Source organism: Bos javanicus, chromosome 9 (genome assembly GCF_032452875.1).
Source record: "Bos javanicus breed banteng chromosome 9, ARS-OSU_banteng_1.0, whole genome shotgun sequence".
Lineage (NCBI taxonomy): Eukaryota > Metazoa > Chordata > Mammalia > Artiodactyla > Bovidae > Bos > Bos javanicus.
This window is the reverse complement of record NC_083876.1, coordinates 75,919,199-76,175,692: the sequence shown is the minus strand read 5'-3', so window position 1 is coordinate 76,175,692 and position 256,494 is coordinate 75,919,199. Positions and strand designations below refer to the sequence as shown.

Sequence of the window (256,494 nt, the reverse complement as noted above, 5' to 3'; positions counted from 1 at the left end):
GTATAGAAATGCAACAATGCATTAATACATAAAATATATTAATTTGTTCCTGCAACTGTATCTGATTCATTTGATGAGTTAGTAGTGTCTTTAAAATTTTATATGTGTAGTATCATGTCATCTGAAAACAGTGATACTTCTATTCCAATTTGGATTCATTTTATTTCTTTTTCTTCTCTAATTGCTATGGCTAGGACTTCCAAAACTATGTTGAATAAAAATGATGAGAATAAACATCCTTGTTTAATTCCTGATCTTAGAGGTAATGCTTTTAGCTTTTCATTGTTGAGAATGTTAGCTATGGCCTTTATTATGTTGGGGTAGCTTCCCTCTATGCCCAGAATTCCCAACCTCCAGGCCAAAGACCGGTACCTCCTGTCAGATCAGTGGCTGCGTTAGGTTAGAAATAAAGTCCACAATAAATGTAATGCACTTAAATCATCCTGAAACCATCCTCCCTCCCTGGTCCATGGAAAACTTGTTTCCCACAAAACGAGTCCCTGGTGCTAAAAAGGTTGGGGACCACTGCTCTATACCCATTTTCTAGAAAGTTTTTTAAAATCATAAATAGATGTTGGATTTTATCAAAAATTTTTCTGCATCTGTTGAGATGATCATATGGCTTTTCAATATGATCGAATTCAATTCAATTGCTTGATGTGATGTATCACATTGATTGATTTGTGGATACTGAAAAATCTTTGGATCCCTGGAATAAATTCCACTTGATCATGGTGTATGATCTTTTAAACATATTGTTGGATTTAGTTTGCTAATATTTTGTTGAGGATTTTTGTGTCTATATTCATCAGTGATAGTGGGCCATACTTCTCTTTTTTTGTGGTCTTTTTGGTTATGGTATGTGCGTGATGGTGGCCTCATAGGATAAGTTTGAGAGTGTTCCACCCTCTGCATTTTTTGGACCAGTTTCAGGATAGGTGTTAACTCTTCTCTAAATATTTGACAGAATTTGCCTCTGAAGGCATGGTTCTGGACTTTGATTGTTGGGAGTTTTTAAATCACATTTTCAACTTCAGTACTTGTGATTGGTCTATTCATATTTTCTGTTTCTTCCTGGTTCAGTTTTGGGAGATTGTATCTTTCTAAGTTTTGTTCATTTCTTCTAGGTTGTCTATTTCATTGGCATATAATTGCTCATAGTAATCTATAATAGTCCTTTGTATTTTTGTGGTGTCAGTTGTAACTTTTTTACTTCAAATTTTATTGATTTGGGCCCTCTCCTTTTTTTTCTTGATGACTCTTTCTAAAGGTTTATCAATTTTATTTTTTTTCAAAGAACCAGCTTTTAGTGTCATTAATCTTTTCTATTGCTTTTTAAGTTTCTGTTTCACTTATTTTTTACTGATTTTTATTGTTTATTTCCTCCTACTAACTTTATGTTTTGTGTTTTCTTCTTTCTCTTGTTACTTTAGGTATAAGGTGAGGTTATTTGAGAGTTTTATTCTTTGCTGAGGTAAGGTTGTATTGCTATCAACTTCCCTTTTAGAACTGTTTTCTGTATCCCATAGGCTTTGGATCACTGTGTTCTGGTTTTCATTTGTCTCTAGGAATATCTTGATTTCCTCTTTGATTTCTTCAGTGATCTATTGCTTGTTTAGTACTTTATTGTTTAGCCTCCATGTGTTTGTATTTTTTGCAGTTTTCCCCTTGTGGTTGACTTCTAATCTTACAGCATTGTGACTAGAAAAAATGCTTGATGCAATTTCAATTTTCTTAAATTTACTGAGGCTTGCTCCAGCATGTAATCTATCCTGGAAAATGTTCCATATTGAGAAGAATATGTATTCTGCTGTTTTTGGATGGAATGATCTAGTTTTTCTGGTCCAATGTTTCATTTTAGGCCTGTGTTTCCTTACTGATTTTCTGTCTGGATCATCTGTCCGCTGATGTAAGTAGGGTGTTAAAAGTCTCCCACTATATTGCATTACTGTTGATTCCTCCTTTTATGGCTGTTAGTATTTGCCCTATATATTGAGGTGCTCCTATGTTGGGTGTCTATACATTTACATTGTTATATCTTCTTATTGAATTGATCCTTTGATTATTATGTAGTGTCCTTTGTCTCTTGTAACAGTCTTTATTTTAAAGTCTATTTTGTCTTATATGTCTTATTGCCGCTGCAGCTTTTGATTTTCATCTGCATGGAATACCTTTTTCTATTCCTTCACTTTCAGTCTGTATGTGTCTCTAGATTTGAAGTGGGTCTCTTGTAGACAGCATCTATATGGGTTTTGTTTTTGTATCCATTCAGCCAGTTTATCTTTTAGTTGGAGCATTTGTTTACACTTAAGGTAATTATAATATGTATGTTCTTATTGTCATTTTTTAAATTGTTTTACATTTCTTTTTGTAGATCTTTTATCTTCTTTTCCTCTTTTGTTCTCTTGTCATTTGGTGACTTATTTTTAGTGTTGTGTCTGGATTCCTTTTTCTTTTTTTCTATTATAGATTTTTGGTTTGCAGTTCCTATGTGGTTTCGATATAGCAGTCTCTATGTATACACAATTATTTTAAGTTGCTGGTCTCTTGTTTTTAAACGCATTTCAAATGTCCTTCATTTGTACTCTCCTCCTCTCATGATTACTCATTTATACATCAGATTTGTGTGTTAATGATTTCCAACCTTTCCTGTATGTCTACCTTTATCAGTGAGCTTTCCTGTTTTGTAATTTTCTTGTTTCTAGTTGTGGCCTTTTCTTTTCCACCTAGAGAAGTTCCCTTAGCATTTGTTGTAAAGCTGGTTTGATGCTGCTGAATTTTCTTAGCTTTTGCCTGTCTGTAAAGCTGTTGATATCTCTGCTGAATCTGAATGAGAGCCTTGTTGGGTAGAGTAATTTTGGTTGTAAGTTCTTCCCTTTAATCACCTTAAATATATTATGCCACTCCCTTCTGACCTGCAGTTGGAGGGGTTTTTAACAAACTGCTCCATTACTGACTGTTCCGTGAGACAAGCTCAAGTATTTCAGTTACTCACCAGTTTCTGTTAAGCCTATGGGACACACTTTCATGGTGGGCTTTTTAGTTCTGTGGGGCATGGTTTCAGTTATTATAGAGTTAGCTAGATCACATATTCTTGGGAAAATATTGGGTTGGCCAAAAAGTTTATTTGGGTTTTTCCATAAGATGTAACGGAAAAACCTGAATGAACTTTCTGGCCAACCCAATATTTTATTTGCATGTGATTTATATATCACTTGCTCACAAGAAGGCTTTAAGGTTGCTCATAAATAAAAACAATACAAAACTAGAGGGCAGGGTGGTGAGTGCTACCAGAGGATAAGAGTGAAACAATTCTTTCCACATGGCTGGAAGAGTTGAACTTTGAATCAGACCTGGGCTTCGATTCCATTTTCTTAGCTTGGCAGCCTTAGGAAAGTTACCTCAGTACACTTTTCTTGCCATAACATGACATGAATTGAAAGTACTTTGTTGAGTCATTGTAAAGAGTAAATAAATTGAGCTAAGATATTCAGTAAGTAACATGGGGCCAGTGGGTTGTTATTCCTTTGCTCCTCAACACCATTCTCCATATAAGCCTGAATTTAGCTCTGAGTTTCCTGAAAGTTAAAGTAAAAACTAGAGCAAGCAATTGCCTACTTTTTGAAAAGTCAATAGTTAGTATAAGATCAAATAATTATTATCAAATATTCTGGTTTTCAATTCTGGAAAAACAGGCCTCGTGATTCCTTATATAAGAAAACAAATGAGTAATGGGCACCTGCTGTTAATATAGATTTATGAAAGACAAGCTTGGTGATTTCTCGTATCGACCCTCTTTAAAAGCTGTGGGTATAACATTAAATCTTAATTCAGTGAAGGCATTTTTAGAGGAAGCTGAGATAATTTGGTCTAAATACATTGCTTCTCAGCAGCATAGCCTAATGCAGGAATAAAATTAGAAATTCTAAAAGTTGTGGATATTTAAAATGACCTTTATGTTTGTCTGGAATATTACCTCTCTCAAGTTATCCTTTTGCCAGTGCTAGATTGTTGGGTTGAATACAACCATCAGTTGAATTTTGTGCTGCCTATTTTTATAGCAGATGGATTTATTTGGTATTTTTCATGGTCATAGGGGCTTCCTTGGTCATTCAGATAGTAAAGAATCTGCCTGCAATGCAAGAGACCCAGGTTCAATCCCTGGGGGAAGAGCCCCTGGAGTAGGAAATGGCAACCCACTCCAGTATTCTTACCTAGAGAATTCCATGGACAGAGGAGCCTGGTGGGCTACAGTCTATGAGTCACAAAGGGTCAGACATGACGGAGCCACTAACACTTTCACTTTTCATGATCATGACACCAGGCTGTCTCTCATCCTGAGGACTACTGTAACACAATTATTTTGAGAATACAGATTTTTTAAAAAGGTCTGAAATTTAAGTTTGTGGGTGATTTCAACTGATTGAGATTGGAGATGCTACACTGGACAGGGTTTTATCCAGGTTGTTAATTTCATTTTCACCCCAGGGCATCATGTTGTGATGGAGAGAGCATGGTTTTGTGGTCAGACTGATTTGGGTTTGATTATGGCTCTGCCAATGCTAGTCATGTGACCTTCAGCAGCTATGCTCCCTTCCACTTTCTGGAGCCTTAACTTTCCACCTGTAGAATGTTATCTGAGACACTTACCTTGCAGTGTTTTGGTGAGAATAAGAGGAGATATTGCAAGCACATTGTCTAGTACAGTCTGAGTATTGAGATAGTGAGGATGTGGTTTTGGGAGCTTGATTAGATTGGCTCAGACGATCAAGTGTCTGCCTGCAGTGCAGGAGACCCAGGTTTGATCCCTGGGTTGGAAAGATCCCCTGGAGAAGGAAATGGCAACCCACTCCAGTACTCTTGCCTGGAAAATTCCATGGACCAAAGAGCCTCGTAGGCTAAAGTCCATGGGGTCGCAAAGAGTTGGACACGACTGAGCGACTTCACTTTCACTTTCACCATCTCATGCTCCATTCAAGCAGGAAATATTCTTTCTATCAGAAGTTTAAACATGGAATAGCTGGCTCCTATTCCTCTGGAAAGTTCTGTCCTCTTAGTCTCACCTTTCTTAAGCAGCTTACTTCAGTGGTGTATAAATTCATTTTTAAAATGAAAATAAGGAAAATATATAATGAAGAAATGATTAGTCAACACTGGTTGCTTCAGTATTGATGTCATAGGTAAAAGTTCTCCTAGATTTATTTCATAGTCCATTGACTAATAGCATGAGATTATGATGATAAATGAGTTTGATCATTTATCTATCAGGTTTTCCTAGTAAAGTTATTGCCAGATAACTTTAGGTACTGAATATCTTACAATGACTATTAACCTAGTAATTAGTGGTCAAATTGTTTCCAAACCTGTAATGTTTGGTATATTCACTTATAGGGAGCTGAATCTGCATAAGAATTTAAAATTCAATCTTTTGATTAACACTTTACCCATGTCATCTTTAAACATTGTTAGCTCTATTTTTCGGAGAAGGCAATGGCACCCCACTCCAGTACTCTTGCCTGGAAAATCCCATGGACGGAGGAGCCTGGTAGGCTGCAGTCCGTGGGGTCGCTAAGTCGGACAAGACTGAGTGACTTCACTTTCACTTTTCACTTTCATGCATTAGAGAAGGAAATGGAAACCCACTCCAGTGTTCTTGCCTGGAGAATCCCAGGGACGGTGGAGTCTGATGGGCTGCAGTCTATGGGGTCACACAGAGTCGGACACGACTGAAGTGACTTAGCAGCAGCAGCAGCTCTATTTTTATTTTTGAAATATTCCTAATTCAAAGAAGTTTTTAAAATTTACATCAGACTAGTATTCTTTTAGTTTAAAGGGTCAATCCTGACATTAAAACATTGAATTTTTCTATTGTTAAATTCTTTTTTCTTAACAGTGCTTTAAAACCCAGACCAAGTGAAATTTTTAAGAAAATGTATGAAATTCATGGCTATGTACAGAATTACATTTTTAGTAAACTTTAGAGCAGGGAGCTACTTTGGAGTAGGAACAAAATCTGTGTACTGTTCCTCATTTGAATATCTCCAAAGCAGGAGCCCTGTGAGACTTTACAGGAGCTGCCTTGCCATCAGAATTTTGGTTAGGAAACTGAGTTGTTCATATTTTAATGGATGTTGGCAATCACTTCAGGAGCTGTGTCACATGGAGATGAGAGAGTGAAACTCCGAGGTAATTTGCTTACAAACACCCTGTGTTGGTCTGGCACTGGGAGTTAGGACTTCTGATTTTCTGGTGATCATAATAGAATACATAAGAGGAAATGCACATGTCCCAAACATAGCTTGATGAGTTTACCCTAGATTTATAGCCATTCTTCCTTATGATCATCCTAGAACAGAATTTCTTTTACTGACTACTGTGCCACAGATTACTTTGCAGTTTGAGAAGGTCTGTAAATCTCTTTGCAGAGTAATTTTTAATGTTTTCATCTTTAAATGCATAGAGTAGAATATATTTTATTACAAATGAAACCAATGTAGCTATCAAAATTCTGAACTTTTGAAACAGTACTGTGTATGAATTCTTTCCCATTAACACGTTAAATGACAAGATTTAGCAGTGGTTCTGATAGTAACTGAAGTGCTTCCCAAATATGAAAATTTTGAGGGATCTGCAGTAGGAAAAGATCTGTGATTTTGTGGGTAACAAGTCACTTGGCCTGCCATCATCACAGGTTTGCTGCCTACATTTCAAAATAATGACATGTTAAATTTCAGAAGTCAGTAAAAATAAGGCTATATTTTTCTCTTTCTTGCTTGCGAATCACTTAGTTATATACATACCCAAGTTACAGATCTCTGCTCTAAAGTAGAGCTACCTGGGGGCTTAAATTCTTGAACAACTGCAACCCTTTTCTGGGCCTCTATCTACACAATTTATTTGAGGGACCAAGCTTACAGTCTTTTAATTTTGGACATATTATACATCAGATAAACAACTAGATTCTTAGAAGAAGACCAAACAGAATAATTTTTTAAGAGTGATCCCATAGGCTATCAATCTTTTTGAAAGCTTGTCAAAATGCAGATCCCTGAGCCCTGTGCCCTTCTTACTCTGAGACTTTCTGAGGGAAACCTGGACACCTGCAAGTTCAACAGTCAATCAATGATTCTTATTTACATTACAATTGGAGACTGTCCATGGCAGCTGAGCTAGTTCAGGGTGTAAGTAGGAGGGGTTGTAGGTAAGGGAAGGCATGCTTTTGATGGAGACTGAGCCACTCAGTAAGCTTTTGTCCGGTTATGTTATTTATGAAGATTAACATAGAGGAATAATTTACAGTTCTAAAATTGAATTTGTCTGTAATCTACATGGTTTTGTTTGAGCCCTCCGAACATCTCTGGTGGGTATACGGTTTGATTCTAAATGTGATTTTGCCCCTCCTACCATCTTGATGGGGGTTTTCCTTTGCCTTTGGACATGGGGTATCTTTTTTTGGTTGGATCCAACATTCTCCTGTCGATGGTTGTTCAGCAGTGAGTTGTAATTTTGGAGTTCTCATAGGAGAAGATGAGTGTATGTCCTTCTACTCTGCCATCTTGAGGAAACACACACTAGCAAAGTAATGCTCAAAATTCTCGAAGCCAGAGTACACGTACCGTGTACTTTCAGATGTTCAAGCTGGATTTAGAAGAGGCAGAGGAACCTGAAACCAAATTGCCAAGATATGCTGGATCATCAAAAAAGAAAGAGAGTTCTAGAAAAACATCTATTTCTGCTTTATTGACTACGCCAAAGCCTTTGACTGTGTGGATCACAACAAACTGTGGAAAATTCTTAAAGAGATGGGAATACTAGACAACCTTACCTGCCTCCTGAGAAATCTGTATGCAGGTCAAGAAGCAACAGTTAGAACTGGACATGGAATAACAGACTGGTTCCAAATCGGGAAAGGAGTACGTCAAGGCTATGTTGTCACCCTGCTCATTTAACTTACGTGCAGAGTACCTCATGAGAAATGCCCGGCTGGATGAAGCACAAGCTGGAATCAAGATTGCTGGGAGAAATAGCAATAACCTCATGTATGCAGATGATACCACACTTATGGCAGAAAGTGAAGAACTAAAGAGCCTCTTGATGAAAGTGAAAAAGTTGGCTTAAAACTCAACATTCAGAAAGCTAAGATCATGGCATCCAGTCCCATCACTTCATGGCAAATAGATGGGGAAACAATGGAAACAGTGAGAGACTTTATTTTTGGGGGCTCCAAAATCACTGCAGATGATGACTGCAGCCATGAAATTAAAAGATACTTGCTCCTTGGAAGAAAAGCTATGACCAACCTAGACAGCATATTAAAAAGCAGAGACATTACTTTGCCAGCAAAGGTCTGTCTAGTCAAAGCTATGGTTTTTCCAATAGTCATGTATGGATGTGAGAGTTGGACTATAAAGAAAGCTGAGTGCTGAAGAATTGATGCTTTTGAACTGTGGTGTTAGAGAAGACTCTTGAGAGTCCCTTGGACTGCAGAGAGATCCAACCAGTCCATCCTAAAGGAAATCAATTCTGAACATTCATTGGAAGGACTAATGCTGAAGTTGAAGCTCCAATCCTTTGGCCGCCTGATGCGAAGAACTGACTCACTGGAAAAGACCCTGATGCTGGGAAAGATTGAAGGCAAGAGGAGAAGGGGACGACTCAGGATGAGATGGTTGGATAGTATCACTGACTCAATCAATGGAGATGAATCTGAGCAAGCTCTGGGAGTTGGTGAAAGACAAGGAAGCCTGGCATGCTGCAGTCCATGGGGTCGCAAAGAGTCAGACACGACTGAGCAACTGAACTGAACGGAACTGATAGTCCTGGTGGGCTTCCCTGGCAGCTCAGTGATTAAGAATCTGCCTGCAATGCAGGAAAGCCAGGTTAGATCCCTGCATCAGGAAGATGCCCTGGAGAAGGGAATGGCCACTCACTCCAGTATTCTTGCTTCGAGAGTTCCATGGACAGAGGAACCCAGTGGACTTTGTAGAGTTGGACATGACTGAGTAACTATGAGTTATAATTCATATGAAGTGGGGGATGTCTTCCTGGTTAGCTAAAATATAAAGTGGGACTAAAGCAGCCACTGGCAAAAGGGAGGTGAGATGCCCAAGTATATCCAGAAGCAACTAGAAGGGAGGCTATGGATTCAGGTGGAGGACACATTTGGTTTACATGCAGCATCTGAGGCCCCCAGATGGGAGGAACTGCTGGATTTGACAACCTTACCTGCCTCCTGAGAAATCTGTATGCAGGTCAAGAAGCAACAGTTAGAACTGGACATGGAACAACAGACTGGTTCCAAATCGGGAAAGGAGTACGTCAAGGCTATGTTGTCACCCTGCTCATTTAACTTACATGCAGAGTACCTCATGAGAAATGCCAGGCTGGATGAAGCACAAGCTGGAATCAAGATTGCTGGGAGAAATAGCAATAACCTCATGTACGCAGATACCACACTTATGGCAGAAAGCAAAGAACTAAAGAGCCTCTTGATGAAAGTGAAAGAAGGGAGTGAAAAAGTTTATGATCACTCTGCTCTGTCATAAACAGCTCGTACATCCCAGGGGAGAGAATTTGGGACCTTAGAGGAAGAGGACCTGATGAGACAGCCCTTGCTCCCTAAGTGGGCAGCAACCTTTCTGATGCTGCCAAGGGCTAACGACATTGGACTTGGGAGAGCTTTTCAAGCACCAACTCTGTGGGCATTTCCTTGGAAATAAATTTGCATTAGTAGGAGTGGCTGTCTCTGCCTACCCCTACCCACTGCTGATTCCAATTGCCTTGTAAACCCACCGAGATCATAATTTTAGGTAATTCACTACAAAAGCTGATATAAATCTCAGCCCACAAGTTCATGTATCAAATTTCAATTTTATTTTCTTTTTATTTTTTTTCTAACTCAAACAAGTGTACTGAGCCTCATTCTGCCAGGGTGGCTGATCAGTCTGCTACTTCTATGCCATCTTTCTGCTGCTCTGGGCCACACATGGGGTTTGGGACTTTTTCTCCATGCGATCAGCCAAGGAATACCATGAAGGACTGCCTTTTCTTATAGCTTTGCCAATGCAGAGGTTCTCCCTGACCTGCAGCCTTTCTGCTATTAAACGCCTTTCTTCCTCTTTCTTCCAGACCAGGGAATTCAGCTCTAGTCAAAGAGGAAGGAATTCTTTTCCCTCATGTTTTTCCCTTAGAGAATTTGTCTACCCTCTTCCTTTCCATGACACCCTTCCCTCACAACCCAAATGAAATATCCTCTCTCCATTCCTCTTTCTCTCTCCCTCCCTCCCTCTCTATCTTGGGAATATAAGAGCCAGAGAATCTCAACAGGCAGTTTGATCATTCCGCCCCGTCATTTCCTAGCCCTCCCCTGAAACAGTGACCTCTGAACCAACTATCTACTTGAATAGATACTGAACAGATACCAGCTATGCTCAGTTTTCCAAGAAATCTATTTCTAAATAATTTTGATGAGAGGTTTATAATGATATATTTCTACTTCAAAAATAAACCTATGTAGGGTTTGAGAAGAATGCTATTTTTAGAATTCATTGTTATATTAGAAAATTCATTAGTATTTACTGATTTGATAGCCATTTCAGGAGCTGATTAAACTAAACCTTAGACTATTAAACTGTTAACTCTAATATATCCAATAGTATCTATTCCTTTATAATTGGTAAATTAACTTCAATACCTACTTTTTCAAGTTGAGTCATACTGGAGGCTTCTGTATTACAATATTTAACATCTAATTTATTTTCTTTAAGATTATTCTCTGCTGGAGAGAATGGGAAAAGGATGTTGTTTTCCTTCTTTATATCATTTGCACTAGTTACAAGAATAGTCCAATATAGCAAATAATATATTGATAAAACCATATTAAAATCAATTAAAGTTCAATATTTGAATTCTCTATTCTAAACTGTTATAAATCTGATCCCATCATGTTGAAATAGTACTTTTTTTGTGATTTAGGAAATACTATAAATTTCTCTGGAATTTAATTATGCCAGTACCATCTCTGAGTTTGGATGAGATCATTAAATTGGATAGTTTGTTTCTCTGACAACCAAACATTTTTGTGCAACCAGATTTAGTTAGCAGGGCAGACTCAGGGCACAAAGGATTGGATGTTGTAACCAGGAATCTTGAAATATGGTAAAAACAAAGTAGAGATAAAAGGCATGCTTAGAGCGCTCTTCCAAAGGCTTGAGATAATAGGAATGTTGGTCAGTGTTTAAAAGGCACAATATTGCATTATACTTCAATTTTATTTTCACTTCTGTACTGAATCTATCTTTAGGCTGGATGTAAAAGTGAATTTTCTAATGGGTGAAATGAAATATTTATCAAAGTTAAATCATAACAAAAGTTTTGGTCATTAGCCACATAGTTGAAGCATATCCAGTCTTTAAAGAAATACGTATAGATTTATGTACATATTGTATTTATTGCTGGATATTAATAATGGAAAAATTGGTTTTGACCTAGAATTTATTTCTAAAATGTTCGGTTAAAGGGATCTGCATATGAGCTGCTGACCTCATATAAGACTGGCCCAAGACGTTAAGCTTTATGTGTTGTAGTACACTCACGGATGCAAATGTCAAGAATATGTACACACTAGATCTCAAGTATAAAATCATCTTGCAAAATAGTGGGGCTAGTTATAAAATGGGTTATTCTCTAACACATAATAAAGTTAAAGTGAAGTCGCTTGGTCGTGTCTGACTCTTTGTGACCCCATGGACTGTAGCCTACCAGGCTCCTCCATCCATGGGATTTTCCAAGCAAGAATACTGGAGTGGGTTGCCATTCCCTTCTCCAGGAGATCTTCCCAACCCAGGGATTGAACCCGGGTCTCCCATACTGTAGGCAGATGCTTTACCATCGGAACCACCAGGGAAGTCTCAAGTTAGCATTTATTAGGCATTAGCATTGGAGAAGGCAATGGCAGCCCACTCCAGTACTCTTACCTGGAAAATCCCATGGACAGAGGAGCCTGGTGGGCTGCAGTCCATGGGATCAGTAAGAGTCAGACACGACTGGGTGAATTTACTTTCACTTTTCACTTTCATGCATTGGAGAAGGAAATGGCAACCCACTCCAGTGTTCTTGCCTGGAGAATCCCAGGGACCGGGGAGCCTGGTAGGCTGCCGTCTATGGGGTCACACAGAGTTGGACACGACTGAAGTGACTTAGCAGCAGCAGCAGCATTTATAAAGCACTGCAACACTGGAGTTTTTGTGTTATCTTGAAACAGTCTGTTGAGATTTATATTCCTTTTATGGAGTAGGAACCTTGAGCTCTGTACACAAGTGTTGTCTGGTCTTCCTACTTCCAGGAAGGGGCAGTGCTTATCATGTGACCTCAGCTTTTCTGGCTGAGTCCCAAGAGCTTCTCTACGCGGCCGTAGCTCTCTATAAACATGGCTGGTCCCTTGGTGGTGGTGTCCTTATGTAAAGTATGTTGCTGTCTATTTTAGTTTTATTTTGTTAATACAATGGAAGGGACTGAGTACAACTGTGAGTTTACCAGAGTGTGTGACAGAATGATAGAATCATGATTTAATGTCATATGCACAGATTCCATCCATTTTGTATGGCTTTGATCCCTCTAGTGGCCAAATCGCTGTTTTCCACAATTTGGGTATGATGATTCCTAGACTTAGGCTCTCCATAGGCTTTTGAAAGAGTCATTTTAAAAACTGCAATCGAATAAGATAATGAAGTTTAAAGTGGCTATTAAAAGGTAAAAGTTTTTCTTTCTACTATTACATTTTAATAACGATATCCTATTAATTTAGGGATTTGGTTGTTTATGAACAAACAAGGTAACATTCATTTAGTTTTTTTAAATAAACTACATCAATATCTACTCATGTGAATTTGATATCCATTCTCAGGAAAATAAGCATCAAAATAACATTGCAAAATAAGCCCTCATTGTTATAAAGGAACCAATGATGTATATGAAGTAAATATATACATTATTATATATAATATAGATTATTATAGACAGTATTATATATAATATAGCTACATAGACAGTATTATATATTATATAGCTACATACTCTATTATATATAATATAGTATTGTATATAATACTATGTTATATACATTTTTTTCTTCAGCTGTATTTTCTAGGTGTTCACCAAATTATCAACAGTGACCATCTCCAAATAATAGTTGGAAGGGAGAGTTTCTTCAGAGTAGTGAAACACCAAAGAAAGGAACCTAGTTCATTTAGCAGAATTCTGTAAACAGGATATTTACATAGATTATTTCAATATATTTATTCAGTGAAAAAAATGGTTTCACATACCAGATTTTTTAATGCATCTGAATCTTTATTCTACAACACAAGCAACATAAATACAATATCTTTTAAAATATTTTCTCTTTAGAATTTTCATTTTCACCTCAGATAAAATGTACACAAAATACACTTGCAAGCTTGCTTACAGGAACCTGTTTAACAACAGACAGATTATATCAAATCAAATAGTTATATCAACATATAAAGGACAGTAGTTTTCATTTTTTAAAAAATAAATGTGACCAACCGACTGAATAAGAAGGCAAAACAAAAGCTGTACTTCCTTGACAAGTCCTTTGGGGTAAACAAAATGCTTCAAGGCTCCTGGTGCAGGGGATTGCAAAGATGAGTTTTGCATTCTATGGATAAAATGGTATACTGACTCAAATCATTATGGCTATACCAAGCTTCAGTAATTTATAATTTTCAAAGAAAACAAGTCTAGTCTTTGGCATAATACAAGAAAGGATAAAAGGACCCTTACCACCCATTGGCTTTACACTTAAGACTGGGAAATGGTAGTAGGGGAACCGATTGTAACATAATTTATCTAAGTCTATTCCTCTTAGAACAGCAGGAAAATCATCTCTTGGCACAATTAGGGCAAGAAACTTACTGTTGGCTCTCCCCTCCCACTAAAAACAAATCAAGAAACAAAACCAGACAAAGCAAGCCTTTCCCTCTGGGCACTTGCTCCTGCCCCGATCATGCCATACCTTGGGATTCTACCACATGGTTTCAGTTCAAGTGAAACCCCAAATACCAAAAGCATTAGCCTTTGTCCAATTTTACCTATTTTGTGGGAAACCAATTTTTATTAGAGCAAACTACTTCCAACAAAAATCAGATGAAAGACGTCAGAGGGAGGGACAGAGTTGCCTGCACTTAACCATGAGGCAGCCACGGTGGCCACTGGCGCCTGGTGGAGTCAGGGCCATGCACTTCCAATGTGAACAGACAATATACTTCACATGTTAGTTCAAAAGACTGGCATTTAGATTCCTCCCTCCCCTTTTTGGCACCAGTTGGTAAGACAAAAATTATTTCTAGAGATTAACTTTTAAAATTTAATTCAATATCAGTTATTATTAAAAGAACTAAATGCACACATAATTTCCAAAAATTATCATGGGAAATGCAACTGCCATAGGAAAGCTTCAATTATTTCCATCTGCCGAGGCAAAAACTTCAGTCCTCGATATCACTGACATTGATATGCTTTCTCATCTAATTCTAGTAAATATAGTCCTTATTTTCCACTTATATAACAGTTTAAATAATGTCAGGATACTTAGAGAAGTCTTTAAAGAAACTTACTGAACTAATAAAAATTATGTGTAATTAATATGTTTATAAAAGGGAGATTATTTTAAGGTACTTAATTTTTTTCTCTTATATTTTTTTCATAGAAAAAGAATTTGCAAAGTGAATTAAGTGAATAAAGAGTTAGGAGATAAACTAAGGCCCCATTTATATGTAACATGATTAAGATTTCACTGTACTCCCAAAACATACCGATGCACTTTGATGTTTTTCTCATCATTTGGAAGATGAGATAATAGATATGGTCTCGATTGGGTAGATATGTGCACAAATATAACATATTTACCGTAAAGTCCTTAAAACAGGCACATATGCTGCTCAGAAAGGAGTTGGTTCAGTATGCAAGTTCCCATGAAGCCATTTGGTAGACTCTTTACAGATACACTGGAAATTAAAATATTAATTTACACCAGACAGTTAAGTGAAAAATGAAGGCACATCCAGTAGTATGATACCATCTTGATGTGCTGATATTCTGGTGACAGATGAGGGATATAAAACTACTGGCAAGGGAGCAACTACTCAAACATTTCTAGAGCCAGGAGCCAAGGTTATGATGGAATCAGCATGGAAACATCTCATCAAAACTGTGTGGACAGAAGAAATTAAAACACTACATACTTTAAAATCACCTTCAGTACAAGTCAAAAAGTCAACATGATACAAAAGGTTGTCCATAGAGTTAATGTTTCTAAATACAAAGACGAGAAACTCACACTGATCTCACTGTTCCATAGAACGTATACATTCATTGTCTTCTAGCTTGTAAAAATCAATTGTTGGCATGATAAACCTGGAAACTGGGAAGATCGAACAGGAATGCTGTAGAGAATCCAAGTTGTCTGCCCAAGGGGAAGTTCAGTTTTTCTCTAGTGCTTGATAAGTTAGGCTGATCTTAAAGGGAGTAGTTAGAAACTTTGTCCAGGCATTGGTTCTGAAAGTGTGGTCCCCAGATCAGCAGCACTGGCCTCAACTGGAAACTGTTAGAAAATCAATGCAAAATGCAAATCCGTAGGCCTACTGAATTGGATACTCTGGCATGGGCCCAGGAATGTGTGTCTTAACCCTCCAGGTGATTCTGACGTGTGCTGAAGTTTGACAACTACTGTTGTAAAGTCATAAGATACTAGACAACCACTGCTTGAACCTTTAGGATAGGAATTAACAGTACAAGTAACTCCTGGTGGTTGAAATGGCTGGAGGGACCAGAGGTGGATGGAATTCAGCAGAAGCTGACTGCAGTTTTATCAGTACGATGGCCAGCTAGTCTCTCCTTTCTGGACCCCGGCCCCACGCAACCCCCACTTTGCATTATTATACAAAGATAGAGGGGAAAGATTTTGTATGGTGCGAGTGGTGTGTTCTTCAGTTAATTAGTGCTCCTCTTTACAAGGAAATTAGGCATTGTTCTCAAGTAAGTTTTCTCTTACGTTATCCCAGGGGATGATTTTTTTTTTTGGTCTATCTTCCCTGAAGTAATCATTGTATTTTGGAAATCTAAATGGTGTTTTAATCAAAAATCTTGATTAAGTTATTAGTTACTTCCACATCAAACACATATATTACAATATAGCCAGAGGAAAGGGATCTCACAGAAAGACAGAGACGAAGTTTTCTAGATTGCTCTACTCGTGAACAAGGAGAACACATTTTTTTTTGGATGAGGCATAATTATAAATGAGTTCTTTATCCAGTTTCATACATCTTACCATATAATAAGCTCATATATCCAATTAAAAAGTGCTTAAAAATAGTCGTTTGCTTTTTAAGGCCACACTAAATCTCCCTAAATGGTACCCAAGCAGATGTAAATTCTGTCATCCACTTAATGCAATATGTTGGATTTTCCTTTTGCCTGTTTCCTTATCTACAAAGCAAGTAGACTATTTAGGTGTTACAGTATATGTTACTATGGATAGTGGCCTGATGCCCGCAGTACTTGAATCTTTAAGCTATCCTGTCTGACTAGCTGTTTCCTCTTCAGAGAACGCACTTTTGAAAAATGGTCATTTTTTTGTGCATATTCCCAAAGTTTGATGATGACCTACCATTTAGTCCCACTTACTTCCTAGGGAAGCAGAGAGGCACTGTTGGCTACAGGGCACTTTATTCTGAGTGATTAAATGGTAATTGAAAAAGGTCAACAGATCCTTTCATTCCAGACACCGACCGTCATGTTTTTCTGTATAACATCTGGCCACAGACAATATTATTTTCCAATATTTCCACCTAATTTGGTGAGTTTTTAAAATTTCCACTGAGGATCTGCTTTAAATGTTTAGATTTGGTTTCTTTATATTATATATGACCTTATTATGCCTAAGCACTATCTTATTCTTTTTAAAATTCTATATGAAAAATCTCTATAACACTGTAGATAGGGACATCAATGAACTATCTTCAGCTTATTTTAACTGTTTAATTTCCGGAAACACTGAAGTGTTTGCGCACTTAGACATGGTGTTGCAGAGAGGCCTTGGCCTTTGAATTCAGAAATGTCTCTTTAGCAACCAACTTTACCCTTTGAGTTATCTTGGACAAGTTTTCTGAACCTCTCTGGGTCTGCATCCTCATCTGAAAAAAGGAGGACTACAATACTTGTTTCACAGTGTTCTTGTGGGAGTTAAATATGGTATCTAGGTTAAGGTCCACAGTCTCAGAAGCACTCAGTGATCTCTCCCCACCCCCTGCTGTTTGTAACCTCTTGCTACTATTATCAACTCCAAACAAAGGTCTTCATTTGCTTAGTTTCATGGGACTGAAGACATGAACACATTTTTCTTTCTGAGAAAACTTTCCTACGTGAGCAATACTGTGATGTATTTGGAGAAGTCAAAAGTGTCTGTTAACATAATTGTATTACCTTCTTATAGTTAAGGCTGTGTGACTTTCTCAGCTGACTTTGTATAAGCCCTCTCCTTAGAACAATAAGAACAGCAAAGCCTAGTGATCATTGTACCAAGAAGTTTCAATTTAAAGGTACTACGGAATTATGTTAACATTTTGGCATGTTGGATTTAGTCTAAGCTGATAGATGTTAGTATCTGCGCTGGTCAGTCAAATAGCCTCAAAGTGGTAAACAGGTGTCCTAGTTTTGTATTGATGGAGAAGGCAGAAAAATAATCATAAGGGGAGAGATGACAAGAGGGTGTAAAGAGGCAGCCTAAGCATCTGTAAAAGCTCATCAGAAGATGCACGAGGTAGGAGAGATGCCGTGAGCAATTTATTGGCCCTCCCTCAAATCTCCCGTGGCAAGGAGTAATCTGTTGTAGACTGTGGTGTAACTGGCTGGGCTGTTCAGTCAGGAATTCTTCTGCACTTGAGTTTTACAGGTGCTTCTTCAAGTTGGAAAAGATGAACACTTTATGAAAATATTAGAAAAAGAATAAATCTCAACCATAGCGTAACACATTTTTGGCAGTAAATACAGGCAATTAAAAGCAAGGTGCAAAATCTTATTCTGCTTAGATCTGAAAATATATGGTACTAGCTGTTGAAACTACAAAGACTTGTCTTGACCTTGGTCTCTCAGAGACCATGGGAGGGGATGAAAGAGATGGGAAAAGGCAGAAACACCAGGAAGAATGATGGACTGACGGGGCACTCTGGGAAGAGACCACTCAACTAAGGGGTTTTTAATTATCTCTTTTTCCCTGTGAAGATTTGACTGACTTCACCGTGACCTGAAGTACTATTCTTTGGAGATTATTTGCATCAAGCAATGTCCTTTTTGAAAACTGCTGATACCTCTGAAAAGTATTACTGTGGCTTAGCTAACTTTCCAGCTGAAATCTGACATGGATATGGTGCACAGTGCACGCTGGGAATGGAGATGGGCTGAAGACCCCTGTAGGCCTAGGGGTGGTCTAGAGAGAAGACGATGCGAGGGGACTGAAACCCTCTGACAAAATTGTAGGTAGAGAACAGATGTACATTCTCTCATCTTTTATTCTTGGGACCTGTAATTAAGCTGGTACTAGAGCAGAGTTTGAATACAGTGTGGGGTAAACTTGTTTTCATAACTGCACCATGGATCCCGTCATAGAGAATAAATTCTGATTTCCAAGCAGTTAACAACTTCTAGAACATGACATTCATAAATGGAGACTGGCTTCCTTAGAACTTTTGTACTTTATAAAAAGTGCTAGGTATAAATGTTTTGTAATTAATTTGCTAATACTCTGCTTTGCTGAAGCTCCTCTCTCACTTCCGTAGCTTGTGGAATACTCACAGGTTCACGGGGAAATGAGCCTTAGCTAAGCTACAAAAAGAAAGAGAACAACCATGTGTATGGCTTTCGTTAAAAAAAAAAGTACCCAACTTTGAATTCCACTTAAAAAATATACAAAGTCAAAAGTACAGCACACAACTCACTGCTATCCCAACAACTCATTGCCTGTTAAGATCAAATTGTTCATCTGTCTCTAAACCTGCATTATTGTCTAATGAGCAAAAACTGAAGGCAAGGAGTGTTTTGTGGAACTGGACACATGTCTTCTGAATTCTGTGGTGATCTCTAGATGGCGTAGCGAATGATAAGGTTTTCTACGTTAGAATGCCTAAATAAATCAGGGAGCCCTGTCTTCCTCTTAACCTTGTATAGAGTTCTACATTCCCATGGAAGACAAAATTTAAAAATACTAACACTGAATAAAGCTGTCGGTTTTAAATCCTTACTTCCATACTGAAGAGTTGATGCTTTAGGGATAAGATGTTCAATTTTCAGTAATTATTAGGAGTTGGGAAAATTACGACATATATCTTAGCAACTAACTCTTTAGAATGTGTATGAGTGGGCTTGACTGAGGAATTGCAATCACTTTTATAATTTAATATTAAATACACGTAAATAATAAGACAAAAATTCCAAACTGTTTAGTGTTAATGAGGAAAAAAAAAATCTGCTTAAAACAATGGCCTGAATAAAAAGGCCTCAAACAGATGGCCAATCTATTTGCCAGAGAGGAGAAATATTTTAAATTGAAAAATGTTATTTCCTAAATTTCATTCTATGACCTTTTCTCCTGTAGTTTTATGTTATTTTGAGACTACAGCATATATAAACGACACTATTCATATGATTGTTGTCTAATACTTTCAGATTTTAAATGGTTTCGTCATCTTTTTTCCCACCCCTTCCAACTGTCTTCCTACCCCTATACTTCCTGCCCCCTTCCCTGAGAAGTCAGCTCACTGGACGGCAAATTCTCGAGTTCCTTTTTTCCAAACATGTTGATATAAACTGAGTTGTTTTGTTTTCTTAAAAACCAAATGTTCTACCTTATATTTGGATTATTGTGGAGCATAGAAATGTCTGTGCAACAAGGAGCTAAGGCACCATTTTTGCTTTCCCTTTTCATTTCTTGCCTTGGGAGCAAAAGCAAAGACTAGTGGGACTGTCAGGGTGGCCAGTCAAGACATTTGGCGCTGTATCAGCCAATACCACTGGGTACTGTGCATCAAAGGTTTCCATGCCACAGGCTTAAAACCCTGCCAGGAAAGAACTTTCCTCCTTTAGAAGCAGGGACATGAAGGCACAACAGTACCTTACATGAAGTTGGCGAATACCAACCAGAACATCTTGACAACCTAGGAACAATTCTGAAATATTCTGGAATATTTTACAGAGGAAGTGAATCTTCCCTTTCTTGATTAGGACACCCAAGAATACATTTTTCTAACTGTTTCTTCCCTGCCGAACTCATAATCATAATATATATCTTTTTCCAATTAATCCTGTCTGTTATGAGATGTCTGCGTGTACATCAGCTTGACTTACCACCAGATATTTCTTTAGCTATTGCATTTTTTAAAATAACGAATCAGTGGATCAATGTAGTGTTTTCATAGGAGTGGTCCTTAAAAGTGACCCATTTGGGGATAACAGTACAGGCAAATGCATTGGGAAGTAAGATTTAGAAATGAGTCAAGGAATGTAGACTCTTCAGAAACGCGCTGCCAAATTAGAGTATCACTTGTGTCATCCACACATAACCGTAGTTTCCAGAATAGCCCCAGTGCTGATTAGTTAGGGATGGACGGGGTGTTCTCTGAGACACTGGGGCTGGTGGTGAGGAAAATGCTATCAGTTGGATTGGCAGACATACTTTAAACCCTCCTAGCATTTTTCCTCGGGCCTGGAAGGTGGGTCTTCTACATAATGATGTCATAGACACGGCCCACTCTGCCGAGCCATTCTCTCACAGCCTGGCGAACTCTGATGTCAGTCACGTGACAGGTGAGCTGGCTGATACACGGAAACACTGCTGGCTGGAGGGCTGTGAAGGTCTGGTCTGGGAGGATCTGAATCTGATTGAGGACTGTTAGCACCATGTTGGTCCATGCCTAAGAGAAATGAATTAAGAGAATGAGCAGTTTTCTCCAGTGGTTTCATTTGTACACTTGAGTCTGGCTAATCTGCAAATGAGTTTTCTCAGGCTTCCGGCTTCAGTAAGTTAGTCTTTACTTTAATTTAATGTGCTTATAATTAAATGTCAGCTTAAGTTCATATATATAAAGGGTAGCAGAGACTCCTCTAACATTAGGAATATCTTATTTTCAATTTTTACAAAGTATAAAATTCTTATTCTTCAGATGTTTAAAAAATCTCTTGGCTTCTCATAATGAGAGTTTCATAGGCCATAAAACACTTAATCAATAGCCTCTATAACACCTAGAAAACTTGGAAGAAGTCTTCCCTGGTAGCTCAGATGGCAAAGAGATGGCAATGCAGGAGACCCAGGTTTGACCCCTGCATCAGGAAGATTCCCTGGAGAAGGGAATGGCAACCCACTCCAGTATTCTGGCCAGGAGAATTCCATGGACAGAGGAGACTGGTGGGCTACAGTCCATGGGGTCGCAAAGAGTCAGACATGACTAAGTGACTAACACTTTCACTTTTTGCCTTAATTTAGGATAACTTCTAAAATTATGGGGCTTCCCCAATGGTTCAGCAGATAAAGAATCCTCCTACAATGCAGGAGACACAGGAGATGCGGGTTCAATTCCGGGGTTGGGAAGGTCCCTTGGAAAAAGAAATGGCACTCCACTCTAGCATTCTTGCCTATGGACAGAGAAGCCTGGCGGACTACAGTCCAAAAGGTCACAGAGTCAAACATGATTAAGCATGCGGGCATAGCATAGCATCTAAAGTTATAAGCAAATCTCCAACACATGAAAAAGCAACTATCATTTATTTGTCAAAAAGGTCATCTGTTAAAGAATAACCTTACATCTCAATCTGGATACTTTCTCAAATTTTGTCTAAGATAATTTTTGTGGATTCTGAATTAAGAAGTTTTAAGTTCTATGTCCAAGATACATCAGTGCAAAAAAGTAGCTTGCAAGATACATACTAATTTCAAATTTATGTTCATTATAAGAAAACACTCCTGTATAGGCTTACAGAGTCCTGCCCAATTGCTCCTAACTTACTGTGCCTGCAACAGAAATCTACAATTTAAGATAAACATCCAGATTATTTCTAAAGGGCCCTGGATGAATCTAGATTCCTCTATTTCTTTTCCCATCTCCTCTTTTCTTAAATTGAACAAAATGGTGCCATTATTCTTTACTTCTCAAGCTCATTTTTGGGATGTACCATAGAATTACAATTATTAAATATATAAAGGAATAGGAACACTCTGAAGAATGAGAATTTTGTGCTCAGAATGGGCTAGAACAACGATTCACTGGAATAACCACATAATGTGTACTTTGCCTTTTCCATTTACGTAAGTTTTCCCAACTAGAGAATTGCTTCAGTGCTAACTTCAAAGGGGAAACTCAGGACTGGATGCCAGTTAAAGTCCATTCATTTTCTAAGCTTTGGAGTCATCTTATTTACACAGCGGGGGGTGGGGGGGGGAGGAGGGGTCCTAATTCTGGACATTCTGGACAGTATCTGTTATAATCCATAAAAAGAATTTCTGAAATTATCTGAGAGTAAGATTTCAGTTTCACAAGGATATACTGATGGATCCTATATCTTGGAGGCTCGGGACGTGTCTGAGTGCTCCCAGAGGGGGGACAGGTGGATCCCTTGTACCTAGCCACCCTCCTGCATAGCCAGGCGCAGCCCTTTGCATCCTCTGGTGAGCGGGGACCCACCTGGATCTGGGCTTCTGCGTCCCTCGCGGAGACACTCCGGGAGCTGCCGGTGGAGCCGGAGCGGGGCCTCTTCTCCTGGCGCAGCAGCTCAGGGCCGGCGCTGAAAGAGTGCCGCATCTGCCCCTGGTCCACCAGGTGCTGGGGTCGCTGGAGCAGTGGGGAGCCTTGGCCCCTGGCGCCCAGCACCTCTCCCTTCTTCTCCACCTTGATCTCTTTGGGGAAGACAGGCAGGTTGTGCTGCTGTTTCCTCCTCTTGTACTCGGTCATCAGCTTTGAGATGGTCTTGTCGGCTGCCATGGTATAGATTTTGTTGCCCGCGTTCTCCCACCACTCCTTCTTGCGGCTGGGATCCTTCTTCTCCACCTTGGGGCTCGGGGGCAGCAGCAGCAGCTCCCCGCTGGTCCCCCTCAGGCTCAGAGGCTCGCCGGCATGATCCCGGGTCTGACTGCGGTCATCCTCGGAAGGCGTGTCTTTCCCTGAGAAGCCCCCGGTGGAAGGGGTGGAGGACTCCGACTGGAAGGAGGGAAGGATGAAGAAAGGGTCACTCTTGAAGATTGGGGCCTCCTCCATACTGTTTTCCAGGTCCAGGTGCATCTGGATGTAGTTGTTACACAGCTCCATGCACAGCTTGTGAAGCCTCTTGACCAGCCACACCCAGTCCGCGTTGCTGACGGGCTGGACGCTGAGCGAGGGCATCCGAGCCCTCCACTGCCTCTTTTCTTTGCCTCTCGGGGGGCTCACCTGGGCAGTCTCCTCAAAAATGTCTTCATCTTCTGATGAACACTGCTGGGACGAATCTGTGCTCCTCTCATCGTCCTCAAAAAGGACCTTCTTCACTTGGTCAGCAGTGATGGTTTCTTGGTTGCTAAGAACAGCACAGACCAGTGCGTGGAAATAAATGTTGAAACTCATGGCAGACTGGCGGTAGAGGTTGGCAGCGCCCCCTATGCCAGACACTTTCTTCAGCAGGCACTTCAGCCCTGGGCTGGTGTCAAACTCTCTGGCCGTCCTGTAGGAGTCCAGCAGGAGGTCAAAGATGACGGCCAGGTTCTGCATGGAGATGTATCTGAGGAAGCCAGCCAGCTTGGTTTCTGGCCCTTGGATCTTCTCCTCCCCAGGAGAGGGGCCTTTGACAAACTCTTCTAATAAGATATCATATAAGTTCTGGAGTAATACTTGATGGGATAGTAAACTCACCACAATTTCCCTGAAAGAAACACTTCAAATGAAAGAAAAAAAAAAAGTATTGGTTAAAAGCCTGCTGCCTTATATGAGTTACCTTAAAGCAAAACCAGAATGACTAGACAAAATGACAAACTACTCGTATTTTAATGTCTTTCTTCAAAAAGGACAAATTTTTTGGATGACATTACAGGATGACAAATCATAAATAATGGAATTCCTGACCAAAAAAATTCTAGGAGCTATAGAATTAATGTTATGATACTGAGTTAACAGTTGTCAACAAGCCTTGGGAAATAGAGCGATTTTATAAAAACTTTTTAACATAGGCACAATTACAGTATATAACCTGTTTTCTTCTGTGGTTATGAGTAGTAAACAAACCAAGAAAACAACAGTTTCTGTTGAGTTATATTAATTTTAGGCTTGCCAGGTGGCACCAGTGGTAAAGAATCTGCCTGCCAATTCAGGAGATGCAAGAGACGTGGGTTTGATCCCTGGGTCCAGAAGAACCCCTGAAGGAGAAAATGGTAACCCATTCCAGTATTCTTGGCTGCAGAATTCCATAGACAGGTGGGCTACAGTCCATGGGGTCGCAGAGTTGGACATGACTGAGCAACTAAGGGCAACAAAACACTAATTGGCCTTTAGCCTACCCTTTGGCATTTTTCCTTAAACCCAAGGCTTTTATTATTTTTAAAGTATTGGCTGAGGAATTTTTAATAGAAAAATTATAATTAACATTACGCTTGGACCTTTGAGTTCATTTCTTTTCCTCAGTTTCACTTTTCCTTGCCTTTCTATGAATGAAGTCTTTATTTCACTAAGATAGGCTTAAGAGCTTACAACCTCTATTATGCTACTTATCTAGGGAATTCCAAGAAATAGCTAATTGCAAGATTCCACAGTATTCTTTTCTCCAAAAGCATGATTTTATTTTGTTCAGGGATAGCCTCTCAAAGTACAAAGTCAGGACATGATAGTGTGTTGTACAGCTCCTGTGTTGGGTGAATATATATTTACAGTTTTTAGATCTTCATCAATCTGCTGATCATTATGTAGCATCCTTATTTGTCTCTTGTCATAGTCCTTAAAGTATTTTGTTTGATATGAATATTGCTACTCCAGCTTTCTTTTGACTTCCATCTGCGTGGAATACCTTATTCTATTCTCTCACTTTCAGTCTGTATGTGTCCCTAGATCTGAAATGGGTCTCTTGTAGACAGCATGTGTACAAGCCTTGTTTTTGTATCCATTCAACCAGACTATGTCTTTTGGTTGGAACATTTAAGGTATATGTATGTTCTGAGGCTTCCCAGTGGCTCAGTGGTAAAGAATCCTCCTGTGATGCAGGAGACGTGGGTTTGATCCCTGGGTTGGAGAGATCCTCTGGAGGAGGGCATGGCAACCCATTCCAGTATTCTTGCCTGGAGAATCCTATGGACAGAGGAGCCTGGCAGGCTACAGTCCATTGGGTCACACAGAGTCGGACACGACTGAAGCGACTTAGCACTCACCATGTGTATGTTTTTAGTGCCATTTCATTAATTGTTTTGGATTTGTTTTTATAGATCTTTTTTCTTCCTTTCCTCTTTTGTCCTCTCATGATTTGATCATTCAATTTAGTATTGTGTTTGGATTCCTTTTACTTTTTTGTGTGTGTATCCACTGTAGATTTTTGGCTTGCAGTTATCATGAGGTTTTGATACTGTAACAGTCTATACATAAATAGGATTGTTTTAAATTGCTGTTTTTTTAATGTTAATTTATTTACTTCCATACTGGGTCTTTCTTGCTTTGTGCAGGCCTTCTCTAGTTTCAGTGATCTACGGCTACTCTCTAGTCTCAGTGCATGGGCTTCTCACTGAGGTGGCTTCTCTTGTTGCAGAGCACAGGATCTAGGTGCACAGGCTTAGTTGTGGAACATGAGTCCAGTATCTCCGAGGCATGTGGAATCTTCCCACACCAGGGATCGAACCTGTGTCCCCTGCACTGGCAGGCGGATTCATCAGGGAAGTCCCTGCTGGTGTTTTAATTCTGAATGCATTTCCAGTTATCTTGCATTTGTGCTCTCCTGTTCTCATGACTGCTAACTTCGATACCATATTTGTGTGTGGATGATTTCCTACCTTTATTGCATGTTTGCCTTTACCATTGAGCTTTTCCTTTGATAATTTTCTTATTTCTAGTTGTGGCCTTTTCTGCCTACAGAAGTTCCTTCAGCATTTGTTGCTAAGCTGGAGTCTTCCTCGAGGGCTCACACCAACAAGTACTCCCCCAGAATGACTGCCACAAGTGTTCACATCGAGCCACACCTGCCCCTCGACTGCCTTCACAGCAGACGTTCCAATACTTGCAGGTAAGTGTGGCTTGATCTCATAAGAGAATGAGGTCATTGCTTTTTTCCTCTGGTTGCTATCCACTTGAGGCCCTGTGTGTACCCTCTGAGAGTGGAGTTTCTGTTTTCCTTAGTCTGGTGGAACTCCTGCAATCAAATCCCACTTGTTTTCAAGGCCACAATCTCTGGGGCCTCATTAGCTCATCTTCCTGTTGCCAGACCCCCAAGCTGGGGGGGCCTGATGTGGGGCTCAGAACTTTTACTCCTGTGGGAGAACTTCTATGGTATAACTGTTTTCCATTCCAGTTTGTGGGTCGCCCACCTGGTGTGTATGGGATTTGATTTTATCACGATTGTGCCCCTCCTACTGTCTTCCTGTGGCTTATTTGTCTTTGGACACAGGGTATCTTTCTTGGCAGGCTGTGTTTTTTTTGTCCATGGTTATTTAGCAGTTAGTTGTGATTTGGGTTTCTGGAAGAAGAGGTGAGCTCACGTCCTTCTGCTCTGCCATCTTCAAACTCAAAGTTCTAGAATCGTATTGAAGTTGGTTTGTAGGCACCAAACCAGTTTTCCAGGACCAAAAATGTTCATGCTTTAGATGCGTATGTATAAAAGTTTTATTTCTTCCAGTGTGTGATAGAAGAGATCCAAACATTGAAAAGGTTTAAATTTAGAGGTATTATAGGGCTAACATTTTCAAAGAAAGAAATTGATAATTTTCAGCATTCTAAAGCAAACCTAGAAGAGAAAGCATTCACTCAGAACAGGCTAATTCCTTCCTTGCATCCTTTTCTGTCAGCAATGACGTGGAACTCTGTGGGCCTTGGATGTGCACTTGGGGGAAGTGGGAGAAAGTGAATACTCTCTAGACATCGGACCAGATCTCCTGGTTGAAAAGCAGACGCAACTCACCAGTCATGAAAATTTCCTAATCAGTGTAAAGACCTGATAAAGCGACATTACAAGTGAATGCTCAAATACTTGGTGATTCAGCCCCTTTTGTTTGGTTGGATTCCTGTACTAAGAAAATATTTGAATTCATCAGTGTGGCTTTGGGTTTATGGTTTCTCATTCTTTTCATTGCTCTTAGAATTTCATGAAAATAGCTTAGATCATGTTGCAAACTAATTCTCATAACTGGATAAAGACAAAATTATAACTCATTCATACTATAAATCTGTTCATATTTTTTGCTTTATTCTTTTTACAGTTTTATTGGAGTACAATTGATTTACAGTGTTGTGTTGGTTTCAGGTGTATAGCCAAGTGCATCAGTTGTACATATCTAAAAAGTGGATTTAAGTATTCTTTTTCCACATAGGTAATTAGAGTATTGAGTAGACTTGTGCTATACAGGAGTGTGTATATGTTAATACCAATCTCCCCATGTATACCTCCCCCGTAACCATAAGTTTGCTTTCTACATCTGTGACTCTTCCTGTTTTGTAAATAAGTTCATTTGTGCCATTTTTTAGACCATGAATTTAAAAATTACTTTTATAACTAGCAGGAAAAATATTTTAACTAGCAAAGAAGAAAAAAAAAAACCCTCCCATGCATTTTTGAAAGGCTGACTTTGCCCTTTGCATAGTGGTATCTCAGAGACAACACTGTACTTTCAGCAAAAATGGAATAAGTTCAAAGAACTCACATAACCCCTTCTAACAAATCACTTAAGCAACTTTTTTTGTGGCAAAATGTATATAACCTAAAGTTACTATATTAACTATTTTTAAAAGTTCAATTCATGGGCATTAAGTACAGACACAATGTTGGGTAATCATCACCACTCTCTATTTCTACATCATTTTTCATCATCCCAAACAAACTCTGAACCAATTAAAAAATAATTCCCCAATCCCTCTCAATGTCCCTGCCACAGAAGTAACTTTTGGGGTGTTATCAGGAGACCTGAACATGTACTCTTCTGAAGCAGCAGCTGTGAAAGCCACCAGTTTGGTCTACTGCTTCAGGTCTGCAACTATAGGACCCTAAGAAGGGAAATCCTGTCACTTATCTGGCCTCCCCACTGCCCCATAAATCTTCAAGGGACAAGGCAGTGCCTTATTCATCTTCTTGTTTCAGGGCAAGTATATGGTGAGAGAGACACTCAAACAAAATAAGAAAAACCAGGTTAGTGCTGAGTGTAGGCACCCAGAGGAAATAGTCTCCAGGAGCAATGGCTCTCACACCTCAGCCCCTTTCCACTGGCAGCCTGGACTCCTGAAGTAAGACGCATACCCAGGGAGTGTGTGTGTGTGTGTGACTTCTGAAGGTATAAGCAGCCTAGCTCAGGAAATATTGCCTATTACCTGAGAAATGCAAAGCCCTTTACCAGCAAATGCCTAAAGAGCGAGTTGATCAAAGCCCTGTCAAAGCATCCTGTCAACCAAGGTATTTCCTTTGATGCTTTGAGAGATAAATTTCTAACTGAACATGTTAAAAAGGACAGAGAATCCCCCTTAGGTTTAAGCCACATAATGCAGCAATAAGAAAGCCATGGCGAAGAAGTAGTAATACTGAAGAGATCAAACTTTCAGAAAAGTATTGAAACAGTGAAATAACTCTTTATAGATCTGCAACTCTTCTTCATCATCTATGCTGACAGGAGACAAGACAGATCTGGAGCAAACAAAAATCAACAGGTAATTTTTATCCAGCACACCCTTTATGAGGGGAACCTTGAAGTGGAGAAACTTACACCTTCCCTTCCTGCTTCTGATGCAAGGTGTACAGGCAAGCCAGCCTCCAGACAGGGTAATTTGGAGTGAACTGCTTAACAAGTGGCTGACTTAAAACATGCTAATATCAGTAGCAGAGATAAACAGATTCACAGTTAAAAGTACATCATAAAGCTCAAATTAAGATTATGGGGCTTATTTAAATGTCATGGGGTTGTCAATGTCAAAATGACTTAAAAATGAAACCCAAATTTCTCTTAAATGCTACAATCTGGTTTTAGTTATCTATTTTTTTTCCTCCCATGGGTGATTTCGATTTGGACCTCTTAGGAGGCACCTAACCATCAGATACACAAACTTTTCTTACATCTAACTCATTGTTTACTACCTTCTATGCTAAGAATTGCCCCTGTGAGTGAGTCCAGTCCAACAATGCAAAGCATTCAAAGAATTTTAGAGAATGTTTTTAGGCATAGTGGTCTCTACTAAAGAATTTAATACACTTTTCCTGTTTTGCTGAAACTTCATTGAGGGGGTAATTGTCTATTAAATCTTAACCTGTTAAAGCCTTTAAACCAATAACACAGCAATACTAGGTGATCCTGTTTTTTTCTATGTTTTATTTGTAATATGAATTCAGCTTATTCCTTTTTCTCCTTTTACTTCAAAAATTATTTTAGCAGGAATAATTGGCTGAAGGGACTAGAAATATAAATAAAGAACTAAAATTTAAAAGTAGATCAAAGCCTAAAGATGTAGAAAGGAGTGTACAGCCATTGGTACGTAGAACAGTGACCTGCAGTGGAGGGAAGCAGGTAGGATCGGGAGGAGCACATGGGATATTGGTAAAGTTCAGTGGCAGGTTCATTAGTTATCTCATTTTTATTCATGGTCTATAACTTATGAACCTTCCACAGTCTTTTGTATGTACCATACATGCTTGACTAAAAAATCAGTACCTAGAAATTTTACCCAAATTAGGTGTATTAATCAAACTGGTATATTAACTGCTGTAACTTTTGAAAAAATCGCACTCTTTCCCTTAAATGGGAAAGGACACAGGTACTGCACTTGGCCAGACCTGGATTTGTCCGCTGCTCCGCAGTCTCCCTGAATGTTTCCTCATGCACAGGTGGATTAGTGTGTCAGAAGTTTAAAAATGGAAACTTTAAGTCATTGGCTTCATTCTAAACTCTAGGAACAATCATTTTTAGGCAATATGATGGTATTTAAAAAGGCAAGTTTCTTGTGGCACACACAAATCTTTCTCTATCCTAACAACTGTACTGCTCATGAGAAATATCTCACTGAAATAGTATGGATCAGGCCTCAAATTACTTTTTAAAAAACGATTATTAAAAAAACAAGCCACAAAAAGCAGGAAGAAAAAAAGGATTATAATATGTACGATGCTATAGATACATTGAGTTGTATCCTCCCCAAATTCACAGAAGTCCTAACGTCACAGAATATGTACTCGGAAAAAGGATCTTTAAAGAAGCAATTAGGTTAAACTGAGGGCATTAGTATGGACCCTAATCAAATGACTGGTGTCCTTATAGGAAGAGGAAATCTGGACATAGACACAGAGGGGAGACCATGGGAAGGCACAGGGAGCAGGCATTCATCTCGAAGTCAAGGAGGAAGGCCTCCAAAGAGACCAGAACTGTGAGAAATTAAATTTCTATTGTTTAAGCCACCCAGTACTTTGTTATGGCAGTCCTAGCAAGCTAAGACATGTGAAATGTGGGAAATTAACAGTTTTGTATGAAAACCTTTGCTAAGTGATTCCCCAGTTGTTTTCAGCATTCTCGGCTGAAGACTGAATTACAATGAACAAGAGCTGGGAATAAATGAACTTTCCTGTTGGTATGTGCTCTCCCTGTTGAAGTTTAGCTGCTTACCTTTTCTTGGTATGCCCATTTGGCTTCTCATCAGGAGGCAGTTCAATAATGAGCTGACAGGACTGAGCATGATCGAAGTTGTTTGGAGTCTTTGGTGAGCACTGGGTATCCAACATAAATACCTGCACAGGTAGAGAAAGGTACAGTTCAGAGTGCCACCATCCTTGACCTGCCTCTACCAGGGATCAGCTGGATGGATGTTCCTCGGCCAGAGGCGTCCTCTTTCTCCTCATTTTCTCACCTCTAAAATGAGGTCAGTGATGGTTTCCTACTTGGTATGTTTGTTGAATTAAATGAATTAATAAGTGTATTAACACATGCAGAGCACTAGAAGAGTAAATATTCCCATAAATGTTAGCTGCTGGCACTAATAGTAATAACACTACTGCTTCTACCACCTGACAAGTCATTACATTCCAAACAGCAAGGACTGACATTTAATATTAAGAGTAAATAAAAAGGGGCTATGTTTGCAAGAGATCCTCTCTGGTTTAGAGGTCTGTTTGGTACATCTATCCTATGCAGGAATGGGAAATTAATTGGGACCTCTCCTTTCAGGACAGTGATGTGGCCATGTTACTCTATTAGACACTGGGAGAAGTGACTTAGAAAATAGTAACCACTGCTTGGATTCTGATCTAAATGATTTCATTTGATGTTATTTAATCCACTTTCATGACTTACCTTTGAAAATGAGTGTTTTTAAAGAACTTTCTTTTTCCAAATTTTGGTGGTGGTGGTTTAGTCACTAAGTCGTGTCCAACTCTTGCGACCCCATGGACTGTAGCCAGCCAGGCTCCTCTGTCCATGGGATTTTCCAGGCAAGAATACTAGAGTGGGTTGCCATTTCCTTCTCCAGGGGATCTTCTGGACCCAGGAATCGAACCTAGGTCTCCTGCATTGCAGGCAGATTCTTTACCAACTGAGCTATGAGGGAAGCCCCAAATTTCGTTAAATTATCATAACTGAATATTGGGTACTCCTGCCTGGAAAATCTCATGGATGGAGGAGCCTAGAGGGCTGCAGTCCATGGGGTCGCTAAGAGTCGGACACGACTGAGCGACTTCACTTTCACGCATTGGAGAAGGAAATGGCAACCCACTCCAGTGTTCTTGCCTGGAGAATCCCAGGGTCGGGGGAGCCTGGTGGGCTGCCGTCTATGGGGTCACACAGAGTTGGACATGACGAAGTGACTTAGCAGCAGCAGCAGAAGAGTGAATATGGGAGGACGGTTTATGACAGAAGAAGAAAGACATATTAGGAAATGAAAGATTCATTAGCTGTTCTTCTCCATTAATAATCTATTTCAGAACAGGATTCCATTTTCTCGCTATGTGGTAGGATGTGGTTGAAAAGACCATTGGAGGCACATGGAAAAATTCTGCATCTAGCCAGGTGGGATAGTTCCCTACTTGGAGAAACCACCCCTCTGGAGGCCCACACTCTTGCCTTCCCTTATGGTTCCTGGTCAGACTTACTGCTGAGGGGAGGGATGTGCTCAGCAGATGAAAGCGGAGCTGAAGGTGGGAGGTTCTTGTCCCACGTGCTGAGCTGAGGAGCAGACTTGACAAGAGACTTCTCCACTGACAATGTGAACGTGACTGAGTTCTTTACATTGATACTCGGGGCATCCTGGGTTATCAGTGTGCTGAGGGGAGATTCTCTTAAGAAGTTAAATAGATTTTGTAGAGAAAGGGAACTTTTGAAGATAAACCCCAACTCACTTCATTTTCCTAGTGCATATGCATTTATAAAAACCGCTTAATATTTTAAGCACTTGTATATGTAAACTATCTTCTGCATAGGAAAACACAATTCAAATATGTCTGTTGCTAATTCATGATAGAATTTAGCCAATCAATAGTGGTTTGGAATTTAGTCGACTTTTGTTCTTCCTCTATTATGAATAGACCTGTTATGAATATACATGAATTAAGGTACACTATTGATGAAAGCCCCATGCAGGGTTTCTTAGAGGCAGATTGACAGGTCACTTAAGTTTTTGAGTGCGTATCTGTGGCCCACAATAAAGCTAAGGCCTTCTGTGATTCATTGACCCAACAAACATTTAATAAGTGCCTTCTATCTGCCCTGTTCCAGGACTGCCAAGAAAAATATACAGAATATGTTCTCTGCTCCTGGCTTGGCTTACAACCAATATTTATGAATTCTGCCATGTGTTAGGAAGAAAAAGTCACTGGTACATGGTGATTCCTGCATGGACAAATACATTTTAATTTTACTGAGTTGTTAACATTCAACTCAAATTTATTAAGCTCTATGCTCCTTATGGGAGATATAGGAAAACACAAACAAGTTTGCCATCCTAACTTAAGCACTCATAGTTGAGGATTAACAACAATATTGCAGTAAATATTTATAAGCAGGGCAAGCAAATTATATATGGAGTGCAGAGTCCAGGTGGAAAAGGACCCCATGTGATCAGGATCCTGGAGGATGTAACAAGCTAGAGATGGTGAGAGGACCTTAATGCTGGTGATTGGGTTCAAGTTGTTTCTAGTAAAGATCAGCACTGGTCAGAGCCGGGAGGTTTATGTCCCCAAGGGAAAGAAAGGCAGTTTGGTGATGCACAGCCTTTGAGAAGGACCTCCAACAGCATCTCAAGCTTCCTGAGCCCCTGAGATCAAAAGCCCCCGCCCTTACCTGCTGAGCCATGGCTCGGATGCGCCAGTACTCGGCCTCGGCACTCGGGGAGGAGGACGGGGCGGCCACCCTCACCTGGCAGCCTTCGCCGCTGAAGCTCTCGGTGCCACTGTGGAAGCAGCCCAGCAGGTCCTAGGGAGCAACACAGTGGTCGTTTGCTGGGTGCGCACAGCTCCAGGCCCGGTCATGGATCTGACACTGCCACAGAGTCTGGGACAAAGTACTGACATGGCTACTTCGTTCTCACCGAGTGAGACCGCCTGCTAGGAGGCAGGCGCCCTGCTCTCGCCTCTGAGTGGCTCACCTTCACCGGCTTGAGTGTGGCCGAGAAGGCGTCCTGCAGGGCACAGCAGGCCAGCCTCCACATCTCCTCCGTGAACACGGGGCCCGCTGTCACGAGGACGTACCTGCCAGGAGGGACAAGTCTTGCATTCAGACGTTTTAATGTCACAAAAGGTAGGCCCTTCCCAGCGAGTGCCTAGATTTAGTCTGCAGTTTCCCTAAGACTTGCTATTTTTTATCTTTGGGTTTTGGGCTCCCACTATTTCCTAACCCACTGGATATAAAAATGGGCCCCCATTACAAAGAGGCCAATGTTTAAACTTTAGGTTCTCATGCAAGACTATATATATATATTCTATACAAATTTTCCTATTCTAGCCCCGTTTTCCACTGCTCCTCTACACATAGCGAAACAAAACCCCCTTGTCACTTGTAATTCTTATCTCTATGTAATTGTTCATGCTATTCCTCTGCTTACAAAGTCACCACCTATCAGAAGCTTGCCCACCTTGGGAGCGCTGACCAAGTATCATTACCAAAGCTCCTGCCAACCGCCCTGCTCCCCAGGCTTCTTGTCCTTCAATTGCCTTTTTAGTTCCCCCTCACTGTTATCACTCTCCCCATGACTCTGCCTGTTCTGTGCTTTAGAACACGTTATATGCTCCCGAAGGGTAGGTATCTTGGTCACGTCACTTTCTGGGCAGTAGAGCACCCTGTTTAATGACTTCCACAATATATATTTGCCAATTGAATGAAATGAAGAATTAGTAGCATAGTCATTTTTAATTTATAAAAAGTAGATTGCTACCACAAAAGAATTTAATTTTCCTGGACTTCATAATAAAAACTGTAGAGAGTCAGGAAACCTTTTTCTCACCTAATACAGGAGCAGCCTACTCGGGAGATGGTTTCTGTGGGCTTGGCTACACATGCTACCAGTAGCTCAAAGAGGTCCTTCAGCATGGTGTTGATCATGCTCTCATACCTGATGTCTACAGGGAAATCAAAGTGAGACTGCATTCAATGGTACTGCAAAGGAATGGGCTGAATGGCGAAAGAGGGAAGGCTGAGTGTGAAAACATGCAGAAATATAAAGAAAATAGAACAATGAGAAAAATGGCCATTACAACACAAATTTTCTTGGATTTTTATCTAATCTTGGCTTGTTCCATCCATTTCTGGATATATCAAGATGAAATGCATGAGGCTGACTTTTCAAAGTATATAATTCATCTACTTAAGCAGAATAGAACATATACTATTATACAGATTGAATACTAACTAGTAAAATATGTTAATTCTTAAAGGGAAAGATAAAACAAATATTCCTTACTGCTGCTAGTTGAATTATTAATATATTTAATTAAATACTCTTAGTAAACAAAACATCTTGTATTAACTACCACTTCTTGAACCTTTTCAGTTTGGCTTCAGTCTGCATACTGTCCCCAGACTAAAGAAAATAAGACCTTCCAAAATCACATTCTGTTTTCCACAAAGTCTTTGCAATGCAACACAACCAATTCTCGGTAGAATCTGCAAGGATCCTGAGCTGGGCAAAGCCCTGACCTGGACAGAAACACTACCCCTAGGAATGTGGTTGTGGCTACATGTGTTTCTCTTCTTTTTCAGTCCGTGTGTTTTGTGCTTAGTAGAGACCCCATTTCTTATCTTTGCTTTCTGACTCTCCTTTGGGGTCAAGTCCTCATGAGTTTCTCTAATCTCACCTCTTCCTTTATACTTCTGTACAACACCTTTCCCCTATAACCTCTAGGGCGAGCAGCAAGATTTCTCCTGTTTCCACGGCAAGAATCATGAACAAGAATCCATATTTCACAAATATTACTCCATTGGTACAACAGCTGACAGATTTCTCCTGCCTCTAGCTCCCTCTCCATCTGCTGACGTCGACATATCATCCACCCCACACTTCCAAATCTTTTCCAAAGTGCCACAGACATTAAGACCTCTCTCTTCACCCCTTACCTGTTAAGTAACTTCCTGCCCATAATTTGAGCCTTTCCTAAAACCACTCCCCAGATGCAACAGGATAATGGGATACATCCTTCCCTTACCCCCAGGCTATACAGATATTTCAATTTCTTACATATCAATACTTGAACTTGCCTTCCCTCTCCTAATGCATAGATATCCTAGACCTTATTAGGTGTTTTATCTTTTGCGTGCGTGCTAAGTTGTGTCCAACTCTTTGTGACCCCACAGACTATAAACTGCTCAGCTCCTCTGACCGAGGAGGACAGGCAAGAATACTGGAGTGGATTGCCATGCCTTCCTCCAGGGGATCTTCCTGATCCAGGGTTTGAACCTGTGTTTCATGTTTCCTGCATAAGGCTGGCAATGACCATGTAATTCTCTCTTAATAATTTCCAGGACTAAAATCACACACTGGTCTTTACTAGGCACTTTTAGACAACGATGCTACTAAACGACGACTCAGTATGAGCTGCTCTGGTACCACAGATACCTGAGTGGATAAAGCTCTGAATGTGCTCCACCACCAGCTCACAGGACAGACCAATGGCATGCTTGAAGTTAGCTGAGGCAATGTCCCAGTAAGAATGGTCTTTATGGCTACGGCGAAGCCAAAGAGACATCACAGGAAGGAGAAGGTGAACGACTGCATAGATGCCAAACCCTGGTCCTGAAAAAGCAAAGCCAGTGTCAGAATTGTGACCTTAGCACCTCTCCTGCAATTAAAGGGAAGCTCTCTGCCATCTCATGGCCCTGCCTATCTCTTTTGAAGGAGCTCTCCATTGTCTGAGACGGATCAGGGAATTTACCACTGACTGGGGAATATATGGTCTTTGGTGACATTTTTCTTGTTTCTGCATGATTTTAATTACACAAGAAATACACAAATATACTCACTACAAATTCAAATAATGCTGATGAAGCTAAAGCATCACTTGATCAATTCCTTAGTCCCCAGACATAAACATACAATACACACATGCATAGGGTTTGTACCCTTTAAACTGTAAGTACATATATTTATATGAAAAGAGGAATATAGTTTTATTACTTTTTATAAACGGGATATTGTAAACCTTGGTCTGTATTATTATTTTGCCCTTAACAGTATGTGTTAGAGATCACTCTTTGTCAGCAAATTTAGATATTCCTCATTTTTATTACTACATTCTTTTCCAAATTACTCAAAGTGTATATACATTAGTTTACTTATCCATTCCCTTACTAATGGACATTTAAGAGGTTTCTATATTTTGCTTTATGAACAATGCAGTAAGAATCTTTGTGGAAATGTTGATAGATTTTTAAAATTCTGATTACAAAAGCAAGGTATGCTTTTTATCATAAATACAGAAAACATCAGAATACAAAGGAAGAAAATATTTTGATGTGTTTCCTTCTAGTACTTTTTGAATGTACATATGTTTGGGTATCTGTATTTATAAATGCTTCACATAAAGTTGAGATTGTGCTACACACTATATATATATTTTAATATAGTGCCTTATAAATATTCATGTCATTAAATACTATTCACAAATATTCATTTTAATGCTTATAGAATATTACATGCTTTTACCATAATATACTTAACCCATTTATGTTGTTCATAATTATTTTGGTATTCAAGATGCTTGAGCAATTTTCATTATGTATAGATTTTTATCTTCATTACTATCAATTTCCTTTAATAGATTTCTAGAAGTAGAATTATTGGGCTACTTCACCCACACTTAGAAGAAAATGGCACTGACCAATAAAATAGATTTCAAATAATGGCATATAATTCATTCTATAAAATATCTGCTTATTCTTAGATAGAAAATCTTTAACTTTTTAATGCATAGGAGTAGTGATAATGGTTTTCCTAAAAATAATTCTGATATAAACTTTGTTATGGACCTTAAAATAGTATCAATTATCAAGTTATCATCAATTTATGTTGAATACAAAGCTCCTCTTATCACTATGGAATTAAATTGGTGGTTTCATTTGTGGTTCTATCAGTGAAACCTAAAATTTCTATAAAAGATTTCTTTGATCTTGGGAAAATTTGGCTGATTCAATGTGCATGCTAAGCCCTAACTAACTCATTACAAGAAAGAAATTCCCAAGGGCCACTTTCCCCCTGTATTATCAGGGTAATCACTAGATGTCTTTCCCTAAATTTAATCATCAATTCCCCTTATACAATTAAGATATTGCTCTCTATATTATATATACATTTGAGTGGCTGGTTCATATCAGTGGTAGATCTGGTGAGCCTACTGATGCCCTGGGGCTAAGAGCATGTGTGACCTAGCCAAAGAGGAAGGCTGGAACCATGGAACAGAGAAAGCCAGCTGGCTTAAGGGGACACTGATACCAGAGCTTTGGCCTGAATATTGTGGGGTTCAACACATTCAACTAACTGGCCCACCCATTATTTAGAAATGACCTGGTGGGAAACCCATAAATAGTACAAGGACATGTCTTAAAAGTCACTGAGTCGCAGCCATTAAAAATATATGTATTGAGCATTTGTTATGCTGTCTAGCATTACAGCAGTGAAACAGACACAGAAATACCTTGCTGGAAAGAGCTATATGTATAAAAATGCCCTGAAAAGACAGACATAAAAATACTTACCAGGTGTTTTGGTAACATCTCTCAACAGCTCAAAGAGCAAATCCAGAGTGGGGGGTTGGTGCTGACGTGGACAGTTGGACACAGCTGCTGTGAGCTGCTCCAAGAGGATGATCCAGACTTCGATCAGACCTGGAAGCCAAAAGCAGACCTCTGTGAAATTCAGCCTAGCAACACATAATCATCACAAGATCACGGTGAACACTATATGTAAAAGGCTTCTGTAAACTGCCTAGCTATAGGGATGTAAGCCGTCACCCCGTAAGGCAGCCTTCAGTGCCTGTAAATATGGACAAATTGATTTCCTATTCTGACAAAGTCAAAGGGGAAGAAATACTGTTCACAGGAGCTGATGATACAAATGATGCATCCTTTTAGTTCCGTCACCTTAATCCTTTAAAAATTTATTATAGATATATGTATAAACAAAAAGTTGCCATTTTAATATGTGTGATTCAGTGGTATTACTGCAACCATCATTACCATTAATTTCCAAAGCTTTTTCATTACTTCAGTAACTGGTAACAATAACTCTGCATTTTCCCCTTCACTCCAGCCCCTGGCAACCTGTGTCTGGCTTATTTTACTAAGGATAATGTATTCAAGGTACACCCATGTTGTAGCATGCATTATAATCTCATTAATGAATTGTATCCCATTGTATGTACACACCACATTTTGTCGAGGTACAAAAGTATCTAGAATAGAATATACAAAACAGCTCATTCTACATTTTGTTTTAATACTTCTAATTGTTCAGCAAAAGAAAACTATGAGAAGATCCAGTTTTTAAATATTCCCACTAAAAAAAAAATACTTCCCTAATTTTGAATATTCCTGTCAATAGGAGGCAAAACCAAAGTCATGGACAATAAGTATAAAAAACTAGGTGATAAAAAATTCTCATGAGCCTCAAAATGTAAGCAGGGTGGACAGACTAATTAATAGGTTATGCAGAGGACAGAAAAACATGTCAAACATCACTATAAGGGGTGCAACCAATAAAATCCAAGAGGAAAACTCTACAGGACAAAAACCTCACTCCTTCAACAAATAAACTTGAAGAGGAAGATCTATAGATTGACAAGGATTTAAGAGATGGAGCAGACAAGCATGTAATGTAGAGCTCACATGAATTATGAAAATTAACTGATATACTTTAGAAAACTGGCAAATTGGTTGGGTGATGGGTATATGAAGGTTCCTTATACCATCCTGTCTAGTTTTACATGTGTTTGAAATTTCCATAGGAAAATGGAAAAGCAGTTATTTGCCTTCAGAAACAGGAATACTATCTAAACGTATCAATGATAAGGAGTAATTTTTAACACCAACTTAAAGCCTTTATTCTTTTCTCTGATATTTTACATACATAACTTTAAAGCCCTTAATGAATTTATACTGTTGGAAATCTTAGATTGGTGCTTGGCTGAACTTGATCTGTTTTCTTGGGTGGGCGGCCTAGAATAAAAAAAAGATTAGCAATTTGCAAAAATGGGAAGGGAATGCTCACTGTTACTTGTACAAATGGTTTACAACTGTTTTAAAGACTGTATTATAGACAAGCAACTTAAGCTTTTAATTTTCTGGGTTGGAGTTTTAAGATGCTAAGTAAAAATTCTTACCTAATCATTTAAGTGAAAGCTCTATCAGGCAGCACCTAGCCACTTTCCAACATCTACTTGTTTTCTATATTAGATATTTATTCGTTCCTATAATTTTCCTAACAACTAGTCTGAAATTGTAAGGTTTCACTGTTAATGATCCCTATGCAAAACCGGAAAATTTTTAGACATCCCCATAAATGAATTTGCATCTGAAAAATAAAACAGAAGAATTAAAAACAGAAAGTAAATTAAAAAATCTTTTTTTCCCAAAAGTCCTTTTACAAGGGTTTGAAACACCTATGCCCAGATATTACATCCCTAGAAGGATATCATTTCCATTTTTAGGTCTAGAAACAGGACAGAGTAATCTGGATTAGAAGATAGTAAAAGTGAACAAGAGTGAACCAATCTGAAAATTATCCAGTTACTAGTTTGAACTGGAATTCACAGGAAATTACACAGGAACTAATTTGAAACATTCTTTAAACTTATTCTTTTAATGAGTCTTCAGCTTCACCCAGTCACAAACTGATTCTTTCTTCTGTAATGGCTTAATTTCCCCAGTCTCTAACCAAATAGTCCTATAAGAAGTAATTATATAATGACTGTGTTTCCTAGAAGGAATTAAAGACAATTATCAGTCATTTTAAGTATCAATGCACCAAATGCAACCACAACCCAATTTGCTAAATTCAAGAGAATTTGGAGTTAGAAACTTTGTTTAGTGGAATCTGCAAATCTACACTGGTTTCAGATGGAGGTAGCCATCTAAAAGGGGGGCTTCTGTGATGGCTCAGACAGTAAAGAATCTGCCTGCAATGAAGGAGACCTGGGTTCGATCCCTGGCTCAGGAAGATCCCCTGGAGAAGGGAATGGCATCCCACTGCAATATTCTTTCCTGGAGAATCCCATGGACAGAGGAGCCTGGTGGGCTACAGTCCATGGGATCACAGAGAGTCAGACATGACTGAGCAACTAACATACACACACACACACATCCATCTAAAAAGGATAGGTTTGCTGCTGCGTCACTTCAGTCGTGTCAGACTCTGTGCAACCCCATAGACGGCAGCCCACCAGGCTCCCCCGTCCCTGGGACTCTCCAGGCAAGAACACTGGAGTGGGTTGCCATTTCCTTCTCCAATGCATGAAGTGAAAAGTGAAAGTGAAGTCACTCAGTCATGTCCGACCCTCAGCAACCCCATGGACTGCAGCCCACCCGGCTCCTCTGTCCATGGGATTCTCCAGGCAAGAGTACTGGAGTGAGGTGCCTGGAGACCCTGATTGTAAAATGTTTTTGAAGAGTCCATGGAAACTTTAGGTAGGCTTGTTCTGTTTGAATTATAAATAATAACAATGTACGTGGATGGTCATTTATGATCTATGAGCTACTGAATTCTTGACTTCAGCTTTTGGGAATACAAACATAGCAAATAACCCAGTTTAGCTCAATTAACTTACCAGTGTCGTCATCAAAGTCAGACAAGACTGACTCAATTCCATCCTCACTGCTCGCTGACTGCTCCTGAAGTCTTCGGGGCAAGCTAGCAAGTCGCCCACTAAGGAATATTGGCTTCAAGGGCATTTTGTAGATTTTGGCCAATAACTAAATAAAAAAACACCAAACTGCAATTATATACTGGAAAAAGCTGCACTCTATTAAATCAAAACAAAACTATACACAGGTAAGAAAAGGTGGAGAGAAAACCAGAAAAGTTCCCAGTCTAGGAAAGTTTTAAACTTGGCTGTGATTTGAAAGCATAAGGCAGCTCACAAGAGGCATTGATCCTGTGAAGCAGATAAAATAAGAGTCAATGGTAACACAAAGCTAGAAGAAGATTCTGTGGATACCTTTTCAGTATCTCAGTGGCATAGGAGTTTTATAGACTCCTATAAACCTGTGAAGGGAACCATGAAACATTTAAAAAATTTTTGCCTGTGGGTGAGTTGTTCTATGGGGAGCACTGAGAAGAGAGTCTGTAGGCAAATAAGCTATCAGACTCTTATCCCCCTTCCCCCGACTCAACATCAAGGAAATATGGGGCACCCGAGGATGGAGGAATCTGAGGGGAGGGTGGGCAAGATGAAGGCATGAGAAGCAGAGCTCATGGCTGCCCTGGGCTCTTCATTCCTGTCACTGCTACCATCCTGACTCCCCGGCTGTCACTGGGATAAACTCACAAGAAACTCTGTACTTCACAAATTAGAATTGTGCCTGTACTATTTTAGAAATTAGGGAAACAGCTGTGAGCGAGACAGAAATCTAGCCGTTTGTGTCTTACAGACATACTCCTTTCACAAATAATATTTCTGACAGGTTATAGGAAAAATTAGACAGGGGGCTCCTAGAAAGGGTGACCAGACGGGTGGGGGATGTAGGCAGAATGTAGGTAGATACTTAAGCCCTGGTCTCTCTCAGGAGGTGATGTCTCAGATCAGATTGGACGATTAGGAGCATCATCCATACAGAGATCTGAGGAGAGAAAATTCCAGGCAGAGGGAACAGCAATGGCCCCGAGCACTAACAAGTCAGGAATGTCTAAGGGCTAGAAAGGGAGCATGGCTGAGCACAGTGAGAGAGAAGGAAAGAGCTGAGGGGGTAGGGGGGCCAGGTCAGGTCACATGGGCCTTATGGAAGCATATGGAGGAGGAAGTCAGGGTGGCGCATCCTTTCTGAAGCACTGGGGCTTAATGCTGTCAACCCCATCGCCAAGGGAGGGGTTACAGACAGACAGGAGGCGGCCAGGGGACACACCTGAGTAGGCAGGAGAAGAGCTATGGCCAGAGGGTGTCACCGAAGCCTCGAGGAGGAAGGGCTTTGGGGGAGGAGCATCAGATTGTTCCACTGGCATGTGACACGGATAAGAACTGGACTCAGCACAAGGAAGGTCACTGTGGCGAGTGATGTTTCACTGGGTTTCTTCACTAGATCCTGACTGCAAACCCCTCTCTTACTTTCTTTATGTCTCTCTTCACTGTGTGCGCCTACTGTCCAGGTTTTGGTCTCCTCAGGAAGATTTCCCATGGCCTCTTAGCCTGACACAGAGAGATGATGGTAGTTCTTTCATGAGGTATAAATGAGAAGTTTCAGAGACCTCAAAACCCAGTTGTGTGTTCTAGTATATTCTCATGACTTTCTTTCTCTGCTTTGTAGAAGGGGTGGGGACCAGAATTTATACTCCAAATCTAAGCCCCACTCTCCTCAGAGACAGCAGAAAGTATTGTTCCTGGGCTTCACAAAGACACCTGTGCATATTTCGTGAGCAACTTCAGAGGCAGGTTTGGGGGTCCGGGTACCTGAGAACAGCGCCGGAGGTAGTCCAGGGCGGGGAGGCACAGGTCTGGGGATGCGGCTCCGGGTCCTGGGACACAGTCTCCAATCTCCTTACACTCCACCTCCCCTGGGGGCAGCAGGGCGAGACAGAAACAAATATTGTTCATCCCCTTCTAACAGAAGACCTACTTAGTCATACAGCATTCATTCACCAAATGCCTACTAAGACAGAAAAGAAGAAGTACTCTACATTGTACAACCCCGAGAAAGCCCTTTCGGTCAAATTTCCCGCTACATGTGTACACGTTAAATACGGTTGGGGGTCATACGGTACACATCATACCTTGTTGAAATTATTCTCTTCTGTAATTCCTCTTTTCACTAGTCAGTTCGGTTCAGTCACTCAGTCGTGTCCGACTCTTTGCGACCCCATGGACTGCAGCACCCCAGGCCTCCCTGTCCATCACCAACTCCCAGAGTTTACTCAGACTCATGTCCATTGAGTTGGTGATGCCATCCAACCATCTCATCCTCTGTTGCCCCTTCTCCCACCTTCCATCTTTCCCAGCATCAGGGTCTTTCCAAATTCCATATCCTGCCACAGTACTTTCAGGCTGGAGGGTGTGTGTTTTGTACCTGGGCACACTGTAACTGTAATTAACTTTCCTGGGCCTGCTGCTGATGCTCTGACTTGTGAAGCTTTGATGATACAGGATGATCTTGGAGACCAGCCATGTGCTGGGCTGGGACAAAGCACTAGGCCCTTCTCTGATTAGAGAAGGACCTTGTTTGTTGCCAGTGCTCAGCACTAAACAGTGATCATAAATGAAGATTCTGGGAGGATTTGAAACATCTGCAGTTTAGGGGTGGTGACTACACAATTGAACTGAAATGATCTATTTTTGTGTATCTATCTAGAAATGTAACAGATCTGTAGAGGACATCTCGATAGTCTATAGGTAAATAAGTAATTCAGAATTACCATTTTTCTTCCTGCATGATGAATCTATTCCTATACTTTTTAATAAAATCACTCCACAGTACCGTAACTATTTCTAATTGTCTACAGTGGTAGTAACTAGCAGCCTCCCTGCAGGTAAACAGACATAATTAGTAGGCATTAGCTGAAGTTTAAAAGATAAAGAGTCATGTTTCTCAAAAAAGAAGAGAAAACCACTTCTTATGTTTTAGATCAGTTCAGTTCAGTGGCTCAGTCGTGTCTGACTCTTTGTGACCCCATGGATCGCAGCACGCCAGGCCTCCCTGTCCATCACCAACTCCCGGAGTTCACTCAGACTCACGTCCATCGAGTTGGTGATGCCATCCAGCCATCTCATCCTCTGTCGTCCCCTTCTCCTCCTGCCCCCAATCCCTCCCAGCATCAGAGTCTTTTCCAATGAGTCAACTCTTCACATGAGGTGGCCAAAGTACTGGAGTTTCAGCTTTAGCATCATTCCTTCCAAAGAAATCCCAGGGCTGACCTCCTTCAGAATGGACTGGTTGGATTAGGGATTGGCAAACTTCTTTTCCATATAAATATTTTAGGCTTTGCAGATCACACTGTCTTTGTTGCAACTTCTCAACTCTGTCACTGTAGCACAAAACAGCCATAGACAAATGACCATGGCTGTGTTTCAATAAAATTTTATTTATAAAAACTCTGAGTTGATGGGATTGGCCCGTGGGCCATAGTTTGCCAACTCCTAGTTAGATTAACATACCTTACAGTATAAAAACACAGAGCAGTTCAAATTCATGTTGAAATAACCACGTGGGAATTAAAAATAAATTCATTTCTTGACATGTACACACTGCTACCCTTTGAATGGATAACCAACAAGGACCTACTGTATAGCATATGGAACTCTGTTCAATGTTATGTGGCAGCCTGGATGGGAGGGGAGTCTGGGGGAGAATGGATACATGTATGTATATGGCTGAGTCCCTTTGCTGTTCACATGAAACTATCAGAACATTGTTTATTAATTGGCTAGGGTTCCCAAGTGGCTCAGTGGGTAAAGAATCTGCCTGCAATGCAGGAGATGCGGGCTCGATCCCAGGGGCAGGAAGATCCCCTGGAAGAGGGCATGGCAACCTGCTCCAGTATTCTTGCCTGGAGAATCCCATGGACAGAGTTGGACATGACTGAAGCGACTGAGCATGCATACCCCAATGTAAAATAAAAAGTAACCCCCCCCCCAAAAAAAAACCCAAACAAATAAATCTATTTCCTATCTTGTTAACCACAAGGAATGTTCTAAAGTTTTTTTTATCCAGGCTTCTGTGTTACATATCAAAGTCTGTGCCCCCTGGAGATGGGCAGGACACAGCCAGTGTGGCTATATTGGGGCCTCAGAAGGCTGAATGGCTTCATTAACTCAATGGATATGAATTTGAGGAGATGGTGAACGACAGGGAAGCCTGGAGTGCTGCATTCCATGGGGCCGCAAAGAATTGGACACAACTGAGTGAACAACAACAGATGTCCCACTGACCCTAAGCCACACACAAATAACTCTGCCTCATAATTCACAGAAAAATTAGAACCTTTTGGTTTTAAATATCCTCAGCTGCACACTGACAATTCTTCAGCTCTATTTTCAGACCCCAACCCCCTCTTCAAGATAAGATCTCAAAATTCTGACATCTCCACTTGAATATTTCATAGAAACTTAACGTGTACAAATGTCCAAAGACAGTATTCATGACTTTTCCCTCTCCTCCACTCCTTTTGGATATACTGATTCTGAGTAACATCAGTTCTGACAGAGAATTTGAGGAGGGGGGAGTCAGCTTCAGTTCCCCTTCTTTTCAGGCCCCACATCATAGCAGTACAAGCCCTACTGATCCCACCTCTACAATGTCCTGAATTCCATGCACTCTGCTCGCTCCCAAACTACTGCACACTGGTCTCTGCCTGCAGCCTCTTATCCTTGCCCACAGGAACACGTGCTGCCAGAGTTTAGTTTCGAAACCTTCCCTGCGCATTCTCAGTCCCCTGATGTGGCATGCAGGGCCCATTCCAACTCATCACCTAGGATCCCTCCTCTGTGGGTACCCAACTTTCAGAAAAGTAAACCTACAGCTCACTCCACCAAGTTCAAAGGTCACTTCTCCTGTGAAGCCTGCATGGGGTCTACTACCCAGCACCCCGTCTCAGCAGCTTGCTTATCTCAGCTTAAATGACTTTTTTTTTAAACTAGCATCTATGAAAGAAAGTATTCTTACTACTGAACTGTGATTATTGATTTATGTGTCTGTTTCCCAGAAGAGGCAGCAAACCTCTCATAGGCAGGAAGCATGTTTTATTCACTGTGCCAACGTACCAGGCACTTGATTGTTCACGGAACAACGGAATACCAATAATCTGTTTTGTAGTGTTGCACGCATGTGTGTGTTCATGCATGTGTGTGCTCAGTTGTGTCTGACTCTTTGCAACCCCAGGGACTGCAGCCTTCCAGGCTACTCTGTTCATGGGATTTTCCAGGCAAGCATACTGAAGTGGGTTGCCATTTTCTCCTCCAGGGGATCTTTCTGACCCAGGGATGGAGTCCACATCTCCTGCATTACTATTGATAATGATTCTTAAGTGAAATGTAAGACTGTGGAGCACTAGAAAATATTTTAGTCTGCCCCCAGTTCCTGGCACAGAGCTCCTAAAACCCTAATTTCCCAAATGATAAGGATACTAAGAACATCTTTTGTTCTGATACTTGATCTTTGACTCCAGGTCCTGAAGATGAACTCCCAAATCCCTTGGAATTTCCTGGGTGACAGAATTTTTGTTCTTGTGAGGCAAAGCTTGGTGAGCTCCTGGATGGTGGCTGGTTACCAGAAAGACCATGGTGCAAGAGAGGGGGTGGAAATTGAGTTAATGATTGATCATGCCCACATGATGATGCCTCCATAAAAAAATCCCCAAAGAATGGGGTTCAGAGAGCCTCTGCATTGGTCAACACATCGATATGCTGGGAGGAGCTTCTACCCCACCTCCATGGGGGCAGAAGCTCCTGAGCTTGGGACTCTTCTGGACCTCACCTTGTATTATCTCTTTATCTGACTGTTCACCTATATCATTTATCATATGCATTATTATATAATAAACTGATGAATGTATTTTCCTCTCTTCTGTGAGCTGCTCTAACAAATCCTCAATCCAAGGGGTGGGGGAATCATGGGAACTACTGATTTGTAGCCAAGTTGGACAGAGTTGTGAGTAACTTGGGGATCCACTACTTGCAACTGTCATTTTAAATGGGGGGGCAGTCACATAGGACTGAACCCTTAACCTGTGCTAACTCTAATAAGTATCAGAATTGAATTGACCAGTAGGGTACCTGGCTGGTGTCACCAAGAACTGCTTGGTGTGGGAACAAACCCCAGACACATCTGGTATCAGGACTCTAGTGAGTGAGATAGTACTTGACAGAGTAAAGGAGAAGCATAGGAGGAAGTGTTTTTTTTCTAAATAAGCACCGGATTTTTTCTTTTTTACTATCTAATGCAGGGATTACCTCATGCTTTAAGGTATTCTTATGATTAAGATACTAAACTATTTGGTTTCTATTTAATGTAGGACAGAGCTTGAAAGGAGCATGTGATGGTTGGATGGCATTACCAATTCAATGGACACGAACTTGGGCAAACTCCGGGAGATGGTGAGGGACAGGGAGGGCTGGCGTGCTGCAGTCCATGGGGTTGCAAAGAGTTGGACACGACTGAGTGAACAACAATGAAAGAGTTTAAAAAGAGTAAAATCTTACTTTGTTCAAAGAAATCTTCCTCTGAAGCTCAGCATGTATAGTGGATAAGTGGGCATTCATGTTCCCTCAGTTCAGCCCTCTACTTCCCAGAGTACAGAGAAAAACAGAGTGTGTATATAAGAACATAATGTAACAAGGATGGTCTACGGATCAGACCTGTGGCCTCCAGCCTCTTTATTGAAACTTGCATTTTATTCCTGCTCCAAAATAAGGGGAATATGGATGAAATCACCTAGCTTCTCCATGTCCTACTTTCTTTTGCAAAGAAATTGTCAGTTACCTTGCAAGAATACAAAATCATTTTTTTGGTGTTGTTCAGTCACTAAGTCGTGTCCAACTCTTTGCAACCCCATGGACTGTAGCACGCCAGGCTTCCCTGTCCTTCACTATCTCCTGAGCTTGCTCAAACTCATGTCCATTGAATTGGTGATACCACTCAATCTTTCTCAGTCAGTTCTTTGCATCAGGTGGCCAAAATACCGGAGCTTCAGCTTCAGCATTAGTCCTTCCAATGGATATTCAGGGTTGATATCCTTTATATTTTTATAAAGATTGACCTTATATTTTCTTTATTTAAAAGGTTCTCAAGGCCCCGTATCTAAGAGCTCTCCAGGGTGAAAGTCTCAAAACTTTAAGTTTCTTCTAAACTTTGCATTTAACTAACCACCACTCCCTTTCACTTTCACTGTGGATAAAACTGAGCCATACCAACAGTAGGTCATGCGATATCAGTTCAGTCGCTCAGTGGTATACGACTCTTTGCAACCCCATGGACTGCAGCATGCCAGGCTTCCCTGTCCATCACCAACTCCCAGAACTTGCTCGAACTCATGTCCATGGAGTCGGTGATGCCATCCAACCATCTCATCCTCTGTCGTCCCCTTCTCCTCCTGCCTTCAGTCTTTCCCAGCACTGGAGTTCTTTCCAATGAGCACTCTACTGTGTTAAAGAATTTCTAAATTAAGCCTAAAAATCAGGTAGGTATTTCCTAAAACACACGAAATCTCAAGGAAGGGTGACTCCTACACTTTCAAACTACATTTTATAATCAATAGAGTCTGGGGGAAGGCATCGTAACTTTTGCTTAAGAGCTGGGAACTCAAACTCTAATTAGGCTTATTAATTATGTGACACTGAGAACGGCAGTTTCCTGCATAAAAGCAATTACTAAATATAATATTGAACGTTTTAGGATTCAAAAAGAAGTTGGAGTAAAATAATATATGAAGACACACTTCATTATAAAATTATTCCATGAACACCATGAAAAATATCAACCCTGGACAGAATCCAAGCTGTGTTTACAGAAAGCTTTGTGCTCTATGCTCCTGAGCACACAGCATAGCACCGTCTGCTTCTCTCCCAGGACGCCTGCAGCCAACTCACACAGAGCCATACGGATAAGGGTCTCCAGCTGTCAGGAGGCAGGAAGGGGGGACTCCACTTACCCAGTCCTTTGACAAACTTCATAAGGCACATGATGTAACTAGTGGCTGCATTAGCAAAGACCTGGATGTTGTCGGTATTGAGAAAAGCTTCAAATACATCAAACACTGGAGCCTGGCCTTTTCCTGAAGGAGGAAGGTTACAGAGTTTTAAGAAAGTTAGGTGTCTACCCTTCAGGTTGCCCATACTCCCAGCACCTTCCAAAGAGCATTAAAAAAAAAAAAAATATATATATATCTACTGGAGCAAAGCCCAGGTCTTTTGACTGGATAACTGGCTTGGCTCCCGTGTTGTCCTTCTCAGCTTTGCCTGCAGGGGGAGCTGTAGGACGGCTAAGAGGAGAGCTTAGCAGACGGATGAGGGCAAAGCTGGCTGAATGCAGGGCTGAGCAATGTGTAGGTCTACACAGGGCCATTAAACATGTGGTCCTTTGGAATTCTCCTGCACACAATCATTATAGATATGGGAAGGTTTCGATAACCCCCGGATGGCACATACTAACCTACTCATACCTGTGCTGAAAAGAGCTAACATAGAAGGCTCAGAGGCTGCTATCCTCAGAAAGGCCTGCCTCAAGGGTTGGCCCTTGGCTGGTCTGGGAACCTGGCTCACCGAATAGTCCTTTAATTGGATGGTTTACTCTGCGCCTGGATGGTTGGCGCAAAGAACACAGTTTGATCTGAACACCTCCCCCCAACCCCCCCGCAAGGAAGTATGGATTTTGGAATGTGTTGGGCAGAGGGTACCTAAGTGACCAGCCCTTAGCTGGGTCTCTAATGGGCTTCCCTGGGTAGAAAGGCTCACACATTGCCCCTGGTCATATATACTGCTGCATTTTCCCACTGGAGGTGAAGTGCTCCGTGGGACCCTCAAGGGAGGGGGAGAGCTCAGGGAGGCCCGCATACGGATTCTGTGTTTTCCCCTTAGGATCTGGCTTGTCCTTACCATATCACTGTAATAAACCTTGGCCATGAGCCATTAATAAGTCTGAGCTATGTAATAAATCTTGGCATAACTACATGCTGAGTCCCATGAGTCCTTCTGCTGGGTCTCTAAATGCAAGGTTAGTCTTGGAGACCCCTGACCCAACATCCCTGGTCACTGGGCCTACTGTATGGCTGCCCATCTATTTCCAGCCACACCCCATCTCCCTAATTCGAATTCCCTGTTATTTGGATATTTTCTGCTGCTTCCTAGATAGTGGATAACATTTTTCCCTTTTGGTTTTATGAATGAACTCAACACAGGTATGTGTAAGTGAAATGACCTACGTCTCTCAGCCTTCTGTCTCCTCTGTCACTGAGAGCAGGGCCTGGTAACACTCAAGGTTCTCGACCTGCTGGCAGAACTCAGAGCTTGTGTTCCTGCTACACCATTTCCTGCTGATAAAACAATGGAATGCCAGTCTTCCCTGTTTTCCAACTTCTTTCGATAGCATGAAGCTTGACATAAAGAGCTATTGCCCCATAGCCAAAATCAGCACTCCCATTCAACACAGAACCGGAAGCCCCAGCCGGAGCCATCAGCCAAGAGTGGAAATAGAATGCATCCAAATCAGAAAGGAACGTGGCCTCTTTTTGATGATGATATGATCTTATACAGACAAAGTCTTTAAGATTCCACCAAAAAACATAGAACTACAGTCATTAGAATGTAGAACTAATAAACAAGTTTCAGGATGCAAAATCCACACACGGTCTTACCCATGGAATAGTCGCCCACCAGGTACTCCTTCACCTCGGACTTGTTCCCGCTGTGCACCGTTTCCAGGGCGCTGAACAGGGGCCTCCAGCCTGACTGGATATGGGCAGAGCACACTTCAACCAGCTCCCCGATGGACGTGACAACCTGCAGAGGCAAAGGGGGCAGCAGTTGGCGCCTTTTCCTTCTAAGAAGCAGGCGAGTTTCTGGGAAGATAGATGTGCTTCCCGGCTCCCTATTTCTGGGTTAATTTTAGTGCAAGAGAAAAATCAAAACCTAGACAAACTCACTCAAAAGTCTTCTAAATAAGCAACCATACTGCATTAATTTGCATTTTACTAAGTGTCACTAAGCAACTTTTCACATGCTATTTGTAAATATTTTGCTGTTTTTGAAGTTAGGTTTTTGTCTTCTCATTACTGTCTTTTTATCATTGAGTTCTTCATGCATTCTAAATGTAAGCCCTTTCCAAGACACATGGTTTGCAAATTCTTTTTCACAGCTTTGGGCTTGTCTTTTTATTTTTAAATAGTCTCTTTAAAAAAAAATCATTTATTTTTTGGCTGTGCTGGTCTTTATTGTTGTGCATGGACTTTCTCTAGTTGTGGTGTGTGGGCTTCTCAATGCAGTGGCTTCCCTTTTTGCAGAACGTGGGCTTCAGTAGCGTGGCATGTGGGCTCGCTCAGCAGTTGTGGTTTTGGGGCTCTAGAGGACAGGCTCAATAGTTGTAGCATACGGGCCTAGCTGTTTCACGTAGCATGTGGGATCCTCCAGGGCCAGAGATCGAATCCATGTCCCCCAAATTGACAGACAGACTCTTCACCACTGAGCTACCAGGGAAGCCCCTAAATGGTGTCTTTTGAAGAACAAAAGTTTTACATTTTGACGAAGTCCAAATCATCAATTTTTCTTTTTACAGATCCTGTTGGTGTCATTTCTAAGGAATCTCTGCCTAACCCAAGGTGGTCTCCCATGCTTTCTGTGGAAGCTTTTATAGGCTTTGCACTTATTTCAGCCTATGACCCATTTTGAGTTATTTTTTCTGTATGGTAAATGAAAGGGTGTAAATTCATTTTTACTTCATATGTTCAAGCACCATTTGCTAAAGGAATATCCTGTCCCTCTATTGAACTGCAGTGACATCTTTGTCAAAAATCTACCATAAATGTGAGAATTTATTTCTATACTTTCTATTCAGTTCCCCTGATCAATAAGTCTATCCTTACACCAATATTCCACGGTGTAGATTCCTCAAGTTTTGAAATTGGGTAGTGTAAATTCTCCAGATTCACTGTTCTTTTTCAAATGTGTTTTCTCTATTCTAGATCCTTTGAACTTGCATATAAACTTCCCAATTTCTTCAAAAAAGTCTGCTGAGATTTTGATAGGAATTGTACTGAATCTATATATCAACTTGGGGAAATCTGCTATTTAAAAATACTGTCTTTCAAAAATAAAAAATAAAAATAAATAAATAAAAATACTGTCTTTCAATCCATAAATGTAGCATCTCTCATAATTTGAATATTCTTTTTTTTTTCTCAGCAATATTTTGTAGCTTTCAGCATACAGGTATTTAACATCTTTTGCTAAATTCGTAAATATTTTATTTGTGATGCTCTTGTAAAGGGAATTGTTCTCAATTTCAATTTTTGATAACTTACATCTTGGATATGGGAATGCAAGTGACTTTAATGTGTTGTTTTTATATCCAGTAACCTAAACTCACTATTAATTCTAGTAATTTAAAAAATAAATTCCTTAGGATTTTCTATTTATAAGACTATGTTGTCTATGAACTAAGACAATTTTGTTTTTCAAAAACTGGATGGCATTAATTTTTTGGTACAGTGAGTAAAATTTATAATGTTGAACAGAATTGGTAAAGGTGGAAATCTTTGCTTTGTTCCCAGTTATTGGGAAAAAGCATTCAGTTGACCATTGTGTGAAGTTTGGTATTCGATTCTCAAATACTCCTTTCATCCAAGTAGTGAACTCCTTTCTATTCCTCATTTCTTGAAAGTTTTTCATTTAAAATGAGTGATGGATAAAACCATAGGGTTTTAATCCTTTATTCTACTAAAAAGATACACGACTGATTTTTGAGCTGTTACACCAATCTTGTTGATTCTGATTCTTTCTTCTACCATTTCACATCTTGCTGATAAGCCTATTTAGTGGATTTTTCATGTGTTGGTGTCAACTCTAGAATTTGTATTTGTTCTGTTTCCATTTCTCTATGTAGATTCTCTATTTTTCAGACACTGTCATCTTTGAACATAATGCTTTGAACATACTTATAGTAGCTGCTCCAAAGTCTCTGCCCCCTAATTCAACATTCCAAGCCACAGCCAGGACACACTAAACAGAGCCCTCTTCATCACATGTGCTGAACTTCTTTGGCTAAATATTCTATAATTTCTACCATGAACGTATCATTGGTAAGGGTCACCACCTCTTCTAGATCCTGTGTCTGTCTGTCTTCCCACTCCAAATCAGAATTTTGGATCTAAATAATCCTGGTTTTAGCTTAATACAACATCTGGTCTCACTCTAAGGCAGTTTCTATTGTCCACCCTTCCCCCTAACCCCCGAGTATACATCACTGTTTCTTATTTCTTTGAATATCTCATACTTTTTTTGCTGAACATTGGACATTTTAGATATTATAGCAATGCTGGATTCTGATTTATTCTTGAGTTGTTTTTTTTTTTTTTATACTAAACTGCTCAGACTTATACTATTAGACCCTATCTCTGCTCTTCCCATGGTGTGAGGCACTGGTATCTCTACTAAATTTCTTTATTTTTATTTTTCAGCCTGACTTTCTAGTGCTGTCTTCATGTCTGCATAGGTTAGTCATAAGCTGATGAAGTAGGCAGAGACTTCGCTCAAATACTTTGAGCCTTTAAGGAGACTGCCCTCTGCCAATCAGCTGGGGAGAATATTCAAAGTTCAGCCAGTTTATAACTCTCTCTGGTGTTTTGCTTTCTGATGGGATTTAGACGGTCTATCCTATATATGTCCATATTTCAGTCAGCTAGAGATGCATAAGGAATTTACCTTGTCCTTCTATGAAATCTCTGGTTTCCGGAATCTCATGTTACGTTTGTTACTGGTTCACCATTGCAACCTTAGGCCAGCAACACTGTAGTATTCTATTGCTCATTTCCTACCAAATCTATATTTTCTAGTGGACAAACCAGTAGTCTTCTTCAAATCGAGTTTGTCTCTTATGCAGAAAGGCTGATTTTCCCAGTCAGCCTACACTGGTCAAATTACTATTCTTATCAATAGCTTGTAAGTGATGACTTCCACCTTCACTAAGAAGGTCACAGGCTCCCACTGTCCTTAACCAAAGTTCTGGCAAGAACTATTTTTCAGCATAAATGCTACTCAATTTGTCATCTGCCTGTGGTCAATTTCAAGAGCCCTGCAATGGATGCCTTTGACAATTTTTTATTTTTGTAGACTAAATTTTTATGGAGAGGATCTGCTAACTTCTTTATGCCACCATAGCCAAAATCTCTCCTGTTCTAAATGATTGTTTAGAATTTTAATAAACACAGTTATTTTAAAGTCAGTCTCTGATAACAGCAATATCTGGATCCCTGGTGGGGAGCTGGAGAGGGTGTATGTGTCTATTTTTATTGTTTGCTTTTCTTTCTGTATTCATGACATGTTATTTCCTAATGAGTCAATTATTTTTGACTGAAGGCAGACATTTAGCTTTACCTGATGGTCAGTTTGCTCATGGCCAATCAAGTCTCAGAGCTCTGCTTCTCTGGCTTCCCACTGTTACTTAGTTTTGGGCATCTTAATATTCCTTACTTTCTTGCCTGTGTGTCAGTATATTTAAAATAAGAAGCTTAGCCCTTATTTAACATTTTTAGTAGATTTCAGAGACAGAGGATCTGTATTCTTAGATCATCATCATAAGAAAGATACGAAGTCTCTAGTTTCTTCACCATTTGTCTTTCCGTAGAGGGCAGGACCGTGGTTAAGAGTACAGTGTGGGTATGAGAGCACAGACTCGTATAGCCAGGGTGCCTTGTTCAAATCCAAGCTCCACCAATCACTAATCATATATCCTTAGCTAAACTACTTAACCTCTGCTGGTCCCTGATTTCACACAGGCTTACAGTGCTGGAAAGATGAAATCTGCAGCGCTCACAAGCAGTCCTGCCGGTTCGCTCAGTGAGGGCCGGCAGGCTATGGCAAAGATGGCAGGGCCGCGACGGCGACACGCTGACCTGGTCTTGGACGTCCTCGTCACACAACTCCAGCTGCATGATACGCTCGAACGGTCGGAAGAGAGCTTCGTTAAAGTGGAAATGAGGTGGCTCATTCCAGTCCGTGAGAACCTCCGTCAGTATGTCATGGATGAAGGAAACCGCCTTCTGAGACACGTGTCTTTCCTTATGGCAGGCAGCCTGCAAAATTCACAAGAGAGTCGAACACCCTCAGGACTTCGGGCAACTAAGAACCTGGTTCCTGAAGGTTTTCCTAACCCACCTTCCTGGAGGGAAGTGGAAGCAGCAACTCTGCTAAAGTAAAAGATTTCAAGGGTAAGTATCAGTGAACAGCACATTAAACTGCACTTTAAATAATTTAACCAACTGATCAGACACATCTTCAGTTTCACTTTGAAGTTTCTAGAAAATTAAGATTTTCTAATAACCAGGCTTCCCTGGTGGCTCAGACCATCAAGAGTCTGCCTGCAATGCAGGAGACCAGGGTTCAATTCCTGGGAAGATCCCCAGGAGGAGAACACGGCAACCCACTCCAGAATTCTTGCCTGGAGAATCCCAGGAGAGAGGAGTGTGGCAGGCTACAGTCCATAGGGTTGCAAAGAGGCACGACTGAGCGACTAACACACACACAATACAATAATTTCTTCTTCTTTTTCTTTTTCCCAGTAATGTGACATTTTTTGGGGGGCAGTATAGAACATGCTGACTAAATACACTGGAACCTTGTCTGGAAACTGCCCATGGTATCCTTGCTAGCTGTGCTTCAAACATATGAAGATCAGATGAGTCATTTGTCCCTCGGGATGTGGGGTGACTGCACCAATAGTGAATTAATTGACTCACATCATTGTATCTGTGTCCTTTAGTAGTCCTCTCCCACACTGACCCTGGGCTTGGATGTGTGACTTGCTTTGTTTATATAATATTTGATATTATATAATAACAAGCATTATATAAGTAAAGGACTGAATAAATAATTCTGATTTGGAATTGCCCTCTTGCTTTCCTTTGGAATCCTAAGAATTCCACAAGAACAAGCCAGGGCTAGTTGGCTAGAGGAAAGACCAGATGAGCTATGGCATAGCTCTACCAGATTAAGTGCTAAAGGGCTATACAGACTAGTTACCACTGTCAAACAGGGCAACAATTTCCCCATCAACTTAGAAGTAGCCAGTCACCATGTATTGAGATATTTAGATGGATATTTAGATTACCATATAATTTATCATATAAACTGCTTTCCTTTGGAAAGTCAAAGAGGTCCTAGGAGTGTTAATTCAGTTGAGAAAACCAGGATGTATGGTTCCTCTATGTAGAGGGAATATATTTAGCTATTAGAAAGGGGAGCCCAGCAGGAACAAAAGACATTGTTATGTTCGCGTACAAAAAAGAATTGCCAGACTAAGGCTGGTAGCAGACCATAAAGAATAAGAAACTGGCTGTATGAGGTGCCCAGCTAAGTCACATAAGTATAAAGAAGGGTCAGAGTGAGACCAGGGCAGTGCCACCATTGGGTTGATAGGAGCCATGGGGTGTAATCAGAGAATGATGATGCTTGTGACCAGGCAATGTGGCCACACTGCCTTTGTCCCCACCCTGCCTGGAGTCCCCAGGCCTCCCACTTTCAGGGCATTCACCTCTACCAGGTGTGGGGCCACGAGGCTCCAGCAGCGCATCACGTGGAGCAGGGGCCTCGATTTGCTCCGCACGATCCTTAGCATGGCGTCCCCGAGGCGGAACAGGTGGAGGGCACTTTTGCGGTCTTGGGTAGACTTCACTTCTCCTACAAGAAGGCAAGACCATAAAAGCCATCAATCCCAAACTCAGAAATAGTTTGACCTGTCTAAGCATGGCTAGAGGATGAAAATCAAAGAGTCACAGTTGATAAGTAGGATTATTTGGTGTGAATTTGCCAAGATAGGAAAGGAGCCCGGATTCAAGCATGAACAGGAGTTGGGTCGACAAGGTCAGAGCCCACCCATCTGCTCACTACAGCATCCCTAGTGCCTGCTGTGACAAGTGTGAACAATACTTGTGATAAGGAGGAATGATGTGGTTAAGTATCAATAGAAAGGTTAGGGTATCGGCTGCCCAGGCCCAAATCTTGGCTCCATCATTTAACAGTTGGGTTACCATAGACTGGAAGTTTACCTAATTCACGGTTTCTCATTGTAAAAGTGGGATAACAGTGCCTTCTCCTTAAAGTTACTTCAAGGATGAAATATGACCAATACTCAAAAGTACTCAGCACTGAGAGGGTAACAGGCAGGAAGGCCAGGGGTCTCCAAATGGAGGAAATAGCCTGCAAGTGTCAGACATTTTTATCTCTCTTAAGCGGCAGGAGGAAACAAACTAGCAATATTTTTTCCTTCTCTATACAAATTTAAAGGGAGGTTTCTCTCAAAATACTGTGTTGCCATAATGACACCTGGTTTCGCCTAGAGATAACCAATGCCTTTTTCTTATGGAAATGTTCGTCTTAAGCTATGCTAATGTACTATGCCTTTACCCCAAACTCTGTCTCCAAGTCGGTTCCGCCTCTTGGCCCAGAACCTACTTGACAAACCAGTATGGATATTGTTCCCCTAATCTATGTAAATGAAACTATTTGTATGGTGGTCTGCCCTTCTTCAAGATTCAAGTTAATCATTTTATGGCCCAGGATAAACCATTTGGCGCCAAGATTATCCCAAAATGCATCTTATGGGTGAGGGGCCTGGTGCCATTCTGAATTTTAAGACATTCCTTTCTTTCATTAACAGACTGCTAATGACTATATAACATCCAGCTGAAGACTAGCAGGGGGGTACTCTTTCTGCCCCCTTCTGATGCCTATGTCAGAAGCTTTCTCTATCTCCTTTATACTTTAATAAAACTTTATTACACAAAAGCTCTGAGCGATCAAACCTCGTCTCTGGCCCCGGATTGAATTCTCCTCCGGGGTCCAAGAATCCCGGTGTATTCGCGTGATTCAACAACAACCTTTCAGCACAGGCCTGGCACAGACTACCTGCCCTCCACTCTTAGCAACAGTGGCTGCAGTTATCGTCCCATCATTCACAGCTGCTGTCCACTTTGTCAGCCCTTAACAGCACCTCTGAAGCCCCTGCCAAGCAGGTCAGGCCCCTTTGCTACCAGTAACATGCGATCTAACCTGCTTTGTGTTGCTTCTGTACAATTCTTGCTTGCTCTGATTTCTTGCTACTACTTTGCCACCTTAGTCTTCTTCACTCTTCTTGCTCATGTCCTCCTGCTCTTCCCGCAATGCCCACAAAATGCTGATCACAATCAGCCTCTACCAACCAGAATATGCCTTTCTAATTAGCCTGGCCATATCAAACAAACTTCAAAATGACAGTAACAAAAATCACTGACATTTACTGAATGTTTACCCTGCATGAGACATTGTGTTGGTTCTTTGTGTCTTTAATCACTTTTATTTTATTGAAGTATAGTTAATTTACAATGCATCAATTTCTACTGTCAGTTCAGTTCAGTTCAGTCACTGCTCAGTCGTGTCCGACTCTTTGCGATCCAATGAATTGCAGCACTCCAGGCCTCCCTGTCCATCACCAACTCCCGGAGTTCACTCAAACTCACGTCCATCGAGTTGGTAATGCCATCCAACCATCTCATCCTCTGTCGTCCCCTTTTCCTCCTGCCCCCAATCCCTCCCAGCATCAGAGTCTTTTCCAATGAGTCAACTCTTCACATGAGGTGGCCAAAGTACTGGAGTTTCAGCTTTAGCATCATTCCTTCCAAAGAACACCCAAGACCGATCTCCTTGCAGTCCAAGGGACTCTTAAGAGTCTTCTCCAACACCACAGTTCAAAAGCATCAATTCTTTGGTGCTCAGCTTTCTTCACAGTCCAACTCTCACATCCATACATGACCACTGGAAAAACCATAGCCTTGACTAGATGGACCTTTGTTGGCAAAGTAATGTCTCTGCTTTTGAATATGCTATCTAGGTTGGTCATAACTTTCCTTCCAAGGAGTAAGTGTCTTAATTTCATGGCTGTAATCACCATCTGCAGTGATTTTTACAGCAAGGTAATTCAGGTATACATATATATACACATATGTATATGTTTAAAATATTATTTTCCAATAGTTTATTACAGGATATTGAATATAGTTCCCTATGCTATAGGACTTTGTTGCTTATCTTATATATAATAGTTTGCATCTGCTAACCCCAAACTCCCCATCCATCTCTCCTGCACCTCTCTTCCCCCTTGGCAACCACAAGTCTGTTCTCTGCCTGTGATCACTTTAATTTTAAAAGCAAACCTTAAGAAGTAAATGCAACTATTGCTACGTAGAGAATAGAAAACTGAAGATCAGAAAGGTGAACTGACTTGCCTAAATTGACAGCTGGTAAGCGGTGAAGGCAGCATTTTAACTTGGATCTGATTGATTTGATCCTCTTCCCAGGTCTGCTGCTGCTTCTTGCCCCTCACAGCTTTTTTTTTGTAAGCTCAGAGTCTGCTGATTTCTCCATGCAAAATACTTTGAAGGTTGCCCCTGGGCTCAGAGATTCTCTAGCAGTTGGCTGGGTCTGGAAAGTTGGCTTTATATAGCTAAGGTTTTAAAGTCTATTAAAAACTCACAGGAAAGCACTGTGGTTCTCAAATTAGAATCTGCAGTAAGAGTCAACATTCCTAATGGTTGGAAGGACCTCAGAGGCTGTGCCCTTCAACCTGCCACCACAGTGTGATCCTGGCACATGGCTCTGTGCCTCTGCCTGAATTTCTGGGAACAAGGTACTCACTGTTAACAGCACAACAACCTGGCTGTAGATGGACAGTGCATTTGTGAGCAAAACCCGCCACTCACTTGGGACCTACTCATGGGCGATTCAATACAACTCTACCCACTCTCCCACATGTTGGCCTTCCAGAGGGTGTTCACCTTGTAACATACATGAAGACTGTGATTCTGTTGTTATTTAGTCTCTAAGTTGTGTCCTGACTCTCTGCGACCCAATGGACTGTAGCCCGCCAGGTTCCTCTGTCCATGGGATTTCACAGACGAGAATATTGGGGTGGGTTGCCATTCTTCTCCAAGGGATCTTCCTGACTCAGAGATCGAAACTGCATCTCCTGCTTGGCACGTGGAGTCTTTCCCACTGAGCCACCTGGGAAGCCCAGTGATTCTGACCCACCATTAAAGCGACATGCCCCTGGGGCAGGTTTTCTAAGAGCGGCCTTGAGGCTTCTGTTGAGTGTTCCATTTTTCTCTCCCAGGCCCTTCTGGAATTAGAAGCTGCTTCTGCAAGTTGGCTGGACTAAGGCAGGTGTGTGCTTTGTGATACGGAGAAAAGTTCCTACGTGCATGTGAAGCTAACTACACCGAGTTGCCACACCATTTCTACGTCACAAGCAAAACTTAGCAGAACAACAGTGATAATACCTGCAACTGTGGCGGCTGCAGCATTTCCATTCACAACGGATAATAACCAACCCCCTACAAGCACCACCCACACAGATCATGTCTCAACTCTACACGACAAATCTGCTCTTGAACTTAGCCAGGGTGACTGTGTATGAAAGGAATGGGGGTTCAAGTCTTCAGGCAGGCTGTTGGCATCAGAGATCTGGGTTGTTTGCTGCTAGCTTCATGGCACAGTTTCTGCAGGGAAAGAATTACCTGGCATCGCCAGTGAGTAATCAACTGTTTCCGTAACAGAATGGAAAAGCTGAGACTGCGATGCTTTCTTCAGCTGGTAAAGAAAACCTCCCAGAGCCATGAGGTTCAGTTTATCTGTAGCATCTTCAAAGAGCCTGGATGAAAGAAAAAGACTTGTTACTTAGAAACAATTCAGCAAAGTCTTTATGCAGAATGATTATGGTAATTTTCTTAAATGTGATTAATAAAAATGTTGTGTAAACACTATAAAGAAATGTATGGTATTGTTGTATCTATTATTACTGAGTACAAGTCTGCAATAATTACAAGATTTTAATCTGAGGGGCACAGACCATCCTAAAGAAAAAAAAAATCTTTGTAGCCCCATGGCATAGCTGAGATGAGCACTCATTAAATGTTTGGCAAGAAGTTGAAAGATGGCAAAGCATCACTCACAGAGGCTTAAAAACTGGGAATGGAATCCTCACAATTAACTTCGATTTCATAAACTATAGTAAAGAAAATCCCAGTAAATTAATCAAGGCTTTTGTTGGGCTTCAACTGATGAGTATAATGTTGGACTTGGCCCAGAGGAGGATTCAGAAGCAGGGTCAACTTGATCTGTACGTCCCCTGGGGCAGGAAATGACCTTCTTACTCCTCTGACTCATATACCCAGAGCCTTGGGACATGATAATGCTCAAGCATTTACTGCAATAATGAATATTCCCTAACATGATGGACCTTGCAGTTTCTTGTTTTCCACTCTGTTGGGCACAGACATTTCTAGAAGGAGTTAGGGAGAAGGAAGGGAATGCAGGCAGCAGGGCTCACAGGAGGATCCAGAGGCTCACCGGACCTCGGAATGATGGACCAAACACCAGTCTATATGGCACTTGAGGAAGGAGGCGAGTCAGCCTCCCTCTGCTCTGGGGTCAACCCGATGCCCAATCTCCAAATCCATGATGACACCAGACGGGCAAGCAGCCCTCAGGCTGCCACGTGCTGTGAAAGGGAGAGTGTCTCCAACAGAAGTTGAATAACAAGGCCCTGAAGAGGTGACATGAGGCACACGGTTTTAAGATGGGTAAATTATTGAAACAAATACATCTTTCTTGTGGCTTGCAATTTCAATACCATTTGGTTTCTAGATCTCATTAGTCATTTCTTTTTCTTCTTTGCTAGTGGGAAGAATATTACATCCCACCTGACACCTGCATACCACTTTCCAGATTCCAAAACACTTTCAAAGCCACCTTAATGGTTAAATAGGAAAAAGGGATTATTGTTCTGAGTTAGTGGATGAAGAAACTGAGTCTCAATGCAACTATTTACACAGACACGACTTTCCAGTTGGATGATATCAAAGCCAGGAACGAATTCGGGTTTCTGAGCCCAGCCAGCAACGCTCTTCCTACATCTCTCTGCACTCCCGTGTGAGCCTCACTGCACCTGTACTGGGTGGTCTGGGGCACAACTACCAAGCATGGGGAGTGGAGAGTGGTGGGCCCCAGGTGAAGGTGACCAAAGCGCTCTCCACATCAAGAAGGGCCACTAAACAGCTGGGATGCCTGCTGATTTCTCCCTCTTCACCTTAACGTGGTTGCTGGGCGTCAATTTAGAATAGATCATACTCTTGGGTATATGATTTTAAAATATTACCATCAAAAATAGTGAACATTTACTATTTGCCAAGCTCTGTTCTAACTGCTTCAAACTTATTAATTGAACCTTATGGCTACCCTATGAGTTACTTTATGACTGTATTTTGCTATGAGAAATCAGGGCCCAGGGAGAGGAAGCTGCCTGTGGACACAGAGTAGGTGCAGAACCTTTGCCCTGGGTAGCCTGCTCTCCGCTCAAAAGCCTCCAGCCATCGTCACTAAACAAGAGTTCATACTGAGTGTGAGACAGAAGTGGGCTTGAAAAAAATTACAAGAGGCTTCCATGACTGGCTAACAAATCAAGTTGTCCTGGGAATGATTTTGGAGCAGAAGAGAAGGATGCAGTGTGGTCAGCAGGGGAAGGGTGCTCTGGAGGGCAGGGGGAGAGAAGGGGCAGGGGAAAGGGAGGGGAGCAGGGAAAAGGGAGCAGAGGAGCCTTCCATTCCCCGCTCTGCCCCGGGTGTGTTGGGAATGGCACGTACCTGTCAGCCTGCGTGGAGAGCGTGAGCACCACCTTGGCGGCACTGCTGCCTGTCATGAGGCTGCCCCCACGGAAGTCAGAGGCCCGGCCTCGGCTGCCTTCTCGGACGAGCTCCTGGATGGAGAGCGGTTGGATGACAGGGGCCGCGCTCAGGGAGCTCTCTTGCTCCAGGCTCTGCTCCTGGGGTGAGCCCTCACTCTCCAGGTCCCCAAGGAGTCCGCCTCTGGGGGCCTTCTGGGGCTGGCTGATGGTCAGCGGGGGCTGAGAGGTGCCATCGCTGAAGTGGGTGTGTTCCAAGGTGCCCACGTACTCGCACACCCTGCAGAGAGTCACACATAAGCAGCTGCTGAGTCGCAGCCAGCCAGGCCAGCATGGTCAACCCCACAAGGAGATACGGAGGAGTGGGCCAACCTCACGGCCCTCCTGAATCACTGCCCTCCTCCAGCGAAGGCCGCGTTCCTCCCCCTTCCCCGCTCCCTCTCTCCTCACTATATACATTTATTTTGAGTTGGACCACACAGCCTGGAGGTGGAGGTGGGAGTTGGGGGGATTCCTCCGGGAAAGTATGGGAACAAAACTCTGTTCATCTCAGTCTGTCCTGTCCAGATACTGGCTTATCAGGACTTTGGCTGTTTGAATGCATTTTCCCAAAAGGTCCTCTTCCCTCTGTCTTGTGCTCTAGGATTTGGGAAACATCTCCTTTCTTTGAGATCCCAGAATGAATATGCATGTGGTAGACTGGCTCTCTGGCCACAGTGGGCCCTCATTTCAGGGATTCCGCCCAGCTTTGTCCCACTCGGTCCTGACAACTCCATGTAACCCCTACTGGAGTGGAGTAGTCACCTGATCACAGTCAACTCAGAGAAAAGACACAACGTAGTACAATCTTCAGCTTCCAAACAAACTGTTCCTCGACAGGACCTGGGACTGGAGACCCCTCATCCCAGGATAAGTCCAGCTACTAGGAAAGACTACTTTGGATAATCTACTCTGATGTTTCATAATTGGGCCAGTTTTTTGATCCAAATAAATCGCTCGGGTACAAGTTAAATCTTTTCCCTGTTTGCTTGTGAAAGCAATGGAGAACATCTGGTCACCAGCCCCCACAGTAGAACCCACTGTGCTGCACACCAATTCATCCTGGCCCTTTCACACGCTCCTCTCCACAAAAGCCTCTTGTGGGCTTCTCAACCCTAGAAGGATCTTTGAAAGTCAACCAAACTCACTCAAGGCTGGATTTTCTTTGAGGATGATAAACAGAACCTAGGTTAGGCCACTGCCCTAGGCAAGACACCTGAGCCTGGCCGTGGGGCTGTCATTCTGCTACCGAGCGCCCCTCTGCTGCTTGGCCAGAACTGAGCTTGGAGACGGCGGATATATGCCGAGGAGAAGGGTAAGAAGGCGGGCAGCCGCCCTGTGCCTGCTGCTGGGGGATGGTGGTCCTTCCTTTGTCTCAGGTCTGGCTGATTGCCAGTGCTGGAAGAGGAAGGGTTTTCTTCTTGGTTGTGGGAGGACTGTAGTGCTCTTCCTTTGCTTTTATTTTACAGGTGTCACGGGAGGTTCTTTTATTTTGATACTATAAAGCTAAGAGCCAAACTTTTGGCCAATTTTGGCACAAAAGGCTACTCCAATTTTTTCTTTGTCTAGCTAAATTAAAAGTTGTATTTATTACGTATCCATGTAATTTATCAAAAGTCCTTTCAGTAAAGACATTACTAAACATACAGGAATGTTATGTTACTGACACATGACCAGCTTTTATATATGCCTTATTCACCTAACTTATGTGGTCTTTTACCAGACTCTGTTTAAGAATCAGTTTTTCTTCCCTGGGACAACATATCTGCCTCTCAGACAATGTCAAGTGATAATTCACTGTTTTCTAAATTCAGTTCTGTCACTGTGTTCTTCAACATATATATTCAGTTAGGCCCTTATTCCCTCTTCTCTTTTTAATCTCTCATTTAGCATTTATCCAAACTCTGTGACTTACTGTAATCTACAGGGCATTCCCTGGTGGCTCAGTGGTAAAGAGTCCGCCTGCCAATGCATGAGACATGGGTTTGATCCTTGGGCCAGGAAGATCCCAAGTAGGCATGGCACTATTGCATTCTTGCCTGGGAAATCCCATGGACAGAGTAGCCTGGAGGGCTACAGTCCATGGGGTTGCAAAGAGCCGAACATGACTTAGTGACTGAGCACCACTGAAGTGCTGGCAGGCATGGAAGTCTACTTCTTCCGCACAGCACCCCCTTCCCCACCCCCATGGCAGGCAGGTGGCAGGCCTGCAGGGCGGGGACCCCATTGCGCACCTGAACACGTGTGGCCAGCAGTCGGGGTTGTGGCTGCCCATCTCCAGGCCGACACTGAGGATGGCGTCCATGCACAGGACGTGGGCTGTGTGCAGCCACACCCCCTGCAGCTTCCCGATCTGCTCCAGCTTCTGCTCCACTTTTAGTTTCACTGCACCAGAAAGACATTCATTACAGTACCGTCCAAGTAAGGGAGACAGAAGGGGAGTGAGAATGGAGGGAAAGGAGAGAACGTGTGCTTGTGCAAGGGCAACAGGAAACTGGAGATGTCGCTAGAGGTCACTGGCAGTGAAATCTTCAGTGACACGTCCCCGAGGCTCATCATGCAAACTACCCAGCCCACAGGCCCACAGACACTGGTGACACCAGCTCTGTGGTTTCAGAAGTGGATGGATTCAAGCTGGGATCTGGGTCAGTCACAGCAGCAAGGATGGGCTTTGAGTGCCAATCCCAGCTAAAGCTATCTGTGCCCAGACCCATCCTCTGGCCCTGTATACTCATACTGAAAATAAGAAAGAATTCCTGGCAGTCAGCAAGTCCTCTCTGAGGTTTATTTATTGTTAGGTGTTCACAATGATGACCATCTAAAACAACATGCTTGTACACTCTGAGTACCATGATGACTGCTTTATAATTGAAAATGCCCATATTTTACTCCCAGAGTTTACATTTATTCTTGTGATCTTCAAATAATACTTTTAAAATTGTAGATAATGCGTGAGAAAGATGTAGAAGGTGACTGAAAATGTCAATTATGCAAAATGCCAAGGCAGGGACAAATGAGAGCATCCTCCATGAACCAAGCTGTCCAGTCATTGGAAGATGGGTCTAGTGGGATAATCAAGTCCAGAACCCAGAAACACAGCATGCTCACTTCAGAGGAAGCCAAACCATGCTCCTACTGTAAGGGGCAAACTGATTTTTAGTAAAGCCTCATTTGTCTCCTGGATGTGATACTGATTTAATTTTTTGTCTATAATTCAAATATTAGCTGTGTTTTAATAGGTTTTGGAGATCTTTAAGTGCTTTTATGTAACTTATAGTTGTACATTTTTAGTGCAAGTGTGATACCCTTTTGCTGTTAACAGTGGGGATGTATGAGAGTTGGTCTGCTTTCACATGGGTCTCTTTTACTCAAGTTCTAGGAACACCAACCTAACCTGTATTTTCTCAGCTAAAAAGATGCCAACTCTTTCTGTGACTACTTATTTTTTGCACCTGATACAATGTTAGCACAAGTCGGCCCAAGCTCCCAATTTTAACTCGTTTGCTGCCTGCCATTCATCTTCCATTCCTATGAGACAGGCTATTCTCTTATCTAGATAACCATCTGCTTCATCGATGAACTGATTTTATCAAGTTAAAAATCAACTCTTTCCTCAGTTCACAAAGCTTGGGTTTTCTCCAACAAGAAAACCCTGAGCCTCCTCTCGGGATTCTTCCATCAGTGTGATCCCTGCTTCAGAACACAGGCCCTTCTGCCCTCCCCCTGTAGCCTGAGGGGTCCTCAAATGTGCACCCCTAGGAAGTTCCAAAGCCAGTGGTCAGAGAACACCAGAGGTGTGAAGAGCTGAGTTGAGGGGCCTCTGGCTAGCAGCCACATGCACTTTCTTAGTCACCAGGGGCCAGTATATCTCTTATCTTCACAGGGATCTACTGAGCATCTGGAGGATCAGCCCATAAAACAGACTTAAGTCTGTGGTCGGGCAGGGTCTCGTCATCAGTGGTGTATACAATGTGCCGTGTATCACATATGCAACAGGGAGGAATGTGTCTGCTTGTGTGAGCAGACCTCACATGAGGTTCCAGGTGGATTCTGGCCTTTCTGTCGCTACCTTGTGCTATGGCATCACTGGGTTCCTGGGTTTCCTTTTCCTCTTTCTCCTCCTGGACACAGGAGGCAGCTGCCATCTGGGCGAGGGCCGAAGCACAGTTGGCTGCAACTCCTTTAGAGAAAACAAACAAATCACCCTTTAACTGAGTTTATTCTCTAGCCGTTCATCTGGCAAAACTACTTGTAAAAGACTTGTCCACCAGGGCCACTCATAACGCATTCCTCAGGGACACCCCTTGGGCCACGGGTCAGGAATACTTTACCTTGCCTTACCTAGAGCGCAGCTCAGACGCGCGGCTTTCCGTAGCCCGTCGAGGCTCATGCAGATAGCATCGCGTTCTTTTTGGTTCTGTTCTTTGATGCCTTCAGCTCCCAAGATGAAGGCCAGCCCTTTGGAGCTGCCGGCCATTCGGCCCGTCAGGGGGGTTGATAAAGTGTCGATCAAGTTCTTCCAGCAGCCAATCAGAATATAGCGAGCAAATGCCACACCTAGAATGTGAAGGGGCGTGGGTTACCTTCCAGAGGCAAAAATGACCTGGTGATGAATGCCATGGGATTCTCTGGCCATCCCATTAGCATTACTGAGGTGTATGCAATTTTACTACAGGAAATACAATGGAATGGATATCAGACTGTTTCAGTTAATGCTTATAAATAATGAATGTGGCATCAGCAGCTGGGTGATGCCAGTAACTTCTATCAGGTATTTTCCTGCCAAGGCAAAAATCTTAATTCACTTATGTCAGCACAAAAAGCTGCCGCATAATAACTTAATAGATGATAACACACACAATGGATGCATATTCATAAACCCAAGACCCAAGTCACTACCTGCCACCGTGGAGTCATCAATTCTCCTGCCCTGGGTGAAAGGAGACTCCATCGAAGCTGAGGCCATCAGCTGCCCTCCAATTGCACTGCTCTCTAAGCCATCGATATCTGTCAAGGAAAAAGGGCAAGGTGTTTCCCCTCCTTTTTAAAGAACACTGTAGTCAAAAACAGCTACCACAATATTCATTTTTTCCCCCAATGAATAGCCATGGGATTCATTATGTACCAAGTATATAACAACCTGTTATCAGAATGTTAAAAATTTTTGTTTTATCCATTCAGTACAGTTTTCTTTCATTGCTAGAGCTTTCTTCTGTTAGACTGATGCATATTTTTTCTTTGAAAAAATAAAGATAAATTCTGCTATCTCTGTTAGAAAATCTATTGATTTAGAATATTTTGACCTTTGAATACTCCCTTTTATTCCAAACCAAGGCATTATTCCCACATTTTATATGTACCAGGTTACTCCAACATGGATCTTTCAGTACTTCCTCATAAGAATTAAGAGGAGAATAAGTCTCTTTGGTAAGATTATCATATAACCTGATTGGAAAGCACCCACCACAAGGGAAGCCCAAGAATACTGGAGGGGATAGCCTATCCCTTGTCCAGAGGATCTTCCCAACCCAGGAATCGAACCGGGGTCTCCTGCATTGCAGGTGGATTCTTTACCAACTGAGCTATTAGAGAAGCCCTTAGAAAGCACAGTACCTTACTAATAACACTGTACCATTTTCAAAGTGTTTTCACTTAACATTTTTTTTTATTAGACCTACAACTCTGTGTAGGCAGGCAGGGTAGGTATTATTTTTCCTATTGATATTTCATGAAGGAGGAAATAAGTTTTCAAAATAAGAAAATTGCCCAAGGTCATGAGGCTGGCAAAGGAAGAAATCGGACTTAGTATTCATATTCTACATACAGTGTTATGGGTCAGTTATATCTCAGTAAAACTGGGTGGGGGGAAGGCAGTGAGAAATATCTGACGACTCAGTAGGAACAGACTAGTTTCACTGAATTAATTTACTGATGGTCAAATGGTCTAATGACATCCTAGAAACTGCCATGTAACAGTTTTGTTTCCTCCGTGCTAGCTAATGAACTGATGAATTCAGGTAACACAAAGCTTATCCAAGTGCTAAAACCCCCAGTTGTACAGAACACTCTGACACAACATGACATAAGGGATGGCCACAGGTAGTACAGCGTTGATCACCAGATTGCTGCTATTGCTTTTCCTTGCACAAAATGAAGACCAGATGGACGTTTCTAAGCTCTAGGTTAATTGCTGCTCAAATTCACTTGTCACTTCATACTTGAAATCTGTTACAAAGAATCACAGAATCTAAATCTGTAGAATTCTTATGAAAAGCTTCTGATTTTCTATCACTAATCTAAAGCTAGATAACTTTTCTATGGATGAAGCAATTGAACTTATTGTTCCATTATAAAAGACACAGCTGATTAACAGTGATGACCAATGAAAATGGCTCCTGTGAATAGCTTGGTATGTGATCATTTTTACATCTACTAAATGACTCCTTGTACTAAGGTTCAGGGAAGAAATTCAGAGATTAATTTTGGCAGAAAGGATGGCATTTGAAAATTAAGACTGGCAGGTTTAGGATCCTCATCTAAATTCCAAGGCACTTAGAAGCTCTGGGCAGGACTGTAATCTTGGTCTGAAGGTAGTTTGTGGAGTCTGATGGAAAACAAGCATTCCTTACAAGCAGACTGACTAAATGTCTCATAAATGTCTTCATAAATATGAATTCCTATTTTAAACTGATGTAAATATTATAATTAATAAAATAAATGGTGTCTGTGTAGGGCCATGCTCTACTTATACCATCAGCGGAAGCCATGAGACGATCACTCAGATCAGGAACCAGTCTAGGAACTCAGATCAAATATAGGACAAGCCTGAAGATCTAATTTATGAAGGTTCCTGATAACCAGTCCAAACTTTTGAGCAACCCCTGATCTTGACCTGACATTGTGGTTATGCCATGTAAAGCCATGAATGGCTGCTTTTGCCAAAATGTTGCCTTATGACTGCATCCCATACTGCTTCCAAAAATCTCTAATAGAAATGAAAACTCTGGATGCTAAAGACATAGATTCTGGGCAACTATCTTGCATTCTTTTTTTATATAATATTTTTGTAACTTTTAATTTCAAATTTCAGAAGTTACAAGAATAGTACAAGGAACTCTCCTTGAGTGTATGTATTAAGTATGAGACATATTATTGATATATGTATTATTGATGTAACATCACACATACATATCACAGATTCACCAGTTACTTTCACCTTGCCCCATTTATTCCACAATTCTCTGTGTATGTATCTATATTGCTTCTTAACCAATTTAGAATAAGTGGAAACATCCAGTCCTTTTACCCATAAATACAGTATCATTTAAGTTAAGAAATCTAACACTAATAAAATTTTATTATGTAGTTCAAATCCATATTCAACTTTAATCAACTGCCCCTTCATGGTTTTTAAGAAAAATTTATTGGAGTATAGTTGATTCATAATGCTGTGTTAGTTTCTGCTGTACAGCAAAGTCAATCAGTTATACATATAGCCACTCTTTTTTAGATTCATTTCCCACATATGCCATTACAGAGTACTGAGTAGAGTTCCCTGTGCTATACACAGGTCCTTATTAGTTACCTATTTTATATATAGTAGTGTGTACACATCAATCCAATCTTCCAGTTTATCTCTTCCTACATAATTTTTAACTCTGGTACAGCTGGGAAGGTAAGGGAGGATCTCTGATATGGACAAGAAATGGGGAAGAAGCCAAGTTTAAAATCAATTATTTTACATTGCTGGCAAATTCCCAGGAGCACTGAATCATACAGGGTATCTTTTGTGAGAGCTTCCAGGAATAACTCTGGGCTTTGCGCCCAGACAGTACTTCATATCCCCAGAAAAAGTCTACGGTTTTATCCCAATGGACACAGATGCTAAGTAATTCATAATCTAGGCTTCCCTGGTGGTTCAGATGGTAAAGGATCTGCCTGCAGTGCGGGAGACCTGGGTTCGATCCCTGGGTTGGGAAGATCCCCTAGAGAAGGGAATGGTGACCCACTCCAGTATTCTGGCCTGGAGAATTCCATGGACAGAGAAGTCTGGCGGGCTACAGACCATGGGGTTGCAAAGAGTTGGACACAACTGAAGGGACTTTCACTTTTAATTCCTAATATAATGGGGCACAGTGAGCCTGCAGAGTCCCACATGGAAGAAGGACAGAAAGCTGTTGTGAGGTGAATTCATGACACTTCCTGGGAACTGTCACCAATGGCCAGGGAGGCTTTATGGGTGCTGTTTCAAAGCCTGAGCCCTCCCACCCCTGAGCGCCACGGAGCCCTGCAAGGAGCCACTGACCCGTCAGCATGGTGATGAGGGGGAGGCTGTTGTCTTCAGGGCTGCCCCAGTAGCCGGCTTCTCCGAGCATGTTTCTGTCAAGAACCTGGTGGTAAAGTTCCTCAATCCAGGCCTGGGAGAAGACCATCAGCACCCCGCTGGTCTGCACCTGCTTCATGAACTCTTTCTGCAGAGAAGATCACAGGAGAAAACGACCAGATATGACCCCCTGCAAACAACAGGCTCCCACGTCCCTGGAGTCACTGAGTCACTGCTTACAGGAAAAACACGACTCTGCTGATTGGGCTCAGGAGGTCGGAAGGGAAGCAGAAACTGTGGTGGAAAGGTCACAGACTTCATGAAGGTCCTTTCACTTGCGTGATCCTTTTAAGAAACCTACAGAAGGAGTGGGCTTCCCTGGCGGCTCAGTGGTGAAGAATCCTCCTGCCAATGCAGGAGATGTGGGTTCAATCCCTGAGTGGGGAAGATCCCCTGGAGAAGGAAATGGCAACCTGCTTCCAGTATTCTTGACTGGGGAAATGCCATGGACAGAGGAGCCTGGTGGGCTACAGTCCCTGGGATTGCAAAGAGTAGGACATGACTGACCGACTAAACAACAACATAAGTAGAGATACCGCACTTGCTATTTTTACTCTCTGGCGTGTGGGAGGATTAGAAGCTGCACAGAGACGTTTCAAAGCACCTCCTTCTCACCACCCCGTCAGCACCAGAGGTGACCTGTGCTCCCTGAAGGACATACGTGTCTCAAGAGATACCTGATTGACACTCATATAGCCACCACTCACCTTCAGAAGTGTACAATCTGTTCATTGTTTATCAGACAAATGATCCCTTCAGGCAGCTTCAAGGCTGTAGGCTCTTGAACTGGTGCTGGGGTCCACTATGGAGGGGCCTGCTCATGCCAGGGAGCCAACCATGAAAGAGGCCCTCCCATCACTCTCACCGCCTTACAGAGGGGCTTTGTTATCAGTGTTAGGCAGCTTGGCTCTGGGTATGTATATGTCTCGGTACATTTCAGAGCCCAGCGCTTACTTACTAAGCTGATCACGTTTTTGAATGTGTGTTTAATGCCACCCAATGGAGTTACTGGGCCACTGGCAGGCAGCCAATGCGGGTACATTGGTGCTCTTTGCTCCTGGAACCAAGTGGGTAGCCCTGTGGTTCACCGTTCTGTGCAACCTGCACAAAGGTTCCTGTGGATGATGAGTGCCCGCCCTCCACAGCCCTGTGGGTACGGCCAAGTCATCCCTCTCTGGCCAACGATGCTCGGGTGCCAGCCCAGAGGCCGCTGTTGGTCCTTGGCAGGCCTGGTCGGGAAAGACGCACACTCACCATGGTGCTGGGTGCCAGGGTGGGCCGCTTGCGGTAGTAGTCACCGTGGGAGAGCTTCAGGTTGAGCAGCAGCGCGCAGTGCGCCGCCGAGTACAGGCTGTCCGCGTTCATCAGCATCTGCAGGCCCAGGCTGCTGTTCCCATCAAACCCTGGTGAATGCATCATACCTATGGGAGAAAACCCAGAGACCTCAAACAGCACGCTGGGCAGACACTGCTGACCACTTAGTGGAGCCACCAACCAGTCCCAGGGACAAAGACATCTCGTAGAACAGCCAGCGAGGAACAGTGTCATGGCATATGTGTGCCCTAGCCTGGTGGGAAAGAGCAAGCACTCCATAGCAAACCTATTTGGGAAAACCTTGTTGGTTACTCCCCAGGAGCTTTGGTAAAATCACTTAAACCCTTCTTTACCTAGAGATAGGCAAAATAACTGATTACCTCTATCTACTGCTCAAACTCTCCAAATCACAATATAAAAAAACCCCGACACTCCCCCTGCCTCCTCTTACTCCCCTCAGTCATCCCAAACTGTCTGCTGTTCTTTGACCTCACCAAGTCTGGACACGCCTCAGGGCATTCACATTTCTGTCCCCTCCACACCTACCCCACAGAGGTCTCCCAAGATCTTTGGATGACTTGCTGCCTCCTTGATTCTTTCAGGGCTCTGCTCAAGTGCTAGCTTGTCACAGACATTCCCCTTTAATTCCATCCAAAATAGCATCTGGCCCAGTACCCTCATCCTCTGCAATATTCCGCCTCACCAGGCATTTTTATTCATTGCCTTAATGGCATTTATTAATAGATTTTCGCTTACTGTTTGCCATGACTACTATTACATAAGACCTATGAGAGGGAGGGATTTTGTCAGTTCTTTTCACTAGATAACACCAGTGCCTAGAACAGAGTCTAATACATAGTAGATTCTTTAAAATTATTTGCTGAATGAATGAAAATGAACAAACAAGTTCACTATGGCAACTAGATGCAAACATTTAAGATGCTTAGTGCAGTAACTCATAAGCACAAACTGTGCTAAAAGTGGGCTTCCCTGGTGGCTCAGATGGTAAAGAATCCGCCTGCAATATGGATGGCTACCCAGTCCAGTACTCTTGCCTGGAGAATTCCATGGACAGGAGAAGCTGGCAGGCTACAGTCCATGTCCAAATAAAAGTCCATTATTACTTTTATTACTTCTAAAAGTAATAATGTTCCTCAAAAGCTAAACAGAATTACCGTATGACCCAGCAATTCAGCACTCTTAGGAGTTTACCCGGAGAAGGCAATGGCACCCCACTCCAGTACTCTTGCCTGGAAAATCCCACGGACAGAGGAGCCTGGTGGGCTGCAGTCCATGGGGTTGCTAAGAGTCGGACACGACTGAGCGACTTCACTTTCACTTTTCACTTTCATGCATTGGAGAAGGAAATGGCAACCCACTCCAGTGTTCTTGCCTGGAGAATCCCAGGGACGGGGGAGCCTAGTGGGCTTCCGTCTATGGGGTCGCACAGAGTCGGACACGACTGAAGCGACTTAGCAGCAGCAGCAGCAGGAGTTTACCAGGAGAACTGAAAACAGGAATTTGAACACATACCTATATGTCAATATTCACTGCAGCAACTAACACAAATAATAATGTAATATATTAGAAAAACCCCTTTGAATTAGGGACTTGAAAAGGGTGCATTGCATAGTATGTGAATTATATCTCAGTAAGAGCTGTTAACACAAGGGAGACACAGACGTAAAGAACAGGCTTCTGGACTCAGTGGGAGGAGAGAGTGGGATGATTTGAGAGAATAGCATTGAAACATACATCACCATATGTAAAATAGATAACCAGTGCAAGTTTGATGCATGAAGGAGGGCACCCAAGGCCAGTGCTCTGGGACAACCTAGAGGGATGGGGTGGGGAGGGGTGTGGGAGGGGGGTTTGAGATGGGAGGGCATATGTGTGCTTATGCCTGACTTGCTGATGTATGGCAAAAACCATCACAATATTGTAAAGTAATTATCCTCCAATTAAAATAAATTAATTAAAATATAAAAGCTATTAACAAACAAGGAAACAGTTTCAAATATATGTATAAATAAATAGTTATTGGTTTCCTCCAACTATTTTTTCAAAACATTCTTTTACATTTCATAGTATGCTTTTCATTTTGAAAGGTACCTATATTTTGTTTTTTGGTTTTTTTTTAACAAATTAACTGGAAAAACAAAAACCAATGAAACCTCATGCTCTAAAGATGGTCTCATTCAGCCAGAGAAAGCTGCTATCACAGAGAGCTTGGGGGTGACAAAACTTACCCAAGTCCACTTCTCTTCATCTGATACTATGTTCGCCCCAATGCTACATTTGCTCCTGTAAACACCCTGAGGATGGATTTAGGGATGTAGGTGAAACAGCCCATCCTAAATATGTGCATGCAAATGACATGCACCCAGAGGTGATGAAAAGAGAAAGCAGCAAGGAAGAGAAGGGCCACTCCCTGGCTGGGCAGGGATTGGAGGTCTGGGGCTTCTTGCTGCCTGGCAGCATCTGGAGGTTGGCAGGACCCTGGAGGAGGACAAAGTATATGCACAGGGCCTCCCGGCCTTGCCTGAGCATTCCAGGCCCCACACTGGCAGGGAGGTAGCAAAATCATAGGACCCACAGAAAGCCTGTGAAGTGTACAATGAGGGTTCACTGGTGACATGAACCCAGACCCCACACAAACTCCTGCTTCTAGATTTACCCTGGCATGGGACCCTGAGGGCTGCTGCTGCTGCTAAGTCACTTCAGTTGTGTCCGACTCTGTGTGACCCCATAGACGGCAGCCCACCAGACTCCCCCGTCTCTGGGATTCTTCAGGCAAGAACACTGGAGTGGGTTGCCATTTCCTTCTCCAATGCATGAAAGTGAAAAGTGAAAGTGAAGTCACTCAGTTGTGTCCGACCCTCAGCGACCCCATGGACTGCAGCCCTCCAGGCAAGAGTACTGGAGTGGGGTGCCATTGTCTTCTCCGCCCTGAGGGCTAGCAGAGATCAAATGTCTAGCCAGCTAGGTAGGTTGCAGGTCAGGAGTCAAATTTGTTTTAATTTAAAGACATACATATTTCCTGCACAGTTGAAATTCATACGAGTTATATTGTGCTTCCCTGGTGGCTCAGACAGTAAAAAATCTGCCTGCAGTGTGGGAGACTTGGGTTTGATCCCTGGGTCGGGAAGATCCCCTGGAGAAAGGGATGCCTACCAGGAATTCTTGCCTGGAGAATTCCATGGACAGAGGGGCCTGGTGGGCTGTATAGTCCATGGGGTCACAAAGAGCTGGGCATGACTGAGTGACTAACACTTTTATTTTCATTATCTATATTACCTTTTCTGAAGTTTGGCACTTGATAAATATTAGGTTGCTTGCAATAAGCTCACACTTGGTCATAGTGAGCTTCCAGATTCCAACCAAACACTACTGATCTGAGGAACAGCAATCCCAAAGCCTATGAGCACGCCCCTCTGTCAGTGGCTGTGGGAGGCCAGCTGTTGCTTTCTCACCCCCATGGGGGCCGTATACAGACACCATTTTCTTCTATGGAGGATAAGAGGCATTTTGGCTGGTATTGAATGTGCGCTGCTCACATTCAATACCAGCTTCCTATTAAAGATGGGCTTCCCTGGTAGCTCAGCTGGTAAAGAATCCCCTTGCAATGCAGGAGACCCTAGTTCAATTCCTGGGTTGGGAAGATCCAATGAAGAAGGGATAGGTTACCCACTCCAGTAGTCTATTAAAGATATTAATATCATAATGAAACCCAGGTTTGTCTGGATGTTTGCAAACTACCCCCCACCGTACCCCAAAAAACTTTAATTTCTTTCAAAGAAAAAGCCCCTTGAATTATGTGGAATTAAGGAGACATCTCAACTGTATGTTTAAGTATTGGAGAACAGGGGGCCCTGAGAAATGCCAAGTAAGGCTGACCTCAGCCAGGATGGTGGACCCTGATAACCAGTCAGGGACAAATGTTTGATGGGAGTTTTGGGGAAAATAAGGTTTGAAGCTTTTGACACGGAAGGAAATAATGAGTAAAATATCTGGGTTATGACTCCAGGAAACTCTTTCTCCCCTTCTCCTGTTTTTGCTTTCCTAACTTTCTCTCGGGGAACAAAGGAAATCTGCCATTCCTCTGTCTCACAGGGACAGAGGTTTCTCTTTCAATCGTCTTTCATCTTGGAGGGAGAGCTCTGCCTCACGTGGACCCAGCCGCGTACCCAGTAGCTTCAGCTGACCCACAGCAACAGTCAGTGGGATCCACTGAACCACTAAATGCAGTACCTGAAGAGAACCAGCTTACTGGCAGCAGGACCACAGAGTGATGAGTCTGTAATTCAGATATAGAGACCAATTCCTAATTGGTAAAAGTGCTGTGGAGGTCACCAGAATTAAAAAAAAAATAACTAACAACTTGGTTATAGACAATCACTACAAACTACATTTGCTTCATTATTACCATTTTTCTAGATTTCATATATATGCATTAATATACAATATTTGTTTTTCTCTTTCTGACTTACTTCACTCTGCATAACAGGCTCTAGGTTCATCCATCAGAAAAGACTTTAGACACAGCAGGGAAAGAAGATGATGGGACGAACTGAGAGAGTAGCACTGAAACATATATATTACCTTATGTAAAACAGATATCTAGTGGGAAGTTGCTGTATAACACAGGGAGCTCAACACAGTACCCTGTGACAACCCAGAGGGACAGGATGGGTGGCGGGGGGAGGTTCAAGAGGGAGGGGACACGTGTATACTTATGGCAGTGTCAACGTTGTTTGTATGGCAGAAGCCAACATAAGATTATAAAGCAATCCAGTGGTCATGTATGGATGTGAGAGTTGGACTGTGAAGAAGACTGAGCACCGAAGAATTGATGCTTTTGAACTGTGGTGTTGGAGAAGATTCTTGAGAGTCCCTTGGCCTGCAAGGAGATCCAACCAGTCCATTCTGAAGGAGATCAGTCCTGGGTGTTCTTTGGAAGGAATGATGCTAAAGCTGAAACTCCAGTACTTTGGCCACCTCATGTGAAGAGTTGACTCACTGGAAAAGACTCTGATGCTGGGAGGGATTTCGGGCAGGAGGAGAAGGGGACGACAGAGGATGAGATGGCTGGATGGCATCACTGACTCGATGGACGTGAGTTTGAGTGAACTCCGGGAGTTGGTGATGGACAGGGAGGCCTGGAGTGCTGCAATCCAAGGGGTTACAAAGAGTCGGACACGACTGAGCGACTGAACTAAACTGATCCTCCAATTAAAAGTAAATTTTAAAAACCTGCTACATTTAGAAACAACCAAAAGATTTTGAAGTCTTATTTCAAAGTACTCATTTCTACATGTAAAAGTTAATGTCACAACATATTGGATCTGATGGGACATTTTATAGACCTAAAAGCTGAGCAGTTTGCAACGTTGATGGAGCTGCATTCTGGTCAAATAAAATTCACGCAAGTGCTGTTCTGCACATGCTACAAATAAGTACTGATTTGAAAAACACAAAAACACAAGTGTGAAGGTTTACTTCAAATTTTGTAAAAGACTTTGCTAGGATTATATTTCCCAATTCTCCTAGGAAAGGAGGTAGGGCCTTTGGAAGTCATTCTCTGGAATTACTTTGTTGTTGTTTTTCAGTTGCTCAGTTGTGTCCAACTCTTTGTGACCCCATGGACTATAGCACACAAGGCTTCCCTGTCCTTCACCATCTCCCAGAGTTTGCTCAAACTCATGTCCATGAATCGGTGATGCCATCCAACTATCTTATCCTTTGTCATCTCCTCCTCTTCCTGTCCTCAATCTTTCTCAGCATCAGGGTCTTTTTCAATGAGTCAGCTCTTTGCATCAGGTAGACAAAGTATTGGAGCTTCAGCATCAGTTCTTCCAATGGATATTCAGGATTGATTTCCTTTAGAATTGACTGGTTTGATCGCCCTGCTGTCCAAGGGGCTCTCAAGAGTCTTCTCCAGCACCACAGTTTGAAAGCATCAATTCTTCGGCGCTCAGCCTTCATTATGGCCCAACTCTTGCGATGGTACATGACTACTGGAAAAACCACAGCTTTGATTATATAGACCTTTGTTGGCAAAGTGAAGTCTCTGCTTTTTATTACGCTGTCTAGGTTTGTCATAGCTTTTCTTCTAAGGAGCAGCGTCTTTTAATTACTAAGGGATGTTGTTTGTAAACATGAATTTATCTGAGAGCTAAATCTTACATTCTTAAATGCTAAAACTTCTGCAGCTGTTATTTTGTATGGATAATTTTAATTTTACATAGAAGGGCCTAAATGTAATTCTACCATTTCTTGATTACTTAAGGCCATCATCACTGCAACAAGGGGCAGTGCTGTGATCTGATACACAGCTCTTTTGGGGCATCACTGATAGGTGCCAGACTCTGCCTTGTCACCAGGGACACCAAGCTGGTTGGAGAAGTTGCTAAGCTCCTCTTCCCAAGAATGCTTTCAGTTGAGAAGATGCACAGGTTCAGAGACCCTACCAAACCCCTTCCAACTCAGGCTGTACTCCTTCAGCACATAACTATTCACATCTTTAGGGATCAAAGAGCAAGTTCATCAATTTACAGCCAATAAATATTTATTGAGGATAAATCACACATATCTTGCACCCTTCGGACACAGCACAATGAAGTTTCTCTATAAATGTTGACTGAAGAAGCATTTGTGTGTGTGGGTGCACATGTGTGTGTATGAGATAAACAGAGATAAAGAGACAGAAGAGAGAGAGACACACACAACACAAATACACTAGGAATGTTCAATAAAAGAATGTAAAATTTAATAATGGTGCACATAAGGTACTAGGGAGAAATACAATTTTTAAGAACCATATTTATATATTTTTCTTGTATTTCAATGACTAGAAATGAAACATAATTTTTGAAATGAAATGAAACATGATTTTGTGTGTATGTGTGTATTCCTTCACACAAATTAAATATCCCAACTATTTTTATATCTAATTCTTAAAAGAAAAATATTGAGAAAAATGTTGGGTAGTCTTAGAAACTGATATTTTACTGCCTTAACAAGAATGCAATGCAGTTAGGAAAGTTGAGAAATTATATGCATCTCTTTCTAATCACTAGGTACATTAGACAGTTACTGAGTAGTCCAGGATTAGAAGTGCTATATCTCTGCTGGTGCTTTATGCTATAACTTTGGATCACTCTCATATTAAAAAATGTTCTTCCTTAAATATACCTGGATTGATTTGACAAAGGACAATCTGCTCAGCTTCTTAAGATACTTAAGCTCCTTCTTAACAATACAGCAGTCACTTCTACCAAGTTCCAATAACTGGGCTACAATTTTTTTGTATTTGTGTGTGATATAGATGGGGTTGTAGCTTCCAAGGAGCTAAGAGTCTAGAAAGGGAAAGGTGGATGCATGAACTCATATAACTATGACAAATATAGTAAGTGTCATGACAGACACATGTTCAGGGCTCAGTGGTGGAAGAACAAGCAATGGTCTTAGCTTTTGACAGTTCTGTGTGGTCAAAAGACCCTTGGATTTCAGGGGAAGGCACAGTTGAGCACCCTGAGGTCAGGCAATCATTTATTCCTGCTATAAATTTTTTTGCACTCATTAACTGCTTTCTCTCTGTAGCACTATGAGAGAATAGAAAATACATATATTGGTCTCTGCTCCCAGTTCCTGGCACAAAGCTCCTAAAACCCTAATGACTTCCTAAGTGATAAGAACACTAGGAATACCTCTTATTCTAATATGTGTCTTTGATCTCATCCATGACCCAGGGCTCCTGAAACTCTCATAAATTCCCAAGTAATAAGAACACTAAGACGATCTCTTTTTCTAAAGAGGTGACTCTGGGTGGGCTCCTGGATAACTCCTTGATAGGAGCAAAAAATTTTTGGCTCCACCCCCACCATGCCATCCTCAAGAGAGAGGAGAGGAGCTGGAAATGGAGTTAATAATTGATCACACCTACATGAGGAAGCCTCCATAAATCCCAGGAGTAGAGGTTTGGGGAGATTCCAAGTTGGCAGACACATCCACACCAGGAGGGTAACCCACCCAACTCCATGGGGACAGAAGCTCCTGTACTCAGGACCCTCCGAGACCTCACTCTGTGTATCTCTTCATCTGGCCATTCATCTATATCCTTTATCAGATCCTTTAGTAAATTGGTAAGCAAAAGTGAGTGTTTCCCTGAGGTCTGTGAGCTATTCTAACAAATTAAGTGAACCTAAGGAAGCGGTCATGAGAAGCTCTGATTTATAGCCAGTCGCTTAGAAGAACAGGTGACAGCCTGGGCTTGCAGCTGGCATCTGTAGTGGGGGTTAGGTAGCATCAGAACTGAGTTATATTGTAAGACACTCAGCTGCTGTCTGAGGTTTGCTTGTTGTTTGAGGGGAAAACTTTCACACATTTGGTGACCAACTGTCAGAAGTACAGTGCTCTGTGTGACTCATAAAAGAAGGAAGAGGCACCGTAAGGAAGAACTGGGGTTTTCTCTACATATGAAGGAAAAAGCTGCATGCTCCCTCTACAAATACCTTACAAGAAAATGATCTAAATTCACTATTAATAAATTCATTATTCCCTGTGTTAAATGCTTCCCTATATTGTTTACCTCCTTTCTTCACCAAAATCCTGGGTGATCATTTTCAGCCCTTCAGCAAAACTAGTATAATTCTCTGGTATACCCTGGCCAAGATAGCCCACGGCACACCAGTTTAAATGCCGTTTGGGTCACAAGGTTGACATTTGGCAGACAGAAGGGTCTGAGATTGGAGAATGCTATGCTGACATAGAACACTGGAGCATCGCACACTGTGGGAAGTTCAGGGGAATTCAGAATATAGTGGTAGGACAGCCTGCATCTGCTCCAAGACCTCATCTGAAATAATTAACATGTCAACAAACCAGAAGTGCAACACACTATGATTTTAAGATATCAAAGTGTAGAAGCATAGGAAGAATTCAGTGTTCTGAGAATCCCAGACTGTCATTTTGTTTCAGTCAGCATCAGCTTTCTAGAAGGCACTTACCTCTTACCCTCTGCACATTTATCCACCTCTCGGTGTATTCTAGCCATCGACTGCTGCACAATTTGAACAAACCACCTCCAGTCAGTTACAGTCCTTGGCTCTCTTTAAGAAACCCAAGATTCATCAAGATGCTCTGAGCACTTCAAACTCCATGCATGCTAGTAACTGCCCATTAAACAAAATGCTCTGAATATTCTAGTGGACTGCGTAGCAAAAAAATGAATTACAAACCTGAGCAGAAGGTAGAGACAAAGTTCTGGAGGGCTGAGTCTACCTCTTCCACACTGGGCAGGGCCAGGAGGCGCGGCAGGAGACCCTCCAGCGACTGCACGAACAGCCGGGCGCTGTGCTGGTCAGCCTCCTGGTTCTTCAGCAGCTTGAGAGACAGAGCTGCGGTCCGCAGGGACCTGTGGCCCAGGCAGTCCCGGGGGGTCTGCTCCTCATCAGCTAAAGAACAGTTGTCGGATCCAATGTCCGACACGTCCGATCTCCCGGAGTCCTTTTCAGCCGCCATGGAGTACTGGTCACAGGAGTCGAATTCTGTCCGAGAGAGGTCTTGGTCGTCCACGCTGAAGTTGCTCTCACTGTATCTGGATCCGTAGGACCTCATCCTGCAGTCGACGGACAGGAAGTTGGTTATATCGGGGTAGGCAACCGTGTGGCTCCTTTGAACCACGTCTGGCTGGTCCACAGCTTCTGGTTCTGACACTTTACTCAGAGTCTCCTTGCCCTCCTGGACGGCTGGTGACTTGAGGCCATTCTTGGGGTTTTCCGAGTGGTCCTCGGGTGTGGTCTGACCCAACTCTCCCTCCAAGGTGGTCTGGCCCGTGTCCGTGGTAACGCTGATGCTGATGTCAAGGCTCCGCTCATTCCCCAACTCCCAGGGTGTGTGTTCCGAGGACAGGACTCGCCGCTGCCAGCGGAAGTCGGCCTCATTGATCTCCATGGAGTCGCGGCTGGACTCGGCCCCGTCCTTCAGCTCCTCCAGGCGCAGCAGCAGCAGCTGGACTTGACTTTCGCTCAAGCCCCTGCCCTGGCTGAGCTCCTCCAAGGCTCCCAGCAAGGTGCAGACGCAGGACACGGCGGCGTAGCAGGCCTCGATGCCGCCCTTGATGCACGCCTCGGTCATGCCGTCCATGATGCTGAAAGTGTTCAAAGGAGCAGACGGCATCAGTACAGGAAACATGGAAAAATGCTACCAAATGAACAAGAATTAGACTGGTGAACAGTTAGGTATTCAAAAGGGATACTCTTGATTCACATAAAATCAAATGATCTGGGCAAAAAGAATAAAATGAACAATAAAGGAAACAAATGTGTTCAGGCTGGAAAATGGCCCACTTTGAATCACAGTCTTTAGGTTGCCTGGTTTATGTAGGTACAAATAAAGATTCTGATGCAAATTTATGATCTTCACAAGGACAGGCATAGAATAATCTCACTTTTGTAACATGTTCAGTTTTCCAAACAGAAAACATTTATAATGCCTCTAGGATAGTATGGACCTTCCTTTATTCAAGAAATGTATTTCTGAAGAGATCCATGTGACTACAACTATTACAAATCAGATAATATTCCATTTCCGAGAGGGACTCTATGGAAAGGAATCATATAGCTGTAACATATTAAGTCAAAAAGTTTTTCCCCAAAATAAGCCCAATGAAGAATTTCTGTACAATTTGTACACTGGCTTTTCTCTAAGTCAATATGAAAATATGGAAAGTTATATGATTACAATAAACTGAGATAAGACTTCTCCTCTGGCTTTCAGGTACATTACTACATAGTCATATCTCATATAACAGATTCATATAATTTCAGGAACTTAGAAACAACGTTAAGAATATTCAGAGAAGCAGTCTTCACCAAGCAATAAAGATCCAAAAGGAGAACATATCATACAGTTTGAGAAGATCCAGATGAGACTTTCTTTTTGAAATTGATCTTTTTCTCGAGTCAGGTTCAGTGGAGCTGGGTCCTGCCAAATCACAGAGACGCTTTGGGCTCCCAAGTAGCTTTAAGCATATGGGGAAAAAATAACAGAAAAGTGAATATCATAAAAAAGCACAAGAACTGTGAGATCAAATAAACATATATGTTCTCTCTTGAGTGATATGGTCTAAGGAGAAAACACAATTTGGAATTCAAATCTTAATAAATCTGACTTTAGTGTTCTCCTTGACTTGGAATACCCATTGGGTCCCCAGCTCCCCAGTTTAGGACCAGCTTAGACAAAGAATATCCCTTGAGGGAGTGCTTCAAAGTTTTTTATATCACAGAACTAGAAAGCACCTACGCCTATGTTCTTTAGTAAGACTGGCCTATAATTTAACTTTTCTATCCTCTCCCTGCCTTATTTTGCTATGAAACTGACTAGCTTCAAAAACTGAATTAAGAAGTATACCTTTCTATTACCTGGGAAAGTTCATGTATTATTAGAACTACCTGTTCTTTGAATGTTGGTATAACTTGTTTCTCAAGCTGTATGGGCCCACTAATTTCTTCTGAATGGAAAGGTATTAACTACTGATTCAATTTTTTTAAAGATGATAATACTACTTAGGTCCTCAATTTCTCTTTGAATCAATTTTGTTTTAAGTTGCATTATTTCCTAGGGACTTATCTATTTTATCTAAGTTTTCAAATTTAATGGTCTAAAGTTGCCTTAATACCTTTGTTCATTTCTTTAACATTTGTAACATCTATGGTCATATGCCCTTTTTAAAAATTCTTATTTTTGTTTATTTTTACCTATTTTAGAATTTTGAATTCTTCTGTTAGTATTTTCAGAGTCCTGGCATGTTTTACTTTATTGATTCACTATATTGTGTTTGCTTTTAATCACATTACTTAATACAAAAGGGCAAAGTGACTATCTGAGGAGGCCTTACAAATAGCTGAGAAAAGAAGAAAAGCAAAAAGTAAAGGAGAAAGGGAAAGATATACCCAACCAAAGGCAGAATTCCAGAGAATAGCAAGGAGATATAAGAAAGGCTTCTTAAGTGAACAATGCAAAGAAACAGAGGAAAACAACAGAATGGGGAAGACTAGCGATCTCTTCAAGAAAATTGGAGATACCAAGGGAATATTTCATGCAAGATGGGCACAATAAAGGACAGAAATGGCAAAGACCTAACAGAAGCAGAAAAGATTAGGAAGAGGTGGCAAGAATACACAGAAGAACTATACAAAAATGTCTTAATGACCTGAATAACCACAATGGTGTGGTCACTCACCTGGAGCCAGACATCCTGGAACGTGAAGTCAAGTGGGCCTTAGGAAGCATTACTATGAACAGAGCTAGGGGAGGTGATGGAATTCCAGCTGAGCTATTTTAAATCCTAAAAGATAACGCTATGAAAGTGCTGCACTCAATATGCCAAAATTTGGAAAACTCAGCAGTGGCCACAGGACTGGAAAAGGTCAGTTTTCATTACAATCCCAAAGAAAGGCAACACAAAAGAATGTTCATACTACCATACAATTGCACTCATTTCACATGCTAGCAATGTCATGCTCGAAATCCTTCAAGCTACGCTTCAACAGTATGTGAATTGAGAAATTCCAGATGTACAAGCTGGATTTAGAAAAGGCAGAGGAACCAGAGATCAAATAGCCAACATCCCTTGGATCACAGAAAAAACAAGGGAATTCCAGAAAAACATCTACTTTTGTTTCATTGACCACGCTAAAGCCTTTGACTGTGTGGATCACAACAAACTGTTGAAAATTCTTAAAGAGATGGGAATAACAAACCAGCTTACCTGTCTCCTGAGAAACCTGTATGCAGGTCAAGAAGCAATAGTTAGAACCAGACATGGAACAACAGACTGGTTCAAAATTGGGAAAGGAGTATGTCAACACTGTATATTATCATCCTGCTTATTTAACTTATATGCAGAGTACATAATGCAAAATGCTGGGCTGGATGAATCACAAGCTAGAATCAAGACTGCCAGGAGAAATATCAACAACCTCAGATATGCAGATAAAACCACTCTAATGGCAGAAAGTGAAGAGGACTTAAAGAACCTCTTGATCAAGATGAAAGAGGAAACTGAAAAAGCTGGCTTAAAACTCAGCACTCAAAAAACTAAGATCATGGCATCTAGTCCCATCACTTCATGACAAATAGGGAAAAAGTGGAAACAGTGACAGATTTTATTTTCTTGGGCTCCAAAATCACTGCGGACAGTGACTGTAGCCATGAAATTAAAGGATGTTTGCTCCTTGGAAGAAAAGCCATGTCAAACTTAGCATATTAAAAAACAGAGACATCACTTTGCTGGCAAAGGTCCATATAGTCAAAGCTATACTTTTCCCAGTGGTCATATACGGATGTGAGAATTGGACCATAAAGAAGGCTGAGTGCTGAAGAATTGATGCTTTCGAACTGTGGTGCTGGAGAAGACTCTTGGGAGTCCCGCGGACAGCAAGGAGGTCAAATTAGTCAATCCTAAAGGAAATCAGTCCTGAATATTCATTGGAAGGACTGATGCTGATGCTCCAATACTTTGTCCACCTGATGCAAAGAGCCAACTCATTGGAAAAGACTCTGATGCCGGGAAAGATTTAGGGCAAGAGAAGGGGACAACAGAAAGGTGAGATGATTGTATGGGATCATCAACTCAATGGACATGCGTTTGAGCAAACTCTGTAAGATAGTGAAGAATGTATGTACTGCAGTTCTTGGGGTGGCAAAGAGTTGAAAAGGACTTAACAACAGTTCTAGTCTTTCTTTTGAGTTTTTAAAAAATTTAAGCTCTTCCTTTCCAAACTACCTAAGTTGGAGAATTAGAACATTAATTTTAGACTTTCTATTTTTTGAGGTAAGTCATTGAAGCCATAGATATCCTTTTATGCACTGTTTTGGCTATATCTTACAAGTTCTCATACAGGATTTTCATAATTTTTTCGTTCAAATGTATTTTTGTTTCTATATGGTAGACATCTGTACAGAAAATTTCAATTTGAGGCTAAGTTAAAGAAAGATTGATTAATCAAGTACATTGAAGCAGACATCCTACTATTACGTTATTTTCAAAATGACTTATATTTGCAAGATAAAGTATATTAAGTAGAAAAAATTACATGTTTTGCTTCTTCAAAATTCCTTTCTTCTGCCAGAAATTGGGAACGTCTCTCTTGGAGGCACAAACATGAAGCTTCCACGTTTTTTTGTTTTTTGTTTTTTTTGTCATCAAGAAAGGAGCAATATTACAGAGATCAAGGCAGTTTCTCTTTCTCTCTCTCCGTCTGCCTGCCAGACCTGCAGCCAAGTGAAGTGGCTATGCCTCTAAGCCTCTAGCTGTCCCATCTCTTGTTAGAAGGATAAGTGCCTTTCAGGGGCACAAGAGTGGGAAATCTGACTCTCTCTTGGGATCCCATTAATTCCCTAATCCAACTTTACCAGGAATAAATCAGATGACATATTTGAATTCTCACATTAATCTTGTGTTTATTTCTCAGGTGCTTCAGAGTCTGGAGGGAAAGGAAATAGAGTTTTGGAGAACTCTCAACAAATACTTAAAGAAAAGCAAGACTTGTTTAATTTCAGCTTCTTCTGGTGGGAATGAGGAATTGGTGTCAGTGGCTAGGGTGTCACAAGTCTGATAAAGACTAGGGCTTCCTTCTAAAGCCGAAACGTGGGGGAGAGAAAAGGAAGCAAGGTGTTCTTTTCGGTTATGAAATGTTTTGGGTGGGGGGAGTAGAAGCAAAAAAAGAAAATGTATTTTGAAAAACAAAATGTCCTGTATGCCTTTGATTAATAAGCACACAGCACACATGGCAGAGAGACGAATTAGAGAGAGAACGGCAAATAATGTACCAGGCGTTCAAACTCCACAAGAGCAAACAAACATCCTGGGTGCCCAGGGGTTTCCTTTGTATGCCTGAGCCCTGCACATTTTGGTATCTAGGTTACCAGCCTTCCCAAATTACTGGTTTTGCCACAGTAAGTGGAGGCGATGCTCGTGAGAACAACCTGGCCCACGTGAGTATGTTGTGCTCCGCGGGGCAGCACGGCCTGGACACACTACCCTGGTGTCAATTACAGCCTCGCTTAGCAAATTGACCGTGGGGAGCTAGCAAATCCATGAAGAGGGGAACACGGAACTGATTTCCTTTGCAGTACTAAGGAAGCTATTATAGAAAGTGCATTGAGAACTATACACCTCGTAGGCCAAGTATTTACTTAGAATTCAGCTGTCGAGTAGCTCTACCCTGGGCAACGATAACTCCAGTGCCTGTCATCTCTGTATACTTGCTTTTTGTATGCTCACTTAGTCATGTCTGACTCTTTGCCACCCCATGGACTGTAGCCCACCAGGCTTCTCTGTCCATGGGATTTTACAGGCGAGAATACTGGTGTGGGTTGGCATTTTCTTCTCCAGGGGATCTTCCCGACCCAAGGGATCTAACCCTGGTCTCTTGCATCTCCTGCATTGGCAGGCAGATTGTTTACTGCTCGCATCACCTGGGAAGTTCTGAGGGGGAAAGAAAGGATGCTGTTGCTTCAAAACACCCTCTGCAGATATTCTGTCTTCAGGTCAGAATATTGAACACTTGAATATCAAAATGTATTGAACACTTATTCTTATTCAAGGACAGTAGTGTTAGATATCAAAGGAAACACAGAAAACAATGTATACAAAACCATGTTTAGGGAGACAAGAGGCTTGTTCCACATGGTATTGTGGAGCAGTCAGAGTGATGAGGCATTATAATCAATTGCTAAATGGTGGAACAAGATTTAGAGAAGAGTGAAATCACTGGTCTGAGGAAGCAGAGTCATAAAAGAGAAAGATTTTGACAGAAAGGCAGTTGTAATTAGAATATCTGGGTTTATATTTTAGTCATATTGCTCACAAGGACTTTGGGGGAGTAAACCTCTCTTCAAGAAGCCTCAGTATCCCAATCTGGAAAATGGGAGCAATATTATCTCCCTAAAGAAGTCTGTAAATAAGCTAATGTGAAGTGCCAGCAGAGTCTGTCTAGCTTACTGTGATCCACCATTTCACTATGTGAAGTGGAAGTGGCCAATGGGCACAGAGCAGGGGGAGCTGGAATAGAAGCAGGAAAGTAGAAACTGAACAAAGCAGGACGGAATGAGGGTGCATCCTGAGAAATGATGGGAAATGAGGATGATGATGGAAGGGTCTGGAAACTGGGCAGAGTATTTTAGACTTGATGGGAGAGGCAACATGCGCCACTGGAGAGTGGAAAAATTAACAGTGGCCATTTACGAATATAGTGAGAAGTGCTAGTTGCTCAGTCACGTCTAACTCTTTGTGACCCCACAGACGGTAGTCTGCCAGGCTCCTTTGTCCATGGAATTCCCTAGGCAAGAATACTGGAATGGACAGTCATTCCCTTCTCCAGGGGATCTTCCTGAGCCAGGGATCAAACCAGAGTCTCCTGCATTGCAGGTAGATTCTTTACCATCTGAGCCACCTGGGAAGCCCATCCAGGAAAATAAAAGGGAGAAAACACACAGGCAGGAGGCAAGGAGACCAACGTGAATGATTCGCTGCTTCAGGCAGGAGGTGATGAGAACCTGCTATCTTTAGCTCTCTGTAGGTTTTTCTCTTCCTTTATGTTGTTGTTCGGTCACTAAGTTGTGTCTGATTCACTGCAACCCCCCGGACTGAAGCCCTCCCAGGCTCCCCTGTCCATGGAATTCTCCAAGCAAGAATACTAGAGTTGGCTGCCATGCCTTTCTCCAGGGGATCTTCCTGACCTAGGGATTGAACTCGGGTCTCCTGCAGTGCAGGTAGGTTCTTTACCATCTGAGCCATGAGGGAAGCTCATAAGTGCACCACATATTTGTTTATCACTTTAAATACTCACAAAGTACTTATACAAACTTTACGGCATTTCGAATTGGCAACCTTTGGCATACTGTCACTACGTAGCGAAAATAAACTGCTAAGTTCAGAGTTAAACGCTTTAGCTATGGTATCTAGCTGATGAGTGGCAGAGAGGGGATTCAAACCTTGACTCAGACCCAACTTCATGGAAAGGGTAGCTGAACCAGTGCCAGGAAAAGAGCTGCGGGAATCATCCGCATTGTAATATGAAAGTCCAGCCCAGTGATAAGTGTGTGTAGGGAGAGACCAGGGGCTTGGGTTCAGATGGAGATTTGTACCCTTTCTCTTTTTTAAGAAAGTTAATTTTATTTTTATTTATTTATTTGGTTGCATAGGGTCTTAGTTGCAGCATGTGGGCTCATCATTGCCCCTTGGGATGTGCGATCTTAGTTCCCCAACCAGGGATGGAACCCACATCCCCTTATTGGAAGGCAGAGTCTTAACCACTGGACCACCAGGGAAGTGCCCACCTTTTCTCTTTCTTTTGACCCTGGGCAAGTCATTTGACCCCTTGAAGTAGTTTCTTTGTGGGAGGGAAAATTCCTTTTTCCTGGCTTTATGTTTCTACGGGCAGGAACACCCAGTGGAATAGCATTCTGGGTCCTTCTCCTTTTCTCACTTCTTCCCAGTGGAGGGGGAGTGGCTGGTCTGACTGGTTAATTCAGGAGAAAGAGATGAGCATGCATGGTGGCCCCTTCTACTGTCCTCTTCCTGGAGATTGGCTAATTCAAAGAAAGTCCACCCTGTTCCTCCAGACGACAAGCTTCACAGGGGTGGGGGCAGGTTCCTAGGGGACGGTTGTTTGGGTGGTGGCCCCTGGTAGCTCAGTCCGTAAAGAATCCGCCTGCAATGCAGGAGACCTAGGTTCAATCCCTGGGTTGGGAAGATCCCTTGGAGAAGGAAATGGCTACCCACTCCAATATTCTTGCCTGGGGAATCCCATGGACAGCTACAGCCCAAGGGGTCACAACAGTTGGACACGACTTAGTGACTAAACCACAAATGCTTCTGGTCTCATTGGCCTCCAAAGCTGCATTGTGTTCATCAACCGAGTGGTGACCAGATATCAAAGCTGCCCATTTGATCCCCTTGCCTGAAGCTCTGTTAGGGAAGACATTCTTCACTGGTATATAACCTCACAAAGTTATTATGAATATTAAAGATAATATATGTTAAATACTGGCATAAAGAAAAATGGTCGTTACTTCTGTGGGTCCATAAATTTTCTTCATCAGCAATTAAACTTGGATTGTTCCTTCATTTCTGGAAACACTGGGTGAGAATTTCCATTTTTGATTACAGTCAAATCTCATGAAAACAACATCAGCAAGTTGTTCAAATTAAGCTTTTTAAAAACTGGTGAGTAGCCAATACTGCTCAAGGTAATTTTGTTACACTGATTTTTTTGGTGTCAAGTACCAAAACCCAGTGTGATTAAACCTTCATGGACAAGTTTACAGGTACAAAAAAGTTGACCACTTTTCTTTTTGGTTGAGAAGCAGAGGAATTCTTAAAGTATCCTCAAAATAGCTCCAATTCCTCCTCGAAATCATGAAGTGGCTCACTGGGACATATATCCTAAGCTGGACATCCTTTGTCTCATGACATGTGGGAGAAATAGGGCGTAAGAAGGAGTGGAGAACAGGGTCCCTTTTAGAAATCAGAGATCAGTAAAGCTCATTTTTGGATAATGTATAACGAGTATAAAATCATTTTGAAATCCAATTTTGGCAAAAGTGAATAAACACACACATCTGCACAGACAGTACCTTAGGGAGCAAACTGAAAGTTCAGCCTGGGTTCCAGTCAGATGCATGTGGCTCAAATTATCAAACGGCTTTGCTGCAGTGAGCATTTATCAACACCCCCTTAGCCCAACTCCCAACACATGCCCACACAGCCTCCAGTGCTAAAGATACTATTATTGGATACTGCAGAGAAGCAATTAAGCTCCAGCAGATGATTGGCAAACGCTTTCTAAGTACTTCCTGTGCACAAGGTGCTCAGCCCCCACAACAAAGCTGGGGGTGTCCTTCACGGCCTCCCTACCTCTTTCATGATCTTGATGGCTTCCACACGGTGCTGGGGTGGGGGGTAGAGCAGCACACGGTGGTAGAGGGACTGCAACACGGGCTTCATGGAGTCCACCGACCCCACCAGCCGCACCAGCTCAGCCGCGATGTAGTAGATGGTCCGGGCCACTGGCCCACTCAGGGCTGGCGCTGTGGAGGAGCAGCCCGAACCCCGGCCGTGGTCGGAAACCCCAGGAGACACAGAGTCTGACTCGATGCTGGTACTCGTGCTGCTGCTGTGTGCAGAGGTGATGGTTTTATCATGAATCGGATTCCCCAGGATCACGATGAGAGCGGGGCAAAGGTTCTTCCTGAGAGGGGAAGAGAGGAAAGATCAGTTTCCCTTCAAGCCAGATGATGAAACATGAATACTATCCTGAGGGTAAATACCAGGTGCCCCAAAAATGACACGTAAGAGCTGGGCTCTTTACTGCCCCTTTTTCTGGCTACCTCCTGCTCCAGCATGTCCTGTCTCTCCATCACTCCTGGGGATAGCAACAGAATACTTTTCTTCATAATTCAAGCTGGGGTTAACTATATAAACTATCAAGAGAAGTATCAGAAAGCATCTTCTATGAAGAAAATGGACTCAAAGTGCTAAATGGCTTAGTGATAAAGTTTCATTTTATTATAAATAATGAAATTACTTATATTTCTCATTTGAGAAGTTAATTTAAAATTCTGACACATATCACACTGATACACAGCACTCAACTTTCTGTCAGATTAGCCCAGGAACCCAGAGCAACTTGCTGGCTGCCTGAGGGCCCTGTCATTTGTGTGAATCTCTGACTGTGATTAAGAGACTAGTTTGCAGGTTGAGATGGAGAGAGTACCAGGGTGAGGTTGCGAAGAAGGTTCAGTTATGGTGAAGGGGAACTATCTCTCCTGTGCAATTCACTGGTGACTTTATATGATTTAGAACATAGGCTTTCATGATCTTAGATGTAAATAAAATGCAGGTGGGCCTTGGGAGGCATAGTTGGTCAAAATAATTATCCTCTACTCTCCGTAGCTTGGTCTGGTACATATAAGCAAAGCACTCTTTCCCTCTAATACATTTACACAGAAATGGAACAAGAGAGGCACAGATGCCATGGGAAGGGACCCACAGACCCAGCCGGACAGAGCGAGCCCCCGGGCCTAGCGCAGAGCCAGCGTGGGCATCAAGATGAGTCCTCACCAGATGAGGTCTGTGAAGCCTCGGTGCAGCTGCATGGAGGAGGAGGAGCTGCTGAGCACGGACAGGATGCACTCCAGGTACAGGAGCTGCAGCTGCTGGCTGTCACTGCGGGGAACAGAACCAACACACAAACACATCCAAAGTAAAGGGAAGATTAAAGAGGTGATGTGTGGGAAACACTTGAGAAAATGTTAGGCATCACAGAGTGTTAATCTGGGGGGAGGTTGGTAATGTCATGGGTTGCCTTCTGCTCCCCCCAGCTCCATTTCACACTTTGAGGTCCTAATCCCTGGTACCTCAAAGATGGTCTTATTTGGAGGTGGGGTCTTTACACAGGCAACCAAGTTAAAGCAAAGCCATTAGGGTAGATCCTCATTCAACAGGATTGGTATCCTATGGTTTTTCCAGTAGTCATGTATGGATGTGAGAGTTGGACTATAAAGCAGGCTGAAAGTGTTAGTCACTCAGTCACGTTTGACTCTCTGTAACCCACCAGGTTCTTCTGTCCATGGAATTCTCCAAGCAGGAATACTGGAGTGGGTGGCCATTTCCTTCTCCAGGGGATCCTCCCCATCCAGGTACTGAACCTGGGTATCCTTCATTGCAGGCAGACTCTTTACCGACTGAGCCACCAAGGAAGTGCAAAGAAGGCTGAGTGCCAAAGAACTGATGCTTTCAAACTGTGGTGCTGGAGAAGACTCTTCAGAATCCCTTGAACAGCAAGATCAAACTGGTCAATCCTGAAGGAAATCAATCCTGAATATTCACTGGAAGAACTGATGCTGAAGCTCTAATTCTTTGGCCACCTGATGCAAACAGCCAATTCATTGGGAAAGACCCTGATGCTGGGAAAGACTGAAGGCAGGACGAGAAGGGGATGACAGAGGATGAGATGGTTGGATGGCATCATTGACTCAATGGACACAAGTTTGAACAAACTGTGGGAGATGGTGAGGGACAGGGAAGCCTGGCATGCTGCATTCGTGGGGTCTTGAAGAGTTGGACATGACTGAGGAACTAAACAATCATCTTCATAAAACAGGGAAATTTGGACACAGAAATACATATGGAGGGAAGACAATGTGAAGAGACAAGGGGAGTAGACGAGGAGTGAAGCCTCCCAGCTCTGAGAAGAAACCAACCCCGCTGACATTCTCATCTCCAGCCTCCAGAACCATAAGACGATGGATTTCTGTTATTAAAGCCACTTTTTTGTGATACACAGTTTGTGATACTTTGTTTTGGCAGCCCCAGCAAACCAATTAGGATGATTTTTCTGTAATAAACTTGATTTTTTAGAAGTTTTGATTTATAGAAAAATGTAGCATGGTACAGAATGTGGCCATATTTTACCCAGCCCTGTACGTGGTTTATCCTATTAGTAACATCTTACCATTAAAGAACAAATTAACAGTTACCATTAAGGAACAAATATTGATATATTGACTTAAGTCTACAGTTTACTCCAGAAATACTAAATTTTAATATATTTAATTGTCTAAATTTTTTGAGACACTATGTACTATGATATCTTTTAGATGGTTAATACTTTACTAACTTGCATTTGGCTTTTCATTTTTTTTTTAAATCACCAGTGTTTTTCAATGGACAAATTATTTTTCTCATAGTTATTACTATACAGTTCTTCATTAGAACCAGATATTTTTAAAAAACATATAACTTTATGAGATGCACACTTTTATACCTGGACTAAATTTTCTGCCTAATCCACCAGAAAGTACTAAAATCCAAGTGGGTTGTCTTTCTGACCAATCATTTGACTCATTATTAAGAAAAATAATTAAATGCCCTATTAAAAAATGTCTTATCTTTCAAACCATCAGTTGATCATCACAAAACTAAAATAACCATAGACAATAAAAAGTCTCAACTTCTGAAATCACTGGAAATAAACCCAGAGAAAAGTTACAAGCAGTCAAGTTTCCCATGAGTACCTATCAGCAAAGCGTGCTGCAGCAATACGGCAACCGCAAGGCATAGGACTCAATGACAGAGAGAGCTCATTGCCAAGGAAACTGGCCCAGAATCTCCTTGGAGACTGAATGCAGCTGCTTTTCTGTGGGCTGCTGCAGTCTGGCAAAATAAGTACTTGTGGCCTGGCACAAGTCACGTCATTAGAGGCACACCTTCCACGCAGGCCCTTCACTAGATATACAGATGTGCGTGCACAGGGTGTACATTTCATATTTGCCTGACAACAGGTGAATCTGTGGAATGCACAGGGCAGAAAGGAGCCTAAAAACCAGCCAAGACTTTCACACACAATAGGGAATATGTGCCCACTTAGGAGGCCTGTGAGTCACTCTGCCTGGCCTTTTGTTGGAGCAGGTTGAGTGTCTGCTGGTCTCACTCTTTGCTCGTCTCTGGATTTCCTCCAGGCTCAAGATACACAGAGAACAGCTCCTGTAGGTGACAGGGGTCCATGAAGAAGAAGCAGGGCAGACCCGGCACCACACCCTCAGTCTCTGGAGTTCTTAAAATTGGTTTTGTTTTGAGCTGTTTTGACTTTACCTCCCTTAGAAACAGATTCAAATTTAGTTAGAAAAAGGAGAGAGAGTTAATTGCATAGGAGTGGAATGGAATTAGAATGTGCAATACGAAGGTCACCCTTGCCTCACTGATTCCTCTCTGACATTCTGTTCTGGGAAGAGAGGGAAGTGGGATAGGGTGTGGGAGACCAACAAGCAGAGAATGAAGAAATATATTCCTAAGCCCAGTGATTCTCCCCCAAATTCTTAGATTTAAACAGCATTGTCTAATTCAATCTGCCTAATAGAGTGTTCTATTAATACCACATCTCCAAGGCATGTGAGTTAACCTGTATGCCTGAAAGCATTTTCTGAATACTCCTAGGAGACCGAACATATCATGAGTATATATCCCTATAAAGCTAAAGACCCAGGAGGTATACAAGCACTAATTTTGGAAATGGATATTGAGAGAGGAAGTAATGACCTGCCTCTTGAGAAACCTGTATGCAGGTCAAGAAGCAACAGTTAGAACTGGACATGGAACAACAGACTGGTTCCAAATAGGAAAAGGAGTACGTCAAGGCTGTATATTGTCACCCTGCTTATTTAACTTCTATGCAGAGTACATCATGAGAAACGCTGGGCTGGAGGAAGCACAAGCTGGAATCAAGATTGCTGGGAGAAATATCAATAACCTCAGATATGCAGATGACACCACCCTTATGGCAGAAAGTGATGAAGAACTAAGGAGCCTCTTGATATAAGTGAAAGAGGAGAGTGAAAAAGTTGGCTTAAAGCTCAACATTCAGAAAACTAAGATCATGGCATCTGGTCCCATCACTTCATGGCAAATAGATGGGGAAACAGTGAAACAGTGGCTGACTATTTTTCTGGGCTCCAGAATCACTGAAGATGGTGACTGCAGACATGAAATTAAAAGATGCTTACTCCTTGAAAGGAAAGTTATGACCATCCTACACAGCATATTCAAAAGCAGAGACATTACTTTGTCAACAAAGGTCCATCTAGTCAAGGCTATGGTTTTTCCAGTAGTCATGTATGGATGTGAGAGTTGGACTATAAAGAAGGCTGAGCACTGAAGAATTGATGCTTTTGAACTGTGGTTTTGGAGAAGACTCTTGAGAGTCCCTTGGACTGCAAGGAGATCCAACCAGTCCATCCTAAAGGAGATCAGTCCTGGGTGTTCATTGGAAGGACTGATGTTGAAGCTGAAACTCCAATACTTTGGCCACCTGATGCGAACAGCTGACTCATTTGAAAAGACCCTGATGCTGAAAGATTGAGGGCAGGAGGAGAAGGAGACGACAGAGGATGAAATGGTAGGATGGCATCACCGACTCAATGGACATGGGTTTGGGTAGACTCTGGCAGTTGGTGATGGACAGGGAGGCCTGGCGTGCTGTGGTTCATGGGATCATAAAGAGTCAGACACGACTGAGTGACTGAACTGAATGAACTGAATGACCATAGAAGCTGAAGCTGAAACTCCAATACTTTGGCCACCTGATGCGAAGAACTGACTCATTGGAAAAGACCCTGATGCTGGGAAGGATTGAAGGCAGGAGGAGAAGGGAACGACAGAAGATGAGATGGTTGGATGGCATCACTGACTTGATGGACATGAGTTTGAGTAAGCTCCAGGAGTTGGTGATGGATGGAAGCCTGGTGTGCTGCAATCCATGGGGTTGCAAAGAGTTGGACACGACTGAGTGACTGAACTGAACTGAATGACCATAGTGTGATTTCAGACAAAGAACCTATTTAGAAGTTAGAAGAGGTGTCAAGATTAGCCAACAGAAAATAAAAGGACTTAAAGCAATAAAATCAGAAGAAACTATACAGATATGAAAACCTAACAAAGAAAACTAAACCACCAGAGTGAGGGCAGCCAAGGGCATGGTATCATCTGATCAGGTGGTCTAAAGGTCTCCCAGTGAAGCTGCACTAAACCTGCTATAGCTCAGCTTCTACAGCAACAGAACCCCTGTCGTAGGGCACTGCAGTCATGATGGGAAAGACCGCAACCAAACAAGTCTCTAGAGGCAGAATTATGGTAAGGAAATTGCTTTGAAAAACCAAGCAAGACTATGAGAATCCTATAAAAAAAAAATCATTAAGCTCTATAACATGCCTAAAGGCACCTTTGATCCAATATTCAATGAGAAATCCTAGAAAACACATGTGTGTCACATGAGTTATTTTTTTCCATTTAAAGCCTATCATTTAGTTACATGATTGAGACATGTTTCCATTTTTCAGTGACTGATAGAAATGTATGACCTTTAGTTTCTAATACACGTATGTGAACATTTGTGATGTTTATGCAATGTATTTTTCTAACAATCTACAGTCCAAATTTCTAATGTAAGAAACTCCTAAATCCACTGTAAACTAGCATTAGCACTGATAATTCTGAAAGCAAACAAGCTTTTTAGAGCTAATAGTTATCAAATATTTATTATGTGCTGTGCAGAAAAAAAAGATTCCACTTATACAAGTACTTCCTAGAAGATATTGATCTGAATGTCTTTAATAATAATTACACAATAAGCATTACTTAGGACTGTTTAAGGTAAACTAGGTCATATGGTTGCCCTAGAGGTAGAGGTCCCTGTAGGGGACACTAGAGGCATTCAGGTTTTAAAGACCATGAACCGAACCCCAGATGCCAGGCAGGGCCTTACTGGACTTTGCTAAAAGCTCATTCTGGACCAACAAACAATGGTATCATTTACAGACCCATAGATTCATTCTCACTTATCTTGATGACTATTTTTAAATTTATTAATGGCATAATTACCTTGAGCTATTATTAGCACTTTTGTAGCACTTAAAATTCTTAGATTTTTCCCTAAACAAACTACTCAGGAAAAAAAAGGTTCACTTCTTTGTTTTCCCTTGGCAGCTCAGTAATGAACATAGCTTTTATATTTTCAAAGTTTTGGTGGTCTTTGGTTTATTTTCTGACAATGCTAAGACCTGAGATGGGGGGGTGGGCCGAGAAGAAGAACTCTTGACAGCTGGCAATAGCCAGCTGTGTGTTCTCCTGGGAAACATCAACAATTGCACAGAATGTTAATTTCAGATGAGGACTCTTTAAGACGATGATGGAACAAGATGAAAGCAATCTATAATCACATCTGAACAGAAATTAAAAAAAAAAATCTGTACAATTACAAAAATGACCAAATATCACCCTCCCCTGTAAGCGACCCTTGCTGATTCTCCAGTGACAACTCTGGCTCCCATCTAGCCCTCTTGTCTAGATGACCACAGCTGGGTTGGCCAAAAAGTTCATATGGGTTTTCCTGTAAGATTTTATGGAAAAACCCAAGGGAGCTTTTTGGCCAACTCAATAGGATGTTCAATGCTAGAATTGCCCCTCACTTTCTGACAGTGCCCAATTCTTGAACAGAACATCCAAGTCCTTTAATCCACCTGATATTACCCAACTCAGGTACAAATCCTGTAACAATTCCTAACACCCACCCTTTTACTGGATGCCCCATCATTCCTCATAGTGTACAGGCTCCCTTGCTATAGCAAGTTAATAAACCTAATTCTGTTTATTCTGATCTTGGTGGGCACTGACAATCTTTTAGGTTAATTTTCTAGCTTAATCCATACAAAAGCCCTAGAATATTTTATATTACTAGTATTACATATTACTATTATGATTATAATGCAAATTAACAATATATTGAACTGTGTTGTAATCAAGTATATTAATATTAAAATATTACTAGTATACTATTACAATATTATGGTATACTTCAATATTATTATTCAGTTCAGTTCAGTCACTAAGTCGTGTCTGACTCTTTGCAACCCCATGAATTGCAGCACACCAGGCCTCCCTGTCCATCACCATCTCCCAGAGTTCACTCAAACTCATGTCCATCGAGTGAGTCAGTGATGCCATCAAGCCATCTCATCCTCTGTCGTCCCCTTCTCCTCCTGCCCCCAATCCTCCCAGCATCAGAGTCTTCCAATGAGTCAACTCTTCACATGAGGTGGCCAAGTACTGGAGTTTCAGCTTTAGCATCATTCCTTCCAAGTAACACCCAGGGCTGACCTCCTTTAGAATGGACTGGTTGGATCTCCTTGCAGTCCAAGGGACTCTCAAGAGTCTTCTCCAACATATTATTAATATAAAATAACATGACAATAACAACTAATTATAGGATATATAAACTTAGGGTGGTTGAGATCTCTGATCAAAGTCCAAGCTAGTGAGGAGTAAAACATGGGTTTTTTAACTCTGGTAATCCAACAAAACTGGAGAAGGAAATGGCAATCCACTCCAGTACGCTTGCCTGGAAAATTCCATGGACTGGACACAGAGAGTCAGACACAACTGAGTGACTAACACGATCCAACAAAAATAATGCAGTTGAACCAACAGTAAACAAACTGATTTATCATAGCATTAGTCACTCAGTTGTGTCAGACTCTTTGCAACCCCATGGACTGCAGCACACCTGACTTCCCTGTCCTTCACTATCTCCTGGAGTTTGCTCAAACTTCTGTTCATTGAGTAGGTGATGCTATCCAACCATCTCATCCTCTGTTACCCCTTTCTCCTGCCTTCAATCTTTCCCAGCATCAGGGTCTTTTCCAATGAGTCAGTTCCTCGCATCAGGTGGCCAAAGTGTTGGAGCTTCAGCTTCAGTCCTTCCAATGAATATTTGGGTTGATTTCCTTTAGAACTGACTGGTTGGATCTCCTTGTAGTCCAGGGGACTCTCAAGAGTCTCTATAATGGGACTGTTTCTCCCAGCTCATGACAATACATAAAATTCTACAGCAAAACCTTCTGAATTATCCAATGTCTAGTTTTCATTAAACAGTAATATGTCTTTTCCATTTCAAAGGGCACTTCAGAATCCTACTGTGTTGCAGTTAATTATATGTGTATCTGGTAGAGGTTTTCATCTCAACTTGGCAAATCTGGCCTTTTTATTATTTGTCTTTACTACAAATGCATAAGTTATCAACTTACTGCCTGGAGAGCTGGGGCAATGAACATCACAGATAACCTAATACCACTGATTAAACTGGCATGCAAATAAATAACAAGTATATAAAAGTCAGAATAACACAGTCTTTTAAAAGATAAGTGAGTGAGCTCACAGGCTCAGGAGATGTCAGAAAAAAATAAAAAATGACCACCCAGGCCAATCCTGCCATTTAGTAAAGGAGGAGAAAGGTCCAATAGTTTGATAAGAAGGCTCATTTAGAGTCATACACCTGGGATGAGCCAGGTTAGAACTAGCCCTCACATAGCTCTTAGCCAACATTCTTTCCACTAACCTCCATTAGAAATTTGCATCCTTCAGTAATCATGTTTGACCAAGTGGGCTTGCCCAAGATCACTGAATACACTTCTCAGGAATGACGGTGAATTTACGAATGGCAGGAGGCGGGGAAACCACTGTCCCTGTACTCTGCAACTCTAAGTGATGCTATGGGCAAAAGTTCGTTCAGAAGTAGGCCCTGAGCAGACCAGAGCACCAGAGTTGAAGGCACTTACTTGATGGCAGCTTGGAGCTTCTCACACAGAACAGTGAGCACGGAGACAAGGTCATCACAGAGGGACTCTACTGTTGACCCTTCAAAGAGAGGAGGCGACAGGCATTAGACATCGGCAGCAGAGCACTACAGGCTTACTCAACACTCCTTCCCATCCTCTGCTTTAGATACTTTCAACTGAAAAGATGATTTTCAGATGCTGAGCCTTCCTCAGGCCACCGAAAGCATCAGAGAGAATTAAATATCATCATTCCTTTCCAAGGTAAGACACTCAAAAGATAATCCAGGAAGGAAATACGAAACTATTAACTATAAGTAAAGTTCATTCACACTTAACGAAAGAAGATTTGGTTAATTTAAGAAACAACACAATTGATAACAATTTTCTCAATATTTAGGCCAGCAGACTATACATGTATCCCCTATTCTGATATCTTGAATTTCTGGGTCTTTTGAGCAGACTTGAGTTGTATCCTAGAGAGATAATCTACAGTGGCATGAAAGAAAGATGGACTTTTCAAACTAGGAAACTAGGGAAAGGGGCAAAATAAGTTAGTCACCATCTCTACCTATTTCAGCTATTTGTCCCAGCGTCCTCAGGGTACACGGCCTTTGTTGTTAAAGGAGCAACAGTCAGTGTCAGAAAAAATAATTTTCCCTCCAAACACGTTCATGTCCAGAATCTAGCAACAAAACTCCCACAGAATTGTACTGGAAAAAGACTGAACTTCAGAATCTGTTCAAGTACTGGTCTACAGCTTGTTGACTGCATGAGCTTGGGTAAGCTTCAGTTTTGCTTCAATTAAGCTTAAGTTTTGCCTTTGGCAAGTGGGGTTAAATAATGTCTCAGCACTGCTAGGCCAAGGAAAGTAACAAGTGGAAGCATCTGCTTTTTTTAAATAAAAACCTGTGGAGATCTATACAAATGTGGCCAAGTATTTGAGGAATGTATAAATGCATGAATGAATGACCATGAGGTCAAAGAAGAAGGAGAAAAAAAATGCCAGGAGTGTAAGAAGAAAAATAAAATTGAAAGATGGCAGGGAAATGAGAAATGGCTGATCCTCAGAATTTAAGATCTTAAATGCAAAAAAAAAAAAAATTGAGAAATGATAAAGTGCAATGATAAAAGACAGTTTAAAATAAATGAAACCCATAAGGAATCCTGAAATTTAATTTTAGGTAAATTTCAAATTGAGTCCATCAATTTTTTACTGATACAATATTTAAATATGCATGCTTAACCAAGAGAACTTTGATCTCTTTTTTAGTTTATAAAATCATCCTATATTGAAGTGAAAACATTGTGGGAACTGCAATAATCAAAAGAGATGAAAAATCTTGGCTCATACCACTAAGAGCTTTAAAAGGTGAAAAGACGCTGCAATACTTGTAGCCCAAGAATACAGGGAAGTGTGACAAAAACACACTCAAGCAATGCTTTAAAAGAAAATGATCTAAAGCAGTAATTTCCTTTCATTTATTCTTTTTCTCCTAATTGTGGTTGTTTAGCTACTTCTTTTTCTTCCTTACATTTCCTTTTTCCTTTTCTCTCTACCCTACCCCTTTCTTCCATTAACTGGCAAAAATATCAAAGTAAAAATTTTTTTTTAACACTTAAAAAAAATATTTATTTGACTGCACCAGGTCTTAGATGTGGCGCTTGGGATCTTCAGTCAGGGATTGAACCCGGGCCCCCTGTATTGGGAATGTAGGCTCTTAGCCACTGGACCACTATGCAAGTACCCTCAACATTTTAAAAATTACTGAATAAAATCCTAGATAAAACTGATATTTTAGTTTTTCAATCAGATGATTTGAATTTTTCATCTCTTTTACGGAAAACAATACCATCAAACATTTTTAAGAAAGCAAAGTGCTTGTCTATTATAGTGGATATTTTTTCCTTTCCTATGAATCAGAATGAAAGTTCCTTACCTTGATTTCATTTGCTACTTAAACCTGGCTGGCTGTCCTTCCCTGTGAGATGACTTATTTTTCGTAACAAAACTTCATAAACATCCAGGTGTAATAGCATTTGGTGCCAGTCAGGTTTCTACCATTTTGTATTCCAGTTCTCATTTTAACAGTTAATGAACCTGACTTCATGAAGAGTAAAGTAACTACAAAACCAGCCTCCAACAGGAAGGTGTGTGAAGTTAATTTCCCTGGCACAGTTGGAACAGGAACAGGTATGGCTGGCACAGGATGTAGGAACAGAAGGAAACAATGGCTGATTAAAGCTAAGCAGAGCCAAGGAGAATGGGAAGCTAACCCAAGAGCTTTTACTCAGCCTTATATCTGCACACTGAGCACACAGTAGGTGTTCTTATACCCACTTTTTCAACTGAATGTGCAAAAATAAAATCCAATACCTTGACTCCTGAATTCCTGGGGGACATCCGGGTTTTCAATTATCTAGTAAGGGAGACACACACAGGACAGTTAGGAGATTCAGGCAAGAAAAATCCTGACTGTTCAACAATGGAAAGGTCTAGGAAACAAAATGTCATCTGAATGTTCTGGGCTCTGCTAACTTACCTAGGTGCACCTTCCAGCTCTTGATAGCATTTCAGTACTCATGGCACTTATGAAAAGGCTATTATGTCTGGAACCGAGTTATTATCAGTTTCAAAAATAACTCAGCCAAGAGTCCACAACTCCCTGGAAGTTTAAGCCCTATGGTGCACTAGATCATTCTAGGGTGTTGCAGAGCTATGACTGGGGGCAGTACCTGCCTAAACATGTGAGTTCTCTTTGCATAAAGAACAGTTTGTCCCAAAGTCACAAATAGCACTCTGAGTGGCACCTAGTGAATACAGATTCTTAGTCATAAGCAGGATCAGTTTCCTGGACTTCGACGTACAGGTCCACAATAGCTGCTGGTCAGAAGCACCAGCTTCCTATTTGAGGGGGGAGGGTATTAACTTTCAATTGTCTGACCAGACAGACCACTCCAGGTCACCACTAGGTAGATCTGGGACTATTAGGGTAGAGGCAGAACCTTGAGGGAAGGGAGAAGAGGAAGGAAGAGATATTTACTAGTAGTAAGACTTACTTCCCATTGTAGGGATAATTCAGTGACTACTAAGTTGAGAGCAGGAAGGCAGCCTTACCTCTTAGCACTGGGAGATAATAAGAAGGCATTTTCATGCCAATTAACTACCAGATATAAATTATTGCCACAGGGCTGATCTTTTTAAAGCTTGTTACAGGCACATATTTCTACTATTCTCTGTTCATAAATTTGTAAGCTCAGCAGCTTCCACAGAATTTTGGGGAAGTGTGATGTTAATGCCAACAGCTCAGTACATGGCTAAATATTAAGGTCAGAACAACGTTTTTTGGAAGAAATCAATCTGAATCATTTTTATGGAGAGGAGAACTACTATCTCCTACCCCCCAGATATTTACATATGGCATTTTTTCTTTTTAAAATGCTTAACAATAATTTAACAATGGCTTTTGTCAACGAAATAATTCAATAATAACGCTTGATAGTAAATTCAGGGTTTCTGAGGATACAAAACAAAATCAAACTGAGTAATCTGCCCTGGGCATACGGATGGGGAGGGGCTAGACATTAAGTTGATGATACATTTCATGCTAAGCTTTTGGCATTCTAGATTTATTTTCTTTCCACTGTCTTTAAGTCTTTCTAATTCTGAGATGGCCTGTGATGTGTTTCCAGTGACGGGTCATGCTAAGCACTATACACATCTCCTCCAAGTAATGCTAGTGTCCCGTGGGAGGACGTGCAGCCTCACCATTCCTGGGAACCACTCCCCTGTAATAGCTTTTTAAAATTAACCATTCTTAGGTAGTAAAACTTATGTCTCCCTCTACTAGACTTCAAATGTACTTCAAATATTAGCATCCTGAGAATCATGTTTTTCTGGGACACAAAAACATCTCCAGGGACCTACTGAGTAATAGAAAGGAAATTAACAGGAAACACTAATTTTCTATCTAATTTGGGATCTTGCCCCCGGATGGGGTGAGTCCAGATGGTCAGTGACAAGCAGGACCAGAAGGCTGATTAGCCACATTACACAGGATACAGGCACACAACCTTCCAGTTTCATCCAGACCTCTGCAACTATACCGGTCACCTTACCTGTCACTCTAACAGAAGAGCAAGATGAGCTAGAAATCAGTCTTTTTACTTAAAACCTAAAATTCTCCTACTTAAAAATTTCAAAGTATAATTAAACTAATATAAATGAAATCACTTTGAGAATACAAAGTTTCATTTTAATGCTTCATCTTAAAACATTACTGTTATAGTATTTCCCATCACATTGCCACCTAGCAAGGATGGAATGTGACTGTATACTAATATAAGGACTCTCAACATTTTAGGTTTATTTCCATTAAAAATACATTTTTCTCTTAATGCTTTCTACTTACAGACTTGAATTTCTTTTAAACTAATATTTCTACAGCATCCTGTTCAAAACCCTAGTATAAACAAAATAGTTTTTAACAAAGAGAAAGCTAATGTAATAAAAATATCTCAAGTTTAAACAATTTTTTAGAGAAATTTAGGCTTTAGATATAGCAAACAAAAAATCAGTTTCCGCTCCCCCCCTCCAGATTAGTGTTTTATTTTTTTAAACACTGGTTGCCAGATCACATGTTAATAACTTGGACTGGACTCAGTAAGGAGACCAAGGCATTTGTTCTGGCTCTTTCATTGATAAGCTCATTAACTTTAGATTTCAATTTCACCTCTCTGGGCTTCATCTTCCCCACTTGTTTTTCTAAGGAATAAAAGAATTTGACCAGATAATCTCTAATGTTTCACTCAACTCCATAATTTTCTAAAAATTAGAAAATAATTGAAGTTAAAAATCAGAAATAGTTGAAGTTAAATATGAACTCTTCATTTCTATAATTTCTGAGATATTCTGAATTGCTGCTGGAGATATTCTATTCTAAAATAATAACAAGTGTTCATTCAGAATACTTTTTGCAAATTTTAAAAAATTTTAATTTCAGTTATTAGAGACAGACTTAAAAAAAAAAAAAACACCAGTTTTGAAGAGGAATCATCTCATTAACATTCCCAGAAGATAATATATACAAAAAGCTGATTACATTTACATTTTTTCCCAGGAATGCTCATTTTAAACAATCTGCTCAAGTTAAGAGCAAAAAGCTCAAGTGGGCTCTGACGACAGAGAGAAGATAAATTCAGATTCTTCACTGCCACACTCTTTTATTTCACAAAGAGAAACATATACCCCAAGTTTCAAGTTGCATACTTAACTGCCAGTAATTTTTCTTAATTTTGAATTTACTTGAGTGTTTGTTAATACACCACAATATTTTTATATAAAATTATTCAATCCGTGATGTTTAGAACACGATTTTAAAAGAAAAGTGAGTTTTAAAATAATGACTAAAACAATAACCAAAACCACAAGGAAAAATCTCTCTTTAAACTTTGGAGGGAAATAGGCAAAAACATATTTAAAGAGTTTAATTTATATAAATAAAAGTTCAAATGAACCAAGCCAGCCCTTCCTAACGTTTCAGTAGGAAGCAGCCCTGGCGGGGGAGGGGAGAGCACAGAAGATGTGGGACACTCATCATGCAATTACACAGAGTCACTGGCAAGACCGGGATGAACGTGTGGGTACCGAGAGGCTCACCGTGTTCTCCTGCCTTTGTCGTAACTGTAAAGTCAAGTCACTCAGCATTTGACTGAGAGTTGCCCGCACAGCCGTGTTTATACTACGCTGGTGACAGCTACATATGTATGTTTCAATGCACACCTGGTAAAGAAATAAGATAGCAACATACACACTCTGTAGATATCAGTTCATTACCAACATGCTTTGGAAGTAATTGGAGGGGATGTTAAATCCCTCTTAAATAGAAAGTCAGCCTGATTGAGGACTAGTTATCAATGAGTGCTATTAAATATTTTAAGTCCCTGGGAATTTGTTTTTAATCATAGAGGAAAAGTAATCTTTCTCTAAAGACAATCACTCTTCAAAGCTTACTATTCTGAGCATCACAGAAGAATGCAAATAAGTGATTTTTAGATTAAAAAAACAGTTCTATCCAAAACAAACTCAGGTGGCTGGAAATTAATCAGGAAAAATTCTCTCCATGGCAAAATAGGAACAGAATTTATTAACTCCTGAGTTGGGGAAAAGGGTTAATGAATCCCTTTCTCCTCTATAAACAAGTTTAACCTTGGATTAACTCTCTGTGTTCTTTTGGAAACCTGATAAAGGTGTGACACATCAGCTGTGTTACTAGGCAGTATGACTTAGGGTAAAAATGTCCCCCCGATTACTAAGCTGCATCTGAATTTAGAAAACTGTGAACAAATTATAAAAACCTGGTGAGAAGTTTCCTTGGGTAGCTCTTGTCACTGAGGGAACTCTGCCAGCTCAACTCATGGAGTTGTTACAGAATATTGGTTCCTACACAGTTGAAACCTGGGGCTCCAAATCCAAGGTGACTCTGCACCCACAGAGATGGCTCTTATCTTTTTGCTCCTAAGCTGGCATTTGAGAGCCAGAGACTGGCCTCTGGACTGCAGCAAGGACTCCTGTGAAAGATAAATGCCTGCCTGTGTCCTGTTTCTATTCCCTGTCCTAGATTCTGCTAAGCAAACATAAAGCCAGTTGTGATCTACTGCTGCTACTGCTGCTAAGTCGCTTCAGTCGTGTCCAACTCTGTGCAACCCCATAGACGGCAGCCCACCAGGCTCCTCCGTCCCTGGGATTCTCCAGGCAAGAACATTGGAGTGGGTTGCCATTTCCTCCTCCAATGCATGAAAGTGAAAAGTGAAAGTGAAGTCGCTCAGTCGTGTCCGACTCCTAGCGACCCCATGGACTGCAGCCCACCAGGCCCCTCCATCCATGGGATTTTCCAGGCAAGAGTACTGGAGTGGATTGGGTCTTGCAAATCTGAATGTCTAGTTGAACATTAGACAACTCCCTGAAGGCTGCAGCATGGAGAAGTCCCAATTTGAGGGGGAAAATCCCTCATTTGATGTTAACGATGTTAAATGGCATGGCTTTTCAGATTTTATTGCCTCTAATTCTTTTAGAAGCTATAGGAATGGACAATAAATGCATGCTTTAAAATTTTTCCCACTTTTTCCTCTCCATAACGTATGTCATCCTTTTCATTTCCCAAGCATATTTAGTTCCACAAAAAGGAATAAAGGGGGGCTTCCCTGGTGGCTCAGTGGTAAAGAATCCGCCTGCCAATGCAGGAGACACGGGTTCAATTCCTGATGTGGGAAGATCCCACACGCTGTGGAGCAGCTAAGCCTGTGTACCCAAACTATTAAGCCTGTGCTCTAGAGCCTGGGAACTGCAGCTAGTGAAGCCGGAGCACCCGAGAGCCCAGGCTCCACAACAAGAGAAACCACTGCAATGAGAAGCCTGTGCACCATGACTAGAGAAAAGCCTGAGCAGCAACAGAAGCCCAGCACAGCCAAAAATAAAGCTGAAAATGGCGGGGGGGGGGGGGGGGGGGTTATATACCTTGATTACTTTTCTAGGAGTAACTTTAAGACTGCAATGACAATAATAGGGTTCTCACCCAAAGTGAAAGTGAAGTTGCTCAGTTGTGTCTGACTCTTGGCGACCCCATGGACTGTAGCCTACCAGGTTCCTCTGTCCATGGGATTCTCCAGGCAAGAGTACTGGAGTGGGTTGCCATTTCCTTCTCCAGGGAAGGCAAGTTTAATTTGATAACTGATAACTGAGATGGGGGAGAAACTCAATGTGAACCTTTGCTGCTGCTACTGCTTAAGCTAGACCTTTCTGTTAGGCCTCATTATTAAAAATCTTTTTGTAAAATTAACTAGGTAAAAGCAAATATTTCCTAGCAGTTTAATTTACCTCCTATTGAATGCTTGATATTCCAAATGAGCTGTGAAAACTCAAAAATGTATTTGGAAGTTGGCTTAGATTAATTTAAGTTAAAAAATAAGGGCAAATTCCAAAATATATTTGTCAAATTACCATTTTAGGGTATATCAGTTTTAAACTCATTTTTTCAAACAATCATGGATTATAATGTACCTGAAAGTAGAATTTATATGTACTTAGAAAAAAAGTGTTTTAATCTTGAAAGACTTTTACTTTTGCACGTGATGAAATAGTTTAAAAATTGTGAAAATACATCTGAGTGTGATATTTCACTATGATGAAACCAAATTCTCCACAGTGTAATTAGGCACACTCACGAAGGCAATGGCACCCCACTCCAGTACTCTTGCCTGGAAAATCCCATGGACGGAGGAGCCTGGTAGGCTGCAGACCGTGGGGTCTCGAAGAGTCGGACACGACTGAGAGACTTCACTTTCACTTTTCACTTTCCTGCATTGGAGAAGGAAATGGCAACCCACTCCAGTGTTCTTGCCTGGCGAATCCCAGGGACGGGGGAGCCTGGTGGGCCGCCGTCTATGGGGTCGCACAGAGTCCGACACGACTGAAGCGACTTAGCAGCAGCAGCATATTATTTATACCTTAAGATCTAACAGTTTTCTTTAAATCTTATACTCTCCCAAGAAATCTTTATAACTGTTGATCTTTAAGCTCTCTAAGCTCTGACATTATAAATTTAAGGGGGAATTTTAGCTTAGAAGCATTAAGAGATTAACTATCTGGAGAGCTGAACTACACACTTCATATAAACATGATTTTCCTGAATATGGAGAGCCATTTATAGCTTTCTTTAAAAACCTCTATCAGTACCTTTAGACCCAAGAAAGAGCGCACGCATGAAGAACGGGATCTGAAGAAACACAAACAGTGCTGTCAACAGGTGAACTTCATAAATAATCAATATATTTCTATGAGTTTTTAGTGTTACCATCATTTTTAATGTTTAGCTGTTATTATTACACATACAAAATGGGACATGACTTACTCCAAGAGGCATTTTATAAAGGGAAAGGTAGGCATGTTTAGTTTGCTTTGAAAAAAGATTAATCTAAGGAGCTCATTCTACTAAAGCTGTGAATATAAATACTGTCTATGACAAAGGGTATCCTTTTAAACATAAAAATGATCATGTAACTGATATCATTTTCTTCAGGTACTCAGAAAGAGATGCTTTAACAGCTATCCTGACATCCTCTAAAGTTTCTTAAACTTGTTGTATTAATAATAAATTGGTAAATCTGTAAGGTCTGCAGAACTAGGGTTTCCATAATAAACCTGACCACTGTAATTCAAGGCCAGTGATTTTTCACTTTGTGAATGTCTTTCTTCCTCTCCCTCAGGACAGTGCTAAGATGAGCACACTGAATCAGAGAAGCTCAGAGAATACTATGTCCAAAATCAGGCCGAGTTTCTGGGACGGGACTCATCAATCTCTTTTCATATCTCCAATATCAGTTCTATCTCCCCACGCCCTTTGCTTTTGAGGTGCAGAACTGACACTTCAGAAGCTTCAGTTCTGCACCTTGACCAGAGGCCTAAAGGGCAAGTCAAATACCTCGTGAAAAGCCACAGGCCATGGATCGCCAGGGGAGGCACAAAGACACAGGGCAGTGAGGAGTGTCGTAAGGGACATTTTGATCATTTCATGCATTTGTGGACATCCAGCTTTATGGCATGCGAAACACAACTGAGGGCAAAAACATACGTCATTAACGACGCAAAACAGACCCCAAAACAGAAGGAAAAAGAACAAGAAAACACAAGTCTGCAAGCCATACATAAGCAATGCAAATTTCAGATTATCAAGTCAGTAGACTGATAAATAACAGTACTAGGTTACAACCATGGTGGAATAACTATTAAATATGAAGCAGCATAGTGGAATGTAGCAGATAGTCAATACACATTAACCAAAGGGATAAGACATTTTTAAGAAGCTGCCACAGCAGAAGTTTGCTTAGCTTTACAAAGTGCATATGCCCTTCACGTTATTGAACTGTGCTTTTACCTTCTCTTTCCTATCTGAATGGGGTTAGCAGCATAGCTTTGTTAAAACAGTGCATGGTACTGACTGTTAGTCAAGAGCAGAGCTAGTATGTTTCTGATTGGAAAATTTTATGGAGATGACAATTTATGTAATTAAGAAATAGAAAGGATCAGAGATTAAGTAAGCTACAAAAAAGCACAAATGTCTCTTATGTGAATGTTTGTTGATCACAGTAGGATCAATAGAAATTTTGATTATTACTATAAGTCTAAACTCTACATTGCATCATGGTAACAGCTCAGTAGCTCTGCCGTTTCCAGGTAAACAGCAGTAACGGGTGGATATGTGACAGGAGGCACCTCATCAAATGCAAGCACACAGGCATACACACATAAATACACACAGACAGGGCAAACTGAAGTTGCTTTATTATTATTAAGAAATAGTTATGTAAGTAAATCTAGTCTCATGCTTGGGTAGGGAAATTTGCTGGTCTTCCTTTTGTATCTCAACTTACAAGGAAATTCTTAAAGTGCCCAGGGATATACAAAAAACTGACTATGACTTTGTTCTTCCTCCTTCATGTTCTTCTTGGCTTCAGCTGGCATATTAAAATAGCTTAGGACACCTAAACCCATCAATTCCTGTACCTTTTCGGGCAGAGCCTTCTGCTTCGTCTACAGAAAGTCTACTAAACTCTATCCTCTGTCCAATGAACCAACCCAAAAGGAAGCAGAGGGGACCCCTGCATCGCTCCACGCGTCTTTTAACTCCAGATAAGTTCTTCAAGAGCCACACAAATCAGAGGTTAAAGGAAAGTGCTGAATTTCTTGCAAAGGACTAGTTTGTGCAAAGCCCATCTCTGGCAGGAAGTAACCAAAGAACAGACACCCCACAGGAGTCAAACCAGAGTCAAACCAGCAAAGAGACTGGCCCATGAAGAAGGAAGGAGTTTCTGGAAGGAAAAGTGGAGAAGCTCCTTAGAATGGGGTTTCCTCACTCCAGTAGCCTCAGCTGGTTTAAAGCAATGGGCCAGCTCCCTTGGCTAAATTTTGCCAGGAGGTGGGGCTACCCCTCCCAAGTCCTAAAGGGGACATGACAAATAAGATGCTTCCAAGATAAAAAGTACACAGGTGACCTGGTCCATTTTCCTGGATTGTATCTGGAGACCTTCAGCTCCTTAATTGTAAAATATCTTATTCAAGGTATGGCTCAGAAATAATGCTATCACTGTGTAGAGTTAAAAAAAAAAAAAGAATCACTAGAATCATTGAATATTTATGAGAAGTCAGCCCAATTAAAAAAATTCTTTAGTGATACCTAGAACCATTACATCAGAACCTTTGGCAGCAGGTCTTGATTTTCAGTGTTTTTTAAGTTCCCTGGGGGTAACAAGTGAACTGTGTTAAATGTCTATCCTCTGATGGTAATCAAATGCTCAGAAAAGATAAACTGAGTATGAGTGTGTAAAGATACCCAAACAAGTGGCATATGCCTAATGATCACTTTAACCTACAGTCACAAAAATAGTAAAATGTATCAGTACTTCTGCTTCACATGTAAAACCACCATACAGCCATTCTCTAAATGCCTTGGTAAAGTGGATAAGAATCCCAAGAATTTCAGTTGGTTGCTACATTAATATAGCAAGATTTCACTAACATTTTCTAAGACTGAGGGTATCTAGGAGGCAATATAGCATAGTGATTAATGGCACATATTCAAAGCCTAGATTTGAATATCTAAAATTTTTTCAACATTGGTTTTTATTTATGAACAAATCAACATAAAATAAGTCCAGATGGCAGTGCGAGGAGCTGTGCTGCTGACCTGCTTACAAAGGAAACATGTGGACAGTGGAGTGGGTGCAGTCAGACTTCAGCCTGGAGACCCCTTCCTCCCATCCACCTTAGGGTCTTCCTGACCTAAAGTCACTGGGCAAGCAAATTAACCTCCCTTTCTTTGGGATTCTTTATATAGTTGGGTTATGGTAAAGATCAAAAGAGGATGTGTGGGAAATACTACTTATTGGCATGCCCTAGGAACGCAACCATCAGTAGTTACCATTATTAACCACTGTTTTGGAATTAAGGGATGGAGGCTGGATGGAATGAAAACACGGGAGATTCCTGAAAGTAAAATCTTAAAGAGGAAAAAAAAGAAGTCCTTGAGAGAGACTCTGCTTGAGCTTGATAACATGCTATAGGATCAAAGACTAGAAGTTTTCCATGACTAAGATCAAACCAGCAAATAAATATTAACAAATGAGGCTTTCTCGTGTAGAAAAATCCCACAGAGCTGCCTTTACCAGGCATGAAAACATGCTCTAAATCTTACCAATGAAACAATAATATCATTAACCATCTTCAATTCAGCTTCACAGAGCTTCAGGCTATAGCACCACCTCTTCCTTTAACCCTAAGGCCTTGGCAATTTTTACTCTGATAGTTTTCCCTATATTAAGGTAACTACCCTCAGAACACTCAACACGTCTGCTAACTTGAACATAACAGTAAGAGAAATACTAAGGGTCTCGCTTTCAAACAATAAAAGAATTTTTATCCATATGGAGTTTCAGTAATGATCATTCATGAAATTAAACAGAAAACATGTTGGCTGTTTCATAGCTGTCCAATTCTAAATTCATTTCATATTTCTTATTCCTCCTGCATCACAGAAGACCCTATTCTGAAAAACTGTCATCACTGCCATTTAATTAAGCAAGTTAAAGTTAGACACACAAATGAAGGCTGCCTTCTTATTTACATTTTCAGCGCTTAATGATCCTTTTATAGTTTCAGCAGTACCTTAGGAAAACAACATCATTTTTCATACTTAAGTACACATTTCATTTCCTGATCAACAGGTTCCAGGGTAAGCACTGTTCTTCAGTAAACAGTCAATGCAGACCAGAGTAAGAAAGAAGAATGTGTGAATTCTTCCCCTAACATGTTCACAGGTGATTTAAATGATTTATTTTAAGGTGTTTTTATAAATTGTTTCCCTAGCTATATCTAAAGTGACAATAGGAGAAAAGATTTTTTAAGTGAAAGACTTATTTTTTATGAGAAATTAAACTACAATCAAGAAAGCTTCCAAGAGCTAAGTGGTAGTTTTAGGCTGAAATGTCCTGCTTTAAAAATAGTTGCAGATTTTTCAAGGGCTAAATTAGCAGGTGGAAAGCATGTGAGAATCTGCAAAATCACTGGGTCTCACTATGTCTACAGAACACCATTATTTTTGTGGCAGTCTCCTTTGTAGTTCATTCTTCTTGTTGATGAAAAATTATTTCTTAAGCAGTTTCCATGGTGAAAAACCAAAGGGCTGTAAGCTATTTTGCCAATTTCAGGAAATATACAATGAAGGCAAATTAAGAAAAATGCTTATTCCTATCAGGCGTATCTGAAGTAAACAATGATTTCAAATAATTCTACTACTATCCTTTCTTAAATTACACAAGCATTATTCATTTAATAATCTACCATCTGTAATGACTGATCCATAAACTTGAGAAATGGAATACTTCCTGCCACATCAGTAAACAAGGATGTCTCAGTGACTGGCAACTGCAGCCACCATGGATGATGACCGGGGTGTTCTCTTGAATACCTGCCATTTGGCAGCCATCAAACTGCAGTCACTCCTAACAGTGAGCCCTAAGGAAACTCAGGATGTGGAAACACAGGATACTGGCCCCAGATAGGTAAGGCACTTATCACACGAATGAATTCAGTGAGCCCAGACTCTAGCACCTTCCCATATCTAGAAAAGCACTAAATTCCTTAACTTGACATATACGGTTTCTTTAAATTAACAGTAATCTTTTGATGTTCCCAACTACCTGCCCTTTGTTGCAAAACTCCTCTATATCTTAGCCTCTCCCCTCACCTCCTCAGAGCAATTTCCCAGAGATATCTGAGACTTTGTGTCCCAGGCTACAGTCCTCATTTTGCCCCAAATAATACTTAACTCCCAACTCTCACATTGTGCAATTTTTTTTCAACAAGCTTATATTTATAAGTTGTTCTTAGGCTTTTCATATAAATAGATCTACTCCATACTTGTCTTATGCCAGATTATATAAATATGGATTGGGGTAGGAGGCATATTTTTACAAGTTAACAGTGGGCCTTATTGGCGAAAACATACCCTCAGAAGGAACAATGGCAGATTAAATCATTAAAAGCATTTAAAAAATATGCTTGATATATATCAAGCAATGACAAACGGGAAGGAGAAAATGTGGACAGGGTTTAGCAGAACATGAAGAAAGACAAGGGAAATTAGAAGAATCAAAATCCTGCACTTACAAGGTGGCCACCATTAAGAGGATGTTATTGCTGGTGGGAGTCCCTACTTCATGGGGGTGGCTCGATTCGCCATGGCAAAAAGGCATGACACCTAGGTCTTAGCAGAATGCTATCTTTAGATCTCATTTTAATGAGATTATACCATTATTCACTTATGGCAGTGCTTCTCAAAGTTTAATACCCTTATGAATCACATGGGATATCTTATTACAAGGCAGATTCTTATTCAGAGGTCTGGGTTGAGGTTCAAGGATCTGCATTTCTAATAAGTTCCCAGGCATCTGCCAAGTGGATCACACTTGAGGTTGTAGAGCCTCACAACTCCTTTCAATATGGTTTTACACCACAGCTTGTTGGACAGAACAGTAACTATCAGGGCAATGATTCTCAACTTGACTTCTATAGTAGACTCAGCCAGTAAAAGTGAAAAAAGTGCAAGTGTTAGTCACTCAATCGTTTCCAACTCTTTGCAACCCCATGGACTGCAGCCTGCCAGGCTCCTCTGTCCATGGGATTCTCCATGCAAGAACAGTGGAGTGGGTTGCCATTCCCTTCCCAGGGATCAACCAGGGGCTTCACAAAATTTGTACACCCAGGTCCCTTCAAGATCAAAATACTCAGAATTCCTAAGGTGACCCTAGGCGCCTTATTTTCACTAATACTTCCCAGGTGATTCAAATATGTAGGCTTTGAGGAAAACCACCAACATAAAAGTAGGGCCTCCAATGTTATGTAACTGTAAGTAGCCCATACATAAGAGAATTCATTTTGGGAGGGTAAAGAGAAGTCAAAATTTAATCAAGTAACTACTGAAAATAGCCAGCCTTGTTCAGGAACCTGTGCAACCTTGCGGAAGCCTGTCTTTTGTTCTGATCTTCAGTTTTCGTTTGTAGTGAACTGAGGCACAGTATTCCCTTCATAAAAAGATCTATTTTAAAGATAAAAGGCAAGATCAATGCTGTGTCTGCAGAGTGCTCACCCCGGGAGTGGTCTGGATGAAGGGAGGGGCAGCCCCTTGGAGGATTACCACCAACTTCCTTGAGGCAAACGTTAAGGGTCCCTGTAAGGAGCTCTTCCATGACCAGACTATGAAACACGTTCTATAGGATGTAGAGACTGAAAGCTCAGTCACGCCAACCAGTCTTGCTTCCCGGGTCTATCACTTCCTAGGTGTGTAGCTTGGAAAGTTAGTGGATCTCTCTCTGAGCCAGCTGCCTTATCTGTAAAACACGGATAATCAATAGCTCCTGCTTCACAGTACTGTTGTGCAGTTAATATGATTTAATACAGGGAAAATTCTTAGAATGGTGCCTTGCAGAGAGTAAGCACTGATGCTGCTAAGTCACTTCAGTCGTGTCCGACTCTGTGCAACCCCATAGACGGCAGCCCACCAGGCTCCCCGTTCCTGGGATTCTCTAGGCAAGAACACTGGAGTGGGTTGCCATTTCCTTCTCCAATGCATGAAAGTGAAAAGTGAAAGTGAAGTCGCTCAGTCGTGTCCGACTCTTTGCGACCCAGTGGGCTGCAGCCTACCAGGCTCCTCCGCCCATGGGATTTTCCAGGCGAGAGTACTGGAGTTGGGTGCCATCGCCTTCTCTGAGAGTAAGCACTAAATATGTGTTAAAAGCAGCCATGTAACACTTTGAGTATAAGCACTTGTTTCTTTTTTACATTATTTATTTATTTATTTCTGGCTGTGCTGGGTCTTCACTGCTGTGTGGGCTTTCTCTAGTTACGACAAGCGGGGGTTACTCCATAGTTGCAGTGCACGGGGTTTCCCATTGCAGTGGCTTCTTCTCTTGTTGCAGAGCATGGGCTCTAGGGCTCAGGTTCAGTAGTTGTGGCATGTGGGCTCAGCAGTTGCAGCTCTCAGGCTCTAGAGCAAAGGCTCAACAGTTGTGGGCTTAACTGCTCTGTAGCACATGAGATCTTCCTACACCTGGGATCAAACCCGTGTCTCCTGCATTAGCAGGCGGATTCTTTACCACTGAGCCACCAGGGAAGCCCCCTGTAGTTATCTCTTGTCACTACAAGCGATGTTATGCTTTCAAGCCTCCTCAGAATGATCAGTTCTGAGAGGGAATGGCCACAGCAAGCAGTGAACCCAGATACTCTTAGCTAATACCTGATCAAGTACACTGAGTTGCAGCCAAGCCTGGTGGATAAAAGATCCACTGTTCTCAGCAGGAGAATAGTTTCCAGGGGGTTTCCATTACTGGCTTTTGATCGGGGCTGCTGGATTAAGTGAGGCCGTGGCACTGGCACCTGCCTGCTCGTGATGCTCCTGGATGACAGCCTCTCTTGGCAGATTGGCATGTAGATGTCCTCCCCCAGGGACCGGCCAGCTGCAAGAGCTGGATTCTTACTTCCCTGAACTTGGTGTCCATGCCAGGTCCAGGCTAGCAAGGAGGAGCTATTCTGCACACTGCCATTTATCAAAAGCACTTTGAAGTGGTGATGATTATGGTCCTTACAAAGCAGTCTCCATCCCCCTGCTGATGCTGGACAATCTGCCCCTCTGTCCAGTCACCAGAGAGGAGTTGGGCATTGAAGCTAGGCCTGGGGGAACCTGCAGTCTCAGCTGTTAAGGTCTACCGTGGGCAGGGAGGTGGTAGGACCTTCTGGTGGGTCTGTACGAGAGGCACAGCCTAAAAACATCCTCTGGAACCCTAGTACTTAGTGAAGTTGCTCAGTTGTGTCTGACTCTGCAATCCCATGGACTGTAGTCTACCAGGCTTCTCTGTCCATGGGATTTTCCAGGCAAGAGTACTGGAGTGGGTTGCCATTTCCTTCTCCAAGGGATCTTCCTGACCCAGGGATCGAACCCAGGTCTCCTGCATTGCAGGCAGACGCTTTACCCTCTGAGCCACCTGTCAAATACCAGATGAAAAGTTTCCTTTTACGATCCTTACCAAGTCCTTCCTTCAGAGGAATACAGTCCCAAGCCCCCATCCTGAACTAGAAATCAGAGCTAGCACTGGAAGTAAGGCATTTTTCTTTGAAGGTCTGACCCCTGCTTTGGGACCTTCAAGCTGACGTTCTGCTGGAAACTCTTCCAACTGGGGGATCTCAGTGGGCTGCAGGTAGGACAAGAAGGTGAGGGGAGTCAGCTTGCTACTGTAGTCTCAAGAAGCTAGCCCCATCTATGACCCATCCCTTTAGGGTCCTGGCCGGATCACCATTATTTAGCGGAAGACTGGATGTCATCAATCTGCTGTTCCAGAAAAGCAGGAGCTAACCTTGACCCAGCGTTTACTACATGGCCGCCTGCACTGAAAGCTTTATACATGGGTTCTATTTTTCTTGGCTAACTGGCACAACCACACAATGCGAGATAGCGAGACAGGTGCTGTTAGCATTGCTTTTACACACAGAACAAACACAAACCCAGGGAGGTATCCAAGGCAACCCTGCTGGGAGGCAGGAGAGCCAGGATTTATATCCAAACACAGTGAGTCTCCGGAGCCCACGCTCTCACCACCACGCTCAATGCCTTTATCTGTATATTGCTCTTGGGTTGAGTTTTTTTTTTTTAATTGTTTTTTCTTTACAGGTTCTTATAGAGACCACTGTGTGTGTGTGTGTGTGTGTGTGTGTGTGTTTGAGACCACTGTGTTTTGATGTTTCATTCAATCTAGAAAGGCCTGCTAAGTCTCTACTCTGGCTTCCAGATCCCCACTGAGAACACCCTTGACTTGGGTGGCCCATAGCAGTGTGAGTCTGCTGTTCAGGAATTGCTGGGCTGGCCAAAACGTTAATTTGGTCAGTGAATCCGTTGTTCAATAAAGTTCTTGCTGAAAATGAAAACTGTGTCCTTTATTTTTACGTAAACCCCAATAAACTTTTTGGCCACAATGAGATACATAACAAATCTTTTCAGGTTCTCATTCAAAAACCCTGTGAGGATGAAAAAGGCACCTGCCTTCTCAAAGGGAGCTTGGGAACCCCTGGTGGCCTGCCCAGTCCTGAGGGTCCTACAACAGCCTGTCTTCCTTCCCTACCTCCCTCCTCGGCAAGGGATGGGCTGGGCAGTGAGTGACACACTGCATCTCCTGTCTTGTCCTTCATACAGCAAAGAACCAACAAGCATCCTACATGCCAATCCTGTTTCTTGCTCTGATCAAACACTACATTTATCATTTTAAAAGCAAACCAGTGTGGTATATCTAAAATAGGTACACTCCTAGGATTAGAGAATAGAATGGTGATTGCTGGGGGGCCAGGGGGAAGGGGAGATGGAAAGTTACTGTTCAATGTGTATAAAGTTTCAGCTATGCAAGACGAGCAAGTTCTAGAGTTCTGCTGTACAACATTGCACTATGTTTAATGTTACTGAGTTGTACACTTCAAAGTGTGTTAAGATCTCATGTTAAAGGTTCTTACCACAGCTATTTTTTTAAAAAACCCAAACCTACAAATGATAAGACCACTCACTGGTATCTCTTAAAATTCAACTAAAAATACTGACAGCTCTTCTATTTATTTAGTTATACAGAGTGAAACATACCAATATGGTAATGAAAAATATTCTTTCCACCTACCTAAATACACATTTGAGAACTGATTTATATTGTAGTGAGGGGTCAGCTGTCTATTTCTTTTGACTGACATATAAAATGATCTACCTGCTCAAAAATAATTTTCTCAATTTTCAGTTAATGCCACACAATACCACAAAAGATCAGGTATCAGTCATAAATCCTACTCATGATAATGTTCATTATGTATGATGGGGGATATATTAATTAGCTTGACTGTGGCAATTATTTCACAATGTATATGTATATCGAAACACTGAACATTTTGCAGATTATACCTCAATGATAAGAAAAAGAGGAAAAAAAGAAAACATGCCCAAAGTGCTAAGCGTCTACCTGGTATCATCAGTAAATGGTAATCATTACAGTTTAAAAAATACCCATGACTGCTGAGAGCTAGGTTTTCTTTTTCTGCATAATTTCAGAGTTCAGAATATCATTGGCTCATTGAGGTCTGCATGTGTACTCTTGTCAAAACACACAAATCCTGAAGATATCCTTTTCAAGAGGTGGAAGGAAATTTATTTTAAGCATATTAAAGTATGGCTTTGGAATGATGCCGTGTCCAAAAGCCAAAGTCATATGCCAGACATTCAGGAAGCCAAGCTTTCTGTTGGACATACTCTTGGGAGTGCTGAAGGTACACATTACTCTAGGCTGCAATACAGATGGAAAAGAGAAGGTTTTCCAATGATTGTTACAAAATGCGTTCATCAGAGTTTAGGAGACAAGGATGCAACTGAATCAATAAGCATCATCCCTAAATCTCATGCTTGGTTTAAAGATCAAATCCTCTTCAATTAATCTTAGGAAAAATAGTGAGTGTAATACCTAGGTATAGCAGTGTCAGGAGAACCAGTACTGTTATTTCCATGGTTAAAGCCTCAAGTCAAGCAAACCAGAGCATGCAGAGCACTGACAGAGTGGCCCACAGAGCCTGCTTCCCACAGATCAACTCCTTAGTGAAAATTCCCCACAGTAATGATCAGAGAAGGGCTCACCCCTCTGCTGCAGCTCAGCTCCACCCCAGCATTTCTCCCAGGTTGGGGTAAAGCAGCTGTGAGCAGACAGCACAAACAAGCAACGCTTGAGGGTCGAGGGGAGCGAGTACTTACCTCCGCGATCTTCAGCACTGCACTCCCATTCAGGTCAAAGGTTGGAGTGTAGGTTATGCAGAGTAAAACCTTTAACAGCCACGAAGTAGGGGAGGAAGAAAAAGATAAGGGATTAGAATTCTAGAAATAAATTTCCATTTCGCATGCCACTTACGCAGTCTTGTTTTATGACTTTTTTTGCTCTTTGCTTTATTTCATATGTTTGTTTCTATTCCACTCACTGCTCTCTAATTAGTGGTCACACATTGCCCAATAAAATAGAGACTAATAAAGTAAAGGTTGAAAACTTCTCCCCAAGGAAACAACCATTCTAAGACTGGCCAGAGATGGCTTTCCTCAACAACTCCAGGAGGTCTGTCTAGTAATAAAGAAAAGCAGGCTCAGTGCTAGGTCCTGAACATGAATTACCTAAATTGATTTTTTAGTGTCATTACTATTGTCCTCATTTTACTGGTAAGGAAAGTGAAGCTCAGAACCATTAAATAAGCTGCCCAAAGTCACACAGGTACCAGCTGCAGAGCTGAATCTGAACCCAAGTAATCTGACTCCATGCTCTGCCCGACCATGTAACACTGTCTCTGTATCTTTCTAGACTCAAGTATCACTATATTTTTCTGTTCCTGTCACTTCTCAGATCCACATGGGATTAGACAGTCTTTTATGGGCACTTTCTTCTTTCTTGCTTTACCTCCCTCAGAACACTGCCCAGGGCTTATTTATTAGTCCCAAGTTCCCCTTATTCTCCAAGTTACATAGACAATGAGTTGATGACATTTACAAGATCTTTAAGGACCATTAAAAATTCCACTTTCTACTTGTAGAGCTATTAGGGAATAGATCAATAGAAGCTCAGGACATTTTAAGAATTGCTGCTAATTTTGTAGATAAGAGGCTAGCCTCTCCCCTGTCCATTTGGCTTCCGATGATGCACATTATCTTGCTGGTGGTCCCAGACGAGAAATTGCTGGTGTTTGCTCCTCTATCCCCAAACCCTACAGCCATGTCTGGTCTGCAGCTCGGCTCGTCAGTGGCAGCCTCAGAGGACGTTTCTCATCTGTTTCTCCCTAACTCATGAAAGAGCAACAAAGCCTGGCATATTTGCCTAAATCAGGACATACTGCTCAACAGCACATCAAAAAGCACGACTGTCCAATGGAACAAAGAACCTCTCCTAATCTCTCTGTCTTAGTTACTAGCCAGGCCGGCCCTAGGAACAGTCACACCTTCAGAGAAAGCAAATAGATATATAATTAAAGAAGGAAAAAGGGAATTCTTGCCAATTTTAGTCACAAGGTTAGATAACTTCACTGTGGGTCTGCTCCTCCATCTTTTGCTCCTTAAGGCACCTGATAGCCAAGAGTCAACTCCAGATAAAAAGCATCTGAAAGCCACTCTGGCTGAGAAAGAGGCATTGTGGGAAATAATACCCCGTGGCTTCATGGGAAAAGGCTTTCTTTTGTGTGATGATGGGGTCGGGGTCTCGTATGCGAGAAGGGATGAAAGCTGAGGACAGCAATGCCACCAGGTCCTAATTTGGCCTGGGGAGAGGCCATCTCTTCTAGTGTCTCTGTACTTGACGGTGCCTCTGCCTGACACCCTCCTGTCCTCCACTCTTCCCATGCTTGTTCCTCACGTGGGTCATCTGTTGGCTTCTTTGCAGTCTCAGCTCAGATGTCACCCCCTCAGGCATGTGGCCCTCCCTGAACACACTCTCTGAAATGGCCTCTCACACAGCTTCTTGTTTCACTTGCTTCAGAGCAAACACCAGTTTCATAAATTACTGGCTATAATCTTTCCATCAGACTATAACATCCACTGGGCATCCTCAAGGCTTTCTCATATGAGGCTTTCTTACTATGACTTCTTATTGCCTTGAATGGCTTCTCTTTCTTGAGATATTTCTTTTTTCTATGCCATGTTTCATGGCGGGTAAGTAGGGGGTATGAGAGAGTGCCTGGTGGAAGTGGTGGTCTGGGGAGGTAAACTGGCCCTCTGGGCTCTTGGCTTTTTAACTATTTACAATGGAATATTACTTAGACATAAAAAGAATGAAATAATGACATTTGCAACATGGAAGGACCTACAGCCTGTCATATTGAGTGAAGTGAGTCAGAGAAAGATAAATATTATATGATATCACTTACATGTAGAATCTAAAGAAATGGTACAAATGAATCTATCTACAAAACAGAAGCTGAGTCACAGATGTTGAAAATAAACTTGCGGTCACTGAGGGGAGAGAGGGGGAAGGGATATATTGGGAGACTGGGACTGACATATACACACTACTACAGAGTAGATAATTAACAAGGACCAACCACATAGCACAGGGAACTCTCTTCAATATTCTGTAATGACTTATATGGGAACAGAATCTAAAAAATAGTGGATGTGGATGTATAACTGACTCACTGTGCTGTACAACAGACACTAACAACACTATAAATCACTATACTCCAATAAAAATTAATTAAGAAACAAAAATAATGTTACTTATAGGACCAACAATCAGCTTCCTGCCTTCCATTGTTCTGTGCATTCAGACAAGGTGCACAAAGGTAGATCTGGAAAGTTTTCAAAAATCAACCTCGTTTTCTGTGAGCAACGAGCTGCTTTTTACAACAGTGGCTGGAGGAAGTGGGAGCAGAGTCTATGGTAAGGTCTTCAGGAAGTTCACTGAGTTGGTATATTTGCTAATCAAGCTTATCAGGTGAACAAGGAGACTGGACTCTCTCTGCCACAGGGAAGCCAGCAAGTGTACAGGGAGGCCCTTTGCAACAGTCTGAAGGAAGCTGAGACTCCTGCACCCAGCCAAGGCTGATGAAAAAAGGCTTTTCACACCTAATGTCTGGCCACTAAAAACCAAAGACTCACTGAATTCTATGCAAAAACTAAAAACAAGAAAAATAATGAAAGTGAAGCACATTAATGAAGCTGGCCCCTTAAGCTCATGCAGCCTGCTTTGCTGGAAGCAGAGGAGGTTTTAACTCCAGGGCTGATGGTGCCCCTGGCCCCCCATGACATATAAAGACAAGACATGTAAAGAGCTCCAGTGTCTAGCAAGGATGATGCAGCAGACAGAAGTGACTTGTTGAAAATGATACGTGGAGAAACCCAATGCCTGCAAGCACTAATTCACTGGATTCAAACACAGACTGGGTGTAGGAAATTTAGGTCAACAGCAAATTAATTTAAACTGTCTGCCTTCCATTGCATAATGAAAGGGTAAGTAGTTTAGATTCATATTCTGAGCACGTTGGCCTCAAGGCAAACAGGAGCACCTAAATATTGAGGGCAATTCCGTTAAAAATACATCCCTCACAGGGTCATTAAAGCATATTGACTACATTATCACGAACAGCAGGAATTTGAGTGATAGGCGGTGTCTTGCAATCTAGCTTGCTAGTACTGCCTCCATAAAGAAGCCAAGGGGATGCAGAAAGCAGGCGGGGGGGAAAACCTTCCACAAAAAGGGAAAGATCCTTACAAAGGCTAATAAAAATCCCAATAATTAAAAAACAATAATTGAATGGCTACTACGTACAAGAAACAATTCTTCAAATAAAAACGTGCATAGAAACCCTGGAGAAAAAAGACGAGACTGGAAAGGAGAATGAGAAGCTGATTTATTGCAAGCCCTGAGGACCAATGATAAGAATCTGGAAATGTAGCCATATGAGGAACAGAGAGAGAAGTGGATTGATAATGATGACAAGTACAAGATCACAAGTATGAGCCTCTGATCAGGAAAACCCTGGATTAATTCTCTCCCAAGGGCACCTAATCATCAAGATTAAAGTTTTTCCATCAGGCTTATACTGCTTTGTGATTGTAATCATGACAGAGCAGGGGCTGTGATGTCAGGGTTAAAACATAACTGTTTTAGTAACATGACTGTGGCATGTAATTTAATATTTAATTGCTGTGACTTTGCCTACATCCTCGACCTCTTTATCTTTAAAATTCCCATCCTACCTCATAACAATATGTAGAGGAAAAATTAAATAACTTTTTTTTTAAAGAGTACATTCAATATATGTATCTCCAGGATGTTTTCTCATAGAGATTAATAAACAAATCTCCATTTGATGGGACTCATGGCAGCCATTTCAATGTAAATTACATACATTTTAAGTAAAAAAAAAAAATCAGATCATCCACATTCAAAGTCATAAATCTTTCCTACTGTATATCACTGCCCCTATTCCTATGGTCCAAAGCCCTCATCGTCTGATCCAGCTCCACTTCCTCTCTCCTCAATGTTCTCTCTTTCAGGTCCCAAATCAATTCAAGGAATATTAGCCAAGGTTCTAATTGCTGTGGGGTCACAAATACAAAGCAAGCACCATTTTTACCATAAAAAAAAAAAAAAAAACTTCACAACCTACTGGGCAAATGAATGCTTGTACAACTATACTTCATGGCTGATTTAGTAAGTGCTACTGCAACCATGAGGTATGTAAGTTTTGAAGGTTAGAAGACATCTCAGCTTTGAAGAACAGAATCACAGATGAGATAATGTGAGCTAATCACTAATGCAGGAGAGAAAAGGGAGGGACAGATGTACCAAGCAAAGGAAACAGTGAGAATAAAGGAATGAGGTGTGAAGACACAGGCTGGAGATGATGCTAAAAAGGTTAGCAGGAACCTTATTACACATCAACTTAAATGCCCCTTTTAAGTGTTTTGCACATATTATTTTAGGGCTGGTCAGGGCAACAAATCACAACTAAAACTAGATGTACTGAGGGAAACTGGAAATCAGGTGATAAAGCAGATAATATGACATAGATGAATTAAAGACAGATCCTAGTCATTCCAATGGCAATGAATTAACTGGAGTGCATTTGATGAAGGAATGCAGGGAATTCACAAAAAGAAAGCAATGGTCACTCATACATGAAATCTGGGTGCCATCCAACCACGGTTCTGCCCACCGACTCTCTTCTAATTCTAGTCAATCTGGTTGAAATCTCTCATATTCACCTATATTTCATAAAGCTTTATATTAGATACTAATAAAGTAACATGCTTTAGAGAAGATAAACCTTGTTCAAAAATCCATCACATAAAACATTACAGATGTGGTCATCCCAGAATGGGTAGATCTGGAGAAGTTTAGATACACCACTTAAAATCTGCATGCCCTCTGCATCTCCCACTAATACAAGCTCCTTAGCAGTGAGCTCTAACTTTCTGATGCCCACCATGTTTACAGCGCCATGTAGGGCTCTGGGAGGTGTGGTGAGTTCCAGTCTAAGCTCAATCCCTCCTGTGCATTGTCCACAGGAGTAATCAACCTCACAGAGTTTCAGCGGGACTTGTGTGCACATTACTGTAAAATGTGTCGAGAGTATGATAAGACAGCTTGGCAGCACAGAAGGAAATTGTTCTGAGAATCCAAACGTCAGATCCAGGTGGTGTGACTGGCAAAATCCAGATGGTGTGACTGTGCCAGCTTGTGCAACCACATAGGTAATAATACTAGAGCTTCAGATGACCTGGTTAGGGCAATGAGAATTTAGGGAGCCCCCATTCAGGATGTCCAGCTATTTGGCAGGACCTCCAGGCAGGACAGGGAGAAAATCACCTCTACAAACTAGAGGGCATCTCTGATGAGACTTACAGAACATCTGTCACTCTCTGCTCTGAGAAATGATTTTTTTTTTTTTGCATTCAACATAGTAACTGGTAACATGTACCATTTCTGGCTCCAGAGCTCATTTCTGTTAAAGTTGTATATAAGTCCTCTACAGGACCATTTCCAGGGGATGCAGGAGTAAAGAAATGATTCTTAAAGTTACTGGATAGCAACTGCATGCCACTTCACCTCTACCTTGGGCTGCATTACTTGGGCTGCCATTCTTTTATTGCATAAACACTCACTGAGGTGTGATGCATTAATGGTCAGATACAGTATTAGGTGTTGAGTGCACATGAGTAAATTTTAAAAAGATATCTTGATGATCCCTGAGCTCCATAATGCTAACATCTGGTTTTGAAGACAGTAACAAAATAAGGGATTACAATAAATGGTGAGGAGTTGTTATGACTGGAAAAATACACTGTATTGTGAAGAGTTATCAGGGTCTAACAATATAGTACACTCGTAATGCTATACTCATCTTTAATGGAACTCTAAATTTAATATGTTGTAATCAACAACCTCAGATATGCAGAAGATACCACCCTATGGCAGAAAGAGAAGAGAAACTAAAAAGCCTCTTAATGAAGAAGAAAGAGGATAGTGAAAAAACTGGCTTAAAACTCAACACTCAAAAACTAAGATCATGGCCTCCAGTCCCATTACTTCATGGCAAACAGATGGGAAGCAAATGGAAATAGTGGCAGATTTTATTTTCTTGGGCTCCAAAATCACTGCTGACAGTGACTGCAGCCATGAAATTAAAAGACACTTGCTCCTTGGAAGAAAAGCTATGACAAATCTAGATAATGTATTAAAAAGCAGAGACATCGCTTTGCTGACAAAGGTCAGAATAGTCAAAGCTATAGTTTTTCCAGTATTCATGTATGGTTGTGAGAGCTGGACCATAAAGAAGGCTGAGCACTGAAGAACTGATGCTTTTGAACTGTGGTGTTGGAGAAGACTCTTGAGAGTCCCTTGGATAGCAAGGAGATCCAACCAATCAATCCTAAAGGAAATCAGTCCTGAATATTCATTGGAAGGACTGATGCTGAAGCTCCGGTACTTTGGCCACCTGATGTGAAGAGCTGACTCATTGGAAAGGACTCTGATGCTGGGAAAGATTGGGGGCAAGAGGAGAAGAAAGTAACAGAGGATGAGATGGTTGGTTGGATGGCATCATCGACTCAATGGACATGAGTTTGAACAAACTCCAGGAGATAGTAAAGGACAGGGAAGCCTGGCCATCCTGCAGTCCATGAGATTGCAAAGAATCGGACATGACTTAGCAACTGAACAACAACAATGCATATAATTAAGGAATGAAAAACACAGGGAGGAAGACAAGGAGACCATCAAGAAGTGAGTTTATTTGGGAGAGTCAGCTTACTAAGGCACACCAGGAACAGGGAGGCATGCTGAATGAGCAAGGAATCTTCTTTCCCTCTTTCTCAAGCCATTAATATATACATAAGTGCTTAATTTATACATATATACTTTGAGGAGATGGTAGTTTCACTTTTCCAAATATCAGATGTTATTTGTAAGTCAAACCAAGTAACCTACTGTAGCTCAAAAAAGTAACTCAGAATTTGAGTGCAGCCCACAGAGGCCTTATCCTTCCCTTGCTTGGAGAGAACTCTGGAAACCCTTGATGCCAGGCACATTTTAAACCCCAGCTCTGGTTCTGGCTGAAAATTTAGCTGTGTTACTTAATGTACATTGCCTTCTGGACTCTCATGTATATTGGCTTGAAAATTCATACACTTAAACATATTTGCATAATTCCTTTTCTTGAGAAACAGCCCAGTTCTTTTTTTTTCCTCTGTCAAATTCAGCAAAAACAAAGGTGGAAAATTTAGTGACAAGGACAGACCACTGACATCAAATGCCTTTCTCTTGGGTGTAGGGCTTGTCCACCTCCTAGGAATGTAGCCTGATGAGTATGAACTGCTGGAAGTGTACCCCAGCCATGAATAGAAACAGATTTTTTTCCCTCATGGTCCACCTATAAACAACAAAGCAGGCTCAGTCTTCTGCAGACAGAAGAACGCAGAATACACATCTTTAGAGTGAGCGGGGTCAGGTACCACAAAAGTCAACAGAGAATTTTAGAGGACATCTTCTTATCATCTGAATTTAAAATGTGGATGTCCAAGATATGCATTTTTTTTCTTATCTTGATCAAATTTGCTCAGCCGCAGCACTATTGACACTTGGGGACTGTCCTGTGTACTGGTGGAGGTTTAGCAGCATCACTGGCCCTCACTCTCTAGATGGCAGTGACTCTCTCTTCCCTAATTGTGACAACCAAAAATGTCTCCAGACATGGTCAAATATGCCCTAGGAGACAAAATGCTCCCCTGTTGGGAACCAGTCTTAGGTCACTGATACCCATGCCTTGTGGATACAACTGAGAATTCCTACATCACTCTGCTCCAAAAGCCTCAGATCTAGAATGCAGAACTTTCAGAGAGGACCTAGGGTGAGCCACTAAGCCTTCAGTGGGCTTCAGAGATCCTGGATTGACAGGAACAATGGAGGAGTTGAGCCACGACCCCAATCTTTTTTTTTTTTTTTCATTTTTCTAAGGGTTTTATCTATATCCATATCTGTACTTTTTTAAAAATTTAAGTGTAGTTGACTTACAATGTTTCAGGTGCACAGCAACCCCAATCTTTATTTTGATCCAAAGACAATGAATCAAATTATTTTAGTGTGTGGAAATTCTACCACTTACAACTTAAATTGATTTTTTGGGTTGGCCAAAAAGTTCATTTGGGTTTTTCTGCACCATCTTATGGAAAATCCTAAATGAACATTTTAGCCAATCACTTTCTGGCTCAATTTACCCCAATTCTGGCAAACAGCTATTCTGAGAGTTTTTGTCTTTTTTTAGTCAACAGATTTTTCTAGAGCTCATGACTTCCCAGTTTGGAAAACACTGCAAATTACTAATTGGTTTATGATCAGTCTTGGGTTCTTTTTGGTCTTTATTTGTTGCCACAAGTTTAATATTCATTATATACATCAGATGGGCCCTTTGCACCTAATTCTAGGACATACTATACTAGTGACATCCACATGTAAATATTAAATTATGATGAACTTAGCTAATTTGCTTGAATAAATAATCAAACCGTTCTTATTCTTATCTTCTCTTCTAAACTCTCTTCCTTGGCAAACACATAACTCTTAGCTTGCTCCTTGGAAGGAAAGCTATGACAAACCTAGACAGTGTATTAAAAAGCAGAAACATCACTTTGATGTCAAAGATCCATATAGTCAAAGTTATGGTTTTTCCAGTAGTCATGTATGGATGTGAGAGTTGGACCATAAAGAAAGCTGAGCATGAAAGAATTGATGCTTTCAAACTGTGTTGCTGGAGAAGACTCTTGAAAGTCCTTTGGTCAGCAAGGAAAGATCAAAGCAGCCAATCCTAAAGGAAATCAACCCTGACTATTCACTGGAAGGACTGCTGCTGAATCTTCAATACTTTGGCCATCTGATGCAAAGAGCTGACTCATTCATTGGAAAAGACCCTGAGGCTGGGAAAGATTGAAGAAAAAAGAAGTAGAGGGCAACAGAGGATGAGATAGGTAGACAGTATCACTGACTCAAAGGACATGAATTTGAGCAAACTCTGGGAGATAGTTAAGGACAGGGAAGCCTGAAGGGCCCTGGGTTGCAGAGTCAGACATGACTTAGCAACTGAACAACAACAGAAGTCTCACAAATGTATTTTTAGAGCCAAGATTTCTCCCAAGTTTCAAACCTTAACTTCAGCTTGTAAACATCAGCAATGAATATATGCAATTTCATGAAAATCACATCAAGCACACTAAGCTTCTAATATGGTAAACAGCTAACACTTCTTCCTGCTCTGAAATTCTTAATTATGCAACCATTAAAATTATCTGTGAGGGGATAAATATAGCCATGTGGGAAATGCTTATAATCTAAAGTGAAAAGCAAGAAATAAAACCCTACATACACAATGACTATAACTGTAAACACATAAATAGATACGATGAAAAGTGAATATACAAAAGTCAGTCACAGTGATGAGCTCTACATTGAATCTTTTCTATTTGGGAACACCTGTAAGGTGAAACTCCTTGTATTTATTCTTTTAAAATATTACAATTCTTTGATATCTGACAATATGAACTCACCATTTCCTTACTAAGTTAGCTCGGCCAGAAGCTCAGGCTCCCAGTCTTGTAATCATCTTGGATTCTGCCCTTTTCACCAACTCACCAGCTACACCACGGATAGCCACTAGGCACTGCACCACCTCACGAGCGCCTCTGACTTGGCTCTGCCTGTTCTCTGAGCATCCTGCAAAGCCCCTTCCCCTTGCCCCCACCTTCAATATCTAACACCTCTGAACATGTCAATCTCCAGCTTACTCTGAATACTCTCCAATCTCTATGGACTACCAGCTGCTTACTCTAACCAGGCCTTCTTGAATCTGCTTCAACCTCCTTTTCAAACTCATCCACCACTCATTCCTCACTAATCCCAGTTTCCACCCTGTGTTTTTCCATTTCCAAGACTTTTCTTTTCAAAAATGCCTACTCTCCCAGTATAACTGATAGGAACTCCAAGCACCTTTCAAAGTCCAAATCAAATAGTATCCCTTCCTTGAAATGCTGATCTGTTCAGCTGAATATGGGTTCTCATTCTGAATTTTCCCATTGAACTTTTCTTCTGCTATAACACACACATGGAATTCTCCAGGCAAGAATACTGGAGTGGGTTGCCATTTCCTACTCCAGGGGCTCTTCGTGACCCAGGGATCAAACCTGGGTCTCCCACACGGCAGGCAGATTCTTCACTGTCTGAGCCAAAAGGGAAGCCCATGTAACACACACAACTATCTTGAATTATGGCAACGGTGTACATCTTTATCTTTTTTCTATTAGATTTATAAATCCTTGTCTTGGTTTTGCTTTTAATTCTATAAGGTTTTATAATGAAAATATATTCACAGTGAAATAAATTTAAAAATCCAATGAACTATTTTTTCTAGTTTAACTGTAACAAATTTATTTTGGCCTAATTCCAAAGCTAGACTTTTAAGAAGTGAATTTCATGAGTATGTTCCAGATAACACATTTATACCTCCTTTTCTCTTTTCCTCTAAGAGTCTCCACAGAAAGGGCGCTAATCTCAGATCGTCTGCTCATATACATATGAGGCTTTTGGTAATTTTATACTCAAGGCTTACAGACAAAACCAATCAAGCCCTGAGACAGAGTTTATAAAGGGCTAAAGACAACTTGATTCTCTACATGTTAAAGGTTTAATAATTTATAAAATTCTTCTAGAATATCCAAATCACATGAACTCTGCCTACTAAGATGAAACAAGCATATGAACTCTGCCTGGTAGCACAAAGCAAGAACTCATTGGCACAGATAAATGGTGGGGTGTTTTCTGTAGACTGTGGGGTCAGGGTTACTGGTTAGGACCCTAAATATATCTAGGTAGATAACTGATGTATAGTAATTTACAAAATTATTTTAAGCAAGAAGGTCCAGTTCAACAGTAGTAAATATAATGAAGTCCTCTTTTAGGAATCAAAAATATATATGGTTTCTTTCCTTTATTCTCTTTTTTTACTTTACTATAGAAGAAAATTACTCTATTACACGCTATATAGGAGGGGGCTAAGAGGAAGAAAAGAGATAAGAATAAATGTGTAAAGCAATGATGTTTCTAAAGTTCTGACTCAGAATTTGAGTGAGTTCAGAGGTGTTCATCTTATCCTGCTACACATATTCTTTTCCAGTAATTTTAACAACAACGAAAGCTAATACTGACCCTATTCCATACGCTGGGTGTTCCAGGAACTTCTTTTATAATAACTCATGTAAGACTCACTATAACATCATCATCATCATATTCAATACATTGCTTTATGTGCATTTTGTAGATAAGAAAATAGAGGCGCAGATAAATTACTTGCCCAAGGTCACCAGGCATTCAAGCTCAAGAAGATATGCTCTTACCACTCTGCGAAAAAGGGTAACAAGAAGTTTAAAAAAACAGCTTCCAATGATTGTGTCATAGGACAGTTACACCAAGCCATGCTGTCACTCTCTCAGACACACTTGGCCAATTACAGATTCCTCAATGAACTCCTATCTACTCTAATAAGAGATTTCTAATCTCATTATATTTCACTCTTTTTCAGAAGTCATATTACTCACACGGGCCTTGCAGTTAAACACAAGGTTGCAAGGTTTTCTTCTCCACCTATTCAGAACTAGATATCCAAAAGCTAGATCAACTCCCAGCCTTGTTACAAAGCCTTTCCAGAAAAACACAAATGGTTGAAAAAACAATCCTGCTACCAACAACTGCTTAAGCCCAGACAAGTAACTGAACACTACAGCTTCAATTTACCTATAAAAAGAAGGATCTGATGATATATGAGTTTGAAAGTGAAAGTCGCTCAGTCGTGTCTGACTCTTTGCGACCCCATGGATTATACAGTCCATGGAATTTTCCAGGCCAGAATACTGGAGTGGGTAGCCTTTCCCTTCTCCAGGGGATCTTCCCAACCCAGGGATTGAACCCAGGTCTCCCACACTGCAAGTGCAATCTTTACCAGCAGAGCCATAGGAGAAGCTTTGATTCTAAAGTGTCAATCCATGTTGATCTTTCTCATCTTTGAACTCAGGTTATTATTTATAATCACAGCTTTAGCTTCTTTTGTTTGTCATTTATCCCAGTGGGCCACTGAAACTACCACATGTGTTTCCCTCCCTCCATTAGTCAATAACTAAATTAGCAAGCAATTAGTAAGCTGTGTGCCAGATGCTCTGTTAGGCACCAGAGTGATAAAAACAATACTAACAGTATGTAATTAGTTTTTACTTACTAACTAGTGAAAGTTTCCACTATGCCCGAGTCAAGAGTTTAGGACTAACTAGTTGGAGAAATTACAACACAGTTTCCCTGAATACGCCATGACAGGTAGTCCTCAGCCTTAGCTAACCTCACACCTCTCTGAATGCATCATCACCCCCTCCCTCTGAGGAAAGCATGATGAAGAAAGCAGGAGGTGGTGGACGGGAGGATGCACCAGCTGCTTCTAACTGGGGGAGAGAAGCCAGACTATGAGTCTCATGTGATAAGTGATGGTGGCCGACTGCCAGTTCTCTCTCAACACTATCCCCATGTTTTTCAAGAATAGCATTCTGGGCACATGGCTGCCCAAAATAAAGACTACACTTTCCAGGCTTCTTACAACTACTGCCATAGGACCAAGTCCTGGCCAATGGGACAGAAGCAGAAGTGACCTGCATCACCTTCCTCCTGCCAGTTGTCTGGAGTGTGGACATTCTGGCTGGAAATGGGGAGCCCTTGTGGACCACAGGCTGGAGAAACATAATCCAAGATACAGGAATCTCTGATAATAGGGTTCAGCCAATACTGACCTAAGCTAATGCAAAAGAAAAATAAATCCCTGCCTTGTTTCAGCTGAAATGAATCCTAGCAAATACAGTGTTCCTTTCTTCCTTCCCTTTTTCCAACCCTATCTTTCTCACCTACCCTAATCTTATGCTTTAGATCTTACCTGTTTTAAATGTCATTTAAAAAAAAAAGTATTTACTTATTTGGTTGCGTCAGGTCTTAGCTGTGGCATGTGGGATCTTCACTGTGTCATCTTTTGCTTCCAGAGCTTAGATGCTCCAAGGCATGTAGAATCTTAAGTTCTCTGACAAGGGATCGAATCTGCATCCCCTGAATTGCGAGGCGTATTCTTAACCAGTGGACTGCCAGGGAAGTCCCTTAAATGTCATTTCTTAATGATCACCTTCTCTGTCCTCTTCACTTGCATTCCAGCATGCCTTAAGATAAATACACTTTTCTAAATTGTCTTTCCTTATATTTATCACAATTTATGTGTATTTATCTATTTCTTTGGTTTCTGTCTCCATCACTAGCATTCACACAAAGATTCTTTTTTTGTTTCTTTACTATGGGATCTTCCATGCCTGGCAAGAGCCTGACAGTGAAGAGAAAGTCGCTCAGTTGTGTCCGACTTTTTGTGACCCCATGGACTATACAGTCCAAGGAATTCTCCAGGCCAGAATACTAGAGTGGGTAGCCGTTCCCTTCTCCAGGTGATCTTCCCAACCCAGGGATTGAACTCAGGTCTCCCACATTGCAGGCAGATTCTTTACCAGCTGAGCCACCAGAGAAGCCCCAAAATACTGGCGTGGGTAGCCTATCCCTTCTCCAGGGGATCTTCCTGACCCAGGAACCAACCGGAGTCTCCTGCATAGCAGGCAGATTCTTTACGAACTGAGCTATCAGGGAAGCCAAGTGCCTGACAGGAGGCAATCAAATATCTGCAGAAAAAATGCTAAAAATAGTGGCGGAGGTCCCCACTGCCTATTTTTGAATATCCACAGTAAATACTGCAAGTCTCTGCATTTACACCTGCTTTAATCAAAAATCACAGGGAAAACTTTATAAATACTTAGCAGAGCTGCTCTCAAATTAAAGGGCATGGTACTTGAAAATGGTGGTGCCTGCTTTTAAAAAAAAAGAGAAATTCATGAAGTGAAAATATCTTCATCTAAACAAATAATGCATAAAGTATTTAATGGAAAATCACACATATTGTCAACATTTGCTTCTGACTTTTTCACGTATTTTTATTGCCTTTTTAATGCAGTCATGCCAAAGGGTAAAGAAGCATGGGAGGAAAACAAGAGTTTTCTCTATACATGTACAAAGACAAAAGAGTATCAACATTTGATTTTAGCAGCAGGAAGAGAGAAGGCTACTTGAGAACACTTAGTTAACAGAATCCCATGTTTTAAACACTTTCTTGCATTAAGTGCAGAAATACTGTGTAAGTCTATAGCTAACCTCCAATAACGGTACATTCTAAACGTACCAAATGGGATTTTTTTATTCATCCTAGAGACTGATGCAGATCTTCTAAAGTGTCTTGGTAATTTTAGATTAAGGAGGAATTTCTCCTCACTTATGAGAAGTCAGGACAATTCAACCATTTCACTCTCAAACTTTACTAATGATCTTTCCTTCCATAAAATACTCTAGAAGACCAAATGCCCAGAATCAGGGCTATCAAAACTAACCATATGGGTAAACAGCCCAAATATAAGACTCTGCTATTAAAATATTATTGAGAGGAGATTTAGAAATGGTCCTTCCATTTGGCCTCTTTCTTACTCTCAAACCAAGGTGCTGACTGCCATGGTGGTACCCAGTAAGACCAGAGTTCTAAATGGAAATCCTGAAGCGTATCCACTAGCCCTACAGAAAGTGAGGGCCTCCTCCACAAGTCTCTCACCTTTACATTTTCTGTAGAGGTCTGTTTGGATTTTGTTATAAAATATAACACCTCAATGATAAATGACTCTCTCTCTCCAGTCCCCTAACTCTATGACCACACATACTGAGTCATAAGCTAATTTGACGGGAAAGAGACTATGATTCTTCCTTTGTATTTGAATCTAACTCACAGAACTAGTGAGGGAATACATGGTCATGGAAGGATACAGAAAACACAGGACTTTGAGCCATTCTGAGCTTTGCCCCTTATTAGCCTGTAATTTACCTTTTCTGTTCAATCATCTATAAAATGGAAACAGTACTGGGAATCATTACGTGTCTTTCAGGATAAACTCAGTAGACAAGGTCTTGAAGACTGTTGAAGAGCTCACGTTTGGCCCCAGGCTGAATTACAATTTGAATATTGGTCCTGCCATTTCACTAGCTGTGTGATCCTAGTGTGAATATATTCATCAGAGTGTCTAATGCATAATAAATGTTAAGAAATTGGCCCCTGTCATTTCTCCTTTGAAAATGTAAAGCATTTCAGCAACATTCAATTATATTATCTCAAGACACACATAAGACATCTAAAGACAGAACATCCATCCAATGCTTGCTCAGTATCCAGCATCACATCCTTTCTTACTGACAAAGCCGGCCTGCCCTCCCCAGATAGGCAGCTCGCATCTCTGACACGCTGAGAGACACAGAAGGCGGGTCACAGTTCCTCCAGTCACTGAAGACTCAGCCAGCTGTGCAGTTAATAACCTCACTAAAGATTATCCATCAGAAAGTAGGGGGGAAAGTCCTAATTGCTCTAGTCAGAGAAGTCATTAGTTATATACTTGGCTCCTATGAAGTCTGCATGGCATTTATGGAAATGGCACACACCACAGGAAAAATGTTACCAAAGCAAACAAGTATTAAACCTAAATGTTAACTGGCTCCCTGCCATCTACTAATCCATTTCAAAGGTAATGTATCTTCAGAGAAACCCTCTTCCTGATTATCTGCAGGTCTGACACTCTATGTGCTCAGTGATAAAATTTTTATTTGGATTCCACGGCCATTTCAATAAATAAAAGTTGTCTTTTCTCCCCCTCCTATAGTATAACCATGTATTCAATAGAACAGTTCCTAGACTAAGTGATCTAACGTCATCCCTATTAAATTTGTCAGAAGCAAGCATCATTGACATTTCTGAACCCTCCAACTGAAAGTCTAGAGCCTTCTTTCTTAATGAGAACATTACCATCATAATCCTGGGTGAATTATTAGCTGCTTCCTGTTTTATCTCAGGGAAGTTTCTAAAAGAGGGAACCATATTATTTTCTCCCCAGGAATTTAATACAATTGCTGCACACTTCTAAGAATGTGACATGATTCAATTTCTTATGTTTATAAACACTAGCAGATAGCATTATGTGAGTAAAATGTACAATACAGTTTCCTGAAAAACAGGACTTATGATTTGTCATAAAAATGTACTGTGCCATGTTTGGAAAGAAAGACAAACTGCATGGTGTGGCTTTACCTGTCCTGAATAGTATACTCAGACCATCATTTGAAAAGGTCTACCATATCACATTTTAAAAGATTTTCCTAAAATATATTGCTATAATATGACTAGACAATTTTTTATAAGAAATATCTAGTTTAGATCATTGACTGTCAGAATGAGTTATGCAGAAACACCAAGAATAAGTTAATATATCCTCCATATGTAATGGAATTCAGTCATTCCCTCTGAGGACTCATCCAATTCATATTTCTCTCTATTTCTCTCTGTCTCTACTTTGGGGAGAAAACGTGGTAAAAGCATTTTCATGTGGTAATGATATTAGCAAAACAAGTTGTTGTGTTAAAGTTTTTACTTTGGTCATGACAAGCATTACAGAATTACAAGATAAAAGGGTGCTCACATCTAAGGATGACTGAAGTTGGTATAGAAATTCCTGATGCATGGAGAAAGCGTATAAAACTTATTTCTAAGCCCCAAATGCTATCATTTGTATATGTCTTTATACCCAAATAAGTAATTTAAATCTCAGAAATCAGAAATGATCACAGAACTTTCACCTGTGGGCTCTCACAGTCAGACCACCTTCTCCAAAGTTTCATTTGATGCTAAAAAACTAGCTTGATATATTTTTCCCAATTCTAATGTTTAAGTTTTTAAAACATTAGCTCAGCTGGTAAAGAATCCAACTGCAATGTAGGAGACCCCAGTTCGATCCCTAGGTCAGGAAGATCCCTTGGAGAAGGGATAGGCTACCCACTCCAGTATTTTCGGGGTTCTCTGGTGGCTCATTGACGGAGAAGGAAATGGCAACCCATTCCAGCGTTCTTGCCTGGAGAATCCCAGGGACCGGGGAGCCTGGTGGGCTGGCGTCTATGGGGTCGCACAGAGTCAGCCACAACTGAAGCGACTTAGCAGCTGGTGGATCAGCTGGTAAAGAATCCGCCTGCAATGTGGGAGACGGGAGTTCAATTCCTGGGTTGGGAAGATCCCCTGAAGAAAGGAACGGCTACTCACTCCAGTATTCTGGCCTGGAGAATTTCATGGACAGCAGGCTGCAGTCCAGGGGATCGCAAAGAGTTGAACACAACTGAGCGACTTTCACTTTCACAAAGTTTCTAAAAACAAAAGCATGTACCAAAGGCGCTCTTCTTTTTAAAAGTTTCGGAAACTTAATTGTGAAGAATAGCAACCCAGACGATTGTTTTCCTCTTTTCTGACAATGTTTGATCTATTTCCAGACATTAACTATAAGTACCACTGTCTAGTATGGTGTCATTAGAAAGTCCATAAAGACTGGCTTTTCGGGGTTTCCAGCAGAGCTAACATGTGTCAACTCCTGTCTTCAGCAAGGCTGGCAGAAGGTACCACTGGGCTGGAATTAGAAAGCAAGTATGTTTTCAAAACAGGTGTTTCTGTTGACATAACCATTAAACATCCTGCTCCTCCATAGTTCCTAGAAGGATAGGTACTTTAGCATTTTAATTTTTAATGCAAATTCCTATATTCTATGAAAAGCTATACTCCTGGGAGAATTTTCAGAATAATATGAAATCTGTGAGGTGTGTCTCTTAGTGTGACATCAACGCTCAACCTTCGGTATTTGGAGATCTTTTGGTGGAAGAAGGATAAACAGACTTAACCTGAAAGTCGTAAAAGTGATAGACATGGCTGCTGACCTTGCCTCTCTCAATGGTTGCACAGAGGTAGCGGAGAAGTCAAACAAATCTAGAGATGGTTACTCTTGGGTTCCTAGGAAGGCACAGCAGCCCAACATGTGTCAAAGGATAAGGCAAAACCACACATTCCAGAATTAAAGACAGTTAAGGCAATGGCACCCCACTCCAGTACTTTTGCCTGGAAAATCCCATGGACGGAGGAGCCTGGTAGGCTGCAGTCCATGGGGTCGCTAAGAGTCGGACACGACTGAGCGACTTCACTTTTACTTTTCACTTTCATGCATTGGAGAAGGAAATGGCTACCCACTCCAGTACTCTTGCCTTGAGAATCCCAGGGACGGGGGAGCCTGGTGGGCTGCCGTCTATGGGGTCGCACAGAGTCGGACATGACTGAAGCGACTTAGCAGTAGCAGCAGCAGCAAAGACAATGAGATCTTAAAGGTTAGGTAGCTCAGACATTCTCAGTGTTCACTGAGTATAAGAATACTCCTAGACCCACCCACTGAGATGATGGCTCAGCAGCACAAGTTAGTTATGGCAGAAGTAATAGGAATAGAAGAAGTAACAAATAGCACTTCTAAAGAACTTGCTTTGGGCCAGATACTGTGCCAAATTCCTTAAAACTATCACTTACTTAATCCTCACAACGCTCCTATTAGGTAGGGACTACTATTCCCCCCCTACCCCCCACCGATGAAGGTGAGGTGGAGGTGACAGAATTCCAGCTGAGCTATTTCAAATTCTAAAAGATGATGCTGTGAAAGTGTTGCACTCAATATGCCAGCAAATTTGGAAAACTCAGCAGTGACCACAGGACTGGAAAAGGTCAATTTTCATTCCAATCCCAAAGAAGGGCAAATCTAAAGAATGTTTCAAGTACTACACAATTACACTCATCTCACGCGCTAGCAAAGTAATGCTCAAAATTCTCCAAGCCATGCTTGAACAGTATGTGAACCATGAACTTCCAGATGTTCAAGCTGGATTTAGGAAAGGCAGAGGAACCAGAGATCAAATTGCCAACATCCACTGGATCATCAAAAAAGCAAGTGGGTTCCATAAAAACATCTACTTCTGCTTTATTGATTACACCAAAGCCTTTGACTGTGTGGATCACAACAAACTGTGGAAAATTCTTAAACAGATGGGAATACCTGACCACCTAACCTGCCTCCTGAGAAATCTGTACGCAGGTCAAGAAGCAATGGTTAGAACCAGACATGGAAAAACAGACTGGTTCCAAATTGGGAAAGGAGTATATCAAGGCTGTATATTGTCACCCTGCTTATTTTGGGTTGGATGAAACACAAGCTGGAATCAAGATTGCTGGGTGAAATATCAATAACCTCAGATACAGAGATGACACCACCCTTGTGGAAGAAAGTGAAGAGGAACTAAAGAGCCTCTTGATGAAAGTGAAAGAAGAGACTGAAAAAGATGGCTTAAAACTCAACATTCATAAAATGAAGATAATGGCATCCAGTTCCAATCACTTCATGGCAAATAGATGGGGAAACAATGGAAACAGAGAGAGACTTTATTTTCTTGGGCTCCAAAATCACTGCAGATGGTGACTGCAGCCATGGAATTAAAAGAAGAAAGCTTTTTCTAAGCTTTTCCTTTGAAGAAAAGCTATGACCAACGACAGCACGTTAAAAAGCAGAGACATTACTTTGCCGACAAAGGTCCATCTAGTCAAAGCTATGGTTTTTCCAGTAGCCAGGTATGGATGTGAGAATTGGACTGTGAAGAAAGCTGAGTGCCAAAGAATTGATGCTTTTGAACTGCGGTGTTGGGGAAGACTCTTGATAGTCCCTTGGACTGCAAGGCGATCCAACCAGTCAATCCTCAAGGAAATCATTCCTGAACATTCATTGGAAGGACTGATGCTGAAGCTTAAACTCCAATACTTTGGCCACATGATGTGAAGAACTGACTCATTGGAAAAAGACCCTGATGCTGGGAAAAATTGAAGGCAGGAGGAGAAGGGGATGACAGAGGACGAGATGGATAGATGGCATCACCAACTCGATGGACATGAGTTTGAGCAAGCTCCAGGAGTTGGTGATGGACAGGGAAGCCTGGTGTGCTGCAGTCCTTGGGGTCGCAGAGTCAGACACGACTGAATGATTGAATTGAACTATTTCCCCCATTCTCCAGATGAGGAGACCAAAGCACAGAGTGGTTCAGGAATCTGTTCAAGGAAGTCCAAGTAGAAATTAAGTATTCAAACCCAGACAGCCTGGCTTCAAAGTCTGAATCACTATACTAAATTACCCACCAATAGGGCTAAGGTGAGACCCAGGACATTAAGACAATGCCATGATTGAAGTTGATCTTTTCTCAATAGAGAAACTGAGAGGTAAAAGACTGATATCTCTTATCAAAGACGAAAATCCACCAGTGCCTTTCTAGGAAGAAATCAACCACTATATGACACCAACTATGCTTACACATTTCTCTGTACATACTCCTCTAGGGAGGAAATGGACAGATGTTGTGTCCAGCTCATGGGCTCCAGCTGTGCTACTCTGACCAACGTGTTATTCTAGGCTAGAGATTTCCATCCTTTTCTGCCCAACTCACTGTTCACTTACGGGATACAACACACCCCTGAGTCTGTATAAGAGGCTCCCAATGGAAGGGAAAAAGGGAAAAGGGGAGAGAGAGATGCCACCCCACAAAGGGAGATGGTAATTAGAATGAGGGAGATAAGGTTCACAGAATGTGAGGATGGAAATAAAGATGAGATTCTGATATGGCTTCAAAGGATGATCTTCCTTTCCTTAAATTGACTATTCTACATAGCATTAATATATATCATTAGGTTTTTGCTTTGTTTTAACATATACAGGCAGGCAGAATGCCCAGAATGATCAGGTCTACCCCAAGCTGGAACTACTCCTGTACATTTTCTCAAAAGGTCATGAATCTATTTCCTATACCTTCTCTCAAAGGGCATAAATATATTTAACAACATTTGATACGCAGGATCAGGCCAAAAATCTTACAGACTTGTTGAAATCTGTAAACCAAGTAAACCTTTTTACTTAGTTGTCATTTCTGTTCAACAATCAAGGTTATTCTGGGGGACCACAAGCAAGGATAATAATCATATAGTCCAAATGACCACCACATAGAGGCATCTTTAAGATAACAATGAGGGTCAGCAATTTGTTTCCATCACAGTGACGCAAACTGGGAGTGCGTCAAACCCACCTTCATCACTTCCACCTGCAGGTCTTCGTGGAGGGAAGGCGTCACTTTCACAGCGTTCAGGATCTGATTGAGCAGCTGCTTCTCATCAGAGTCCGTTTCCATGGATACAAACCTCTCTTCCGCCAGGAGCTTCTGTAAAGAGGCACAAGACAGTGATCACAGACAGGCTTTCCCCTGCTGCCTTATTCTGCTGTAGCCCAGTACGTAGGACAGATAACGTTTCTTACTCGGGAGGCACGTAGCTGGAGGCCATTAGGAAGGAGTTTCCGCTCTGTGCCATTAAAAAGAAAAATGCATCATGCCTTTGGTAAAAGGTTTTTGGCAAAGGGTTTTTCCTGCTATTAGATAATTTACTGTACATTTTATGAAGTGAAATTCTAATGTGGTAGCCAAATAAGTCGTTTGGTGGGTAGGGATGGAGGATGAATGTGCCAAGGGGAATCCAGCTTCTCACGACAGGCATGTTCGCACACACCCTGTCTGAATGAAGCTTTGTCACAGGAAAGGAGGTTTTATACACAGGTTGATTGTTCATATTTGTACTTCCTAATGTGAGCTATCATTTACCCAGGAATTATTCACAAAGGTACAAATCTTAATATATTTTCATCAGAAAATCAATCCCACAAAAACCTAAACGAGAAGACGGTCATTTTCATGAGGTTTCCCAGAAGGCATTACATCTCCCAGGACAGCTCTCCTCTACTTGAAAACAACTCATTTTTCATAAAATTCTTTATGAATTGAACCAAACCCTCCTTGCCTAAAACTTGTATGCCCTAGTTGTACCTGGAGCCACACAGATTAAGTTTCTAACATACCTGATCAGCGATGAACTCCACCTAAATCTCTTCTTCACACTAAACCTCCATGGATGTCATCAAACGTTCTCCACATAACATGGTTTCACAGACACTTTCCTCCTCAACTGGCCTCCAGTGAATTTAACACTTTAAGGGTCTGACAGCAGTGAGCAGGAGCACCCAAAGGTGCATGCTAAGGTGAACAAATGGACTCTGGGTGATTAAGACGTGTCAATGTAGCCTCATCGTTGGTTTTATTTTTTTTAAAAAGTATCGTTCCAGGAGTGATGATGGGTGAGGCTATGCATGTGTAGGGGGAAGGAGTATGTGGGAAATCTCTGCACCCTCCTTTCAATTTTACTGTCAAGTTAACACTGTTCTAAAATAGTCTTTTAAAAATAATAACAATAAAAAGATGGCAAGAGTGAAAGAAATGCAGTCTTTGGTGGCCATTGCCCTATTTCAAACCTGGAATTGTTTACCTCTAGAATTCTAGTTGTGTGAGACAATTAAGTGTGTTTACTGCTTAAAATCAAACCAAAAAACAAATAAAAAACAGTAATACGGAAGTTTAATCACACTCTCAGATCAAATTAGCTTAGTTGTAAGTCACAGCACATTTTACGCTGATTCACGCAGAAACCTCATTCTCAAGGGCTGCAATTAAGCTGTTCTTCCCCAATCTGTCCTGAGGCAATTGATTTTTGAGACCCCAGAGTAGGATGGATTTTATATTTATCCCTATTAAATCTGTCCTTGTCCAATGCAGCATGGGGTTGCAACCATGAAGAATTTTTGGAATTCTGATTCATCCAGGGTAATGACTCCCTCTTTTAGCTGAATGTCACTGCAGATCCAGAAAACACATATTTCAAACCTTCTTCTTAGGACTCCCTGAATTCATCTATACAGCTGTACCTCATTTTACTGCACTTAGCTTTATTGCCCTTCACAAGTATCATGTTTCTTTATAAACTGAAGGGCTGTGGCACTTGTGTGTCAGTTAAGTCTACTGGCACCATTTTTCCAATAGTATTTACTCACATAGTGTCTCTGTTGTCACATTTTGGTAATTCTTGCAATATTTCAAACTTTTTTATTTTTACTCTATTTGTTATAATGATCTGCAATCAGTGCTCTTTGATGTTACAACTATAGTTGGCTGAATGCTCAGATGATGTTAGCATTTTCTTTTACAAGAAAGTATTTTTTAGTTAAGGTATGTACATTTTTTTAGACATAATGCTACTGCACACTTAAGAGACTACAGTATGGTATAAACATAACTTTTATATGCACTGGGAAAATGTAAAATCCATGTGGCTCACTCTACGGTAATATCTGTGTTATTACAGTAATTGGGGACTGAACCCACAATATCTCAGAAGTGTCCACTCAAAAGAAATTTTTGACTATGCAGGGCAGCCCAGAGTTAGTTCATATACAAAACCCTGTTTTTTTTTTTAAAGTAATAAAGACTAGGAAACTCTAAAAAAAAAAAAAAAAGCCTTAAAAGTTTATGGTGGGGGGCTTCCCTGTTAGCTCAGTTGGTAAAAAATCTGCCTGCAATGGAGGAGACCCCAGGTCAATTCCTGAGTCAGAAAGATCCTCTGGAGAAGTGATAGGGTACCCACTCCCATATTCTTGGGCTTCCCTTGTAGCTCAGCTGGTAAAAAAATCTGTCTGCAATGCGGGAGACCTGGGTTCAGTCCCTGGGTTGGGAAGATCCCCTGGAGAAAGGAAAGGCTATCCACTCCAGTATTCTGGCCTGGAGAATTCAATGGACTGTATAGTCCATGGGGTGGCAAAGAGTCAGACACGAGTGAGCGACCTTCACTTGTTAATGAGAGGTCACAAGGGATGCTGAGAGGAAGATGCCCGGCCCCCCATGTCAGTGAAGTTCCCATGAAAACATGAGGTTGTAACTTACAGAGTTTGAGGGTTAAAAAAAAAAACAAAACACTAAATGGAAAATCTCTGTAATACTAGAGAAAAGAGAACATAAGTGGCAGGTTGAAACAAACTTCTATTCATTTTCACAGTTACTTTGGAGAAAAGCAAAGAGTTTTTAATAACTTTAATTTTTTAATGTTTAAAAATTTCTAATGTCACTGCATATTGAAATATACATTCTCTAATTCGAATCTGCTAAAGGAAAAACAGTCATAATTTTCTTACTCTTTCATATTTATTGACACTGAAAACGTATTAGAGACCTCTCTAAACTTAAAGAGCAAACTATGAAACAGAAATGTGAAAAAATATCCACCAATGCTACCAATCCATGGCCATGCTGGAAGAATCCCCTGCAGGGTTGAACTCCACAGCACTTGTCACTCAGCCACCAAACTGCTTAAGAAGTCAGTGTTTATCTGTACCATTTTTCTGGATTCTACATATATGCATTGATATATGCTGTTTGCTTTTCTCTTTCTGACTGACTTCACTCTGTATGACAGACTCTAGGTTCATCCACATCTCTATGAATGACCCCATTTTGTTCCTTTTAGTAGCTGAATAATATTCTGTTGTGTGTGCACCACATCTTTATCCATGTGTAAAATAGCTAGTGGGAAGCTGCTATGAAGCACAGGAAGCTCAGCTCAGTGCTCTGTGATGACCCAGAGGGGTGGAATGAGGGGTTGAGGTGGAGGCTGGTCCAAGAGAGAGGGGATATATGTATACATATGACTGATTTACTTCACTGTATGCAGAAACTAACATATAAAGCAATTTATTCCAATTTTAAAAATCCTTTTTAAAAAGTCAATGTATTTATACAGCCAACAACTCTGCACCTTTGGAATTAGACTTACTACATATGGTGCAAAACAGAATGAACAAATGCTCAGACAAGGAAGTGTATTTGTGCAATCTGACTTTTCTGATTAGACAAAATTTCTTTTTTCTTCCCAATCTCGTTCTGGAAACAAAACATTCACCAACTTAACTGTAGACTAGAAGACAAACCAAAATCATTCCAGCTTACCACCATTGCTCATGACACAGAATCACAGATGCTAGATGCATTTAAGATCTGAGCTGGTACAGAACTTGAGGTGTCTTTCTTGGAGTCCCTTACTCTCCTAAAAGTTAGATGTCATAAAAAATATTTCATTGCTATGTGGGCTTAGCATAGTCTCCAAGAGTCAGTGTCTGACCATATATACTCAGCAAGATAACGCTGTGCACAGAGAAATGCTGGTCAAGAAAAGAAAATCGTTATCCTCTCTGGTTATTACACAGTTCAATCAATTTCTGTTGGGGTCTTTAAACAGCTACAATTTAGAATGGTAACTATTTGCTCTTTCAATGCCAAGGTGGTCTGTCAATTTCTCTCATCCTGTTGGGGTAAGCACAGGATGTATTGTATACTGTACCTGTATCCCTGCCAAGGCATGTTGAGCCAGCTTCACATTCTTGGATTCCAAAGCCAACTGGAGGGGCAGCAGGCATTTCTCCCTGGCAACACATAAATAAGGACCATATGTGAGCTCAGCAAGGCTGGCAGCCAAAGGATGCAAGCCTACACACCCACCCTCAAATGCCACCACACATGTACACTGAACTATGACCAGTAATGAAACTGTACCTGGAGTGGAAAAAAAAGAAAAAAACAGCAAAAATGCAAAAATGCCGTGCAGAAATCATAGCGTACCAGCAGCTCGCCTTCTTGAGATAGCTATAGAGAAAACACACAAAAGGACTCAAACAATTGTTTTGGTGAACTAGTCATCACAAGGTAAGTCCCTTACCAGTCCATGAACATGCCTTGCTCTTTCCCAAAGTAATATAATTAACTGTATTCAGTACACCTGGGGTGTGTAACCCTAGAAAGCACTGTTTATATAGATTTCTAAGCCTTTGCTCAGGCCTCTCCCCGACCTAGCAAGTGAGGGCATCATCACCTGGACTACTCTGCCTCATCAATATAAATTGAAATTTGATACACTTGTCAATTTCTCCCCAATTCAAAGTGTTTCTTAATCAGCTGTACCTTTTTAAAAATTTTACATATTTATTTTTGTCTGTGCTAGGTCTTCATTTGGAGAAGGCAATGGCACCCCACTCCAGTACTCTTGCCTGGAAAATCCCATGGACGGAGGAGCCTGGTAGGCTGCAGTCCATGGGGTCGCTAAGAGTCGGACACGACTGAGTGACTTCACTTTGACTTTTCACTTTCATGCATTGGAGGAGGAAATGGCAACCCACTCCAGTGTTCTTGCTTGGAGAATCCCATGGACAGAGGAGCCTGGTGGGCTGCCGTCTACGGGGTCGCACAGAGTTGGACACGACTGAAGCAACTTAGCAGCAGCAGCAGCAGCAGCAGGTCTTCATTGCTGCACGGGCTTTTCTCTTGTTGAAGCAAGTGGAGGCTACTCTCTAGTTGTGGTGTGCAGGCTTCGCATTGCTGTGGCTTCTCTTGCTGCAAAAGACTGGCGCTAGGCAAGTGGGCTTCAGTAGCTGTGGCGCGTGGGCTCTGTAGTTGCAGCTCCCAGGCTCGAGAGCATGGCTCAACAGCTGTGGAGCACAGGCTTTGTTGCCCCACGGCATGGGGGATCCTCCTGGACCGAGGGTCAAACCCACATCTACATTGGCAGGGGAATTCTTTACCACTGAGCCATTAGGGAAGCTCCACCTATAATTTTTGAATTAGCTCTTTAGTCACCATGAGGGTGACCTAAATTTTGTGATGGGGCTTAATAAACGTGTTTTCAAAGCAGAAATACAATCAAACCACCAACAGCTTGGACCCATGAGAAGTACCTGACATCAAGTGAAAGACAAAAACAAAAAAGCTTGAAAGCTACTTGCATATTTTGAAGCTTAAGAAAAAAATAACTGGGCACTAAAACATATCAGGAATAAACCAAGAGGACTACAAAGAAAAACCTGTTTTTCTGTAAGAAGCATTCACTCTAAATAATTAAACAACAGACCAAGAATTTTAATCAACCCATTATTTCCCCACAGACTTACACTGGCACAACAAATGAAATGTTACTTAATTTTACCAGGCTTCTCCACCCTCACTTAAATCAGAGCAGCCTCATTTTCTCTCTTTTATATTTTCAGCATAAACTGAAAGATTCATTGACTTTAGAGACTGTGAAAGCCACAGGGTAAGAGTACACGATTTCATCTTTAGGGGAAAAGCGTCACTGATGTAGAACACAAGGAAACAGAAAGTTAATTATAGCTCCGATTCCTTCCTGTCCACCCTGCAGTTTTTTTTGTGGAATCCTCCATCAGCAGCTCCATGACAGATCGAGACAGACCCAGACACTTCCCCTAATGCCGGCCACAAAGAAAAAACCAGACTATCAGAATGAACATTTTGCCTTCCTGATCTTTGTCAGTGTCCCCTTACTAACCCAAAGTTACAGTACCCCATTTTATATGACAATTGTTTCACAGTATAACAATTTTTCATTAGTACAACCTTTGATAGGTGGATAAATTACCCAACGGGGTCACTTCCAGTTGGGTAGCTATAATTTTCTCGCTATTATCATGATCTTCCGTTTGTCTCGGTTATAAGGCAAGCATTGCTATGCAGTCAAGCAAAAGCAGGAATAGCTAACTTTCCCAATTTTATTTCTGTTGCTTAATCATAACCAGTTTATAAGCTTGGAAAAATTAATTGGAAGTGTGAAAGTCAAGTGAGAATCACTAATAATGGGCCTGTTGTGTTCGTGCTCAATCATGTCCGACTCTTTGCAACCCCATGGATTGTAGCATTCCAGGCTTCTCTGTCCGTGGAATTTTCCAGGCAAGAATATTGGAGTGGGTTGCCATTTCCTACTGGAGGGGATCTTCATGCTGCAGGGATCGAACCCATGTCTCGTGTTCCCTGCACTGGCAGGCAAATTCTTCACCACTGTGCTACCTGGGAAGCCCCTAATAATGGGCTGATTGAGTACTAACAGAAGAACGATAGAGGTTCATCTGTAAATCCTTGAAACAATCAAATTTCCACCAGGATTAATTGACTGTGAAAGAACTTTATCTCAAATTTTTGCAGTCAGATCTGCCAATGAGGGCATGGTAGCTGTGGGCAGACAAGGAGGTCCAAAACTCCTATAGTCTCATAGCCTGGAGCAGGGACAGTCTCTATTGAGTGGCTGTGTGCTGAAAATGCACAAATATTACATATTTCTCACCAAGGCATCAAACAAGAGTGGATGCCACATTCAGCAGTAACAAGATCTTCCTAGAATGCTGAAACCCCTGAGCTCTGGGGAGTAGTAGTATGTTTGCAGATAAACTGCAGCATGCCCATACTGCTCTGCCATTGACTGTATTAGTCCTTGAAATCCTCATCACCCTCCCTTACCTACTTCTAAACTCACACCATTTGTACTGCAAATTGGAACTAGACTACTGATAAATGCCAGCACTACCAGGTCCCACCATGATTCCAGGGAACACCACTGAACTGCTCCCCAAGCCAGTCGTGGTCATCAAGAAGAACTGGAAGATGTAATTGGTTCGGCTAGGATTTGGTCTTACTGCAAGGTATCATCATTTAGTGGAAAAACTATGGGCTGTGGAATCACACAGATCTGGATTGAAACCTTAACAATTCTAAAGTTGTGCAATCTTAGTCAAGACACTTAACTATTAAATTTTAGCTTCACAATCCATAGAAGAAGCATCTTAAGACCAATCCTGCAGTACACAAAATGTGTATCAAGGATTGGAGAACTTTTTATGGAAAAAGAGGCTGATAAAAATTACATCAAGCATCGAAGACCATATGATCTCTGTGCTCATTACTCAACTCTGCCATAGCCCAAACCTGTCATAGACAACATGTTGATAAATGAGCATGGCTACGTTCCAAAAACAGGCAACAGGCCAGATTTGGTCTGCCGGCTAGTTTGCCCAGCCCTGATATAGACAAAGGCCCAGCAGAGACCATGATTTAAAGCACAGGATAACAAGATCCAATCTTGTTGTAGTATCCAGAAAGATTTTTGCATAGGACATGGAGCATGGGTCTTGCAGGGGTCTAAGCAAGGCCAATTGTAGCACCAAGTTTTCTCTTAGAAAATCAGTGCTTTAAGGAAGCAGACAGAGGGAGTTCATCCAGGTACCAAACCAAAGCACTCCATCCATCCAGTTATCCATTAAACTAACAACTGAGAGTCTGCTATGTGCAAAGCACTGTCATGAAAAGACCCAACAAGGAACAAGATAGAACAGATACTTTCTTTCATTTTATGCATAGAAGGAAAAGGAATAAAAATTACTTATTGTTTTGTGATTAAATCTACCAGGCACTTCAATCTTAAAATGGGCATTCTTACCCTTGTTTCATATTTGAGAAAATAGAGTTTCAGAGAGATTTGATAGCCTGCCCAAGGTTACACAGCTAAAATCTACTGGAAACAATCCGAACAGAAATCCATCTCACTCCCAAGACCAAGTTTCTTCCAATACCCTTTGGTGTCAAAAGATGAGAGCAAAGCTAGAATAGTTCCATTTCTTAATCTTTTCTCAATCATGAACACAAAAAGATCCTCTTCCTAGGTAAGTATACGAATCATTTCAGGGGATTCATAGTTCTCCCCCTTCCCCTGGGCTTTCCTGGTGGCTCAGTGGTAAAGAATCCACCTGCAGTGCAGGAGATAAGAGTTAGATCCCTGGTCGAGAAGATCCCCTGGAGAAGGACACGGCAACCCACTCTAGTATTCTTGCCTGGGGAATACCACGGACAGAGGATCCTGGTGGGCTACAGTCCATACATAGGGTCGCAAAGAGTCAGACATGACTGAAGTGACTGAGCACATACATAGGTTCCCCCAAACTCTAACTCCACATCGATCCCAAATTAAGAGCTTCTGCTTTCAGGAGAAAGGACCTGCCCAACAAGACAGAAACTTCTGTGTGTCAGAGAAGAGGCCGGGTTCCCTGGGCTCAGTCCTAGTAGGATGAAAAGCTTTGAAGTACTGTTACACTGAGCCCTGAAGCAAGGGAGAGAGAGAGAGGGGTGTATATGGTGGGGGGGTGGGGTGATGTGGTATGTGTGGGGGTGGGTGTGTGTGTTGGTGTGGGTGGGTGTGTTGATGTGTGTTGGTGTGGGTGGGTGGATGGGTGTGTGCTGAGGGGGTTGACAAATCTCAGGATTCATGGCCTCTTAGCCCCAGCAACCCCCTAAATTAGTATCATGAGCTTCAAATCAGGACTGTAACAGGAAACGAACACATGTGGGGCCCAGCTGATTACACGGCTTGCTCTCTGGTATCATAAAAATCCTTCTGCCTTAATTTTTTAAGTGATTTTAATAAAAGAATAACAGGCTTGTTAACTGAGTCTCAGGATGAAATGTATAATGAAGATGCAACGTGGCACACACTCGGGCCCCTTTGCACAGACTGTTTTGGAATAAATCGCCTTTTGATCCTTCTAGATGCTGCCTCATTGGGGAACAGGCACACCAAAACCAACATTCAGTTACACGAAGGGATTATTCTTTATGCATGGGCATGTGCAAGTTCATGCTGGCCTAATTGAATAAAGACGGTGGCCCCAGGTTTCATGCCCTGGCATGTCATTATTTCTTAAAGAAGAATGATTAGCAGCTCTGCACACGCACAAGGAAGACAACATTCCGTGACAGTGTCTGGTCATGGCGAGGACACTAAACCTATCTCTTTAACTGTGTTGTCACAGTTCACAGACCAGCTTTATTGGGCCAAGATAACAATGGACAGAGGGAAATTCAAATAGGTGAATAGGGGAAAGTTAGATTTATCAAATATTACCTTTTAATATGAGCACAAAAATGAGCTTCATGTAACACCAAATACATTTGCGAATTTTAGGCTGACTCTTTTTTGATGCACTGCCTGGGATGGAGCAAAAAGATACCTTAGATTTCTGAGGTCTGCTGAGGCTCTATAATTCTAGGATTCTATGATCAAAGCCATTTGATCATTGAATAACTGTCTGGATTCCTTCATATATAACCACAGCTCTGATGGAACATCAGTGACCTGTAAATCCCAAGTACCTGTTCATATTATCATACTGACTATCTTATTATGAAGAGATTTAATTGTCAACAAAACTAAGGGAGGTTAGATTTCCTGTCCAAGGTCACATGTTTGTAAATGACAGGGCTGTAATTTACATATTTTTTAAACAGGTTTTTTCTTCAACTTTTTATTCTGTATCGGGGTGTAACTAATTAAGAGTGTTGTGGTAGTTTCAGGTGAACAGCAAAAGGACTCAGCTGCACATACACATGTATCCATTCTCCCCCAAACTCCCCTCTCATCCAGGCTGCCACATAACATTGAACAGAATTCCCTGTGCTACACAGTAGGTTCTTTTTGGTTATCCATTTTAAGTCCATCCAACTCCCCAACTCCTCATCCCTTCCTCTCATCCCTTCTCACCAGCAACCATAAGTTTGTTCTCTAAGTCTGTGAGTCTCTTTCTGTTTTATAAGTTCATTTGAATCCTTCCTTATTAGATTCCACATATAAGGGATGTCTTCTTCTCTGACTTATTAGAGCTGTGATGTAAATTTAGACCATCTATCTTCAAAACCCCTGTTCTCTGGCCTCTGCCAGCAGACAACTCCCCATTGCCTGTGGTGTATGCCACACTACTCTACAAAGAACAATCCCGGTGCCCACCAGAATGGGATGGGTATTGAATAAATAAATAACCTTACTGTGCAGGTCGTTCATGGAACAGTGTGTCACATTTGATGGTTGGAATGCAGTTATGAAAAGGTACACACAGTTTGGATGAATGGGATACATCCGGTTTGGGATCTAGCTGCTGGGTTCAATGACAGCCACCACTTTTCCTAGTTTGAGTACAGAAGGTTTTCAGCCCCCTGTTGTGACATTCGAGATGTTATTATTTGTGTTTATGAATACTGATGCTTTCAACAGTTTGCATCAACACTGATGAATTTTCATTGACTAAGCTTTTGCCAGAGCCAATTCACGGAGCCAATTGGAACTGAACTGGTTCTTTGATTTTTTTCTGCAGTGCAGTTAAATTGTTTCTCTTTTATTTCTATTTTTCACTCCTCAGATCAGATCAGTCGCTCAGTCGTGTCCGATTCTTTGCGACCCCATGAATCGCAGCACGCCAGGCCTCCCTGTCCATCACCAACCCCTGGAGTTCACTCAGACTCACGTCCATCAAGTCAGTGATGCCATCCAGCCATCTTATCCTCTGTCGTCCCCTTCTCCTCCTGCCCACAATCCCTCCCAGCATCAGAGTCTTTTCCAAGGAGTCAACTCTTCGCATCAGGTGGCCAAAGTACTGGAGTCTCAGCTTTAGCATCATTCCTTCCAAAGAAATCCTAGGGCTGATCTTCAGAATGGACTGGTTGGATCTCCTTGCAGTCCAAGGGACTCTCAAGAGTCTTCTCCAACACCACAGTTCAAAAGCATCAATTCTTCAGCGCTCAGCCTTCTTCACAGTCCAACTCTCACATCCATACATGACCACAGGAAAAACCATAACCTTGACTAGACGGACCTTTGTTGGCAAAGTAATGTCTCTGCTTTTGAATATGCTATCTAGGTTGGTCATAACTTTCCTTCCAAGGAGTAAGCGTCTTTTAATTTCATGGCTGCAGTCACCATTTGTAGTGATTTTGGAGCCCAGAAAAATAAAGTTTGACACTGTTTCCCCATCTATTTCCCATGAAGTGGTGGGACCAGATGCCATGATCTTCATTTTCTGAATGTTGAGCTTTAAGCCAACTTTTTCACTCTCTGCTTTCACTTTCATCAAGAGGCTTTTGAGTTCCTCTTCACTTTCTGCCATAAGGGTAGTGTCATCTGCATATCATCTTCATCAGTAACCTCTATATTGAACAACAAAGATTAGATTCCTCCTTCAGGAACTGTTCTAGGTCTGAGGGATACAACTGTGAACAACATAAAATCCCACTTCTGCAGGATTTTGAGATGCCTTGGCAAGCCTATTGCAATTATTAAGTAGAACATATGAAACTGCTATTTTCTGTATATTGGGAAGGGTTGAATGTGCATAATTTTACAGGATACACTGTTAAAAAGAATCTTAAATAGATAATCAGCAAGGTTCTGTTGTATAGCACGGGGAACTATACTATCTTGTAATAACCCATAAGGGAAAAGCATCTGAAAAAGAATATACAGATGTATACCTGAATCATTTTGCTGTTCACTTGAAACTAACACAACATTGTAAATCAACTATATTTCAATACAACTTTTAAGAAAATCCTAAATCATACAGTTATGTTCATGTCTGTGTGCTCAGTTGTCTCTGACTCTTCGTGATCCTGTGGACTGTAGCCCGCCAGGCTCCTCCATCCACAGAGTTTTCCAGGAATGAATGCTGGAGTGGGTTGCCATTCCCTACTCCAGGTATTGAATCCCTGTCTCGTTTGTCTCCTGCATTGGCAGGCAGATTCTTTACCACTGTGCCACCTGGGAAGCCCACGGTTGTGCTCCTACTTTCTCCCAAAATATACCTTTTTTATATTTCATTATAAATGGCCTACATGTACATTACAAAATCCAAACAATCCAGAGAGACGCAGCTATGAAAATCAATTAGGGCACTACCTAAGAAAGAGCTGGGCTGAATGCTGATGATGGGTGTGTCCAGACAGTGGCATAGAGGAGCTTTCATTTTCTTTGTATTAATATTTTATATTTGTATTAATTTTAATAACTCTAGAGTAGATGGATATAATCTGAAGAAAATATTTTTAAAAATTTTATTGAAGTATAGTTGCTTTACAATGTTATTTCTGCTATACCGCAAAGTGAATCAGATATATGCATACATATATCCCCCTTTTTTGGACTTCCTTCCCATTTAGGTCACTTCAGAGCATAGCGTTCCCTGTGCTATACACTAGGTTCTCCTTATTCATCTGTTTTATACACAGTAGTGTGTATATGTCAGTCCCAGTCTCCCAATTCATCCTGCTGCTTCTCAGTAGTGTCAGTCGTGTCTGACTCTGTGTGACCCCACGGACTGTAGCCCACCAGGCTCCTCTGTCCATAAAATTCTCCAGACATGAATACTGGAGTGGGTTGCCATGCCCTCCTCCAGGGGATCCTCCCAACCCTGGGATCAAACCCGGGCCTACGGCATTGCAGGCAGATTCTTTATCATCAGAGCCTTCAGGGAAGCCCCCAATTCACTCTACCCTTATTTAAAAGCTTTTGCACAGCAAAGGAAATCATAAACGAAACGAAAAGACAACCCTCAGAACTGGAGAAAATATTTGCAAAAGCAGCAGCTGACAGGGGCTTAATTTCCAAAATATACAAATAGTCTCATGCAGCTCAACATCAAAAAAACAATCCAATCAAAAATTGGATGGAAGACCTAAATAGAAGATGGAAGACCTAAATAGGAAGACCTAAATTTCTCTAAAGAAGACATACAGATGGCTAAGAGGCACATGAAAAGATACTCAACATCACTAACTATTGGAGAAATTCAAAACTACAATGAGGTTGTTACCTTACACTAGTCAGAACAGTCATTAATAAATCTGAAGAAAATATTTACAAAGCCACAAACTCACTAAGCTCCTCACACAAATGGACATCACAGTATTTCCTTCTCCGGTTCATCTCAAAATGGTGAGTGAATTTGTACATACACAGAGAAAATATTAAATACGGAACTCGTTTCCTTCCTGGCACTTATATCTACAGTCCAAATGTTCTTTTAGGCAGTTACACCTACTGCTCTTGTTCATGAAGCAAACCCCCATTTACCTGATGGGCGTCACTATGCTAATAGGTTTGCTTTTGTAATGAGAGGACAACTGCAGGCGGTAAAGTAGGTTATCAATCACCTGAACATTTAAAAATGCCATCTAGATTTTTATCCTTGCTATTTGATATGTCTAATTTTAAAAATAAGCTGTAAAGGACTAGAAAGCAACATAAGACAAAAACATTTTGTAATAGTATTCTGATAGGGAAATGGGTTTACCTTTTTCATTTTAAAGTTTTCATCTAATATTCTTGCAATATTTTAAAAATATAAAACACAATAGGTCAAGAAGATGTAAATTTTTCATTTCGAAAAAAATTTCCATATGACTTAAAGACATGTGTCATATATAACATTGTGTCAGTTTAATGCCTACAACAAAATGATTTGATACATGTATATGTTATAAAATAGCTACCGCAATAAGTTTAGTTAACAAGACTCACCTCACATAGATAAAATTCATCCTTCCTTGAAGATCTATTCTCTTAGTAACCTTCAAATACATTATGCATATTGTTACAGTCAGCATGCTGTACATTATATCCCCACAGCTTATTTATTTTTGAAAAAAATTAAACATGCCTAGGTATTTTCACCTGCAATCTAGGATTATCAATACTACTACTACCAAAAGATACAAATTCTGTGTAATCAAGAGGAGAAACACTAAAGCGTATGCTATGTCCAGCACAAAGTCTTATATCCAATGGAATGGGAATACCACTTGATTTGGTCTTTTTTTTTTTTTAACTGGACTTGTTTATAAGCTCAAACAATCTTTAAATGGACTTATTGTTAATGTTTCTTAGGCATTTTCCATTTATTTATTCATTCATCCAGTAAAATAAAAATAAAAATAAATCAGGTGGTATTCCCATTCTATTGGATACAAGACTTTGTGCTGGACATAGCACACTGGCTTTTTCCCTTTGGATTGCATGTTGTGTCACTTTCAACCATAGGATTCCTAACTAATATAAGGGAGGGCGGCAGTGGACGTCAGAACTGTGCCACACACCAGGCTCAGGGCTTAGGCACACAATCTCTTTTAAGCCACTCACCAACCCAATGAGGAGAAAATGAACATTATCGATATTTACTGATGAGGGAGGTGGAGGGGAGAGAGGAACTCTCACTCTTGAACGAGGACTACAGCAGCAACGGACCCCTGAACTCAAACTCTTTGGCAGCATGTGAGGTGCATGGTTACCATTTAACTCTCAAACCTTGTGCATTTCACACACGGCAAGACTGTGAAGCACCCTTCATAAGGACACTCCCTTCCTTCCGACCATGGTCAATCCATCCTTATACTTCCTCACATTCATTCCCACATTCATCATTCACACGTGAAATTTTAGATCTTTCCACTTATAAATCCTTCCTCACCTCCATCAATATACTTCTCAGTTCCTCATATAATCACTGTCTGTGGCAGCATGGAAAGATTTTACTCTTTAATTCTGACATCTAAAACAATCTGTAAAAGTATCTCAAGAACTTAAAAATACTAGTATGCTTTAGGGGAATGAGAGGGTGGGACGAATTGAGACAGGAGCACTGACATATACACACTACCACGTGTAAGTGAAGCGAGTGAAAATCGCTCAGTTGTGTCCGACGCTTTGTGATCCCATAGACTGCAGCCTGCCAGGCTCCTCTGTCCATGGAATTCTCCAGGCAGGAATACTGGAGTGGGTTGCCATTTCCTTCTCCAACCATGTGTAAAATAGATAGCTAATGGGAAGCTGCTGAATGGCACAGGGAGCTCAGCTCAGAGCTCTGTGATGACCTCCAGAGCTAGGATAAGGGGGTGGTGGGAGGGAGGCTCAAGAGGGAAGAGATATGGCTGACTTACATATGACTTACATATGGCTGACTTACGATGTTGTTCAGCAGAAACTAATACTATGTTGTAAAGCAATTAAACTCCAATTAAAAAAACACATTAAGAAAAATATTAGCATGCTCTGACCTAGGATTTTCTTTTTCTATTAACTTTTTGTAAAGAAATCAGAGATCTAGCAAAATCTCAAGTGCAAAGATTTATCTGTAGTTTTATTAATAAAGTAAATAAGCCTAAATAAATTCTAGCATATCTCTGAAATGGAATAACTTAAAATATCTTGAAAAGTTTTTATTAACACAGGAAAATGCTTTGAAATGTCAAAGAAATTAAAAATGAGAATACAATGGAGAAAATATATCATACCATGGTCCTACACTTGAATTAAAGCATATACACATACATGTGAGTGGAGGAGAGAGGCTGGAAAGAAATTGCTCAAAACTCCTCTAGAATTTGTCTCTCTTTTGGGAACATGGATGGTTTTGGCTTTATTATTTATATGTTTCAACATTTAAAAATCTTTTAATAATAAAATAGACTACCTTTAGAAATAGAGAGGAAGTGAAGCTAGCCTTCTCCTACCTGTGCATAAACGCCCACTCCCTTCTCTTCAAAGCTTTGGCCTCGAATCCTGGAAGGCCATGTTTCCAGAAACAGCTTCAATCTAATCTTTCCTGACCTTCCTCTGGGCTATCTTCATCTCTTCTATTAAGTCACCACTCTTCCCACTTTATCAAAAGCAGACAATATTCCTAGAATAGTTTCCCTTCCCTGAAGACACTTCCTTAGCATCTTTCAAACACTTACTGAGTTCCTTCTTTTCCCCAGATCTTTTGGACTGACAATAGGCTTGCTTACGACCCTATAGTTACTGTAGTCACATGTATCTAAACTCAGTCTGCCTAAATTAATCTTGCTTCTTTCTATGGCATGTTTTCTTATAATCAAGCTTACAGTGTAAATATGCTAACAGAATGAAACATACCCTAGGGGAATTGCTCTGCACTGCCTTGTTACATGCAACCACATATATTTTGTTAAATATCATATTTTTTTCATGATGAAAATGCTCCGACAGGCAATCCAGAGGCAAGACTCTGCCCAGAATCTCCGTCACGGAGGGGCAAGTAGGGAGAAACCACCATAACAAGCAAGATTTCTAACCTGAATACTCAAATCTTAGGGAAGAAGAGAAAATGAGCTAGACAACATATACCATATCATCACTATGAGCTGATAGTTTATGCAAATATGTAATTACCTCTTGAAAAACAGTAAGTTTGTGGTATAAACATCATTCAGAAACATATATATATTTTTAGAAAGGTAACTTAAAAAACAAATCACTTTGAGACAGAATTGTGATCTCCCTAGATTCTATTCAGAATTTACTAGCCTATTAAAGCTCATAAATAATACATGTATACATTTATTATAATAGCCTCTCAACATGTAAGCGTTGTGATAGCAAAATGGTGGGATTAAATGTAAAGTTACATTTTTCTGTGAGACAGAAATTTCCAGTTTTGACATCAAAATGCCTGTAAAACCAGTCTATCAGCAAATCAACACAACTGTCAGAACTAAAATTTGTATTCCTCACTGGCTAATAATTTTTGAGAAGATTTTTAGTAACAAAAAGATTTTAATATTTATGTAGCCTATAGGCGTCCAGGTTCTGTATGAAGTGTTAGGTGTGTAATGACGAATGAGAGTTCCTGCCAAGGAACTCTTGGAACTCTCACTGAACCAAGAACTCTCACTGAGAGCTAACACAGGTACAGGCAACACACACTTTATTAAGGTGTACACAATTATAGAAGTACCATAGGGCGGGAGAGATCCTACCTAGAAAAATTCAAGTGTCTTCACGGACAAGGTGATACTCATCTGGTCCTGAAATGGAGGGGACAGTATGAGACTTGGTCAGTCAAGTGAGGAAAAGGACATATCCAGCTGAGATTGTGAGTACAAAGGCAGAGTGGATTTATGGAACAGCCCAAGTACAATTATGACCCAAGGAGTCATGGCAGGAAGACTGGTGAGAAATGAGTTTGACAAAGTAGATTTGAGCCAGGTTTTAAAGGATCTTGCATGCAACACCAGAGAGACTGGTCTTGGCCAACTGAAAAGGAGAGCTAATAAAAGATTTTTAATCAAGGGAATAATGTGATATTAGACATTTTCCATAGAAATGGAACTGGCTACAATGTAGAAAATGGGTAAAAAGTATAAATATCATAGAATAAAAATTTTGGAGGCAAACTAATCTAGGTCAGATGAAGGCTCTATCAACTACAACCTGTGCACTAAGTATTTAACCTCTTCAATTTTCATCTTATTCGTCTAGAAATACAGAAGTAATATAACGTACATTGAGAATTATGATGATTAGAGAAGATGCTATTAATACATTAGAAACATTCCTGATTGCCCCGGGCCAGCCTAACCTTCTCAGCACTTCTCAAGGCCCCTGGCCCAAGCCCCTTCTCTTCCACCCCTGGCTCTGTCCTGCCCCAAGAGAGGTCTCATGGGCACAGGTATGGACATCCTAGGCTGCAGGCAAATCTCAGACCACAAACCACACAAACAGCTGCCCTGTGGCCAGGCCTCAAGCCCAGAGATGTACATTCTTGTGGGTGCCTTGCCAAAGACAGAGCTGGCCAAAGGGCCCACGTGCCGTTTTTGGAAGGAAGCTCAGCATAATCTAAATAGGGGACTCTGAAGTCTCAAGTACCCAGAGCAGGAGCTGAGGTTGCAGGGTGGGCTCTGGGTGGGAATGCTCCCTTAGCCCTGAGGAGGAGGAGAACGGGGCCTCTAAAACATGAGCTCAGAGCAGGGTCCCACCTCACCCAGGGCTTAGGGTGGTATGATACTGCTTAGCTTGTTGTACACTCAACAGATGGTTGTTGTCATGATACTTTTATTACTGTCATCATAGTTTTGTTGTCATTATTTACTGGCAGCAGGAAGGCCTGGGAGAAGGAACTATACTCTACTGTGGCCCTAGAGCTGAAAACACGATGCAGTTCAGCCTGTGTTCAAAAATGGACAGGAGGAAACAGAACCTAGAGGTGGCACAGGAGCAGAGAGGACCTACTAGAAGAATGGCTTTGAGGAAGGAAGTGGGTAGGATAATAACTACAGTTTTGTATATATGTTCTGAGTTCAAGATTCCTTTGGGCATCCAGGTACTAACACATAGAAAACTGGATGTACTCGTCTGGAGCTCAGGAAAAATTTAGACATTAGCCATCTAAAAGTGGTTGAAACCCTGGAAATGGGTGAAATGTCCAAGGAAAAGTTAATGATGTAAAACAGAAGGACAGAGCTTAGAAAAATCCTTCCAGTCAGTTTGTGGAGAGAAAAAAATGATGCTAGCAAAGGAAAAGTCAAAGGAAGCTGTCAAAGTCAAGACGATGACAGGAAGAAGACTATCCTTCAAGAAATGTCCATCCTATACTGATAGCCACCAGTCACTGAGTGTCCACTCTGTGCCAGGTATTAAGACTTGGCATATATGCATGATCTCATTTAATTAAATGTATGATAGATAATTATTTCCATATCATCAATGAGCTAACAGGCTCAGAGATAGTAAGTAAATTGTCCCATGTCACGTAACTATTATAAACTATTAGGTGCTGTTAGAAGCTTAACTCTACTGTTAAAACTTAGGAAAAAACTAGAACACTTTGTTCACTGCTGTAGAGAAGAAGGTATGGAAGAAAAGTGATGAGCCCATCCATTGGAAGAGGCTGTGAACTAGAACTTTCTCATTAGGTTACCTTGTTTAACCCTCATGAGAACTGGGGCAGTGGACATTATCAAGTCCATTTTATAGTTCAAGACTTGGAGGCTCCCAGAGTCAAAGTATCCATGAACAGAGCTGGTAAATGAATGAGTCCAGACTCAAATGTAGGGATTACATGACACAAAAACCTACACTCCTTCCATAGCAACATGTTGCTTCTCCATCATTAGGGAACAGGAACTAAAAAGAGAAAGGCATCTACAATATGGAAACACAGACATTCCTGGAAATTAACCAAAGTAATAAAAAATATTAATCACCTAGCTTTCTTGTATTCTCCCCTAAAACAACCTGGCACATGAAAGCCAGGGCAATAAAAATCACTTCTCTCAGGACAAGTACAGTTAAGAATTGTTTGTCTGAACAGAGTTTTGGCAAGGATGTGGAGAAAAGGGAACCCTCTGCACTGTTGGTGGTAATAAATAATTGGTTTGTCCATGATGGAAAACAGTAGGGAGTTTCCTCAAAAAAACTAAATATAGAATTACCATATGGCCCAGAAATTCTATGTCTGGGTACATATTCAAATGAAATCAGTATCTAAAAGAAATATCCACATTCCCATGTGCATTGCTGCATTACTTACAATAGCAAAGTTATGGAAACAACCCAAGTATTCATCAACAAATGAACAGATAATAAAAAGGTGATAAATACCTACCTACCTACAGATAGAACCTCACACGATGAAATATTATTCAGCCATAAAAAGGAAGAAATCCTGCCATTTACCACAACATGGACGAACCTACAGAACACTGTGCTAAATGAAATAAGCCAAAGGTGAAAGGATAAATACTGCATTACCTCACTTATATGTGTAATTTTAAAAAGTCAAAGAGAGTTAAAAAGGTAGTTGCCAGAGGCTGGAGAGTAGGGAAATAAGGAAATGTTGGTTAAAGAGTACAAACTTTCAATTATGAGATGGATTAGTTCTCGGGAGCCAATGAACAGCTTGGTGACTACAGTCAGAAATACTGTACTGTGTACCTGAAATCTGTATACATGAATTTTGCTTAGAAAGAAGAACTTAAGAGTAATTTTCGCCACACACACACACACACACAGACTATGTGAGGTGTTAGATGTGTTAATTAACTTGATTATGGTAATCATTTCACAATGTATACATATATCAAATCAATACACCTTAAATATATACAATCTTACTTGTCAATTACACCACAACAAAGTTGAGAGGGAAGTGACATCTTTTTATAGTTTGACATTACAGTCTCTGTGCCCTGTTAAAAACTCTGCAGTTTTCTCCACAGGCATTGAAGTCACTTTCAGCCATCCACATACAGAGATAACTCCCTTTAAACAATTCAGTCAGACAGAGAACAATGATGTTAAATTTTATTTTCCCATAAACAGCAACTTCTTCCAGCAGTAATATATTTGTGGTATTTTGAAGACTGAATATCCCAATAGACTCTGCATTGCAAGCACTTTCTAAAAATAGCTCTTGGGTGAAAGCCAAAAAGGTTAGTTTGGTTCCTTACTAGCTGCCTGCTTTAAACACATTATGCACTCTATCCTTCCCCTTTCTGAGCCTGTACAGTCGGCTGAATAAGACCTACATTAATCTGCCCCACCTGATGCAAAGACCAGATTGTACCTTGCGATTAAATTCATTTTTAAAGGCTGGATTTGTGATGGGCATTACAATGCCAATTTGAAAGTTTCAGTTTTCAAACTTTAGGAAGTTACCTTTCAGCCTGTTTCAAACTGCCTTAATCATGATTACCCTGTAGGCAGCTGTATTTACATCAGCCATGGGCTGCTTTATTCTACTTAAAGTAATATCAAATCTTTTCTGTAACTGCATGACCTTCCTAAATGCAACATGCACTGGAAGAAAAAGAAATGCCCAGTATTTGTTCACACACTGAAGGGAAGAAACAGTAGCAGACTGTCTTCATAGTGTTTTAAAAACCAAAAGACAGTAAACCAAGTCAGTAAGGGCTGCCTGACAACAATCCCAGTCCTGAGCCTAGAGATGGGACTGCAGAGAACTGAGCCATGACCAAACCAAGAGGGCTGTCCAGATCCTGCTTGTGGGCGTTAACACAAGTCTTCCGGGTGTTGTTATTCTTGGCAGGCATATCCAACAGAGGTCACAAAGAACAAACGCAACACATCCATTCCCAACAGGCTTGGCTGTAAATGCCCTAAATTCAACTACAGACTTAGTGAGTTTGCAAAAATGCGGATGCCACAAAACCAGCTTGAAGACAAGCTGAGGTCCTCAAGGCTGATAAAGATGTTCATACGGTAGAAAACGAAATTTGTCAATGAATTTATCAAGTATTCACATATTTTAAACACTGTAAATACGATTCTGCTATAATTACTATTTTTACCCATAAAATCACACTCTATAGACTCTTCTAGCCAAAGAAAAGAATCTTTCTTTTTCCAATGTAACAAAAGGAACCCCACTCAGAAAACTGAGAGTAACTGACTTGACCACGTAAACCCTCTTCCGGCTGTACAAAATGCCCTGTTACTAAAGGGTGATTTTGGCCCACTGTCCACATCATGGTGTTTATCCCAGCGTATTGGAAGACATCATGGCACTCTCAGTCCCTGCCTGAGGAGGCAGGAACATGCTGAACAGAATCAAAATGACCAGCGACCCTGATGCTGAAAGACAGGGTCAAGTCAACTCAGGAAATAAATTTTCAGGCTCAAGTTTATGGGCCCTTACTCACTGCCACACTCACAGTGGGTAGCTGTCCTCTCTCCCTGGAGACAAAGAAGAACCGAATGTCCCTGTGTAGGCTGAGCTCCACTCAGTCATCCCCAGAACCATCTCTTGTTCGAGTGTCCAGGCAGCCAGATCTGCCCAACTGAAAGTTCAGGATTCTGGGCAGAGAGCCCCCTTGCTCTGGTGGAAGAGGGAAGGCCATAGATCACAGAACTGTGGGAGACAACGGAGTCTGGTAAAAGAATTCTGGTGCAACCTGGAGGTTTAGGATTTCATTTTGGCCAACAAACATAGGGTATAATCCTGACCATGTTGCTGAGCTCTCTGGGGAACGTCGCTTCTACTTCCAAGACACCAGGGAGGTTCTGCCCTTCCCAGCCTTCTTGATTAGACAGATAAACTGAGGAGGAGATATGAAAAGGCTTTTCTTTGCCCCTGCCTCCCTGCACATTGAGGGATCTTAATTCCCCAACCAGGGATTAAACCTGTGCCCCCTGTAGTGGAAGCAAAGCACAGAGTCCTAACCACTGGACCACCAGGGAAGTCCCTGAAAGGGTTTTAAATCAAACACTTTATAGAAGTATCAGGGAGGCGTAGTGTTAAGAGCAGTACACTTGAAGAAAACTTCTTTAGTCCTGACTCAGGCACCTGTGTTCTTTTTAAGTCTCAACTGTTTTATCCACACGATAGGGATATATCTCTATCACCTCTTCAAATTCTAACAGCCTCTGCTTTGAAGTGTGTGGTTAGCAGTGTTAGCAGCCTTTTCCTTAGCAACTAGATTCCAACTTTGTTTTGGCTGATAGTGTCAGTCAGTTAAATCACTAAGTCGTGTCCGACTGTGCAACCCCATGGACTGCAGTATGCCAGGCTTCCCTGTCCATCATCAACTCCTAGAGCTTGCTCAAACTCATGGCCATCGAGTTGGTGATGTGATCCAACCATCTCATCCTCTGTCATCCCCTTCTCCTCTGGCCTTCAATCTTTCCCAGCATCAGGGTCTTTTCCAATCAGTCAGTTCTTTGCATCAGGTGGCCAAAGTATTGGAGCTTCAGCATCAGTCCTTCCAATCAATATTCAGGATTGATTTTCTTTAGGAGTGACTGGTTTGATCTCCATGCAGTCCACAGGACTCTCAAGAGTCTTCTCCAACACAGTTCAAAAGCATCGATTCTACCCCTGATAGTGGCTGATAGTGTGATCAGCCCCAAATGGTAGATTAAGATTAGTCTAAGCCTTTCCCAAGAATCCTGTTTCCTACTTTTTCAGCTTCTCCTCTGGCTCTGAAAAACCTTTTGCTTTCCTGATATAAAGGACTAGACCTGTTTAGCTGGCATTGCCCTTCTGCTTTCAGTCTTTTTGCCTTCTATTTTGGATGAACATGTGATGACTGGAACTGCAACAGCTTTTTTGTGATGTGAAGAGCCAACTATGATGAAAGGCCAACAGAATCCTGGATATACCAGTGTGAAAGGCCTACCTCCAAACTGGGTATTATAAGAGGAAAATAAGCCCCATCTCATTTAAATCACTGTTAGGCTTTCTATTATTTACCACTGAATGCACTTATAACCCATACACCACTCTGATAAAACTTATCCCTAGAGAAGAGCCAATATTTAAGTAACCTCATATGTGCCTCTGCTTCGACATGTTGACCAAAGGTGAAAGGGGAAATGAAGGAATAGATAGGGGCATTCATTCCTATCCTAACACATCTAAATGACAGGTATTCAGCAAATATGCAAAGACATAGAATATACTAGGTAAAAGAACAATTTTCAAGTCAGATCTGTATTTGAACCACTATTGTATATTAGCTATGTGTGTGTGTGTAAGTTGCACAGGTGTATCCAACTCTTTGTGACCCTATGAACTATAGCCCACCAGGCTCCTCTGTCCATGTGATTCTCCAGGGAAGAATACTGAAGCGAGTTGCCATTCCCTTCTCCAGGAGATCTTCCCAAACCAGGGATCAAACCCAGGTCTCCTGCACTGCAGGTATGTTCTCTACCAACTGAGCCACTGGGGAAGCCTATATTACCTATGTAACTTCAAGCAAATGGTTTTTACCACTCCAATCTGTTTTATCATTAAAACATAGGTTATATTAGAATCTATTATATTTATTATAAAATTTAATAAAGACAATACATAAAGTCACTAGTACAATTCTCAGCGTAGATTAAGGCTCCAAAATTGGTAGCCTTCAGTACCGTGGGGGCAGCAACATTATATATATATACCAGGGCCCCTGAGTATAAAGACAATGGCATTTAGGGTCTAGCTTGTGGAACACACAAGTAAATCAGTTATTTCTGCTGGTGGGACAAGGCTATGATATCTGCCTGTGTACCCACACTGTAGGAGAGAAACTTGGCCCCATCTCCCAGCGCCCACATCTTTAGATGCCCCAGTTGTTTCAGCTCTCCTATTCCACCAGTTACCAAACACTCAATTTAGATTCCAACTTGACCTGCAGAAGAAATAAAAAGGACAACAAAATGGCCAAACGACAGCCAGAAAAGAGGGAAAAGATCCCACTAATAGATCTTCAGGTTTGTTCACAACTGCCGTGTTCACTGGGCAATCCTCCTACCCTCGGGTCCCTAAGGGTCAGGGGGATTCCTTTAGGAGAGTATACCGGGGAGGGTGCTTTCAGGTGGAAGTGACAGGAGATCCAACTTCCCTGAGAGGCTTAAACAAGGAGGCAGGCTGGCTTCAGGATAGGTTAAGTCCATGCTCTTATGGCACAACCAAGAACCCAGGTTCTTTCCATCTTCCTGCTAATCCACCCTCAATGTGTCAGCCTTATCCCCTGGCTGGCTCCCCTCATAGAGGCAAAGCAGCTATAGTTGCTACAAGCAACACACAAATGTGACAAGTTTCAGAGGAAGACAACTTCAACCTTCATAGGACTGAGAGAGCATCTCTCATACTCCATTTTGATACATGGGGTACAGGGCAAGCCCATAGCCAGACAAGCTGGTCCAGGCTGCAAGGGGGCAGCCTCCTCTGAAGCACAGGGCTTGGGGCTACTTATTATCAACCTGCTCTTGATGATAAGGGCAAGTTCCTGGGATTTCTGTGGTGGTATAGTGGATCAGGGGACTTCCCCAGTGTTTCAGTGGTAAAGAATTTGCCTACAATGCAGGAGATGCAGGAGACATGGGTTCCATCCTTGAGTTGGGAAGATTCCCTGGAGGAGGGCATGGCAACCCATTCCTGTATTCTTGCCTGGACAATTCCATGGACAGAGGGGCCTGGCAGGCTACAGTCCATGGGTCGCAAAGAGTCGGACACAACTGAAGTGACTGAGCACAGTACAACACAGCATAGTTGATGAGAGTCCACCTCCTGATGCAGGGGACACGGGTTCAATCCCTGGTCCGGGAAGATCCCACAAGCAGTGAGGTGGCTGACCCTGTGCACCAAAACAACTGAGCCCGCATGCCCAGAGAAGCCATGGCAATGAGAAGCCCGAGCACCATAAGCAAAGAGTAGCCCTGGCTCCCCGCAACTAGAGAAAGCCCACACACAAAAATGAAGATTCAGCACAGCCAAAAAGAAATCTTTTTAAAAAAAAGTTTAAAAAGGCAGTTCCTGATACCCAGTCAGACCTGTTGGGGGTAGGGGACGGTTAGGCAAACAAAGGTTTCTGTTCCACAGAAAAATAATGGTTCTGGTTCCCTATTCCAAATGCCAGAATTTCTTTTAAAGAATATTTGTAAGGGCCACAGTGAAATTTTCCAGATCTTGCCAATTCTGGCTTTGTTTATAATTCCCAAAGATCAATTAGGCCTCTTTGTATTCTTGGAAACTGGAAATAACACTTACTTAAATCCAGATTCTTATCTGCTTCTTTGTTCCCAGAGCTTTGTTCTCCAATCTAACAATCACACTTTGAAACTCAGCACCGGAAATAAAACCACCCTCAATCATGCTACCAAAACACTGTCAGCCTATTTTATTAAAGGGAAGTTTCACTTATGATTTGTTGTCCATTCTGCAAAATACTGTCTCATTTGATATCTTATGGAAACTTTAGAAGATGCCAGAAAGGAGGACATTGTTCACAGGATTATGATGGGGCAATTTCCATGGCTAGTGGTTCTAAAAACTCCCAGTTACAATTTCACAGGTCTGTGAGGCAGGAGAACAGACAGCCACCTCCTGCCAAAGCTTAGCCGCATGTTGCTGCGCAGGCCTAAAGCTTTGCGGGCCAAGACAAGGCCCTGAGAAGGCAGGGTTGAGGGCAACTCCTGTTCTCAGAAAAGAGGAAGAATTGGTTGATTCCAGAGAATCAATGATTTAAGATTCTGGCTTCTGACATGCAGAGAAATAGTTCTCAAAATATAGCCTAGACTCCTGAGACCTTGTCAAAGGTCCATAAAGTCAAAACTTTCACTCTCAATCTCTTAGGAGTATAGAGTAGAGTTTATCAAAAAAGAATAATGCACAATTATTCAAAAAAGTGATTAAAATCCCCTTCCTGTTTTAAACCACTTATCTGTATAGGCTGGATTTGCTTTATCTACTTCAACCAAAGCAACAGACTGTAACAGATTGAATGGAGAAGCAGAGCTGAGAATCCAGCTGTTTTCTATTAAACCAGACAGTAAAGAGATGGGCAAAAATGCAAAACTCTCCTACATTTGTTTTCAAAGCAGTTATTTTTCATGAAGGCCTTCTTTGGTGGCTCAGGGGTAAATGCAGGAGACACAGGACTCGGGTTTGATCCCTGGGTTGGGAAGATCCTCTGGAGTAGGAAATGGCAACCCACTCCAGTATTCTTGCCTGGGAAATCCCATGAACAGAGGAGCCTGGTGGGCTACAGTCCATGGGGTCACAAAAGAGTCGGACATGACTTAGTGACTAAACAACAACTACTTTTCATTAAGGGAAAAAAAGTCTTTACAGGAGACATGCGATGGGCTTATTTTTAATGAACTAAATATTTTTAAATTTCTATTTTAATGCCTAACATGGTAAATACATGACTGAGTAACACTTCACATTTAATGTGGTAAATACAATCCAAAAGATCTTAAGTTCTCTGGGAGCCTCAGTTTTTAAAAGTGTCAAAGGTCTTGAGACCAAAATGTCTGAAAACTGCTGCATTGAAGTAACGAACCAACTGAAACCAAGCAGGGCCCTATGGGGCTCCTAAGCACAGAAGCCTCCCTGTCCCTCATTTCTTATTTGTAGGGAGCAGACTCCAGCCTCCGCAACCTTCCAGGAGTTCCAAAGGGCAGACTCAAACAGTTGCTGATATGGGAAGGGAAGGCAGGCACAGACAGGGGAGCTATAGCCAAGATACAATAATGTAGCCTTGGGGCAGGGTCCTGGTTCCCCTCAAGGGATACCCCTAACATTATGTTTGCACTCTCCACAGAACTAAAAGAGTCAACAAATGAAAGGGGTTAGCGTTCTTGCCAGAGAAGACCACCTGAAGCCAGAGTAAAGGAACCAGAGAAACTTATTGAGAGACCACCAAAGGCCAGATCAGAGGAATCAGAGAAGCTTAGGAGAAGACCATTTGCGACCTGCTTAAAGGAGTGCAGACCCTGCAGATACACTGGTATTATCAGCAACCCCACCCTCAAACCATTGCTACAAAACTCCTCACCAAATCCTCCCAGGTTGGGATGTACAGTTTTTGAGGGGCACGTGCCCATTGTCTCTCCCTTTGCCTGGCAAAGCCATAAAACTATTCTTTTCTATCAACACTTCACCCAAAACTCTGTCTCCCCAGATATGACTCAGCACCAGTGCACAGAGGCAGAGTTTTCAGCAGAATAAAGAAAATGTGATTAGCGGGGCTCTGCACCCAATTCCTATGGGAGAGTCCCCACCACCACCGAGCAACTCTCTGACATCAGCGAGGTGTCCTACAATTCAACTCCAAACACTGTCTACCCAGAGACAGCATCAAATTTCACAGCCAAGTGCCACGAGGCTCACTCCTCTACACCAGCTTCAGACGCCAATCACCCGTCTAGGTTGTCGCTTGTGCTTCTGTTGGACCTGGCACAAACTGGACATTCCAAGCACACCCTCTTTAGGTTGGATTAATTTGCTAGGGCAACTCTGAGAACTCAGAGAAACATCTTACTCACCAGATTACCGGTTTATTATATAAGGAGATAACTCAGGAACAGCCAGATGGAAGAGAAGCAGAGGACAAGGTGTGTGGGAAGGAGCTTCCCGGCTCTCTCCAACGTGCTCCGCTCTCTGCGAGACCTCCAGGAGGAGGCTTTCTGCGTTCTGGAAGCTTCCTGAGGCAGGCATGAGCGATTAAATCACTGGCTCTAGGCTACTGAACGGAATCTCCAACCTCTCTCCCCTCTGCAGAGGTTGGAAGTGGGGGCTCCAACACTTGCTTCACAGGCACCCAGCCCTCCCTGGAGTGCTTTCCAAAAGGCACTCATTAACCTCATTAACAGAACAAAATCACCTGTATGGCTTTTGTCAGGAAATTTCAAGAGTTTTAGGCGTTCTGATGCCAGAATGGGATGAAGACCAAATACCATTGACCCTTGAACACTTTAGGGGTGAGGGATGGCAACCACTTGTACAGCAGAAAATCCAAGCATAACTTTACAGGCGGTTTCTGCAGTCTTGGTTATGTCCGTGGATTCAACCAACCTCACATGCTACTGTAGTGTGCATGAAGTGAAAAAAGTCTGTGTATAGAGCTTCCCTGGTGGTCTAGTGGTTGAGAGTCCGCCTGCCAGTGCAGGGAACAAGGATCCTATCCCTGGTCCGGGAAGATCCCACACGCTGAGAAGCAACCAAGTCCGTCACAACTACTGAGCCAGCACACCCTGAGCCTGTGCTCCGCTAGAGAGGCCACCACAATGAGAAGTCTGTGAGCAGGACGAAGAGGAGCCCCTGACTGCTGCAACTAGAGAAAGCCCATGCGCAGCTACGCAGACCCAGTGCATCCAAAAATAAATATTTAAAAAATAGAGGAGCCTCCCAGTTCAAACTCGTGTTGTTCAAGGGCCAGCTATGTGTGTGTGTATAAATATATTATAAATCACAATATCACAGTGATTTACATATACAAACACAATGAAAAATTAGTCAGCTACAAAAAAAAAAAGGAAATCCTGCCATTTACAACAGTATGAATGAGCCTTGAGGACAGTATGCTAAGTGAAAGAAGTCAGGAAAAGATGCATGACCTTACTTACATATGGAATGTAAAACAATTGAACGCATAAAAACAAAGTGGTGGGCGGTGGTTACCACAGCCACGGGGTGTGGGGATGGGTGAAAGAGGTCAAAGGGTACAAAATTCCAGTTAGAAGATGAGTAAGTTCTGGTCATCTAATGTACAAAATGGTGACTCTGTTTAATAATAATGTATTATATATCTTAAAATTGCTAGGAGAGTTCTCACCATGCACACACAAACAATGTGAGCTGATGAATATGTTAACTAACCTTATTGTGGTAATCATTTCACAATATGTGCTTAAATAATCACATTGCAGACCTTAAATTCCCACATTTTATCTCAATAAAGTATATATATATGTGTGTGTGTATGTGTGCGAGTGCCACAGAGGGTCCTGAGACAAGCCCCATGGGCACAGCTGCTCTCCTGCTAGGATGCTGAGGAGATATGAAAGATGGAGGAGGTAAAACAGAGGCTCTTCCCTGCAAGGAGGTGGGAAGCAGGCATGCTGAGCCCTTGCTGGGGAAACCCAGTCCGCACCTGTGGCCTGCGATGGGGTCTCTCCAGATCTCTCTCCTCCACATCTACAGCTCAGTCCACGATCATAGCGGGGAAACAGACACCTACTTTCATCAGTGTCCATCCTTCCATGTCCTCCTCCATTCACACAAGCTGACAGGCACAGTGACTAGCTGAGGGGCCCAGTGGTCCTACATGGGAGAAGCAGGACCTAAGGTATCATGATGCTTCCTTCCCCTTCAGCAAGCGGTGGGCTCTTACAGGAGAGTTTCTGTTTTGTTTCCCACTGTGTTCCCAGCACATAGAATGTTGCTTGCTTGGCCCTGGCTCCAAACCCAGGGTACCCGTCCCCCCCAACCCACAGCTTTCTCCCCAGAGCTGAGATCTCCCTTGAAATCTCTTCCTACTACCAATCAGGGTTCCTGGTGCCGCCAATAGAGATGTGGACGTTCAAGACCCGGAGATGCAAGGCAATCAGCAGGAACAAATATTTATAAATGCGTCCATTGTACTGACTGCTCCAGCACACACACCTTAAACTAACAATCGCTTTCTTTCTTAATCAAATATCCTATTGACTTTAATTACAGCTGTATTTTTACTACCTCTGAAACACATGAATGCTCTCCTCCTCCTTTTAAGCAAATGTCATGTTACTGGCCTTATAGTCCACAACCACCTTTATTTCAGAGATGAGATGGAGTGAAAGTCCAGTAGGGTCAGCCGCCCTCCACAGTCCAACTTAGGCGGCCTCTGTGCTCAGGCCCCTCCCTCTGCCTGCTCTCCCATGACCCTTGGGCCCAGTTTCTCAGCTTCTCTATCAACCTTTCTGAAATGAGCACATAAAACCCCTTTTGTTTTCGAAGGACTTTCCTCCCAGCTGGTAAATATAGAAAAAGAAAATGGGGCTTACAAAGCAAAGGAAGCAATGGGCAGAATTTTAAAAATCTTTGAAATACAACAGTTCTCTGGATATCATTAACTTAAAAATGAGCCTGTATTTAGAGCCACTCTAAATACAACTGTTCTAGAAATATTCCTTTAGTTTAGGCCATACAATGAACCCTACCGTAAGTTTTCCCTTGGTAATTCTGCAGGCTTGCTCATCTTGTGTGCACATGCTCAGTCGCTTCAGTCATGTCTGACTCTTTGCGACCCTATGAATTGTAGCCCACCAGTCTCCTCTGTCTATGGGATTCTCCAGGCAAGAATACTGGAGTGGGATGCCATGCCCTCCTCCAGGGGATCTTCCCAACCCAGGGATCGAACCCTCAGCTCCTGCATTGGCAGGCAGATTCTTAATTGCTGAGCCACTAGAGAAGCCCTTGCTCATCTTAACCATCCCTAAAGCAAGCATCTGAGTTGCTAGACTCTTCCCTCTGTCACGGGAGCCAAAACTTGGAGACATGAGGGTTCATTTTTTAATCACATAATTACCCAGGCTTCCCAGTGGGTATTCACATCAATCCCAGACTAGTGTCTCTTTCATCTTAACTCTCTTTTTGCCTTACAGAGAGGAAAAGTCAATTTTGATCATTTCCTGGCAAAGTCACATCTACACATTTATCTCAAAAGCTCTAATAAGTTATGGCTCGCCCCTCAGTCTCTCCATACAAGATACTCCCTCTTTAAAAGCTCCAGCTCCTTGGAAATTGCACTTAAAACTGTTTTCAATACAAAGTGACCTCATTGATATTCCTACATTAGTAAGTTGTATTCATGGGTGTGTGTGCATGCTTCAGTTGTGTCCTACTCTTTGTGACCCCATGGACTGTAGCCCACCAGGCTCCTCTCTCCATGGGATTCTCCAGGCGGGAATACTGGAGTGGATTGCCATGCCTGCCTCCAGGGGACTGTCCCGACCCAGGGATCGAACCCACTTCTCTCCTGTCTCCTGCATTGGTAGGCAGGTTCTTTACCACTAGCGCCACCTGGGAAGTCCTATTCATGGGATGAGCAGTAGCTAAATATAGCCCATTTTCCAAGAGCACTTTTCAATCATGGTGCTTCATCAAATAACTTATTGCATGAAATTTAGTTTTATATATCTCAGCATTTCACATAAATTACAAAGCAGAAAACATGAACTTCTGTGTTGTCCATAATGGGAGAGGTAATACTCTGTAATGTGTTAAGAATAGCCACTTTGACTCTAACAACTCTGACTCTGTCCCAGCCTGGTTCAAGGAGTCTTTCCAAGTCTCAGGACTTCCCCTATCTCACAAGAGAAAAGGCAGGATGGAGACCAGCATGCTTATTAATATCTAAGAGTCCTTGGCACAAAATAAAGGTTGAAAAATATCAACGTAGGTTCTAGCATCCCAAATTTAGTTGAGAACATGTGAATCACAAGCAATTAAGCATGCCAAGAGGCATCATATTAACAGAGTACTGAGTTATAAAATCAGTAATAGGAGATCTCCTGTGTGAAGACTGGAAAAACATACATCAGAGCACTGTGTAATTACATAACCCTACTGAGTTAAGTCTGAGTACACACAAATAGGCGCTACAATACAAATAGGAAATATTTAATAAAGATATCCAAAGAAACTAAACAGGATTCTAGTCTTTGCACCATTCCCAGTAGAAAGGTTTTGGAGAGTGAGAGATACAAACACCTCACCGAGTCATTTACGTCACTGAATCAACGAGCTCCAGTCCCTACCAATCTCTCGGAATCCGTTTTTTTTAACTCATCAATACAAACAATTTCTCAAAGGCATACTCTGAAGTGAAAGCAGGAAATTTGGACCTAAATTGCCTGTAAGACACAATTATAAAAAGCAAGCACAGAACCACCCATACAGCAAAAATCCTACCTTCATTCCACTCAAAAGGAATGAAAACTGAAGAAAGAAAATTTACGATTGGACTGTTACACGTTTTCTATGTTTCCTTCTAACACTTTCCTTTAGAGCCAAATGCCATAAAATAAAGGCATCAACCATCTGTTATAATGGAAGGATGAGTGGCCATGGCTGGTTTTGCTCACATCCCAAAATATCACTCAAGCCCAACAATCCCTACCATCCCAGCTTGGGTAGGTTATGCACTTCTCTAACTGACCACATCATTTAAAGTGCTTTGAGGTCCAGGGCTATTAAGAAGAGGAAGCTTTGTAATTGAAAGTTAATTGTAGGTCTTCTTTATCAAAGAGGTTAGAAAATGAAAATCATTAGAATTGGCTTTATAAGCTGGCATATACACAGAAGGAGTTGCTTGTAAGTTAGGAATAGTATTGTCATTTATACGATGCTAAAAAGTGATAGGAATACTCTTTGTTTCCATAGAGGTAGGGAAAGGAATAAAAGGAGAAAAAAAAAGACTAGATCTTTGGGGCACCTTGATTTCTAATATGGATTTCAGCATCCCCACCACTCACAAGCACTGACTTACAGGCTACTTATTGGCTATAACACATGCCACTTTCTCCCTGCCAACTGGTTTTTGTGGCCAGAAATGTCATTCTGCTCACCTGTTTAGAGGAAGCTGGATCCCAGGAAGCTGGCACAGTTCAGGCTGACTCCGTGGCAAGTTCTTTTTCACTTAAATGATTCCCACTGACCCAAGGCAAGATTGATGGCTCCCTCCATATTTCCCTTCATGACTGGGAACGATAAAGACTTTGCTAAGACTGAAAATGAGCCAGACTTAGACTAACTAAAGTATCGTAAGCATCCTATTCCTTTTTTTTCTGGTGCCGAACCAGCAAAAGATCAGGAGTCAAAACTTACATGTGTGTGCCTCTGCAAAGAGAAGTCAGCCACAGAGTGGAGGAAAACCAGAAATCACCAAGAGAAGACCTCAAGATGAGTTCAAATCCAGAAGAAGCACAGGTACTTGCAATTTACCTGGACTAACATAGAGGCCTCATCAGAAGCACCTGTCCTGCATTTATGCTAACATCCTCCGTTCAGTTAGCACGAGCTGAAGACAGGACCTGGAAATCCTACACTGGCAGCCTCTGATTCCGCCTCTTGACAGTGGGAGGTAGCAAGGGGAGCCCAACATTTCTCCATGTCCTCAGAAAGGCAGAAACAACAATGATGAGATTGAAACTGCCTGCAAAAACCCACTGATCCATGTGAAATCACACACAGTCCTTCCCAGTTGATACGGAGACAATTATTTCTTCAATTAAAAAACAAACAAAAAACTTGCACAACCTGTAGAAGTTGCTGCAGGGTTCAAAGCACAGAACTAAAGCCCTAAAACAGATAAAAGCAAGAGAAAAACAATTAAAGCCTTACAAAGAATAGGAAGCTATTACAGATGGTTCTTTCCAAACATGAATGCTAATGAGCATGTTCCCACCCTCCATGAAAAATCAGTAGGTCCCTAAATCAAAACAAGGAGGAACCTGTCAGCATCTGGGCTGAAAGAAGTGTCTGGACTAGGCAGGCAAAATGAAGCCTCTAGAGCAGGGGTCCACAACCTCTGGGATCTAATGCCTGATGATTTGAGGTGCAGCTGATGCAATAATAATAGAATAAAGTGCACTTGAATGTAATGTAATTACTTGAATAAATGTAATGCACTTGAATCATCCCGAAACCATCCCCCCTCCCCATCCATGGAAAACATGTCTTTCATGAAACTGGCCCCAGGTGCTAAAAAGGCTGGGGGCCACTGCTCTACAGGGCTGGGCAGAGGCTTAGCCAGCATGGGGATGGGAGGGAGTGGGGGACACATATAAGGACAAATGGGAAGTAGGACTGTTAAATATTCTTTCTGGGAATTGCAACTGGCAGGAAAAAAGCAATTAGGCTGAGGTTGGCTCTGAAGAATCATGGAGAAGGTAAGCAAAATGGCAGCTGGGTCATGGCTGCAGTGATGTCTGGGATTGTCCCCAAAGGCACTGAGAAATGCCAATAGGAGGTTTGCTGCCAATGGCTGCCTTTGAACGAGATTGAGCGAGGATTCCCTTGATGGTTTTATCTCATCTGGACCAGTCCTGTCGTAAGTTACCTGGACTCAGAGAAAGGGAAAATCCTGGACTGGAGAGGGATGGAGGTGGAGACTCTTTATTTCTTTAGAACAGAAATTTGACTCCAAGTCAAATTCACACTGGGGCGGTTGTAGGCAGGCAGAGTGCCTCATCCAGGTGGGCCAAGGACTCTTCATGGGAACCTACTGAGAGCTGAGCCCCTTGTATATTCAGTGTCCTTTGACACAGACTGTAAATCAGGTCATGATATTAATAACTACCACAAACCCTCAACCTCAATCAAACGAGACATTAGACTAGCCAGGGCTTTGATTGAGAAGAGAGTAAGGGGTTTAAGACTGTACTGGCTGAGGTCAATGGATAGGGTGTTGGATTTCTGGTCTACTCTTTGGGAACCATCCTTTCAGCCAATGAGATATTTGAGATTCTACTGCTAAAGTACAGGTTCTTCCAAATACTATGACACAGATTCTTCCAAATGCTGTTTTCCAAGAATCTAGGAGATGAGGACACAGGTTCACTGAGATGCACAATGCAGGGTCTGGAGAGGCATTTCATCCTCTGAACATTTAGAGGGCACTGAACTAGGAGGTAAAAAGATGAAAAATTTATGTATATGAACTCCTTGAAAAAAGGGTCTCAAACAGATCCCCTAAACAATTCCCAGCCTGACTGGTAAATGCCATGACAAATTCATGACAGAAACAGTGAAGGCACAAAGGAAAGAAGGATCCCTTTCACTAACCATAGGTCAGTCTTCAAGGATAAGTAGTAACAGGAAGTGAGGAACACTGCATAAGACACACAGCGAACAACTGTGATGAAAAAAGCTCAGAAAACACGTCCCTAGTGTTTCAGTGTCCCATATAAAGGGGAGCATTGGATTGCTAACCACAGACCTCGAGACCTGCTGTCTTGGTCCTGGCATGCAAAAGGAAGAGGACTCGTAACAAGTATGCTCTATTTCAGTTTATGAGATAACTCCCACAGGAGGAGGGGCAGAGACTGGGAAATGCCCTCAGTAAAACTCTAGTTTTATACCCTCTTGAATGTGCACATGACTAAGACCATGTTTAGGGTTCTTACTAAACATGGTCTTGGTCATGGGAAGAGCTTGTTTCTCTGATGGTCAGATGCCAGCAGAGGGACTGAGCATTTCCAGCCAAGACTCAGAAGCAGAAGGACACTATAGGAGTCCATTGGAAAGGGAGGGACGTTCCTCAGGAACTTGCCAGCAGGTCAAGAAGGATCTAGAAGAGCCAGTGACTGCAAATAACAATGATACCGAATGGTCCACAGAAATGACATAAGCCCTTTTCCTTTTAATACATAGGGTTAGAAAAAATATAAGTTCTTCAATATTTCAGAGAGAAAAACATCAGACAGATCTAGGTATCATCATAACCAAGCCATCACAAAGACAGTGGGCAAGAAAGGGAAAGACCAATGTATCAACTTGCAACAAGTTAAACATTACAGAAGTTGTGGCCCCTCCAGGTGGCTGGTGACAGCCTCACGAAACACAGACACTAGCCCTGAATATTCATAACAAAACCCAGAGCAGCCCCGAAAATTCCATAACTGATCAGGTTACTTTGGTTACATTACTTGATTTCCAAACCACGGCGGGAAAAGCAAGAGGTGTAGGGTGAGAGAAAGTAGAAAAAAGGAAAGAGAAAACATTTAATATTGTTAACTATTAATAGTTCTTGATCAATAGCTTCCAAGTCTCATTTCTTACTTGGCTGAAAAACCAGCAACTAACAATGATGGAGTCAGTAACTGCTGGACGGAACTTGACTTGGGCAGAGATATTTTATCAAGTCTGTCAACTTGGAGGGAACATCCTAAGCTGCCTTCTGCCAGTCAAACAAGAAGGCTGAGGAAAAGATAACCGCAGCCTCAGGAAGGCCTCTTCCTTGAGCTTGGGCACACCACCACTGCCCACTGATTCACAGGTTTTATTCAACCCTGCAAAGACATGTAAGACCTGAGTTTAAGCAGAGAGAAAAGAGGGACTTCATGGTGGTTAAGAATCCAATTTCCAATGCAGGGGATGTGGGTTGAATCCCTGGTTGGGCAACTAAGCTCACACATGACTACTGAGCCCACTTTCTCTACAGCCCACTCACCATAACTATTCAACCTCAAGCCACAGCAAAAAGCATGGGCAACCAAAAAAAAAAAAAAAAATCTTAAAAAGGAGTGAGGGTTCAGGCTCCTCAAGGAGGAAGATAAGGATGCTTAAATCTCACCCCCAAGATCAAAAAGCAAGACTATGGGCAGGAAGGCGGAAAGATGTTCAAGTGAGTGTCTACTGACAAATTCAGGAAATACTCTACAGGGTGAATTCCCCGGCCCTTCCCCCATCCCTGACGCTGAACCTCACTGCTACTCTACGTGAATCCCCATCCTGGTTGCTAAGGCTGCTCACTGTATCAACAATAAGACTGGGCATTTGTTCAGTGAACGAGCCTGGGGCAGAAATAAGCAATGCCTCTGACCACTCCATTCCATCTAAAACCTTTTTTCATAGGTTTCTCTCATACAGTGCCCTAGGCATGACCAAATCCAGTCACCAGAGTCACTAAAATCATTCACGTGACTTGTGGACTTCCACTTGCACAAGAAGTCCTCAGAGCAGTCAATGGTAAAAGAAAAAAAATTAAAAAAGAAAGATAATACAACCTTAGTTCTTTCAAGGTATCAATTTTCTTCTGGTTTGAACTACCATTACTAATGTACACAATTGATCAGAACAGTATTAGTAATTATCTATCAGAATGCTAACATATTTAACTTGAAAGACAATCAATGGCAAAAGAAAAAATGAGAAAAAAAGCACGGCAAAAGTATTTGATGTTTAATTTAGTCCTGATGGCTCATTTCAAAACCTGAAACAACAAAACATTTTTGCAAATAATCATTTCTAGGTGATTACATAACAAAAATGGAAACTGAATCTGAATACAAAATCAGAAGAATGCCAAGAAATAGTTTATGAATCTGGTTTCTTTCTCATATACTAAATATAACTGAAGAAAAAAATCATTAAAAAAGAAGTATAACTGAAGAAAAATAACAAATCCAAAATTTTACTTATAAGCAGACAATTATAGCACCTAAATTAAATTTTTTTTTTTTTAGTTTATTGTGCTCAAACAAGTTAAACACAGTACTGGACAGAGTAAGTGCACTGTGGGTTTAAAAATGCCTGGAAGAAGAATCAAAGGATTAAAGGAAAACTGATTTACCATAGAGGGGGAAAGTCAATTATGGTGTTTGTTTCCCTGATATCAAATAGTCAAGCAGATTCATTAATTCAATAGCTCATTTTTGTTTGATTATGGCTTATTTACATAGGCTAAAACAGGCTTTGAGAGGCTCCCAACTATTACAAGTCATAGTCAAACTGAAACGTTCTGATAGGCATAAAATTCCATAATCAATTTATACTTGCTGCCTCATAAGTGTTTTTTTCCCAGCTACATTTGTTTTCAGTCTCCTCTTGGAGAATATAAAACCTCTGAGAGCAATGCTTACATCTGCTGTGTCTCATTCATACAGCTCAGTTCTCTGTACAAGGATGCTTGATAGACTTTGCTGCACATCTGGAATGCAAAAACACACATTCCTCCATATAGAGGATGATATCAACAGCTCTCTATCATTCAGACAAACACTCTGAGTTATATTCTAATATTGGTGAAGACAGGTAAACACATACACACACATATATGTATTCATCTATGGTTCCTCATCTGGCATCCTTCCCATCAATTTTGTGACTACCTTTTACGGTCGTATCCTCATTCATCAGAGGGCAGACAGAAGAAGCATGAACCACAATCCCACAGACTCCAGAAAGAAAACAACAATCACAGAAAGCTAACCAAAATGATCATATGGATCACAGCCTTGTGAAGCTATAAGTTATGCTGTGCAGGGCTACACAAAGCAGACAGGTCACAGTGGAGGGTTCTGACAAAACATGGTCCACTGGAGAAGTGAATGGCTAACCACCCCAGTGGTTATTCTTGCTTCAAGAACCCCATGAACAGTATGAAAAGGCAAAAAATATGACACTGGAAGATGAGTCCCCCAGGTCAATAAGTGTTCAATATGCTACTTGGGAGAAACAGTTCCAGAAAGAATAAAGAAGCTGGGCCAAAGCTGGAAACACTCAGTTGTGGATGTGTCTGCTGATGATTTTTTTTTCTTTCTTTTTGGAAGTCAACCCTGAATATTCATTGGAAGGACTGATGCTGAAACTGAAGCTCCAATACTTTGGCTACTTGATGTGAAGAAGCACCTCACTGGAAAAGACCCTGATGCTGGGAAAGATTGAGGGCAGGAGGAGAAGGGGATGGCAGAGGATGAGATGGTTGGATGGCACCACTGACTCAATGGACATGAATCTGAGCAAACCCTGGGGGATAGTGAAGGACAGGGAAGCCTGGTGTGCTGCCGTCCATGGGGTTGCAAAGTCAGAATGACTTAGTGACTGAGCAACAACCTGTGATCATACAAGATGGCCAGCTGGCCCTGGGCTCAATGTCACGGACAAGTGTAATACTCGTGACTAAGCAGGGGACCAAACACAGCCCATTAATAATGTATTTTCTCCAGCTCTTTTGGTTCCACACCCACCAAGAGGTAGAAAATGCCAGTTGTCTTTTGATGCCCACTGTCCCAGGAGCCTCTTCTGGTATCATTGTCACTTTCTTCCTTCTAACACCGAAAGCAAACCTTTTATCACAGATCCACAACCATAGAAAGTTGCACCATAGCTTCAACAAACCCTTGCATAGAGAAACAACCTTTACAGCAGTGTCATCAAACATGTTTGCAAATTTTAAATACTATTTTTCACACATTTTAAGTTGACATTTAAATTTCTCAACCATAATTTTAATTCATTGCAAAGGCTGTAATTCTGGCATATTGGAATTAGTACAATTTTAATTAAAACATATCACTCACTTAAAGGTATCCAATAAAATCCAAATACCACACCAATTTGCAAATCAATTTGCAAACCATCAAAAAATACATGAACAAACTCCTCTTTGCAAAAAGCTGCACTGTTATCTCCTTGAACTTGGATTTCCATTTTACTCCCCACACAAAATTATCTCTCAATCGAATATGTTTAACACTTGATTTTATGAATTTTCCCATTATATTTCCCTGCAACAAAAATGTATATAAAGTGATTCTTAAAATTTTCCTCTGGCTGTAAGGCTTAAAATTGTTCCATTTTCTTCTTTGAGCTATCATTACTAATGCACACAACTGATCCAAACAACATTAATAATTACTTATAAGAATGTTAATATAGTTAACATAGAAATTAAAAATTTATTGGAAATGTATCTCTAAAGAAATGTACAGGATTTGTCTCTTTCTTCTCAACTAGTTAATATACTGATGAGTGAACACTCTCTACTGTTATGATGACTGAATTATTATATTATAATAATAATATAAATTCCATACATTTTTTTCCCACTTTTAAAGATGCAAGCACTAAGAAACCTTGTTTATATAAGTAAGAAAGGAATGAAGGAGATTCATCATCAACAAAATCTTTTTTCTTTGTTATAACCAGATTAGGTCCTCTTCCAATTTCACTGAAAGCCAAGAAATGAAAACTAACCTGCAAAAAGATGTGTGCCTTGGTCATTATATTCATCCCCTTTACCAACACAGACATTAATATTTTCATAGTTCTCTGTAGGTGGGAAGAGGGTTTTGCATCCCAGGACAACACACAAGGGGCAGAGTCAGGATGGGGTGGGAGACAGCTCTGCTGTCCTTTGTCAAGAGGGAGAAGGGTGACTGTAAGAGGTGAGATGGAAAAAAAGACACAGCAAAATCAGTTCTGAAGCAAATAATTTTAAGACAGGTTAACTATAGAAACTGGGAACCAGGAAATCATCCCCCTTCAACCATCTATGCCTTTATATCTCCTGGAGATTTTTTACATTCCTTTGTGTGCATGCATACCCCTGGAATACCCCTCCTCTGGGTTAAGAACGTTGCTGCCAGACATTCTATCTGTTCAGAAGAAAAGTACACTTGGTTTGATTAAAGCATGGATTCCGTTATACATGAATTGACTAACACACGAATGTATCAGCCTGTAGCAGGCACTACAGTAGAAGTAATACATTTTCTAAATAGACAGAAGCATAATTCTTTTTTCAATCTACTTGAAGAGAGAGAAAATATGTAATAAATCATAAGTGTCCTGACAATATAGAAACTATACTCAAAAAACTTAGTTTTTAATAATTGCAAAGAAAAATCTAAAAACAATCCAAATGTTTAATAAGAAAATTACCAAATAATTTATGTTGCAACAGCCATATAGTAAAAGAATATGCAATATTTCAAGAACAATGTTCTTCTATAGTGCTGACCAAAAAAAACCAAGCAGGAAACAAACCTGTAAATAAAGCCTCATATTAATTTGTAAAAATATGTATGTGTGTTGGGGGGAAGTCTGTTAAAGAGAAAGTCTGTTAAGAGAATCTGTTAAATTGTTTTCAGTGGTTATTCTAGGTTGGTGTAATTATGGGCAACTTTCATATGCTCTTTCCAAATTTCCACAAAAGGCATGTATTTCTCTCACAATGATGGAGGTAGCGGGAGTGGGGAGAGTTGAGGAACTGGGGAAATAGATTCGCTGTCTCAGGACTACTGCAGGTGGCCACAGAGTTTGTGAGATGGTATCCACCCAAGGGGCCAAAGAGAGCTTAAATCCATGCCACGCGGGGCAGGACTGCTTCCCCTCAAAGTGAAAGTATCTCCATCGTGTCTGATTCTTTGTGACCCCATGGACTATACAGTCCACAAAATTCTCCAGGCCAGAATACTGGAGTTAGTAGCCATTCCCTTCTCCAGTGGATCTTCCCAACCCAGGGATCAAACCCAGGCCTCCCATAAGGCAGGTGGATTCTTTACCAGTTGAGCCACTAGAGAAACCCAAAGTGGGCGCCGTTTCCTAATTCATGGTGGGAGACTAATCCACAGTCTCCACATCCACAGTCCACGTCCTCACTTAGGTTTTGGTCATTTCTCTCCTTGACCAATTTTATCCTTTCATCCAAGACTTCCACAGCTGGTTCCTTTGGAATACAGATCTCACTGACACTAAGACACTAGTGAAATACCCCGGTTCACAGACGCAGAAAGGTCAACAGTCAGCAACTGCAGTGCTATAAGCCAAAGAGGTTATCTGGGCCGTTCAAGAAAACATGGTGGGCCATTTTTACTTCTACTATATTCTACAACTCCAGTCTCCTTACCTCAGCAAGTGTGGGGGGATCTTGACAATGGTATCCACACCATCGAGGGTTTCTGCAAAAGGAAAATTACGAAGTTAAAAATAAATATGTGAGGACTAGGAATCTAAACTATACATAAATCTCACTATTAGTTTCTCCATCCACCCCCCCCAACAAAATTCCTATAATTATAGTCAATTCTCAACTATCTGCATGCAAATCATCCACACTTAAAAATTCTCTGCCTCTTCTAGCTCACAAGACTTCCTCTCAGAGGTTAAAAATTAGGACGCATTTCCCTTAGAGACAGAGTCAGTTCCTAACCTGAAACACAATGCCAATGTAATCTATTTACAACTGACTAAAAATGCTATATTCTTGCAATAACAATAGAGAAAGGAGAGCTATTTCCTCGAAAATACTGTTTTAATATCTTTAAATAATAACTTATACTTGAGAGACTTTCATGTTCACAAAGCACTTTATGTAACAGCTCATCTCACATTTATGACACAGCAGGTGAAACTTTTCAAAAATCACACAGTATTGAAGAAATCTGATTGGAAGGCTGACACCCAAATCTCATTAACCTCACCTGGATGCTCAACACTACCATTGCTATGGATATTCACACTCTTACAGCCTCCAATTATAGTGATAATGAAACATTCACTATTCTCTTTCAAAATAAAAGCTTTTCTATTTCAATAGATTTAACAATCCTGCACCCAAGTCCAATGTGTGTTTGTGGGACTGGGAGGTGGTAGGGGAGATGGTTCCCTCAACAAGCAATTCTCTGACACCAGCTGAGTGCCATACAATTTACCTTAACTCTGACACTATCTACCTGGAAAGAACGTAAGACCCCACAGGCTGGGCTCAGTCCTACAAGCCTGTAACACCCACTCCCCCTGCAACCTTCCCACCCCGCCACCTCCACACTTTCAGATGCCAATCTCAAGTCCTGGTTGTCACCTGTGCTTCTGACTGACTGGCTATAAATAAAAATTTCCAAAAACCCCCTCCTTAGGTTTAATTAATTAATTAATTAATTAGGAGCAGCTCAAAGGCCAGGCAGGTGAGTCTGGCCCAGCAGTCAGCAGGGCACAGCCAATATCCAGGATAACTTGATGCTGCTTCCCAAGAAGAGGGTCTGACAGCGAACAACCAAACCGCTGCAGTTTTACTCATCAGACAGGGAAGTTTATATTTAACTCAAGCTGTGCAACAGTGCCGAACCTTGCAAGTGCTAACCAAGAGTGAGAGGAAAGGGCAAAGAGAAAGTCACAGAGCAGCCATAATGAGCCCTCCCTATTCCAGAAGAGAAGTGGGTAGGAAGTTGCATTGGAGGAAGAAGTGGGCTGGTGTCAGAGGAAGGGGAAGCCCAGGGATCTAAACGTGGGTATCGCATTCTTAGAAACTGAACTGAAGTTGCGGCTCTGAAAGTGTTCAACTCCAGGTGGGCTGGGAGTCAGAGAAGAGGGTTCATAGCTAATTCTTGTGAAACACAAACTTTTAGGCTGGGGAAGAGCTGAAGCTTCCCAGGTGGCTCAGTGATAAAGAATCTGCCTGCCAATGCAGAAGCCACAGGAGACGTGGGTTCAATCCCTGGGTTGGGAAGATCCTCTGGAGAAGGAAATGGCAACTCACTCCAGTATTCTTGCTTGGGAAGTTCCATGGATAGAGGAGCCTGGCAGGCTACAGTCCATGGGGTCACAAAGAGTTGGACACGACTAAGCACACACCCACTATGGGAGCTGAAACTTCAAAGGAGACAGAAAAACTCAAGAGGCAGGCTCAAAACCGGCAGGGTGGGGCACAAGGGCAAGGTCAAGTAGATGCCCAGAGTGGCCAAGAGAACCTATAAGAGGGATGTGAGAGCGGTCTGTTACACTCTGAGGTCTGAGTACCTTATCCTTCAATAGGTGGAAGGACAGAGGAGAAGACTGGAGTGAGCTGAAGAGTGAGCAGGAAGGGAGGATGTGGACACAAGCACTACATCCACTTTTTAAGCAGTTTGGCTGTGAAGGTAGCAGACACTGAGGTTGGAAGGAAGAGCGGGTGGAAAGACGAGAGGATGAGGTTACATAGACCAGCCTTCTTCCTTAACTTGGTGTTCCAACTTCTAATTTTCTTTCTCTTCTCCATTTTCTAAATCAATTCAACAGGAGCCCCTGGTGTATGCAAAACACTCAAAGTTTCTAAAAGACGCGTAATCCAGTTCTAATGACCTGCCCTTCTATCCCATCCTGCCATTTCCAGCTCCCACACCTCCAGGACTGCCAGTCCTTGAAGGAGAATCTTCTCTCAGGCCCTCCACACAGTGGCCCAGTCCCTTTTTCTTTTTCTATTCCTTAGACCATTTCCTCACTGACAAGAAAAGTATATAACCTAGATAGCTCAAAATAGAGAAAAAATACATACATACTCCTTGCCAGTTAGTATGCAGCCATTAAGAAAACTGATTTTCAGAAACCAATTTTCAGAAAATGCTGAAGTTAAAATAAAAAATAACTAACAATCCACTATATGTGGTAAAAAACCTTTTGCAGAAGGGAAATACTCCAAAATATGATTAGTGTTTTCTATGGGTGATGAGATTATTTTCTTTATAGTGTTTGACTATTTTTCAATATTCTAAAATGAACATATATAACTTTTGTAACTAGAAAAAAAAGATTACTATCACTTAAAACCCAAATAAGTCATTAACATGTTGATTTATTTATGTATTGAACATGTGGCTCTCATATTCTAGGTGCACAAACAAGCCTAAGTGACAGTCCCTATGCTAGGGAAGCTCATGTCTACACTGCGGACATGTGTTGCTTTGGCTGACTACCATCCACTCACCTGCCTCTCAAGTTGCAAACCCTAATTTTGTTCTAAGGAAGCCATCTTTGGCTGACTCTGGGATTTCAGTGGGCCTTGTAGGCAGCTAGCCTGTTTCACTCCTTAGGTAGAGGACTGGTTCAGGGATACACACTCAACTCATCAACACCAAGGACTGGGCAGGAGTGACTGCAAGAGCTCCACTCCCTTCGGATGATCCCATGATTGGCCAAGTGGGAAGTGACCCCCTTCTCCTGTAATGGCCTAAACGTGGAGATGTGCGCTCTCTCTCCTAAGAGAGTTTTAGTGGTAGATGACTCCTCTCCCCTGTTATGATCTAAATGTCTTTCTCCTATAACAGTCCAAGTGGGAGATGACCTCTTTCTTCTGATACGGACTAAGCGTGAAGATGACCCCTCTCTCCCATGGTAGCTTTTATAAGAATGACTCTCTCCTGGGGTGGTCTAAATGTCATGGTGATCTCTCTCGCTTATAATGGCCCAAGTGTAAGATGACTACTTTCTCTGAGATGCTCTAAGTATGGAAACGACCCCTTTTTCCCATGAGGGTCTAAGTGGGGGACGAGCCCTCTTTCCTGAGATGGTCTAAGTGTGCTGATTGATGAACTCAAAGCTTTGGAGACTCACGTTGAGTGTGTTTGTCATCCCAAAAGAGCAGAGTAAGATCCTAGTAACAGTATCTAATCCCTGAACCAAACTCAACCCACAGCTAGCCTTCCAAGGGCTGTTTAGTTCATAGACTGAAAACATTCTATTTTGCTTTAAGTCTGCTTGAATTGTTTCTTTTTGTCTCCTAAATCCAATATATTTCTCAATCATCCTGCCCCTAAAAGAGTAGCTGTGGGCATAACCAACAATAATCCCCAAAAGCAGGTGCTCTAAGAGGATCCTGAGAGCAGAGCTAAGAGCCCAGAGAAGCACCGATTCACTTGCAGAGCTCAGGGGAGCCTTCATATGTGAGCTGAGCCTTGGGAGTCTGGAAAGGTAAGCCGTGGCAGAAGGACTAGCATGAGCCCAGGCAGAGGAAAATGCAGCACACAGCATGTACAAGAAAGTATATGGCTTACTGGGGACCGATGAACCCCTGCTGTGAGGGCGCCAGGAAAGAAGGCTGGGGCTAGATTCCAAAGAGCATTCTAAGGAATTCACACTTTAAAAAAACAGTATGGGGATTGAGGAGTGAAAAGTATTTTATAGCAAAAAAAAAAAAAAAAGATGGAACAGTGGAAAATGGACTGGAGTGGGAAAGAGAACAGGAAGCCATACCTTGATGTCTTTGTTTCTGCAGCTTTCTCCCTCCAACATACCCTCCTAACAAGCTAATTACAGGGAGGAAGCATTTTATTCATTTTTCTCTCCCCACCGCTCAGTACAGAGGAGGTCTTAATAAATCTTTGCTACACAAGCAAAGAAAAGCAGAAACCTACAGCTTACCCATTCTTCAAGTCCAATTGACTTCAAAAGCCCACCAACTCATACCAGTCCCCCCACCCCCACCCCTGACCCCACATTCACTCCCTCTTCTTTGATCTGTTTTCCTGGTTTACTCCTTCCAACCTGCACAATGAATGCTCCGAAGCCCTGTTGTTTAACTGTTTCATGCACTCCCCTCTCTTGCTGAGAACAGCCCCTGGGAAAAGAATCCCATTTACTCTTCCCATCAGGCTGAACTCCAGGCTCTGCTCACATTATCTAGCTGCCTCAGCTCCAGGCTTTTTCTTCAAGGACCTAAACTAGGTAACATTGAACTTTAACTTAAAAAGACGTAGAGTATCAAAATCCAAACATTAAAAATGCTAGATTCCTCTCCTCCCCCATGCTATCTAAATCTGCTTAACTTACAGCAAAATAATAACAAGTACACGTAAGAGCCTGTCTAGAGTGCAGTCAGGAGCTGCTAGATTATGTTACCCGGACATCTGTGACCTTTCATTTGAAGCCTTTGAGAATCTACCCCATCACTCGACTGATGACAATGGCAATGCAAAAACAGTACTGTGGCTTTAAGAGCCTTGCTGCTCACTTGTGTATCTGGTCCATTTTTTCCCCCCTCTAACAGTAAACAAATGGTCAAGTTCTGATTCTGCCTACAAGATAAACTTCCTAGATAACATTCTAGAAAATTTTGTGATGACAGAGTCTGTGAACACACACTCAAACATATGTGAATTCAGATCTTCTAAATACTAACCGAGATGCCGTAGAGCACCAACAGAATTCTCCATTTAGTAGAAAACCTGCTAACGGCCCTTCCCAGGCTGAGTGTCACGACAAACACTGATGGCTTTTTGGTTGAGAGAGAAAGGGATTCAATTTTCTGTTTTGACTGGGTAGCAACTGAGGAATCACATGCAGGCTTGGGGAAGGCCAGGGGCCCACAGAGCTGCCCTGGTTTCTTCTTGGTCCTTCCTTTTCTCCCTCCTCAAGCATCACTATTACCCCCAAGTACGCTCCTGACCCCCCTGAATTCCCATCCAGACAATTTTGATTGCCCACATTCTTGCCTAATTGAATGTTTTGCCGTTTTCTCCGAGGTTGAGTTCTACAATCCGAGTCTGACAATAAACACAAATTTGCTACCTGGAACTTATTTCAGTGCTTGCAGAGTTCACAAATCTTAAAATCAAATCTGTCTGAAGGGCAGACAACAATGGAACTGCAGAGGTAACGCCATCCCACCTGTATGTTATTTTTCATTTACAATAACCACGAAAGCTAATACTTCACAAGCTGGCCTCTATCAGGAAAAAGCAAATAAGCTGTTCCTTCCTGGTTACACTCGCCAAGGTACTGGAGACCGCGGCTGACGGTTCAACTTCCCTCTAACCCACAGGCGCTTTGGAATCAGGCCGGTGTTTTCCCACCGGCTTGTGATCCGAACTCGGAGATGGGTGACAGTCGTCCGTCGCGCAGGGGACGTGAAGAAAGGGGCCGCCAGGAGGGGAGCACGGCGGTTCCCCATTAAGGTTTGGGAGAAGATCAAGAGACCAGAAGGTAGGCGGATGGATGTACACGCCCGAATCCAAATTCGCACATCACCCATCAATTCTCCGAGGCAACTCTCGCAATTGCGCGAAAAAGCATCGGTCACAGCTGCTCAGCGAAAGCCCCCCACAGAGTGGCCATCACAGCCCTCCCCGGCGCGGCCCTCCGGGACCGCCGGCAGGTGCCCGGCGCCCCGCTCGGCGCGCTTACCCAGGGCCCAGGTGCAGCTCTCTTTGATGGCTTTGTACTTGCTCCCGGACGCCTCCTTCTGCAGCTTCCTTAGGATCTCTTCCATCTTGACCTCTGCCGCGGGCCAGCCGCCGACAGCTAGGGGAGCGCGAGCGAGGCCCGGCGGGGACGCCGCCGCCACCGCAGCCCGGCCCTGGGCGCCTGGGCGGCCGCTGCGCTCGCCCTGCTCCGGCCCGGCGCGGCGGCTGATGAATCACGCCCGCTCCATGCCGCCGCCGCGTCAGGCCCGGAGCCCCGCCCGCCGCTCCGCCCGCAGGGTCAGGTGCGCCCCGCGCGCCGCGATGGAGACGGCGGGCTGGGGAGCGGAGGCCGAGACCCGGGGCCACCCCCGGGGCACAGGGACTCGCGGAAAGCTGGTGGCGGATGTCCTGGGCTGTCTCGCCGGCCGGGCGTTGGCCGGGCTCGGCCCGAGGGAGCGTCTGGTGGCGGCGGGCAGCGGGCGGGGAGGAGCCTCGTCGTTGCCCCCGCCTCCCCGCCCCATCCCGGGCGGGCGGAGTTGGGGCTGTTCGGCTTCGACTAGAGGAGCCCCCCCACCTCCGGCGCCTGGTGTTGTCGCGCCGCCCGCGGCATCCCGCGGTCCAGGCTCATTAGTTCTGGGCCGCCCTTGGTGCCAGGCTCGGGCGCTACCTGTGAACAGACTGATTCTGCCCAACCATGTACTCCACACCATCTCACGTGTGCGTGTGTGTGTGTCATGGTAGGATTAACATCCCCATTATACACAGGAGGAAACCAGGTGTGAACCAGGGCTGTGTGTGTGTGTGTGTGTGTGTGTGTGATGGTAGGATTAACATCCCCGTTATACACCCGTTATACAAGAGGAAATCAGGCCCAGAGAGGTTAAGGTACTTCCCAAACCAACAAAATTTGGACTCTTGAATCCAAAACCCTTTTAAAAATTTCTCCTCCTTTCCTTCCAATCCTCTGTTGACCTGAGTTGTTACCCTCTGAAGAAAAAAAAAAGGGGGGGTGGGGTGGGGTGGCGGCGCACAGGGGACCCTGAAGCAGAGAGCTGTCCAACTTAGGTATGGGGGTGGGAGAGGGTGGACAGAGAAAGCTTTGGCAATGAAGAACCTTCAGGCAGAACTTGGGAGCGGACAAGGGTGGCCGGATCGGAACAGGCAGCCTGAGGCAGAGTCTCAGATCTTAGGAGAGTGCTTCAGTCACTTCAAGTCCTTCACTGATGGAGGCCCTAGGATGGATGTTGGAAGAAAAAGGGAGCGGAAAGCAGGAGTCTTATTTGGAGTCTCTCCCCCCGACCCTCTTGTGAAAGCTGTGATTGGGAACTCAGAAAGGATTCTGGGCGTTTTTGTTTTTCTTTAGAAATTTAGCTGTAGTGGTACTGAGGAAGTAAAATTGCAGAGGAGTAGACTGTCAGCTGGAAAAAAGTCAGAAGATTCTTCAGTGATCTAGAAATACATTAAGCCAAGGGTAGATGGAAAGGAATAGAGGAAAATACAGCAAGAGATCTTTGAATTGAAGCCATAGGATTTACTGACTGATTGGGATGGTAATATATGGGATGACTTCCAGGTTTATTATTTGGAAAATGGGAGGGTAATGGTTCCATCCTGTAAGTTAAAGAAGAAAGGAAGAGAAGGGTTTGGACTCCAGGGAGTATATGAGTTCAGTTGTGAACAAGTTCAGTTTGAAATGGCAATTAGGATATCCATAGGGTGTTTGGCACCTCCCTTGTGTCTCAGCTGATAAAAGAATCCACCTGCAGTGTGGGAGACCTGGGTTCCAGCCCTGGGTTGGGAAATTCCCCTGGAGAAGGGAAAGGCTACCCACTTCAGTATTCTAGCCTGGAGAATTCCATGGACTGTATAGTCCATGGAATCACAATGAGTCAGACAGGACTGAATGACTTTCATTCGCTCATAGGGTGTTTTATTTATGGGTAGGAACTAAGGATAGGACTCTGTGATAGAAAAGAGGATTTGAAGCCACTAGATAGGGAGAATTGCTGATGTCTAGAGTTGGACACGACTGAGCGACTTCACTTTCACTTTTCACTTTCATGCATTGGAGAAGGAAATGGCCACCCACTCCAATGTTCTTGCCTGGAGAATCCCAGGGACAGGGGAGCCTGGTGGGCTGCCCTCTATGGGGTCGCACAGAGTCGGACACGACTGATGCGACTTAGCAGCAGCAGCAGCAGCAGGATTTGACAAAGGTTACTGGGAGGGAGTAGATAAAATGGAAAGAGCACAATGCCAGAAGGACGCTGGGGGACCTCTTACCCTCAGATGATGGACAGAGGAGCATGTGCCCACAGAGGAGACTGAAAAGGAATAGTTAGAAACCTGTAGTTCAGGAGGGCAGTGAGGCAAGGGAGTGTCATGGGACGGTGTCCAACAGATGGGAGGGAGGTGTTCAGACTGCTCCCTAAGTCCACTTGGTAGTGAGGAGGCAAAACTTGCAAGGTCCTAGACCCCTAGGGACCCACCACTCATCCACACACCTCATAATGCCATCATTTGAAGAAAGGTTTCCAGTGCTAAGAAAAATTTTAAAAACATTGTAGTCAATATAATTATGTAAGACTACATTTTTAACTGTTTGGAAATAGTATATATATACTATACACACACATATGTGCATACATCACAGCTTTATACCGTATAGAAAAGTAGATTACAAATGTGTTAAGGAGTTAAATTTAAGAACGGATCCATAAAAGGTTTAAAAGAAAATGTAAGTGAATATACTTATCTTAATGCATTCAAATTATTTTCAATAGAGCAGCTAAGGAAGAAACTGGCAAAAGGGAAAGGTAAACAGATTTGAGTATTTCAATATATAGAAGCTTTATATTAAAAGTTCCACACAAAGAATAAAAAGCAAATGACACTCTGAGGAGCAGACTAAAGAGAAAAGAGAGTAACATCTTTTAATTTTATGTGGTTAAGTTTTTTACTTTTTTAAAGATTATTCATTATTTTTATAATTAAAAACAAACTCAATTATACACTAGGAAAATAATATTTTAGAGATAAAATGATTTAAAATACCTTTGTATAAAAGCTTTTGGGGCTTCCCAGGTGACCTCAATGGTAAAGAATCTGCCTGCCAGTGCAGGAGACACATGGGATGCGGGTTCAGTGCCTGGGTGGGGAAAATCCTCTGCGAAAGGAAATGGCAACCCACTCTAGTACTCTTGCCTGGGAAATGCCATGGACAGAGGAACCTGGCAGGCTACAATCCATGGAGTTGCAAAAGAGTCAGACACGATGCAACAATAATAAAAGCTTTTACAAAGTATTAAAAAAAAAACAGATGCACACTTTAAAACGATAGGTGATAATATGAAGTCAGTTCACAGAGGAATGAATACAAATGACTTACAATTCAAGCAAGCACTTTAAAAGTAAGCACTTTTAAATAAAAGGTAATTTTTGTTTTAATAAAATTAGCTGAGAGATTTTACATACAATTGCCTACTGTTAGTAAGGAGCTGGCCAATTAGGTCCTCTCATGTTATGGGTGCTGGTGGAGGGGGCCTTGGTACCCAGTCCTGGAGGGGTTCTTGATATAGCAGAGATATGGCTCCAGGCCAGAAATCCAACTTTTAGGAATTCATCCTAAGCAAGTGATTATGGAAGTGAATAAAGGTTTTTGTTTGTTTATTTGTTTTAAAGGATTTTCGTGTGTTGTTCAGTTACTTTTAAAAACTGAAAACTATCTAAACAGAAAAATGGATAATTTATGATGTATGCATTCATAAAGCAGCAAAAAGTAGCCTTTAAGAATAATATGGAAGAAAAAAAAAAGAATAATTCAGGAGAGGAATATTGAATGACTTGAAAAGCAGTTCTTACTGTATAGAAATAGAAGGTTGTAAAATGCTAGGTACTTCTTTGCACTAAGTGGGCCCAGTTGTATTATTTAAATATTTGATGCATGTAGTTTTAAAATACAGACATACATATATAAATGCAAAATAAACATAAACTATTAACAGTGTTTATCTCTGATGTGGTTATAGGTGAGTTTATTTTTTCCTTGAACACTTTTATTTTTATGATTACAAATTATTTTTTAAGTGGTGGGAAAATGAAATAAAAGTATCCAGGCAACAAGATAAACACAGCCAAGGATTCGATGGATGGGAGTTTAGTCAGGAGACTTGCCCCAGAAGAATCACAGGGGAGGCCTGGTTGTAGTGGATTAAGAGCAAGTAGAAACATGTCTAAACAATCCACTCAAAATGTTGTCTGTGAAGGAAGAGTATGATAGTTAAAAGACCCTTTTTAACATGTATACCTTTGGCAGATTCATTTTGATATTTGGCAAAACTAATACAATTATGTAAAGTTTAAAAATAAAATAAAATTTTTAAAAAAATTTTAAAAAAATAAAATAAAAATAAAAAGATGAGAAATTTGGGGGAGGGGAGATAAATTATGAGTTTGGGACTAATATATACACACTGCTATCTATAAAATAGATAAACAACAAGGACATACTGTATAGCACAGGAAACTATACTCAATATCCTGTAATGCCCTTTAATGGAAAAGAATCTAAAAAGAACACATGAATCACTGAATCACTTTGCTGTATACCTGAAACTAACACAATCTTGTAAATTAAGTGTACTTCAATAAAACACCTTAAACAAAACAAAACAAAAAAATGTCAGCTTACACTAGAAAACGTCCTTTGCATCCACCCAGTATACATATAGGTATGTGAATAGCTAGATTAAAAAACTCAAACAAAAGTGTTACTTCTAAAACAATAGCTATTGTTAAATAAAGTAGAAATATTAGTGCTCTCATTAAGCAGAATCACATAACCTGTGTCTGCTCACATCTGCCTAATAAGTATTCTGTGTGTTCTATAGCCAGCATTCTTGCCTGGAGAATCTCATAGGCAGAGGAGCCTGGTGGGCTGCTGTCCTTGGGGTCACAAAGAGTTGGACACGACTGAGTGACTCCTAGAACCACAAGTGTGTTTAAGAGAATGTGTTATCACGGAGAAGTATATTTTTAATTTCTTAGCTGATTTATCAAGAATCTATTCTACTTTTATTTCATTTTCTCACCACTTAAAAAATAATTTGTAATCATAAAAATAAAAGTGTTCAAGGAAAAAAAACTCACTTAAAACCCCATCAGAGAAAAAGACTGTTAATAGTTTATGTTCATTTTCCATTTATATATGTATGTATGTATTTTAAAACTTATACATGCATCTATATCAAATGTTTAAGGAGTACAACTGTGCTCATTTATTGCAAAGAAGTACATAGCATTTTACAACCTTCTATTTCTATACAGTAGAAACTGCTTTTCATGTCATTCAATATTCCTCTCCTGAATTACTCTTTTTTTTACTTCCACATTATTCTTAAAGGCTATATACCTTGCTGCTTTATGAATACATACATCAAATTATTTATCCATTTCTCTAAAGAGTCATAACCTACTTATGCCAGGAATAGATTTTTCAGAAACTGTAATTTTCTCTCTTGCCACGTATGTGTAACTAAATATGATACTAACACTTTTTCATTAACTGACCTGAACTAAAGCTGGTGAATTTATGTCTTTTATTCTTTCTTTGAAAATATTTGAGGATCTTACAAACAAGTTTACATTTATAAGTTTGTGTGTGTGTATAATTTTTAGCTTTCATTTGCAAAAATATTGCAAATAATAAATTTTCAATGGTTTTGAGTATTTGACAAACTATACTTAAGCTTTATTTAAAAGGCTTGAGTTTTTTTAGACTAGCTTAAATTTTAAAATTTAATGATTAAAAGAAATATTTTTCCCAATGTTGTCACTATTTATAGGGCTAGATCTGGCAGTTCAGTCAGAGCATGCTTCTGTGCTTTATACATTGTTGTTCTCATTTCTTCTAATAAAAAACTATTTGAAGATAACTTATACAAATTTGTGGAGAAGGAAATGGCAACCCACTCCAGTATTCTTGCCTAGAAAGTCCCATGGACCGAGGAGCCTGATGGGCTACAGACCATGGGGTTGCAAAGAGTCAGACATCACTAAGCACAGTCATACAAGTTTGATTAAAATGTACAGTTATTGCAAAGCCAAAAAATGCCTAACAATTACACCTAATTCAAAAAACACATAACCTAAACTTGATGGAAAGTCTTATTGTCCTGACCAATAGCGGATAAATTCTTCTAAACTTCACTTCATGATTAACTGTAAGTTCCACTGACACACATTAAACTAAAAAACATTGACTTCCAGATACAATTATGGTCAAATCCAGAAAATCAAACCAGATACCAATGAACAGAAGAGTGAATGGCCAGTTGGCTCCCAGCCAGCACATATAGTCATTGCATCTCCTCTACCAGCTGTCTGTCACTCAGCTCAGTATTTGCTGCGATGTGGACAGCAACACTTAAAATATATATACACATGGCATTCTGATAGTGAAGTTTACACATTACTTCATTTCTGAAAAGAATATGATCTGATGAAACGGTAATTGATTTCACAATCCACTATTGAGTAGAGGGTTTCCCAGGTGGCACCGCGGTAAAGAATCTGCCTGCTAATGCAGGATATGCAGGTTCAATTCCTGGGTTGGGAAGATCCTTTGGAGGAGGAAATGGCAACCATTCTAATACTCCTGCCTGAAAAATTCCACAGAGAGGGGACCCTGGCAGTCTACAGCCCATGGGTTCGCAAAGAGTTGGACACAACTGAGTGACTGAGCATGCAAAATTACACATAACATTATAAACAATAAAGTAAATAAACCCCAAAAGCTTGATACCAGCTCATTAATAAAATTTTAATGAACATTCTTTTCATAGTTGTGATAAATCTGTGTGTTTAGATGTGTATGCTGCTGCTGCTAAGTCGCTTCAGTCATGTCCAACTCTGTGCGACCGCATAGACAGCAGCCTACCAGGCTCCCCGTCCCTGGGATTCTCCAGGCAAGAACACTGGAGTGGGTTGCCATTTCCTTCTCCAATGCATGAAAGTGAAAAGTGAAAGTGAAGTCACTCAGTTGTGTCCGACTTCCAGCTACCCCATGGACCACAGCCTACCAGGCTCCTCCGTCCATGGGATTTTCTAGGCAAGAGTACTGGAGTGGGGTGCCATTGCCTTCTCCTTAGATGTGTACATGTAGGTGCAAATATTGATGTGCGTGCATGTGTTATAAGTCACTTCAGTTGTGTCTGACTCTTTGGGACCTTATGACTGTAGCCTGCCAGGTTCCTCTGTCTATGGGATTCTCCAGGCAAGAATACTGGAGTGGGTTGCCATGCCCTCCTCCAGGGGATCTTCCCAACTCAGGGATCAAACCTGCATCTTCTGCATTGGCAGGTGGATTCTTTACCATTGAGCCACCTGGGAATTCCAAATATTGATGTAGTTTTATGCAAATGAGGTAACATTATACATGTTCTTAAACATTCTGTTTCTTTTTACTCAATGTTTTATCACAGACACATCTTCCTTTTTAATGGCTGTTTATCATTTGGTGGCTCAGATGTTAAAGCATCTGCCCGCAGTGCAGGAGACCCGGGTTCAATCCCTGGGTTGGGAATATCCTGGAGAAGGAAATAGCAACCCACTCCAGTATTCTTGCCTGGAAAATTCCATGGATAGAGGACCCTGGTAGGCTACAGTCCATGGGGTTGGAAAGGGTGGGACACGACTGAGTGACTTCACTTTCACTTTTATTATTTCTGTTATATGACCCATCTATATTGTTGGTTCCAATTTTTACTATTGTAAAGAAGACTTCAATGAACACTTAGTTATTACATTACCTCCCTACTTCCCCACATACTTTCCTAAAGTAAAATCCGAAATGTGGAAGTGCTGAGTCAAAAAGCATACACAGTTAAAGGGCCTGCCAACTTATTGCCAGAATATGTTCAAGGAATATAGATGTTTGCTTCCACCAACAGTACAGGAGAGAATCTATATTGTTATTCTTCAGCATCATGGTGTATTGAAAATTACTCAGAAGTTTGGAGAAAGAAACCTACCTCATATTATGGAAGCATTTATTATTCCTCATCAATGTGTCCATTTGAGATTCTGATTCTGAAGCAAGCACCAAGAAGAAGGAAGGGACATAGTCTGGAGACAAGAATGCTCCATTTACAACTTCAACTGTACACTGACTAAAGATCTCAGACAGCACAATGAAAAACGTGCAAGAATTAGAAAAGGAATAAATGAAATAGCCATTATGTATAGATGATACAGTTACATACAAGGAAACTTTAAAAGATCTTACAGATAAATGTTCAAAATTAATAAGGGTTTAGCAAGGTTTCTAGATGTAGTATTAATAATTAATAATGTAGTATTAATAATTAATTAACAAGACAATTTGGATTTCTATTTTCCAGCAAAAAAAAAAAACAAAATTAGTAGCATAAATTAATATAAAGCAACTAGGAATAAATAGAAGGAAATGTGTGCAAGCCCTTTGTTCAGAATACTCAAAGTCTTTATTAAAGAATTTTAAGGGGATCCAAGAAAATGAAGAGACATACCTCATTTCCTGTAAAGAAGATAAAATGTTGAATAATAAGCAATTCTAGTGAAGTTTCCAACAGATGTTTTCTTGGAGCAGAAATGGATGAATGTAAAATTCATTGGCCCTTTTGTCATAAGTTAATTGACATATATGGGTGGGCTTATTTCTGGGCTCTTTCCTGGATTCCACTGATCTATGTGTCTATTTTTATGCCAATACCATACTGTTTTAATTGCTATAACTTTGAATATAGTTAATGTAATATGGTGAAGAATATACAATGGGGAAAGAATTGTCTCTTCAGTATATGGTTTTGAAAAAAACTGAACAGTGACATACAAAAGAATGAAACTTGACCACTATCTTATATCATACACAAAAATTAACTAGAAATGAATGAAAGATTTGAACATGAGACCTGAAGCCATAAAACCCCTAGAAGAAAATATAGGCCATACACTCCTTAATGTAGATCTTGACAATGATTTTTTGAATCTGACACCAAAAGCAAAAGCATTTTCAAAAGCAAAAATCAACAACTAGGACTATACCAAACTAAAAGGCTTCTACCCAGCGAAGGAAACTATCAACAAAATGAAAGGGCAGCCTACTGAATGTAAGAAAATATTTGCAAATTATGTATCTGTTAAGGGGTTTCTATTGAAAATGTATAAAAGCTCATACTACTCAACTGCAAAAAAAAAAAAAAATTCATTTAGAAAATTGGCAGAGGACCTGAATAAACATTTTTCCAAAGAAGACATACAGATAGCCAATAGATACATGAAAAGATGCTCAACATCACTGATTATCAGGAAAATGCAAATCAAAACCACAAAGAGATATAACCTTACACCTGTTAGAATGACTATTATTAAAAAGATAAGAACTAACAAGTACTGATGAGGATGTGGAACAAAGGGTACACTTGTGCATTGTTGGTGGAATGTAAATTGGTGCAGCCACTGTGGGGAACAGTACAGAAGTTCCACAAAAATTTAAAAATAGAACTACCGTACACTCTAGCAATTCCACTTCTTGGTAGTTATCTGAAGAAAACAAAAACACTAACTCAAAAAGATATATGAACCCCCATGTTCATTGCAGCATTATTTAAAATAGGCAAGATATGGAACAACCTGAGTATCCACTAATGGGTGAATGGATAAAGAAGATGTGGTGTATATACATAATAGAATTTTATTCAGTCATAAAAAAGAATGAGACTTGCCATCTGTGACATTATGGACGGACCTCAAGGGCATTACACTAAGTAAAATAAGTCATACAGAAAAAGACAAATGCAATATGATCTCACTCACTTGTATGTGCAATCTAAAAAATCCCCCAAAGCAAAAGCCACCAAGCTCATGGATACAGAGAACAGATGGTGGTGACCAGGGGCAGAGGATGGGGGTGGGGTGGGAGAAACGAGTGAAAATTAAAAAAAGAAAAAGTTTAAAAAAGAAAGTAAAGGGAATTTGTGAGGGTTGCAAAGAGTTGGACACGACTGGGTGACTATAAAAAACTAGTTATAGATAAAAAATAATAAAGTAAAATAAAATTCATTTGACAAAGCAAAGGTCGCAAAGAGCTAAACCACTGTTGAGGAAGAAGAAATAAGCAGGTGACATGCCTTCCCAGAAATCAAGACTTCTCCAACTCTAGGAAGTGATGGTTAAAGTATCAGAAGAGTACTCAAGAGGCTTCAAAATCATGACTCAGCAATAGCTACACAAGTAGTTCACTCTATTATTCTTTGAACCAGACATGCTATATTCCTTCTTTTATATGTAAGTTCCCCCTCCCCCACAACGTAATAAAGTGAAGTGACAGGGGATAGTTCGCAATGCATTCCTGCAGTGATATGATGGCAGTGCCTCCCAGCATCTGGTGGCAATAGCAGTGATGGAACCAGGTAGGGGGTGACTGGCTAACCTAGCCCATACCTGTAGACTTGACCTTGACACTATCCCACATTGCTGGGTGTCCTTTGGATTTTTCCCTGTTTTCCTAAGCTTCGTTCTGTGCCTTTCCATGAAAATTCTGTGAACTACTAAATATCCTTTCAAAAAACTGTCTTTCTGCTCAAGTTTATCAGAGTTGTTTCTGTTAACAGTTGAAGAAATGTGGTCATTGCCATGAGAGAAAGTAAAGAGTGCGTATAGAAGCATATAGATGGGGGACTTCCCTGCTGGTCCAGTGGCTAAGACTCCATGGACCCAATGAGCATGGTGGGGGGCAGGTTTGATTCCTGGTCAGGGAACTAGATCCTGCATGCCACAGTGAAGATCCAAGATCCTGTTGTACCACAACTGAGACTTGGCACAGCCAAATGAATAAATAATAAATTTTTTAAAATGAATTAAAAAAAAGGATAGGAGCGACACCTAACCAAGGCTGGGGGTTGGGATCCTTTCTGCAAGCAGCACCATCTAAGCTTTGACTTGAATGTGAGTAGAAGAGAACCAGGTGACCATAGAGAAGAGTGAGGATTCCAGGTTCCTCGTGTTCTGCTTCTTCCAAGGACTCCTGTGCTAAGTGGTTGGTTTCAGGGCTGGTTTCCACCCTGCCCTTCCTGCCAAGTCTCTTCTTTAAATTCTTTAGGCAAGCCCTCCATTTTATTTCATCTCTTTATTTGATATCATTTGATATGATTGACTACTTTTTCCTTCAATCACACTGTTTTGTTGGATTCTGTGAAACCCCCTTTCCCTTGTCTTTCTATTATTCTAATAGTACTTTCTCACTGTACTTCCATTTTGCTTACTGGTCCTCATTAGAGGAACTTCGCACCTCAGTCCTAGCTTTCTCTCTCTCACAGTTATCTCTTTCTCTCTGTATGTCCCTCCCTCCCTCCCTCTCCTATTTCTCCTCACCTTTCACAGGCTCTCACACCCACTCTGAGCTTTTGACACTATTGCCGTACTTATCATGCTCCAGCTCAGCCATCTCTTCCAAGTGCAAGTAGTTTAAGAGCCAAGAAGGAAGTAACCATGCCTGTTTTGCTCACTGCTGAATGCCACTGCCTAACTTGATGCCTGGCACATAGTTATTATTCAATAAAAATACATGAATGTTTGAGTGAAAGATTATACTTACATTACTCCCGGTGTCTGGAAATATCTAACTTTATGTTTCTATTCAGTGCTCTGGCTTATATTTAAACTTTGTCCATTTACTAGGGGAACAAATGAACTATTTCAAATCTTTTTTGGAAGTAGGTATACTTTTAGATAAAAGATTGCATGTTGTTACAAGCTCTGAGAGACTTGCCAAGTCAATAATTGAGTGGTTGGAAGAGAAATAATTTTCTTTTGGGATTTAGGAGTGGATTTAAGAACCAAGGTGTCCCTGGTGGCTCAGATGGTAAAGAATCTGCCTGCAATGCAGGAGACCTGGGTTCGATCCCTGAGTTGGGAAGAACCCCTGGAAAAGTGAATGCTACACTCTCCAGCATTCTGGCCGGGAAAATTCCATGGACTGTATAGTTAGTCCATGGGGTCTCAAAGAGTCGGACATGACTGAGCAACTTTAACTGAAACTTAAGAACCAAAGAAAAAGGACTTCACCTCTCTAATCTCAAATGGTCTCATCTATGGCTGGATATAGAAGTCAGGGGAACTTGGAAAGAGAATTAGAATTAACCAGACACACCTGACCTGCGGGACCTTGGAGAGAAATGTGCTATTCCTTGACTACAACTCTGCAGGGTATGGCTCAGAGTCTAGGAGTCCAGGACACACGGAGATGGTAACTGGTGGAGCTGTCTGGCTGGAAGGGTTTGATAGATGCTGAAAGTAAAGAACCCTTATCCTGGGCCTGCTGTTTAAGAGAAGAAACTTTTGGTCCTATAAGTAGAAAGACGTGAAATTGCCTTTTGGGTTGTAGAGATCTGTAGAGAACTCTGCAGAGATCTTCTCTAGAGCTCTACTATGATCTCCTTGTCACATTTGGATATTTATACTGCAGAAATGTTTGTTTGTTTTTCTCTTTCTTTTTTTGTGGCCATGGCTCAAGGCTTGTGGGATCTTAGTTCCCCTACCATGTATTGAACCCAGGCCATGGCAGTGACAGTGCTGAGTTCTAACATTGCATGCCCAGGGTATTCCCCAAATTGTTCTGAATGTTTTAGCAAACTCTGAAGATATTTTTGAAGAAATTCAAAAGTGGAGAAGGCTGAATGTTTCTTCTCTGCAATTCAGTTATTTTTTTGACTTGGGGAACAATATGTATATTGTTTCACAAGCACAGATCATGCCCCCTAAGAAATTTAGGGTTTTGACAAACAAGCAAATGTAGAAGGGAATTGACAAGCCGTGTGCTTGAGGGGAAAGAAATTCTGCTTGCCTTTATGGCTGGCAGATTCCTTGAGTTAGCTGCAGGCATGCCCAGAAAGGAACACTTCACTTTTTATCTTTACAGTTGGACTGGGCTTTAATAGTAAAGATAAAATGTGCATTTGATTTAATATTTTATCAAGTTAAAAGAGAAAATCAAATTACTATAACTTTTAATGTTCATCCTACAGGTAACCCCAACTTATGAGAGGTATATAACCCAAAAAATATATATTAAGCCTGAGATTATAAATGGTGGCTACATTCTTAGCCAAACTCACCAAATCTTATTTAATCCATCACAGGGATAAAATATTCCTGGGTGCAGTTCTTAGTATTCCCAGAAAGAGAGATCTGACCACCACCTCACACTCTCAGTTCTAAGCCCTGAGAGTCTTGAGACACTGAATCCCTGGTGATTTTGTCTATGGGAAGAATGAATGGAGGTGCCACTGGATGGAGAGGTCCCAAACAGGGGCTCCTAACTGGTCTCCACAACAGCAGATAGAAAGGGCTTCATGAATTAGGTACCAGCAGCAAGGGAAGGTTCTTGGAGAAGAGGATATCGGTGATGGCAGAGGACTTCTGGGGGTGGTCATTCAGTGTACTACTGAGTCAAGTGTTTATAAGTCAGGGGATGTTTGTACCTATAATAGTTTCTAGACATTTCATTCCAGTTATTCTAATTGAAATGTTAATTCATTCAACAAGAACAATATTAAGTCTACAGATGCAAAGATAAAAAGGTGTGGGTGATCTTCAGAACCACCTGAAGTGGATATATACCACTTCTCTCAAACAGCACCTTTTGGCAGGTGTTTTAGAGCAGTTAATTTGACTCTAATGACTTTGGAAATACTTGATCTGGAAAAACGGGTTAAATTTGTTATTGGAAAGTGATTCATGTGTATTAAGTGTTCATGAAAAAAATGACAAAATTGACATTTATCATGAAAATTCAATATCTTGACCTTCTTATACAAGGTTATTTGTATCTTCACTGGAGCAAACTCTTTTTCCCCCCATCTTTACAGAGAATATTTAAAAAATAAAGATTCCTGGAATGAAGATCTGATTGACTGGTGTGAATATGTGCATGCACTCAATCAGTCAGTCATGTCCAACTTTTTGAGATCCCATGGACTGTAGGTTACCAGGCTCCTCTGTCTGTGGACTGATAACTACAATGAAATCTTCAGTGATGTCCATAGCTTAATTTCAAAAATTAAAAGGCAATAAACAGACTGATAATATTTAGACTTCAGAAAAATGTTAATTTCTATAGAAAATAAAAAACAAAATTAAAATGCAAGTGACTGAAAATAGTATGATGAATTAAGAAAAATATTTGCAATATACATTAGAATGGTTTAATATACCTAATAAGGAGGTGTTATTTATTAAGAGTAACATCAGAGAAAATTGGGCAATAAGAAGAAATACAAATGACCAATACACCTGTGAAGAGATATTCAAGCTACATCAGTTCAGTTCACTCAGCCATATCCAACTCTTTGCAACCCCATGGACTGCAGCACACCAAGCCTCCCTGTCCATCACCAACTCCCAGAGTTTACTTAAACTCACGTCCATTAAGTTGGTGATGCCATCCAACCATCTCATCCTCTGTCATCCCCTTCTCCCTCCTGCCTTCAAACTTTCCCAGCATCAGGGTCTTTTCAAATGAGTCAGCTCTTCACATCAGGTGGCCAAAGTATTGGAGTTTCAGCTTCAGCATCAGTCCTTCCAATGAATATTCAGGACTGATTTTCTTTAGGATTGACTGGTTGGATCTCCCTACTGTCCAAGGGACTCTCAAAAGTCTTCTCCAACATCAGTTCAAAAGCATCAATTCTTCAGCACTCAGCTTTCTTTATAGTCCAACTCTCACATCCAAACATGACTACTGGAAAAACTATAGCTTTGACTAGACAGACCTTTGTTGGCAAAGTAATGTCTCTGCTTTTAAATATCCTGTCTAGGTTGGTCACAATTTTTCTTCCAAGGAGCAAGCATATTTTAATTTCATGGCTGCAGTCACCATCTGCAGTGATTTTGGAGCCCCCCAAAATAAAGTTTGTCACTGTTTCCCCATCTATATGCCATAAAGTGATAGGACCAGATGCCATATCTTAGTTTTCTGAATGTTGAGTTTTAAGCCAACTTTTCACTCTCCTCTTTCACTTTCATTAAGAGCCTCATCAAGAGGCTCTTCTTCACTTTCTGTCATAAGTGTGGTGTCATCTGCATATCTGAGGTTACTGATATTTCTCCTGGCAATCTTGATTCCACCTTGTACTTCATCTAGTCCAGCATTTCTCATGATGTACTCTGCATATAAGTTAAATAAGTAGGGTGACCATATACAGCCTTGATGTAGTCCTTTCCCGATTTGGAACCTGTCTGTTGTTCCATGTCCAGTTCTAACTGTTGCTACCTGACCTGCATACAGATTTCTCAAGAGGCAGGTCAGGTGGTCTGGTATCCCTATCTCTTTAAGAACGTTCCACAGTTTGTTGTGATCCACACAGTCAAAGGCTTTGGCAATAGTCAATAAAGCAGAAGTAGATGTTTTTCTGGAACTCTCTTGCTTTTTCGATGATCCAGAGGATGTTGGCAATTTGATCTCTCGTTCCTCTGCCTTTTCTAAATCCAGCTTGAACATCTGGAAGTTCACAGTTCATGTACTGTTGAAGTCTCACTTGGAGAATTTTGAGCATTACTTTGCTAGCGTGTGAGATGAGTGCAATTGTGCGGTAGTTTGAGCATTCTTTGGCATTGTCTTTCTTTGGGACTGGAATGAAAACTGACCTTTTCCAGTCCTGTGGCCACTGCTGAGTTTTCCAAATTTGCTGGCATGCTGAGTACAGCACTTTCACAGCATCATTTTTTAGGATTTGAAATAGCTGAACTGAATTTCCATCACCTCCACTAGCTTTGTTCGTAGTGATGCTTTCTAAGGCCCACTTGACTTCACATTCCAGGATGTCTGGCTCTAGGTGAGTGATCACACCATCGTGATTATCTGGGTCATGAAGATCTTTTTTGTATAGCTTTTCGGTGTATCCTTGCCACCTCTTCTTAATATCTTCTGCTTCTATTAGGTCCATACAATTTCTGTCCTTTATTGTGTCCATCTTTGCAGGAAATGTTCCTTTGGTATCTCTAATTTTCTTGAAGAGATCTCTAGTCTTTCTCATTCTATTGATTTCCTCTATTTCTTTGCGTTGATCACTGAGGAAGGCTTTCTTATATTTCCTTGCTATTCTTTGGAACTCTGCATTCAAATGGGTATATCTTTCATTTTCTCCTTTGCCTTTTGCTTCTCTTCTTCTCACAGCTATTTTTAAGGCCTCCTCAGACAACTATTTTGCCTTTTTGCATTTCTTTTTCTTGGGGATGGTCTTGATCACTGCCTTCTGTACAATGTCATGAACCTCCGTCCATAGTTGTTCAGGCACTCTGTCTATCAGATCTAATCCCTTGAATCTATTTGTCACTTCCACTGTGTAATTGTAAGGGATTTGATTTAGGTCATACCCAAATGTGGTTTTCCCTACTTTCTTATATTTAAGTCTGAATTTGGCAATAAGGAGTTCATGATTTGAGCCACAGTCAGCTACCCGTCTTGTTTTTGCTGACTGTGTAGAGCTTCTCCATCTTTGGTTGCAAAGAATCAAGCTACATACATATTCATAAATGAATGTATAAAATGGTAAGACCTGACATCCTTGCCTTTTTCTTCATCTTAGGAGTAATACATTCAGTCTTTCACCATTGTTTATGATGTTAGGTGAAGGGTTTTTGCAGATGTCCTTTGTTGGGTTGAGGAAGTTCTGTTCCCAATATTCTTTTTTTTTTTTAATTTTATTTTATTTTTAAACTTTACAATATTGTATTAGTTTTGCCAAACATCGAAATGAATCCGCCACAGGTATACCCAATATTCTTAAAATTTTTTATCGTAAATGAAAATTCCATTTTTTCCTATTCTTTTTTTCATTTAATGAAATAATCATCTGTGTGTGTATATGTATATAGCTTTTAATATGGAAAATTACACTGATTGATCATCAGTGTTAATTCAAGCTTGCATTCTTGGCATAAACCTGATGTGATCATGATGTATTATCTTTTTTTATGTACTGTTCCATTTGTTGATATTTTGTTTAGAGTTTTTGTGTTTCTATACATAAAAGATATTGGTCTATAGTTTTCTCTTCTTATAATGTCTTCTCTGGCTTTGGTATTAGGTAATGCTGGGTGGCCTCATAAAATGAGTTGGAAAGTATTCCTTCTTCTTTCTTGAAACATTTGTATAAAATTGCTATTATTTCTTTGGTAGAATTCACCATTAAATTTTTCTGGGCCTGGTCTTCTTTTTGTGGGGGAATTTATAACTATAAATAAAATTTCTTCAATAAATATAGGGGTTATTCAGACGATTTCTTCTTGAATGAATGTTAGTAAAATGGTTTTCCATGAATTCCATTTAAACCAATTCATATACATGATTATATCCTTTCAGTTCAGTTCAGTCGCTCAGTCATATCTGACTTTGTGCGACCCCATGGACTGCAGCACACCAGGCTTCCCTGTCCATCACCAACTCCCAGAGCTTGCTCAAACTCATGTCCTTTGAGTCGGTGATGCCATACAGCCATCTCATCCTCTGTCATCCACTTCTCCTTCTGCCTTCAGTCTTTCCCAGCATCAGGGTCTTTTCCAATGTGTCAGTTCTTCCAATCAGGTGGCCAAAGTATTGGAGCTTCAGCTTTAGCATCAGTTCTTCCAATGAATATTCAGGACTGATTTTCTTTAGGATTGACTAGTTGGATCTCCTTGCAGTTGGATCTCCATATATCCTTTATGTCACTGATTTTTTGTAACAGCTTTATGAAGATTTGATTCATGTACCATGCAATTTATGCATTTGATGTGTAAAATTTATTGCTTTGTAATGTATTCACATAAGGGAGTTATGTGATTATCAACTACAATTTTTAAATGCTTATTCAACTTTGTAGGAGACAGAAATATGGGTGGAATCTGCTTGGCTCCTCTCTGTTTTCTCCCTCCTCCCCATGGCAAGAGGATGACCTAAGTGATTGGTACATTTTTAAAAAGGGACTGAATGTTCTGGCTCAGCTCCTTTTGGGCTTCAGTTCCCATTAGACCCTGTACCTCTGCAGGACAAATATATATTCTCTGTCCATCAGTATGGCAAGGATTGAGGTGGCCCAATGATTCAAATGGTAGACATACAAGGAGGCCCCTTGTTACAGCACTTGCAAGTTACCTTCACTAGCTCACCTTCAATCAGTAATCTAACCTGTATTTTGCTCTTCATCTGATTCCAGCTTTGATCATTCACTTATTTCCAAACTCATAAAGGGATGCAATAGGTTTGGGTATTAGTCTTTTGCAATTTTCAGCTAGAATGAGTGAGAAAAGTGAAAAGGAAAGTTCAGCTGGGGTTTGAGGGCAAGGAGGCATACTTTAAAAATGGCTAATTCTTTGAATGTATCATGTTTATTTTGTAGGAAAGACTTCTAAGTTACATAGATATTAAAGAAGCTCTAGTTGATATGGTTAGTTACTGGAGAGTCTGAGTGAGAACACAGGAATTTTTGAACCAATATTTTTACCCTGGGAAGCTCTATTATTGTCATCTCTCGGATATTAATACTCTTGGGACCCAAAGTTTACATAAATTTACCTGTGTGCAGCTGTCTTTTCTTCAAAAAAATTAGAGAAGAGATTACTGCTACATAATAAGATAGAAAAAGCCTTATGAAATGACATAGTATCTTTGAAACTGTCTTAATATAATCCTCTACAAATTTAGTTCTGAAAACCATGATGTAGTCTATACATAGAAAAAAATGATTAGAAGTTCCTCAAACTTGATCTATTTTTCCTGTGAGTCACATAAATATATGCTAGAATGAGCTATTATCATGTCCTTACAAGAAGTTAAATCGACTGTGATTTCGTGAACTTTTCTATTCCACACATTAAAGAAAATATCTTTTGCAATCTGGGATAAAATAGAAAGCCCGTTTGAAAGGTTAAAAGTATCCTCTACTTCATTCAGTAAGCCTTGCAAAGTGCAATGTTCCGTAAAGACACACGCTATTGAAATAATTGTACTATTTCAGATGGTGACTGCTACTATTCTTGCCCCTTGAGAGGCAGGCAAGGGTGAAAAATCTGTTTCCTCAGTCTGTAGAGGCTGAGAGCTGCCACCTCAGCGTGGAGTAAAGCAGCTTTTACAGGAGCCGATGGGCCCCTTGCTCCCCAGTTGTGCTTTTGACAGCCCTTTTCTCAGCTGCATGCTCACGGTCCAGCCCCCCTCCCCCACCCCGCCCTTTAATCTGCGCTTTGTTGTTTGTCACTGAGTCACATCTGACTCTCTTGCGACCCCATGGACTATAGCCCTCCAGGCTCCTTCGGCCTGTGGGATTTCCCAGGCAAGCATACTGGAGTGGGTTGCCCTTTCTTTCTCCAGGGGCTCTTCCTGACCCAGGGATCGAACCAAAGTCTCCTGCATCAGCAGGAGATGTTACCACTGGGCCGCCAGGGAAGCCGTAACTTGCACTACTGAAGCCCCGAAGGGCTTCCTGGGTGTCGCGGTGGTAAAAAAAATCTGCCTGACAAGGCAGGAGATGCTGGAGACATGGGTTTGATCCCTGGGTGGAGAAGATCCCCTGGAGAAGGAAATGGCAGCCTACTCCAGTATTCTTGCCTAGAAAATCCCATGGACAGAGGAGCCTGGTGGGCTACAGTCCGTGGGGTCACAGAGTCCGACACAACTGACCACCCGTGCTCTGAAGTCGTGCATCTCCCTCTCAATTCTTTCTCCAGTGACCTCTCCCCTCCTTAGCCCTGACGGCCCCATCTTTGCTCATCTCTCTGACTTCTCTCTGAATCCCGATTGATGGTCTGGGTAGGTATGTTTCCAGCAAGTCCCTGGACCCTTGACTTCCAGGGGCCCCTATTAGAGGCAATTTTCCCTGCCTCCCTCAGTAAGGACTCCCAGTCATATGTAGTCCCTTCAACCTCAGGCTGTCTTTCTCTTCGGCTTTGTATTAGGCCATGAGGGCTTTGGAATCAAGCTGTGCAGGGCAGGTCTTAGAACTACATATGCTCACTCCTTGGGGAGGTGAAGAGAGGGGAGGTTATCAGCTGGAAATGGGGGTGGTGTGGGAGAGAAGGGGACTTGTACACAGACTCTAGGAACTAACAGACTCACTGAGGCTGGCACTAAGAGTGCAGTGTTTTGATAATGAATAGATACAAGTCCATCAAATATCTTAATTTCCTACGTTTTACAAACACTTTTTAAATATTTTTTAATAAATTTATTCATTTTAATTGGAGGCTAATTGCTTTATGATATTGTGGTGGTTTTGCCATATATTGCCATGAATCAGCCATGGGTGTACATGTGTTCCCCATCCTGAACCCCTCCTCCCACCTCCCTCCTCATCCCATCCCTCTGGGTCATCCCAGTGCACCAGCCCCGAGCTCCTTCTAAGTGAGATATAGTACCCAAAGTGTCTGCTGACCTCTGAGGAAGTCTTGGGACTAAAGGAATTCATAAGAACTGAGGCCTCTCTTCTATTAAAGCAATTTTGAGGGACTTCTCTCTGGTGGTCCAGTGGTTTCTGTGTTCCCAATGCAGGTGGCCTGGATTCAATCCTTGTCAGGAAGCCAGATCCCATATACGGCAACTAAGATTGAAGATCCCTCTTGCCGCAACTGAGATCCGGCACAGCCAAATAAATAGATATTTAAAATAAACAAACAGTTTTGAATAGTAGAGACCAGCAGGAGGCTGAACCCAATATGTCACACACTTTTCCTTCTATCGATGTCTCCTGTCCTGCAGTCTCTGGAGAGGCTGCTTTGCCTGGTTTTCCATGATAGGGTGATAAGGTCTCCATTTGTCCAGGACTTGGCTTTAACACTGAGAGTTCCCTTTCCCAGGGGATCATGGAAGCCAGATTTTTGCTCACTCTCTGGGTAAGGCCTTTCCCTGTGACAGAGCAGATGGTTCCCTCCAGGTATAAATTCTTCCTATTAATAGACGTGCTCTAGGTCCCAAGGGACAGAGGGAGAGGATTGATTCCTTCAAGAGCATTTCCATTCTCTCTCCATAAGAATCACATGAAATTCTTGGTAAATAAACACCCAGACCTATTGTCAGTGACCATATGGTCTGGCTTATCAAGGCCATTTCCTGTTGGCCCAGCATAATATTTGGAAGACAAATTTGACACACCTTTTCCTTCCTATAGAAACACATTCTGTAGGCATGAAGCCTAGAAAGTTGTGATTTTAATAAGCACCCATGTGATTCTTATTATTACCAAAGTCTATAGTTGGAGAAGGAAATGGCAACCCACTCCAGTATTCTTGCCTGGAAAATCCCATGGACAGAGGAGCCTGGTGGACTCCAGTCCATGAGGTCACAAAATGTTGGATATGACTGAGTTCAGCACACAGCACAGCATGGGCTCATATGGAATCTACTATATCAGTATTTGGCTTACAAGGGCAGAGCAATATTTTTTTGAAGAGCAAAGGACCTACACTTGCCTAAACAGGAGTAATGTGCTTATCATGAGACTGTGGCTTTAATTAGAGTTTAAATGTATTGTTCACAGTAGGTTTTATTCTACTACAGCAGGACATTATTATTCTGATTATGAGAATCTACAGAGCATACAGATATATACTCATATCTTGTTTTCTTTCTACTCCAGTGTTCTTGCCTGGAGAATCCCAGGGACGGGGGAGCCTGGTGGGGTCGCACAGAGTCAGACACAACTAAAGTGACTTAGCAGCAGCAGCAATATCATTCATCTCAAAACAGAGACCCACAAAGTGAATACAGCTGAAACTACTTACCTCTGTCATCAACCCTACCCTAAGCATCTTCCCTTAATGCTGAAGAAGCTATGAACTTTTTAATATAGTCCTACTCCAGCATATATTAGCTTTAGAAAATCGTTAGTCCAGGAAACAAATTGGTCTGTCACATATGACCAGTTCATTCCATGGTTCATGCCTGAATCATGAATAATCATAAATGTCTTCTTAGCAGCATTTTTCAATGAAAGAAACAGATATAGGGATTTTAAATCACTTTTATCTGTTACATGTTTGTGAGTTCTCCTGTCATTTATAATGAGCAGGAAGAGCAGATGGCAAAAACTAAGCATCAAGGAATGTAATCATAAAACACCCCTCCCCCTAAAGCAGAAATGTTCTAAATTGGAAACTTATTTCATTTATTGAATGACTTTTTTTTTTTTACTCTGATGGAATACATTGCAAGAAATTATGACAGTAGATAAAAAGATATTTCCGCATCAAGAAGTTGAAAAGATTAAGATGCTACTGAAATAAAAGTTAAAGCAATTCATAAATGTTTCAGAAAACATTAAAGCAGAATTATTAGTATAATTTGAGAAAGGCAGGCACTGCAATAAAGTGAGATTCATTAGAAAGCCAAAATTATTTTTCAAACCTCTGACATATTTAGATAGAATTTTCATGCCAAGTCAAATAATTATGAAATTAAAACACTGCTTGAAGGAAATGCTTGGAATTTTATGCTAATGAGGACTTAACTTAGAGGCTTGTTTTTCTTTGTGAAAGTGTTATGTTTCACGACTTTATTCCAAGCTCTGAATGTGTGTGAGTGTGACAAAACGCCTATAAGAAGTAGAGGTAAGAGGAACTTGTAAATACTTATTCAAATGTTTTATTTAGTCATTCATATATTCACTCAGCAAGTATCTATCGAATGCCTTCCTGGGCCAGGTGCTGGGCTGTGTAGCGTGGGAGGACATAGACAAGGTCTTTCTGCCTTCATGGAACCGTCTTCTGATGGGGGAGATAGTCAAGAAGCAAGGAATAAATGAACGAGGACATTTCAGATTATACAGCAAGGGGTTAGCTTAATAGGCCCAGGTTGTTCAAACCCTGCATGTTCCCCAGAAATTCCTGTTTTCAGGGGCACTGGCCCTTGGGCCAGTCTGATAAGGGTGCCTGATAAGGCTGTTTTGAGATGCTTGAGACCTTGGGCCATGCTGTGTCAGTTTGACCTCTGTGGCAAGGAGAGCTGGAAACTGAGTAGTAAGCAGTCATAGGCACTGCAAGCCTATGTGACTGATGCTCAATAAAAGCCCCGGATGCGAAGGCTCAGGACCACTTCCCTAGTCGGCAGTAGCTTACCAGTGTTGTCATGCACTGTTACTGGGAGAATGAATGGCATCTCCACGTGACTCTGCTGGGAGAGGAGCTAGAAGCATGCATCCAGTTTCTCCTGGGCTTCACCCAAACACCATTTTCCTTCGCTGATTCTGTTCTGTTTCTTTTCACTTTAATAAACCACAACCTTGAGTATAATAACTATTCTGAGCCCTGTTATTCCTTCTAGTGAGTCACTGAGTCTGAGCATCGTCTCAGAGACCCTCTAGACACAAACCATATTAAATGAAATAAACAGGGTAATGTGTTAGAGTAATTGATGAGGTGGGGATAGGGTGCCTGGTTAAGAGGGGGAATGAATTAAAGCCTGAGGGATGAGAGTCTGGTGAGCATGTGAAGAGCTTAAGGAGGCATCTTCCAGGCAGAGGGATGAGAGACTGCCAAGCTTAGGGACAGTGAAGGGCCTGGTTTGTCAGAGGGACAGTGAAGAGGCCCAAGAGGCTGGGGACAGAGGTGTTGCAGCAGTAGATGGGGTTGGTAAGAGCAACAAGAGCCAGGTCCTGCAAGGCATTTAGGTCTCAGAAAGGAGTTCGGGTTTTATTGCAAGTAAATGAGTCTTAACTGGGTGAGGTTCATTTTATGAAGGGGCTCAGTTGGGTTGCAGCCTCACTGACAGCTGCCCTTGCGTATCCCTGGGTTCTACATCGGCAGATATGAAGGCTGTGTGCACTACACCACTTTACGTAAGGGACTTGAACATCCACAGATTTTGGCATCCACGGGACTCCTAGAACCAGTGCTCCACAGAAATTGAGTGACGGCTATCAATCTTACAAGAAACAGCTCTGGTAGGGGGTCTTTGGGCTCTGAATATGAATTCAGATAAATGAGAGATTCCTCCTTCCTCATACTTCCTGCTCTGAGTAGTAGCCACCCTAATTTTGGTGTGCAGAAGCACTTCACATGTGTATAGCACACTTCAGTGCTGTACATAAATCACTAAGAAATACAAATGTCCAATATACATGTCTCGACACACTTAAAATAAGCTGAAAATCAAATCAAGGGCATGCCTAATTTTTCCCTTATCAGACTGGCAAAAATGACATCATTTATAAAACATGATGTTGGCAAGCATTTTCCTCTTGGTGGAAATAAAAACAGGTGCCACCTTTTGGGAGGGCAATTTGTAAATATCAAAAGATGATGTTTGCATATCATCTTTGATCTATTATTTCCACTGATATTTATCCCAAGGAAATATTTGCAGAAATATGCAAGAGGATGTTTGTTGTGGCAAAAAGCGGATAACAACCTAAATACCCATCAATAGGAGAATGCTTGACTTAACTGTGGTTGCTTTATAACCACAGAATTATGATGCATAATGAAAAATGAATAAGGTAAATAGATTCATTGTAGAAAATATTAATGTATTAAAAAGTGAAAATAAAAATGACTTGCAACTTACCATTCATAAATACAAAATGTTAACATATATTCTGTACCTTTTCAGGCATTTAAAGATATTGCTTTGAATTTTTAACAAAATTCAGAAAACATTTCCAGCCCCAATTGAAAGATAATCAAATAACGGTGGCAGAATGGACTTCCTGAAACAAGGAAAGGGGTAGGTAGAGGTGCTAAATGTTACATAACATATATATATGTAAGCATATTTTTATTTTTATCTCAATCCATTTGGCAAAACAGTTTGTTATTTGGTAGTTTTATTTCCTGAAATCCAGAGAGATACAGCCACGCAGATTAAGTGCAAATTGTAGGAATACAGAGAAGTATAAACCTTTTATTGTCATAGGTTTGTCATAGATCGACATACTTAGTGTGCTGAAAAGCAAAATCATTACTTTGCCAACAAAGGTCCGGATAGTCAAGGCTATGGTCTTTCCAGTGTCATGTATAGTTGTGAGAGCTGGACTGTAAAGAAGACAGAGGGCCAAAGAATTGATGCCTTCGAATTGTGGTGCTAGAGAAGACTCTTGCAACTTCTTTGGACAGCAAGGAGATCAAACCAGTCAATCTTAAAGGAAATCAACCCTGAATATTCATTGGAAGGACTGATGCTGAAGTTCCAATATTTTGGTCACCTGATGCAAACAGCTGACTCACTGGAAAAGCCCATGATGCTGGGAAAGATTGAGGGCAGGAGGAGAAAAGGGTGTGAGGATGAGATGGCTGGATGGCATCACTGATGCAATGGACATGAACTTGGACAACCTTTGGCAGATGGTGAGGGACAGGGAGGCCTAGTGTGCTGCCGTCCATGGGATCATGAAGAGTTGGACATGATTGGGTGACTGAACACAAACCTTCTCTTGGAGGTTTTAAGGTCAGTTTGGGAGATGATATGGATGTATGAAGAGGCAGCAGTTAAAACCAAATGGGCTCTGAAAGGTCATTATGGGATGGACAGAAGTGACCTCACAAAATGGGTCAAATGTAAGCTGGGAAAAATTCCCAGAAAATGCCAAATAATACAAAATGTGCATTTCAGAGACAGTGAAAATCTTAAATACAAAAATTCTTCCAAACATTGATGTTCCCTTCCATTGTTAATATAAAGTAATTTTTAGTACAACTCTGATATGCCTTCAATTTTCTAAAGAAGCAAGTCTGTGTAATCTTTAACACAATTCTGCTCAGCCTGGGTCTGTGCTTTCTCATCCTCATCTCTATCTTGCAAGGCTATTTTTTAAAGGAGTATTTTAAGGGCATGTGCTACTCATTTAGGTCTTAGCTGAATATTTATTGGAAATTTTCCAGGCTGAAAGAAACCTAGACTATATAACCTGCATTTTAGGATGATCACTAAAATTATTATTCCAGGCGTGCAACAATCACCTTTGTACTAGAGGTGGAGAGAGAAAGGGAGAGGGAGGAAGGGAGAGCATACTCTGGAATTGGTTTGGAGAGATAACTAGAGTCTTAGAATATATATTGACAGCTGGCTATGCTCTACAAATTTCAAATGTGCTCCAATAAATGTAAGAATATGCACAATAAATTGAGTTTCAGGAGTTAGTTGTGCAAACTCTGGAGCCAAATGTCTGGGCTTGAAGCCCAGCTCTGCCACTTACCAGCTGTGTTATCTGGGGAAAATCATTTAACTTCTTTGTGCCTCAGTTTCTTCATCTGTAACGTAGAAGCAACGGTTGTATGTTGCTCATGATATTGTGAGGATCAAAGAAATGAATGTGTTCTCAAAACATGGACCAGTACATAGTAAGTGCTAGAGAAGCATTAGTTGCTATTTTGGTTATTTCCACAGTGATGCTGAGTTCTTGGATCAAGAAGGTTGGTCTGGGCTTTTCCTAGCTTTAACACTAAGCTACTGAATGATCTTAAACATGTAATTTAAACTATCTATGTTTCAGCATCTCTATCTGCAAAGTAGACATAATAATTGCTCCTACTTCATAGAGTTGTTTTGAGACTAGAGAAATTAATATACATCATACACAAAGAATAGTGCCACGTACCTTGAAATACTCAAAAAATGTTAGCATTTATTATTTCTAATTAAACTTTTGGGCTTCCCTAGTGGCTCAGTGGTAAAGAATCTGCTGGCAATGTAGAAGATGTGGGTTCGATCCCTGGGTCAGGAAGATCCCCTGGAGAAGAAAATGGCAACAACTCCAACATTCTTGCCTGGGAAACCCCAGAGATAGAGGAGCTTGGTGAGCTACAGTCCAGTGGGTTGCAAGAGTTGGACACAACTGAGCAACTAAACCACAATTAAACTTTTGGGTTCTAGATGACAATTTGGGGGCTTAGTATTTCTGTCTCATGTTTCTCCTTTGCTTCATGGCTTTCAAAGCTTGGAACTGATGTTGAGATTTAACCACTACATATACATAGTATTATATGCCTACACGAAACCTTCCCTAACTCTGGAATCAAGATTGCTGGGAGAAATATCAATAACCTCAGATATGCAGATGACACCACCCCTATGGCAGAAAGTGAAGAGGAACTAAAAAGCCTCTTGATGAAAGTGAAAGTGGAGAGTGAAAAAGTTGGCTTAAAGCTCAACATTCAGAAAACGAAGATCATGGCATCCGGTCCCATCACTTCATGGGAAATAGATGGGGGAAACAGTGGAAATAGTGTCAGACTTTATTTTTTTGGGCTCCAAAATTACTGCAGATGGTGACTGCAGCCATGAAATTAAAAGACGCTTCCTCCTTGGAAGGAAAGTTATGACCAACCTAGATAGCATATTCAAAAGCAGAGACATTACTTTGCCAACAAAGGTCTGTCTAGTCAAGGCTATGGTTTTTCCTGTGGTCATGTATGGATGTGAGAGTTGGACTGTGAAGAAGGCTGAGCGCTAAAGAATTGATGCTTTTGAAGTGTGGTATTGGAGAAGACTCTTGAGAGTCCCTTGGACTGCAAGGAGATCCAACCAGTCCATTCTGAAGGAGATCAGCCCTGGGATTTCTTTGGAAGGAATGATGCTAAAGCTGAAACTCCAGTATTTTGGCCACCTCATGCGTAGAGTTGACTCATTGGAAAAGACTCTGATGCTGGGAGGGATTAGGGGCAAGAGGAGAAGGGGACGACAGAGGATGAGATGGCTGGATGGCATCACTGACTTGATGGATGTGAGTCTGAGTGAACTCTGGGAGTTGGTGATGGACAGGGAGGCCTGGTGTGCTGCGATTCATGGGGTCGCAAAGAGTTGGACATGACTGAGCGACTGAACTGAACTGAACTGAACTGAACTCTGCTTCCTTGTTGGTTCTAAACATTGTGCTTGCCTAAGACATCATCTTTAGCTCAACTCAGAGATCATGACATCGGTGTGATGGAGATATGGCATGGACATTGCACACGTAAACCAGAGTGTCAATACCATCATTTACTAAAATAGTTTATTTAATAGCTCAGTTTTAGTTTTCTTCATCTGCAGAATGGGTATAATAGCTTTAAGTCACAGACAGTTGTGAGAATTTAAAAAGACACTACTTGTAGGATAACTTAATAGACTCCTTGGAACATAGAGATTTTAAGCAAATGTTAGTTGACCCCTCCTCAGTAGAAGGCTGTCAACAAGTCCCTTTGAATATGTTGGTACATTAGTCCCAGGGAGGTGGTTTAGAATTGGAATTGAGTTATAATTAGGCACAGAGAACAAATGGCCCTGAAATAAGCCTTGTGTCCCACTCTTGATAGCTGTGCTGATTCCTCCAGGGCTACTGGGGACGCACCCTTCTCTCTGCGCCCCCAGCCCACAGCCCTCACTAGGACAGCACACAGCTCTGGCTGACATCAGCAGTGTCACTTGGTGGCAGTATCTTTCCCAAGCCCCGAGTCCTGAGTAGATGGCTACAGGGCCTTATTCTTTCCAGTTTCCTAGTCTATTTCCTGGCACAGTGCTGAGTATATGAGAGGAACTCAATAAATGTTTCCCAGGGGAATAAATATGCAGTATTATACAGAAATGTAAAGATCCAGACAGGGAAATTAATCATAGGTAGCAAAGATAGGACAAATCCAGTATTAAATTCTGTTGTGACAAGTGTAAACAGAAGAGCCACTTGGCAAGGTGTATCAGGAACTTAAAAATATTCAGATTTTTACATATGAAATAAAAAACAGGATACCTAGTTATATGTAGAGTTTAATCCTAATTTTGTTAAAATCAAAAGATATATATAATCCATACAATACATATGTATGATATATGTGTGTTGAGAAATGGAATATTTCCTGCCATATCAATAAACAAGAATGTCATAGCCATCAGAGATTCTGGCCCTTCAAATGTAAATTCCCAAGCCCTAAGGGCACTCTGGAAGGAGAAGAATACCTGCCTAATTTGGTAGCCATCAGGCTGCAGCCACTCCCTGCAGTGAGCACTGAAGAACTCAGGATGTGAAAAACACAGGATACAGGCCCCAGAGAATGGAGATGCATATGAAAAGAATGATTTCAGTGAGCCCAGACTCTTGCGTTTTCCCATAAGTAGAAAAGCACTAAATTCCTTAACTTGGGATATCTAGTTTCTTCTTTAATTAACAATAATCTTCTGTGTTCAGACTACCTGTCTTTTGTTGCAAAACTTCTATATAACCTGGCTGGTCCCCTCGCCTCCTCAGAGCAGTTCTCTCAGAGTTACTTGGGACACTGCTTCCCAGGCTTAAGTCCTAAAAATTTCCTCTGAATAAAACATAACTCTGCTTTCCAGGCTTAAGTCCTAAAAATTTCCACTGAATAAAACATAACTCTCAACTTTTAGGTTGTGACTATTTTTTTAAGTTGACAGTGTCCATACAGAAAAAAAAAGAGAAATAGAAAGAAGAGATAAATCAAAATATCCTGAGGTAGGAGGAGCTAGGATATATGTTTTTGCAAGCAAGCAAACAAACGAAAAACCAAACAAACATACAGCCAAACATGAAAGATTACTGCTAATTAAAGAAAAACCAGACACCTCAAGTTAATGAATTCAGTGCTTTTCTGTGTACAGGAAAAGTCTGAGCTTAAAGAAATCATTCGTTTGATATGTACCTTAACTCTCCAGGGCCAGTATCCTGCTTTTCTCCATCCTGAAGATTAAGGGTAGGAGGAGAAGGGGATGACAGAGGATGAGATGATTGGATGGCATCACCGACTCGATGGACATGGGTTTGGGTAAACTCCGGGAGTTGGTGATGGACAGGGAGGCCTGGAGTGCTGCGGTTCATGGGGTCGCAAAGAGTCGGACACGACTGAGTGACTGAGCTGAACTGAACTGAATTCTCTCAAGGTGCACCTTGGGTGGACATGGCTTCACTGGCCAATGCCATGATGTCAGCAATGTCCTTTGTTCATGGTTATGGCTCCTTCCTTACCTCTTTGGAACATTTCCTCAGAGCTATCTTAGAGACTGTACCCCAGGCTTAAGTCCTCAGTAATGTCTCCAGTAAAACATAATTCTCAACTCTTGGTTGGCATTTTTTTCTGGTTGACACTGGATATCTAAAAACTTTTTTAAAATTTGAAGATTATTGATTTGGGGATTTCATATTTAATTTTATATGAGGAAAATAATTGATACTGGAATATTCATTTTTGTATGAGGAAAATTATTTACCAAGTAATATAGAGGCATTCAAAACTACAAAATATTTTTAGAACAGTTTCAGATTTACAGAAATCTTGCAACAGGACAGAGTTCCCATAAACAACCACTAATTTCCTATTATTAACATGTTACATCAGTATAGTACACCTGTTGCATTTAATGAATCATATGGATACAGTGGTATTAACTGAGGTTATAGAGTCATCTTAAAAATCCTACTTTGTGACTATAGTTTTTTCTGTGGTTATTTGATGGATTTTAAGTTGTGCAAGGCAATGGCACCCAACTCCAGTACTCTTGCCTGGAAAATCCCATGGATGGAGGAGTCTGGTGGGCTGCAGTCCATGGGGTCGCTATGAGTCAGACATGACTGAGCGACTTCACTTTCACTTTTCACTTTCATGCATTGGAGAAGGAAATGGCAACCCACTGCAGTGTTCTTGCCTGGAGAATCCCAGGGATGAAGGAGCCTGCTGGGCTGCCGTCCATGGGGTCACACAGAGTCGGACACGACTGAAGTGACTTAGCAGTAGTAGCAAGTTGTGCAAATGCTCTGTTGAATAACAATGTTCTACCGCCATCTACTGTTCTGAATAAAAATTTTTTCAATTTGATTAGAATTTTTTTAGAGCTATGGTGGCTCAGACAGTAAAGAATCCACCTGAATGCAGGAGACCTGGGTTCAATTGATCCCTGGGTTGCAAAGATCTCTTGGAGAAGGGAATGGCTACCCACTCCAGTATTCTTGCCTGGAGAATCCCATGGATAGAGGAGCCTGGTGGGCTATAGTACATGGGGATCACAAAGAGGTGGACACAGCTGAGCAACTAACACTGTCACTTTTTTTTTTAGAACTATCTGAGAGACTAACATCGTTACTTTTTTAGGGCTACTTTAACTACCTCAACAAATACGTGAGTATATTGAGGATCAGAAAGACCAAGGCAGCTATTGACATAGCCGTTCATGCATTTATATATTCATCAAGCAATTTTTTAACACCTGTATTAGAAAAGGTGCTGGGGGTACAAAGACAATTAGGACAATGATCACTTTCCTCAAGAATCTCACCATGTAATGGGGGCAAGAAAAAGATGATTATAAAACAATGGGATTAATAAGTATGCTTCAAGTCTTCTGGGAGCACAGAGAAAGAGTACATAGTTACCTTAGATTGGGGGTGGGAATATGACAAGATTCAGGGCCATTTTCTTGGAAGACATGAGATCTGAAGCAGATCTTTAGCAAGAACTAAATGGGTGAATAAGGTGGGAACTAGGAAGAGACATATTCCCGAAATAACATCAGAAAGTAGACGGTATGTGAGGGGGAAAAAAAAAAGACAGTAAAGTGTAAAGTAAGCAGAGGTAACTGATGAAGCTGGAGAGGCTCACAGGGGCCAGACCATGGAGGAATTTGTGTGTCACTTCTGGAAATCTCATTCCTGACCACAGAAGCGAGGGAGCATCAGTGAGGGGTCCTGGAAGAGCGTGTCAGGCTCACACTCAGCTATTTCGTGTTAAGGGTCTTGTGGAAGATGAATTAGGGATGGGGGAGTGTTCAGAACTGGAAACAGGCAGAGCAGTGAGAATGCAGCTGGGGCAGTAAAGACAAATGAACCAGAGTAGGAGCAGCAGGGGGTCCGCACTGTAGAAATATTTGGGAAGTAAAGTGGGTGGCAGATCTTCAAGTGTCACATATGTACTGGATATAAAAGAAAGAGTCAAGGATGATCTGGGAGTTTTCGTTTTGGCGACCAGGGTGATGGAGGTGCTACAGAAAGAAACGAATGCTTTAGGGAAGAGAGGGTCATTTGAACTCTGTACTGGTTGAGCTTTAAGTGTTCGAGGGAGAATCCAGGTCATACCATCTTGCTGGAAGTCGGTATAAAAGTTTGGAGCATAGAGAAAAAGTATGGACTGGAGATTACATATTTTTTCAAGTCATCAGTATGTAGGTAGGGGTTGAAATCATGAAAGTGTGTGATGTGACTCAAAGCGAATGTATAGAAAGGACAGAAAAATGGTGCAAGGAAAGAAGCCCAGAGAATCCAACCCTGGATGAAGGCAGGAAGCAGAGGAAGGCTAGCACATTAAGGAGACAGGGAAGGGATGCATGGAAAGATGCGACAGAGAACCAGTGCGAAAGTAAATACATCTCACACATCTGGTAGTTGGCCTGGCAACCAATACCAAGACTATCGAGGAAATCAACCCCGAATATTCACTAGAAGGACTGAAGCTGAAGCTCCAATACTTTGACCACCTGACATGAAGAGCCAGCTCACTGGAAAAGACCCTGATGCTAGGAAAGACTGAGGGCAGGAGGAGAAGGGGATGACAGAGGATGAGATGGTTGGATGGTGTCACCGACTCAATGAATGTGAGTTTGAACAAACTCCAGGAGATAGTGAAAGAAGACTGGCGTGCTGCAGTCCATGGGGTCACAGAGTCGGACACAACTGAGCGACTGAACAACAGAGATATAATGCTGAGCATAGCTAATTTCATATTTAAAACCAGAAAAGTTTACTCTGTGTGGCAAGAATACTGGAGTGGGTTGCCATTTTCTTCTCCAATGCATGAAAGTGAAAAGTAAAAGTGAAGACTCTCATGAGTGGCTGTCGTAAACAACTCTGTCCCTGGTGTCGAACTGCTTAGGGTGACATGCGGCTTTGCCACTCAAGCCACTTAGCTTCTTTGTGCCCCAGTCTTCTCAGTATGAAGGCGATAGGGGTACATACCTCATAGGGTGGGTGCGAAACACCTACTGGCACACAGCAAACTCCCAGCAAATGTGAGTTAGCTGTTACTATTATGATTACTATTACTTTTTCTGGATGGGAGATTAAACCAACTAAGAATTTTCATTTTCAAGTGATATATTTATATATTTTTGTTTGTAACATTCATTACTTATATAACCATATACCTGTCAGATTTATAAAAACTTTTTAAAGGAATAATCTAAGTTGCTGAATATTCTGCAATCCATCTGTTATCCAGTAGGGGGAGGAATTTAACCGTTTACTCTCCATTGCCAGCATGGATGCTCTGTTGCTTAATTGTGTCTGATTCTTTGCCACCCCATGGACTGTAGCTCGCCAGGCTCTTTTGCCCATGGGATTCTCCAGGCAAGAATACTAGAGTGGGTTGCCATTTCCTTCTTCTCCCCACCCAGGGATCAAATCCATGTCTCCTACATCTCCTGCATTGGCAGGCAGATTCTTCACCACTGAGCCACCGGGGAAATTATAAGCTAGCATTTCAGGAATATGTCTGGATGGATGATTGCATTGTCTATGATAATGAAATTTGGTTAATATTTGTACATAGAATTTGCATCTTATGAACATGAAAAGTCCCATTTCCAATCTAATTAAAGTGGAAAACCTATATGAAAATTATTATCATCATCATCCCCAGCAACTCTTTTGTCATGACTTACTATATGCAGGCATTATTCTGAGCATTTTATATATACCACCTCTTTTGATTTTTATTACAATGAGATCCTGATGCTGGGAAAGATTGCAGGCAGGGGGAGAAGGGGACGACAGAGGATGAGATGGTTAGATGGCATCACCAACTCGATGGACATGAGTTTGAGCAAGCTCTGGGAGATTGTGAAGGACAGGGAAGCCTGGTGTGCTGTAGTCCATGGGGTCACAAAGAGTTGAACATGACTGAGCAACTGAACAACAGCAACAACAATGCTGTAGGGTGAAGGAAACTGAAGCACGTTTTATGGATGAGGAAACTGAAGCTGAAGAAGTGGCCCAGTGTCACACAGCAAGTGTGAGAAAGGATCTGCACTTGAGCTATCTGGTTCCACAGTCTGGGAATCATGTGTGAGGTACGTTATTGTTGGAAAACAACCAGCGTCAATTTGGGTCTCTTCCATAAATTCTGAGGAGCTACTTTACTTGCTTTCACTTCAGCATTAATGGCTCTTTTCCTCAAATCTAATGAAACAAGAGAAAGAAGTTATATCTAGTCCAAAATTATTCGAAGAGGTTAAAACACCAAAGAAATACTCAGTTTGCCTGAAATCTGCTCATAATCAGTATTTTGATTGGTAAGAAAATGATTATTCCTCATAAATTTATTATACAGCTAATAAAACAAATATTTTCACTACTTTCGAAAAATGAGAACATTTTCCTTACAGTCTACAGGGTATGCAGTTAACTCTCAGCAGAATACCCCCTTGAAAGTGAAAATATTTGCCTTTAATGAAAATATGTGAATCTGGTTTATGTAAAATGAAGGCTGGGGAAATTATTTCAGGTGGCTTCAGATATTTGCTCAGTAATTTTATTTTATTCATCCTCAAAAATTGCCACAGAGAACTGCATAATGCAAAACAGTATTTTGTTTCTATTGAGGATACCAAACTGAAATACAGGAGACTAAATTTAAACACTGATATGTATTTTCCACTTCTTTAATTTTAAATGGAGAAAGTATGGAATTCACATGTGAGAAATGCAAATCAAACCCACAATGAGATATTTCCTTACCCCTGTCAGAAAAGAATGTCTTCATCAAAAAAAAAAAAAAAAACCCCCACAGACAACAAAGGTTTGTGAGGATGTGCAGAAGAGAACCCTAGTACACTGTTGGTGGAAATGTAAATTGCTGTAGCCACTATGGAAAACAGTACATAGAGGTTCCTTAAAAAACTAAAAATAGAACTATCATATGATCCAGCAATTCCACTCCCGGGAATATATCTGAAGAAAAGGAACACACTAATTCAAACAGATACATGCACCCTAATGTTCACAGCAGCATTACTTACAATAACCAAAATATGAAAGCAACATCACTATCCATCAGCAGGTGAATAAAGATGTGATATATATATGCTAATATATATAGGCACACATATGTCTCTCTCTATATATACAATGGGATATTGTTTAAAAATGAAATTTTGCCATTTGTAACAACATGGATGAACTTAGAGGGTATTATGCTTAGTGAAATAGGTCAGAGAAAGACAAATACTGTATATTATAACCTATGTGTGGAAGCTAAAAAAAAAAAAAAAGGAATGAATGAATGAATAAAGTAAAACAGAAACACTCAGAAATGCAGAGAAGAAATAAGTGGTTACCAGTGGGAAGGGAGAGGGGCAAAATAGGGACAGGGAATTAAGAGGCACAAACTTCTATGTATAAAATAAATACACTATAAGGATATATTGTACAGCACAAGGAATATAGGCAATATTTTATAATATTTTTAAATGGAGTACTGTTGTTCAGTCACTCAGTTGTGCCTGACTCTGCGACTCCATGGACTGCCACATGCCAGGCTTCCCTGTCCTTCAGTATCTCCTGGAGTTTGCTCAAACTCATGTCCATTGAGTCAATGATGCTGTCCTACCATCTTATCCTCTGTCATCCCCTTCTCCTGCCCTCAATCTTTCCCAGCATCAGGGTCTTTTCCGATGCGTCAGCTATTTGCATCAGGTAGCCCAAGTATTGGAGCTTCAGCTTCAGCATCAGTCCTTCTAGGGAATAGTCAGGACAACTGATTTCCTATAGGATTGACTGGTTTGATCTCCTTGCTGTCCAAGGGACTCTCAAGAGTCTTCTCCAGCACCACTGTTCAAAAGCATCAATTCTTTGGTGCTCAGCCTTCTTTATGGTCCAACTTTCACATTTGTAACATGATTACTGGAAAAACCATAGCTTTGACTAGATGGACCTTTGTTGGCAAAGTAATGTCTCTGCTTTTTAACATGCTGTCTAGGTTGGTCATAGCTTTTCTTCCAAGGAACAAGTGTCTTTTAATTTCATGGCTGCAGTCACCATATGCAGTGATTTTGGAACCCAAGAAAATAAAATCTGTCACAGTTTTCATTGTTTCCCCATCTATCTGCCATGAAGTGATGGGACTGGATGCCATGATTTTCGTTTTTTGAATGTTGAGTTTTAAGCCAACTTTTTCACTCTGCTCTTTCACTTTCATCAATAGGCTCTTTAGTTCCTCTTCACTTTCTGCCATTAGGGTGGTGAGATCTGCATATCTGAGGTTATTAATATTTCTCCTGGCAATCTTGATTTCAGCTCATGGTTCATCCAGCCTGGCATTTTGCATGATGTACTTTGCATATTAGTTAAATAAGCAGGTTGACCATATACAGCCTTGATGTACTCCTTTCCCAATTTGGAACCAGTCTATTGTTCCATGTCAGGTTCTAACTGTTGCTTCTTGACCTGCATATAGGTTTCTCAGGAGGCAAGTAAAGTAGTCTGGTATTCCCATCTCTTTAAGAATTTTCCACAGTGTGCTGTGATCCACACAAAGATTTTAACATAGTCAATGAAGCAGAAATAGGCATTTTTATGGAACTTTCTTGCTTTTTCTATGATCCAACAGATGTTGGCAATTTTATCTTTGGTTCCTCTGCCTTTTGTAAATCCAGCTTGTACACCTGGAAGTTCTCGATTCATGTACTGTTGAAGCCTAGCTTGGAGGATTTTGAGCATTATTTTGTTAGCAGGTGAATCAAGTGCAATTGTGCGATAGTTTGAACATTCTTTGGCATTGCCTTTCTTTAGGATTGGAATGAAAACTGACCTTTTCCAGTTCTGTGGCCACTGTTGAGTTTTCCAAATTTGCTGGCATATTGAGAGCTATAAAAATATTGAATCCTTATAAGTTATGACCAACCTAGATAGCATATTCAAAAGCAGAGACATTACTTTGCCAACAAAGGTCCATCTAGTCAAGGCTATGGTTTTTCCAGTGGTCATGTATGGATGTGAGAGTTGGACTGTGAAGAAGGCTGAACGCCGAAGAATTGATGCTTTTGAACTGTGGTGTTGGAGAAGACTCTTGAGAGTCCTTTAGACTGCAAGGAAATCCAGCCAGTCCATCCTAAAGGAGATCAGCCCTGGGATTTCTTTGGAAGGACTGATGCTAAAGCTGAAACTCCAGTACTTTGGCCACCTCATGCGAAGAGTTGATTCATTGGAAAAGACTCTGATGCTGGGAGGGATTGGGGGCAAGAGGAGAAGGGGATGACAGAGGATGAGATGGCTGGATGGCATCACCAACTCAATGGACGTGAGTCTGAGTGAACTCTGGGAGTTGGTGATGGACAGGGAGGCCTGGCGTGCTGGGATTCATGGGGCCGCAAAGAGTCGGACATGACTGAGCGACTGAACTGACTGACTGATGCTGTACACCTGAAACTAATATTGTAAATATTCAATAAAAAGAAAAGAGATTCGAAATATATATTTGGAGGTACAAGGTGAGACCCTCATTGGCTATTCTTCATGATTTGCCCAAGGAGGGGTTGTGCAGATACTGAGAACTTATTTCTCCTCAGTACCACTCCCAGCTGCCACCTCACCCTGCTAGCCACACCTGAGGAGCTATAGTGGTGATGGAAGCAGAGTCAGGACACCGGAGTTGGGACTTTAGTGGTTTAGCATGCAGTGGTTGCACGCTGACATGCAGTTTTTGTTTGGAGAAACCTCAAAATAGTAAATGAAAAGGGTAGATGTAAAGGGGTCTAAGTAGAGATCTGGGCTAAGGCATGGATGGCAGCCAAGATGACCTGAATTTATCTGGAGAAGCAGTTGAAGCGCTTCCAAGACTGAAACTCTCTCTTGCTCAGTCACTTCAGTCGTGTCCGACTCTCTGCGACCCCATGGACCACGGCCCGCCAGGCTCCCAAGTCCATGGGATTCTCCAAGCAAGAATACTGGAGTGGGTTGCCATTTCCTTCTCCAGTGATAAAGTATGAAGTGAGTGAAGTGAAGTCGCTCAGTCGTGTCGGACTCTTTGCGACCCCATGGACTGTATGTAGCCTACCAGGCTTCGTCCGTGGGATTTTCCAGGCAAGAGTACTGGAGTGGGTTGCCATTTCCTTCTCCACCACGTGAAACTAGCATTTGTTAATTTCAGTGTGTTTGGGAATAAAATGTTTACCGTGCTCCCTTTAAGACCAGGTACAGGGCCGGCACCAGGGATACACAGATCATTAAAACAAGGTCTCTCTGTCAAAGAGTTGGCACCCGAGTGGAGAAGGCGGGGATGTAAACAGTTATGAGTCTGAAGTAGCTGAGGTACAAGGTACAAAGGTGGAGCTCAACAGGAAATGCCCACCTCTGCGGGGGAGGGTCAGGGACAGGGTCCTCGGTTGGGTACACGCACTCAAAGAAAGTGCGGCTGTGTGTGTGTGTGTGTGCGCGCGCGTGTGAGTCGCTCAGTCGTATTCGACTCTAGAATACTGGAGTGGGTTGCCATTTCCTTCTCCAGGGGATCTTCCCCATCCAGGGATCAAACCCCGGTCTCCTGCATTGCAGGCAGATTCTTTGCCATCTGAGCTACGAGGGAAGCCCTTAGGATTACCAGGGAAACTCTTGGGGAGGGTAAGGGACCGAGTGCTCGGTTCGGTACACGTGCTCAAACACGCGCTCAAACGGAGTGCGACAATGACCCATGTACAGTTTGAACGCTCATCTCAAATGGCTGGAAACTTAAATACAGTATTACTGAAAATCAGACCACGATCCGACTTCAGGGGTTGAATACATAACTGGTGATGCGCAGATTAAAATGTGTACACCTTGAAGCACTGAGAAGAAAAGCGTTGGATGTGAGGGGACCAAGTGAGAGGAGGAGACGAGACTGTGGCTCCCCGAGGCTCCAGGCCGCTCGCAGGCAGGGTTAGGCTCACCCACACCCGCCGTAACCTGAGCCCGGCCCCGCCTCCCCAGCGCGCGCCCTGGCCGGCCGGCCGAACAGGTCCGGGCGGCGCGCTCTGAGTCACCGGAATCTAGGTGGGGCGGGCGCCGCGCCCCGGCTGCCAGCCCCGAGCCGCGTCCTCCAAGAGCCGCCTCCTCGCGGCCTCTTCCCTTTTGTCGCGCTGCCCGCGCTCGAGGGCCACTCTCCGCCGGTGTCCGAGCCTCGCGCGCTGCTCTCCTCCCCGCCGCCGCCGTCGAGATGCTGCGCTGCGGCCTGGCCTGCGAGCGCTGCAGGTGGATCCTGCCGCTGCTACTGCTTAGCGCCATCGTCTTTGACATCATCGCGCTGGCCGGCCGCGGCTGGCTGCAGTCGAGCGATGACAGCCAGACGTCCTCGCTGTGGTGGCATTGTTTACTAGAAGTCTGCGACAGCCTCATGACGTATGGTGAGTGCCGCCACCTCCGTGAAGTCCACCGGGCGGCGGCTGGGGCAAGCGCCGGCGCCCAGGGAGTGTGGAAGTCGCTCTAGGGGACTAAACAGGGTCGGGGGGCTAATGGGTGATTCAACAAAAATCTCTTCAGGGCCTGGGTCCATACATCGAACCCATACAAAATCAAGCAGTAGCAGCCTTGGGTGGCCAAAACCCAGGCTCGACACTGGACGACAGTGACCCTAATTCAAACTACATTTATTCGTACAGCAAAAGGTGATCTCCGCCATTTGAAAAGGGTTTGATGAGTAAATACAACGAACAAAGTATATTTTCTTGGATACCTACTGAAATTTATTCCCATTTCGTGGCCTCCTCCTCTGCTTCTTCTTATGCTTAAAATACAAGTATTAAAAGTGCGCACCTTTATTCGCTATATTACTAAACTTGAACTAAGAGAAAGCTCTTCTTCCTTTAAAAAATAAAACAAAACAAAAACCTTTTCTGTCAAAGTTTTAGCAGTGATAATTTCAGTAGATATTGCAGTGTTTAACGCTGCAGGGTAATTCTTGTTAGAGGGAGAGTGTGGCTCAAGTCCGGCATTGCTGTTTAGAAAACTTTATTTCAGTTCGATTTGATATCTAAAAAGGAAACACATCTTCTACACTAGTGAAATGAAACGGAGTTGACAAATTTAAAATACTGTAGATAGAGGTTTGTCTTTTTCCAATGTGGAGGGATTTCCTGCCTACTAGTTAGCTGACGGGACCGGAGCGGAATTTGCCCTGGGCTGGTACCGCCCCCAGCTTATGGTAGGTGGGAAGAACTGCTGGGGTCTATTGTAATTAGCGACGTGTGTGGGGTCTGAGAAAAGAGGGTTTAAGTAGGAGCGTAATCAGAAGCTTAAAGCCAGGTACTACTGAATGGGGCCTTACCAACTGAGTTTAATAGTTTTAAACAGAAAGAAAGCTATCCAGCTTTTCCCGCCATTCTCTGGTAGGGCCTTTGACTTGCCCTCTACCCCTAAACTGGCCCAGGGCTTCAAACCAAATTCTGTTTATCTTGAGGCCCTGTATCAGGGGCTTGGTGCTTTATCTTATCCACTGTGGAATTTCTTGGAAGTTCCCACATGGAATCCACCCCATCCCCCATCCCCCACCCACAAAGGAGGCATGGCCCTTGTCAGGAGGTAAATGTATAAAGACTAAATGAAATTCCTACTTTCCTTAAAGTCTGTGTTTTTCCTCTCTTAAAGCACAAACAGCCCATCTGGCATGGTTTGTATTACCCACAAGTCTCAGGTTTTCGAAGTGAGTTAATTCTTTGAAATAACATGTCTGTATATTTGGTTAAAATGCAGTCAGATTCAGTATCTTATAGGGGATTTAGCAGGCCTGCTTAAAACAGGTGTGTTTTTAAACAGACTTTGGTCTTCATGTCTCACTTCAAAGACTAATACAGACCCAACGAATGAATAATCAGCGATGCTGGGCATGTGAATTAAGATTAGTGCGCCAGTCAGGAGAAGGGTGCAGGCAGAGCCTAGATCAGCACTATTGCTGGGACATGATCTGGCCTGCAAGGCTCTGGCTGTGACCACAGCCCTCTTGTGAAACAGGCACAATGCAGTTTTTAATTCTTCTAGACTTGCAAGATGAACTCACCTTCTTAGGGTGTGGCACTTTTAACCTCAGGCTGATTGAGTGCTTTTTATAAAGAAGGGAATAGGCAGGTTCTATTTCTGTTTTCTAATTTTTTAATTAGACAGGAGTCTCAAGCATTAACTTTTTTTAATTGTAAAGAAAGTACAGATCCAGTGAATAGTTGATGTTTCAATTTGATACAGAAATTGGTCTTTGGAAAAGTGCGCTTTTCCAAGTGAGTCTTGAGGAATCTAGTACTGTCTTTGTGATTTTCACAAGTGGGTGGTGGTAGCCTTCACATTCCATTTTAATTATTCCTGACCTTTGCAAAGATAACCAAGTGCCAAGAATGTGATAAACGCAGCTTTTGCTCAAGCCCTAGAATCAAGTGATGCACCCAGCATCCTCTGTCAACAGGTGACCGTGGGAAGAAGAAAATAGCTATGAATTCACCACAAGAGGTCCATCCCAGGCTACTGATGTCAAAGATGGTTAGAATGATTATTATACTTCCACTCCATTTCCTGCCAGGGACTGTTGTCTAGTTTTGCCTCACAGGTATAGAAATTGTGTATTTCTACACTTTAGGTCAATTATCTAGGAGTCTGAACTCTTGAGATTTTCAGATAGCTTCAGTAAGTCCTTGCCGAAAAAAATGCATTCACATGAGGTCATACTTTATCTAAAATACAGTGAGCAGTTTACACATACTCCCACGTATGTACAAACATGACGAAGAGTAAGGTTGATGGCTCTAATTAAAATATCTCAGTATAAAGAATTAAGTAAGTACCTCCACTTTTTAAAAATTTCTTGCCATGTACTAAAAAATCTTGTGGTTTACCATTGTAACACTTAAGAAAATATACCTTTGTATTTACAAAGTGCTTCACTATCACTTTTATTTGCTGATATTTATAACATTGATTTATTTTGGTGTTAAAGACCTAGGTTGTTACTGGTAGGTATAGGCAATAATACTAAATAATATAGGCTTTTTTTCATAAAGGTAAATAGTTCCTCAGAATTATGTAAAAAGCAGAATGTTATATTCTTCACTGTCATTAACAGTTTTTAAAAAAAATGATGTATCCACTTCATTTTTCCTAATCAGTAAACGGAATTAAACACTGAACATTTTCTTTTTCACAATAGTTACAACTAAATGGGGCTTCCCTGGTGGCTCAGTGATAAAAAATCTTCCTGCAAGGCAGAAGAGGAGGGTTCAGCCCAGAAGATCTCCTGGAGAAGGAAATGGCAACACACTCCAGTATTCTTTTTTTTCACTCCAGTATTCTTGCCTGGGAAATCCCTTGGACAGAGCAGTCTGGGAGGCTACAGTCCATGGGTTTGCAAAAGAGACAGATACAATTTAGCAGCTAAACAACAACAACTAAATAAATACACATACTTGTTTGAATTTTTTTTTTTAAATCAAGGTTTCTAATCCTCAAAACAGGAAAAGAAAAATCTAGATTTAAATGCTGAAACAGTCATTCAAATTTCATGTATAAAGAAAATGCAAAATTAAATTTGAATCCATGTTCACAGATGGTATTTTTGCATTGCTGGCACCTTCTTTTCCAGTTCTAAGAAAGAGTAGATCAGGAGGATATTTTCAACTTCAGAGATGTAGATTTCAAGTCCTAAGCAAGCTCTGACTCATTCAGGGTGGAGAGTTATGCAGTTAAGTTTATGGATCAGTTACTGGGATAAGAAAGATGAATTTATGCTCCAAGAACGACAGTGGCAAAGTCTGAGTGGCAGCAAGGGAGAGCCTTTGTCTTTGATCTGAACTCCGAAGGGCAGAGCCTCATTTTTACCAATGATACCACATTGAAAGTTTTTTTTTTTTTAAACATGAAATCAACCTTAAGACAAAGAATCAGATTATTATAGGAAATAGTTTTAGGTAATTTAGCCCTATGGCTTTTCAAAGTATGGAAAATGAGAAAAATAAGTACGAAGTTAACATGTTCACTGGGTTAAATTCAACTTAAAGGATTTCATTTTGAGATTATATTCTTGTGGCTTATGAAATTAGGCATTAGTAGATAGATTAATCTTTTATGGGCATGTGTTCATATTCTTATATAGTAAAATAAAAAGTTGGACACTCAGGTGATTTTCATGATTTTATATATGTGTTGATTTATAAAATCTAGACGTCTAGGAACCAGTGATCTTGCCCAGTTTACTCCACATTTGCTGTGCTTAGCAATAACTACCAGAGAGCCTCAATCCCTTTTTAGTGACCTAATTTGTCTTTTCTCCCTGTAAATGGGCACAGACTCCTAGACTATTAGAATTGGGAGGGACGAAGAGCGCGCCTACTCGAGATGTCTCCAAAGCCTGCCCGTCAGCATCCCCTGTGATTGATCTGAGCTTTCACCCTTTGTTCAGCAACTTAACTCTCTCCACCATGCTTGTTTGTTTAAAAGTACCTCTCTTAGTGGCAGTGCTATATAACACAGGGAGCCCAGCCTGGTACTCTGATGACCTAGAAGGGTGGGATGGGAGGGGCGAGGGAGGCTGAAGAGGTACGGAATGTATATATATAATTATGGCTTATTTGCATTGTTGTATGGCAGAAACCAATACAACATTGTAAAGCAATTATCTTCAATTAAAAAAAAAAGTACCTCTCTTAACGCTGACAAGACCTGATGTGCTTTTCTGTAAATTCTCCTTTTTAGCCTTCTAACAGCAGACAGATTTTCAAACATTTAAGAGTAGATCCCAGATTTGCTGCTAGTTACCTTTTCTGAGTTCATACACAATTTCCTGTATTTTCCCATCTTCCTGTGTAGGATAGTTTCCCCACTCAGACTTTAAAAGAAGATGGTAAAGGAGTTCTGCAAAGACCAATAGGCAAGAGTTATCATCTGGCTCAGTTTAGGGGGGTGGGAATGTGGAGCATGTAAAGAATCTCACACCTACGGTGGAATCCCCCCCTCCCACAGTAACTCCCGCCCCCACCATTCTTCCTTTAAGCCATTCCTTTCCTGCCTCCAAACCTTGCAGGATTGCTCTTCCTATGCCCATTTATTCGGAGGTCTGTTCTGAGTTATCCTCTAGATTTTTACTACTAATGTGTCATAGACCATCAGCATCTGCATTATTGGGGAGATTATTGGACACTCAGTATCTTAGGCCCATCTACTGAATTGGAATCTATATTTTAACTCGGTCCCCAGGTGACTGATTCATCAGCACTTTTAAGTTTCAGAAGCACTGGTCTGTATTACTGCGAGTCTCCTCAATGAATAGGCAACAGTCTTTTTGAAATTATCATCCACCCAGCTTATGTTTATTTGTAGGTAGCATCTTTTTATATTTTTAATTTTGGTCTTATCCAGTTTCCAGTTCTGCTTGTGTCTGACATTAAGAACTTTATAGAAGCAATAGGAAGAAATCGGACAAAATCTCAGATTCACTAGGTAGGGTTTTCTGTCTTGTTCATAGATGAATCTTTTGTTCTGGAAAGGAGCCGTCCTCCAGTTGGGTGACAATTTGAGTAAGGGGCTAGGCCACAGTAGGTTCCGGTCAACATTTGTTGCTGTGTGCTCTGCTCAGTCGCTTCAGTCATGTCCAGCTCTTTGCCATCCTATGGGCTCTAGCCTGCCAGGCTCCTCAGTCCATGGGATTCGCCAGGCGAGAATACTGGAGTCGATTGCTTTGCCCTCCTCCAGGGGATCTTTCTGACCCAGAGATAGAACCCATGCTTCCTGCATTGCAGGCCGATTTTTTATTACTGAGCCACTAAGGAAACCTCAATATTTGGTGCCCACATGTAAAACTCCTGAAGAATGCAGCAAATCCATTAAAAGAAATACTAATTTGGGGTGAAAAAGTCATGACAGTCTCCAAAATATCACCCACAATAGTAGTAGTGCTCTCCTTGTCTTAAAAATTTTTTTTTTCTTTTCCACAAACTTAAGTTTGATTTATGATTTCTAGCTTGATGTTCGTGGTATTTACTTATTTTACTTTTATTGCTCTTTTTTTTTTTTATTGCTCTTTTCTTATCAGTTGATCTTATTGGTCTTTTCCCAGCTGTATTTGCCTTGTAATGTCGTATTTTAGTATATAATCTCTGGAAAAAGATACAGCATTCTTCCTCATACAAAAAATTTAAAAAGATTTCCTAGAAAAAACTCAGAATTTCATTAGTGATCAGCAAATGGTTTCCATTGTTGATTTAATGTTGAATCTTTGCAAGAAATAGCAAAATTTGATAAGCCATTCTTCACCTAAATGGATCTTTAATGAATCTTATTTAAAAGTGGATTTATAATATTGTTGGTTTCTTTGATAACATGAATTTCTCCAAGTGGTATTTAGAAAATAAACTTATGACAGAATAAATTATGAATACATATGAAACACCAAATTTGTCTTCCTCTAAGAAAACAAACAAACAAAATTCCTGCATAGAAACTCTGTTTACCTGAAATACAGCATGCTATTGTGGTCTCAATTCAGAGAAAGGTAATTGACAACTTCCCCAACCCCTGCACACACACATACACACAGATTCTGCTTATTTGAATTTAATGATTGTATTTAATTGAATTTAATGATTGACAGTAACCATGAAGAAAATAAACTATAGAAATGAGACTACAGTTGATAGTAGTCTCATTTCTCATGAAACTTACATGCTTCTTTTTGGCAGTGCTGCAATCTATCTTTATAAGGAGATCAATCATCTAAGTTGTTCTCAAATTTTAGTATGGATGTAACAAATGCCAATAAAATACAGATTAGGAAAGGCAATAAAATTTACTATATAAAATATTAATGAAGGACAGAGTTATATTCAGAATAGATGAAGATGGATTGTCTTTGAAGAACTGAGGAACATCTGTTGAATCATGAAAGAAGTAGCTTTAGGACAAGTTTTAAAAAGTGATGTTTTTTTCATTGGGGCTGGTAAATAGGTATAATTTAGATCAAGGTATAATATAAAATATAAATAGTTCTCAAAAGGGTTTGGTAAATTTGGGAATATTAGGCTCATTCTGGGTAATTAAGGGAGACCAAAGGTACTTAGCCTATAGACTTAACTTTTTAAAGTGTATGTCTTGGAAAATTGCCATGTTGTAAGTCTACATGGCAGTTGGGTTCCTTCTCAGGCAGAATGTTGGGCTGGGAGGACCCTGCTCAGATCTGATAGGGTCCATCTCACCATCTTACAACAAAATAGTCATTAACATGAGAGCAGATTGCCTTCCTTGTTATCCATCCGTCAGGACCTTCAAAACCGTGTTAAGATTTATATCTCAAATTATAGTTAAGTGATTCACTGTGGGTGTTTCCACGCTACAAGGAGCAAGTTTTACATGTTCTACTTCCAAGGCAGCCTTTCTCCAGACAAAATGTTACTGAAGTGTCCATTTTGATTTCTCTCAGACTCAGCATTTTAAATAAGCAAGACGCTAATTGAGTTGATTTAACATAGCATAGAAAGAGTTATTAAAATGATCTGTTTATCTTTACATTCACCTGTTGGTTTTAGGTGAATTGGCTTACTATTTCTTTAATTTCTTTCAAGTACCTGAAACTAAATGTAAATTACAGCTATAGTGTCAGAGGAAGTAGTAATAGCAATAATTTAACTTTGTATTAATTTTCCTCAAACAGGTAAAATGATTGATATTACTCTTTAGGCAATATCATACATTATTTAGCTATAGTTTAAAAACCTTAATCTGTAATTGTCAAAGTTTGATTATTAAATATGTTCCCTGTTAGGATTTTTTTTCTGTTTTTATTGAACACTCACATTCTACTGTACAATTGATCTTCATAATGCTTGTATTCCTCTGTGTGCATATACAGATGTACTGCCTTTTCACTGAACAGTTACAAACCTGTGAATTCAACTTAAAAGGAAAAATCAGTGTCTGCTTATTTGAATTTAATGATTGTATTTAATTGAATTTAATGATTGGCAGTAGCCATGAAGAAAATCTATAGAAATGAGACTGTAATTGGCAGTGGGTCACATACTGAAAGTTGCATGCTCCTTTCTGGCAATGCAACAGCTGTTCTTATAAGAAGATTAATCATCTATCTTAGTTGTTCTCAAACTTTAGTATATTAGTAAAGAAATACTAGTAAGATGCAGATTCCTGGGCACTATCTTTTCAACTGTGATTCAGTGTGTCTGGAGGGACACACAGGAAGCCATCTTTTCTATAAGCACCACTGATGGTTTTGTGTCAGTGGTCTATGGTGTAGACTTAGAGATGGTCTTAGCTGTTCTTTCCAAAGATGGCTTCTCTTCTCTGGAAAGTTACCTTACCCAAAGGACAAGGCAAAAGTGAAAAAAGAGAATTAATTACTCAATTTCACATTCTGGCTTTATCTATGTTGCTTTTAAAATAAAACATTTCTTTTTACCTTGGTCCTAAAATCTCCTATTGATCTCACAGAAAGAGCAGGACTTAGAAGAAAGTAGTAAAAATTATAAACAAAACTGGACCCACTCATGGACTGTCATGCCCCTGACAGTGCCACTAAAGGGTCATTTGTGTGAAAACATAATATTTGAGCATGTAAAAAAAAAAAAAAAAAAAATGAGCATGTGTCTTCTACTTGAAAGAAAGTGAAAGTTAGTCACTCATTTGTGTCTGACTTTTTGTGATCCCATGGCCTGTAGTCCACCAGCTTCTTCTGTCCATGAGGATTTCCAGGCAAAAATACTGGAGTGGGTTGCTGTACCCTCCTGCAGGGGATCTTCCTGACCCAGAGATCAAATCTATGTCTCTTACGTCACCTGCATTGACAGGCAGGTTCTTTACCACTAGCACCACCTGGGAAGCCCTAATGGTAGTAGAGGCGGGGTATAAACAGGGTTCCCAAGCCTTTGTTCCTTCTGCTGGTCGTTTGGTTTGTCTACCGTTGACCAGTCTAGTGACCAAAATCAAGTGAGGGTATGTTTGCCAGCCAAGCTGTATTCAAGTTGGAGTAGGACCAGCAGTGAGGTGCATGCAACTCTCCTTTTCAAATTCAATAAAGAAAAACAGGTTAAGGTGCATGTTCATTCACTAATGAATGAGTGGACAGACATAATGTGGGCTCTCCATACAGTAGAATAATTATTGGTCATAAAAACAAATGAAGTCCTGATCCATGCTGCTACAATACGGATGAACCTTGAAAACATGCTAAGTGAAAGCACAGGACAGCCCCAAAGGCCACATAGTATTAAACTATACCTCCGTTTATAAGCACTGTACAGGGTATACAAATTTATAGAGACAGAAAGTAGATTAGTGGTTGTTGGAAGCTGAAGGAAGAAGGGAGGGGGAGGTGACTGCTAATGGTCATGGGGTTTCTTTTTGGAGTGATGAAAAGTTTTGGAATTGTAAATGGTGATGGCTGCATAACCCTGTAAATATAGTAAAAACCACTGAATTGTACACTGTAAATGGATGAATTTTCTAGCATGTAAATCGTATCCCCAAAGGAAAAAAGAGTCATATTCTGGCTTCAGACAGGCTAGAAATCAGACTTGGCTGCCAGCTCTGTGACTGTAGGCAGGTTATCTGGACTCTCCAAGCCTCAGTGTAATCTCACTTCTAAAATAGAAATAATAACAGAATGTGAACCTTGAAGAGTTATCCTGAGAATTCAGAGAGTTAAACCATGGCAGGTCCTTAGCTCCATGCCTGGCACAGAGTAATTACTTCATACATGTCAGTTACTACCTCTGGAGAGAAAGTTGTGTGGGAAAGAGATTTTACAAATTGGTGCAGGTTGAACAGGAAGAGTGATTGGCTGGAATCCTTAGCTGGGAAGTCATGGCTTTTCTCTTCCTGTAGGCGCAGAGCAGAATGAGCCAGGGCTGGAGCTGCCCACATCCATCTTTGAAACCAGAACTCAATTTCCATCTCATTCCGATTGTTTTTAGGGTACATGTCAATAACTGAGAATTATTGTGCCACAAATTCTGAATACTTCAGAAAAAATTTATGCAAAAATTTAGAAAGGTTGTTTGTACCTAAACTTGTATAACAATCATACCTACTTTACAATTAAGTTGTTTTATTTCACATCTCTGCCTCGGCATAGGTACTCTGTTTTCAAAAATTATTTTTTCATGGAACCAAATCTTAATACAAAACAACGATCCTTTTAAGGGTAATTGAAACAGTTCCTGAAGAGATTATAACTTGGATTGTTCAATACCAAAAATGTTGTTTATTGGGTTGTACTGGATTAGAACTTGAGTTAATCTTTTAAATATACCTGTTTACATGGCCAATTTATTCACTTATTAAATGAGATACAGTTTAATGATGTCTACCTTTCATTTTGGAGGTATAAACATTTGCCCCCAAACAGAGGGGTAAGGCATTACTGTATATCACTATATTAATGTCCTACCTACGAATCGCCTATTCTTCCCTTAAAATATGGAGACGTTTAAGTATTATTGAAAGAAAAACTGTTCTTCCACCCAAATATAATTATTAAAAAGAAAAAAAAAACTGGTGATGCTTTGTTAAGTAATTTTTAAATTTGGCAATGTCTGTCGTATTAATGACCGTTTGTTTTTCCTTGTAGCTTGGGGAAGGGCAGCCGCCGCTATGCTGCTCTGCGGTTTCATCATCCTGGTGATCTGCTTCATCCTCTCCTTCTTTGCCCTCTGTGGACCCCAAATGCTTGTCTTCCTGAGAGTGATCGGAGGCCTCCTGGCCCTGGCTGGTAAGACTGTGCGCCAGCAATTCTTCATTCCTATCTGCAGTGAACATCGATATAGTAATGTCCAAGCCACAGTGAAGATCCCTGACAGCACAGTTCCTGATCTGCTCTCAGAAAATGCGTCCCCAAAGGCAGAAGTAACAGAGGATGTGCTTTAAGATCTTGATCCCTTTCCTCTTCTGCCTGAGATAGCGTTCCAGTTCCAGGTCCCTCACCCAAGTGAGGAAGGTTGTCACTCTATCTGCGGTTGTCTCTCATAGATGACCTCGAGTCCCTGCTCCCCGAGGGGCCAGGGCTGTGTCCCAGACTGGCCTGCCATGAGCTGCATGCTTAGGGGACTGAAATGTCCCTGAACCATTGCACTTGGTGAAGAAGTTTTGCAGTCTTAGGATGTGGTGTATCATGGAAGGGTCCTCTGCAATTTAGATTTTGTAGAAATTGATCTAAACCATGTGATGAAACAAAATGGGTAAATAACTATATTTTACATGTATTATGGCACATATTAGAGAAAAATGCAGAAAAGTGTTCCTTTAGTGTAGGACACAACGATTTGCACTAAATGACAGGCTTAACCAGTGAAAGTTTGCTATTTTAAGTAGACAAGAAGCAGAGAAATGGTGATCCGCACCAAGGTTGCCCTTCAGGAGTTGCCAAAGGAGAACATTTTAAGTTGGGAAACAGAAGCAACAAGTCAAGATATGGAAACATCTATAGCCTTTCTAGTGATTAAAAAAAAGAAATGGAAAAACTAGCTTTTCTTTAAAAAAAAAAAAAAGAAACAGAAAACTAGTTAAGAATAAATCTGTGGAGCTAGTAGAAAAAAATTAAGGTGAAAGGAAAGTGGTGGTGAGAACTATCCACTCCCGGACATACTCCTGGAAGCACAGCCAACTTATCGGTCCCTCTGTGAAGAGCAGCGTCTGAGTGTCACAGAGCTAAAATTTGCTCATACCTTAAGTCATGGCAATGCACACATGAAATACTAAGTTAAAAAGTGCATGGCATAGCATTGTGTTCAGTCGCTCAGTCATGTCAGACTCTTTGCAACCCCATGAACTGCAGCATGCTAAGCTTCCCTGTCCTTCACTATGTCCCAGAGTTTGCTCAAACTCATGTCCATTGAGTCAATGATGCCATCCAACCGTCTCATCCTCTGTCATCCCCTTCTCCTCCTGCCTCAGTCTTTCCCCGCATCAGGGTCTTTTGGCATAGCTTATGGCACAGCATAGCATGTGTATACTCATTAGTGCTTTATAGAATTATGCATGTTCATTGAAAAAGACTACAAAGAAATCTAATAAAGCTCCTTTTATTTTTAAGCAATTTAAAATGTTAATGCATGATTAATAATAATTGTAACAATGTGACTCTTATATTAAGAGTTTAGAAATCTTTTTGACATGTTTCCCTGCCTGTATATTCCCTTTCACTTTTTCAAAGCACTGTGATTATTCTCTTCTTTTACTTCTATTCTCCTAGCCTGGAATGGTCTTCTTCCTGCCCTCCATCTCTTCATTTCTATTTATTCTTCAAATTTCCCTTCCTCTGCAGGCTTTTCTACTGATTCTCCCATTGATCATTCATAGCATTGGTTCATTGTTTCATTTAGTCATTCATTTATTGAATGAATATTCCAAAAGTATGTTATCAAATGTCAGTATTGAGTTCTAACTCTGTATGTGTTTGCACACACATGTGTATATATATATTATTTTTGCTACCACTGAAATATTAAATGTTTGGCACAGGAAATGCTAAGATGAAAAAAAATAGGCTCTTCTCTACCCTCTTCTTTCTATTGCACACCACAGTTCAGCAATTTTTACTTTAGTATATGTAATGCTTACACAGGTACTATGGAATGATTCTCTAATATTCTGTCTGTATTTCATATATTCATTATTCTGCTCAGTGCCAGGTATCTCTGACACAAAGTATTCAACTATCTTTTTTGGCTCATGATTAACTAGATTCTCCCAGCCCCTTTTATCAGCATTATTTAGGTGGATTTAACACTTAATTTTAAGGCAAAAATGTTGAGGAAGAGGAATTAATCTGTAGTTACCATGCATTCATACTTGGGATTTTTTTTTCCTTCCTTTTAGCTGTGTTCCAGATCATCTCCCTGGTAATTTACCCTGTGAAGTACACTCAGACCTTTAACCTTCACCTCAACCCTGCTGTCACTTACATCTATAACTGGGCCTATGGCTTCGGGTGGGCAGCCACTATTATCCTGATCGGCTGTGCCTTCTTCTTCTGTTGCCTCCCCAACTATGAAGATGACCTGCTGGGCAATGCCAAGCCCAGGTACTTCTACACATCTGCCTAAGGTGGGGAATGAGCAGAAGAACATCACTGCTGCTGAGATAGATTCCAGAGAAAGAAACTGTTTTCCCCCGGAATACTTTGAACCTGTTTTGGGGACAATGTTCATATCATTAAACTATGGTAAAAATGCTAAAATAATCTTGGGAAAGTGTTTCTTAAATGGTGTTATAGTTTCATATTCATCTTTTTTATATATGTTTTGTAGTGTTAAGTAAAACTTACTTCTTTTAATTAATTACCTGATTATTAAGTTGGCTAGAAGGTTCATTCAGGCTTGCCCATAAGACTGATGGGAAAACCTGAACTCACTTTTTGGCCAACTCAATACTAATATGCCAATGTTTCCTTATATCTAGCAATACCATTGATATTGCATTTGTAAAAGAATATGAGTATGAAAGTAACCACATAATTTATAAGGTAAAAATGAGAAGGCTTCAAAGATTTGAGTAAATCTGGTTAGGTTTCTGTTTTTCCCAGATGGAATGGATTGGGTCTATTAAGGACTGAGGAGAAGAAGATACTGGTAAAAATCGTCAGTGACTAAATATTCTAAAAGAAACGCAAAAAAATTTTTTTTCAAGCCTTTGGCTATTCAGAGAAGCAAAATTGGCTCCTAAATGCATGTCATTTGTGAGAATTTCTAATGAATATCATGAATAATTGATTTGGGGCTAAGCTTTCCATTAACTTAATATGACATCTAGGAAAGTATTCTTTCATGGCCAAAACCTGTTGCAGTAGTATGGCCTCCTTAAGCAGTGAAATCTTAAGATGAAATTTTCTCTTTTAAAGTGGTTCATAGGGTGGGGGTGTGGTAGAAAGCTACTAGTAATTCTGTGCTTTTTGGTGTCTATATGCTCTAGACCAGAGTAGACTGGATGAAAAAATGGACTGGTCTAATTCATTATGACCTTTAAGTAGTAGGTTGTTCAGTAAAGCATTAGGAGGGCCATTCCTATCACAAAAGTAACATTAAACAGCCTAAAGAGAAGACATGGCTTGAATTTTTCATCTTTGGCTTGATCGGGTTCTAATCATGTAGACACAGCTTCTGATAGATTGCAACTGTAAGCAAAAACTTAAATATGGTTAAAAACCTGGTTTCCCTTGGTAAACAGATTAAAAATATCTGATGTAAAACGTTTAACAGGATAATTCAGGAATGTGGGATTTCTCTGACTTGCAAATATGATATATCACATGGAATATTATTATTTTTTTACTATTAGTACTTACATAATGAAAACCAATTCATTTTATATATCAAATTATTTTGTAAGTTGTAAAAATAGCAGTTGCAGTTTTATTATGAACTTTTCTCAATAAACCAGGTGATCTTATCTTGTTTCTAGTTTGCAGTTTTTTTGGTTTTGCTTCTCCCCTCATTCCCCCAAATCTGGGGGAAGGGAATTTGTAAAATATGTTTTGAGCGGGGTAGTAAGGACATTGGATAAAGTGAAAAGTTGCTTTTATCATTTTCAAGTTTTAAAATGAACATTAAAAAACCCCACAATTTTGGATGAATTTTAATGGATTCTAGTAGTTTACTCTCTAAACTACTTCCTCAATGACCAATACCTAGGACACCAATATCAAACAGTATTTATCCAGCGCTGCCATCAGAGGGAATGGACCAAGAGCCTCCGGGTAGGTCCAGATACACCGAACATTAGTGTGGTTTCGCTGATGGTTCTCCTGTCTTCTGTGGCACAGCTTCCTGCTTGAGATGGAATCTTCTTCTATTCAGGTCATGGGACCACAAGCAGTCTCTTTACTTCTTTTCTCTTGTCCATCTTCCATTTTCTGGTTGTTTTTTTTTTTTCCCCATGATGGCTCATAGGTGAATTCTACTCTATTATATATAAATGTGAAGAAGGGTTTCCAAGTAGCAGGGTGGGAGGAGGATATTTTTTCTTAGTGCTTCTGTCAGCCACTGGCAATGACTTTTTCTTCTATGGTTTTCAAAGTTTAAGGTGATCGTTTCAGAAATTTGACCACAAGACTACAAGAATTTGGTCTGGGTGATTCTTTACACCAAAAGTTAAAAAAAATCTATGACAAGGTTTGAAATGATCAAATTAACTATTTGATCCATTTACGAAGATAATGGATATCTAGAGATTCAGAAACTGGATCTCTCATTAGACATGAAAATGACTCAGATACAGGCCCTCTCTAAAGCAAGCACTCTTATCTTTGGATTTTGTTCCCAACCAGCTTCCTTCTTTCTCTCCTAAATAAGTAACACACTAGATCCTAGTGATGCACATTTAGGAAAAATTACAGCTTCCTGGAATCCGTGGTCTGTATTAACAGACATTTCAACGGAAAAGAAATGTCTCTGACAGAAGAAACATGATTACTTTACTTAAAATGTGCCACTTCTTTCAGCCTTGTTCCAGTGTAGAGACCCTCCATTCCTTCTTAGTTCACATTCATTAGGACAGAAACCTTTATGTTATAAACAGAGCAGGAGAATTCTAGGGAATTCCAGAGAGGAATAGAGAATTTGAGAAGCCATCTCAAGACTAGAAATGTACTGAATGAGATTTCCCATGATCAAGCTGAACTGGTTTCTGGCCCTGTAATTATTATACTGAATCCCCACCCATTAAACAAGCAGTTCTAGGTTCCCAAACAATTATCTCATGCTCACACTAGAAGTAATCAGATACGCCAAGTGCCTTTTACCATTGACTGTAACAAAAGGGTAATGTGTCAGGGACTTTTCAGTTGTCACACAGGGTAACTATGGAGTGTAATTACTTTTAGCTTCAAAATCATACACTGCAGGACTCACATTAGGATTTGATAGGTTTTCTTTTCTTAAGGGAATGAAAAGAATGGAAAAATATAGTCATAATAACTTAGGTTGACTTTTTGCTACAAGCTCCTGCTGACAGTCCTGTTAATATAATAAACACAGATGCTGACGACTTGTTTTCCTAAGAATACCTGAAAAGGGCATATTTTAGTTTCATCCCACTGCTGGCTTTTGTTAGCTATGCTGGAATTCATAGCTTGAGTAGTTTACTACCCCTCATGCCTCAACCTCGTCTGTAAGATTATTGCTTTGATCCTTTTTCTTTCAGAATTCTCTGATTTGGTGTGTTTGTTTGTGTTGCTCCTCATTTGTTGATTTACTCACATATTCTTGGGAAAAGGAAAAGGGATTAAGTGATGCTATTTTTTGGTGTGTTTTTTCAAGTTGATTTCCGTAACTAGAGACAAATGATTAACATTTTCTTAATATTGTGATGGATTTTTTTTTCTTTAATTGAAAATCAAAGGATATTCTTTTCATTGGAAGATCTACTAAATAAGTGCCTCTAGATTCTTATTATGAGCATAAGTAATCCTGAAGCCTAGAAGCAAATATTTATTTGTATTTTAGGGAGCTTCTGATTCAAGATGGTAGAATGAACTGTCTATTAAATAATCACTTCTGACCAGGATAGAAAAAAAAAATGTAGAATAGTAAACAGGTGCCAGAGGGAATAAATCCATAATTAAAGAGGGATATATACCTGACTAGAGATTCTGTCAAATTTCTGGAAGATGGAAAATGAGTGACATTGTCAACATATCAGTGGAGCTGCCAGTCAGAACCAACTCAAGCTGGCTGTCAGGGAAGTAACAGCTGTGCTGCTGCTAAGTGCCAAAGAAGTGCCAAGCTTGGTGTTGGCAAGGAAAAATAGGACCAGGAGAGGAGGAGGGTGTAAATCAGGGGGATTAGTTAGAAGTCAGCCCCATGAGGAATTCGCCAGTTGGCTTGCCCCCTCTCCCCCCACACCAGGCTGCCACCTGAAACTTTCAGAGTGGAAGAACCCGAGGATATCGTTACACTTCCTAACCAGCTTCCTCTAAGTGCTTCCCATGTACTAACCCATATAAACCTGGCCTAGACCCTCTGATATGAACTTAATGATCTGAGTTGTTCAGAGAAGAAATAAAAGCACAGGAATGTGAAATAATGTTCACAGGGTCAGACATCTAGTAAATAACAACAGCAATAACAGATGCAGAACACACCATGTTGTGGTATTATTTGATGCATTAGAACACAGTCCAGTAGATATTTGGGCTTCTCTGTGGCTCAGCTTGTAAAGAATCCGCCTGCAATGCGGGAGACCTGGGTTTGATCCCTAGGTTGGGAAGATCCCCTGGAGAAGGGAAAGGCTACCCACTCCAGTATTCTGGCCCGGAGAATTCCATGGACTGTATAGTCCATGGGGTCACAAAGAGTCGGACATGACTGAGTGACTTTCACTTTCCCAGTAGGTATTGATACTATTATGAGGATTTCAGGCTTCCCCCTCCTCCCATTGTGTTGGTCTGGGTCTCTCAGCCCCTTTCATTCTCCATACTCCAGGAGGGTTCTGCTTTTCTATGTGTTTTGGGGGACATTTTATAATGGAGAAGTATGGAGAGTGTAAAGGTCCCAGGGAGGGCTGGTTGTTCATAGAGAATTGGGCATGAGTGAGGCAGATGAGGGAAATTCATGGCAAAGAGAAGAAAGGAATTGAAAACATCTCCATGGGTCTCTGTATCTCATGGTACCATGTTTGAGAAGCAGAGTTCACACTGTGTTGTTTTCATGGTTGGATTGTACTTCTCTGTGCTTGGACCCTTACTTCATAAGTCATGACTTCATGAACTTCACAGGTATGAGCCATTTTCCAAATCATTCCAGGGATGTGGCTGACATTAGAGGGGCCAGTCTTGATGGAGAGGGTGTCGTAAAGAACAACTGTCTATTTTAGACAGTTTTAATCTTCTTTCTGAAGCACTAGTTTTTAGACTTTCTAAAATGTACTGCTTTTGAGATTACAGATTACTGGTCCTGAGGTACAATTTTTAAAAAGATAATAAGGAAACCAGAATTGAAAGATACACGTGTACCCCAATGTTCATTGCAGCACTGTTTATAATAGCCAGGACATGGAAGCAACCTAGATGTCCATCAGCAGATAAATGGATAAGAAAGCTGTGATACATATACACAATGGAGTATTACTCAGCCATTAAAAAGAATACATTTGAATCAGTTCTAATGAGGTGGATGAAACTGGAGCCTATTATACAGAGTGAAGTAAGCCAGAAAGAAAAACACCAATACAATATACTAACGCATATATATGGAATTTAGAAAGATGGTAACAATAACCCTGTATATGAGACAGCAAAAGAGACACTGATGTATAGAACAGTCTTTTGGACTCTGGGAGCTGGAGAGGGTGGGATGATTTGGGAGAATGGCATTGAAATACGTATAATATCATATATGAAACGAGTCGCCAGTCCAGGTTCGATGCGCGATACTGGATGCTTGGGGCTGGTGCACTGGGATGACCCAGAGGGATGGTATGGGGATGGAGGAGGGACGAGGGTTCAGGATGGGGAACACATGTATACCTGTGGCGGATTCATTTCGATATTTGGCAAAACCAATACAATATTGTAAAGTTAAAAAAAAAAAAAGATAATAGACTCATCCATACACTGCATAGAATGTTGTGCACCTTCATTGTGTACCAGATACTTTGAAATATGTATTACCGAAAACATGGTGAACAAATGATATTCACATAGAACAGAGTACATCAATAGTTTCTGTTATACTGTGGAATATTCTTCATCAGAAAAATAATTTTGACATCTAAATTCATTTGAAAAGGGGATGACTTTGAGTAAGAATATTCCTATGATTGTGCAGTAAGGATATAATTAGAACCGCAGCAGTGGCTCTGAAGTCTCCTGCCAGGGGCAGGAGAAGGCTGTTTAGGAAGCTGGGATAAAGAGATTCAGTGCCAGCTCTTGCTTTTGAAATCCCTCCTCTTTTCCTTGCTCTTTCTGTAACAGTTATTTTTGCAGCAGTTTTTAAACCACTCTCTCCGTAGAGTGGTTTCAGGTTTTAAAATTCCTGAAGACAGACCAAGCTTGGGACTCACTGGTGGATGACCAGAGAGCCCTTTGCTTTTGGAGACCATTCTTCAGTGAGCTTGACTTGTCTGGTCACCCTTCCAGTGCATTGTTCTTGGATTTCTCAAGTATCTGGGTGTGTCTTCAGGGTGTGGCAGAAATAACACACCTCAAGTGTGGGAAGAGAAAAAGCCAAAAAGGGAGATTAAAAGAGGTTTAGATTCTGTGCCATTAACGATGTTCCACTTATGCTATTCTGTGTTTCATTGTTAATTTTACAACCTGCTCTCTCCAACTGCAGAAATAAAGGAGAACTCAGAAGTGTGTGTGTGTGTGTGTTTAAAGATAGTTCTCTGCTGAAGAAATGGAATCCTGTTGATTTAAATGGCTTAAGATTGTCTTAGTGATAATGAGTCATCAGATAATCCTAAGAGACGGTTGTATAATGGTTTGCTTAGCCAGTTTTTCCAGCACAAAGATTCAAGGGAACTAACTTGCTAGTATCAACTATTTATGAATAAGTTAAGAGGGAACTCAAATGGAAACTCTGAATGTAATCATTAAAAGTAAATTGCCAAGTGAGGCTTTGAAAGTAAATTTCATGTGTGAATCCTGTTTCCCTGTTCTATGCTTTCTGTTGAGTGGATATTTTTAACTTGATATGCTTCCATGAAAATTCAGGTTTTCAAATTACACCTCACTCAATTCCTGGTCCGGCAGCACCTCAATGTGTGTGTGTGTTAGTCACTGAGTCATGTTCGACTCTGTGACTGCATGGACTGTAGCCCACCAGAATCCTTGGAATTCTCCAGGTAAGAATACTGGAGTCGGTTGCCAGGGGATCTTCCTGACTGAGGGATCGAACCCAGGTCTCCCACATTGCAGGCAGATTCTTTACCATCTGAGCCACCAGGGAAGCCCAGCACCTCAATGAAAGTGAAAGTGAAGTTGCTCAGTTGTATCTGACTCTTAGGGACCCCATGGCCTGTAACCTGCACCAGGCTCCTCTGTCCATGGGATTCTCCAGGCAAGAATGCTGGAGTGGGTTGCCATTTCCTTCTCCAGGGGATCTTCCTGACTCAGGGATCGAACCCAGGTCTCCCACATTGCAGGCAGACACTTTACCCTCGGAGCCACCAGGGAAGTCCTTTTTCAACAACAACCAAAACTGGTTTCAATGCAGATGTAGAACATTGATAAACTGAAGTATGTATAAGAAGCTGGCATTTGCCATGATTAATTTCATGTTGACAAAATTTACTATTGGAATAATCTCCTCTTCTGAAGGTGTCTAGGGGGTCAGAAATTGGATCTCAAGACTAGAGACATAAACATGATAAAAATGAATTCCTGACTGACCCCAAACACACAGAAACCACTTTTGTAAATTAGCCTTCTGGTCCTCTTTCTGGAGGGATTGTCCCAGTAGGGCTCTTAGTGCTCAGGGAAAGAATAGATGCAGCTTTCCACCAGAAGCACCCTGAGCCAGGGGCCCCTGTGCAGGACGCAGCTGCACAGCGCCATCAGGCGGCCCTGGCTATGCAGACATCCCAACACCACAGTAGAACAGTCCCCACTCCAGAGGAGCCCTGGTGTAGATGAACATTACTTAACAGAATTGAGAAGTCAGCCAAGCCTTCCTCATCGCCTCTGCACACATCCCTCTCCAGATGTTCTTCTATAAGACATCAGGGATTTCAGTCAGTTCAGTTCAGTCACTCAGTCGTGTCTGACTCTTTGCCACCCCATGGACTGCAGCACGCCAGGCCTCTCTGTCCATCGCCAACTCCTAGAGTTTACTCAAACTCATGTCCATTGAGTCAGTGATGCCATCCAATCATCTTGTCCTCTGTCATCCCCTTCTCCTCCTGCCTTCAATCTTTCCCAGCATCAGGGTCTTTTCAAATGAGTCAGTTCTTCGCATTAGGTGGCCAAAGTATTGGCGTTTCAGCTTTGGCATCAGTCCTTCCAAAGAATACTCAGGACTGATTTCCTTTAGGATGGACTGGTTGGATCTCCTTGCAGTCCAAGGGACTCTCAAGAGTTCTCTAAAACCACAGGGATTTAGGGCCAGTGAAAGTGAAAGTTGCTCTGTCGTGTCAGATTCTTTGTGACCCCATGGACTATACAGTCCATGGAATTCTCTAGGCCAGAATACTGGAGTGGGTAGCCTTTCCCTTCTCCAGGGGATCTTTCCAATCCAGGGATTGAACCTGTAAGGTATAGTTTGGGCAGAGGCAGAAAGAGGAAAGACGACCTCAATAGAAGTAGGTTACCTTTATTCAGGCAAGGAGGGGCGACAGTCAGCCTAATGACCAGGCTGAGCGTGGAGAGGGATCAGGGAGGCTCTATATTTATAGGGAGGTTTATGGAAGCGATAAGGGAAACATTAATCAGGAGGGATGTTTTGGATATTCTTTAGTTGAGATGGCATTTGTAGTTGGGCAGGGGGTGATAAGTCTTCTGGGCAGGTGTAGGGGGTGGAAGGTTTCTGGACAGGGGGTGATAAGTCCCAGATAGATGCAACCGGCCTGGAGCATCAGGGCGGGATCTAAAGTTTTGTTTTGTTTTCTCCGAAGTTAGATGATTCAACAAGGGCCTTTGAAACTGTTGTTTTCTTTTCTAGGCCCAAAAGACTCCTTAGAACCCAGGTCTCCTACATTGCAGGCATATTCTTTACCAGCTGAGCCGTAAGGGAAGCCCAAGAATACTGGTGTGGGTAGCCTATCCCCTCTCCAATGGATCTTCCTGTCCCAGGAATCAAACCGGGGTCTCCTGCATTGCAGATGGATTCTTCACAAACAGCTCTCAGGGAAGCCATAGGTATACACAATAAGGGCTTCCCTGGGGGTTCAGACAGAAAAGAATCTGCCTGCAGTGCCTACCCAGGAGACCTGGGTTTGATCCCTGGGTCAGGAAGATTCCATGGAGAAGAGAATAGCAACTCACTCCAGTATTCTTGCCTGCTGCTGCTGCTGCTAAGTCGCTTCAGTTGTGTCCGACTCTGTGCGACCCCATAGACTGCAGCCCAAGAGGCTCTGCCATCCCTGGGATTCTCCAGGCAAGAACACTGGAGTGGGTTGCCATTTCCTTCTCCAATGCATGAAAGTGAAAAGTGAAAGTGAAGTCGCTCAGTCGTGTCCAACTCTTCGAGACCTCATGGACTGCAGCCTACCAGGCTCCCGTCCATGGGATTTTCCAGGCAAAAGTACTGGAGTGGGGTGCCATTGCCTTCTCCATATTCTTGCCTGGAATACACTAAATAGTAAATTCAGCATTCAGAAACATCACCAGTTAAGTTGAAACTGACTTAAGTAATGTTTGTCTTTTTTCTATTCACATGTGCTACAGATACAAGAATCTCAAAGGAACTATGTCATATTAAAAAAAAAAAAAAAAAGAGAGAAAGAAAGGCTGCATTGAAGTTACTCAGCTCAGAATGCTACTTCTCCACCTCCTGACTGAGCCGATTAACAATAAGCTCCCAGCTCTAACTGGCTAATTCTTGGCCTAATTGCCCTGGTGGGGCTCTCTGAGCATCTCTGGAAGAGCCATAGATAGGCACTATCCTCAGCCCACGGCAAAGCTGAGTCATTACAGGAAAGCCATCAGGAAGCAGACAGCCTGCCCCCAGCCCTTCACTAGAGTTTTCTCAATTCAGCTTGTTTAGGATTTAGGGATTTATGTATAAAACATGCCTGGTTGTTCATTGTTTTTACATCACAGTTTTTTGTTCTAAGAAGCTAGAAAAGTTTTCAGAATTTATAGCTGTGTAATCTCATGGCTGCTTTTGGAAATAAATGGAAAATGGAAGGATGTTACACACAGGCAGCCTTTTTGTGTAGCTTTTTGCAGGTCGTCTGGGGAAAGTGCTCTTTGGGGCCCTATGTTTCGGTAACAGAGCAGCCCAATCTTGTCCTCAATCTGAGAGTAGGTGAGTAATCACAGCATGTGTTAGGACTGGCAGGTAAAGTGTAGAAATTTCCACGTGTTACAACACAGAACTTTCCAATTAGGAGTTCAGGGTTAACATACACACACTACTATATATAAAATAATCGACTACGTATAACACAGGGGACTCTACTTAATACTCTGTTATAACCTACCTGGAAAAAGAATCTGAAAAAGAATATATATATATATATATATATGTATGTATGTATAACTGAACCACTGTGCTGTACACCTAAAACTAACACAACATTGTAAATAAACTACACTCCGATATAAAATAAAAATTAAAAAAAAACTACGTATCTTTCTGCGGAGACACCATTTTCATTGAACAAAAGTTTGGTAACATGGACCAAATGAGATTTGTTAGAGAAGCTTCATAAGGCTCACATTGTCGATAGAGCTGACATGTTAAACATAGGCTTCTCCTTTGTAGGAATTCATTGATAGGAATGCTTTTTTTGAGTTCTACAAATTCCTTTAAAACTGTTATAGAAGAAACGTCATCATTTAGAATTATGATTTAGTATTTTCAGCACAAGAGGAGAGGTCAGATTTTCACTAGAGAAATGCATACAGAAAGTTCTAAAAAAACAGTCATGTTCCAGACTGCTAATAAATCTTACTGAAAAAGATTTTCCAGTCAGGTAATTATAATAATATCTATGTTTTATCAGTTTCTTACCATAAGCCAGGCTTTTATTCTACCCTAACAACAATCCCTTTAGGTAGATATACTGTTACCACAGTAGTTTGAGTTCCTAAGGCTTATGAGAGGCGACGGACTCCAAAGTAAATAATGGAACCATCATTCAAACCAGTCAATTTGACTCCAAAGTCCATTCTTTCAGCTACACATAGATACACTGAGGAAATACGGTGGTAAATAGAGTATAAAGAATATTTTTATTATTATTATATTGTTTTCTTTTTTCTTAACTACAATACAAATTTCAGAACTACTAAGATGCTAAAGTGAACTATAAGTCATCAGGAGTTTTGACAGCAGAAAGCCTTTCTTTTGTTCACGGTACACTGCCTTAATCTGGATTCCTGAGACAAGAACTCGGGGGTAGGTAGTTTATTTGGGAAGTGATCCCAGAAAGCACAAATGAAGGAGTAAGTCGAGTAGAAGAGCTTAGGATAAACGACAGTCAAGTGCATGTTTATAGTCAGAGCACTGACTTGGGGCTCGAGACTGCTGAGGAGCTGTGAGGAATGTGCCTCGGAACAGCTCTACTGCAGACCAGGAGGCTGGGCTCTTTATCCAGTGGCTGCTGTCCTTCACTGTTGATCTTTGCTCTGGGGTTTAAATCCCAGCATATCTAAGCTGCCCTGCGTGCAAGCTGAGCAGATTCTCATAGCACCAGGCAAAGCTCTCAGGCCAAGGGTTAGAGAGACAGACACTTGGGCTGGGAAGCCGTCAGAGGGTGAGGCAGCTGTCCTGTAGCTGCAGGGCCACACGTGTGCCAAGGAGACATGGGGAGACATCGCCTGCTACAGCCCCCAGGGCACCCCTGCCCCACGCTGAGCAGGCTCTGCAATTGATGCCTCAAGGTAGCTGAAGGCCATAGTCTCTAAGCCAACTCATAAATGGGAAGACAGGTGAAATGAATTATAGTCCTCATAGTGGCAGCCTGAAGCTTTAATCAGTACTTTGTAACAGCAACTATTTGCCCTTGTGATGATCAAGGTCAGTTAACACTAATATAATAACTGATTATTGGCTTGTTGGTCCATCTGCATGAGGAACCTAAAAGCTTCAGTGGAACCCTTATTATGTTCCCTGGTCGAAGTGTACCCCCTCAAAGACCTAGACCTTGAATTCTGCAGAGCCTAAAATTTCTATTATAGGGGGCATAAACTCCCCCAAATAAGACACTGGAGGTGGAGCCACAAGGGCATGAGCCCAGCTCTGAAAGGTCTGCAAGCTGGTACCTTAGCTGAGACTATAAAAGTGAAAAGTGAAAAATGCAAGTGTTAGTCGCTCAGTCAGGTCCAATTCTTTGTGATCCCATGGACTGTAGCCCACCAGGCTCTTCTGTCCATGGAATTTTCCAGGCAAGAATACTGGAGTGGGTAGCCATTTCCTTCTCCAGGGCATCTTCCTGACCCAGGGATCAAACCAGGATTTCCTGCCTTATAGGCAGATTCTTTACCTTCTAAGCCACCAGGGAAGCCAAAAGACTTCTTGTAAAGAGGCTATAAAAGGCTGTTTTAATATCTCCTTAGTCTGGCAGCTTCTGGGAGATTCAGCCAACGGAAAGATCAGTGGATCTTATGGTCATGTGTCCACTGTCACACCTCGGCTCTCTTAGTTTAAGGAAACGTTTTACAGGATTTCACCTCTTACAACTCCATAAATCCCTGGATACTGGGCTTGCAGGTTTTGAGGAAGGTGGTTCATCCCACCACCCATCTCTCAATCCTACATCCCCTACATCCCCATTTTCGTGTGTGACCTCTCAGTGCTAACTGGACGTATCAGCCAGGTCCTGCAGCTCTTTTGGTGATAGCCATTTCTTCCGGTAGTTTTACTTTCCTTTTCAGGATAGTCTAAGATCTCAACCTAGTCACAGGTGTAGAAGCAATGAGGGAAGGAACACTGAGGAGGACTCTAACATCTTATGAGGCATCTGCCTCAGGTGAGGTCTTTGTTTGGTTCCAGGCAGTGGGAGGTGACTTGCCTCCGCCACAGGAGAAGGCACCATTCGGTGAGTCTGGAGCTTTCTACCCAAAGTCTGAATCCCAGGTCTTGGAGTCCAGCTCTTTTCCTATCAGAGTCTGATTTTTAACATGGGAAACTTCCTAGAACTGTGCATGCAGCCCCGACTGTACGTCTGTCATGCTTGTATCAAACCCTAGACCTGATTTTCAACAGTTTGACATACAGATGCAGGAGATAAAGATCTCTTTAGATGCTTCCATGGAGGACCTCTGGCTTTCACAACGTGCCATCAAGTTGATGGTTGGTTGACATAAGCCTTTTATTCACTTTCTTCGGTTAACAATTCCATGATCCTTATCATTACCATTGCCCCCACAGATTATCTTTCAAGTGCTACAGAGATCTTATAAGCCTCTTCCATTCCACCCCCTCACAGGTAAGCATTTCAGTAACTGTGATGCTCAGGCTGACAGGAGTCCTCACGGCTGAATGTACCATCAACAATGCCATTGTTGCTGCCTTCTGACTGGAGGGAGCCAATTGTAGGCTCCGTCCTGAGACCACTTCCCCAACCACTTATCTAAGTTTGGTTTTCCCTTGAAGGTGATCAATATGTTGGATCTCTTAGTTATGTCTTCCAATTTTCTGTTCTTTTCTCTCAGTGTTTGAATCTCTTTTCTTTCTGTCCTTTTATGGTTTCCATATCTTTGTCTTTTTATGCTTCCTTTGCAGTGATTTTCCCAATATTCGCCTATCAGTCTTTTTGTTGAATCTAAAAACTTTTCTTCTATATTTAATTTCCAAGAGCTTTTTCTTATCCCCCAATCATTCCTCTTTTTTTTTTTTTTTAAGAGTATCATCCTGTCTGATTCTGTGGAAGTAAATTCTCCTCTCATTTTTCCATAAGATATTAATAATAAGTTTTTGAAGTTTACTTCTGGTCCTATTCATATCTCTTTCTTCCTTGAAATCCATTTTTTGGTAGCTTATGTGTGTGTTTTGGTTCTTATTTTTCAATTTTGAGGCTTTTCTTGGATGTTTGATGATCCCTGGTTGATAATTTGTATTTTAGAATGAAACACAAAATTCTAGTTTTCAAGCTCCACATATGCTGATTAGGTTCAACTAGTGGTCCTCACCATAGGTTAAGAAAGTGAATCTGATTGTTGCCTTGTGGGGCTCCAAATTACTGACAGACGTGAGTCTTACCTCTTGGGCTGATCAGTTTTCCTGGAGCAGAATTTTCCTATCTCTGGCCTAAAAAGCATAACCTGGTTCCTGTTATTCTAGGAGCCACTGGGGGACTGGACTGGGACTTTCACCATTGAATATACTGCCTTTAACATAATCTACATGTTTTCAACATGTGCCTTACTTTCCCTTAGCCATGATTTATCCTCAATACTCTGGGCACATTTCTAGTTTTGTGCCAAAGTTGAGGAGAAGTCACTTAATTCTAGTAGAGAAGCAAAACTGGGCTTCTGTATGCTTCTTGTAAAGACTTTGAAGCTATCCTCCTGTATTCAACTTCACCT

The 256,494-nt window shown here is 41.3% G+C and overlaps 2 protein-coding genes across 3 annotated transcripts; one reads left to right on the top strand and one right to left on the bottom strand.

Annotated features, from left to right (window-relative positions):
* Positions 1–13,328: 13,328 nt before the first annotated feature.
* Positions 13,329–190,557, bottom strand: ARFGEF3 (ARFGEF family member 3). Of its 2 annotated transcripts, XM_061428114.1 has the most exons (34): positions 190,391–190,557; positions 184,365–184,416; positions 146,632–146,713; positions 142,449–142,580; positions 121,061–121,129; positions 106,846–106,968; positions 103,564–103,606; positions 101,190–101,268; positions 93,145–93,249; positions 91,939–92,272; positions 83,924–84,036; positions 82,253–83,163; positions 72,954–73,120; positions 71,622–71,787; positions 68,216–68,323; positions 67,658–67,873; positions 67,386–67,496; positions 65,551–65,701; positions 63,240–63,557; positions 61,116–61,249; positions 57,101–57,246; positions 55,464–55,643; positions 51,213–51,357; positions 49,512–49,634; positions 43,324–43,427; positions 41,488–41,632; positions 38,423–38,551; positions 36,288–36,464; positions 34,680–34,794; positions 33,825–33,927; positions 33,521–33,652; positions 30,857–30,978; positions 22,752–23,970; positions 13,329–20,987 (listed from the first exon to the last, which is right to left on the bottom strand). In XM_061428114.1, exons 1-34 carry the CDS (start codon positions 190,473–190,475, stop codon positions 20,796–20,798), a joined length of 6,531 nt encoding a protein of 2,176 aa, XP_061284098.1. In that variant the 5' UTR covers positions 190,476–190,557; the 3' UTR covers positions 13,329–20,795. The 2 variants fall into 2 exon arrangements, with proteins under 2 accessions (XP_061284098.1, XP_061284100.1); XM_061428116.1 differs by lacking the exon at positions 106,846–106,968.
* Positions 190,558–229,322: 38,765 nt separating this feature from the next.
* Positions 229,323–243,936, top strand: PERP (p53 apoptosis effector related to PMP22). Its single transcript, XM_061428113.1, has 3 exons — positions 229,323–229,732; positions 239,938–240,078; positions 242,184–243,936. The coding sequence occupies exons 1-3, from the start codon at positions 229,546–229,548 to the stop codon at positions 242,408–242,410; spliced, it is 555 nt and encodes a 184-aa protein (XP_061284097.1). The 5' UTR covers positions 229,323–229,545; the 3' UTR covers positions 242,411–243,936.
* Positions 243,937–256,494: the final 12,558 nt, after the last annotated feature.

What these genes read in the sequence shown, in the direction of transcription:
- ARFGEF3 (XM_061428114.1), bottom strand. Translation starts at nt 190,475, where the DNA reads ATGGAAGAGATCCTAAGGAAGCTGCAGAAGGAGGCGTCCGGGAGCAAG. An exon ending in ACGAGGACGTCCAAGACCAG is followed by an intron (nt 51,358 to 55,463) that starts GTCAGCGTGTCG and finishes TTGCCTCTGCAG; the next exon opens with GTTGTCACGTCCATCGGGGA. An exon ending in ACCTCCGGCGCTGTTCTCAG is followed by an intron (nt 41,633 to 43,323) that starts GTACCCGGACCC and finishes TTTTTTATTTAG; the next exon opens with TTATTGGCCAAAATCTACAA.
- PERP (XM_061428113.1), top strand. Translation starts at nt 229,546, where the DNA reads ATGCTGCGCTGCGGCCTGGCCTGCGAGCGCTGCAGGTGGATCCTGCCG. An exon ending in CGACAGCCTCATGACGTATG is followed by an intron (nt 229,733 to 239,937) that starts GTGAGTGCCGCC and finishes TTTTCCTTGTAG; the next exon opens with CTTGGGGAAGGGCAGCCGCC. An exon ending in AGGCCTCCTGGCCCTGGCTG is followed by an intron (nt 240,079 to 242,183) that starts GTAAGACTGTGC and finishes CCTTCCTTTTAG; the next exon opens with CTGTGTTCCAGATCATCTCC.